Source organism: Melanerpes formicivorus, unplaced genomic scaffold (assembly GCF_026170545.1).
Source record: "Melanerpes formicivorus ecotype bairdi unplaced genomic scaffold, bMelFor1.0.p_v2 SCAF_58, whole genome shotgun sequence".
NCBI classification, from domain to species: Eukaryota; Metazoa; Chordata; class Aves; order Piciformes; family Picidae; genus Melanerpes; species Melanerpes formicivorus.
The window spans coordinates 1526555-1814912 of record NW_027142410.1 but is presented as its reverse complement, the minus strand read 5'-3'; the positions used below and the strand labels follow the sequence as shown (position 1 = coordinate 1814912).

The window sequence follows — 288358 nt, the reverse complement described above, 5'->3', positions numbered from 1 at the left end:
AAGAACTTCTTCCTAACATACAGTCTAAACCTCCCCTGGTGCAACTTGAGACTGTTTCCTCTTGTTCTGGTGCTGGTTGCCTGGGAGGATCCCAAAGGATCCCTCACATCAGCTCTCAAAGAGAAAGGTCTTGATGAAACTTTTGAGGGGGTTGTGTGTGGTGTTTCATTGTCCCCCTCTTCACAGTGCTGAGCAAGGAAGTGTTGCCTGGTTTGCAGACCTGCAGAGTAAGCTGTTGTACCCAGCGAGTTTTAACCACTGCCCTACTGCCTTAATTCTCCCCCTCTCACACACACCAGACTGCATTCCTACCCATCCTGAATGCAACAGAGAGAAGCCTATGCCCGTGGGTCCATGTATTCGGGACATCTTCCCCCCCTCAGATCAGCATAAGTGAGAAGCAGCCTGGCTGAAATTAATGGCTCGGATATGGGGGTGCTTTAAGGAAGATGGTGACCACCATAAAAGGTCTCTGTGCTACCTTTCCTCTGCAGACCAAAGCAGGCTGTCTCCCAGGAGGGAGGTGGGATGGGGAGGAGATGCAGTGCCCGTGCCAGGCTGGGTCTCTGCCCAGGGAGGCAGCCTAGCATTGGGCCAGTTTGTCTCCTCCAAAGATAATGCCTGAACCTTTGAATTTGTGTTTTCACACCTATGTTTAGCAAAATACAGTGAAGAAACCTAAACAGAACGTCCCACTTCGAAAACATTTCTGTTCATGTTCTTTCTCACCTCCAGCTCTGCTGTCCCTCCCTCAATCCTAATTCTTTGAAGAGAAAGGAAAGAGACAGAGCCTGAAAGAAAGCAGAACATCCTCCACCCTTCTGACTGCAGTGCTGATGAACACTTTTCAGTAACATCACCTTAGGAACAGACAGATATAATCCTTATTGCCATGTGTTGTGCTGTTGACACTGAGCCTCTGCTTTCCAGGAAGGAAACAGGCACATGTGGAAATCCCAGTGACTACTCTTCACATCTGTTCCAGGGGCTTTTTTGCTGCAACTGCCCATCCCAGGCCAGCTTTCCTTCCCACCACCCATGGGAAGCTCCTGAAGGTGATCAGGGCTCACCAAGGATAGCCATACCAGCAGCAATTTGTTGTTTACAGCAAGCAGAGAGGACAGCTTGTAGGGAAATGCCCAGCCTGTGTCTACAACAGAGCAGAAGCTCTGGTAGCGTCTGGTAGATGCACTGTCCTCCTCTGCCCAGTGGAGTTCAGTGCCATGAAGAGGGATCCCAAGCCTCTCAGAACATCTGTCTGGGTTGGCACTGTTAAACTCTCAGGGAGTGGCACACTCACTGGGGTTCCCAAACTGGATTTAGTCATGCAGGGCTCACTCCTAATTGCAAGTGTCTGGGCAGTGTTCTCCACAGGGGCATGGATGGCAGGCATGGTATAGAGCACTTCCTCCCACAACCTCTAGGCAGGCTCAAGAGAAAATGAAAAACTTAATTATCTTCTTTAGAGAGAGGAGAAAGTGACTTTGGGCCAGCCCCTGCTGCACACATCAAAACAGTCCTAGAAGTGGAATTTATTTACTCAGGAAGAAGAGTTCAGTATTTTGGCCTTACTGTTGTTAACCTGGCCTAAGGCTGGGCTGCTGGGATGTAACACACAACTGAACTCCTCATCCCATGGCCAAGTGGCACACTGCTGAAACACAAGGAAAATCATGGAATCATAGAATGTTATGGGTTGGAAAGGACCTTCAAAGGTCACCCAGTCCAACTCTCTTGCAGTGAGCAGGGACATCTTCAACTAGATTAGGTTGCTCAGAGAGCTATTCAACTTGACTTTGAATGTTTACAGTGTTGGGACATCTACCACCACGCTGGGCAACTTCACGGTATCACAGTATCACAGTATCACCAAGGCTGGAAGAGACCTCAAGGATCATCGAGTCCAACCTGTCACCACAGACCTGACTAGACCATGGCACCAAGTGCCACCTCCAATCCCCTCTTGAACACCTCCAGGGATGGTGACTCCACCACCTCCCTGGGCAGCACATTCCAATGGCTAACAACTCTCTCAGTGAAGAGCTTTCTCCTCACCTCCAGCCTAAACTTCCCTTGGCACAGCTTGAGACTGTGTCCTCTTGTTCTGGTGATGGTTGCCTGAGAGAAGAGCCCAACCTTCCTGGCTACAACCACCTTCCAGGTAGTTGTAGAGAGCAATGAGGTCTCCCCTGAGCCTCCTCTTCTCCAGGCTAAGCAACCCCAGCTCCCTCAGCCTCTCCTCACAGGGCTGTGCTCAAGGCCTCTCCCCAGCCTCATTGCCCTTCTCTGGGCATGTTCAAGTGTCTCAATGTCCTTCCTAAACTGAGGGGCCCAGAACTGGAACTAGAACTTGTGCCAGTGTTCACCACCCTCACTGTAAAAAATGCCTTCCTTATATCTAGTCTGAGTCTCCCCTCTTTTACACAGAATCACAGAAGGTTAGGGGCTGGAAGGGACCTCAAAAGATAATTCAGTCCAACCCTCGCACAGAGCAGGATCACCTATACAGGATCACACAGGAATTCCTCCAGGCAGGTCTTAAAGATCTCCAGACAGGGAGACTCCACTTTTAGTTTAAAACCCTCACCCCTTGTCCTGTCACAGCAGGCCCCAGATTTTCCCCATCTTTCTTATTGACGTCTTTAAGCACTGGCAGGCCACAATAAGGTCTCCTCAAAGCCTTCCCTTCTCCAGGATGAACAACCCAAACTCTCTCAGCTTTTCTTCATAGAAGAGGTGCTCCAGCCCTCAGATCATTTTTATGGCCCTCTTCTGGACCTGCTCCAAAGAGTGCAAGGAGCTCTATCAAGAGGTGCTATGGCTGAGGTAGATGAGAAGGTATGAGTGCAAGGCAGGGAGTGAAGGATATCACTGAAATCTCATCTCCACCAGATCTTCCACGCTACGCCTGTGAACAGCAAGTCAGCTGGCCACAAGCTGCGAGGTGTCAAGTTCACCCAGATTAGCTTCAGAAAAACACAGGGTTCAGCACCTTAAAGATTAAAGCAGTTTGGTGATGAAAATAGGAAGCTTCTGAAGAATCAACTAATCGCATGGCTTTGTATTAGCTCTTGCAAGACTATAGCAAGGAAAGACTTTTCGCTTCCTGAGTTCCTCAATATACTTCCTCTTACCTAATGTCTTTGTTATGTGAACACAGCTTCTGTTCCCATGAACAAGGAGGATGCTTCGTTTTTGGTTTCCAAACATCACTGGGAAGTTGGGTTTGCTGTTTTGTCAGTAATTACATCCAGGTCTGGCTCTTCTGAGATGGAATTTAGGGTTTATTTCTCCTCATAGTCCTCAAATTCCTACCTGCTGTGTACGTTGGGACACTGGGGGGAGAGGAGGGGGGCAACCTTGGCATTGTCCAGTTGCTTTAGAGCATAAGGCTTATTTTTAGACATGACATCACTATTTACAGACCTAAATCTAAGTGACTTACTCAAGTGATCAAGACCAGATCCTCAAAGACAGTCAGATGTTTCATTTCAATTGGAATCAAGGGGAGTACTCATGTTTCTTCTCATATGGAGGGCCGAGCCCAGAGAGTGGTAGTGAATGGTGCCACTTCCAGCTGGCAGTCAGTCACTAGTGGTGTGCCCCAGGGATCAGTGCTGGGCCCCATCCTGGTCAATATCTTTATTGATGATCTGGACGAGGGGATCGAGTCCATCACCAGTAAGTTTGCAGATGACACCAAGCTGGGGGCAGGTGTTGATCTGTTAGAGGATAGGAGAGCTCTGCAGAGGGACCTTGACAGGCTGGACAGATGGGCAGAGTCCAACATCATGAGATTTAATACATCTAAGTGCTAGGTTCTACACATTGGCCACAACAACCCCATGCAGTGCTACAGGCTGGGGTCAGAGTGGCTGGAGAGCAGCCAGGCAGAGAGGGACCTGGGGGTACTGGTCGATAGTAGGCTGAACATGAGCCTGCAGTGTGCCCAGGCAGCCAAGAAGGCCAATGGCATCCTGGCCTGTATCAGGAATAATGTGGCCAGCAGGAGCAGGGAGGTCATTCTGCCCCTGTACACTGCACTGGTTAGGCCACACCTTGAGTACTGAGTCCAGTTCTGGGCCCCTCAGTTTAGGAAAGATGTTGAGTTGCTGTGTCCAGAGAAGGGCAACAAAGCTGGGGAGGGGTTTGGAGCACAGCCCTGTGAGGAAGGGCTGAGGGAGCTGGGGTTGCTTAGCCTGGAGAAGAGGAGGCTCAGGGGAGACCTTATTGCTCTCTACAGCTACCTGAAGGGAGGTTGTAGCCAGGTGGGGGCTGGTCTCTTCTCCCAGGTAACCAGCACCAGAACAAGAGGACACTGTCTCAAGCTGTGCCAGGGGAGGTTTAGGCTGGATGTTAGGAAGAAGTTCTTCAAAGAAAGAGTGATTGTCCATTGGAATGGGCTGCCCAGGGAGGTGGTGGAGTCACCATCACTGGAGGTGTTTAGGAAGAGACTGGATGGGGTGCTTGGTGCCATGGTTCAGTTGATTAGATGGTGTTGGGTGATAGGTTGGACTCGATGATCTCAAAGGTCATTTCCAACCTGGTTAATTCTGTATTCTGATATGAGTCCCTCTTGCAAACACAGCACAACCCCCAATCACATAGGCACTTCTGCAAGCAGAACTGAAGACGCCCAATGTCGATGGGCGTTTAAGGCCAGAGAGAGCACAGCAAGGAGTTGGAGCAGAGCTGAGGCTGAGAGGCGGAAGTCCAACAGCTTGTTTGTGTTCTCCGGAAGGCAAGCATAACTCACTAAACAAATGTCAGGAGGGGTCACATCCCGCTCTCCTGGAAGCCAGAGGAGAATTAACCTGAGAAGAAACTTGTGTCAGAGATGAAAGACAAGAGGCTGAATTTTAAGGCTATAAATGGACAATTGAGTGTGTAATGACAGAAAAAAAAAACCCCTCCAGGACCTGTTGTATATGAGTTTATCCCTTGCAAACTATATTACCAAGTGAGGGTGTCTGTCCTTTGCAGAAGGTGCATATGCCTCAAAGGGTCCCAGTTGCCTGCCCATCTCTGCAAGGGAACTTCCCACACAAGGCTCTTTGGAAATACACTCTTTACATCCATAAAGCAACCAGCTGCTGGAATCACAGAATTGGTGCCTGAACAACTCTGTCTTCTGCTGGGCGCCCCCTCCCATCCCTTTGTTTCTCCTGTGTGCATGCACCTGCTGTACCATTACCCTCTCACAAACCTTTCTGCACCTGCGGTGGCTTTCCTGCAGCTTTTAGCCCTTTGCTCTGCACCACGTGTGGCCTCCTGGAGAGCAAGGTGGCAGCTGTCTGTGGGGATGATTGATGCCCTAGGGCTGCTGTGCATCTGCAGTGCTGAGAAGAGCACACAGCAGCAGGGCTGAGGGCAAAACCCACTTCCACACCACATCACAGGTAGGAGCATGCCAGCCAGGGGATCAAGGGGACCACTGTCATCCCCGCAGCCACTCCCACTCCCAGAGACCTGCAGGGGAGGTGATCAAAGCTGTTGCATCTACTGTTTTTTTTCCACAAGGGAAGCATAAATAGCTCATGGAATTGTCCCAGGCTCCCTCAAGCAGTGTGTGGTTGATGCTGTGCCTTGGGTGGATCTGCAGCTGGGAAATACAGACTGCTGCAGACAGTGCAGGTGTGGACTGAGACTTGGGACTGTTACTGGTCCCTTGCTCTGGTGCTAGCTACACTTCATTACTTGTTTTGTGTGGCTACATTGATGGTTTCACACAAAGCCATGTGCTGGAGAAAGGGCTGGTTCCCCAGAGGCTGTAGTGTGAAGGATGGGTATAGAAGACAGATGATTGGTTTTCTGATTATTCTGATTGTCACAAACTCTGGTTTGTGAGCTGACCTGGTGATCTCCTGCACCATACATCGGGGTCTTGTGGCAGGGTGAGACAGATTGGCTTCTTGATCCAGCAGAAAACTCATTTAACAAATAAAAAACCCCACAACCCTCACATGAATTCTTTCTGTAGTTTCAAGACTTCAACTTCCAGTGCAAGGGAGGCACTAGGAATGTATGGTGAGGAGCTGGCAGGGAGAGATTAAGCCTAAATGGGAAACTGCACCCTGAGGGTCAGCAGATATTATCCCTGGTCATTGCACAGCCCAAGTCCCCATTGTTCAGGTCTATTCTGCCTTGGTGTAACCCTGCTGGTACTAAAACACTTAATTCTGAGACATCTTGCCAGGTCTTGGAGAGAAGCAGAGGTTCACTGATTGCAAAGCACATTGTCCTTCCAAGGTCTGAACTTGAGCTCCAGATGAAGAGAGTCCACATGGTCTAGCAGAATCGAGCCAGCCAGAAGCAGCAAGCACTCTGAAGAATCACCTCCCAGTAAACAAAAAGATAAGTTTGAAAGAAGGAAAGCTTGTGAGCATTCATAAGGAGCCATGACCTCCAGGGGGATATTAATCAGGAATATCCTCCTACAAATTCCAAAAAGCACCTGCTCCTTATCTACAGATTCTACACTTAGTGTTATGCTGGTCATGGTGCACTGACAACTCTTTACTGAAGAGTGAAAAGGTGAACCATCAGGGTGAACCGAGAAACCATCCTGTCTGTCCCTGGTCCTGGCTGACAGCACAGGTAAGGATTTCTTCTCATTTTCTGTGTTCCATGTCAGGATTCCCAGCAATAAAAGCCTGAGGAGGAATTTCAGGAAGAAAGCAGTCAGACAATAGAGTAGGGGTTAGGGTCCCCCCTTACTGACCAGTCCCAGGGTGTTTGCTGGTGGAAGGGAGGTGCTGATAACCTGGGCAGATATTCAGGCTTCCGTTTGTTTTGCTGCCCTACTTAATCCTTGCGGTGGCCGAGGCCAGCAATGCTTCAGTTAGATTAATGAGCCAAACTAAAACAAACCCGCAGGCTTCGAGTGCACACTCTCCCCTTTAACACTGTGAGCTCCTCTACCAAGAACAGCAGAGTTCAGCTGCAGCTCACCAACAGGGAACCCTTTTCTCTTCTTTTGTTTTTTGTTCTGCAGTGAGAAAGTGCTGGTTCAAGGCTGTGACCTAAATCCCTGGTGATCAGAGCCTGTGTGTCCCCTTGATTCAGACAGGGAAGGGATTGTACATATTCAAGGTTTTGCCTGCTGCTATCACCTCGGTCTCCATTCCCAACCAAATGCTCCTGAGAAATGCATAGCAACTCAGCTGGCTTCAGGGAGCTGGAGGAACCCAGGGCAGAGAGGCATTGTCTTGACCTTAAAGGTCTACCATTAGGTGAAAACATTTACTTAGGCTTTTCATTCCAAAGTAGCTGCTGCTGTTCATTTGTGATGGTAAAGGATGTCCTCTGTGTTTTGTCTGTGGTATAGTAAAGGGATCAAGTCTTCCCTTCCTGTGTTCCTCAGAGATTCTGCCCAGATATTTTAGGAAATCCCAGCCTTGAAGACTCATGAAACAGAAAGCTGAGTTGCAACAAAAGGAAGAACGGATGTGAGCAGAGGCTGTGAGTAAACAAAAATCCATTTTTGAGAGATACCAAAGGAAAAAAAATCATCTCAAGGAAGAAAGGGGGAAAAGGGAAGGAAAAGGCACTTCCCTCCTGCCAAGTGTGCACCCCAGCCCCCCTGCTCTTTGGAAAACATAACTTCTCGTCAAAGCAAAAGTAAAGGCTCATGGCTGCAGTAAAATGAAGACATCTGCTTCTGAGATAGGCCTCTGAAAATTGCTGGTAGACACAGCCACTCCTCATGCCCAAGGAGGTGAGGAGAGACTCCCTCAAGCACGGGAGTCAGCTAACCAGGTGGAGAGCCCAGGAAAGGCAAGCCCAATAGCTGGAGAGTCATGGTAATTTTGACTATAAAAAGGATTGTTCTTATTATTAGGAAAAGTTTCTTCACTGAAAGGGTTGTCAAGCACTGGAACAGGCTGTGCAGGGAAGTGGTTGAGTCACCATCCCTGGAAGCATTTAAAAGTCATGTAGAAAGTGGTGCTGAAGGAGATGGTTTAGTGGTAGACTGGGCAGTGTCAGGCTGGACTCAATCATCTTTTCCAAGCTAAACTATTCATGATTCTATGATCCCAGCTTGGCAGGATTGCTGTGATGCTGCAGAAAGTATTTCTCCTGTTCAAAAGCAGATGTGATGGGAGCACAACTCCTTTCTCCTGTAAATAGGTCATTATCTGTGGTAAAGCACTGCCAGGTTCTTTGTTACTGAAGTCTTCTTACTTAAGGCTAGGGAGCCAAATCCTGGAGAACTGAAAGCAGCTTCTTCACACTGAGTGTTTCACCTACCCTCAGACTGGGAATTCCTGTGTGAGATTTGTGAGAGGGTTCTGACCACCAGCTCCACATTGAAGAGGACACTTGCCTGCCACTGTGTCACCTTTGTTGTGATCTGTGTGATTCCAGCAGGACATGTGTCTCATCTAGAAGCCCATGGGGGCAAGACACTGGCTCCTCTGCTGCCTTTCAGCTACCTGGTGAGGCTGCCAAGGGGCCAGGGAGGAAGCTAGAGGGAAAGGAAGTAACCCAGACTCCTCATAAGACATTTGTAGCAGGAGCTTAACCAGTGCTGCTGTGGAGCCCAGTTCAGCCTGTAACTGCAGGTTGGACTGTGGTAGCAGCAGATAGACATGGAAGGAGTGTTGCAGTTCAGAACAGCTTGGCAGCAGAATCATGTAAGCCACTGGAGTGGGATATTTCTGCTTGCTCCCCAGCCCAGGCTGGTGCACACACCCCTAGTGCTTATCCCTTCTGGATCCACGGGGTCTGTATTGCTTGTAGCTTGCAGGTTCACCACATCCAGCCTAAAGAGAGTCACAGGACTGAGAAGCTGGGAGAGCATCACAACCTGACCTCACAGCACTGCTGGGGAAAACCCAGCAGTCCAGAAAAGAACAAGTAAAGAAAGAGATCCTCTGAAATCTCGTGAGTTCTCTCCTCCCTCATAAATTCTTTGCTCATAGGCTTCTCCAAAATGATGAAAAGTAGTGGGACTGCCTTCTGTAGTCATCTAGTAAAGGAAACTTGGGGGAATTTCCCCTGTCATGCTGAAACTCAGGGACCATTTAGGGAGTTATGCTTTGGCAGATGCGACTCTAAGGAAAGAGCTCCTTCTCTTTGCAGATGAGCACCAACTCAGTGGAATTCCACCACAGCCAAGAGCTGCTGGAAAAAATGGAAATGGGATTGAGGCCAAACTTTTCCTAGAAACAGAGTGCCAGGATCATTGCACAGCATCTCTTATTCACACTGGTGTAAATCAAGATGCATATTGCAGATAGCATGAGGACACGACATGGAGGAAGATCAGAGCCTGGCTATAACTAACACCAGAAGCTGCATTTACGTCAGCCAGAAAATAGAATCTTTGTCTGGATATTGTGTGCAGAGTGTTCTGTATCTCTTAGGTTTTATTTTCCTTTTCCTAACCATAAAAATTATAAAATGAGATTAACATAAAGATAAGAGGCAAGTAAAGCACTGCCCTGGCTGGGCTGAGGGGGCTGGCGCTGAATATCTTGCCAGCTCTGAAACTCCTTCCCCTTCCTCCTCCATGGCAGAGGATCTGTAGGGCAGCAGTGTGAGGCAGTGCTGAGGGCCTGTAGTACACCTGCCCTTGAGACACTACCAAAGCCCTTTCCCTGAATCCCAGCTGCTTTATGAACCTTGGTTTGTTCTTGAATGCTGCCATGAATCTCTGAAGCAACCCAGCTGAAGGCAGCAGAGCTAAACCCGCACCAGAAGGATGCAGTTTACCCTTTGCCATCATAGAGAAGGCAACACTTCATCAGCGCTGTGAAGCCTCTATTGCAGCTTTTGCTGACTGAAGCAAGAGGGCTCTGCAGTGAACCCTGGTCTGAACTGACAGGAGGTTGGGCACAGGACACCATGGACATTGCTGCATCCAGCTCAGGACCTGTCAGGCAATATGTGAAGTCGAGTGTCCACAGCAGTCCACAGTCCATGTGGATATACTCACAGCCTGGAAGACACCACCCCTGAGCTACAGCACAGGGCAGTGGCAAACAGCTCCCAGGGAATGCACTGCAGAGCAGCACCCTGTTACACCCCCAACCCAAGAAGCGATGTTGATCTACCATAGTGAAGAAACAGCTTTCAGGAAAGCAGAAGCCTGGAGAAGCAGACATTTAAATCAGGCTATCTACTCACAACAATCTGACTCCTTCAGTTCTAGAGAAGACACAGCTGTGTTATTTTACTACCATAGCTAGGAGATTATTTATATGTGCAGAACACAACTTCTAACTCACATTTCAGGCATCTGTGTTTACTCTGCTGGAAGCAGGTCAAGCTAGGAAGTATTCTAGTTGATGCTGACACGTACAGAAAGCTATTCCCTGCTTCTGCTGAGGGCCTCTCAAAAGAAAATACAGCAGTTTGGAAATAACACTTGAAATGACAACTCTGTCTTGTTTCTTCATGTTAGAGCATGGGAGGAGTGCAGAGAAAGGTAATTTGTATTGGCATGCAGAATTTGGTTTGTCTGGAAGTAAGAGGTGATGAATGAAGGCACTGCATAAAGGAACCGCAATGTGTCCTGCACAGAAATATTATAGGCTTCACATGTTCAAGCAGCTTCTCTGTTGCCCTTGTTCTTGGGGTCAAAGGCAGTGTGAAGGAGTGAGTCCTCTCCAGTGAAACTAGGTGTATCCATGTCCATATCCATCCCCAGACAGAAACACCTTGAGTTTAAAACTCAACTCCTGTGTGGGTGGCAGTTCACCTCCACCTTTATCACAAGTGAGGAAAGGATAGGTAGTGCCATAGCATCGCCCTGCACAGCCCCAGGATGGAGACAATGGAAATGCAAAACCAGAGCAGGCCAGAATGGGAAGCAGGAGTGAAATGAGTCATTGAGATTCTTGAACATGTCCAGAGAAGGGCAACGAGGCTGGGGAGAGGCCCTACGAGGAGAGGCTGAGGGAGCTGGGATTGTTCAGCCTGGAGAAGAGGAGGCTCAGGGGAGACCTCACTGCTTTCTACAGCTACCTGTAGGGAGGTTGTAGCCAGGAGGGGGTTTGGTCTCTTCTCCTAGGCAAGCAGCACCAGAACAAAAGGAAACAGTCTCAAGCTGTGCCAGGGGACGTTTAGGCTGGAGGTGAGGAGAAAGTTCTTCACTGAGAGAGTTGTTAGCCATTGGAATGTGCTGCCCAGGGAGTTGGTGGAGTCACCATCCCTGGAGGTGTTCAAGAGGGGATTGGACGTGGCACTTGGTGCCATGGTCTAGTCACAAGGTCTGTGGTGACAGGTTGGACTTGATCATCTCTGAGGTCTCTTCCAACCTTGGTGATACTGTGATACATGAGACTTGCAGAGACCATGGTTTAGTAGTCATGAGGTGTTGGGTAACAGGTTGGACTTGATGATCTTTGAGGTCTTTTCCAACCTCATTGATTCTGTGATTCTGTGAGTGCAGAACTCAGCCAGAGCTTCATGGGATGGTGGCACTAACATCTGCAGCAAAACACATGTTTCTGGATCTGCATGCCCTCAGCTCTGAGGTACCAAAGACAGCTGTCACTCTGGAGACAGACATCTGTGTCAGCCATCGCAAACCCTGTAGCTACAAGGCAGGAAGACTTCTGGCACCTCATGGTGTGGTCCTGAAGCATACTTGAAACAAACTGCCCATTTCGGGGGTGCTTTCCACTGAGCAACTTGTGGTTGAGCAGTTCCTGTACTGTGTGGGCAGGGCTGGACCCCTCTGCCAGGATCCTCTGGGAGATGCTCAGTAAACGACCAGCACACTCTTCCCAATGGGCTGAGCATGCAGCCTGCAGAACCAGAGATGGTCGGGACAGGAAGCCTCAGAAACCTTCCTATGAAGTCTTGTTTCCAGGCTACATCACCCTGAACTCCTTCCACTGAATTAATGAAATGCTGATTTACAGGAAGGGTATTTGTTTGCATGTCAACAATCAGCCAGGATGACAAAAGGTCTCTGCAGCAGCTCAGTCACACAAATGATTTCAGGGACTCAAAGATAATGGCAGCACAAAGAGGTGTTCCCATGGCTGAGGTGCCCATATCAGCTGACAAGGAATGACAGCAACACATCCACCTCAGCAAAACTCCTCTGTGCTGTTCTGGAGATAAGCCCTCTCACCAGCCTTTCATAGCTCTACCTCTATTACACTGCACTGTGCTCTTCTCTGGGGAAGATAGCCATGAGGAGTGATGCTCTTCACCCCATGTGAACTCCTGTGCTTCAGAGGTTTCTGAGGTCTGCAGCAGAGATTAGAGTCATAGAATCATAGAGTTGTTTCAGCTGGGAAAGACCTTTAAGATCATCAAGTCCAACCATCAGCTTTACACCCCCATGGCCATTAAACCATGTCCCAAAGTGCCATGCCCACATGTTTCTTGAACACCTCCAGGGATGATTACTCCATCACCTCCCTGGGCAGCTTGTTCCAATGCCTGACTACTCTTTCAGTAAAGAAATTTTTCCCAATATTGAATCTAAACCTCCCCTGGCAGAATTTCAAACCATTTCCTCTTGTCCTATCACCTGATACTTGAGAGAAGAGACCAGCCTCCACCTCACTACAACTTCCACCTCACTACAACCTCCTTTCATGTACTTGTAGAGAGCAGAGTCCTCCCCTCGTTAGGACTGGGGTTTTTCCCTGCCTGTGGTTCACACACCTCAGTCCTCAGTGCTCCCTGATGAAGATGCACATCCATCTGTCTGTGCTGAGTTCAGCAGTGCACTCCCAGGCAGTTAGGCTGGGGCTGAAGCAAATGTCACACTAACAGCAACCTTGCAAAGTATTCCCCAAAGGGCTAATCACAGATTCAACCAGGTTAGAAATGACCTCAGAGATCATCAAGTCCAACCTAACACCCAACACCTCATGACAACTAAACCATGGCTCCAAGTGCCACATCCAATCCGTTTATAAACACCTCCAGGGATGGTGACTCCACCACCCCCCTGGGCAGCACATTCCAATGGCAAATTACTCTTTCTGCAAAGAGCTTTCTCGTCACCTCCAGTCTAAACTTACCCCTGGTGCAGCTTGAGACTGTGTCCTCTTGTTCTGGTGCTGCTTGCCTGGGAGAAGAGACCAAGCCCCTCCTGCCTACCACCTCCTTTCAGGTAGTTGTACCATGCCCTGGGAAGCCAGGGCACAGTAGCTTTCCTGGATCCTAATCCTTGGTCAGGACTGCAGTTACACTAATTGCCCCAATTGTGACATTTGTGGATGAGCTTCTGAGCTCCTATCCACCATGCTGGAGATGCAAGAGATGTTCCCTCCTCCCCATCCCATCCTCCCTAGGTTTAAACTTCCTGGGTTAAGGGCTTGTGGGTGCAACAGCTTAGTTGCTGGTAACGTGGCTTAGTGCAACAGCACTGAGCAAAGCAAATCTGGTTCAGACACCAATTTGACCAGAACACCCAAGGGGAGAAATGGGATGAATTTTGTCAACCAGAAGCAAACACTGCTGAGGTTATTGCACAGTAACACTCTTCTCTACAGCCATAGTAAACCCTTCACACACAGCCTCAGAAGCCAACATTACCCTAATGCTATAGGGCTATTTCTGAGTGATGCACATCAGATTAATACAACCTATTTTACCAGGCCATTTTACTGAGCTTGTTTAATCATGCAGACCAAAGGTAAAGTGAGAGTGTAGTGCCCACTGTAAATGCCCCTCAGCTTTAAGAACAGGGCTAAGCATGATAATTCTGTAGTGGAGCAGCCTCCCTGGTGCAGGTAGTTGTATGGACAAGCTGCTGCAAGGGACAGTAGCAATTCTCCACCCTTATTCAGGCACTGACTGTCTCACTCCCACATAGAGCCTGATCCTGGTCCATTGTGACCATCAGTTTGTCCAGTATCACAGTATCACCAAGGTTGGAAGAGACCTCAAAGATCACTGAGTCCAACCTGTCACCACAGACCTCATGACTAAACCATGGCACCAAGTGCCACGTCCAATCCCCTCTTGAACACCTCCAGGGATGGTGACTCCACCACCTCCCTGGGCAGCACATTCCAATGGTGAGTGACTCTCTCAGTGAAGAACTTTCTCCTCACCTCCAGCCTAAACGTCCCCTGGCACAGCTTAAGACTGTGTCCTCTTGTTCTGGTGCTGGTTGCTAGAGAGAAGAGACCAACCCCTTCCTGGCTACAACCTCCCTTCAGGTAGTTGTAGAGAGCAATGAGGTCTCCCCTGAGCCTCCTCTTCTCCAGGCTAAACAATCCCAGCTGCCTCAGCCTCTCCTCACAGGGCTGTGCTCAAGGCCTCTCCCCAGCCTTGTTGCCCTTCTCTGGACACATTCAAGAGTCTCCATGTCCTTCTTAAACTGAGGGGCCCAGAACTGGACACAGGACTCAAGGTGTGGCTTAACCAGTGCAGAGCAGACAGGCACAATGACTTCCCTGCTCCTGCTGGCCACACTATTCCTAATGCAGGCCAGGATGCCATTGGCCTCCTTGGCCACTTTCTTGGCTGAGAAGAACCAGTATCAGAGCAGCTGAAAATTTCACTCCATCCCTGGAAGCAGCAGCTCTGTTGCTAGTAAAATCAAATTACTGCAGTAAAATCCATGAGGCTCTCAAGGAAAATATGATGGGTAGATGGTAGATCCAGTTAAAGATGTCCCTGCTGTCTGCAGGATGGGTGAGACTAGATGACCTTTAAAGGTCCTCTCCAACCTAAAGCATTCTATGTTTCTATGGATCATGTACTGATGTCCAATAAAGTTTGAAAGCCTGCAGTCTGTGTGACCATGCTTCACTGGATCCTGGATCCCGTGGCTGCCAGACTCCACATTAAAGAAACAGACTCCTCTGATAGACACCAGCCTTCCTGGGGACAGCCTTTATCTACTGTCTGCTTTCCTCACAGGCTGCCTCCTAAAGACAGCTTACTCTGCCAGGCTCCTGCTGCCTGGCCTCGGCCTCAGCCTGCGGTGCAGCGCTGCCGTTTGAATGTGCCATTCCCCACTGAGACCCTCCTCCAGCAGGCACAGAGCTGGCAGCACTCTGCTGGGAAGTCTCCCTCCAGGGCTCTTAGGAGAGTGCTTTCCCAAGCTGTGAACTAGCTCACTCAGCAGCAGTCTGGATCTGGCAGTCTTTAAATGTCCCAAGAAGCAAATGACATGCAGAAAACAACCTGCGGAACTGCTGGAGGGGAGCATCCTTTTGGGGGCTGAATCAGCGCTTTCTCACCAGGTGTCTGGTTTCTTTCCTTCTGACCTTCACCAACAATTCTAGGGGGAAAAAAGTGACTCTTCTCTACCCTCTGCTTGGAGAACTCTGAAGAGATAAGGAGGGAACAGAAACAGGGAAGTTTTGGGGCATGCCTTCTCCAATCTCTTTACTATGTAGGGTTTCCTTCTTCCTGGATACATTGCATGTGCTTCCTCTCAGAGAAGGTAAAACTGTTAAACACCACAGTTCTGACAACCTACCTATAGTGACCATGATAACAGCAAGAAGAGGACAAAGCTGTTTGAGCTTAGGTTGCCCTATCTACCCAACTCAGGATGGATGCAATTCCAGGCAACTCTGGAAAGCAGGCTGAGCAGCTCTTTGGACTCATCTGGATTACATAGGCAGGAACCTCTCTTAGCATCCAGTGATGACATTAGGAGCTAATTAGCCTGATGGTAGTTGTGCTAATAGCAAATTACAGCACAACTCTCTTGGCTTTCCAGTAAATGCATTCCTCCATCTCTTCAGCTGCATTACTTCATCCTGGCAGAGGAAAACTTTACTTTCCCAGCCCAGTGCCTGAAGACCAGGCTTAAACTATTTCATCCCATAGCATGCTACCTCTGCCCTACAAGGACAGACTGAGGGATCTGGGCTTGCTTAGCCTGGAGAGGAAGAGACTCAGGGGTGACCTTATTGCTCTCTACAACTACCTGAAGGGAGGTTGTAGACAGGCAGAGGTTAGTCTCTTCTCCCAGGCAACAAGCACCAGATCAAGAGGACACAGTCTCAGGGTGCACCAGGGGAGGTTTAGGCTGGAGGTTAGGAAGAAGTTCTACACAGAGAGAGTGATTGCCCATTGGAATGTGCTGCCCAGGGAGGTGGTGGAGTCACCATCATTGGAGGTGTTCAGGAGGAGACTTGATAGGGTGCTTGGTGCCATGGTTTAGTTGATTAGGTGGTGTTGGGTGATAGGTTGGACTTGATGATCTTGAAGGTCTCTTCCAACCTGATCTGGTCTGGTCTATTCTATCCTATTCTATTCTATTCTATTCTCTATGTAAACTTGTTTGTAGAGTGAAGAAGGACACCAGAAAGTTTTGAATCAATTTTAAATGATAAGGGGTCAAACTGCAAATAAGTGATTTCATGTGGTATCATCTGTCTCTTCTGAATCTGGCTAGCCCATTAGCTCTGTAGCATTCTCCATGAATGGAACATTTTCACCACCCGAGTAACATTCATCTGTCTTTTGGTGTGCCCATTTAAACCCATCAGTCCCCTCTGCAATGCAATGCTCAGAATCACAGAATCACCAGGGTTAGAAAAGACCTCAAATATCATCAAGTCCAACCTGTCACCACAGACCTTGTGACTAGACCATGGCACCAAGTGCCACGTCCAATCCCCTCTTGAACACCTCCAGGGATGGGGACTCCACCACCTCCCCGGGCAGCACATCCCAATGGCTAACAACTCTCTCGGTGAAGAACTTTCTCCTCACCTCCAGCCTAAACTTCCCCTGGTGCAGCTTGAGACTGTCCCCCCTTGTTCTGGTGCTGGTTGCTTGAAAGAAGAGACCAACTCCCTCCTGGCTACAACCACCCTTCAGGTAGTTGTAGACAGTAATGAGGTCTCCTCTGAGCCTCCTCTTCTCCAGGCTAAACAATCCCAGCTCCCCCAGCCTCTCCTCGTATCCTCAGAATACAGGGCAAAAAGAATTGTTCTCCTCAGCCAGCTCCAGTAGATAACTTTGCTTTGTCCCTGAATGTCTTGTCCATCCTACCCACTTATTGCAAAAATCACAAGCAAGAACATACAAAGTGTGGAGCCAGTTAACTGCATGGGAATACAATATTGAGATGAGCCACAAACCCTGGATTCCAGGTCAGAGAAATCTCTCTCTTTGTCCCATCACCTAATTTGAAAACACTTCCAACAGACAACAGAGTCTTAGCTGCTGTGTAAACTTAGGTTGCACTAAAAGGACTCAGTAATTTCTCTGTGACTTTCTACAGCCAGAAAGCTAAAATGTTGTAAGCCAAGTTCAGAAGGGTAATGGTTTCAGTGCCTAGCTTTCTCCAAATCCCTCCTTACTTCCCCCCAAAAAACCTCAAGTTTTGTCTAAAGCAGGTCCTGAAGAGCATCAGGGAAAGCACTTTGGAGAAGGGGGTCCATGGCTTTCTGATAAGGTGCTGCTAGGAGTCCCAGGGAAGTTCCCATCTTTGCCAACACAGCAGCTGCACCAGCTTCCAGTCTCCCATAAGCAGCTCTGGAGTGCAGTGGCACAGTGAAGGTCCAGAGTATGTGCAGGCCATCCAGAGATAAGGAGATTGGCACTTGCCCAAACCCTAGACATGTAAAAAGTATCAAGAGGGCCCTGCTGGGAATGTAGAAGCAATGGTCTGGGGGGCTGTTTTATATGGGATCCCATAAATCTGAAGTCACCACTCATTCCATCTCAGATACATGCTGGAAGAGGTTATTCCTCCTGTTGTGACAGAGGCCTTCCAGAGCTGTCAGATTCCAGCTTTCTTCTTCCACAGTGCACCTCCCCTCCAGCTCTCACATCCATGTGATGTCCAGCCAGCAGCTGGCAATGAGGATTTCTGAGATGCCTCTACAATGAGCTGATCTACAGACATCTAAAATACTGATATCATACAATGCATCTCACGAACTATAAACAGATGTCTGAAGAAGGGAAACAGAAAGGCTGCTGGGTTCTGATTGCACTTCCTTGCTGGTTACTGGGTTCCTTAAAATGCCCCAACTGTGCTTCCTAGCTTTAATTCAGCAGCATGTTGTGAGGTACAGAGCTAACTAGTCACCATTCACCACAACCCTCCACGTAAGGCTGCTCTCCTGCACTTGCAAGCAAAGCAGAAATCAAGCCATAGAGAACTTTTCCAACACTATGCATCCAAATTTTGCACTGGCTTTACCATTGAGCATGCTGACCTGGCTGCCAGCTCCCCTTCAAAACAAGGTGTAAGATCACCTTGCCTCTTCTTTAGTGAGGATACCAGAAGATACCACTTGGCCCTTGTCGTTTCATGCAGCTTGCCAATACCTTGCAGCAGCTCCTAACCTTTGGGGTTATTTGGTTTTAAGCAGTCAACTCAACTAAACAACTGAAATCTCCAGTGGAAAAACAGTTGTCAGTCTGTCAGAAAGAGAGGAACAACTTCTACAGAAAGTCCTTCCTTTTGATACTACAGGTGGTGACACAACAATAACTTGCATGCAGCTAAGAGAAACCAAGTGGAATGGAATAAACCAGGTTGGAAGAGACCTTTGAGATCATCAAGTCCAACCTATCACCCAGCACCATCTAATCAACTAAACCATGGCACCAAGCACCCCATCCAGTCGCCTCCTAAACACCTCCAGTGATGGCGACTCCACCACCGCCCCAGGCAGCACATTCCAATGGCCAACCTCTCTTTCTGGGAAGCATTCTCTCTCCCCTTGAGCCCGTGCCAGCCTCCCCCAGCGACCATTATCCCTCCATAGTTCTCTTCAGACTCTCCAGATGCCATAATCCCCACTCTGACACCCCCCCTCAACCTCCCCCAGCCATCATTAACTCCCCCATGGCCCTCCTCAGCCTCTCTAGCTGCCATTATCCCTCTCCAGGCCCGCTTCAGCCTCCCCTAGCTGCCATTGTCCTCCTCCCGGGCCCAACTTAACTTCCCCTCACTGCTATTTCCCCCCTTCCAAGCCCTCTCCAGCCCCTCCATCCACTAATTGCCCCCTTCCAAGCCCTCCCCAGACCCCACCGGTCACCATTACCCAGCTACATCACAGAAGAGCAGGCTCCCCTGCTCTGCTGGTGCTGCTGGGCCCAGACTCTGAAACCATGGAGCTTCAGGTCCTCTGAGCACATCCTGACACCATGATTAAAACGGGGTCTTCATCACTGCACCCTTCTCAGGTCTGAGTCCACTGCTCTGTTTTGGTGCTCCAGCAAATCTGCGTTGTACATGTTGTCATCTGGCTTGTCCCTATGAGGCACCCAAATTTTCCCCACCCTCTTCTTTTCCACTCTTTTCTCACACTGACTGTGGTTCCACTCCAAATAATCTGCCTCTATCCCCTGTGCTGCCCCTGGAAATAAGTCAGGACCATGTGCCTGTTTGAGATAGGCCAGATTTCTTCTCTCACTAGAAGCAGTGTCTCCTTTAGGAAGTGTGGTGTCTTGGAAATGCCTTGTCACTCAGGCAGCTTCAAGGTGGCTTCTCTGTCACTGTGACCCTGGCAGCTCCCTCAGCTACAGTACTCTTTGAAGAGCCTCTCTGTTCTCCACTTTGCATCCTTCCCAACCACACCATATGCACAACCTCCTCTTCCAGCCTCACATCTGAGATTCCTGCGCAATGATGAGTGCCTGTGGATGTTCCTCCCCATTTGTCTCTGCCCTCTCTTGTTTTGTTCTCAATCCAACAGTCTCCTCCAAACTCATGGATTTTATCCTGTGGTCCACTGCATCCCAAATGTCAAAATTTGTCATTCCTTGACATTGAGTCATTCCCATTCCTGAATAAGGGAGGAACAAGACTTGCCCTGACACTGAAGGGTGAAAATCTGGTCTCACTCAAAAGGGAGAACTCTCCAGCCCTTGCAGTCTGATCAAAAAGCTGTCCTCTTTTCATTCAGGGCCAAAGCATCATCTGGGAAAATTACCATTACTAATCAACTATTTAATTGTATCAAAATGCAGCATTTTTTTTTCCTCCTCAGGAACTTTAGATTCTTTACCGGACTCAGAATTGAATGTGTGACTCTTTGTGGTGCCTGGGGTAAGCCTCATCACCCAGCCAAAATGCAGGCTTTCTATAGGGGCCACCTATCTGAGGCTCCATTGGTCAAACCAGCACAGAATGTGTGATTCCTTTTGGAAATGAAAGTAAATTACAAGACTGACAGAGGGCTGAATTTAAAAAGTGCTAATGCTACCATCCCAGGGCTGGACCTTTTCCTGCCAACAGACTAGTCCAAGACAAAAACTGCCAGTGAATGATTTCCTAACTAAAAGGTGAATCATTTTTCAGTTGTAGAGGAAAAATGGCTAAAAATTTCAGCAGGAGAGCCCCAGGCACAAAACCTTGAGAAACATATTTCATCATGTCCTTTCCAAAGCCCAGCTGGGTTACATGGGAAGTGGTTTCTCTGGGAGGATCCCGTCCCACTGAGCCATCCAGGAAGAGTGGGAGCAGGACCACCTGTCCAGGCAGCCAGCTGGAAGCTCAGATTTTGATGCGGTTCCTCCAAGCAACATTTTGCAGCAGGAAAGAGCATCTGGAAACTTGAGGGCTGTGGCTTAAAAATGAAAAGGTAGAGTTAGGAAAATGACCCAGAAGATCATGCTGGAATCCCTGTGCAGGGCAAATCTTGGTGCTTTCCTGCATTTTCACATCCTCCCAGGTGCAGCACTTCACTTCTAAATTTACCTCTTCATATATGTGGACATCCTTTTGGGTTTGGGTTTTTTTTTTTGATATGTTGGATTCTAGGTCATGATAATGGAATGGAATGGAATGGAATGGAATGGAATGGAATGGAATGGAATGGAATGGAATGGAATGGAATGGAATGGAATGGAAGAATAGGAATAGGAATAGGAATAGGAATAGGAATAGGAATAGGAATAGGAATAGGAATAGGAATAGGAATAGGAATAGGAATAGGAATAGGAATAGAATAGACCAGGTTGGAAAACACCTTCAAGTTCATCGCGTCCAACCTATCATCCAACACCACTTAATCAACTAACCCATGCAACCAAGCACCCTATCAAGTCTCCTTCTAAACACCTCCAGTGATGGTGACTCCACAACCTCCCTGGGCAGCACATTCCAATGGGCAATCACTCTCTCTGTGTAGAACTTCCTCCTAACCTCCAGCCTAAACCTCCCCTGATGTTTGCCACACACATCACCAGAAGCCTAGCAGATTGAAACGATCATCTCTGGTCATTTGCCAGCTGGTTTCTGAAAGTGAAACTGGCACAGAGGTGAAGTGGCAGTGGTTTTAGGCACAGTTCAAATGACTGTTCCTCCTTTCCACATGCAGCCCAGCTCATTTTTCACAGAGAGACGTGCTTTCTCTTAAGAGCAACTTCTTCCCAAGAGCAAAGACATACAGTCATAGAACAACTGCTTTATCAAATGCAAACAAATTCAGCTCTTGGTCTCCATCTAATCATTAATGCAGTGTTTATCCATCCCGTGTTGCAAGAGTGTAATATGTTCCAAATGGGAGTTCTTGAGAAAAAAAAAATAATATATAAAAGCCTTCATGGCTAACCCTTCCTCCTCCTCATGGTGAATACTTCCATTAAGAGCTTCAGGAACTGGAATTTCTTTGGGCAATACCCTATCAAGATAATCTAGCTCTCCCTTCCACCCCCTGCCCTGCACTCACATCTCAATTAAATTTACAGAAATCATGTGTTGCACAATGCAAAGACACTTGAGATCTCTCCTTCATAGTATGTGCAGAGGAAAGCCCCTCTCTTGGTTCCCTTCATTCCAGCTTGAGCCTTAGACATTCCAGTAAATAAATCTGGTGTTTGCACTGGAGAGGGACATCAAATGTCCCTCATATCATCCACCCTTTTCTTAATTATTTTGTACAAGAAGGTCAATGAACACTTTTTTTTTTTTCTATGGCTTGAAGAGACGTTTGCTATTTCATGTTTATTGAGTAACACCACATTTCCTATTCCTGGAATCTTCCCATTCTTGCAATGCTCCTCTCAGTGTGAGGGTATGTGCCACGTTTCCTCAAACCCCTCTTGGGCAGCCAGGCAGGAGAGACACTGCAGGCTAAAAACCAGTGGGTGCCAGTGAAAAATGAAATCTTGAGGTTGGAGCACCTCAGTGACACAGCAACAGGACACTAGACCACGATTTTGTTCCTTCTGGTGGATCACTTTGACTGGTTAGACAAAACTGACTGTTTGCCATGCTTTTCCATTGCCTCATGGCATGGCACCAAGAATGTGCTCCATGCAGAGGGAACAGGAGAGAGGAGCTGTCATGGGTCAGCTTTGCACAAGGCATCCTCTTTGCTGAGCCATGAAATGGCCTGAGGGGAGACAAAAATCCTTCAGCATTTAACCTGCAAACTGCTGAAGGATTCACCCAAACTCCCTTTGTTAAAGAGGGAATAAAACAAAATGTAGAGCAGCACCACAGACCCCATGAGTCACAGTCTCATCCTCCACAGTTGCAGGCACTGAGTACAGAAGGATTTTCAAACACACATAAATCATCTGCCTTTGCTTGGAAGGGAGATAGGAATTACTACAATGTTGAACAGAGAAATGTAAGCTATGAATAACAGTTCAGTTCCCCAGATTGCTCAAATGAAGTGGATTGTTATGCTTATTTTTAAAACCAGAACCTTTATTCCAGCTTTAGATTCTTAAGCCTCTACTCAGCAGAGTCTTTTAGGCTCCTGAAGGACCCTGGTTTCCTCTTTTGCACACCACAGGCCCGTCCTTGTCCAATTGTCACATTAAGTCATCATACAGAGAAGCTAATCTGTTATCATTCCCATGTCTTTCCCAGATTATCATCTTTCAAGATACTATTCCCCTGAACAGGATGAGTTCAACAGGCAGTGAGGTGGCAGAGAAGTTTTATCTCTGTCATTGAAGGAATCCACTGACTAAAGCAAAGCGTCACAGAGTGAACAAAGGAAATCCCAGATAAATCCCCACTTCGACCAATCTTATCCAACAGCAGCACTCAAGAATATGCAAGGAGTCCCAGTCCCAAATGGCAAGCTCAGGTTTGTCATGCAGTTGCAGAATTTTAAATGGCTATGTTCTATCAGATCACCTTAAAATGCAGGTGCTTCAGCTAGAGACTGGGAAAACAACATGGTTGAAGCCAACGGGCTCAGCAGCCAAAGAAAAAGACAGCCCAGCTTCAGAACGTCCTTCTAAATAAGGAGTTGGGTGGAATGTGGCTTGCCAAAGGGTGAACCATGAGGGGAAACCAGTAGTGAACCAATAGTGGAAAAGGAAAAGACTCTGTATTCTCTGAATAGAACAAAGGAAACTGCATAGCTCTGTGCAGTGGTGGTGGAACACGCTTCAACCTGTGCAGACCTAAAGGGACTCATAGTAAGGCATAAGCTTTCTCTTGCAGATGTTGCAGACATAGGTTCCCCAAAGAACCACAAGGTGTTAGGGGTTGGAAGGGACCTCTAGAGATCATCTAGCCCAGCCTCCCTTTGATCAAGCAGGTTCACCAAGATCGGGTTGCTCAGGAATGTGTCCAGGTGGGGGTTGAAAGTCTCCAGAAAAGGGAGACTCCACGACTTCTCTGGGCAGCCTGTTGCAGTGCTCTATCATCCTCAAAGTAAAGACACTTTTCCTCATGTTTGGGTGGAACTTCTTGTGCCTGTTTCCTTTTTACTACCATTGGGCACTATATCCTCTTGACACCTCCCTTTCTGATATTGATGAACATTGATAAGATCCCTTCTAGGCCTTCTCCATGCTAAACAACTCCAGGTCTCTCAGCCTGCCCTCAGAAGAGAAATGCTTATCCCCTCAGTATCTTTGTAGCCCTCACAGCACCCCAGATGTAGCCTGACTAGGGCAGAGTAGAGGGGGAGGAGAACCTCCTTTGACCTGCTGGTCACACTCTTCTTAATGCACCCCAGGATACAGTTGGCCTTCTGGGCCACAAGAGCACACTGCTTGGCTCATTGTTAACTTGCTGTCCACCAGACAACACAGAGATCCATCTTCTCCACAGAGGTACTTTCCAGCAGGTCAACCCCTAACCTGTACTGGTGCAGGAGGTTATTCCTCACCAGGTGCAGGACTCTACACCTGCCTTTATTGAACTTCATGAGGGTCCCCTCCACCCAACTCTCCAGAGTTTCTAGGTCTTGCTGAATGGCCACACAGACTTTTGGTGTGTCAGCCACTCCTCCCAAGAGGAGTGTACCAAGTACTGACCCCTGGGGAACACTGCTAGCTACAGGCCTCCAGCTGGACTCTGCACAACACTCTGAGCTCCATCATTCATCTAGCTCTCAATCCACCTCACTGTTCACTCATCATACTCATCTTGATGTCCTCAACAGCCAGTTCAGGGGAAGGATGAAATTCGAAGAGCTGGTGTCTATGTCTGACAGGCAGTGGTTGGTGTTAATGGCCATAAAATCATGATGCCAAGAAGCAGTAATACCTTACCAGTTTAAGGCAGGTCCAAGACCAGGGAAAAGACTACATTCACTCGGCATCCACACTGTAAATGTACCATCTTGGGAGAACAGGACTGAGAGGACCACTCCAGCCCTGAGCTCACCAGGAGATACTCCAGCTCACTCTTCACTCAGGGGAAATCATGGACCCCATATGGTCAGCACACCATGTCTTGTCCTGTTCCCATACTTATTCTCCACCTCCCACCGCATCCCCAGTCTCAGTGACTCTCTGCCCACAGATTTCCAGCCAGCCTCATATATTCTCCGGTGCAACCCACTGGGAGATGTGGAGAAGCCAGGGTGATTCTGCCAAGGGGCCCAGGAAGGCTGAGGATCCTGAGCCCATGTCCCCATGCTGGCAGACGCCACGGTAGTCTTCTCACTAGATGGAGCTAGTGGATGAACGCTGGCAAGTCTGTCCTCCCTCCTGGAGGTGCCCGCAGCCAGCAACCACATGGAGAGGGGGTGTGATCCCATGCAGAGCCCCTGGCTCCTTACTGCTCCTCCGTGGAAAAGGAGAGCTTTTGCTAAGCATGGAGGAGAAAAGGTCTTGATGACTAACATTTTGGCTCATGCAAATTCAGAAGAAGATGTAATTGAAGTTTTCACAGAAATTCTGGAGGCAACAGATTCAAATGAAGTTGGGGTGGGGGTGGGAGGGGGGAAATAACCCTGCTGTAAGTCCATCTGCCTCCGGTACAGGAGCAGCCAGACAGAGGAAGAACCGAAAGCAGTGCTGGAAATGCTGCTGTGTGCAAATGTCCCAGAAGCAATGAGATAAAGCTCTGGAGTAAATTTCCATTGTCTTCCAAAAGCAAAGTAAACATTTGGGAGGTTGCTCAATAGCAGATCTGCATGGACAGGGAGAGAGCAGCAGTGCAGTGTGAACCTAAACCAAGGCATCTGGGGTATCCAGAGATCACACTAAGTTCAGTCACATTTAAACCAGTTGTGCAGTATGCGCTAAAAGATGATGCAGGTGAGGGACCCACAGACCATCTCCATCCCTGGCTCACAACAGTCTCCTGTGAGTCACCCTGGTTAAACACCCCAGTACCATATGGAGCACATATCCCATACCTTCCCCACTTAATGATTCATATCCCAGCCACCCCTGCTCAGCACCCACCAACAGATGTCCCTCCTCAAGGGCTTGACCCTCCCACCACTGGCCCAACACCTTCCTCTCCATGACAATGCTGCAGTTTCTGCTCCAAATCTCTAACCAGCTGGGACATTTCCTGACACTTTGGTAGATCCAAACTTCTGGGCCATGATGAAGTTTCAGCCCTTCTGCTTTCATAGTGCTTTGATGGGTGCTGGGCTCTTCACACATTTTCACAGTTTCGGTTCATCACCTCATAACCTCACCAATGGAGCCATGGCTTGCTTTGAAAATCAAAGCCTGATCTTTGCTATTGCATTTGCAGAGGTAAAAATGGGGGTCAATAGACACAGCTAAGAAGAAACCCAGGTGAAACCCTACAGCATGACTCAGAATCGATAATCAGCTCAGAGAAAACCCACTTCCTACCCTAGAAATCTGTCCTGAACATTTTACTGACTCATTTTTTACTGTGACCTCTGTATGTATTTTTCAGATGATTTATGAGGACATATTAAAATTGGCCAGGGGGCAAAAATTGGTGGCTAGTACTAGATGAAGCACCAGCCCCTTACTGAGCATGAAAGCCTGGTGAGTACTCCTGGGACTGTTCTTTCTCAGATGCTCAAACATGCTTGCAGGTTTCTGAGAGGAGCTGGCATTTCAGCAAGGACATATGATACACTGGGTGTTAGCCAGACCTCAGTGAAATGCACATTCAGCTTTGGTCAGGTTTTAACAGATTTTTTAGGGGGAGGGGTGGTTGTTTGCAAGTATGTACCTCAGAAAGGCAAGTGGGTGGGTGGCTGTGTGCAGAAGAGTGCCAACACTGGAGTAGCAGCTTCATTATCAAATTTGGCTTCCTTCCCTTCATGGGCATCTACACACTTTCTGTATTACAAATCTAGAGAGGAAAACCAGGTCACCCTTTGATAGATTATCTTGTAAGCAGTGGAGTTTGGCTATAGGAGCCAGCAGCTCTTTTTCAGGTGCATCCTGCAGATACCTAACTTAATCATTGCCACGAGCAGGTCTCTGCCTCATCCACAAAGCAAACTCAAGCCTGGCAGCCCCCAAATTAGGGGGTCTAAATACAAACTGGTGTGGTTGATAAGCTCAGCCTGCTAAGCTCACACAGCCAGACCAGCCTCACCATCCATGGTTTCCACCACAGGGAGATTCCTACACCACTAATCATTATGTGGTGCTAATGTGTCCCTAGAAAGCATTTCCTTGTGGTTTGAGTCCAGGGATTCATTGAATCATAGAATTGCCTGGTTGCAAAAGACTGGATCATCAAGTCTAGCCATAAGCTAACATCTCCCTGTACACAGCTGCTAGGCCATGTCCCTAAGCACCTCATCCAAACATCTTTTAAACACCTCCAAGGATGGTGACCCTACCAATCCCCACGGCAAAGGGTTGCTTCCCCAGCCTGCCCCGCTGCTTCTGCGCATCCCTTGGCTCCCCTGCTGAGAGGAGACAATGTTGCAGCATCAGCAGGTTGGGAAGTGCAGGGTGATGATGCTTCTGCATGTCTATTCCCCTTCCAGAGACCCCACAGACTCTGTAACATGGGAGACAACGCTTCCTAAGCAGCCACTAGCACCTGCGGATGGCTGGAGCCCTGAGCAGCTGGGCAGAGTGCGGCAGCCAGCAGCACCCGTGGCAGCGCTGGGCGCCCATCACCCGCTCCACTGCCACGTCCCCAGCATCCCACCAGGATACAACAATAGCCGAGCCCCAAGTGCCCGCTTGGGGCTGGAGCAGGTGATACGCTTCACGCTCCGCTGCCAGACGCTGGCAGAGCCATTTCAGGCCGTCCCTTTCCACGTGTGCCCCTCTCCCTTCCTCGCCCGCGGGCCAGCGTGGCCCCCTGAGCCCAGGCCTGTGGCTGTCGGTCCCCTGGCATATGGAAGCTGCGACGTCCCAGAGCGTGGCTGCCCGCGCGCGGGGCTTCCCTTCTGACACTCCTGCATTCAGCCCGGCCCGCGCCGCCGGCCCGCAGGGATTCTTACAAAGGGGAGAATGCTTCCTTTCAGCAGCCCGGGGTCAGCGCAGGGCTGCTTCGCTCGCAGAGGTCAATCATTAGGATGCTCGGAGATGGCTGGGATGCTTGGGAAGGGCAGGGTACTCTCCACCCCCCTGCTTCTCCCAGCGCTGCGCATTGTCACGATGATAAATGAGAGAGCGAGGTGGGGAAGCTCTTGACTGCGCGTGGCCTGGGCCCCCGAGGGTTCACAAACTACTGCAAAGCGGCAGCTGATAAAATGGTAACTAATTCAATTAGTGAAATTTAATTTAGGTGGGGAGCGGATGGTGGCTTTGCCAAGACCATATGGGAAACCAGCGGTGTTTCCATATAGAAGAACTTAATTTAAACAATGAACTCATGGGTCTTCATAACCCAGCGGCCAAAGAGCCCCCAGGAAGCCCTGGAAGGAGTTGTACTGATTAACCAGACAAAAGCCTGGCAAGTCCGGGCCAGGCAGGAGGAGGCGAGGGGGAGCGGGTAGCAAAAATGATCCAGGTTCAGGTCGCAAACGTGGCCGAGTTGAAAGAAGTCCCTCCCAGAGTCAGAAAACAGTGTTTATCTCCTCACATATCCCCTGCCTGCTTCCTCCAAGCAACGTGATCCACGGCTGAAGCCCTGCAGCCCAGCGGGAGACAGCGGGAGGCTCGGACGTGCGAGGTGAGAAGGAAGAGCTGGATACGTGCTCCTCATCAGTGGGGAAACTGCGCTGAGGAGAAATGCCAAACTGCTGCAAAGACTAATTAGAGTAAAAGGCTTCCTGTCCTTCGTGGCCCCGCGCTGCCGCGCTCCCTCCAAGAGCACAAGACACCTGCTTGCAGAGCGCCTGACCTTTCGGAGTGGGAAGGCAGAGCGGTGGAGAGGGAGGAAAAGGGGAAGTCTCGTGAACAAGGATGTCTGGGAGGAGGGGGGAATGGCAGAGCCGGGGGGAGAACTGGCAGTCAGAGAAGCTGGGGTGGGAAGATATTGCCTATCTAGGAGAATCATGCTGCAAAGTCCACAGATCATAGCAAATCTCACTTTTCCTGATGGGATGTGAAGAAAAGGGATTTTGGTTTAGTTTTGGTTTGTTTTATTTGGCATTGAGCCCCAGTGGAGTTTGGAAAGAGTCCTTTGAAGGCATCCTGCTAGCAAAAGCCTTCCCAGCACGAAAACCTTCCCTTTACAGCCCTGTCCATGAAGGGGTGTAAACCCCCATGGAAACCAACTTCTAGGTCTGAAAACCTGGGAAATCCTGCTGAAAAGGCTGGCTTGCTTCTCCAGTTAGGGAATACACACTACACCACCATCACTTTGCTCTGAAAGCAACCCAGCACCCCAGGAAACTTAAGTAGCAAGTATTAGACACCTTGAGAGAAAATGCTTACAAAGCGATGCACAGCTACTTGTCCACAACTGTATCTCCCAGGCACTGATTCTGTTGGGAGCAATTAGGGCTTGGCAGTAGGCTGGGAAAGCTCTGTGAGAAATTCCACCTCAATTCCTACCACAGCCTGTCTTGTTGCAATACCAAACAGACCTGCTCTGCTGTATGGCAGACACATCCACAGTAAGGCAGGAGGACCTACACACCTCCTGGCCCGTGGTGAGCTGGTGCTCCACTGCTCCCTCAGGCACACTGCTCAGACTTAGTGGAACTTGGAGCCTTAGAAGGAAGCTTGCCACAGCTGAGAAGGGGGAGCCAGGACTTTAAATCTTTTTCATCCACTCTTGTCTGTGAAACTTTAAGAAGCAAAGACAGATAAGGCTGTCTGGTGAACTGTGAGACAGCGTAAGTGTGCTTGGGTAATAACCACAAATCATGTGCTCAGCACTGATCCTAGCCCTCTGCACGCGCTCACTTCTAGCCCTGAACTGGTGTCTTTGAGGGTTGCTGATTTGGACACCAGTCAAAGGCAATTGTTCAACAATAACACATCTACTGGGAAGATTTCAATAGATTTTGGCTGGTTGTTTGGGGGGGGGGGTTGTTTTGTTTTGGGGTTTTGTGGGTTTATTGACTTTGGGGGGGGTGTTGTTGTGGGGTTTGTCTGGTTGGTTTTGTTTGTTTGTTTGTTTGTTTGTTTGTTTATTTGTTTGTTTGTTTGTTGGAGGTTTTTTGAAAGGAGGAGAGAAAAACCATAGAAACTTCTACAAACTTCTAATGCTCTGCTATGCATTCCCAAAACAGCCAAAGTGAAAAGCTCTTCAGCAGGGTGTTATGCTGCAGAGCAGGGAAGGAATGAAGGGAAGAAGAGAGCTGCTGGTCTCAGACATGACGCAGGGAAAGTTTAAGTGAGTCCCCAAACTGAAGAGGAGATACTGTGTCCCACGGGGAGCTTGGCCGACAGGGGAGGACAACACGTCCTCGATGCTCACAGTATGCTTGGCCTCCAGAGGCTCCACTGTGTGCAAACAACATCTGTCTTGTGTACTATTGGAGCACTTCCCTCTGCCACCTGTCCACCCTGTGCAGCTTCCTAGCAATATCAGCTCCCACCAAACACTGACCTGCGTGAGCCTATGCCTAGAGGAAGCCAGTGGTGGCTGTGGCACATCTCACACATCATGCATTGCTCAAGTGCAGCAAGGGGTGTCACTGACTGGAGTATTCCTGCAGAGGAAGGTGAGGCTCAGAAGAAAGGTGAAAAAGAGGTACAAAGGCTGACTTATTTGGTCTCCCATTCCCCACCTCCTCATTTGCACAGAGCTAAAGCCATTAAACACCCTTGGTGGGGCAAGGTCGGACCTTGTATGGAAGATGAAGTGGTAGCAAAAGCTTATTGGTCTCAGCTCCAGCATAGCCTCTCCCAGCACTTCCATCCCCATCTGTGCCCCATGTACAAGTGTGTGGCTCTTCCTGCCAGGCACATGTAGCTGCATGAACACTCCCTGAGCTTCTGGCTGGGCTGCTCCAGCTTCCTCATCCACATACTTAGGTTAAAGAGTTATTAGTGCCAAGAAGGTAAGGGTGGAGTAAGCAAAGTCCTCATTCACCACACCTAACTTCACATATGCCATGGAGGACTTTCTATGGACCCCTTCTAATAAAGGCACTACAGAAGAAGACACATCACAGAATAGCTGAGACCTGAAATTGTGGAGAAGGACCTAGCAGTGCAAAGGAAGAAGAAGGTAAGGCTAAATATGTGGCACTAATGCCTGGAAGACTTTAGTGGATGAATTCTATGAGCCCATGTATGAGGGAGCACCAGAGAACTGCAGGATTTGTGCTCTTTCACACACTGAGCAGTTTAGGTACCAGACTGGTCACGATTTTGCTGGCTACTCATGTTCACAAGGGCCCATCTGGCTATATCAGGACACAAAGGTGTGGCTATCAACCACATGCCAGAGGAGAGGAAGCTCTACATAGGGATTACATCCCTAGAAGATCCCTTGTCAGGCAGAGTCTCCATTTGAGTGACCCCATTGGCATCAGAGATGTTTTGCGCAGGCAGGGAGATACAATATGCCTACAAAGGGACAGGGTGCAGGGGAGGACAGGAGTTGTCCTTCTTCAATACAAACCTGATGAAGAGGCACCCCAGGAAACCAAAATGGGGCAAAACATCATGTGATCAATTCCTCCCATATAGAGGCAATGGGGGGAAAGAAAGAAATATGTCGCTGTGATGGAACTCCTTAAGGGGAAGTAAGGTGAAGTTTGTCTTTGGCTACTCCCTCCTGAGCTTTGAGTCCATCAGCACGCAAAAGGTGGGCAGCTCTTCTTGGACACCTGAAAGAACCTGTGTGATAGCACAAGTGTCCAGAGAAGGGCAACAAATATGGTGAGGGGTTTGGAACACAAGCCCTGTGAGGAGAGGCTGAGGGAGCTGGGGCTGCTTAGCCTGGAGGCTCAAGGCGGCCTTTATTGCTCTCTACAACTACCTGAAGGGAGGTTGTAGACAGGCAGAGGTTGGTCTCTTCTCCCAGGCAACCAGCACCAGAACAAGAGGACACAGTCTCAAGCTGTGCCAGGGGAGGTTTAGGCTGGAGGTTAGGAAGAAATTCTACACAGAGAGAGTGATTGCCCATTGGAATGTGCTGCCTGGGCAGGGTGTGGTGGAGTCACCATCACTGGAGGTGTTCAGGAAGCGACTTGATAGGGTGCTTGGTTGCATGGTTTAGTTGATTAGGTGATGTTGGATGATAGGTTGGACGCGATCATCTCGGAGGTCTCTTCCAACCTGTTTTATTCTATTCTATTCTAAGTGTTACTAATTAATAACATGGTGGATGTAAGACTCACAAGAGAGCAAGGGAAAATCCAGAGTGGGGCTTTCTGGGGTTTGTTTCTTTTATGCACCGCTGGAACCAGGAAATATATCAATATGGAAGTTTAGACATGGTCTGAGGTTTCGCGGAACTTGCATCAGAGTGGCCCAGTGCCTAGCACTACCGTAACTTGCAAAGCACTTGAAACGCTGGTTTCAGGCAGTGGCTCTGGGAATTTCACAGAGCTGTTTAAAGGAACATGCCAAGGGTTGGCTGAGGCACTGCTCAGGCTGTGTGGGAATTTCACCTCACCCCACAGATGCACAAAAATCAATGTTGTTGTTTGTGAACCAGCTGCAACAAATGGAGAAGTTTTGTCCCTGCTCATGCACGTTTTTGTGAGAGCAAGAGATAAACTTCTTCGGTCTACCTGGAAAGTCATAACCTTTTTGAGATGGCTGTCGATGGAAACACCTCAAGTTTTAACTGGAGTCACTAAGAAGTGAGACACAGGAAAGGTGAGCTGGTCCTTTTCCAGTGTGCAGTATTGACCAGTCACCTGGGTCCACACCAAGTGGTTCCCAACGGCGATGCACCGAGACAGAGTCTATGCTCAGCTTTTCTGCAGCACCATACAGCTGTGCAGGACGAGCTACAGCTGAGAGACCCTGGGCTCCCCGCACCAGACAGCTGCATGTTGAGTGCATCATCACATTGAGCCTTGCCTATAAGAAGCTAAACTGCTGGTGAGCAGCCTGCAGCAACGTGAGTGCCTTTGTTAGCAGAGGGAACTTGAACGCTGCGGAAGCACAGAGGAGGCCAGAGCATTCACACAGACAAGAATAAACTGGGCTACAACAGGACTTGGCAACCAATGCAGAGCATTGTTTGCTTTGCTGCTGTTGGGGGTGCAGAGGAAGGCACAGCGCCTCACAGAGAAGTGATATTTCAGCTCAGTTCTCTGATCCAGATGGCAAACTCAGAGACAAATAAGGTTGTACCTTGGTCTCTGGCTTCCTCCAGACTGGCTTGGCTTGGTTTAGGTTTCAGCTGCATCAGAGGCTGGCTTTGTTTTTGTTGTTTAGCTTTGTCATAACATATTTATTTTAGCTATAACTTGCAAGGGATGGTTCTGCCAGTCAATGTCCTGCCTTAGGCATTGCAGGCAGCCCTGTCCCACCCTACATGGCCACAGTCCCTGTGGTAGCTTGTGGGATGCACTTCATTGGGTGGGAATCCAGGTTCCACCTGTTTGACCTGCAAAGTTGGGCAGACAGGATCAGGTAAAAACTATGGGCCAAATTTTGAGAAGTCCACACAACTGCAGATGTGATGTTTGAGACTGCTCTATCACCCTTAAAGTAAAGAAGTTCCTCCTCATGTTTAGACATAATTTCCTATGTTCAAGTCTGTGCCCATTACCTCTTGTCCTGTCATGGGCACCAGTGAAAAAAAGACTGGGCCCATTCTCCTGACACCCACCCTTGAAGTATTTATAACCACTGGTAAGATCCCTCCTCAGCCTTCTCTAGGCTAGAAAGCACAAACCCCTCAGCCTTTCTTCGTTAGACAGATGTTCCAGTCCCCTAATCATGTTTGTAGCCCTTTGCTGTACCCTTTCAAGCAGTTCCCTGGTCTTGAATTGGGGCACACAGAACTGGGCACAGCACTCTAGATGAGGCCTCATCAGGGCAGAGTGGAGGGGAAGGAGAACCTCTCTCACACAGAGAGAAGCAGAGGTCACAGGCAGGTGGGGCTTTCCCACAAATGCCCCGCATGGGACAGGAACCTTTCACAATGGGCCGCATGAGCCTAGTAGCCCCTGGGTTATGGCCAGGCTTGCATGCCATTAATTTCCCTTATTACTTTTCCTTTAGGATGACCTCTCTGAATGAAGAAGACAAGATCCCTGGCAGCCATACTCAAGGACTCAGTGTTCACACCCCTACTCTTACTGACAAGGTTCCTATTTACCTAATGCAATAGGGCAGGTCTGACTCTTCAGAGCCTACAACAGAGCCTCCTGATCCTTGGGGCATCCTCAGCCAGCACAAAAAAGAGCTTATGAAGGATCTGCTAAAGGTCTTCCTGAATGGAGAGAGGCAGTTTCAGCAGGGTTTCTATGAGAAATGGCTTTTATTTTGCTCAGAGAACTATCTCCTAAGCAGTCTTTTTCTCCTATGACAGTGCCTTATGTCCAATGGCAGCAAATGTCCAATGGCAGCTGTGCCACCCAGTTCCTCCTCCTGGCATTCACAGGCACATGGGAACTGCATGCTTCTAAAGAACCAGGATATTGCCAAGTCATTTTTGTTGTTTAAATGGTCACTGATGACAGAAGGCAAGAATCAAACTCAGACATACCTTAAGACATCTCAGATGTATCTTGAGAAAAAAAGTGGTATGTTACTGGAGCAACCACGGACAGGATCATGACTGCCTGTGGAGCACAAGCTGCCTGTGCTCTGTGCTATGCCCTTTCCAGGTAATCTGGTTTTCCTTACCAAGGTGACCTAATTGTGGCCTTCCAGTATCTGAAGGGGGCCTACAAGAAGGCTGGGGAGGGACTGCTCAGGATCTCAGGTAGTGATAGGACTAGGAGGAATGGAATGAAGCTGGAGGTGGGGAGATTCAGGCTGGAGATGAGGAGGAAGTTCTTCACCATGAGAGTGGTGAAGCCCTGGAATGGGTTGTCCAGGGAGGTGGTTGGGGTCCCATCCCTGGAGGTGTTTAAGCCCAGGCTGGATGAGGCTCTGGCCAGCCTGATCTAGTGTGGGGTGTCCCTGCCCATGGCAGGGGGGTTGGAACTAGATGATCCTTGAGGTCCCTTCCAACCCTGACTGATGCTATGATACTATGACACTATGATACTGTGGTGCTGGGGAATGCATGGGCTCTGTCTGCTTCTTGAGGGGACTCTGCTCTCTTTTCCTGCTGAAGAGACTTCAGTGCTGCACAGGTTTCACCAGTATTTCCCTGTGTACCCCAGATAGCTGGAGTTCCCAAACCTGGCTGCCCATCATGCCAGGCAGAAAAAGCCTTGCATGTGTTGCAGAAGCTTTCCCTTAAAATGGCTTTATCACTCTCTACAGCCTCCCACAACGGAGGTTATAGTGAGGTGGGAGTCAGCCTGTTCTCCCAAGTTACAAGTGAGTGCACAAGAGGAAAAGTCCTCAAGTTGCACAAGGCAAGGTTTGGGTTGAGTATCAGGAAAAATTTGTCAAGCATTGGAAGAGGTTGTCCAGAGAAGTGGTGGAGTCCTCATCCCTGGAGGTATTTCAAAGATCTGTACATGTGGTGCTTAAGGACATGGTTTAGTGGTGACTTGGCAGTGCTGGGTTAATGGTTGAAGTTGATGATCTTAAAGACCTCCTCCAATCAAAACAATTCTATGGTTCTATGACCTCACCACACCGAGCAGCAACTGTTCTGGTATGATGTTCAGAGTGTTTCCTGAAACAAAAGGACATTGTCACAGCCAGGGCTTTGTACAATGCACTCCACAAAAGGAGGGAAGGAAAGTAAATATAGAAAATTGAGGAGATATTCAGTGTTGTGAGAGACACAACGAAAGGAAAACTGCCAGGAAATTACTCTACAATGAGGCCAGACCCAGACTCCTTGGTCCATAATACTTATTCAGGCAACCCCCCCCCCCCCCCCCCCCCGCTATTACCAGCTGAACTCTGAGCACATAGCACCCTGGGAAGGGGAGCAATCACCACCAGAAATTAGTGAGAACCTTTCCACTGATTTTGAGAGCCAGGCTCTTATCTAAGTAAAGCTTTTAGGTTGCTGGCTATAGGCTTTCCATTTGGACAGTCTGATCCTGGCTGGGTGAATTTAAAGCATGCCTCTCTGCAAAGATAGGATAGGATAGGATAGGATAGGATAGGATAGGATAGGATAGGATAGGATAGGATAGGATAGGATAGGATAGGATAGACCAGACCAGGTTGGAAGAGACCTTCAAGATCATCACATCCAACCTATCATCCAACACCACCTAATCAACTAAACCATGCAACCAAGCACCCTATCAAGTCTCCTCCTGAACACCTCCAGTGATGGTGATTCCACCACCTCCCCAGGCAGCCCATTCCAATGGGCAATCACTTTCTCTGTGTAAAACTTCCTCCTGACCTCCAGCCTAAACCTCCCCTGGCACAGCCTGAGACTGTGTCCTCTTGTTCTGGTGCTGGATGCCTGGGAGAAGAGACCAACCTCTGCCTGTCTACAACCCCCCTTCAGGTAGTTGTAGAGAGCAATAAGGTCACCCCTGAGTCTCCTCCTCTCCAGGCTAAGCACCCCCAGCTCCCTCAGTCTCTCCTCACAGGGCTGTGTTCCAAGCTCCTCACCAACTTCGTTGCCCTTCTCTGGACTCATTCCAGCAAGTCAACCTCCTTCCATTTAGGGGCCCAGAACTGGACACAGGACTCGAGGTGTGGCCTAACCAGTGCAGTGTACAGGGGCAGAATGACCTCCCTGCTCCTGCTGGCCACACTGTTCCTGATGCAGGCCAGGATGCCATTGGCCCTCTTGGCTGCCTGGGCACACTGCAGGCTCATGTTCAGCCTACCATCAACCAGCACCCCCAGGTCCCTCTCTGCCTGGCTGCTCTCCAGCCACTCTGACCCCAGCCTGTAGCACTGCATGGGGTTGCTGTGGCCGACGTGCAGAACCCGGCACTTGGATGTGTTCAATCTCAATAGACCAGGTTGGATCCACAGATTTATTTTATAGTCACAGATTCACAGCCACTGCACACAGAACCACACATCCATACAGCCCAAGCCCATTTACCACCTTGCCACCTAGTCTAGGTAGGGCATCTTTGCGCTCTCTAAAGCCAATGGAAGAAAAAAGAGAGATCTTCCTAAATGTAATTCATCCCATCCCAAGATGAATGGGATCATCAGGGGGAGAAGAGGTTAAATTTCTATTTGAAGATGCCTCCCTGGTCTACCAGGAAGCATAGACAACTGACTTAGACTAAACACCTATCTGATAAATAAAAAGAGGGATGAATCACACTATCAGGGTCCAAACAAATAATACAATACAGATGTGTGGAGCATCTGGTGAGTGACCAGAGGGTGAACTTATCATACCACAGTGTAGTTTCTTATAATACAACTACAGGCTGATGAAATAGTTGATTTGCTCAGCAGACAGCCTCAGCTTCATTACAAGAGCTTGTCTGGAGCCATTACCATTTGTCACAGGGCCCTGCATATATTTTTAGAGAGTATGATGGTCTGGAAATAAAATAACTGTGTGCAAGCAATAATTTTTGGTCAATTAATCTAAGGTTCTCTGCACTTGAAAAAGAAGCCTAGAGTCCTTTTTTTCCACACTATGTGCAGAAATTATGTTTAATGCCAAATTACATTTAAATGAACAAAACCACACAAGACTACAATACATGAAGCCTACTAAAGATAGCCTCTCCCATCTATTCCCCTGTGCCTCAGAAGCAATGGTTTTATTTGGAAATGGCAAAGCAGATTTTGCTTCAAGCCTCTTTGGGTCAGGGAGGTACCAAAATGCTTCATCAAAACTGGTTTGTATGCTGTAGAGACTGAAAATAAAGAGGAAAGTGGGAAATTAGAAGAAAAAGAGGTCCTGCATGAATGGTTCTACCTGGTGGGAGCAGTTCCCTGCAGTTTGAGCATGAGCAGCCCACAGCTAGTACCTCCCAGGGCAGGACACAAATCAGGTCATAGAATGGCTTGAGTTGGAAAGGACCTTAAAGATCATCCAGTTCCAACCCCCTTGCTGTTGGCCTGGACACCTCCCACTAGACCAGGCTGCTCAAAGCCTCATCCAGCCTGGTCTTAAACAGTTCCAGGGAGGAGCTTGCCCTTGTCATCTGCCCAAGGCAGAGTCATGCCAGATCCTGCTGTCTCCCAGTCCTGAAGTGCACATCCATCCTGTGACCCAAGTTGCTCCACAACTTGGAGCAGGCATGGTGACTCCAAAACATGTGCCGGGTTCTGCATATTGGCCACAACAACCCCATGCAGTGCTACAGGCTGGGGTCAGAGTGGCTGGAGAGCAGCCAGGCAGAGAGGGACCTGGGGGTACTGGTTGATGGAAGGATGAACATGAGCCTGCAGTGTGCCCAGGCAGCCAAGAGGGCCAATGGCATCCTGGCCTGCATCAAGAACAGTGTGGCCAGCAGGAGCAGGGAGGTCATTCTGCCCCTGTACACTGCACTGGTTAGGCCACACCTCGAGTCCTGTGTCCAGTTCTGGGCCCCTCAGTTTAGGAAGGAGGTTGAGTTGCTGGAGCGAGTCCAGAGAAGAGCAACAAAGTTGGTGAGGGGCTTGGAACACAGCCCTGTGAGGAGAGACTGAGGGAGCTGGGGTTGCTTAGCCTGGAGAAGAGGAGACTCAGGGGTGACCTTATCACTCTCTACAACTACCTGAAGGGAGGTTGTAGACAGGCTGATGGTGGTCTCTTCTCCCAGGCACCCAGTACCAGAACAAGAAGACACATTCTCAGGCTGCGCCAGGGGAGGTTTAGGCTGGATGTTAGGAAGAAGTTCTATACAGAGAGAGTGATTGCCCATTGGAATGGGCTGCCCGGGGAGGTGGTGGAGTCGCCGTCATTGAAGGTGTTCAGGAGGAGACTTGATGGGGTGCTTGGTGCCATGGGTTAGCTGTTTGGGTGGGTTGGATGGGTTGATGGGTTGGACACGATGATCTTGAAGGTCTCTTCCAACCTGGTTTGGTTTATTCTAATAAAGGTTTATTCTAATGCACACAGCAAGCACACATCCATTTATCTATAATTCTATGATTCTATGGAGTTGGGGCTATTCAGTCTGGAGAAGAGAAGACTCTGAGGAGACTTCTTGTGGCCTTCAGTATCGGAAGGGGGCCTACAAGAAAGCTGGGGAGGGACTTTTTAGGGTGTCAGGGAGTGATAGGACTAGGGGGAATGGAATAAAAATAGAAATGGGCAGATTCAGCTTGGATATTAGGAAGAAGTTCTTCACCATGAGGGTGGTGAAGCACAGGAACATGTTGCCCAGGAAGATGGTGCAGGCCCCATCCCTGGAGGTTTTGAAGGCCAGGCTGGATGTGGCTCTGAGCAACCTGATCTAGTGTGAGGTGTCCCAGCCCATGGCAGGGGGGTTGGAACTAGATGATCCTTGAGGTCCTTTCCAACCCTAACAATTCAATGATTCTATGATTCTATCATCTGTGATGCCACCTTCCCTTTACAGATGCAGCAGGTGGCAAGCCTGCTGGAGAGCAAAATCCCAGCATGCATGATACCAAGAAACCATAGAAGGATCTTCCACAGCTGCAAGAAGACCTTTTGCATAGGGTGCAGCTTGCCTCCAAAGAACCAAAAGAGAAGGTGTGCCCTCAGTGGAAGATCCTTTGTGAACAGAATGCCTGGCCACTTGCAAGCAGCTTGTTTTCAGCATAGGCCAGCCCTGCCCTGCCCCTCCATTTGCTGAGAACCTCTGGGCAAGCACTGCAGAGCCAGGTCCCCCATAAAAGCATCTTTCCCAGGTCCAGCCTGCTTCTGGGAAAGGCTATAAAGATGTGCATGCTCATATGGCGTCCACAGAGGGTCTTTTTGGATATATGCTGTCTGCCCAGGGACTTTTCCAGTCAAGGAATTTTTTCCAGCTGTGTGGAAAACCAGTAAGAGCAGGCACTTATCCAGCATTTTCAGACTAAGTTATGCCTGCGTTGGTAGCTGGCGTCGCTTCATAAAGGAAACATCACGTTGAAAATAATGTATGAATTATTTGGTCTATTAATCATTTCGTTTGCATAACTTTGGCACTTTGAAAGGCTACAGGGAAGACCAGAGCTCAGAAAAGAGAATATTTTGGGGGAAATGCAAACCAGTAGTTCAGGTAACTGCTGACTACATCTCCTGAGTCATGCCTTTCCACTGAGCCCACGGCCTACTACTCTTGCTGTGCAGCTGCCGTTCAAGTTTGGCCATTCTTCCATTCCTCTCTGCTTCCCTTATGGAGCTTTGCCTTGTAATAGCCCAAAGGGGAAAAAGCCTTTGGACTGTCACAGCGGTAGGAGTGAAGATGTGTGGGAGATTTCAAAGACAACATTTAAAGATCAGGGGACATCTGGACTAGATAATAGGACTGGCAAGACCAGTGCCCTCCAAAAGCCATTCTAGTCTTGAGAGCAGCTCCCACTGCTGCTTCTGTTCAGACTGTGCCTCTGCAAGTGCTGTATCTCACACCTAACAGACCTGGGACTTGCAGGAAAACTCCCTTGGGAAGTACTTCATGGACTTTGTTGGTGTGTGATGGCTGATTTGGGGAAGCAGTTTTCTTCTGGGCAAGAGGATGTCTTGAAGGATGAGGTCTGACAGTCCTCTAGCCAGAGGCATTACCAAACCAACAAACAGACCTGGGTTTTGGTGTCTTCACGTGTGTGAGTGTGTGTTTGGGTTTTATTTTGACCTGCAAGTCTCTATGTGGCAGAAGGGATTCTGAGGGCTGCTCTAGGGAGTGGAATATTGACAGTGGGAGTGGAAGAAATACAAAAGCAAGTGCAGGGTCCTGCATGTGGGTCGAGGCAATCCCAGGAACAAATCCAGGCTGGGCAGTGACTGGCTGGAAAGTAGCCCTGAGGAGAGAGACTTGGGGGTGCTGGTGGACGAGAAGCTCAACATGAGCTCTCAGTGTGCACTTGCAGCCCGCAAAGCCAATCAGATCCTGGGCTGCATCAGGAGAAGTGTGGCCAGCAGGTCAAGGGAGGTGATTCTCCCCCTCTACTCAGCCCTGGTGAGACCCCACCTGGAGTACTGTGTCCAGTTCTGGAGCCCCTATTACAAGAGGGATGTGGAGGTGCTGGAACGTGTCCAGAGAAGGGCCACAAGGCACAGGGCTGCAGAGCTTTAGACACACCACAGCAGAGGAACACTTCAGCTCTGACTGTTTAACCTTATGCAACCTGCTGACACCCCGCCGCTTCCTGCAGGGAATATGGGAAAAGGGAAATGACTCCTGCTCTGGTCAGCCGGTCTCACCAGCCAGCCAGTCACTCCCTGGGCTCTCACATCCCCACGCAACAACAGCGTGCTCCCAAACCAGCTCCTCAGCACCATGTGCCCAGGAGGAAAGCAAGCAAGGACTGACACCACACAGATGGTTTCTCCAGCAGCAGTGTCCCCTGAGAAGGGTCACAACTGTCCCTGGGGCTCCCTTTTACTGATACCAAGAGTTCATTCAAATGGTTAAAAACCCTGTCTTAAGAGGGAAGAAACATGTCCTTCTCTTCACTCACAGAGGCTGAGCCCAATGACACCCTCAGGGCATGAAGCAAAGCCACCTTCCCTCAGGGCTCTCCTCTTGTGCTCTGCCATTCCCAGGAAGAGAGACCTGAGAGCATGACAACGCTAGATGAGCCCAGCTCAAGGCTGCAGAGGAAACCTTCTTCTCCAGCCTACTCCCCATTCTGTCTCACAGATCCTTCCCAAACCCCAAAGTGTGGTCTGTGCATTTCCCTTCAGAGATGGATCACATTCTTATTAATTTTACAGTAAATCACTTCCCCATTTCCTTTGTTTATGCTAGGTGGATTCGGTGGTTTCCATCTCCATGTGACGCAGCACTTGGCACATGAGCACAACCCATACCATCACTTCATTATATGCTTTGCTGACCCTCCAGCTCTAGGAAAAGAAGGTAAAAGGGTTGGCTCCACACTGTCATTTCCCTTCACCCTCCTGCACCAGTTCAAATGGAAACTGCAGCCTTGCATCTCTCGGTTCCTTCCTCCTTCAAGCAGGATGGTCTCAAATGCTAGTGCAGCACAGCTCAGGCATGGGCCTGCCAAACATGCACCACAGCTTGCCCAGCACTGCTGCTCTGTGTATCATCTGCTTCTGGAGCCCCTATTACAAGAGGGATGTGGAGGTGCTGGAGCGTGTCCAGTGAAGGGCCACAAGGATGCTCAGAGGGCTGGAGCACCTCTACTGTGAGGACAGACTGAAGGAGTTGGGGCTGCTCAGTCTGCAGAAGAGAAGGCTCCGAGGTGACCTCATTGTGGCCTTCCAGTATCTGAAGGGGGCTACAAGAAGGCTGGGGAGGGACTTCTCAGGATCTCAGGTAGTGATAGGACTAGGGGGAATGGAATGAAGCTGGAGGTGGGGAGATTCAGGCTAGATGTGAGGAGGAGGTTCTTCACCATGAGAGTGGTGAAACCCTGGAATGGGTTGTCCAGGGAGGTGGTTGAGGTGCTGTCCCTGGAGGTGTTTAAGCCCAGGCTGGATGAGGCTCTGGCCAGGCTGATCTAGTGTGGGGTGTCCCTGCCCATGGCAGGGGGGTTGGAACTAGATGATCCTTGTGGTCCCTTCCAACCCTGACTGATACTATGATACTATGATATTATGAATCTGGGAGCTATGCTAAGCTATGAACCTTCTAAGCTACTCATATGGGAGGGCACTGTAGCTTGGAAAACACCTGGTAGTGTCCTCAAGAAGAGTGGGGATGAATACCTGAAGCCAAGGCTGATGGGTGTACCTGCAGCATGCTGGCTATAAATAAGCTTGGCATCAAGAGTCTGATCTTCTCACTGTGCAGACACCCTCTAAGAATCTAAAGAAACCAGCTTGAGTTTTGCACTGGAGCAACCACAGTCTCAGACCTTTCTCCCCTTTGCAGCACACAATGGCTTCAGGATGGTCAAGCACGATAGTGACAGAGGATGAGTCCAAACTATGAATAGGTGAAATGTACACCAGGGCACACATCTCCTCTTTTCCCAGGGCTGGAGAAAGAAAGAGGAACTCCAGCCTCAGTGCTGCAAAGCAAAGTTGCCAGAGCTCAGCTGCAGGTATTAATCCAGGCATTCCCCATGGGCCTGGAGCAGGCAGGGAGCAGGCAACAATCTTGCCCATATCCCCCCAGGCAGAGGAACAGGTGCTGTCCCCTCCTCGGGGTGAATCACAGAATTACCATCTAGCCCTTTATCCTCCAATAAAGTCTCTTTCTCTGTTCTCACATCTCTCATTCTCTCAAGCATTGCTCCAAAAGAAAATCAGAGGATACTTTCTGCTGCCCAGAGAGCCAGGCAACGGCAGCATCCTCCCCCCGCCCTCCTGCTCCCCTGCCCACTCCCCCTTCTCCAAGGGCTTTGAGCCCCTTGCTGAGAGCAAACAGCTGGCCTACACTTTTTTTAATTTCTTGGCTTTCTATGGCTTGGGTCCCAACCTTAATATGCTGTCAATGCCATTTTTCTTGTGTGCTGAATAGCAGCCCTGGAAAGCACCATCTCACTGCAGGCAGAGTGTGCAGCGAGCATCCTGCCGTGCCCCTGCCAGGCGCTTTTCTTCCTAAGGACCTGGTCAGTGCCAATCCCCGAGGGCACCCATTGCAGCAGGTTAAGTGTCTCCATGGAGATTTCCCCAGCTCCCTCTCCACAGTCCCTCCCTCCTCTTACAGCCTTCTGTTTATTGTAAACAGCATTCCCATTTCAGCTGGAGCTGGTAGCTCTCCGCTTCTCCCTGGTCACCTGCCCACCCAAGTCGTCTCGCAGCCTGCTGTTGCCTGGGAAAACAGCAATGCCACCCTTTGAAAATAACCCAGACATGGCAGAGATTTCTTTTCAGTTTTGGGTTGCTTTTTTTTCCCCCACCCCCTTACTCTCAGATTTGCCTGGGTCTCTCCTGGCAGCTGCAGCCTCATGCTGCCAATGAGGACTGTGTGTTTGTGCATGACAGGAGTGTCCAGGGTGAGGCTGTAGGACCGAGGCTATGGGATGCAATCTCTGAACCCCACTTTTTCCTTCAGCCTCCTTGCCCCTTTGCAGGAAGGGCACTCATGTGCCCAAAGCTGGGCTGCTGGGTAGCCATACAGCCCTTCCTCCTACCCACATGCATAGCATGACTTGATCCTACTTGAGCAATCAAGCTCCCTATAGTCCAAAGGTCCCATCTCCCAGTCAGTATCTTCCATCTGCTTTCTGATGCCCACTGGAGCCGAGGGAGCTCCATAGGGGAATGGCATTTCTGTTATGCTCCCTCAGTAGTAGTAGAACCTTACCTTGCCTTAGTGAGGTCAAGAAAATCACCTGTGGCTGGGAAAGTGTCCTCTCCCACAGGATGCTTTTAAAGAGACTTGGAGACAAACGCAGCGGAGTAAATGGAGCCTTCCTCACTAGTGCAGACAGCTGCACGTCCCCAGCACACTGGTGCAGTTCCTCTGATCCTGGCACTGTTTTGAGGCCATATCCACACACCAGTGAACTATTCCCAAACAATTTTTCCAATGTATTTGGCACAATCAGACTTTTCTCCAACATGTCTGCCACAGCACCTACTGCTCACTGCCAGGGTGGTTTTTGTACTCACACCCAAGGAAACCTGCCCTCTCTCTTTCTGCAGGAACAGCTCTGACAAGCTCAGCTCCCTGCCCTCCTCTCCAAGCAGGCTAAGGTGGAAGCAAGGGGGGGCATGCTGGGAAGAGTATGTGCACCTAATACTCAAGTTACAACTGGTCTTCATGTGGCCTTGAATCCACCATTACATTGCTTAGTTCCTCAGTTTCCCTCAGTGGTGTATGGAAATGACACTGGTCTCCTTTCAGAAGTATTTTGATGCCTCTAGCAAAACACAAGCTGAATAAGCCTCTGTAAATGAGTGAGAAGCAGCAGCTGTAGTGTCCCATAACAGGTGAGAGGGCAAATCGTTGGAGCTTACCACCACCACAGCAGAAAGCAAAAATCTTTCTAAAATTGCCTTGGAACAGAGCTTTGTCACCCAGCTCCTCTTAGGATAGCCCCAGTCAGTAATGGAAAGTGTGACTTACCACCCTTCCAGGTTCACCCTGCTTTGCATCATCCAGACAGCTCCCAGAGGGGTCTTTGCTGCTTCTGACCCACAGCATGTTTACCTGACCTGGAGATTCACAAAACACAGCTGCAGGGAGACCTGTGTAAACTCCTGTCCAGCAGCCAGCAGGAGGGGAACCCCTCCCAGCACCTGGCACACACCACATGCCACCTAGACACTGAGTGTCACAGGTGTGTAGGAAGTCCCACATAAAACACAATCATGATAAATTGGAGTGTGTGTGACAGGGATGAAGCCATGACAGTTGTTTCTGAACTGGGGTTTGCACAGGAAGCGATGCTGATAGACATACACTGAGATGGAGGCAGGCAATCCTGGAGGCAAAGAAAGGTCTTCCTATAAAACCATTTCAGAAGGACTGGAAGAGCTTATGTGCCTTTGATCACTTCTTCCAACTAAGTCAACCAAACATTCCTCCTTTGTCTCATCTCTTTTGTCACCATAAGGTTCAAGGGCAAATTTCTGTGCTTCAGCGTTGCAGAGGTCCAAGTACTGCAGATCCCACCAGGGTGTTTGGGACAGATCACAGACTCCCAGATCACCATAGCAGGCAGATGATCAGTTTCTCACAACACTGACACACCTGACGGTAGTTCTCTCTTAGAGCTCCAGCAGTCTCTGGGTAGATACGAACAACTCAAGCACTCACATACGACTCCACACCCTTTACCCTGCCAACAGATATCCCACTTGTCCCAGGACCATTGCCACCTGTCAGCTCTCCTGTACATCTTCCCTACAGGAGCTACAGATGCTCCCTTTCGACACAAGAGGGGCAACCAAGAGGACACATCATTAGCAACAAGGCATGTGGAGAAGCTCCTCCAGATCTTTGGAGGAAACCCAGCACTGCCTTTGGAAGAGTGGTATGCAAAGGTCTCTCTTCCATCCTCACATTTGTGCTCCTACAATGGTCTCACCATAAAGGTAAGGAAGTATTTCCAGGGAGGAGGGAAAAAAAGAGATCTCTCAGTTCTTTTCGCTTCCAAGTAAAAAGTAATCTTCCCTGGTCTTACTGTTCCAGGCAGATTCTTTCTGGCCTGTCACCAATGCTTTTTGCCCGATCTGTGCTCAGATCTGTGACACACTCAACCTGTTCAGTGGAAGCTGTATTTTACTGTTAACCAAAGAATGCTTTTAAAGGAGGGTGTTTGGTGTCAATAGCAAAGAAAGCAAGACCTACAATTTAATAGTGTCAGAAACTGACCTTCCTTGGCATTAGCTGACCAAACTCATTTGTTGGTCTGGATCACTCCTTTTTTTTCCAGGGACATCCAGAATGACAGTGCTCCAGCTGCACTCCTAGGGCTCCTTGTACAGCATAAGCTTTGCCCATCAGACACTCATACAGACCTCAGTGAGCCTGAACAATGCAATCCTCTAAGGTGTGTGTGATACTCAGGAGAGCCAGGAGCTTTTCTGCAGCAGTGCACTGAAGCTTTGACCATTTGAGTTGTTCTCTTCTCTCAAGCAACCAGCACCAGAACAAGAGGACAGAGTCTCAAGCTGTGCCAGGGGAAGTTTAGGCTGGAGGTGAGTCATTCACCATTGGAATGTGCTGCCCAGGGAGGTGGTGGAGTCACCATCCCTGGAGGTGTTCACGAGGGGATTGGATGTGGCACTTGGTGCCATGGTTTAGTCATGAGGTCTGTGGTGACAGGTTGGACTTGATGACCTTTGAGGTCTCTTCCAACCTTGGTGATACTGTGATTCTGTGATAGCCTCCCTTCAGGAAAGCAGCACTCAATGGAAGTGGTAGGAAGCAGGAGAGAGAGTGCTGACCAGTAGAAGTCTTTGTACAAGCCATTAATGGCTGAGCAAGTCTCTTCACGCACCTAAAGCAGGCCCATAGCCCAGTGGTGTTTCTCCTAGCCATTTTAATGGAGGGCAAGTCATTCTGCCTGATGCACTAGCCTGGTTGATCCAAACTGCACTGTTTCATGGAGTAATCCATGAATTTCATGGAGAATGTAATGGGTTGGGGCAGATCCCCTCCCCACCACGGGCAGAAATAATGACTCAGACAAACAGATTGCAAAAGTGATGGAAAGTTTAAATGGGAAAACAATAAAAAACAACAACGAAAGTTTTGCAGAGAACCACAAGCACCGTGACGAGAGAGAGATCCCAGAACATACCCAAGAACATCCCATCCCCACCTGGGGGTACACCCAACCCCGCCAGGGCTCTTTCTTCCCACCCCCAACCTAGCCTTGGGCCTGGGCAGGCCCAAGGGAGGTGGCTCACCCCATTTACCAGGCCAGCACCTAGCCTAAACCACCACACACCACCCCTTATTCCATACCATAATCCCTGCACCCAAAACATATCATCAAATTAGAGCTCTTCTAGATGACATGTCTAGCAACAGTCCATGTTTTCATCTGGGCGTCATTCCACACAGTCTCTCACTCAGGCTCAAGTACCAGTCCATTCCAGTTCTTCTTCCTCCTATGATGGAACCTCCCAGCAACGCAGAGTCATTCTTTTGCAGTGTGAATTCCTTGTGGACTCGTTGGGACATCCTGGTCACCTGGCAATACCTCACAACTTCTCAGCCAAGCTTTTATTCGCATTTACATTTGCTCGGCGGCTTTTTTCCACCCCTGGGGCAAGCCGGTCGGAGCAAGCAGGCTCCACGACCGCTTTTTTCCATCCCTCCAGGGAGCCTCAGCCGACCGCTTCCAGCCACGGTCTGAAGCTACACAAATGCACAGCGCAGGCACATCGCCCCCACACTGGGTGTCCGCGTGCCGAGGCATCACCGCCAGAGAATTATCACCTTCAGGTATAGAGAAAAGCTAAGAGACTGGACATACAAACGAAGCATGGGTACCAAAGATGGGGAAAATTTATGAGATCATCTTGTCCTTCTCCCACATTTAGTCAATATAGGATTGTTCCCTGCTGGACTCCAGAACAATGCTACTTAACCTAGATGCAATCATGCTGCAGGAACTGCCAAACACAATGCAATGAAGAGCAGAGAATGAGCTCATATGAGTTAATCCAATTCCTGCAACAAAACAATCCAGGGCTCTGGTCTCCATCTTGCAGCATCCTCCTGAGCCAACCCTTCTGTATGTATGCACCACTCAAAAGCGGGAGCCACTGGTGGGCTGCTGCAATAACCTGGAGCTGGCACAATGCAGAGCAACAACATCCACAAATGTCCATTGCTTTGTTGAGGTGGAATCCACAAAACTTGTTATTCACAAGCATTCAGGGAGCAGAGCTTTACTTCCAAGAATGCTCATGGAACGGAAATCCATTGTGTAGGCCAACATGAATAGACCCAGATTGTATGGGAAGCACCCAGGTGGCTAGTGAGAAAATAGCTTCTTAGCAAATAAAGTTGCAAACAGCTACCAGTGATTCCCAAGCAGTTAGGAGGCATCCCCATCTGTGAGGCATACGTCACGCAAGTAGAAGTCCAAAACAATGCCACATAGCAAGGGGGTCAGAAGAACAGACAGCCACAGCCCAGCAAGCACAATCACAGGATCACAATGAGAGGTTGGAAAGGACCTCCAGAGATCACTGAGTGCAACCCCCAACCAAAGCAGGACCACCTAGGGCAGTCCATGCAGGAATGCATCCAGGTGGGTTTTGAAAGTCTCCAGAGGAGACTCCACAGCCTCTCTGGGCAGCCTGCTCCAGTGCTCCATCACCCTCACTGTAAAGAAGCTTCTCCTCATGTTGAGGTGAAACCTTCTATGTTCAAGCTTGCATCCATTGTTCCTTGTGCTATTACTGTGCACCACCAAAAAGAGATTGGCCTCATCTGCTTGACACCCACCCTTCAGATATTTATAGACATTGATGAGACCCCCTCTCAGTCTTCTCAAGACTAAACAGCCCCAGGGCTCTCAGTCTGTCTTCATAAGACAGATGCTCAAGTGCCCTGATCATCCTTGTAGCTCTCCATTGGACTCTCTCCAGCAGGTCTCTGTCTCTCCTGAACTGGGGAGCCCAAAACTGGACACGGAAAGTACTTTCCATGACCCACAGAATCCACCACCAGCCAAAGCATTCACACTCCCTATTTGCAAGACATGTCCAGAGGAGCAAAATTCCACTTAAAGGTGAAGAAGAGCATCCCAAATATTCTTTGGACCGGTGTCCTCCAGTGACTTAAAACCAAACCACTTTCCTGGAACTGGTCTGGGTAGCAAATCCATCTCCTCCCCCTTCTTAAAATCATGTAGTTGATAAAAAGCAGAAAGTCTTTCACCATTATTCTGTAGGTATAATTATGTTTAATTTGCAGAGCAATGAGTTCTTAGTCAAGAAGGCCACACACAAACACAGCTTGCCCATTACATGACTGATACCTCACAATTCCTCAGCCAGAGCCTGGAGAGCAAATATGAAAATGCATTGTGATGATTTTGATACTGGGATGCAACAGCACACACAAAAACGTGGCCACCAAATGCAATATACTGTAAACAGGAGCATAAGTAAAACAAACAAACAGATGTCAATTCATCTGGGTCAGAAGTTGACTCAACATGACATTTCCTTTTCTAGTGAAGAACACAGGAGAAAAAAAGAGCCTATTTATACCTACTGGTATATATTTGGGTAAGTGTTTTCCTAGCTCTCTTGGCTATTTTTGCAGTTAGGCAGTCCTAAGAGTTTGGAGGCTTTTCCCCCTTTCAAGGTCAGGATTTTAATAGAATAATAGAAGAAACCAGGTTGGAAGAGACCTTCAAGATCATCGTGTCCAACCTATTAGCACATTGGCCACAGCAACCCCATGCAGTGCTACAGGCTGGGGTCAGAGTGGCTGGAGAGCAGCCAGGTAGAGAGGGACCTGGGGGTACTGGTCGATGGTAGGCTGAACATGAGCCTGCAGTGTGCCCAGGCAGCCAAGAGGGCCAATGGCATCCTGGCCTGCATCAGGAACAGTGTGGCCAGCAGGAGCAAGGAGTTCATTCTGCCCCTGTACACTGCACTGGTTAGGCCACACCTTGAGTCCTGTGTCCAGTTCTGGGCCCCTCAGTTTAGGAAGGAGGTTGACTTGCTGGAACGAGTCCAGAGAAGGGCAACGAAGTTGGTGAGGGGTTTGGAACACAGCCCTGTGAGGAGAGGCTGAGGGAGCTGGGGCTGCTTAGCCTGGAGAGGAGGAGACTCAGGGGTGACCTTATTGCCCTCTACAACTACCTGAAGGGAGGTTGTAGACAGGTATGGGTTGGTCTCTTCTCCCAGGCAGCCAGCACTAAAACAAGAGGACACAGTCTCAGGCTGCGCCAGGGGAGGTTTAGGCTGGATGTTAGGAAGAAGTTCTATACAGAGAGAGTGATTGCCCATTGGAATGGGCTGCCTGGGGAGGTGGTGGAGTCACCATCACTGGAGGTGTTCAGGAGGAGACTTGATGGGGTGCTTGGTGCCATGGTTTAGTTGTTTCGGTGGGTTGGATTGGTTGGTAGCTTGGACACAATGATCTTGAAGGTCTCTTCCAACCTGGTCTAGTCTAGTCTAGTCTAGTCTAGTCTACTCTACTCTGCTCTATTCTAATCAACTAAACCATGCAACCAAGCACCCCATCAAGTCTCCTCCTAAACACCTCCAATGATGGTGACTCCATCACCTCCCATTGCAGTCCATTCCAATGGGCAATCACTCTCTCTGTGTAGAATTTCTTCCTAACCTCCAGCCTAAACCTCCCCTGGTGCAGCTTGAGACTGTGTCCTCTTGTTCTGGTGCTGGTTGCCTGGGAGATGAGACCAGCCTCCGCCTGGCTACAACCTCCCTTCAGGTAGCTGTAGAGAGCAATAAGGTCTCCTCTGAGCCTCCTCTTCTCCAGGCTAAATGACCTCGTCTCCCTCAACCTCTCCTCATAGGGCTTGTGTTCCAAGCTCCTCACCAACTTTCTTGCCCTTCTCTGGACACATTTTCTTTCCACTTGACCTCACAGGATGATAAGTCATAGCCCAGCGTCCTTAAAAATGCCGTTGATGTATGACTATGACCAGGGACCTCACCACATAACTCTGCCCCAAAATCAAATATGAGATGGGGCTGGAAACAGCAGCTCTGAGTTCAATGCTACCAGCTTTTTAAAAGCATCTGGGACAACCTCCATTTCTCCCATGTTCATTTTATTCTCCTGAAGGATGCTTTGCAGCTGTGTCTCCTCCAGCAGTTCCCTGGGGAGCCCATTTACACTGTTGCTCTTGAATGGCTAAAGTGGGAACATGCATCCTGTGTCTCACATGCTGACACACACAGCTCTGCAGAGCCCAATTTTGGCTAAAGCTTCTCTTGCTCTGCTTGCCTCATACAGAGTGAGTGCAGTGCTGATCTTGGGCACATCCTTCATGCTTCCTGAGATGGGCATGGTGCTGTGGTCAGGGCTAAATATATACATAAGGATCACTGTGCGGAAGGCTACCTACACCAGGGAAGCAGGGGAACAGTGAGAGATACTCAACTCCTTGTGCAGGTATCCATCTGGAGCACTCAAAGCATTATGCACAGGGAATAAGAATCACAGAGAGGAATAAGAATCACAGGGAGGAATAAGGAGGAGAAGAGATTGACCTACTCATACTGCAAGCCATCTGGCTGTAGGGTACCTTTTTCCAGCACCAGGTCAGGCTAGAAGTGCCACAGCATCCTACACAAAGTCACTCCTCTACTACAAGCATCAGAGTGTGGCAAGCATGAGCAACATGTTGTGAAATCCTACTGAGACAGCCAAGGCTTGCCCTGGGCTAGGCACCCTGCCATGGTCCTTTGGGAAGGCAGCAATGTGAAAGCCAAGGCTCATTGTGGGATGTTATGTCTGGCTGCATTAAGGGTGTTGGAGAAATCAAGAAGCAGGCTTTTCTTATAACTAGGAGAAGAGGGAAGACTGGCCAAGGCTAGCAGCTCCCCAGAGCTCCCTGCCAGAGGGATGCTGAAGCAAATGAAATTATAGTCATCAACAGCTCATTGGCCCTGTGAGATGGGCAAATGCAGCTAAGCCAGTGCTGAGAGCATAGCAAGGGTCTGTTGTAGATCTCCAACAAAGTGGTCCTTCAGCCTCATGCCTCTGGGTAAAGCCATCCCTCTGAGCCAGTCAGCTACAGACATCAAGTAGAAAAGGAACCAGAAAGAGGACCTGCACTGTACAATAGCAGCTCAGCTACACACAGCTCCCTGCATCACCCCGGTGCTTCCTCTTGTGCCCCCGGCAAAGGGCTCCTCAGGCTCACAGCTCACTGTGGCTGCAAGGTTGGCAGGAAAGGCTGACCTAACCCTGCACCAAGCAGGCTCTCAGACCTATTGTCTCAAAATCAGGGTAATGATGGATGCCTAGGATGTTTCATCATTTCCCAGCACTGTTACAAGGCCCACATTTAAACCTCATCAAAAACTTTTTGGTTTCCTTTCTGATTTACATGTGCCTGGAGTGCTGGCCATATAGCCTCCAACATTTGTTCTGCTGTTCTGAAACAAGAGATCCATTCTTTTGATGATGAGTGGTGGTGCTGTAGAACAAACCTGTTAATTAACTGTTTGCATTAGCAATGAGACTCCAGTGAGGAGCCTGCCACATGGGACATGTCTTTCACCTCCTCCCCATCCTTCTCACCCATCTACCCAAGCTCCATGGCTCCCTTCTCAGCTTTTTCCCACACTTGCCACAGGGTCAAACAAATGAAAAGCTGGGTGAATCAGCAGTAGAAATCAGGGCAATGAGCTTCCAAATGCATTTGACACAGAAGTTAAGACAAGAAGATTACGAGGCTGAGGGACCTGGGCTGAGCTTACATTGAGAACCCCTGGGTGTGGGGAAGCCCCAGGTGAGGCTGGTCAAGGCCATCACAGCCCTTAGGGTCTGGCATGGTCACCAGCTAGGTCCTCCTGTCAGCCTCTCTTCCCAGAATGGTGTCTACCTGGGACAGGACCATGGCATCTTCCTTGTGCAAGGGCAGCACAGGTCTGCATACATTGACAGCCACGGTGTGATTTTGACATTTGGCCCTCTTCTCTATTTCCCTTCTGTCGGTGTTTTCTCACCACTTTTGTGCAGAAATGATACTCAAGCTTTCCGGTCTTGACTGGAACTTTTCCATCACCGCCACAACAAGAACTTATAAGAATAGTGGGAGCCACAGCACCATCATTTGGAAAAGAGATTGTGCAGGACAACTTGCGTATTTCGGTGGCTAACGTAATAACGCAGCAATTACAGCTCCCTTTTGGGTCTGGTCCAGCTGTTTGTCCAAGATGTCTCTAGGTGCAGCTGTTCTCACCACCAGACCCAGATCGTTGTAGTGACTGCTGAAATTGTGCCATAATCCTGCTTACAGACTTTGTTTTTCTTCCTTGAAAGCACCTGCTCAAGTTGCACGGCTGGTTTTGTTATTAGATAGCCAAGAAAGGCAAAAGCTCCACTCTTCTTTCAGGCATTTCACAGGATGAGGGCAAGCTCTCATTTTAGAGGCCACTCTCTTGTAGATTAATTTCTTAGTATAGCCGAGGTCTGCTCCCCCAAACTTGCCTTCTACCTACAGGACATTTGCAGTGGGCAGTATGAGTTAACTTAGCCCATGCAGGCAGGCTGGCTTAAGACACTGTAGATCATAGTATCATAGTATCAGTCAGGATTGGAAGGGACCACAAAGATCATCTAGTTCCAACCCCCCTGCCACGGGCAGGGACACCCCACACTAGATCAGGCTGGCCAGAGCCTCATCCAGCCTGGGCTTAAACACCTCCAGGGACGGGGCCTCAACCACCTCCCTGGACAACACATTCCAGGGTTTCACCACTCTCATGGTGAAGAACTTAATCCTCACCTCCAGCCTGAATCTCCCCACCTCCAGCTTCATTCCATTCCCCCTAGTCCTATCACTACCTGACATCCTGAGAAGTCCTTCCCCAGCCTTCCTGTAGGCCCCCTTCAGATACTGGAAGGCCACAATTAGGTCACCTTGGAGCCTTCTCTTCTCCAGACTGAACAGCCCCAACTCCTTCAGTCTGTCCTCACAGGAGAGGTGCTCCAGCCCTCTGATCATCCTTGTGGCCCTTCTCTGGACACCTTCCAGCACCTCCACATCCCTCTTGTAATAGGGGCTCCAGAACTGGAGGCAGTACTCCAGGTGGGGTCTCACCAGAGCTGAGTAGAGGGGGAGAATCACCTCCCTTGACCTGCTGGCCACACTTCTCCTGATGCAGCCCAGGATCTGATTGGCTTTGCAGGCTGCAAGTGCACACTGAGAGCTCATGTTGAGCTTCTCCTCCCCAAGCACCCCCAAGTCTCTCTCCTCAGGGCTGCTTTCCAGCCAGTCACTGCCCAGCCTGGATTTGTGCCTGGGATTGCCTCGACCCAGATGCAGGACCCTGCACTTGGTGTTGTTGAACCTCATGAGGTTGGCTTGTGCCCACCTCTCCAGCCTGTCAAGGTCCCTCTGGATGGCCTCCCTTCCCTCCAGCGTGTCTGCTGCACCACACAGCTTGGTGTCATCAGCAAACTTGCAGTGAGCACAGTGTAACTATCTGTAGGAGCTTTGGCAGATAATTCAGATAAACCAGAGAGGGAGAGGATGTTTCTCTCACCAGAGGATGAGATTTCTCATCTGATCCGTGCTTTTGATCCTTAAGTAGGTGCTTGAGCCATTATTTGCACAGGTTAAAATTGCATGAAGGGGGTAAAACCCGGTGGCTCCAGCAGAGACCGGAGCAGGGCAGTTTGTGAAGAATAATTCTGCTATTCAGCTGAAAACAAACAGAAGCATACGGTCCCAGCGCCATCACTGGCATGCAGGACCAGCAGGGCCTCCCCTGCGGAACGGGAGGAAACGAGCCACGGCTGCCGGAGGAGGCAGCTCGCTGGGGTCAGGCGGCACGTGTAAGCCTATAACGCCGGAGGTCCCAGCGCCAAGAAAAATATCTTGGCTGCGCTTCCTCCGTGCTGTTGGTGGGCAGGACAGCCCCGGTGGTTTCCTCCAGACTGGTGGGCAAGCGGGCAAACAGGGACGTGCGCTGTGCTTGGAACCAGCCGCCTGCCCACCTACACTTTCCTGATGGCACAGAGCTCTGCAGCTATATGCCAAACAGTGGCTGTTGTGTTTTTTGTTGGCACTTGAGCTTACTCAGTGATGGTGGACCCCTGTGCAGCATCCAGGCTGCCCTCAGCCTTCATGGCCAGCCTGGCTGTGGTCCCAAAGGCTGGGAGAAGGTGTGAGAGCACGTCTGGGAGGGACATTCCCATGGGTTTGCTCCATGGACTGGCAGACTCCTCTGGCACCCATTCATTGGTAGTGCACCGCACAGCTTCTGGGATTTATACCCAGAAATTGCAATTACAACTTTTTCCCCTCCCTTCTACCCCCTTCTTACTTCTGGCCTTTCTCCTTTAAAGCCCAGCAATCTGATTTCCCCTTGCCTTGCTTGCATCCATGTAGGTGCAAATCGAAGTACCATCCTGAAGGCACCAAGAGCATCGTTGCCTTTGCAGAGCACGGAACAGCAACCTCAGCTGTAAAGGAGAAGGAGATGGGGTATTTGTGGTCCTCATACCCAAAAAATGAGCCTGGTCACCTGTGCCTTGGCTGCCCTTCTACAGACCAGTACCTCACTCACAGCGCCCATTTCTTCCTCATTCTTTCTAGAAAAAAGAACTGAGGTCACTTTGAGGTGAGGTCCTGCTATCAGGGCTGGATGGACCTGCCTTTCTGAAGTTAATTGCAAGGCATTTAGAATAAACAAATTACTTCAAAGGCACCCCAAAAAAAAAAAAGAGTTGGTCCCCCTCAGAAACAGTATCACAGTATCACAGTATGACTTAGGGTGGAAAGGACCTCGAGGATCATCGAGTCCAACTTATCAACACAGACCCCATGACTAGACCATGGCACCAAGTGCCACGTCCAATCTCCCCTTGAACGCCTCCAGGGTCGATGACTCAACCACCTCCCTGGGCAACCCGTTCCAATGACGAATGACTCGCTCGGTGAAGAACTTTCTCCTCACCTCGAGTCTAAACGTGGCTGTCCTCGTCCAGCAGACATCGGCAGGCTGTGAAGACAACTCCGTCACGTGCTACGGCCTCAAGAAAAGCCTGAGAAAACACTCACAGCCCTCCCTTAGATAAGAAAGCCACAAACAAATCCGACGCAACAAGTGAAAATTCAATTCAAGGTTTACCCCAGGATGGACGTCTTGCTCCGATAAATTAAGGTGTTTTTCATCATTAAAAATAAACACAGCAATGAAAGTGAACCGTGTCACCATTCATGCGCCTACAAAACAGCTTTAATCTGCTTGGGAAAATCTCTTCTTCCCCCCCCCCAACAGGAAAAAATATTAGTTGTCCAGATAACAAACAAAACAAAATCAACTGAAGGGCATCAAGAGACTTCCTGAAATTGAGAAAAAAAAAAAACAAAACAAAACAATGTTTTGTGTAACAAGTTTAAAAACAACAAAAAACAAAAGAAAGACAGACAAGAAAAACACAACAAAACACACAGCCAGCGGAATGATTCCTCCAGCTTCTCCAGGTCGTCCGTGGTTTCAGGAACAGGAGGAAGAAATACATAAGCAGTTGAATGTTTTATTTAACCTTGCAGCGTTTTACAGCTGTCCTAAGCCTCTTCCCTTCTCCCTTCCCACCCCCTTTCCCCCTCCCCACCCCACCCCCCCCCGGAAACCATTTGTCTTTCTAGTGTCTTATTTTTAACAGCTCAGCTCAGCCCCAAAGGGACAGGCATAAAAACAACCAAAGAACCTAATCTGGCAACTTTGGGGTTCCCAGGACTGAAATAGCAAGTCAGATGCAAATCAGGATTGAGGCTGGTTTGCAAGAAGGAGCGATGCCTCCTGCTTTTTCAGAAGGGAGGGATGGAAGGAGGCAGAGCCATGATGATGGGCAGCCCAGTTCCGCACCAGCCCTGTGACTGGGAGATGTGGGCTGTGCAAGGCCATATTAGTGGGGAGGCTCAGGGACCCCATTCATCCCATGGTAAATCAGCCCCTGGAGATGCATAGGGAAGTTTGCACAATGTCTGCCCAAACTCTACCTGGACCCTTGCCAGCACTGGGAAACTTTCATTCTCACGAGTTCACAAATTCCACCTACAAGAGCCTGATTAAAACAATACGGGAGGCGGTGCGGCGTCCCCCCCACGGCCCTCTCGCAGCCACCGCGCTGCGAAACCACAGGAAATCATTAGCTGTGCCGGCGAAGAACTACTGGATCCCAGCAAATTATTCACATTTGATGTATTTAGAGCTTTGTCGTTGTTGTTTAAAGTTATTTATGGTTTCCACAGGTTCATTTGTGATGTTGATTTATGCAGTTTCCAATGTTCAGCTGGGTAGACCAAGCGCAGCAACATCGGGTTCAAAGGCCTCCAGTGTTACAGTTACCATGGTTTAAGTAGCACAGTTGCTTGCAATAAGGCAATTAAGCCATGAAATTATATCTGCTCCCCAATAAAGACACATAGAGGCAGTTCCCACCCTCATGCATTTATAAGCTGGTTTTGAACGTGGTGTCCAGGACGCTGAAAGGCACTTGCTGCGAGTATTTACGGCAGGAGAAGTCAGTCCATTGAATGTTTGCAAGAGTAATCCCTAGACAGGTGTAGCACTAGCCAAAGCAAATTGATTTAAAAATGTCAACATACATTCACAGATTATTTGCCCAGCTCAAGCACTTATGGCAAATGTCAACAGATCTAGGAACAGGGTTCAACTTGCTGGTAAGGAAACCTCCAACCTTCAGCAAACGCCTGCATCACAACAGAAAAGAAATGCCAGCCTGCTGATGAAAGGAAACACTCCAAGGAGGGTGATTGGGAGAGAAAAAGCACTGTCAAATCCACATTTTCTGGAACCACTCCACCAAAGGAAGGTTGGCATTCTGTGATGCTTTTAGCATATTTGATGTCCCTTGCCAGAACAAGGTGCCTTTGTTCAGCAGGGTGGTTCCCGGCAGCCCAGATCTGGCCTCCGAGGCAGCCACCAGGTGAAAGGGGCACATTTCCCATCTGGGCACTCAACACATGGGAGTCTGGGAACATTCCTAAAGTTCACCTTCACCCTTTGGCAAGGTGACACTCCCACATTTCTCCTCCACCAGACACAGCACTTGCCTGTGTTCCACCAATGGACTGATCCATCACGCCAGGCTGCTGGCCAGGAGTAAGAAACTCCTTAAAGCAAGAAATATACAGCATGTCTGCGGGGCACACAGTGCTGATGCTGAGCTCCACACATGCAAACCAGAGGACTTGCCCCTACCGAGGAAACTGTCTTCAGGACAAAAAGTAACCCAGGGTTGGATTTCAAAAACTGCCCAGTATAGAGCTCCGTCCTAAAGCAGGGCACTGGCAGCAACCAGCAGCCCAGGGGAGCTCAGGATTGGCTGCAAACCCCACCACCCACTAACCAATCTCTCTCTCCTTCTAAGCAGCCCATCCAGGGCAGGGAACAGCCCAAAGCAGAAAATCTGTATGCAGGAAAGGGCCATTCACCCACTGCTGGCAGCCAAGCAGCAAGCTACATGAAACTGCCTTCTTAACTGCAAAGGCTCAACCGCATCCCCTCCTAGCTGATGGAAGCCTTTGCTTTGATGGCTTTTGTAGACCTGGTGCACATATCCTGCTCTCGGGCACTGCTCTGTGAGCACAAAGCTACCCTGAGCCCACCCACCCAAGTCACAGCCATGCTCCTGCTGTCCCTGTAGGGAGTGAGCTGGCAGCTGCTCACATCAATACTGAAGAGAGTCTTCCCTCTTTGTCCCCCTGAGTTTTGTCACAGCATAAGAAATATGCCCCCGTATCTGCCGCAGTCCCTCCTGTGGTGATCTTGGCACAAACCAGCCTTGTGCTGACTGCATCTTCCCTCAGCCCCATGGCTTTGCTTGGCTCAGCCACAGGAAGGCTGATTCGTAATCTTAGTGACACCCTGTTTACACCAGGGAACCTGCTTTGATTGCAGTTGGCTTTCAGCTTGCCTTCACCAGACCTGCCTCGCACTGTACCTAACCCTTGGCTGCAGGCACTGTGGGAAATGTTGCCCTCGGTCCTGGCTGTAGCCACCAGCTGCCCACAGGGATGCACAGCCGGAGAGACAAGCAGTGCCCGGTTGGCAAGGAGACAGATTGCCTGGCTCTGCTGCCTCTGTTTGCCTGGCTTTCCCAAACCAGGACTTCATCCTGCAAAGTCACCAGGCCCATCTTGGAATTGAAATGCACTCACTCAGCCACACCATATCCTGACAGGATGTCAGCAGTAAACAGTAGGTAAATACTGCTGCTTTATCATCAGTTAGTATTTGTTGTTTTTAGAGACCTGGGATAAAATTCCCACTGGAAAAAAAAGCAGTGCATATGACAAAAGTAACTTCTATTTTCTGCCTGTGCGAGAGCCATGCGACAAAAGCCATTTCCTTCAGTGTTATTTGCCCCACAAAAGAAGTTTTATTTGTGTCAGGGGTTTTTAGATCTTTTGTATTCATCTGTTTAGCTCTTGGGAAAAGATTTATTCAAGAAATTCATTTTACAGATCAACAGAGAGCTCGCCCTCTTCCCCACAAGTGCTTGGTTTTTGCAGTGTCTGCCCTCCCCGAGGCAAAACGAGTCAGAAAGCCCCACAACCATCACCCAGGAGCAGAGCAGGCACCCACCCCCGGCTCACACAACTCGGATTTGGCTTTGGCAGGTAACTGTGGGTGGTATTGGGAAGGGAGCTTTCTGCAAGGAGAGCATTCCTGCAAAACTGAAGGAGCAAGAACGTACAGCAGGCAGGCCCCTACTCCAGCACGACTGAAACAAACAGATACTTGCTGGAAATCACTGGCAGCGTTTGTTCAGCAAAGGCTATTGTTAGAAAATAATTGATATTAATGTTTGGGGTTATCCCCTCTGATTGTATCAGCAAAATATGGTATCATTCAGTAATTACTTTTAACGTGATTTCCATGGGAGAGCAGTTGAAGCTGGAGAACAGAGTTGTCTTTTTCAACGCAGCAAAATACTGCCTAATTACGAATTAAACCCCAGGCTGCGGCAAGCTCACAGCCTCTGTCAGCAGCACTTTCCCATTACACTTTGGATGATTTTTGGTAATCTTTTCTCTGTGGAAGTTAACACTTTTTTTGGGGGGGGGGGTTGGAAAAAAACTCAAATCAAAGCATATAAGGGCTGCTAGCCCACAGAACACTGCAATGATACAATAGCTGCCGCTCGGAGCTCTCTCGCCACCTGCTTTTCCTTGTTTTGTTTTCTAGCCTCTAATTACTGAGCAGAGTCAATTCCTAATGAGGCAGTTTGATTTCCTGTTTTTCATACTTCTTGAGCCACTTAAAGAGCCCGTCCAACATAAAAGGAACCCTTTTCTAAACAGATTTTAAATTCATTATAATAACCTTGGTGGTGGTGGTGGTTGTTGTTGCTCTGCTCGTGTGTGTGTGTGTGTGAGCGCGCATCTGAGCGTTCCCCGGCTGCGTTTCTCATTTAATGTCGCCACACTAAACAACCCCTGTTTAATGTTGGGTTTTTTTCTCTTTCTAATCCCCCCTCCTGTCCCGTCCCACCCCCAACAATGCAAGCTGGAAACTCTTGTCCAGGAAATTGTAGCCACAGAAACACTGTGTCTGGGACTGAGGAGGAAAAGGCGGTGATGTCATGAATAATTGGGCTGTGAGAAAAGATGGAGCATGAATAAGGAGGGAAACATTCTGACGTCTGTCTTTAAAGATGGAAGATAAACACTTGTTGTGAATGGTACACGCTGGCTTCTAAAGGGGCTGGTAGGAAGATGAACTGTATTAAATGACTGCTCACAAATGTATGAATGATGCTAATGAGGTCTCTCAGCCCCCTCCTAGCCTCAAACACACATAACGCCTCTCACTTCATGTCTCAGCCCTTCTCCTGTCACTACTGCTGGCACTGGAGAGCTGCTGCCATTCCTGGGATTTACACAGATCTTAGTCCTCTCCTCCCTCTTCACTCCGTTCCTGCCTGCTCTTCGGGACTCTGCAGCCTGTACAGCCCCAGCCTGCACTTTTGGGTCATCCACACACTCTGACCTTGCCAGAAAGGTCCCACTGGACACTACTCTTCCATAGCTGGCCACAGGGTGCCTCAGCACAAGGTGCCTCAGCGCAAGGACTGTAGGAAATGCTGCCAGGAGGAGCCTCCTGGCACAGCAATGGCCCCTGCCATCATCCACCTACATTTCCCCAGCTCCAGTCTCAGGATAGTGGTCACAGAGGCCACTCACCCAAAGCACCTAAAGACTCTACTACAGTGACAGCTCCACATCAGCCTGCTCCTTCCATTCTCCAGCCCGGAGCCTTCCCAGAGGAATTACCTGTGGGATGCTTTATGCAGAGCAGTAACAGAAACCAGCATTGAGAAGGTGGCCAACAATGTCTGTGCTTGCATGACAGCCACTCAGAGAGCGCCCAGTTCCATTCAGCCAGAACCATCATGCTGGGCCACTTGACAGGCTCACAGAGTTCCTCTCTGGAGGAGAATGCAACAGGCTTGCTCCAGTCAGCCCTGGAACAGCTACATTCAGAAATGCTGAAGTTCCACTATGAAAACTATGTATAAAGCTCATTGAAAAAAAATCCCAACCTGTTGCCAGAAATGTAAAGAAGCCCAATCCATGCTAGAACTCTCAAAATCCAAGTGAGCCTCAGCTGGGGAGGGCTGCATTCCAACCCCACCCAAATCATAAAGCTGAGAAAACTTCAATGGGCTCTAGCTTCTGGATTATTATTATTATTATGACAGGGTTTTCCTCTCAGGATTCAGACTCTCTCTAAATGGTGGGAAAAAGGGTTTTATACAACCTCCAGTCTCCACATGACAAAGTGACTGCCTATTCCTACAGTCATCTGAACAGAATAGACGGAATAAGCTATTGTCTGCGCTCAGAAGTCAGCGACTGCACCGGCACTTGATTGGTCCAGGATGTAGAGGAACAAAAAGGTCATTGAATAAAAGAAGAACAATACTTTTCATGAAACAAATGAGCTTTTGCTAATTTATAACATGTTTGGTTTGGGTATCATATACATCAAAATGATGTAATTAGTAAATGTCATTTTCTGGAGAGAGAGAGCTCAGCAAGCCCTTAATGATGGGAATTTCCTGCCCCAGACTGGAGTCTCTGGACTACCAGGGCATCATAAAGATGCTGTATTTCACTAATAATTAGAATAGGCATGAAGTGGGACCTAGATATGTGACAAGGGGAAAAGGAAAAAGTTCACCTACTGCAAAGGTTAGTTGCGCTCGAGGATTAATGAGAGAAATACAATGGACTAAAGGCTGATTAAAAACTGTCTTGCATATTTCACACCCACTATTTGAAACCTGGAATCTGAATTGGTCCTACTTCCAAGTATCAACACTGCTCAAACCCATCACCACATGGCTCCAGCCCAGAACACTTGGCTGACATTTTTTCTACAATGGGCACAAGCAGAAATTCAGCTCCTGAAGCACCTCAGTAGGAGGAAAAGGCAGACCAGGAGAGAAACTTTGCTGGTTGTACTGTGCTCAGCTGAACACACTAAGTTGTGAGAGTGATTTTCAGGACAAGTACTCCACAGCCTCAATGCAAACACCAGCTTTGGAAATTTGAAGGTGTTGCTCTCCTGCACGCACACAGACACACACAGTCACTCTCAACACAAGGCAGGTTCATACCAGAGGTCACCCTTTCCAGGTTTGAGGGCAAAACTGCTCTCTCAATGCTTTTTGCTTTCAAGGGAGTCAGAAGCACTGGAGACCTCATGCAGGCACCATTTCTCAGTGTCACCCCAGGTCGTGCAAGGCCGTCTCTCAAGACTCCTGATACTAGCCAAGCCAGGCTTGCCGCACGATGTGAAGGACCTAGGAACATAGAGAACCTTCTCATTAAGCAAAACAGTATTTTGACTTTTTTTGCAGATTAAGCTTGAAATGAAGGTGGGGTGGGACTTGTTCAAGCCCACAAGAAAGACCAGCTGGCTGAAGCATTGAAAGTCACAAGGTCTAAGTCCCTTCTTCAGATATGCATCTGCCCTCTTCAACTAAGTTCATCAGCTGCATCTGGAAGACACCCAAAAACCTCCTTGCATTTCTTCCTCCAGGTCCTGAAGCCACTTCTGAGATGAATCTTCTTATAAAGACCAAGTTATTTCTGCTTGCATTGTAAAGGAATGAAGAGACATAGCAAATACCTAGGGGTCTACCAGATTCAGAGTCTGCCAGGAGGGCTATGCCCTGACAGAGATCCACTGAGCAGTTTTCTTTTCATAAGCTGTTGACCCTTCCGCTCCAGAAATTTTCCACTGACTCCTTCCTTTTGGAGGCAAAGCTCTTGCTGTAGCATGAAGATCCTCAGGATACCTCAAGAACACTGCAGCAGGCTCTGTTTCCCAGAGCTTGCCAGAGTCCAGTTGCTCTCAAAGTGATGTCAGTGAGGTAGGGCGCCGAACTGAGCTGGAATTCTTTTCTCATGTGAAAAATCCACCAGGCAGGTTTATGAGCAGCAATCTCCTCTGGCAAGGGCCACGGCATTCTCTGAGCTGTGCGATAAATGTTATATTAGTTCATGTTTCCTTCTTCACAGGAATTACTCAGGCACATGCAAAACAATAACATAACTTGGAAAGAAAACTTCCTTGATCATTTGTACCGCAACTCTTTTCTTTGCCGCAAAGTAAATGTGTGTGCGAACTGAAGCAAAGGCCCAAAGGGCCAGCAAAGACTAATCAAAGCCTCCTCTGCCAGTAATGGGCATGTTTGAGCTGGAAGTGTTTAACTGTTAGGGATTTTTGCCTCTGTTAGCAAAGAAATGACACCTTTAAATGTGACATTCTTCTCCCCAGGAAATACCCTTACATTCTCTGCTAGCTCAGAAAGGAAAAGGCTTCAGTGTGAATAATTTACTTCACACCCGCTTCTTTCCTTTAATTTGCTTTCCCAAAAATTCCTTCTGCTGCCAATTTTTCTACCTTTTATGAAGATTAACCCAGTAATTCCCACTATTTGTGAGCAGCCCCAACGGAAATCTGCTAAATTAATAATCTTAAGTCAACAAAACCATATTCTGATGGAGCCTGGCCGAGCCAGCTGCGTTCGTGTGACTGCAAAGAGAAAAGGCTGAAGTTTTTCCCTGGAAGCAAAGTTAAAAACCATAAAAGGATGCCACACATTCACTGACCCACTGTACACAGACAATCACAGAATTAGAAGAATAGAATAGAATAGAATAGAATAGAATAGAATAGAATAGAATAGAATAGAATAGAATAGAATAGAATAGAATAGACCAAGTTGGAAGAGACCTTCAAGATCATCACGTCCAACCCATCAACCAATCCAACCCACCTAAACAACTAAACCATGGCACCAAGCACCCCATCAAGTCTCCTCCTGAACACCTCCAATGATGGTGACTCCACCACCTCCTCGGGCAGCCTATTCCAATGGGCAATCACTCTCTCTGTGTAAAACTTCCTCCTGACCTCCAGCCTGAACCTCCCCTGGCGCAGCCTGAGACTGTGTCCTCTTGTTCTGGTGCTGGTTGCCTGGGAGAAGAGACCAACCTCTGCCTGTCTACAACCTCCCTTCAGGTAGTTGTAGAGAGCAATAAGGTCACCGCTGAGTCTCCTCTTCTCCAGGCTAAGCAGCCCCAGCTCCCTCAGCCTCTCCTCATAGGGCTTGTTTACCAAACCCCTCACCAACTTCGTTGCCCTTCTCCAGACTCATTCCAGAGAAGAATTGCTTTGGTTGGAAGATAACCTCTAAGATCACTGAGTCCAAACATTAAGCTAAGACCACCATGGCCATTAAACTGTCCTGAAGTGCCATATCATCCCTCTGTGCTCCCAGCAAAACAGCATACTTGTCTTTGTAGGGCTGGTGTACAACAGCTCATCTCACTCAGTCTCCACCATGGCTCTGGTCTGAGCATTCACTCCACCTTTCTGTCTTGGGAGGATGTATCTGTTTCCAGAGACTGGAGAAAGCAGCATACTGTGGCATTGTCCTGCCATGGGAGCAAGTTCCAGTACACACATTGTGCAATCCTGCATAAGCACTGGTCTATTTTCCCAGGTTGTTTTCAGGAAAGTGGCTCAAGGTTAACACTCCTGATCTCAGGTGAAGCAGGGAAGCCAAATACACTGGAGCATCTGGACTCCAGCAGCCCCCAGGCAGAGCAGGACCATCAGCATGGCAGTGCTGCAAAAAGCAGGGAGCAGCGAGGCACTCGCCCAAATCCTGCAACCCCAGTCAAGTGAGGTACTATTCCAGTACTACCCTTGCCTGCTGACATAAGGATAATCATCAGGATAATCATAAGGATACAGCCCTTCCTGCACAGCCAGGCAGATACCAGCATATGACACACCACAGCAGCAGGTAAAGGTGTCGGCTCACAGACAAGCCACCTGTTTCCGTTAAGCTTCTCATTTACCTTAAATGAGTGCACACAGACCACTTTCAGTTTCTCTAAGGTACATTCAAGTTTAACTCTGCCTTGGGCTCACCAGAAGAACAGGTCTGTGATCTCAAAGTAGTATCACCGCTCTACAGCTCTAGCTGAATCATGCCACAAGCAGGGTTCAGAGAAATTAGATTAATGGTCTGAGTGGGTGTGGAATGAAAGGGAACTTATTGTAAATACGAACAACCTACAGCTGCATGTAGGTGTAAAGCTGTGTGGGTGACAATGCACCAAGGAAATGAGTGGCTCTTGTTTATTCCAGTGGTTTCCTAAATTTTTGCTGCCTGGGTGGACAGAAACAATAAAGATAATTCCAGTTAAACATTTGTTTGCCATCTACTTAGAAACTATGTCCCTGAGCTAACCAAACAGCCTCTTCTCATCATATCAGTCCAAGGTCATATATACTGCCAGGAGCTTCATTACTCAAGTCTTGTGTTTGGATTTGGTAGATTGTGTGTCCTGACAGATTCCTCACCCAGCTGGTGGTAGATGAGGATGGAGCCACCACTCCACGTCCTCAAACATTTTGTGGCCCTTTCCTGCAGATGGAGGGACCAGAGCCTTGTGCACAGCTTCAACAATGACAATACTGCAGATCTGAATTGTGGACAGATGAGTTTCATCCCCAATTCTTGTGCTAAGAATATTCTGATATTCCACCTGCCCATCCACAAAGGGGCATATGAAAATGACAGCAATCTCACAGTCTCAGGCTGCATCAGGGGAGGTTTAGGTTGGATGTTAGGAAGAAGTTCTACACAGAGAGAGTGATTGCCCATTGGAATGGGCTGCCTGGGGAGGTGGTGGAGTCGCCGTCATTGGAGGTGTTCAGGAGGAGACTTGATGGGGTGCTTGGTGCCATGGGTTAGTTGTTTAGGTGGGTTGGATTGGTTGATAGGTTGGACATGATGATCTTGAAGGTCTCTTCCAACCTGGTTTATTCTATGTATTCTATGTATGAAAAGGCTTGGCCTGTTAAGAGCGTCACAGATTCAGTGGGCAGAAGTGACCACCTTTAGCATTTAGTCATTGAAAGGCACCTGGGATTCAGGCTCCACCTATGCAGAATGCAAGAGAAGGACATATTTAACCATGCTGCTTCTCCAGGGCACTATTGGGTACTGCAAGTCTTCTGTGTGGATACATACATGGCATTGATATGGTGAGGGTCTCTGCATGCATTTGGAGTGATGGAGCATCAAGGACAAGATATTCAACATTACCAGTAAGCTCACAAAGTCCACAGAAATCATCACATATCTACAAACCTCTGACCACCCTGGTTTAGGGAGAGAGGAAGCATACATTAACCACAGGTCTAATCAAGAAGTCTCATCTGAACACTAGCATGCACACTCCCACAGGTCCACACACCTGATTACCAGGAAAATGGCCACAGCAAAACAATCATTGCTCCCAGAGTTTTCATACTTGGGTTTTCTCATTTGTGAGCTGCTTTCCTGATGAAGAGCTGGCCCAAATGGTCAGCCTTTATCTCACCTCCACAAAAATAGCTTCCTTTGCCAGACTAGCTTTCAGCACTTACAGCTACTGGAGAGCTAGATCCCTTTGGAAAGCTTCCTCCAAACCTCAAAAAAACCTGTCTCTGATCAATGCAAAACATAGATCTTGATTTGCATGTTTGAATTAGGCTTACACTGTGCTGGATGCTGCTCTGTTCCCTATTGTCCCAACACTCCACCTCTGCAGGTGTCTCAGTAGCAGTCCAGTGCCCCAAATGCAGCAAGATCTCACCTAGATGGAGAAGAGGAAAGCAAGGAGATCTAAGAGGACAAATCCTGATAGGGAACATTGCCCTGAACTCAGCCAAGGGAAGTCTTCCCAGTAATGTGGCACTCCACTGGGACAGGATGGAGACAAGTCTGGAAAGGAAGAGAGTCAAGTACTTTCTGACCATCCCTGCATGACTTGACCAGGTATGAATACAAAATTTGCACTCCACATTTCAAGGACATCTAACACAGCAATGACTTCTGTAACTTACTAATCTTGAGGTCAAAGCAATGTAAATTCACCTTCTGTTAGCAGCTGAAAGCTCTAGTTTCCTCTGACTCTGAGGCTTTCTAGAGTACAACTCCCAAGCCTAACCACTGCTGGAAATCAGCAACTCAGCAGTCTGTGGCAAAAATCACCAGCAGGGCCTGCTGGCTCAGTGAACTGATTGTGGCTTTTCTTCAGGTCACCACCTAACATGTTAGTGACCAAAAGTCACTGTCACCTATACATACTACCTGTCTTTCATACAACTAATTGGATGGTTTCTACCTCCCTGCCAACAGATACTGATCCATACACAAAGCTTGCAAGCATCTTTCCTGATGGGTGTAGTACAAACTTCCTAATGCTACTGGCTACCTCTCTGTGGTGGCATGAAGGAACATTAGATGAGCAGCGCAGGATAGCTTGCACTGCAGCTGCTGGTGCTATAGAGGATCCATTCACATGATGAGAATGATTAACCTCTAAAGCTGCACGTCCAAAGTCTCTTAGGACATTGAATTCAAGAAGAATGAGAGTGGGAAACCACAGGAGCCTGATCTGAACCATGGCACAGTGACACAGAATTTGGTGGCTGCTTTCATTGGTTTAACAGTATCTGAGAGGATTATGGGTGACACATTTCCAGGCCAGTTAAGCTCTATACAAATCGCTATGAAAAAAAATGGCAGTACTGAGCTGTTGTTAGAGGTGCTTTGGAGTCCACAGCAATACTGCTTAGACTCTTCAGCAGAATTCTAAGCAACAAAAACTTATCAATCTGTTATTTCAGGAGTGAAATGAAACAACTTTGGTGTTGATACACCACAGACCTCAACCATACTGTGATTGTTGCTGTGTTTCACTAAGAAAGGCTCTGTTCTTTAAGTATTGTACTTGTACAGAAGTTTTTGTTGATTATCTTCTTATCCAGGCCACAGTCAAATTCTATGAGTCTTAGAATCATTGAATCATTTTAGCTGGGAAAGACCTCTAAGATCATCAAGTCCAACCACTACCTAATTCTACTAAGTCTGGTGTTAAATGATGTCCCTTAGTGGCACATCTCTTCATCTTTTAAAACCCTCCAGGGGTAGAGATTCCACCATCCCTCTGAGGAGCCTGCTCCAGTGCTTAAGAACCCTTTCAGTGAAGAATTTTCTTCTGTTTTCCAATCTAAACCTCCCCTGGTACAACTTGAAGCCATTTCCTCTTGTCCTATCACTCCTTACCACAGAGAAGAGACAGACCCTCACCTCATTACACACCCCTTTCAGGTAGCTATAGAGAGCAAGAGCCTCTTTTTTTTCCAGATGAAACACCACAGTTCCCTCAGCTGCTCTTCATAAGCCCTGCTTTTCTAATCCCCCTTGCTGGTAGCCTCTCAATGATTGCACAATCAAAACAACGTTAATAGCAACATTAAAGTCAAGCTTGATTTCCCTACTTTGTCTGCCCAGTAAATAACAGAAACAAGAGTCAGAGTGGAGAATCTGTTCAGAGAACTGATGCCAACCAAAGCACAGCAAAAGCATGCAGTTGACTGGGTTTTTTTTCTCCAAACTACTGCCTTCAGCAGAGCAGATACACCCCGGTCTGGGATATCAATCATAGGTCTCTGTGCTAAAGCAGCCTTCCTGGGTACCTTTTTAGAGCCAGACCCCCACCCTCAGTCCCCCCTCCTTCTGCACACCATACAAAGAAAGTGCCTGTGTAGGTTTTTTTTCCTCTATTCTTATGCCATTTTTCAGCTTTCCTTCATTCTTTACACTGAGGTCTTTACAGGCAATGTCACCTCACCTATGCAGTGCATATTCTCTGCTTAAACATCCTGCAGTCCCTGACCTCAGCTGCAACCTCCAAGTAAAACCATATCAGCTACAGACCAAGACTAAGCTTCTTTACAGTCACACAACCTGTCTTTCTCCAACTCACTGCTCACCACTCTTATCTTGCTGAGGCAACAGAGCAGAATTTACACTAGCAGTTGTGTCCCTGCCGGACTTCTATCTCCAGAGTCTCCTGTCATTGCTTCCCTGCCAGTGCTCCACTGGTGGCAGTCAGTGCTGGAGAGCCAACCCAGGGAAAGATGTTCCTGGCGATTTTCCTGCCCTGTCATCTACACTTGGTCTGAGAAAAAGCAGATACCATGGTGTTTAAAATTCAAAGCAACAGGACAGGGACTAACCTCCTCCTCCAACTGCTATTAACACAGCTGATGGGAGAAGGAATGGGAAACAACCAAGAGAATTACTCATAAAAGTATTGCAAAAATCCCAAATGAAGAAAGCTACATCTAGGAAAACTTTAAAGCTGGATTTAGTCCTTGCAGATGAAGGCTCAGTGTTTTCATCAGTTGGAAGAGATAGCTGAAGTCAATCAGCTGTGAGTTGTTTCTAAAATGAAGCAAGCAGCAGCACCCATCAGCAGAGGGGCTGCAGAAAGCACAGAATGAAACACAACAGGAATAAGAGGCCAAAACTCTTAAATAAGAAAACAAGCAGGCACACCAAAGCAAGAAGCTGTACAATAGATCGTGTGAAGTGCCTTCACTGGACAATCCATCATCAACAGCGAAAAATGTTTCCCAACATGCCAGATAAAGCCTCCCAGTTTGGTGATAGTCTCCAGAGACCTGAGCTGCCACTGTGTCCATTTCAAGACAGAATGCTAAAGCCTCTACTAGATAATAAAACACATTGGACATCTAAATTGTTACATATCCTGGCATCAGACCAGCAAAATGTCCATGTAAAACCGTATGCCAGTAAATCTGCCTTCTGCTTTTAAGCTGATTATTCAAGGGTTAACTGTGAGATCCCCCTAATGAATTAATATAACCCAGACATATTTTAAAGCTGTTGATTCATCACGGTATCTATTTTGGAGCACTCGATGTATAAACAATAAGTGGAAATGCTTAGTTCATGAGTTTTGGTGTATGCCATTTGAAACATTCTTTCCTCTACCTTTGCTGCTACACTCCAGACTTGGTGAGGAACAGACCTAAGCCAGAATCTTGCAGTTGACTCTCCTTCCTTCATAGTTGAAAGGATGCTCAAAATTCAGACCCCAGGGCACAAACTGCTTTTACCAATTAACACATTCAGCATCATGATTGTGGTACAGATCCCTGGCTTAATCCAGATCACATTCTGGGTTGTAGCCATGCCTTTTGCTCAGGTGTACTGCTGCAGCATGAGGAAGGCTTCAATGGGAAGAATGTCAAAATGGAAACAATCTACAAGGCTGTATGTCTTTATACCTTGTAGCTAGCCCTGCAGCTTTGTCATAAAGATTGGGATCATGCCAGAACTAAAATACATCTAATCCTAATCTCAAACCAAAGTCCCAAACACTGGCTAGCGGCTCATGCTCAGAGGCACACTTTGCTCCCAGCTCTGCCACAAGCTTCTGTGCATCAGGGCAGCCCATATCATTCCCTCTGCGCTCAAGCACTGTGGAAGGGACTAATTTCACCTTGCTTTAGTTTTCTAAAAATTAAGGGTCTCCTCTGACTTAGTGATGCAGATTTCTCTAGAGTCAATGGAGAGAGAAGTGTTGCTGGGATGAGATGATTCATCCTGCCTACCACAGAGTCCCCTCCCAGGATAAGTGATACGATCCCAGTGTTGACTCAAGAGGAAGCACAGATAATTGATATGGCCTATATACCTATTACAGAGTGTCTATGTTTAGCTAGCCTATGGGGCTAGACTACAGCAATTGCTCTATTACCTGATGACCCCTCCCCAACAGACAAGAGGAATCAAGAAAGACGACCCAAGGCGGAAATAAAATTAGATTTAAAGGAACAGCAAAACTGATACAAATCACAAACTAAAGTAGGTAAAGCTACACTCACCCCACCAAAGGTGCAGCAGTCTCAATATCCAGGAAGACAGACCTCTAGAGAAGGAAAAGGGTGAGGGAAAGAAGCCACCACAAAAAGCCCAACTAGGAGACTCTACCAAAAAACTCAAATCTCCCAAGCAAACTTCCTGCTTTATACTGAGTATGATGTTCATGGTCTGGGATATACCTGTAGCCAACTCAAGTCAGCTGTGCTGGCTGCCTCAGAACTGCTAATGGCCTGCAGCCCATGGCTATCCCGGAAAACCCAAGACACCCAGCTAAAACAAACTGAAGCAAATCTCATCCTAAACTCTGAGAAGAAGGGTTTCCCATCCTGGGTTTGTGTATGTATGTACAGGAAGAGCCACACAGAATGGTCCCATGCCTCACCCCAGGCTTTTCAACAAAAGGGTATGTCAGCCTAACCCAACTATTTCATCACTCCATCATGGCAGCTCTCTCTCCTCCAGGACGGGACCAAAGCTGCCATTTGCTCTTCCACAGGTGACCTGAGGAGGTATGAGTTGTTGTCTCCCTTAAGTAGCCTCTGAAAAGGGCACCCAGAGAGAGAAGACATCTTGATCCAGCAGCACAGCTCTGTATAAGATCATTAGAGAGCTGGAAGTGGAGTCCCCACAGTTGCTCAGCTCAAGAAAGGCTCCCTTGTAGGCTGTGAATGAGCATCTCTGTGACCTTCCAGGAGCACTGAAAGGGAAGAAGTTGATACCTGTGCCTTTGCATACCATAGGCCTACATCACGTAACATTCATAGATGAAGTGTTTATTGCTCATCCATTTGGGACTTACCATGTCTGTCAAGTACCAGATCTCTCCAGTCTGCTAAATCACCTGATGAAACTTTTGATTTAAAGAATACAGCTGGGAGCCTGGGCAAACATAGCTCTTACCAGCCGACTAGATCTGCAGTCACCTATGACTGACAAGATATTTATGCTGATGGGTCAACAGATAGACAGACAGATTCATTGATTTTCTTCTCCCTTGTCCCATTATCTAAGCCCCTGTGTCATCCACAGCCACTGGAGTGAATGTTCATTTCTATTCCATTGTCATACTAACTACTGCTCTAGTTTAAGTATTCTTTTGAACCCCAAGAACAATGTGAGCAAGGCGCAAATCCATCCCGCTCCTCCACGGCTAAGTAGGGCCATTAGACAGCAGAAACAATAGAAACACAGCGGGCGCTCTGTGTTTGCTCCCTGCATGGCCGCACACAAAGACAAAAAGCGAGGAGGGCTGGATGGGCCAGGGGTGGGTATTGGATACCCTGATGCACTCATCTTCCCAGCATCCCCAGACCACAAAGGAAAAGGGGTTTTGCATGGACCTGCAGAGGCTTCATCAGTCACCGGGCACAGGACCTCATTGTCTGGTTTGTTTTGTTTCTCTGAACAGTATGTCACATATTTACTTTCCTCTTGGAGGGCTGATGCTAGCATAAAATCATCACCACGTTATGTCAAAATGTCAGCGTGCCACATTGCCACATCTCCACATGAGGCTGCCTCATGGGCTCCCGCTAGGCTCTCTGCATCCAATCATTTCCCATAAGCAGTGTTTGCAGGATGCAAGATCTTCTTAAAATAGGACAAACCCAGAAATCCTGGAGCCGGTGGCAGCCCTCGCTCATGTCTCTGTCTTGAGTGACTCCATCTGGACAATCTAGGATTGCTTTTGATGGGCTGTGGAAGCAGCTGGTCCTGGTTAACATCTATTTTACTAGAAGTAAATATAAATGCTAGGGATAAAAATTCAGGATGGGCTTCCTCTCTTTTCAGTCATTAGCAAGTTTTACCTCCAGGGACAGGACTTTAAAATGGATTTTCTTTCTTAGGTGGCCAGCTGTATTTCAAACACCTTTCATTTTTACCAGTATGCAGCTCTGAGAAGTTAAAACTGACTTACTGCAGCTTACCCTGATGCACAAGCAGGTGCAACTTCACTGGTCCCCACAGACCTTCTCCTGCCACACTGTCCTCCACATCTCTCCAGAAAGGTCCTGGGCATTCCATGTTTTCTGCCCAATGCTGGGCTACCAGGAGCATAAGGGAAGCAGGAGAACCCAGTGTAACCACCATACCTGATGATAGCACACCCACTGCTATGAGGTACCAGCCCAGAGAAGGTAGGTACCTCCAGGCTGAGGCATGTCATCGACCTCTGCCGGGTGCAGGGTTGTATGCTCTTCCAAATGTCCCACCCTGCTCTCGTCTTGGTCCTGCTCTGCTGGGACAGCCTGCACGGTGGCTGCACTGGGGCCATAAGCATCTGATTCCAGGCTTTGCTCTGCCAAATCTCACATGCCAGAAGACTGAGGCTTCTTCCCCTGACTGTCTGAAGTGAGCACCACAATGCTGGGTCCCTACCAAACATCCCGTGGGCTCGGTGTGGGGGCCGGGAGAGGAGCGACTGGTCACACAGGCGGAGCATGGATCCACGCCACTCCCCAGGGGAAGGGTTAAAACTGCCTTTTACTGTGTTTCTGTGACAGATCTCTTTACTCAGTGCTGTATAATATAGCCCCAAACATATTCTAAGTAGCCAAGGGCTGCCCTGCCATCTGTTTGAAGACACAGACTTTCTGATGCAGGAGTTCCCAAAGCCTGGCCCATGGGACATTTACTATGGAGCCTGCAAAGGGCATTTTTCCCCTTTAAGAAGCCAGCCTGCCCCTGTTTTGTTATGCTGCTTCAGGCCAGTGTCCCATCCATGAACGCTGACCCACAGATGACTTGTGCATGAACAAAAATGTGGGAACCTCTGTTCCACTTGAGACATCTCCAGTCTCTCCCACCCTCCCCTGCCAATCTCACCCACAACTCTGAGGTTCAAAACAAGGGAGAAATTTGGTCATCTCCTAGGTACTTACTCTCAGTTCCAGACAATAGCTTCCAGAGGTGCTTTTTATGAGAAATCCCCCTTTTCTCCACCTCTCTAAGGTACAAGTGCCAAAAACCTGCGTGACTTTCTTGCTGACTTTCAAAGGAAATTAGGCTTTTAGGCTTTTACAGCCAGGTGCATTTGCAAAGGGTGTCCATAACCTGCACTTAATTAATTAATTAAGAAACAGAGCCACAGAGCTGAGATAGGTACATACCTATAAGTATGTGTAAAAATTATTACCTGGTTCATTTTATGTACTTATTCACATTTAAAGCAATAAAGGTGCTTGTCACTGGCTCTAGGCACTCCCAGCACAATGAATCATACAACAAACGCAGTCAAACAAAATGCTTGCAGTACTGAGCTTGGACAGCCCAGAGCTGCTCCCTTCCTCCACAAGGAAACTGCCCAGGAACTTCCCCGTGATGCATTACTCACTCTGCTTTCTCACATCCCCAGTGATGCTGTTTTCCCTTCCCTGAGAACTGCAGGGTGACATCAAGAGATCCGCCTTTCTCCCTCAGAGATCCACCTTTTCTCCATCACCAATCCACTTTCTCCATCCAGACAGATCTACCTTTTCTCCCTCAGAGTTACACTTTTCTGCATCAGAGGTGCACCTGGCTACAGCCCAGCTTAGCCTGGACTGTGTCATGGGGCTGTCAAAGGGAAACCTGAGGTGTGCCCCAGCGCGGGGCAGAGCGGCACATGGGTGACTACCCACCTGCCCTTGCTCTTGCTGTTGGGGACCATAGCATTGCTGCTGCTCAGACACCCAGGAGGGGAAAAGGGGTGGGGGGGAAGGTGGCAGCAATGTGGCCCCTCAAGAAGGGCTGCTCCTCCTCTAAAGCAAATAGAAGGATGGGGCTCCTCATTCTACAAGGTCCATGCAAGGGAGGCCCAAGGCAGCCTTACCCCATGCCGTGGCATGAAAAACCACGGCAGGGAGTGTCTTTGTGTCCTTGAAATACAACATCCCATACAACATCCAAAGTATTTATTGGTGAGTAAAACAAAAAGGAACCAAAACTGTCGCCAACTGACCCACAGGAATCCCTGTGCACCACCTGCACACCTGCCAGTGGGCTGTGGGTCTGCCGGGATGTTGCTCCCAAGGCATTCCAAAACTGCAGCATTAAAGAAGGTGGTGAGATTGGTGGGGTTGGTGTTAAAAATATTTGAACAACAACAAAAAAAGCAGCACTTTTAAATATTTTCATTAATTTGCAGCTCTGCTCGCTGGGCTGGCGCAGGGTTTCTGCCGAGGCAAAGCCTGGGGCTGGGTGGCTGCTCTGGTCGGGTGCTGGGCTGGGGTAGAGGTTTGGAGCTGCTGTGGCATCTGGCATGAAAAAATGTCCCGGGAAGCTGTTACATTAAATGGCCAAATCGATTTATTGAATGGCAGGTGTTAGCTACAAACAGATGGAGAACATAAAGGCGTAAGCAGGCATTTGTATGGAAAAGAAGCCATCGATTTGTAGCGGGGGGCTCAGCGCTGATCGTTACAGCCCCCCGCAGCCCCCGGGTTCCCGGTCCTGGCTGGACGGGACGGGCGGCGAGGCACAGCGGCTGAGCCGGCGGCTGGGGGAAGCAGCCCGGCCCGGGGCCGGTGTCGGTGCCGGTGCGGGGTTGGGGGGGGGGGGGGGGGGGGGGAGGGAGCCGGTCCCCACCCCGGTGCCGGCGCGTGCCGGGGCCGGTGCGGGGCGGCAGATGAGGCACGCGCCGGGCTCATTACAATGAGAATGGGGCAGGCTGGAGGGGACATGTGGCAGCAACAGTTTGCAAATCCCCCCTCCTTCTGTGCCAATCGGGAAACATTTCCAAACATTTGTACCCCAAATCGACCACATTAACACCCCTCCGAGCGGCGCTCCAGGGAGGGATGCTCCGCGCCACGGACATTTAGGCAGAAACAAAAGAAGCAAGAAGGGGATTTTAATGTTTTTTTTTTCTGCTTTTTGCTTTTCTTTTTTTTCCTTTCTTCTTCTTCTTCTTCTTCTTCTCCTACTTTTTTTTTTCCTTCTTTTTTTTTCCTTCTTTTTTTTTTCCTTCTTTTTTTTTTTTTTATCCCTTTTTTTCAGTCTTTCGTTTCTTTTTATTTCTCCTCCCTTCTTAGAGTTTCCCGGTTTGTGCCAGCACTAAATCAATGTGCAACTTTCTAGCTGAGGGGTTTAAAAGCCATCATGGAATCCGGCTTAGAGTGTGGCTGAGCACATTGAAAGCCTGGAAGGAGAATTCTGAATGGAAGACGTGGAAGGAGAGGCCAACAGCACCCTAGCATGTGTCGGCAATAAGTGTGGCCAGAAGGACTAGGACAGTGATTTTTCCCTGCACTTAGTGAAATTTCATCATTAAGTACTGTGTTCAGTTTTGGGCCACTCACTCCAAGAAGAGCACTGAGGTGCTGGAGCATGCCCAGAGAAGGGCAAAGAAGCTGGTGAAGGGCCTGGAGAACAAGTCTTATGAGGAGTGGCTGAGGGAACTGGGGTTGTTCAGTCTGGAGAAAAAGAGACTGAGAAGAGACCTCACTCTCTACAACTCCCTGAAAGGAAATTGGAGCCAAGTTGGTATCTTCTCCCAAATAACAAGAGCTAGGGCAAGAGGAAACGGCCCCGGGTTGTGCCAGAGGAGGTTTAGCTTGGACAGTAGCAAAAATTTCTTCCCCCAAAGAGTTGTCAAGCCCTGGAACAGGCTGTCCAGAGCAGTGGTGGAGTCATCATCTCTGGAGAGATTTAAAAGATGTGTAGATGTGGTGATGAGGGACGTGGCTAAGTGGTGGAGTTGGCACTGAAGGGCACTGGCACCGCAGGCACAGGAAAAGGCTGGGGCCAGATCTTCCCCACAGGTTAGAAAACCACAGAACTCCCCCAGACAAGCGTGGCCCGGCCAAGCCGCCCTGGTTGTGTTGCCTTGGGGACAGCCTGGGATACCAGAGAGACAGGGACAGCCTCTAGCTCGGGAGTGACCTTTCCCAAAAATCCCGGGTGGCACCACTGCAGGGCCAGAGACCCAGGCAGGTCCTGCCCCTGACACAGGTACGAATGCTCCGTATCTGCAGGACCTTTAGAGCAGCAACCATATAGAAAGCCCTCGGTGGTTGTGACATTACTGGGAGCCCCCTCACGCCACTCCCGTGGGAGCTTTCCCCATGGGTCGGGTGGGCATAGCCTAAACCGGTCACAGTAGGGAATATGGAACTAGCAGAAAGAGAGGAAAGATGGGTGATGGCAGGAGGCGCGGTGCAGGTGCTCCCGGATGAGTTTGTGCAAGGTTTTGGAGTCCTTTGCAGCCCCCCTGCCCCTTCCCAGCGTCTGCAGCCTTAGAGCAGCAGGGCACGGGTGACAGAAAGGAGCCGGGGGGAGGCTGGGTACATCCCGCGGGGAAGCTCTGGATGTGTCCCCAGGGAAATGTTGGACGTTCACCCCGAGAGCGGGGAAAGGAAGGCAGCCTGGCACGGGGGCTCGGGGGGAAGGGAAGGCTTGGGCAGGCTGGCAACTTTCACCAGTCCGGAATTAATTAACGTTGTCTCGTTAGCGAGATGCGTTTGGCCTGGCCCCGCTTATGCTGAGCCGGGCCAGGCTGGAGACAAACCGGTAGCAAATAAGGCGCGAAAGAGCTGGAGAAAGCGCCCTGACCTCGAGTGAAGGGAACGGGAGAGATGGGAAACGGTGGGGAGGCGGCGGCTAGCCCAGGATCCGGGCAACCCCTGCCGCCCCTCGGAAAAGCTGGGGGCTCGGCGGGCCCAGTTATCCCCCTGCCCCGATGACCTGTGCCCCTCGAAAGGAGCCGGGGTTCCGGAGGAGGGAGTCTCTGTGCTGTTGCTCTCCGGAGTGACCCAGGAGAGCACCTTGGGCACAGGAAAGGGTTTGCAGGAGTTGCGCTTCTGATCTGCTCTCGGTCGACTTTCAGACTCGGCTGTTTGATGCTATTAATGCAACTTTTTTTTCTTCTTCTTTTTTAATCTGGACTCCTCGCGTGTGTGTCAACATGCAGCAGGTGGTTTATTACATTCCCCGGTTATTATTTTATTACAGGCTCTTTTTATAGCTGCAATCACAATAATGTCCTGGAGTTTCGAGAAGGATTTTACGTCTGTTTCTGCACCACTCACTCGAGCTTCTGAAAATATTTGTTTTCTGCGGGGAAGACACGTGAGGAGCTGAAGCGACTTCTGCTCCTCCTGGGAACGAGGGAAAGGGGGTGCGAAGTTTCGGCTCCAGAAAGGGCGACCACCCACCAGCAAGGTGGGGGCGGGGGGGGGAGGAAGTGAAGAGAGCTTGTGGAGCTCGCACCCCTCTTAGCAGATTTTGGGGAAGGCAGAAGCGGGAGCACTTCCCCAGCCGCCAAGGTGCACGCCGCCAGGATGGCAGAGAGGTTTGGCGGAGCTGTGAAAAGCAGAGCTCAGCTTGTCTTGCCTTAACCTACATTAGCTCCGGGTCCATATGGTAGATGCTGCCTGTGGATCCTCAGCACCAAAGCGAGGCCCTATTCTTGCACGCCGCCCTGCTTGTGCCAGATGGTGCCTGGACCAAGTGGCCATGCGTGGGGTGGCTCTGGTTAGCCTAATAAACGTCCAATACAAGTCAAAAATCAAAACACACACATACTAACATCTGCTAGAGCCTGCAGTACCCAGCTAGCCTTTCAATACTGAATTAAAGAGCCCCACAGCCCTTCTGTTCCCCTAGGTTAGACACTCATTACCATTTATCAAGCACTGATGTTATCTGGCCTCTCATTTTATTTAGTACCGAAGCTATTAGCATCAGATTTGATTTTGACAGTTGACGCTGCTGCTGGTAAAGCCGGGATCTGGCCGGGCGGATCGCTGCAAAATTCCGAGTTCATCAGCAGCGACACATTCCTCCTTCCCACTTGTTTACGAGGCCGAGACAAAAGAGCTCCTCGCTTGTGCCTCTGCCTTGCGGTTTGTCTCCATCACGGCCACGACTCCAGCCCGTGCCCGCACACGAACACGCATCCTCGGGCCACCAGCTACAGCCCCCCCGACATTGCCAGCTCTTGTGCCCCCGGCTCCAGCTTTCTCCGGCGCAGAGGGGATCGGGAGAAGTTTTAATGCCCTTTTGGCGGAGACCCCGATTTTTGGCCCCATACCCGCCCACACGCCCACGCGTGTTGATGCCGTGGCACCGTTCACGACGGCGACCGGTACGGCTGGGTTCGGGGCTTTCGCCTGAGGAGACATCAGCTCTTTTTCCGTAGCCCAGTAGTCGTGCCGTGCCCTCCTGGCCCTACCCCGGGCGCCTGCCCGCACACGGACTGTAACCGCATCCCGGAACAAAGCTGGTTTCCAGGAAAAGGGGCCGCTTTGCTGGGTATGGACGGAGAAACGGGACGGCTAGGAAAGTTTAGCTGGGGTGCGCCCTCCCCATAATGCCTCGCCTCCAAACAAGCCAGGTCCCTGGCTTTCCTTCTTTATTCATCACTCCCCACATCCCCCCCCCCCCCCCAAAAAAAAAAAAAAAATTATTAAAAAGAGCCCAGCTTGGGGAATTAACGCTGCAAGAAAAGACCCTTGGGAGAGCACCGGGGCCGAAAGGGGACTTTCGGCGCGTTGCGTCTCCGCGCTGCTCCTCAGGTGATCCACGCCGGAAAGGTCTGCAGCCTTGCGAGCCGGGCACTGGCAGAAAGGTGGCAAGACCTCATTATCATACAGCTGAGGGTTTATCTCTCCCTCCACCCCCCTCCGGCCTCCCATCCATTTAACAAGCTGAAATAAAAAGCCACATGAAAGGCCTTCTCTGTGCTTGGCTTTAATGAGGGACACGCGACCCAACAATAAGCGCACGCTGCAATCAGGCCAAGGGCTTTACTGGCACACGCCAGACCGCAGCCCGACACCGGCCACTGCCAAGCAGCTTGACACTGCCCCCGGCCCCCTCCTCGCTTGCCTGCAAGGGCCCCACTCTCCCCCTTGCCCGTGTTTTTTGGGGGCCGGGGCAGCAGCAGGAAAGACGGACTCCATCCCCACCGGCATCGTGCAGCTCGCTCCGGCTCTCGTTTGCCACCCATTACGGCAGGGAGTCTGAGAGCCCGCAGATCCCTACTGTGCCTGTCTCCCTGCCATCACCCACTCGCCCCCTTCCCGCGTGGCATTAGGCGCATCCTCGTTAGCCGGGCTCAGGGCTAGCGCCGGGCCGGCAGCAGAGCAAGCCGCTGCGCCCCAGCGACGGGGCCGTCCCAGGTGCCCGCCCGGCGGGCAAGCACCTCTTTACTTTTACTTTCTCTCCGGGGACAGCCCTTGCTGGGGCAGGGCAGCTCCTGCCTGACGGACCGGCTCCGCGCTGGCCCGTCCACAGCCCCGGTAAGTGGCTGGCGTGATGGCCGGGGGGCACACGGAGAGATGGGGTGGGGGTAAGAGAGAAGCAAGCAAACAAACAAACTGACAAACGTGTTTTAAAAACATTTCATCCGCTATTGTTCGTCCGCCGAGGAAAGCAGGTCTGTGGAGAGGCGTTTGATTTTCGAGGGAACTCTCGCAGGGTGAGCGCCGTAAATATCTCAACAGATGCTCGGCTTGTTCGTAATCAGCTCGGCTCCGCGGCAGGCAGCGCGGCCGCGGCGACGGCGGCAGCGGCAGCAGGGTATTAATTCTGGATATGAGGGCTCTCCGCAACATTTGGTTCTTTTTTTCCAGAAAGGAAAGATGGAAAAGGGGAGGGATCGCCCGTGAGTCTGACTGACAGTTTACATAATGAGCTTGTGAGGATGCGAGGCAACTATATAAACAGCTCGAAGGGAAGCAAGTTTTCCATTTACTGAGCTGCGAGCACCGGTGAAAGGAGGAGCGGTTCCACACCAAGCACTGCCCTCCGCCTCCCGCAGCAGAACCCACCCGGCTTTGGAGTTTATAAAGGCGACAGCAGCGATCAGAGGTCGGCGGTTGGCTGCAGGATTAATTCCCAGAAGGGGACTGGCGGATCGACACCTGGATTTTACCTTCGATTTCTGCTGGTGCTCGGGGAATATTTGGAAGAGCAGGTTGCTCCGGGAGAATCGCCGTGACGCCTCTTTTCTCCCTCAACCCAGAAGCGCTTGCTTGGACCATTTGAGGAATACAGGAGGAAAACTAAACCCACTTAAGAACTGGCAGCTTGAATTACACAGAATGACAGCCTTGCGCACCTTTGGCTTGACGTTTCTGTTAATGATTTTACAGCAGGTAATCGCACATCGCACAAAAAAAAAAAAAAAAATAGGGTTCGCGAAATGTAAAGTGGGTGATGGAAGCAAGTTTGCATGGCAAAGCCCGGGTAAGGTCTGATTTGGCTGTTTTGTGTGTCTCCCCTTTGTGCAGAGGGTGTCCGGCTCTGGCGTCTTCCAGCTAGAGCTGCACGAATTCGTGAACAGCCACGGGTACCTGGCCAGCGGGAAGCCCTGCTCCCCCCACTGCAGGACCTTCTTTCGAGTCTGTTTGAAGCATTTTCAGGCAGTGGTCTCCCCGGGAGCCTGCACTTTCGGCAGCATCATCACCCCGGTTCTGGGAATAAACTCCTTCAGCATCAAGGATACAGAGAGATTTGACAGCCCCATTAAGTTGCCCTTTAACTTCACGTGGCCGGTGAGATTCCACTTTAAACTCAACTGTGGTGGTGGGGCAAGAGGGCGGCAAGGGAAGGCTGTTTATCTGCAATGCAAACAGGCTGCTCTCTGCCTTTCGACTTAGTGCCAGAACTTCCTTTAAGGGGGAGGCGGGAAAAATAGGGGGAGAAAAAAAAGGAAAAGGGGAAAAAAAAAAAAAAGGTGTGTGTGGGGAAGTATGAAAACCCGCATCCAACCCAGAAGCACTTGGGATAATAAATGTTGTTAAGGGAAACAGAAGCAAAGGGGGTTGTTGTTTGTGGGGACGGATATGCTCCGCGGTCCGTAGGAGGGAGAGAGGGAAGGCGCGTAGCCGCGGGGCAGAGCGCCGGCTCGGCTCGGCTCGGCGGGGCAGGGCAGGGGCGCGGCGGTGGAGAGCGGCGGTGGGTGGTGCGGTGGGTGCCGCGGTGGGTGTCCCGGTGGGTGCTGTGCTGACGCTGCTTTCTCTGCCCTGTCCCCCTCTCGCAGGGCACCTTCTCGCTGATCATCCAGGCCTGGCACGCGCCCGCCAACTACCTGCCGGAAGGTGACTACGGCCGCACGCCGACGACAGGGGGCGCCCTGTCGGCGGTAGCACCCCCCCATACATCCCCCCCCCGCCCTGGCTCCCCTCTCTCCCCCATGGCCCAGCCCGCAGCAGGCTAAGGGCCGCCCCCCCGGCCCAGCTGTTTATGCCATAACTGCCGGGCCGGCCCTGGTCCCACCAGCGGCAGGAGCCGGTCCCGCAACGATATCCATCAGGGGCCGCTTTGATTCTGCCCCGGCCCTAATCTCCCAACACAATTGCGTTTCCTCCGGTTTATTTTTGGCGTGGGAAAGCGAGGCGGGCTGCGGTGAGAAAGCCGGGAGGCTGCCAGCGAGCCCCGGCCGCCTTTTCCTGTATTTTACACCTTGCTCGAATTCCGCCCTTTGGAAAGGAATAATAGCTTTGGGATGTTTTTCTGAGCGGAGAGGAAAAGGATATTTCACGGCAGCCCTCGCTTTTCAAAGGCCCCTCTGCTGAACCCCCCTCGGCCGGGGTTAGCACTCCTGCCCTGCACACCCCGGTGGCCGCCTGCCTCCGGGGACAACCTCTGCGTGCATACATACATACATACGTGTATGCACATAGGCCTGTGTACAGATATGCGAGGGGGAGGTCCTCACTCCACACACACAATCCCCCCCGGCGGGATAAGGGTCGTCGTGGTGGGTGGGGGAACGGGACCCGTTGCTGCCAGTGTCTACCGGCGGCTAACGCAGGGTCTGCTGTCCCTGCAGGCTCCCGGCCGCCCTCCGAGGAGTGGCTCATCAGCCAGATGTCCATCCAGCGGTCGCTGTCGGTGGGCGAGGGCTGGTCGCAGGACGTGCAGAGCGGCCCACAGACCCAGCTGCGTTACTCCTACCGGGTGGTCTGCAGCGAGAACTACTATGGCGAGAGCTGCTCCCGCCTCTGCAAGCGCCGCGACGACCGCTTTGGACACTACGTGTGTGAGGCGGACGGCAGCCTGGCCTGCCTGCCCGGCTGGACCGGCGAGTACTGCACAGAGCGTAAGTGGCCACCATTCTGCCATTGTCACCCTGTGGCCTTTGTGAACATCGTGCGAGCTTGTAAAACCTCCACACATGAAGGGGCATCACCCACTTTGGCTTCCCCAGGTGTTAGTGTGGGGTAGGGATGAGACCCAAGAGGTCTTGGAGGAAGCACAATGTCCCCAAGGCATCAAGGAGCTAATTCAATGAGCGGATCGAAAAACCTTTGTCTGGTTCTGCCAGCCGGCCTGACCCTGGTCATAGCTGTCTTTGCAGTCAGTCCTTAAAATACAATGCCTTTGACAGCCTTGTAACCATGCAGTGCGCACGGCTACCCAGTAGGTGCCCGGGGCCATGTTTTCATGCTGACCTCTCCACTCCCTGCTGGAGAGAGAAAGTTGCACACTGAGGACTTTGCCCTCTTTGGCTGCAACTCCCAGCACAGTGCTTCACCTCTGCAAGCATTAGCAGCAATGAGCGAGGTAGCAGAGACAGGATCTTGGCTGATATCCCTGAATCAGCAATATCTATTCCAAGTTACAATGCTAGCAGCTTGCCCACACAAATGCTTCCACCGTTCCGCTGCCAGAGGAGATGAGACAGGTGTTGCGGTGTAGCAGTAGAAATCTTTACTGTGAGCTCAGGGCCCTGTTGGGTTTTTCAGTCTCTTGTTAGCAGAAGCCAAAGCTGCCTCCTCTTGCTCCTTTTCTAGCAAGAGTCGCAAGAGTTCATGTTTGTTGTATCAACAGAAAAACTAAAGGAGAACTCATCAACTGTTGGCTCTCCTTGTTTGCTTCTCCTGCTTCAGAACTCCTTGTACCTTGAATTTTTAAAGCAAAGCTCTGAAAGTGCAAAACTGATTTTCAGCATATTTTTGGAAGCTGGCTTTTGCCCTTTTGAAAGGGTATTCTGTGGCGCCATGTGTATTTACCTAAACATTTCTGGGTTTTCATGTTCTCTTTACAGCCATCTGTCTGTCTGGGTGTACTGAACAGAACGGATATTGCAACAAGCCTGGAGAGTGCATGTGAGTAGATGGCAATTGCAATCTGAACTTCAGTTAAAATAGCACCTTGTAATAGAAACTTAAACTCTTTTCCATGTCATTAATGTTTTAATCTGACTTTTCTTTTAGCTGCCGTCCTGGTTGGCAAGGCCGCTACTGCGATGAATGCATTCCCCATATAGGCTGCCGCCACGGGACTTGTAAAACACAATGGCAGTGCATATGTGATGAAGGATGGGGTGGCCTCTTCTGTGATCAAGGTTAGTTCTGAAGGTTGTGGCTATGGCTCTAGACTGGGTACTCCTCAGCAGCAGACTAAGGAATGTGACCCACTGGATCTGGAATTAAATTTCCACAAGGTCCATGTCCTTAGACATCAGTTTGTACCACCATTTTCTTAGATACCAGTTCTTGTAATGATCTTGTTTGAAAACTACTAAACTGCTTTGGTAGCTGCAGTTTTTCTCTTGTTAAAAACCCCAACAACCTGGATGAGTGTTGAACATGCAAGTTTTCTGCCTGCTCAAGCTAAGTTTAACTTATTCCCTGTACAGCTCTAACAATTTACTAAACAGTTACCAGCAGCAGTAAACAGCATCATTTGGGCCTTCCTTATTTTGCATACAAGGAAATTAACTCATGTGATAAGTCTGGAGCATGAGAGAAAAATCATGTAAGCAAGAATGAAAAGTACAGGTTCCATTTTAAGGTACACCAGACCACTTCCACCTATTCAACCCACTGAATCACTGAACCGTAGCCAGCTGAGCAGTCATGTCCTCAAGGCCATATATGCACTGTTGGCACTCAGATCATGAAGGGCTCAAGGCAAACCAAGTGTTCTCAAGACAGTTATAGGATTAAGATGGCGAAGTCTGAACTAAGCAGGTTTTTGTTCTGCTTGTAGTTATCTATTAACAAGTTGTATTCCAGTTACTCTGTGGTATTTATAGATACAATAAAGACTTTCTGTTTCTGTCCTATGAACTTGTGTGCTTAACCTCTGACTCAGATTTAAAGTGTGGGGGGGAAAGGACTATCAAGCTTGGCAGAACATGTCGATGGTTTAAACTACTAACATTCGTAACAAGACAGCAATGTAAATAAACAATAAAAGATTTGTAGTGTTTGTTTAACTCTCCAAGCCAAAACATCTATATTTCCTCCCTGCCTCCCCAGAATGTGCCCTGGAGCACACCTTTCAAAGATGGGGCTCTCTGTCTTACTGTGACACGTGCACGGTGTCCATAGTGCCACGGCGTGTCCTTTGGACAACACACACTTATGAACCCGGCATTATGAAGTGCATTTTCCAACCTGATGTCTAAATTCATTGCAGCCAGTGGCTTTAAGCACACACAAAAAAAGGGAGGGTCTACCCAAGCACTAAGAAAGTGAAATTTTTGCCAGGTTTCTCAAAATTTAGAGCTTACATATTACAGTGATGGATGTGGAGGAATACCTTCATTGATGATAACCTGAAACATCTCCTTATTGCTGATAATAACCTGGATAATCATCTGCAGTATCCCTAGTGATGGCAAAATGCCATAGCTCACGGAAAATTCTCTGTTGCTGACCCCCATGTGTCTGTATCAATGCCTTTTCCCAGCTGTCAAAAGGGTTTGCTCTTAATTCCTGCTTTCTTTGCAGATCTGAACTACTGCACTCACCACAGACCGTGCAAAAACGGAGCAACTTGCATGAACACTGGCCAGGGCAGCTACACCTGTTCCTGCAGGCCGGGCTTCACTGGGGTTGACTGCGAGCACGAGATCAGCGAGTGTGACAGCAATCCCTGCAGGAATGGCGGCAGTTGCACGGTAAGGACGCTTTAAATGTAAAGGCTTTGTGTGAAGCAAGCCCCAGTATAGCTTTTCAGAAATGGTTCTGTAACAACATAATGGGAATTCGATAGTACACAGGTTCATTACTGACGCTCACAGCTAGCGTACTGAACCCTTCCCGAGAGGTGTCAGGGGAGGAAGTCTGTTACAGGAGGAGATGTATCATCTAGATTAGAATTAGTCAACTGATCCTTGGGTTTCTGTGGCAGCCATTATGAGAGCTTGGCAAGACCCAGGGTGGGTGAGGGAGCAGATCTGTTAAAAAAAAAATACGCTGCTCAAACCAAGGTTCATACAGCAATGCGCTGAGTCTGTGTTGTAGCAGCAAGTCAAATAAAGCTTCTGCTTTCTGCTCTGAACATGTAGTGTCACACAATACAGGGGCAATCAGCTGAAACACTGTCCCTGAGGCAGGGTTCTGCATTTTTAGTTGCCTGCAGTCTAGTGTTTCGGTGTGGTTTCGGACCCAGTCAATGATCGATTCTACCTGTTGATAAAGACTGATTGATAATAGATATCAGATGTGATTGAATGAGTGTTTGGATTAAAGCTGACGGCACAAGACCCTATCTCCCTTCTCCCATATACTGGACATACAGTACTTGGAAAGAAGAAACAGTTTGGTTGTTATCTAAGTGGTGGGACTTAACCCATAGCAAAGCAACATAAGCCCTTGTCAAGCAATGAAGGGCTCTCAGGCTGAGGATAAATGGCCTGATCACAGCTGTAAAGGTCAACGCATGCCATTCTGCCCTGGGAGGACCTCAGGGATCCCATTAGAGAGTAGTCATGTTAGTGATGGCTTTGTCTAGATGCCTGTGGGCTCCCAACAATTGTGTCTGCTCTGCTTGTATAGCTGCATGATTGCTCCTCCACGCTGAGTACAACCAGTTCACAGCTCTGTCACTCACAGTCCAGCCTGCAGTTATTTACTCTTGCTTTTGCCACATGGAAGTGTGGACGAGAAGGGACTGAACAGTGTTTACTGTGACCAAAGTATGCATGCAAGCAGCTCTCACTTGGTGTCATCAAGTAACAGTGGCCTAATGTGTTTTGTAGGACATGGAGAACGGTTACCACTGCCTGTGCCCCCCCGGCTACTACGGCACTCACTGCGAGCACAGCGCTCTGACCTGCATCGATTCTCCCTGCTTTAACGGCGGCACATGCCTGGAAAAAGAGCAAGGGGCCAGCTACACTTGTGTTTGCCCTTTTGGCTTCACAGGGTCAAACTGTGAGAAGAAAGTAGACAGGTGCACAAGCAACCCCTGTGCAAATGGTGAGTCTTTTCAGCAAAAACCCCCTCATGCCTCTGCCTCGTTTGTGCTTTTCAGTGCAGAAGTGATAGAAATCCAATCTGACCTCTACTCTTCCTCTAACACATTAGTCCATCTCCCCCGCTGTATCCCACATCTACCCTAATTTTAGTCTCGTGTGTGGCAGGGTGGGGGCTTTCACTGGCATTTTCTAGGCAACAAAACAAGGCTCAGGGTTTATTGTGTGATGGAGAAGAGGGCAGAATGAAGTAAATTAACTTTATTACCTATTTACAAGGGCCATCTTTTTAAGGCATAGGGGTGCAATTAAGTACACTAGAAGGAACTTGCAGTTGCTTAGTAAACCAACCACCCTCTTCTGGAGAGAGTATAAAATGCTACCTGGGGAGAGGTTTAGGATTCTGAATGAAGTGCATTGGAGACTAATTATTTTTACTGTACTTTTTTTCTCCTCAGATGGTAACTGCTTTTACCTTGGTCAGATCCGTGTGTGTCGTTGTCGGGCTGGCTTCACCGGTCAGAAATGTGAGATCAACATCAATGATTGTGCCAGAAACCCATGTTCCAATGGGGGAACTTGTCATGACCTAATCAACGACTACACCTGCACCTGCTTGCCAGGCTACAGTGGCAGGAACTGTGACATCAAAACCAGAGATGAATGTGCTTCTGGGCCGTGTGAGAATGGAGGCACATGCTACAGTGGACTTTATAGTGCCAACTTTGTCTGCTATTGTCCTTCTGGCTTCATGGGCAACCGTTGTGAATTGCCAGTTTATTCAGTGCCTGTTACACTTCCTCCTAAACCAGTCCCCTGGATTGCTATATCCATGGGGGTGGGGCTGGTGGCTTTGCTCATACTGTTCTGCATGATAGCGATGGTCATCAGGCAGATGAGGATGCAACCAGAGCAGGACTTGGAGACAATGAACAACCTCTCTGATTTCCAAAAGGACAATCTCATCCCAGCTTCCCAGCTCAAAAACACCAACAAAAATAAAGACCTTGAAGTGGACTGTGGGCTGGAGAAATCGAACTACAAACCCAAGAATCATAAACTGGACTACAATCTGGTAAAAGACCTGACAAGTAGAGGGACACAGGAAGATAAATATTACAAAAGTGAAAAGTGTTTAGGAGAAAAGTCTCCCCTCAGACTACACAGGTGAGAATGCAGTCTTCCTTCTGGTCTTTCTTGAGCTCCCTCATCTTCATACTGGTCTAAAACAAATGAGAAAATACAGGGGAAAAGAAAGAGATAACATACAAACCAAACCAGAGCAAAGACAGGAATCTTCATACCGGAGTATGTGTGTCATGGCCAAGAGATATTTTGAACTTAATCAGATAAATTGTTTGTGCAGGGTGCTGCTACTGTGGCTGTGATCAAGGGGGAGTGGCTAAGTCAGTGGTGAATTTAAGAAGTGTCTTTCCTTCTTCAGTAGATCCTGAAGGAACAACAGTTAAGGCATACAGTGATTAAAAATGGCTATTCTGCTTATTGAGAAGGCAAAATCATCTGCTTACTGCAAAAAGAAAAGAGTAAAAATAGTTGCTCTTTTTAGAGAAGGGCAGGGAGTCACTAGATCACCAGGCTTCTGATGCATGTATTGAAAGTGTTGTCTGGCATGCGCTTGTGGCTGTTACACTGAGGGATCTGAGCAGCACGGACATAGCAGAAGCACAGGAAGACAGTAGCTATGTCTTACTCCCACTTTGCTAGTATAATGTCCTGTCATCATACAGAACATGTGAAACTCCATCCTCTGCCCTTCCCTGCCACACCTTCCTGGCTATCTCATTCCACCCTCCATATTCATGGTAGATTGGGAGAGCCAGGCTCATTAGCAGCCATCTAACGTTCTTTTCTGTCTGCTCTGCCTCAGTGAAAAGCCGGAGTGTAGGATATCAGCGATATGCTCTCCGAGGGATTCCATGTACCAGTCCGTCTTTGTGATAACAGAAGAAAGGAATGAGTGCATCATAGCTACAGAGGTAAGCACGTGCCAGGTGGACTGGCACAAACACACAAAGTAAAGGGGTTGATTGCCCTTTAAAACTGCATCTGAGCAGGTTACTCTATTTCCAGGGATCCTAGTGCTTCCCAGCCTTCACCTTCTTTGCTGTGGCTCACACAGAACATACAGTGGGGAAAACAGAGAAAATAGCAGCTCTGAAGTTATGAAATCAGTGACTTTGAGCTTAGCTACGTTAGAGATGAAAGCACAGAACGTCAGCCCGTAACGATCCAGCACATTGTAGCATTATTTCGTCTTAAATAGGCAGTCAGTGAAAATGGAAATAATAATTGCTTGTAGGCCCACTGACATGAAGCCACCTTATCTCCCCAACTACAGTGGATAATCTGTGTTCTGTGGAAACAGATAAATCTATACACTTCCACCATGAGTTGGAAGGTAGCTGAACGTGTTAGTGGGTAGGCCTAACAGCCACTGAGGAAGTCTGTAGTAAGGTAATTCCAACCTGTCGGCAATTAAGCTCCAGCTAAATGTGGTCTAACAGAACTTAATGCTGTTATTGATAAACAGATCTAGATTTCCATGTTATATTGAAAGGTCAGAGGGCAGGTCCATGAAAAGGGAAGGACCTAGCATTGAACTTTTAAGACGTTAGAAAGCAATTATTGAGGAGCCAACCAGTTACTGAAGAATTGCTGACTCTGTGGAGAAAGGCATAGTGCAAGTTAAAGGCAGTTTGACATGAACCGATACCTGCTGCCTTCAGTGGAGCCATTTTTAGGACTGGTTTCAGAATCCAGGAAAGAGAAGCTTGCTGTGTCACAGAGCAGCGATCTGTGATGTCAGATCTGCAGGCTTCTGTCTCCCTTGACAAAGTGGATATCAGTTTTCCTCTTAAAGCCTGGTTGGAACACAAGTCAACCAACCATATTAAAGGTTTAAGACTAAGTGGAAGGATTTTTAAAGACACAAATGATAGCTAGAAGCTTCATTCCCATTAACTGACCTAAATACCACATCTCCATTGGAAGATCTTGCTGAGCAAAACTAGACTCCCAGATTTAGATCAAGCATGTCTAGAAGTGTTTTTATTTTCAGAATGGCAACCCCTTAAACCTCTCTCTGCATCATTCAGGCTTCTGGACACAAGTTGCTTACTTATACCATATGCTTTTCAGCGAGATCTAATATTAAGCACTCAGGTTTGTAAGCCTTCCTCCCTTCAGTGCAGGTAGAGAGGCTGCTCATCACACAGGCAATTTATTTTGCCGGTGAGTCTTTGTCTCTGGGCCCAGCCAGTAGTTAAGCTGCAGTAATGTCTGGCTTAAAGTGCTCTGGTGTGAATCTCACAGTTAGGGAGTTCAGCGGTGCTCTGTGCTGTGCCTCCTCCTCATTCTTGGTCTCATTTTCTATCCTGACAGGTATAAGACTGAAGATCAGCCCATTTGCACCTCAGACTTGGTAATGCCAGTAGATGGACGTTCCTGCTGCATTGTTTACAATTCAGAACTGGATTGGACTGTTCTTAACTACATGCAACTTGCTGCTCTCAGGCGGAGGATGGAACTGGGTGAACTGGACAGACTGTGAATTTACTGAAAGATGCAATACACCTTTTTGTTCTTACTGCCCTTGTTTGAAGTTTGATACCAGAAATTTCATTTGCTATAGAAGAGGGGAGGCAGAGGCAAGAGAGAGGGGTTCAAAATATCGTTGGTTTAATTTGGTTTTAAAAGATACTGAGGCCAGTTCCTCATGGACAGACCCCTGGCTTTCCAGAACTCTGGCTTATGGGAGGTGCCTGTAGATGTGGAGGCGCTTAACTATCACAGATGTTGCCATGGAAGGTGTGAAGAAAGACACATTGCTATGCAGATAATGGATACAGTATAAACCAGATCTCCATTTTCTTCTGGGTTTAAAAGTGCCTAAAATGTGTCAAGAGAATCTAACAAGCCCAAACAGACTTGACTGCTCTTCCTGCAGTTACCTGAACACTATTGGGCAGGGGTGGTTGATACTTTCTGCTACACGACTATCTGCATCTCCTCCCTCCTGCTGCATGTACTGGAGACTGTGTAAGGGGCCAGAGGAGGAAGGAAAGAGGAATGCCGAATGTATTTGTCATCTCATTCGGTGATGCTGTGGAGAACTGATTGACCCAAGCCACAATATGGGCCAGGATATTTGTGGATTTAAACACTGACGAAGGAAAAGTTGAGATGAGGAATGTGTACTGCCTCTTCCCCATTGATAAGGAGGAGGTGTGATTGATCCCAAGTCTATCCTTACTCTATCTCTGCCTTACGAATGCGTTTAAAATCAATCAGCTCCTAGAACCTTTATGTGCTGAGTTGCCTCAGCTCTTTTCATGCCCTTTGCACTACCAGTGATTGTGAATAGATTTATTTTTTTTTCTTCTCCTTCCTCATTCTCTCTCCCCTTTTGCCTTACTTTGACACAAATTTGGGGGGTTCTGTTGTGTTTCTAAATTAGGTGCCACCTTCTACTGCAAATAGTCTCAAAATTGCAGCTCTTACTTTCTGAAGAGGAAGAAGCAGTGTGATTCCCCTTCCCCATTTCTCCATCTGGTTGCAAAACTCCAACTATTGTCCTTCATCCTGGTTCCAAACACCCAATAGCGAAGCATCCACCAAGACACCCTCTGCCAGGACAGGTGGAGATTAGAGTTAGAAGGTTCTAGGCCTGCCCTGCTTCTTTCCTATGCACCCACTGCTGCGTGGAGAAGGGGTAGCCTGCCTCTGGAAACCAGAGGCGGGCAGAAGCTCTTTTCTCATATACATATTTACAGCAATAGCACCAGACACCCCAGTGGAAAGTGCTGTGACACTAATGAGACCGTGGGGTGGGGCAAAGTGAGGAGGGAGGAAACAAGATCTCCTGGAAGAAACCTGGACCATGCTATCCCTCGGACAGTGATATTCCTGCCCTTGTAAATCCTGTTGTTGGACTAGCCCATCTACTGCCTTGAACTGTGCAGACAAGACCCCTTCCTCATGTCCACTACTGACCTTCTGCTCTGACCACGTAGGACCATGTTGAAGATGACCTTCAGAAATCAATAATATGGGTTTTAGTTTTGTCTGTTTGTAGTTTATTTTGGAGACTAGTGTTTCAGTAATTTAAAGAGAAAAAAAAACAAATCAGAAGCACTGAACTTTCTACGTTTTATAACATTATTTTGTATATAATGTATATTTATAATCAAAAACAGAAGTGTAAATATGTTTATTACTTCTCATGTAATGTTTTTAATGTGAGGACAAAGTTTGAAGTTTATTTTTTTTTTCCAAGCAATGAAAATACTTTCCTGCTACACACAGTTCCTTGTGGTTTGTCCTTTTACACTTCAGGTCCCCTGGTTCTGTGAGAGCCAAGGTTACCTGGGGCCCCAGAAGTAAGCGTGCCTGCCTGCTCCCTACAGCTAGCCCTGCGTTCACATTGTGCACACCGACCGCTGTCATCAGCTGCTCTCTATAAAACAGTTATATACTGTTAGCTGATGTCAACAGAGTTGTTCAGCTGAGTGGCAATCATCTGACAGAAAAGTTATACATATTTATATTGTGATACATTACATAAGATTCAAATTCTATATCTTCCATCTTCTCTTGCTATGGAGTGGGACTGAACTGTCAGGAGAGTTATTTTTATCAGCACTTCACTCTTCCTCAACAACTTGTGGCATGGAAGCTATAGATTTAATATCATTTCCAAGTGCCTTAATAAATGTGCTGGCTGGGAGTTTGCTTCCAAGCAAGATACAATCACTATTTTAAACAATCCTACTTCTTTAAATACTTTCAGTAAGATCCAGATCTTGCCCTCAGGTTGCTCTTGCACAACATCTGCATCTACACTGGCATGACCGTGTCCTTGTTTGTTTGGTTGTGGTGGGTAAGCTTTGTCTTTCACTCCTGGGATTAGGGGGGGAGTTCCAGGCTTTCTCCTCCCAAGTTCCCTGTGCTACACCAGCAGCTGTGTCCTCCCAGGACGGCACAAAGTCATTACCCTTTCACAGCCCTTTTGGAGGTTGTTTCTACAACCAAAAGTGTAAAAAGCACACTTGTATAAACCACTCCCAGCAGGCTTAGTCACCTTTGCAGTATGTACATTTACAGAGTATTACAGCTCTCACTGGATCAGCTAGGCACAGTACAGGCAGCGCCTGAATGCACACAAGCAAAAACTGTAAGAACAGGAAGCCACTGCTGCTCTATTTTAAAACAAGAGCCTTTTAAAAATAATAGTAATACTAATAATACTAATTTATTATTATTATTATTATTTTGCTATCATTGTTGACAAAATGCCAGGAGAGCCTCTTAGTGTTGGATGCTTTTCCTATCTTTCCCCAAAATGAAATCTAGCCAAAATTTGCTAGCTTCAAAAAAATTACAAAGCAAAAGTCCCCAACTCTGGAATGAAAAATAAAGTAAAAAAAAAAAAAAAGAGCACCACAAGAAATCATTTTTGTTTTGTCATTAAAGCACTGCAGATAATGGTTGCTGAGTGTACTGTTAAGGGTACGTAAATGCTATTTTACTCTGGGTGGTATTGTTTCTCCCTGTTCGGCTCTTTGCTTAGCGAAATCAGCTTTCAAATCCCAGCCAATTTCCTTGGCTACCCTAAAAATAAATTTAAGATGAACCTCAGAAATAAGAAGCCACCTCCCCCCCTCCCCAAACATTCACCCTGTAGAGCAAATTATGAAAAACAAGCCATTGACAAAAAGCCGAGCAGATGCTCCCTGCTTGCAGTCCTTCCTCGGCAATGTGAAATAAACCCAACAGATGCCTCTCTTAATTGAGCACATGGATTACATACACACATGCACTCTGTCCTGCTTAAAACAAAACACACACAAAAATCAAACAGGAAAATAGCCAGAGAACTCTTCCCAAAGCCTAGGCAAGCAGGAATGCTAAGACCAAAAAAGACTCAGCTCTTCCTGCACAAAGTGAGACAGGAAACTGTATTCATAGACAGAAGGGAGTTGAAATCCATTAAAACCTGTGGACCTGATTATGTAGATCCCAGAGGGTAAAGCAGGTACAACACATGCCTTTGTGTATCCACACAGGACAGAGGAAAGAAAAAAAAGCGTCAGCTTGCAAGGAAATCTGTGAATATTTACTGCAGGCACTACTGCACTATGCAGCTACCAGAATAGATCACAGATCCTACACAGGAAAAACAGGAGAGGTGCCTGCTTCCACACAGGAGGAGATGGAAAGCATATGTGAATCTAGGCACGTGTGCACATCCCCAGATCCTTGCCAAAGGAACTACAAGCAAATCAGCTAAACACATAATATGACCTGGGTTTAACCCACATCTTTGGCCACAAACCCTTACCAAGGGCTGCTGTGCTCTGACTGCTCACCAGCCTACCCGTCCCCTCCCTGAGGTGAGTGCACCTCTGAGCTGTGGTGGATGAATTCACTAGGAGGAGCTCCGAGATCCTTCTGGGTTTATAAAGACTCAACTTGAATTTCAAAGATTGGCCTTGAGGACCATAGATGATGTCAGGACTGTAAATGTACTGAGACAAATAATGCCTTTGCTCGTGACAAGCTCACAGAGTTCCTAGACTAAACACTACCACTAAATTCTCTCAGCATAATTTGCACCAGCTATGGCAAGAATACAAATCTGTCTCTTCGACTGCACTTACATTTGGCTTTTTGTTTTAGGAAAGTGCATGAATTCCCTTAAAAGCATCATGACAAAACAACAATTTTAAGAGTGGACTCCTGACTGAGAAATTCTCCAGTATTTCCCTGTGTCCACACCTGACAGAAACTGTTCCACAGCCACACAGACCCCTTCAGTCCAAACATTTTCAGAGCTGGATTCAGTGAGGTGGGGTGTTGCTGCTCTGGTGCTGCACCTGATTTGAGTTGTTCCATGTTCAGCTCCAGCCCTTCACCATTAACCTATTTGAACAGGCTGATGATGAGGGGAAACAGATGCTGAGATATACCCGTAACGATAGCACCCACTGGTGCTGAGACAACACGCAGCAGGGCTGTGCTAGTGCAAACATAGCACAGGGCACAGAGTTCAGCTAGCTTAGTGTAAAGGTGGGATGCTTGGAGAAATTAGGCTTGAAACAGGCCATCCCTAAAATGGGATAAAATGCAAAATGCATTTTACTGTGTACTAAACTGATCCAGCAACAGCTCTCAGCTGTATAAAGAGCTGCTGAGAAAGCTCAAATTAGTTACTGTGTGTTCGTAACCATCTAGTGCAGCGGATAAAACCATCTCTGCCAGAACACATTTCAGGTATTGCCATTGTTCCTCACTCTTTTTTATTAGTCTATGCTAGAAGCAGAAAGGCAGAGCAGGTCACTAAGAAGCCTGTACTGTAGTGGCTTAAGTGACAGTTAGGTGTTTGTGTTTGCTTGTCATCCCCTTATCTCACATACCATAAACACATACAGATTTTACGCAGCACATAGGACACTCCTAGCCCATTTAGCTCACAATCCAAACTCCAGTTGTGGAGAATTGACATAACTCAGTGGCCCTCCGCCACGCTTCATTATTTTCATCAATTTACTTTTACAGCCTCTCTGCAGAGTAAACATTAAGATTTCTACCCCTCCCTCCATACTCTTTAAGTTCTGCCAGCTCAGCTGCCAGAGTTTGCAGGTGGTGACCCTGCTGGCTGGTGACACCCACAGCAGTGAGACTTTGCCTTGTCCCTCCTGCACCACCTCTAACCCTGCTTGCTCTGCTCTTAGACCTCGTCTGGGCAGCAGTATGACTCAGTACCATAAAACTACCCTTTCTCTTTCTCCTCTGCTGGCCTTATTGCCGTCCTTGCTCCTCTTCCCCTCTGCAGCTTTAGGTCATATTTAGAATAGAATAGAATAGAATAGAATAGAATAGAATAGAATAGAATAGAATAGAATAGAATAGAATAGACCAGGTTGGAAGAGACCTTCAAGATCATCGTGTCCAACCTATCAACCAATCCAACCCACCTAAACAACTAAACCATGGCACCAAGCACCCCATCAAGTCTCCTCCTGAACACCTCCAATGATGGTGACTCCACCACCTCCCCAGGCAGCCCATTCCAATGGCCAATCACTCTCTCTGTATAAAACTTCTTCCTAACATCCAGCCCAAACCTCCCCTGGCACAGCTTGAGACTGTGTCCTCTTGTTCTGGTGCTGGCTGCCTGGGAGAAGAGACCAACCTCTGCCTGTCTACAACCTCCCTTCAGGTAGTTGTAGAGAGCAATAAGGTCTCCCCTGAGTCTCCTCTTCTCCAGGCTAAGCAACCCCAACTCTCTCAGTCTCTCCTCATAGGGCTTGTGCTCCAAACCCTTCACCAACTTCATTGCCTTTCTCTGGACTCGTTCCAGCATGTTAACACCCTTCCTAAACTGAGGGGCCCAGAACTGGACACAGTACTCAAGGTGTGGCCTGACCAGTGCAGTGTTCAGGGGCAGAATGACCTCCTGCAGCAGAGTGGTCTGTCATGATGCAGGGTTAGGGCAGAACTCTGATTCACCAGGTAGATGATTGTGTACGGAAGAATAATTTCAGGTGCTAAAGCAATTGTTCCATAAACAGCATTTGATTCTGGGGACCATACTTTTATCTCTTCCCTTTTAAATCTTGACAGCAGATCATCACCTTCCCAGAGGTACTCTCTTCTTCACAGATCAGTCAGCTGTCCCCTCCAATGAGCTGCTCAACCCTTGGGAGTTGAAAGGGGTAAGTGATACAGCAGTGACCTGTTTACAAGGCTCACCGCACAGCCAGTGACACCCAGAGGTCTTCACTGCCTTCCAGCAAAACTCCCCACATTTCTCTGAGGGAGTCAATGTTGACAGGGTCTGAGCAGGTAAAGTTTAAAAATGCAGAGCATGGAGTGGAATGGAAAATAACTCCTACTCCCCAAGTCTCCATCTCACTTTCCTCCCCTCTGACTGGGTTTCTGACTGACGTGTTACGTGAGAGAAGAGACCTAACAGCTAAGGCAAACAGAGTGGTCCACATCTGAGAGAACATGTGCCCTGCATAGCACAAATGATCCCACAATTACTCAGCCCCTTCCATACACTGTAAAATAGCAAAGGACTTGCCTCTCACACGCCAGGGCAGTACATAACTACCACAGGCGGCCTTCAAGCTTCTTCATCCTCTGCAAGCATTGTGTGCAACCAAGATGGAGATGGTGCTCAGGCTCCAACTATCACTGAAGCCAACCCACCATGAAAACCAGGTCATTCCCAGGAAGGGTTCCAAGGTACAAACCAGCACCTAGTTCATAGCCATGTTTTGCAAATACACAAGTAAATGAGGAAAACACACAGTTCGAGGAGAGGCTGTTTGGTGATGACGTCTTTATCTCTGCTTTATGACTTATTTGTTGAGCTGTGGCTAGCTTCATGGCGGTTTTGTTGACTGCACTGCCTAGAGAAGGTCACACAGGCACCATGTTTGTTTTTGTAAATTGAAATTAAACCAGATCATATTTAACATCTAAACAGATCTGCTGAGAGAGTTAAGCTGGAGAGGCTGTCACCAGTCAGAACAGGATCCAACCGCTCCTGGCACCATGCAAGAGCTCTCACTCCCTGTGCTTGGACACACAGCTCACAGTGGTTTGTGAGCAGGGTCAAAACTCCCGGTGCAGATATCAGTCACTCTGCAATGGAAATCCCTTTTCTGTTAACACTGTTTAATATTTGCCTTACATTTTCTGCTTTGGCAGATAATGCATTGCCAAAGCATTTTTGTTCCTGCCCATAAACTCCTTTGTTCTCTGGAAGATTGTCAGCAAAGAAACACAAGGGGGGAAGAGGGGGGAAGAGACTCTCACACAGGATGAAAGTGTGATAATTGCAAAAGAAATGGCCCTACTCTAATCCCTTCTTTCAATTCACCCCACCAGGTCTCAGTCTTAGCTTCTTCATCCATAGCTTTTCCTCCTCTCATGTCTCCTAATAGCACAAAGGCTCTTTCCTTCCCCCAAACCCTCTCCCTTCATGAAGATGACACAGATTGTCACTCTATTAATGGTGTCACATTTGTTGTTAAGTTCTTTAGAAAGAGGTTTGTGAAGTTCTCCCAAAGAAGAGTTTTGGAGATGTAATGCACAGTGCACGGCTGGGCTTCCGGAGGCAGAATTCACTTACATCCTAGGAGCAGATAGAAATGTCCACATGCTTACAATGACAGAAAGCTCCTCCTTCATGGAGACAGCAGGGTTAAGATACACATTTTTCATATGTGGGGAGGAAGAACGTCCTCACTGTTCTGGCACTTGCTCCACAATCTGCTCTCAGTCATCTTCAGCAGATGCAAGTTCATCTCACCCCTCCACAGCCATCCAACTGTGAAGCGTCTAGTGTAAGCCAAGCGTGTGGCTTTATCTAAGGTTCACCAGAGAAAGGCAGACTCTTAAGCATTATCCTTTGGAGAAACAGCTGAAATAACTGGGAGGGAAGGGCAACTCTTGGAAAGGTCAACACCATTAACTGAAACCTGACGACTACCTTTAAGATGGTTTGGGCTGTGCAAGCATCATCCCTAGGCGTGGATTTGAGGAGCAGGCAAGCTTCTCCGAAGGGAGCAGGATGTGAACACTTAACCCCTGCCTATCCTTGAGGAAGCCTCCTTTTCAACAGCTGCCCGTTCCCCTCTCCTGACATGCAAGGTGGAATTGTTAGTGTTGATGTGACTCAGAAGGATGTTGTGAGGCTCATTCATATCCTTCAGACTCCTCGTGGCTGCGGAAGTGCAAATAAGCCTTTACCGGTCTCGTCTTATTGTTTAAGTAGCTGCTTGGTGTAAACAGCATCTGGGCAAGGCCTGCGGCGGTGTGCGGAGGTTGGCCTCGCTCCCCTCGCACTGGAGGAGACTCTCCTTGAGCTAGAGCCCAAACCAGGCTGTGTCTGCTGCCATCATCACTTCCTGTTTGTTACCTCACGACTCCATTCCCTGTTTCCTGCCTGATTACAATCATGCCAACTGTTTTTCCCAAGCCTGAACCAGCCTCCCCACACCCCCTTTCTCGGCTCACACAAAAATGCCGCCATCGACACTGCCTGGTGGGGAAGGGTGCTACTGGCTGCCGTGTGAAGCACAGCCCTGTCCCCCAGCCACTACATTCCCTCTCCTTGCCTGCTTGGGCATCCAGTCCCAGGCTCGAGAAGCAAGTCTCACACATCCCATGAAAGAAGGAGAGAGAAATGAGGTGCCAGTAACTCCCAGGGGTTTACTGCAAGCGAGTGCAAGGTAGCAAGGTGCCCTGCAAGGCATCCAAGTTAGCTGGACATGGAAGGTGGTGATATGATGGACTCAGAGGACTCGTCTCTTCAGAGTCTCTCTCTGTCATTGCGCTTTCTGTTTACTCAGCAGCCTGGTGAAGCGAGGAGATTGAACTGGCAAATGCTGCAGGAAAGCAAAGTAAGGCATCAGAGCATGAAGGATTAATGTGGTCCCCAGCAGCTAGCACCAGTGGCTCATAACCACCATGGTAGAAACACTTCCACTTTCATAGCTGAATTTGCTTTTGGCATCCAGCCACTGCTGGTTATGCCTTTCTCTGCTGTGTTTAGGGCCTTTTAGCATGTGGCATTTTCTCTTTATCTGCAATCAAGTGTTGCCAGTCCTGCTTTGGTACCTGAGGCCCCAACCCCTTTCAGTCTGTCCTTGAATGTCAGTCTGTAATGCTGAGGTGAGCTCTCAGGTGCAAAGACCATCTTCCTACTACTCTCTACACTCTTGCTTAAGCACCCAAAGATCCCAGGGATCCCAGAAGGGGGTCATTTTCCCAAAGATCTGGGCAATTGCTGTCTTGTCACAAACTGCCTGATGGTGTATCCAAAGTCCTAGCAGCATCCTGGAAATCTCTCAGAGATGGGGAGCAGCCTATGGGCCTGCAGAAAGCAAGCATTCTGCAGTTCTGATTTTTAGGGGACTGGGGGGCAGGAGTATGACGCACTAAAGCACACAGGAATCTCCTAGAAGCTGTTACACAGCTCTGGTCTGTGCTGTTACCTGCTCTCCTGCAGTCACAGCAGCAACAACCTGTCACAGCCAGATTAAGAGAATCCTCTTTAGTGTGCAGTATCCAGGGCCTGACCTACCTAATAGATATTGCCAGTTATTTACTGTGCTGGTTCATCACCTTTCAAATATGAAGAAAAATAGTCTTTGGAGACACACACCAGAGGCTCGTGCCCGTTTAAGTCTAGCAGAATGCCAGCAAAACCATGAGCTGGCACTTTTATTTCCTTGCATCTCACCTACAGTAGGCAAAAAAAAGAGAAAAGCACCTCAGTTGCTTCGCTTTTTGCCTGCCCTGTCTATTTAAATCAAACTGTTTGAGGAAGGAACTATCCTTTGCTGCAGCTTTTGTAATACTCAGGTGCTTCTGAAACACAGCACAGGAAAGACCTTGGACATCCTGGACCGCAGAATGAAGACATCAAAGTGGCAATAACTGATCTACAACAAAAACATGAAAGCTGATTTTCCTAGCTGACTCTAAATGAACATGACATATGCATGCTTTGATCTAGCTGTTTGCTTACTAAAACGGATGGAAGTAAGGCTGTACTCCATGAATGGTCCCATTGCAGTGTAAAGCTTCATGGCTGTTGTATTTGAGTGTTGTCAGAAACGTGAGCAGGCAATGGTAGCAGGCCATTTTCTCTATGTTAACTTCACTAGGGACTGTCCCACCATGAGCTACTGTGAGGCACCCTACTGAGAACAGGCTGGAGAGGAACAGATCACACCCCACAAATCTGAACTGGCAATGTGTGGGAGTGGTGAGAACTCTGGTGCTGAAGTTCTTCACCACGTTACCAGCTACCGCACTAACAAATTGTCTTTGGAAAGCCGGGTACGTTCATCTGTGCTGGAGGGCAGGGAGAGCAGCAGGAAAAAGAAGCATTTGCACCATCTCCAAAAGCCTCACAGGCACAGATGCACAGGCCATCCCTCAGGAGCCAGAAGTGCAGCCGCCCTGCCCGGCGCCGTTTAGCCAGCAGAGGTCTGTAGAGTAGTCGCAGCCGGAGACTGCAGCTCTGGCGCTCAGGATAGGTGGCAGACTACGTCTGCCTGACCCAAGAGGCACCGCAGTTGAGGAGAGCTGGAGGGTCTCTCGTAACTGAAGACACAGCAGTGCTCTGTCACTGTGCACTCTGGCTGACTGGGAACCAAGTAGTGGGGCTAACAGAGTAAATGTCCTGTGCTGCATGCATGGCCATGTGCTGCTAACGTGAGCAAAATTTGTGCCTGCAGGGACAGCTTAATAATATGGAGAGCAGAGGTGCAGCATTGCACCTTCACAGACTGAAGACACCTGCCCAGAGTGCTTTGTGTCACAGAATTAGACAGCTTTGCACAGCTCTGGGCCCACAATGGCAAGGTGACAAGCGACCTTGTAAATAAGAGGTCTGTACCTCCATGGGACACACACTGAGGCATTGCAAAATGTGGTCTGCAAGGCCAGTGGCCAGATTGGAGTCATGGGAAGCAGTGCCAAGACTGTCCTGGTTTGAATTAGAAAAGAACCAAGTTTTCCAGCCCCCCAGTCTCTCTCCCTTATTCCCTTTCTCTTCCCCTTTGGGCAGGAAGAAGGGTTAACAGAGGACACCTGTCCCTCATTTAGCAGCTGGCCCAGCCCTAACCCTCCACAGGAATCGTTATTACAGTACAGACAAGATACCTGAATAGGCCTCTGCAGACGATGGGAGGCAATTTGGCCATTTTCAAACGCCCTAATCTGCCCAGATCTGTAAAAGACCCTTTGAGAAACATAAAAGGACTGAGGAATTTGTACCCCAGACTTTTCTGACTTACTGCTGCACAGGATGCAGCACACCAAGCACCTCCGCATCAGCGTGCAGGGCTGGGAAGGGCACCTCTCTGACTGTCACTGCTCATGTTTCTGCTGCAGACTGCAGCCCCACACAAGGAGCACTACACTGCAGAGCAGCAGGCACTGGGAGAAAGCAAACAGCATCATTTATCCTTGGTATCAGATTCCCAAGACTCTCCTCTGGTGTGCCCCCTCAGCCACCAGCAGGATGCCTGACCTGCAGCTGTAGCATCAGAAGGAGTTCTTTAGTGACAATAAGCAAGCTAACAGAGAAAGAGGTTTGGGGGGGAGCAGGTGCAGAAAGTTGTGTCTCTCTCCAACCTGCTGTCACCAAACTGACTGAAAATAGCAGAATTAGAAGGCTGCAGAGCAGCTACTCTCTGGTCTGCAACTTCTGGCTTTCTCAGTTGTTCCTTTGCTTCAGGGGACATCTGTATACATGGCTCAGCAGCAGCAGTGGGGTTCCTGGTACCAGTGGGAGCCCTCAGAGAGCCAAGGACCAATGCCAGCCCTCTGAATGATGGCTCACACTGCACAGCACTGGGTCTCTTGTCAGAAGCTCATTATCAAGATGTAGTCCCTGCCCCAGGGAGGGTAGGGAGGGGCTGAGTTGTGCAGGACTTCTGAAGGTTTGCAGGAGAGGCAGCACAGGTGTTGGTGGGCTGCAGGCTTGAAAGCCTGACCCCCAAGGCAGCCTGGAAGCAGGCAGGGAGAGCAGGCCAAGTGCTTCTCTAGGTTTGGCTAAAGATGTCACCATGGCCCCACAGAGACCAGCACATTCAGTCTCTTCTGCAGCACTGGTGTTTTGGGGTATGGCTAGTTGCCTTTTGATTTCTCTCTCAGGCTCACACACACTGGAAATTATCCTAGCAGAGGGGTAGTTAGTGTAAGAGGTATTTGCAAGCCTCCAGCAAAAGGCATCAGCATGTCATGGCAAGCAGCTGCACTGTGCACACTTACTCTGGAAAAGATTTGTCACTGTCCACCTCTGGTTTTCCTCCACTCCAGTTCTTGTTTCATTTCACCATACCCTGCTTCCTCCTTCCTGAGTATAACTAACTGCAGCTCTGGCTTCTCTGAGTCATTTTCCAAAGAGGCAGAGGCATTCAAGGCACAACCACACAGGATACAGAAGACCCCACCCTAGATCTGCAGAGATCAGCCATTCTCCAGAAGGGTGGAAGCCATCCTTTTTATCTTTCTGCCCTAATTGTTCACATCCACAGACACCACCTGTATTTTAATGCTGTTAGTCCAGCCACCCCGCGGTGGCATTAAGTGCCACAGGGTTGCAGTTGCCAGATGAAAGGGAAGGCCTCTTCGTGCAGGCACCTGGCTGCCTGGAGGGGGCTGAATAGCCCTGGCTATAATTTTCTAGGGCTGGATGATGAGGTCCAAAATAGCTGTGCATTACCCTGTAGACTATTTGATGCACACACCTTGTGTCCTCCTCTTGTTCTCTGGGTTTGTTGTTTTCTTGTACATAAAAAGCATTGCTGAGCAAGCTGCAGTGTGCAATGTCCTATAGCCTGGATGGAGTGTGTTCTGGAGTGTGAAGAAGGCTTGGCTCAGGAGGACAAGAAACAACTGATGAAGAGACATGGATGTCATTCTTTATTTCTCAGCCAGCTTTCCTACTAATTTAATGGCACTGACTCCATCAGATTCACATGGGTGTAAATTCTATGATATTATAACAAACAAACTAATTTAAAAAATCAATATCAGGATCACAGGAATTCAGGGTGGGACATCTGCACCCTCCCCCCTCTCCCAGCTCCTAATGTTCAGGCTCTGCATAGAATAAATAGATTAGAATAAGCTAGGTTGGAAGAGACCTTCAAGATCATCCTGTCCAACCCACCTAAACAACTAACCCATGGCACCAAGCACCCCATCGAGTCTCCTCCTGAACACCTCCAATGATGGTGACTCCACCACCTCCCCAGGCAGCCCATTCCAATGGGCAATCACTCTCTCTGTGTAGAACTTCCTCCTGACCTCCAGCCTAAACCTCCCTTAGCGCAGCCTGAGACTGTGTCCTCTTGTTCTGGTGCTGGCTGCCTGGGAGAAGAGACCAACCCCTACCTGTCTACAACCTCCCTTCAGGTAGTTGTAGAGAGCAAGAAGGTCTCCCCTGAGTCTCCTCCTCTCCAGGCTAAGCAACCCCAGCTCCCTCAGCCTCTCCTCACAGGGCTGTGTTCCAAGCCCCTCCCCAGCCTTGTTGCCCTTCTCTGGACATGCTCCAGCAACTCAACCTCCTTCCTAAACTGAGGGACCCAGAACTGGACACAGGACTCGAGATGTGGCCTAACCAGTGCAGTGTACAGGGGCAGAATGACCTCCCTGCTCCTGCTGGCCACACTGTTCCTAATGCAGGCCAGGATGCCATAGGCCCTCTTGGCTGCCTGGGCACACTGCAGGCTCATGTTCAGCCTACCATCAACCAGTACCCCCAGGTCCCTCTCTACCTGGCCACTCTCCAGCCACTCTGACCCCAGCCTGTTCACCCTCTTTCTCTGTCCCTCACATCCACTGTGAGGTTAGAGCAGGTGTTTGTACGGTGCTATGAGACCCTCTGTCAGTGGAGGCTGTGTTCCCTCTCTTCAGTTCTGCCCTGCTGTCAGTATCACCTTGTAGGATGTGCTCAAGTGAATGGCACACCTCCTGTACTGACACAAGCTGAAGGCAATACTGAAGAGATTCCTTCTGGCTGCAAAACCAGATTGCAAGGGCTGATTGCTTGTCCAAAAAGAGGTGTTACCACACCACAACACTGTAGGTCCTGTGAGCACTCTTGTTCTTCTGCTCTGAACTGAGAAACATTTATACTGAGGAGACAGAAGTAGGAGAAAATAAGAGGTGTTGGTCTTTACCAGGTACTCCACTGGCTTAAAGAAGTTTCCATGTGGGTTCAGTTTTTGCCCCTCCCTCCCCTTGTTTCAACAAAAGGACTCAAGTTTTGATCAGTGGGATCCCCTCAGCAGGATTGAGTGCATCCTCATCGAGCTGGGCAATGACATCAAGCTGTGTGGTGCAGTGACACACTGGAGGGAAGGGATCCCACCCAGAGGGACACTAACAGGCTTGAGAGGTGGGCCTGTGCAAAACTCATGAAGTTCACCAGGGCCAAGTGCAAGGTTCTGCACCTGGATGAGGACAATTCCAAGCACAAATAGAGGCTGGGCAGTAAGTGGGTCAAGAGCAGCCCTGCAGAGAAGGACTTGGGGGTGCTGGTTGATGAAAAACTGAATATGAATGCGTGTTCACAGCCCCAAAACCAAATCATATCCTGGGCTGTATTTAAAGAAGCATGGCCAGCAGGTCAGGGGAGATGATTCCCCCTCCCAACTCCACTCTTATCAGACCCCACCTGGAGTAATGTGTTCAGCTCTGGGGCCCACAATGTAAGAAGGACATGAGTGGGTCTAGAGGGCCAAAAAAAAGTGATCAGAGGGCTGTAGCACCTCTCCTATGAAGAAAGGCTGAGACAGTTGAGGTTGCTCAGACTAGAGAAGAGAAGGCTCCAGGGAGACCTCACAGCAGCCTTTCAATACTTAAAGCAGGCCTACAGGAAAGATGAGGAGGGACTCTTTATAAGGGAGCATAGGAATGAGATGAGGGGTAATGGTTTCAAACTGAAAGAGTGTGGATTAAGATTAGATACAAGGAAGAAATTCTTTACTGTGAGGGTGATGAGACATGGACACAGGTTGCTCAGACAAGATTTGGATGCTCCCTCCCTGGAAGTGTTCAAAACCAGGGGGGATGGGGCTCTGAGCAACTTAATCCAGTGGAAGGCATCCTTGCCCATGGCAGAGGAGGTGAAAGATGATCTTTAAAGTCCTTTCTAACCCAAACCACTCTATGATTCTATGACAAGACCCTCACAGAGATATTTTCACCTGTAACACAGACATCTGCCCAAAAAGAAGAGACACAAACTGTGCCATGGAGGACTGCTTTGGTGCATAGCCATTTGTGCTTGCCTGGGGACCTCCTTCAGGGAATGGTTAAGCGATGCTTTCACTGACATTTTCCTCTGGGGCCATGGGGACAGCTCGAGGGATGAGAGGATGCACACCTTAGTGCTGTTAAACAATCACATGAGTCTTTTGAATGAGCCTGTAAGGAATTCATCCTTCAGCTCATAATTAAGTGTATTATATCTTTATTACCCATGTACCATGGGGTTTCCAGCAGACCATTGTCACAGGACTCACACTCTCCAAACCCTTATGAATGCCATATAGAGACAGCAAGGTCTCCTGCAAGGCTCCTACTGGAATTCTCCAAGCACAGGCCACTGCTTGGTACATAATCAGTTCCCTACTTCTAATGTTTACTTAAAAAATCATCTGCCATAGAGGATGTTCAGAGTAAAGGGGAGCACCACCTTTCCCAGCTATGATTTACCATAGACACAGTGCCTACATCTTGGAGTGCACACCAAGGCTGAAGGAAAAAAAAGTGGATGAGAGGTGCAGCAGAAGGGTTTGGGGGTTTTGTCTGCTTTTCTTTTTAAAGACATTCTCTGTACTCCCATGCTTCCTCTTCATATTGTGTCAGCAGCTGATGGTGAAGTTTGAGAACAACCATGAAGGATGAACCTTTATGCTCTCTGGACCATGGAGGGGTTCACTCTGGATCTGTTCAAACCTACCCACTCACACTCGTGCAGAGAAATTCCTACCAGCTCAGGATGACATTCCTGCCAGACTCTGAATGTCATCATATGGAGATCTGCTCCCACACAGAAGGGAGCAGAAAAGATGATGTGCTAATGAGCTACCTTCTTATCCCTGCTGTCAGTTCAGTGACTTGCCCTCCTCCTCTTCCCTTCCCCTGAACTGCAAATGTAATTGCTTTCCAGCAGCACTTCGAAGAGCCCAGTCCATCTGCAACCCTGGAATCCCTCCAGAGGGCAAAGTCTTGGCTTTGTGCTTCAAATTATCTTGTCTTTTCTCTGGGGAAGAAGGAAGGAAATACCAACCAATGCACTGATGCAGCCAGACTGAGCAGCTGAAATGAGGCCAGCATCCCTTTTGCCACCCAGGCTGTCCTCCTGCCAGGGTTCAACAGGCCAGAGCAAGCCTGTTCCCACCATGACACCAGTACTGTTACTCTGCTTGCCAGTGCAACCTGTGCCTCTGAGCCTTCTTCCCTCATGCCTTTCTTGATATGATACCTAGCACCCAGCAAGCAATAAAACAGAAGGGACAGCCCAATGCTTAACTCACCTCCCGTGTTCCATAAGAAACTTGACCATTTCTGCATGCACAGGGCTTGGGTGCAGGCAAACAGGGCACTCTGGCATCACTCATGCCATTTCACACTTAAACTTGGGAAAGCCACTTTCCCCTCCCACTCTTCCAAGGTGTAAAGTGGGGCTAATACTTACTCATCTGCCTCTGGGAGGCACAGTGAGACTCAATTAATTAGAGCAAGAAGAACTCTGCACATTACTAGAGGATACTGATGCAACATCTGAGCCTGCTCAGGCAAGAAGTATGTTCAGGCTAGAGGCAATGAATATAGCAAGGTAAGGGCTATGGTTCCATGGCACTTATGGTCTCCTGAAGGCATTAAAACCATTTCAGGTATCACAGTTATCACCATCTTCCTTTCACATAATCTCTCCATATGCAGAGTAGAGCTTGCTGAGAAATTAACAAGAAGAATGAGAGATCAGCAGAAGGGAAAGAAAATGGCATGTGAGAGCCCTGCATGGGAAGAGGAGCAATTTGCCTGCTCAGTTTTCTTAGGGGATCCACAGGTACTACATTTGATCAACAACAGTATCTAAGCAGATGCTTTAGTTTCCCTCATACAAAGGCAACATGCCAGTAAGAATATTGAGTTTTGTCCATTTTTATTGTTGACAAATGATGCTTTCAAACTGTTGCTGCCCAGTTCCCTTGTTTATGAAGTCTGTGCCAGCCTTTTTTAGCTTTTTCAATTTAAAGGGTCATATTGAGAGCTCAGGGCTGCTTCCTGCCCTGCCATTGTTTCTCAGTTTCCCATTTGTAGCTGTTTGTTGACTAGCCTGCTCACTGAGTACAAAATCATTTGTCTTCAAATCCAGTGCACAAGGTTCCCAGCAAACAGCACAGAAAAAACTGGGAGATTCAGCTTGTAACTGTTGTGATCTGATGTCTTCTGGGAAAAGGCACATGTAGACACCAGCTGGCTTTCCCACATGGATTTCTCTACTTTAGGGCTCTTTAGATGCCCTTTACTGATAATGCTCAGCCACCTGATGCAACCTTTGCTACATAGATCACCAATACTGTAACATGCCACAATGATCCTTCCACTCAGGTGCTGAGTCCTCTCACCTCATGGTGCATTCCAGCATGAGCAATATGCAAAACATGAAACTATTGCACAATCCTGCCATGACACCTTCCTTCCATCACCCACTGCACAGCACCTTGCAATTCCTTTTCAATTGCTCTCAGAGTCTTCCTGTACCACATATATACCTAAAGAACAGCCCAAAATAGCTCAAAACCAGGGGGCACATTCTGTTATGAGAAAGTGGCTGACGTTGGACACAGGGGTTACCTCTCAGGCTGAAGTTTTCACAGAGGATGCTATGGAGTCTAGTTTTGGCTCTTCTGTGGTGCAGAACTCATTACTGTTACAGAACTGGAAGACCTCATGGCTGCTGATGTGTGAAATTAGGCACATGGCAGAACTATATTTATGTTCAACATACACCAAGTCACCTTGGCCTGAAGGGAGGAAGCAGAGACTCAATTCTTGGTTTAGATTTGCTCTCTCATATTGGTACTCCTTGGCTACAAGAAATTCAGTATGTAGGCTTTGCATTAGATGGATGGAACCCTCTTCAGCTGCATCCATCACTGCTTTGGGCCGCTTTATCACCTCACAACAAAACTCAATCCTTGCTGCTGTTGCACTTAACCTCCCTGCCCATGTATCCATCCACAATTACCCAGTCATAGCCAAGCCCTTGACATACAACAGCTGTCTGCTCCCCACCCTGCTGTCTGCTCACCCATGGAAATCCAAAGGCTCTACCATTCTGCTTTGCACTACAACCAGTTTAATAAGGGAGCTAAGGGAAGGAGGAATGCTTGGAGGTGGGTGTGCACTCGAAACCACTGTGCCATCAGATGTTAGCTTAACCTCTTGAATAACACTTTGCTTACCCTGCTTATCTGGGATAAAATGTAAACACACAGCCCTGCCAGCAGATCTGGAGGGGCAATGAGAAAAAGCTGGGACAAGCCAAATGCAGTGAACTTTCCCACCAGCTGGATCTCCAACAGCTGCCCATAGCCTTCATTCAAGGGGATTTCATGTTAGCGGTTCCCACATTAGAAGAGAAGGGAGTGAGATGGGTGGCCAGCGTTTCAACTGGAGATGCAGTGCTAAGCAATCCCTGCACAACAGTTTGATCATCTCAGCCACCTCCAGGACTGAAGAGAAAAAGCACTGGCAGATTTGGAGGGATTCTTCATACCTCTAACTCTGAAGATATCTGTTGTGCATAGACTTAGACTCAAATTAAAGCAATTGCTAACTGCTTAATCTTAAGCATGTGATTAAGTTCAGCATCAAGTGATTTAAACACATTATTAACAGTCTTCACTCAGAAACCTTGGATATTTTTGATTGAGTCTTGCTTTGGCAAGATCCTTACCTTCTGGTGTAAGCTTTAACACATAACAGGGCCTGATCATAATGTTGTACACACAGAGGGTCAGCCCATCGGTGGGCATCACTGTGACTGTTTGAAGCAGTGGAATTTGGAGTAAAGCTAAAGATTTCTGCATTAGCCTGCAGTGACAGACTTCAAGAACAAGCCTCCACTAACCAAGATCCTAGAGAGCAGAACACCACTGTCCTCTCACCCTCCATCTGCCTCTGCATCAAGCCTCTCCTCCCCAGACAATGCCCAGGTGCTCCAGCTGATATTGCAAGCTAGAGATTGGTGTCTCAGCAGCGAAGTGCTGTGGGGCTGGAGGTTGTGAGATTACAGGGTGATTTTAAAAAGAGAAAACAATTATCCTAAGGAATCATTAGTGTCTTAAAGGGTTATAAGACAGCAGCCTTCTTAGCTGGCACAGATTTGCTGAAACACAGCTTTAAGATTCAGGTGGACATGGTGCTGAGCTATCTTGTCTAGGTCATGCTTTTGGCAAGAAAGTTTGGACCAGATGATCCTTGAGGCCTCTCTCAACCTGATAGAATAGAACCATAGAATACAACTTCTGCCAGAGAAGACTACAATATATTGGAATGCCCCCACTGTACTGCAACAGGACATGTATGTGCACCTCACAAAACTCAGAGTGGGTTGTGTGTGTCACAGCCCCACTGAAGGGAATTTCATGTTCATCAGAAGCTGGAACTCAGGCAGCTGTAGGACTGCTTTGTCTGACAGTTGTCTGAAGGCTCTGGAATACAAGTTTATTTATTGCAGGAAAGATGGACTCGAGGAACTGGTTTCTGTCCAATACACAGAGGTAACAGGACAGGGAGTCTTTCCTCAACAGCACAATCTGTACCCAGGTGAAGCTGCAGATCTCCGAGGGTTTCGAACCTGTGTTGGCTCGGAGTCATGAGATCTCACACCAAGGATACCATCAAGGGAACATTTCAAGGGTTTTCCTTGAAAGAAGAGGAGGAGGAACATAACCTACCCCAAAAAAGCTGACATTGTCAGCTGTTGTGCTGGCACCAGTCTAGAATTCCCACCTCACAAAAATCTGGCTGTGCTGTCCCCAGCCTGCTGTGACCTGGGGCTACATGTAGCACCAGAGTTAGTAAACAGGCGGTGGCAATGCCTCTGCGTGTGTACAGCATTCCAGCCCTGTCATTACATCATGGACTAATCACTCAGGTTATGACTTTGATTTTCCACTGACACACTGGCCACCGGCCCTCAGCCTCAGTGCAATCACAGCGCCCGCAGCTCTGGGCAGCCTCAGGAGAAGATTCCCCACAGTCAGCACTGTACAGCTCACTGCCAGATCTCACGCTGCACATTCAACAAGGAGGGTGCCCTGGCAAAATCTGGATCCAGATTCATCCAAGCTACATCACACTTCACTCTGTGTTGTTATAACTGGATGGGTGGCTCTAGGGGATGAGTGCTACAGATGAGTGGAATTCAGATTGGATTAATTTAACTAGATGACTTGTAAAACAAGCACATATATGTGCAGCAGGAAGGTCTCCCTCCCTGGAGACTTTCAAGACCAGTCTGAATGTGTTCCTGTGTGACCTGCATTAGATTATATGGTCCTGCTCTGGATGATCTCCTGAAGTCCCTTCCAACCCCTAACAGCCTGTGATCCTGCAATATTCCTATTGCAGCTTAATTTGCATTGCAGAGGTCTATATTCAAGGGAGCTGATTTCTGTGTCTTGATAGAATAGACTAGACTAGAATACAATAAACCAGGTTGGAAGAGACCTTCAAGATCATCACGTCCAACCCTTCAACCAATCCAACCCACCTAAACAACTAACCATGGCACCAAGCACCCCATCAAGTCTCCTCCTGAACACCTCCAATGATGGTGACTCCACCACCTCCTCGGGCAGCCCATTCCAATGGGCAATCACTCTCTCTGTGTAGAACTTCTTCCTAACATCCAACCTAAACCTCCCCTGGTGCAGCCTGAGACTGTGTCCTCTTGCTCTGGTGCTGGCTGCCTGGGAGAAGAGACCAACATCTGCCTGCCTACAACCTCCCTTCAGGTAGTTGTAGAGAGCAATAAGGTCACCCCTGAGTCTCCTCTTCTCCAGGCTAAGCAACCCCAGCTCCCTCAGCCTCTCCTCACAGGGCTGTGTTCCAAGCCCCTCACCAACTTTGTTGCCCTTCTCTGGACTCGTTCCAGCAAGTCAACCTCCTTCCTAAACTGAGGGGCCCAGAACTGGACACAGTACTTGAGGTGTGGCCTAACCAGTGCAGTGTACAGGGGCACAATGACCTCCCTGCTCCTGCTGGCCACACTGCTCCTCATGCAGGCCAGGATGCCATTGGCCCTCTTGGCTGCCTGGGCACACTGCAGGCTCATGTTCATCCTACCATCGACCAGCACCCCCAGGTCCCTCTCTACCTGGCCACTCTCCAGCCACTCTGACCCCAGCCTGTAGCACTGCATGGGGTTGCTGTGGCCAATGTGCAGAACCTGGCACTTGGATGTGTTCAATCTCCTGCCCTTGGACTCTGCCCATCTGTCCAGCCTGTCGAGGTCACTCTGCAGAGCCTCTCTACCCTCCAGCAGATCAACTCCTGCCCCCAGCTTGGTGCCATCCGCAAACTTTCTGATGATGGACTCAATGCCCTCATCCAGATCATCAATAAAGATGTTAAAGATACAGGAAGATTATGGAAGATATTATAATGAACTGTCAGTTTACAGTTCTGAATACAAAGAATCAAAAGATGTGTAAGAGGCAACATTACAGTAATTTCAATGAGCAGAGGGGTACCTTTTAAACTGCAGTTTTACCAGCTTCAGTTCTCCCTTTTCTCCACCTCCCATGAAAACATCCTGTTGCTTTTCAAGAGTCTGATCAGCCCAGGTGTCTGTGTCCCTGCACCCACACTGCCCTTTTCTCCAGCCAAGGCAGATAAATTGCATTCACATTCTGATCTGATGACATTGTCACAGACATAATGGAGCAAAGTATTTGGCACTGGGAAGATACCTCAGTACCTCGAACTACCAAAGGAATGCTAAGAGTTGATGTCAGAGGGGGAAGAGCAACAAAGAAAACTCTGGCTTTGGTATAAACAGATGAAGATACTGAACTCAGCTTCTGCTCTTAGGTCAGTTCCCAAAAGCCCACCATGTATCAGGATCTGACATAAGACAAGGTTAGAAACATGAGAAGAATGAACATCTGCAATGGAGAGACATCATGGCAGAGCTGAAAAAGCTGAGTGCCAGGTCAGGATCAATAGCAGAACCAGGGCAGTGGAGGAAAACAAAGCTCCTAGAGAACACTGATAGGTCAGAGCAACATCAGGACACAGACAGTCAGTGCAGGAAAAAGCTCACACTATGTCACTGAAGCTATCTGCGTGGATGAGTGACCCAAGCAGACAGGAGAACAGACTAACAGTAAATATCTTGCTCTGTCAACACTGGATGCTAGTTTTGAACACAGGAACTAAAACACTGACAAAGTTCAACAGCTCTTAGTGGAGCTGAACTCTGTTTGCTGGTGCTCACAGGTCACTGGTAGCTGAGGAACTCCAAAGCAGAGCTCAAATGCCCTTACTAGTGATGTTAACCAGCCAATAATCTGGTCACTGCCATCACAGATAATTTTGCTGCCAATCTCACAGATACTGTGTGGCCCAGTGCCTGTCCCTTGAGTCACCATGCTCATTATATGCAGAAGGGGATGCATTGTCATATTAGTCACTTTCCTGTTCCCTCCCATTTCAGAGCAGAGACTACAGAACTGCACTGTCAACACTTCCTACACACAATTTACGTGGTGAGGAAGTACAGCAGGGTCATCTTCCCTGCACTGAGAAAAGCTGTTGAGTTACCTTTTGGTACCATGCATTTGACCAAAAGGCTGACCGTGGCCTTCTCACCTCTGCACTGGGAGCAGGGAAGCTGCAACTGGTTAGCACGCAGGGCTGCAGAAGCCCTGCTTGCTTAAGCATTCAGACACAGCATGGCAATGAGCTACCATTTCATACAACAGTTATGAACAGGGTTACCCACTTAGGGGATGAGGAAAAGGCTTTGGATACATCAAGAACAGTGTGGCCAGCAGGAGCAGGGAGGTCATTCTGCCCCTGTACACTGCACTGGTTAGGCCACACCTTGAGTCCTGTGTCCAGTTCTGGGCCCCTCAGCTTAGGAAGGACATTGACTTGCTGGAACGAGTCCAGAGAAGGGCAACAAAGTTGGTGAGGGGTTTGGAGCACAAGCCCTATGAGGAGAGGCTGAGGGAGCTGGGGTTGCTTAGCCTGGAGAAGAGGAGACTCGGGGGAGACCTTATCACACTCTACAGCTACCTGAAGGGAAGTTGTAGACAGGCAGAGGTTGGTCTCTTCTCCCAGGCAGCCAGCACCAGAACAAGAGGACACAGTCTCAAGCTGTGCCAGGGGAGGTTTGGGCTGGATGTTAGGAAGAAGTTCTATACAGAGAGAGTGATTGCCCATTGGAATGGGCTGCCTGGGGAGGTGGTGGAGTCACCATCATTGGAGGTGTTCAGGAGGAGACTTGATAGGGTGCTTGGTGCCATGGTTTAGTTGTTTAGGTGGGTTGGATTGGTTGAAGGGTTGGATGCAACAATCTTGAAGGTCTCTTCCAACCTGGTCTGGTCTATTCTATTAGTTTTCTACCTGGACTCTAGTAAAGCCTTGTGGGACACCATGTCCCACCGCCTCCTCCTGGAGAAACAGGCTACTCATGGCTTCAATGGGTGCACACTTTGCTGGGCTAAGAACTGGCTAGCTGGCTGGGCCCAAGGAATGGCAGTGAATGGAGTTAAACCCAGCTGGTGGCCAGTCACAACTGGAGTCACCCAAGGCTCAGTGCTGGGGCCAGTTCTCTTCAATATCTTTATCAACGATCTGGACGAGGGGATCAACTGCACGCTCACTGAGTTTGTAGACAAGACTAAGTTGGGTGGGATTGTTGGTCTGTGTGAGGGTAGGAAGGCTCTACAGAGGGATCTGGACAGGCTGGATCAATTGCCCAAGGCCAATTGTATGTGGTTCAACAAGGCCAAGTGCCAGGTTCTCTACTTCAGTCATGACAACCCCACACAACCCTACAGGCTTGGGGGAGAGTGGCTGGAAAGCTACCTGGTGGAAAAGAACCTGGGGGTGCTGGTCGACAGCCAACAGAATATGAGCCAGCAGTGTGCCCAGGTGGCCAAGAGGGCCAATGGCATCCTGGCCCCTATCAGAAATAGCGTGGCCAGCAGGACTAGAGAGGTAATTGTGCCACTATGCACTGGTAGGACTGCATCTTAAGTACTGTGTTCAGTTTTGGGGTTCTCACTATAGGGAAGACATTGAGGTGTTGGAGTTGGTCCAGAGAAGGGCAACAAAGCAGGTGAAGGGTCCAGAGAGCAAGTCCCATAAGGAATGGCTGAGGGAGCTGGGAATGTTTAGTCTGGAGAAGGCTGAGGGTTATCACTTTCTACAGCTACCTGAAAGGAGGCCGTGGTGAGGTGCGTGTTGGTTTGCTCTGCCAAGTAACAGGGTGAGAGGAAACAAGTCCAAGTTGTGCCAGGGGAGGTTTAGGTGCAACACTAATCAAAATGTATTCACTGAAAGGGTTATGAAGTAGTGGAACAGGCTGCCCAGGGAAGTGGTTGAATCATCATCCCTGGAGGTATTTAAAATACATACAGGCATGGTGCTTAGGGACATGGCTCAGCAGTGGACTTGGTGGTGTCAGAGTAATGGTTGGACTTGATGATCTTAAAGGTCTTTTCCAGCCTAAATGATTCTGTGATTGCACTCATACTCAAAAGCAAAGGACACTGCCTCTGGGTAGTGACTTCTTGGTTCTGCCTAGAGAAAGGAGTTGAAGCCAACCTCTCCAGCTACCAGCTTGTGTACCTAGATGACACAAAGCTAGGGCAAAACCACTGGCAACCACAGTAAGCCCAGCTGGTACCTCCACACCATTCAAGGCTCTTTGCATTGACAGTGCCATGAATCACAAGCAGTAGAGGTCTTCATACGTGCCTGGAGTCAGCTTCCCTGAAACACACCCCCTTGCACAGTGCAGCCACAGGGAATTCACCCCAGTTTATGCTAATGCTCTGACTCACCTTGTTGATCAGCTTCTCTCTGTGGAGCCACTACAACAGCAGTCTTGGCGGAGCAGTCAAGTGCCTGAAGCCTGGCCACTCATCTTCTTCCTGCTTGCCTTCTGCTACCACCAGAGCCTGTGACTTGATGCAGTATGCCCTCACCAGCCTTCTGTTTCCATCTCCGTGCAGGACAGCACAACCATTGCTAGGGAAGGCCCATGTTTTTCCATATGGAGCACTAAGGAAACTTTCCCTCTCCAAAAAGAGCACAGCAAGAAACACGTATGGCTGGTTTACTTTTTAAAGCCAAACCCAGGCTTCAAAGAGGATGCAACCAGAGCTGTCACCAGCCTGGTAACAGACCACAGAAATCATGACTTCTCTTAAAAGGAGAATCCATTGTCTTTCATCAGAGAAATTCTGTTCCCATGTGGGCTACATCTGCACTTTCTGACCTTTCATTCCAGAGAGGTTGGGAGCATCATATCTCCTAAACTGAACAGGATGAGGCTTAACATTCAAGTAACTTTATCTTCATCATCTGTAACAGCTTTCAAGTATTTGAGAGTCACGATATTCCCCAAGATTGAAGTGATAATGCTGAGCTTTCAAAGGTTATGAAGCACGGGATGCAACAGGACCACCCAGGATAGGTCACAACCAACACACACAACAGCTCTGCCTAGGCAGATGCTTCTCCTGTTTTGATCTTGCATTTCACAGTATCACAGAATCACCAAGGTTGGAAGAGACCTCAAAGATCATCGAGTCCAACCTGTCACCACAGACCTCATGACTAGACCATGGCACCAAGTGCCACATCCAACCCCCTAAATCCCCTCTTGAACACCTTTGGTCGAGTGTGGGAGGACAATATCCATTACTGGCCATACAGAATGTCCAACAACTACTGATTACTTCTGAGTACTCTCAGCTGTCTAGCCATGTGAGTTCCTGCTGCTGTCCCCACATACAAGAAGGTGGCAAGCACTTGACTTCCCAGAGCAGCACGACTTGCACCCAGGTTACATGCAGAAGTGTATCCAACTTTGGATAGACGCTCAGGAACTGCCCACTGGACTACAGCATGGAAAGAACAGTCTGGACTTACTGCTGGGTAGCACAAGCTACTTAAGCACTCGTGCCCTAGGCTGAAAGGGAGTGCTTCTGTGAAACCCCTGTGTGTTCACACAAGCCCTCTGCCTGTTATCCTGCCATTCAGCTTTGTCTTCTGGGGCAGAGAGAGAGCCTGATCTGACACACAGATGCTCTCTGAATTAAAGAGCTGGCAGAACGTGCTTATCATATTTGCCAGGGCACCACAAGGAAGACAGGCAATGCTTAGCAGGTGTGTGAGTCATTTCTTGGCTTATTGGTTTTTCCCTAACATTTTGTTCTAAATAAATGGCATTGTGCTTTAAGGAAGATGGTGAGGGACAGAGCTCCATATCCGTTGGGCTAAACACTAAAAGATTCAGCAAGAGAAACTGCAGACCAAACTGGAGGGAGAAGAAAGCAGGGTTTTATTCTGAGACAGCTGAGAACTAAGGGCTTAAAACCTAAGTGGACAGGATTTACTTAAATCACCTCAGGAGCAGAGTTACTTCTGAGGCAGAATCTGTCCTATTAACACCATACACCCAAACATTTCTACAGCTGTTTTTCAAACCTCAAGGAGTTCTCCGATTAGGTGCCAGAAGTACTAAAATCTACAGACAAATATTTTCAGCTGTTTGTTATAGGGATTCTGTTATAGGAATTCCACGTTCCCTTCAGACTGGGACATCAGAGCACAGAAGCCTGCCCGGTGTAGGCCTGTCTAAAGGAAAGCCTTTCAGTATGTGTCACTAACACCAATCTACTTGTCATAAACCACAGCTTCAAGACCATTTAAAGCTTTATGTCACAGCAACCAGACATTGTAGTAATTCCAGAAACAGGCAAATTTCACTTGCTTATACAAGATCATAACATTCTGTCTTCCTCTGCATTAAGCACCACCTTAGCTAGCTTAATTGCTTTCAACCACACTCAAATATTCCAAAGACTAAAATGCAACCTCGGTAAGGCATGTTTACATATTAGAAACTGTAAAGGAGAAAGGATCCAATGAAGGAGCAGCTTCTTATCAAGACAGCTACTTACCTCTCTTTCTCCACGCTGGTGACTACATCCCACATGGTGAGCAACTAGTTTATTCTTTGATCATACTGCTAACACATATATCTCCCTTTTCCAGAGCAATCAAGAGTCTAAACAGAAGCTCTGTTTCTGCCCTCCTTTTTACCTTGATAAGGGTTTGGATGAGTGGGTAGCAGGTGGCATTCCTTTCTCTCTCAGATGAAGACTCTTAGTGACTGCTGCAGGTGTAACTGCTGCAGGTGTAAACCCTTCCCTCTGCCGTGGCTGACTGGGGACTAGCTGGTAGAAGGAAGGTTTGGCTCTTCCTTGTACTGCTTAGTCTATTTCAACACTTCACCTTTACTCTCCTTTTTACAGGCCTTTGTCACATCCACAGTGGGCTGTGTGTTTATGATGAATAGAATAGAATAGAATAGAATAGAATAGAATAGAATAGAATAGAATAGAATAGAATAGAATAGAATAGAATAGAATAGAATAGAAGTAGAGTAGAATAGAATAGAATAGACCAGACCAGGTTGGAAGAGACCTTCAAGATCATCATGTCCAACCTATCATCCAACACCACCTAATCAACTAAACCATGGCACCAAGCATCCTATCAAGTCTCCTCCTGAACACCTCCAGTGATGCCTCTTGTGCTGTTATTACATTTGGGAACCAGCTGCTTCCTGTCTTCAGAAAGCATCTCAGCTAGTCCCTCTTAAAGCTTGGTGACCTTATAGCTCAGTTCTCTGCTGGCCAGTAGAACATGAATTTCAGCCTCCTTCCACCCTTCAAAATTCTAGATGATGCTGTAATATCACCTTGTTTGGGGGTTCTCAACAGTCAGGAGATGAGATGGAGCTTCAGGGTTCACATTTGTTTTGCAGCTCTTGCTTTGGCATTAGCACATCAATCAGGTATTTCAGAACTCTGTTTGTGCCTGGCTGGGGCTCTGTGGTCATCCTCAGGCTAGATGTGTCTTGGGTTTAGTACAAAATGAATCCATAACATCTGGTCCACAGAGAAGCAATTCTTGTTAGAAGATACTGTGGGCAAGAACAGCTGCAAGCAAGTCAGGACAAAACATTCTCATTACAAACTAATGAAGCCTTTCTGACACCACAAATCCCTGTGAATTCTGGAACTTGGCTCTGACTGACTGAGGCTATGCTCCAGCAATTTCCTGTGATGCTCCTGAAATGGAAACTTTCTGCTCTTCACACAAGAGCACTGGATGGAAAGGCACTGTGGCTAATAGATATCATGAGATCACGTCATCTCTGCTGCAGTAAAAGCTACATAAAGTAGTTGGTTTTCTGTTCTTTCATCTGGAGGAGTGCAGTTCACAGAACTTGCTGTTCTGCAGGTTAAGGTATTCTTTTCAATCTCCAGGCTACACCACTCATACCCAGTTAATGCTCAAATGCTTTTGTGCCAATTCAGTTTCAGTAAAAGCTCCCTTCTCCTTCTCTATTCCCCAGTCACCAGGATAAGCCCCACAACTCCATAAACCCTGTTTACATATGGCCAGGCTAAACAAGTCCAGCATCCCCAGGGAGGGAGGGCTCTTCGTCCCCTCATCAGCCTAATAGCTCTTCCCTGTTCCATCCGTGCTTTCATCTTCCTTTTGAACTGCAAACACTCTTTCAGTGGCAGCTTCAGCAGGGTATTGTGCAACAGCATTAACTCCTGTTGATTTGGCAGGTGTTCCCCTCGTGCAGCCCGGAACTGCGCTGGTGTGTCTCAAAATAACAGTGCCCACTTAATCTCCCCCAATTTTCTCTCTTATCCCATGCAGTCATCTCCCCTTTAGCAGTTCCTCTCTGCATCTCACCTAATAACTTGTCATGTGTTACCCTATTAAACAGTTTGCTGAAGCCCAGACAAACAACATCTGCACATTCTCTTCTCTGCAAAAGTCCATTACTGAAGACAGCTGCGAAGTGAGTCTGCAGCCGAGTGTTTTGCTAAGCCCATTGTGTATTTCAACTGTATTTGCATCCTGAGTTATTCTTTCTGTCAAACCACATAACAGAAAGATTTGTGCTACTGAGGTTAGGCTTAACAGACCTCCAGTTTGCCACAGTGCATTTTGTTTTTCACATCTCAAACACAGGCACCACTTGCTCTTTTCCAGCCGTGTGGCACCTACCCCACTTAGATGTATTTACATTCCGTGATAATAAACTCTTGGTTTGTGTCTGTTCTTTCACCTCTCTTGACCCAAGCACCAGGAGTTCTTAGAACTGTGCTGTTGCTTCAAATGAGGCAATTTTTTAAAGCCTCATAACTAGACTAGAATCTAGTTGGAAATTTACTGCTACTTTGGACTGTCAGACAAAACAGATGTGTAGGATTGGAGTATTTGTCACCTGTATTTAAATTCTCTTATTCATGACAAGAAACTAGTACCTTGCTTCTCCAGATGTACTTAACAAATCTTACCCTGCTAGGAGAAGCAACTCCTGCTTATCTCACTTCTCATCTATTCTTGTGGTTCCTCTGATGAATACATTTAGGTTTAGACTGGATGTTAGGAAGAAATTCTTCATAGAGAGAGTGATTGCCTGTTAGAATGGGCTGCCCGGGGAGGTGGTGGGGTCACCATCACTGGAGGTGTTTAGGAGGAGACTGGATGGGGTGCTTGGTGCCATGGGTTAGTTGATTAGATGCTGTTGGATGATAGGTTGGATTCAATGATCTTGAAGGTCTCTTCCAACCTGGTCTATTCTTCTCTTCCCTCCTCTCCTCTCCTCTCCTCTCCTCTCCTCTCCTCTCCTCTCCTCTCCTCTCCTCTCCTCTCCTCTCCTCTCCTCTCCTCTCCTCTCCTCTCCTCTCCTCTCCTCGAGTCTCCTCGAGTCTCCTCTCCTCTCCTCGAGTCTCCTCTCCTCGAGTCTCCTCTCCTCGAGTCTCCTCTCCTCTCCTCGAGTCTCCTCTCCTCTCCTCTCCTCGAGTCTCCTCACAGCCTTTCACTGGTTTGGCTCTAAGCCATCTTCAGTCTTGACAGCCACATCACTGCCTATTATCTGACTTCCCTCTTGATCCTCTTTTTATTTGACTAGAAAGCTGCTTATGGAGTTTCAAACCCTTTGCAACTGTAAATTACCCCTAACTCCTGCAACTCTTGTTTCATTCCGTAGCAAAGTGCTTAAACAGAGGTTCCGCTGTCGCGTTATTCCTTTTCCATCCTGTAGGAGCTCCCCATGAGTTTTTAAATCCTTTTTGAAAGCAGATGACTACTTCCCTAAACATTCCTCCTTCCCTAGACACTTCTTCCCTGCTTAGGATGCAAGTCATAGATTGCTTTCTGCCTTTGAGTTAAAATCATGAGAGTCTTCCACATGTGTGTCTTTGGACTCCCCAGCCTACATGCTTCTGTCTGCTGTTTCCTTCAGGTTTTTCTCAAACATGCTTTGTTAAAATGTCAGCTACAAACCAATCTTTCTTCTCTCTATACTGGAACTGAAATTAAATCACCTCCTGAAGTGAAATTGAATGACACCACTAAATCAGCCTGGATAAAGTGCTGACATTTACACTCAAGGCAAAGGTTCCCAGACCAAGCCACGTGAGCCCATGCCTCCTCCATCTATGTCTCACCTTAAAGCTGCCAATGTGTACATGCACATGACTCCCTCAAAAAGCCCTTCTGGATGACAGCATAGCGTTAGAGTAAGCTTATGGGAAGCAAAGAGCAGGGAGTTACACTGCAGCAAAGTATGAGCCAGTCTAGTCCATGACTTACCTGAGATGAGCTTCTAGGCTTGGGATGCTATGGGCTCAGCCAAAAGGCAGTTCCAGCAGGTCTTTACTCGGCCTTTACATTCAGTATCTCCTTTGCTCATCCCTTAAGCTATGCTAGTAGGAAGTCTGAGTTTATTCCTAAAGGAAGAAAAGACAAAATTCTGTAAGGTCCTGCTACAACCCTCCCGCAGTGCCTCTCCTCAGCCTCTGCTCATTATGTCTGCCTTTAACCCAGATAAAATCCAGTCTGAAACTGGAGTTCTGATTCTTTATGAAGAAATTGCATATGGACCAATGCTGAGGGGACCTCAGTATTAGTTATCAACATGAAATGTGACAGAAGGGCAGGGTGTTCAGAACTACCAAGGCCAGCTCCTGCCAGCAAGGTCAATACTGCCCGTCAGCTTGAAGTGAGAATGGGAGGGCATGTTGGTGAAAAGCACAGCGCATCAGATCATTGGTGTACAAGACTCAAAAGCCAAAACAATAGTGCTGGGCTTTCTTCAGAGGACTTCTCAGCCAATTACCAGCCCATTGGGGATTGATGGCATCTTAAAATGTTCTTTGGATATATGGATTTACACAGAAACACCCTCAGGTAACTAAATTAAATACAAATCAAGTTTGTAACAGCTCAGTCAAGTTGGTTGTTCTTATCTGTGGGCATTCAGTAGTCTTTGGGATATGAATTGGGCACACTGCAAAAATGATCAACACAGCTGGCAACAGTCAGTGCTGTAGCAGCTGCTGGGGGGAACAGACTGAACATGGAGTGAATCATCATCACCATCATCATCATCATCATCATCTTAAGTTCTGTCCTGCAGAAGAATCCATCCTGGTTTCACTGGGACAGAATCACAGGCCTGCCATGGTCTGCAGGTCATCAGCAGTTTTGAGTCAGCCAGGGCAGCTGACCCAAGGTGGCTTACAGATGTATCACATACCATGAACCTCACACACAATATAAAGGGGGAAGTTTGTTGAGGGTGAGGCTTCCTGCTTGGGCTTCTGCTCTTCTTCGCTCTGCTGTGCCTCAGAAGTGCCTTCCCATTTACTGTGACCTCTGTACTTTCACTGGGCTGAGTATAACTTTGCATACTTTTTACTGGCATCACTTTTGTTGTTTAACTGCATGTTTTTCTTTCAGCCCATGGGTCTCCTCTCCTTTCCCCTAAATGATTGATCCTGTTATTAGTGTTGACATGCAGACCACCCAAATGGGGAGGCTGGTTTCCATGCCTTGTTTGATTTCCACCTGAATGGGACTCTGGGTGGACTGTTTCCTTCTTGTCCTAGACATGCAGAGTTTTGTTGTTCAGCCTGGTGTCCTCTCAGCCCTGCACCCAGTAGTGTTGGGTTGTTCTCTTTGGAGTACTGCTGTGTCCTTTGCCATTGTCTATTCTTTGCTCAGAACTATATTTAACCCCACGACTTAAAGCAACAAAAATGTGTTCCCTTCAGACGCAGCAAACCAACCCAAGCACACCTCTGCCTAATGCTCCATCCATCATTCCTGATCCCCAAGCTTTAATGAGGAAGCTTTGACAATGCCACTTCTGTATTTCCATGCTTGAAACCAGGATGACTGCCGATTGATATGGTTAAGTGTTCACATCTGGAGGAGGTTTGTAAACACCATAAGGACCGGATTCAACCAACAGAAGTGAGTAAGGCCCTTGGTGATGTACATGGACATGGCAACAGGAGGAGAGTCCTGATTCATAGCATTTGTGAGCTTTGTTTGAACCTCACCTTCTGTTGCAGTAGTTACTGAAGCCTTAGGGAAAAGAGGAAGATTTATTTTTTAGATTCTCCTGTCTGCTCACTACAGAGAGTAAAGCAGTTGGAGGAAGATGTGGTGGTACCTGGAAATGAACTGGCAATCCTCCTGTCCCCAGCGGGTATTTCCTGAGCAGGACAACTTCTGTTAAACCCAATTTGTGTCCTCAGCTTATGGAAGCAAATAAGATCCTGAAACACAAGATGAGGCTAATGACAGTTTCAGTCCACTGCTACGTGTCATGCCAGCCCTGCTGTTGGTTCCTCTGGCTCTGGGGTGATTCACCACTATCCTGAAAAACAGGCAGCTCTGGCACTGTTAGTCACCCAGCGCTAGCATGGGAACACTCACCCTGGGGAAGCAGAGCATACACTGCTGAAGCGAAGCTAGCTCCTCCTTTTTCAGAACTAGTTTCAGGATATAGCAAAAGAAAAGCTGCTACTTCTCCTTTTTCCAGGCTACAATAAACACTCCTGCTGCTCTTAAGCTTTCTTTAAAATTTATAAATGGCAGAGTATGGTGAATGCCTTCCAGTCCTTTGTCCTTTTGAACTGTTGAAGTCCTATGTGGGTTTTTTTTTCCACCTCTTTTTGTTGCACTCCTGAATCCACGTTGTGCTCCTTAACAGTTAACTGCTGCTCCACATCCTCTCTGACACCTGTTTGAGCATTCCTGTGGTTCAGTTTGGCAGGCTGTTCTCCGTGCTTTATGAACACAAGCTCAAACAACACTGGCAGACACTAAATCCTCCCCTTGGTATCCACCTGCTTTACTTGTGTAGCCACATCTGTACAAGACACCTCTTCTGCTCAGCTCTTCAATCCCAGTGAAGGTCGTGCCCTTTGATTTATTTAACCAAGGTACAAAGAAGGTACAGTAAGTAACATGAAATGGATTAATGAGAGCTTGAAACCAGAAGAAAATCTTAACCTCTTGCTGCATGTGCCACAACTTCAACAGGCTGTGCTCCTAATGATGAAGCAATATCCCAATGTCTTTACAGCAGGAAACTTGGCTTCAAAAGGAATTTCTGGCCTCATCCTTAATTGTTCTGGTGTAACCACACCAGAGAGCAGAGATCTGTAGTATTTAATTGGTGTGGGACCTGAAGCTGGGCCCCTAAGGCTTTTGCTTTAGGCATTGGCTCCCGGTAGCAAATCTGGCACAGCAGAGCCCTTTGGCAAAGACAGAGCTGCAACTGGGACAGCTCTGCACTGGAAAAGAGCAATTTCTCTCCCTGTCAGCAAGCATGGAGTCACTTCCCAGCAGCATATTTTAATTCCTTGATCCAATTCTCCTTAGCTTGTACCATCAGATAAGCTATCTAGGCCATCATTTGCAAGACATACAAAATCCAGTGCATTTCTCACTTCCTGGGGAAAGCTCAAGAGAGAGGCCAGATTTAGGTTTGGGTTGGTTTCTTTACTGGTATCACTAGCACCAGAACCTAGCAAAAGCTTCTTCAGCTTATCTTTTAGATAGTGACCTGTCTGTCACTGTTTGTGTCCTTGCTTGGTGATGACACAGCTACAGCCAAATGCTTTTATGAAACACATCCTGGGGGTGGGGGGGTGTGTGTGCTCAAAAGCCCTTGGTTTTAGCAGGAGAACAATAAAGAACTAAATATGAAAACCATCACTTGCTGCAATGGGACACAGAGGACTGGTTTAACTCCCAGATGAAACTGGGTAGAAAGGCCACATTGACAAACTGCATAGCTGAGGTATCTTAGGGCCCAGGGTCCACAAGACTGACAATGGAAGACTAGAGATTTATTTCTTGCTTTGCCAAGCAGAGCTGTGATACAGACAGCGGCTAAGGACACCACTTTCTAGATCACTTTGGCTGTGACTAGGGCCTCTGTAATAGTAATGTATAGTTGTATACATTTCATACTTAATATTTCCTGGCAGTGGTACCTTCAAACACTGCTGTAACTTACTTACAAAGTGTATTTACAGGTTCTGTTATGCAGCTGTGAGTGGTGTTTCACATATGCGGACAGTTAAACGCTTTAAGCACAGATCTAAGAATTTCCAATACAGCAATTCAAACTGGAAACGAAGGTGCTGCGATCTGTGGGTTCCCACAAACCGGATTCTGTGGCAGATTAGCTGGGGACTCAAGGCCTGCTCCTCTGTCCAGTATCTTCCCAGATGCTATGACCCTTCAAGTGGCCCTTGGCTCAGAGAAGGCTACGGGACCTCTTTACTCTCATGCCCAGTTCATGGTCTGGAGTTTTCCCTTGGCTTGGAACGGGTGAGGGGGCCTCTCTCTCTTGTGGGCTGTAGCCTTTCTGTGCCTCTTCTGGGATTCAGTTGGAGTTTTTCCCCTTTCTGCCTTGGTTCAGGTGTAGTTGGCTTGCCAGGGCAGGCTCTTCATCTATATTTGGCTCTTGTCGCTGTGTGGGTGAGAACAATGCAAACTTCTCGGCTGTTTTAAATACGGTCCCAAGCCAATTAACGCCCTTTGGTAACAGAGAAACTTGGTAACTGAACCTATAGATTGGGGCATAGCTGTTCATGGCCAGGGGCACACACAGTTCCCAGGTGTGTTACAAAGTTGATTGCATGTGCTGCATGTTTATCTGGACCATCTGGAGTATGCGGGTTTGCACATTCACAGGTGCTTACAAGGTTAATTACACGTGCTACACATTTGCCTGGACCACCTGGACCCCAGGAAGTGTCCAGGTTTGCACATTCACAGGTGCTTAACCCATTGTCTGGATCAGGGCATGTTTTCGGGTTTGACCCTCCAAGACAGCCTCCAATAAGGGCAGCTGTATGAGAGGGATGGATTCACGTGAAGTTTATGGAAAGGGACCATCAGGGAAAGAATGAGGCTGCAAGCCTGTAACAGCATAGGTGTGTGGTGAGAAGGGCTGGCAGGGCTCAATGCTGACCCCATACTTTTGAGCCTGAGTAAGACAGAGAAGGTGACAGGGAAAAGCACAAGTGAAGAGGAAAATGAAGGAGCTTTGGGCTTTGCTCAGGCTGATTTTGTGAATGGTCATCCAAAGGGCAGTAACTGGCTGGAAAGCAGCCCTGAGGAGAGAGACTTGGGGGTGCTGGTGGACAAAAAGCTCAACATGAGCTCTCAGTGTGCACTTGCAGCCCGCAAAGCCAATCAGATCCTGGGCTGCAGCAGGAGAAGTGTGGCCAGCAGGTCGAGGGAGGTGATCCTCCCCCTCTACTCAGCCCTGGTGAGACCCCACCTGGAGTACTGTGTCCAGTTCTGGAGCCCCTATTACAAGAGGGATCTGGAGGTGCTGGAAGATGTCCAGAGAAGGGCCACGAGGATGAGCAGAGTGCTGGAGCACCTCTCCTATGAGGACAGACTGAAGGAGTTGGGGCTGTTCAGTCTGCAGAAGAGAAGGCTCCGAGGTGACCTCATTGTGGCCTTCCAGTATCTGAAGGGGGCCTACAAGAAGGCTGGGGAAGGACTGCTCAGGATCTCAGGTAGTGATAGGACTAGGGGGAATGGAATGAAGCTGGAGGTGGGGAGATTCAGGCTAGATGTGAGGAGGAGGTTCTTCACCATGAGAGTGGTGAAGCCCTGGAATGGGTTGTCCAGGGAGGTGGTTGGGGCCCTGTCCCTAGAGGTGTTTAAGCCCAGGCTGGCTGAGGCTCTGGCCAGCCTGATCTAGTGTGGGGTGTCCCTGCCCATGGCAGGGGGGTTGGAACTAGCTGATCCTTGTGGTCCCTTCCAACCCTGACTGATACTGTGATACTACGAAAGTGACAAGTCAGGGAGTTGCCCAAGCAGGACAGGAGGGAAGGGCACACTGTGTAAGGCACGGCATGGCAGGACAGAAATGAGAGCCAGGCAGCCTGTTGATGCCAGCTGCCGTCAGCGTGCCAAGGCACAGGGAGCACCCACCGCAGCCCACATGTGTTGTGACTGCAGTGCCCTGTGAAGTGGAATGGAAAGGTGGGTGCTGGTTGGACGGGACCCAACAGGAAACTAAAGGAAAGACTGTAAATAGCCTGTTTGAAGTGATTAGATGCAGAGGACAATAATGAGAAATACTCGTATAGAAATATCTCAGTGCATTCTTCCCCCACTTCTCCCTCCTGCTACCCAATTTAACAACTCGGTGGTCTGAGTCCACCTGTAGCCCTTGCAGGCACTGAAATCTGAAGTACAGCTGGGTCTCCATCCCCCAGGCAGCAGCTCTCGGGCACGGCGCTGTCACAGAGGTTATGTAACGCAAGCCTGCGCTCCAGCCCGCCCCGAGCCCCGAGCTGCCCTGCCTCAGCCGAACTCAGCAACATTGCCTCGGATTTGTGCGGGTCGCGTTGCTGTGTTCCAGCTACCTGCCTTGCGCCTCAGCCCTGCAGACGTCAGGAGCTGTCTCTTCCCCCGGGTTAATATTAACTGCTTTGTTTTCCAGTGCTCACCTTCTGGGATGAAGCCAAAGCCTGGAGTGCCAGGTGGGCTCCGAGGGGGTGTAGCGGGGATCGCCCGCTCATTCCACCCCAGTTTCTCCCTGTTGACTACTGCAAGGTCTGCTCCAGGCACCCCAGGGCAGTGGCACTGACTGGGCAACCTCATCCCTGGGTGCAGGGGTCTGGCCGCGGCTGATCCCTGGGTGGATCCCTCCCTCACCAGGAGGGAACTTCACAGTGGGTGGACGCGCGGGGCTCACCGGGAGGGGGTCTGGCAGCGGGTGATCCCCGGGGCTCACCAGGCGGGGAACCGACGGCTGCTGACAGGACTCCCGCTGGCCGCCGTCCTGCCGCCGCCCCCCGCCCTGCCCCAGCCGCTCGAGCCCGGGGTCCCTCAAGCCTGGCCGCCCCGCCTGACGCAACCCGCGCGCCGCTTTGCCCCGCGCGCGGCGAAACCTCCCGGCCGCGTTGCATCACCCGGCGCGAGCCTCCCCGGCCGAGGGAGGGGCGGGGGCGGGGCCAGCGGCGCGGCCGGGCCTTTAAATGGCGGCGGCGGCGCGGTGGGAGCCACGAACGCCTGGCGCCGCAGAGCCGCAGTATCCTTGTCGAGCCTCAGCCTCACCGGCAGCAGCGCCGCCGCCATGAAACGCGACCCGCAGCGCCCCGAGGAACCCCCGAGCTGGCCCGAGGAGCCGCCGGCGCTGGCCTCCCTCCTTTCATCTCTCTCTTCTCCCCCGGGAGGGACGGAGGGCGCGGAGCCGCAGCTGACGCCGCCGGTGTGGATCTTCGGGTACGGGTCGTTGGTGTGGCGCCCAGGCTTCGAGTTCACGTCGAGCAAGGTGGGCTTCATCCGTGGCTACAGCCGCCGCTTCTGGCAGGGGGACACCTTCCACCGCGGCAGCGAGAGGATGGTAAGCGCCGGGGCGGCCCTGGGGAGGGGGCGGGGGGCGGCCGTTGGAGAGGGCTCGGCTGGTAACAGCTCTCTCCCTTTGCCTCTCTTACAGCCCGGCCGTGTGGTGACGCTGCTGGAGGACTGCGGGGTAAGTACCGGGCCGGGGTGGTGAGGGGGAAGCTGGTCTGGGTGGTGGTGCCCACATCACAGCAGCAGCTGATAGCTGCTGTTAGCAGGCGACTGCTCTTCAGCCCTCCTGGGGTGGTGGGATGTTATCCTCCTCTGCCCCATCACAGTTGTGGAGGCTTACTGTGGACTCACGCCCTGCAGTGAGAGCATCCTATAACCACCTTGCTCGTTTGCTTTTAGGCATGCACATGGGGTGTAGCCTATGAAGTCCGTGGGGAGCAAATTGCTGCATCACTTCAGTATCTCAACATGCGAGAAGCTGTCCTGGGAGGCTATGACACCAAGCTGGTGAAGTTCCACCCTCAAGAGAAAGATGGAGAGGAACCCATCCTGGCTCTTGTTTACATTGCCACACCCCAGAACCCATCTTACCTCGGCCCAGCATCTGAAGAGGACATTGCTGCTCAAATCATTGTCTCAAGTGGTTGTGCTGGTCATAACATTGAGTACTTGCTGAGACTGGCAGACTTTATGCGCTATTTTTGCCCTCAAGCAGAGGATAAACATCTCTTCTCCATTGAAGAGGCTCTCATTTCCATCCTTCCATGCCTGTACCACACAGAGGACTCTCTAGAGGAAACTGCAAGTGTCCCACAGAAATCTAAGAGCTGAAAAATTCTGCAGGGTCCCAGCAGAAGGGACATAAGGGAGAACGCAATGGGGAGAGTCTTGGCTCTGACAAAACATACTGGACTGAGTAGGGAGGATCAGCAAGTAGCGGGGGAGGGAGGAAGTGGAGTAAAACATGCTTGCTATATAGGACTTGCAATTAGTACCTCTTACACTCCTTACCTGTAGCACCATGACAGCCATCACCGCTTTCCAGGTGGGGAGCAGGGATCTCTGCTGGAACTTTGCTCTGCAAGACTTGCTTCAGGGTGTCAAACCTGGATGAAGCACTGATCTGGCTCAAAGAGGAAAGAGGCTCATCTGTTCTGTGCACTTTTTTTTTTCCTTTTAGTAACTAGTTGAGCAGGACTTGACTGGATTTAAGCAGTATGTGTGTAATTCTACCTCAAATTGGCAAAAAGCTGTTTGTGTGGTGGTGGAGACTGGGGCAGGTTCTGCCAAATAAGGTTTGGGTTATTTTTTTTTTACCCCCCCTGCCATGTCCCACCTCCAGTACAATGACTTAACACTAAATTTCAGGACTCCTGTGCAATGTAAAGTGAACAGGCCTCTGTAGTAGGCTCCTGTGGATCCTACTTCCTTATCTTGTGAAGGATCACAGTAATGCACTTACTTTCTAAAATGTGATATTTATTGTGTTGTTTCCCCTTACGAGGGGTATCCAAACTGCTCACATGCCACAGTGGTATGCAGCCCACAGTCAACCTTGCATTTGTGCCTTCTAGTTTTAAATCAGTTTTCTGAGGAGCTCAGCCTGTTTTAAATGACAGAAGCTTTTCTCTAAGCTTCACTGACTTTGTGCTGCTACAGACTCACCTGACTCCATAGGAAATGGTCCTGCCTGCAGGAAAGCTGTTGAGATGCAGCAGCATTTCAACTAGCCCTGAACTGGGTGACCTTCCAGTGCTTCAGGATAACATGGAATTCTTTAGAAGCATTTGAGAACTGCAGTGCTGTACTGAGGCATCTGGTCCATTTTGACTGCAGGGGACCATGACTGAGTGTACTTGCAAACCTTTGAGCTATTACAAAGCCTGCCTTGATCATGTTGAGCACAGGCACTGCTGCAAGATCAGACTTCTCAGCTTCACATATTAACAGCATGAAACCCCCACAGTATTTTGTAAGAAAACTGCTGCTACTGCAGCAAAACAGCTTCTGAGAGCTGAGCCCTGGAATGTTTGACTCCTCCAAATGCCACGTGGGGGTTTCTTCTAAGGAAGGGTAGGGACTGTTTGTATTACTGTGGCTTGTATGTCTATGAAGTGGTACGGTGCTGTGCCCAGTAATAAAACACACTGGCAAAGTTAGCCTTCTGTACTTTGGTCTTTCTCATTACTGACTGCAAGTTCAAAGTGCTTTAATGGATGTTTTTGTTCTTTTCTAAGACCAAAACCTGAGCTGGTGATGCTGCTGTAGTTACTATGGCACCTCAGCACCACCTTGCTGCTGAGCAGCTTTCCTCTGCTGGAAGACACCCACTGACCCCTCCCCTTTGGGAAAAGGGGATGCAGTGACTTTCTCTTCCTAGCTTCCAGCTCTTGTTGGTTCTGGCATGCTAGTGCTGACACCAGATACAAGCCAGCCCTCCTGAGTGTCCAGGGCAGGCACAGGAATGTGACTCTCCCTTGGCAGCCCAAAGGAGTTTTGTTCCAAGTGCAACTTGGCATAGCTGTTTCCAAGAAGTAACAGTGGAGGGGCAAGAAAGTGCTGCTGCAGCAGATCTGCAGTAAGGGAGACAGTTGCCTTGTGCACAGTGTGCTGTATACAGGGGTAAGATGCAGCCATCCTTTGATTTTTCTGGTTACCAGCTACTGTCAGGAGGCTGGTGCCAGGCTCTCCTCAGTGATGTCCAATGACAGGGCAAGGGCTGCAAGCTGGAGCATAGGAGGTTCCATGTAAACATAAGGGAAAAACTTTGTTGCTGTGAGGGTAAGAGAGCACTGAAGGAAGATACCCAAAGGGATTGTGGAGTCCCTTTCTCTGGAGATAATCAAAACCTGCCTCTGTGACTTACTGCCCCTGTGCTGACAGGGGCATTGCACTTGATCTTTTGTGGTCCCTTCCAGCCCCTAACACTTTGTGATTGTATGATCACTGTACCTACCAGTATTACTTGCCCCAGGACTTGAGTGATGGAGTGAAAACTCATCAAAACAACTGAGTTTTACCACTAATTAAAGGCACCTAAGTGCATGTTTTAGGGATAATAGGCTAGAGAAAATGATGCTTTCCCTGTTCCATGGAGGTTCTCACTTAACTGAGATGCTGCATCTTCCCCTGGGGGCTGTAACCCACCCCTCCCCCCACGATGGAAAACCAAAGGGTTACAGAATTAGCTTACCTGCAGCGGGACACTCCCTTACTAGTGAAAGACTGGGCTCAGATATCAAAAGATCTCCAGAACAAACAAAACCACTGTCACACCTTCCAAAATTTCAAAGGCACAAAGAGACCAGTGGGAGGAGTTGACAGCAGATGGTCACCAAGCAGCCTCCACTTCCATCTCAGGTGGATAGCCAGGGTTAGCCCTGTGATCCTTCACCTTGCTGGTAGAAGACAAGCAGTGAGTGCTTGTGGACCACCCATCAGAGCTAGCAATGCTCAGCTGCTCTTTCTTCTTCCCTTGAAAAACTAAGCGTTCTAAGCACAAATACACAACTTCCTCAGGCTGCCATTTTTTCCCCAATGAGGTCTTTGCAGTGGACTCCCCAAAACAAGACCTTGTTTTCAAGAGTGATGAATATGACAGCTTGCTGCTGTTGTCCTGTGACTGCAGCTCCAAGTCCCTCAGACAATGAGGTACCATGTAACTTTTTCTCCTGAGGCTTCTGTTGTGTCCTGTGAGTCTGGGAACTGGCAACAATGGTCAGTTGATAAATTCAAAGGGTTGACATCCCAGATGTGAGCTTCAGACACATGGGTGTGGAGAGATGGTACCCAGTATTTATTACATGCCCAGCTTATGTTTGGATTGCTGCCCAAAACCAGGGACCACAGTGGTTTGCCTCTGACAAAGCCAGCTTGAAGGTAGTTTCTAGATGGAGGCAGTCATACAACCATGGCACGTGGGAGTGCCAGGCCAACAGTGACACAAAGATGGTGTCCTACCCTATTTATGTTTCATTACTGGCTTCCTTTCCCCACATCATGACTTACCAGGCCAGGTGATGCAGCCAGCTGTGGGGACAGCTCCAGCTTCTGGCAGCTCTACCACTGGCCTTGTGGCTGGCCTGGGAAAGACTGCTCACCTTGCTCAGAGGGTAAGACAACTGCCCTGGCTTGCAAAGTGCTAACAGACATTTCTGTCGATGCTTCATTACCGAGTGGCTCCCTCTTGCATGTGCAGTTTTCTCTGACTTTCTCACGACAAGTTTGTGCCCATCAGGCCACCTCCCATTAGAAACCAGCTAAAATAGAAACACGTTTACAAGCACTACCAACGAAGTTGAGGAGGGGTTTGGAACACAAGCCCTATGAGGAGAGGCTGAGGGAGCTGGGGTTGCTTAGCCTGGAGAGGAGGAGGCTCAGGGGTGACCTTATTGCTCTCTACAACTACTTTAAGGGAGGTTGTAGGCAGGTGGATGATGGTCTCTTCTCCCAGGCAGCCAGCACCAGAACAAGAGGACACAGTCTCAAGCTGCGCCAGGGGAAGTTTAGGCTGGATGGCAGGAGGAAGTTCTATACAGAGAGAGTGATTGCCCATTTGAATGGGCTGCCTGGGGAGGTGGTGGAGTCACCATCATTGGAGGTGTTCAGGAGACTTGATGGGGTGCTTGGTGCCATGGGTTGGTTGTTTAGGTGGGTTGGATTGGTTGACAGGTTGGACACGATGATCTTCAAGGTCTCTTCCAACCTGGTTTATTCTATTCTATTCTATCACCTACTTCACAAGTCTAAACCCAACACAATTCACGTGATTTCAGTCCCCTCTTCAGCCTTTTCCACTTCCCTGCCCAGCAGTTCCCACACAGCCAGAGTCACCAATTCCATGAGTAGAGGAGGGTAGGACCAACCCAGCTGCTCAGCAGTGGCACAGCCAGCTGAATAAAGGAGATGATGACAGTTAATCCAGCCCTGGCCTTCGTATGTACAAAGTGTTCCTGAGGGAACATGGTCCTTAATGGGGCAGGAGAAAAGATAAAGAAACTTGGCAATTAAAAAGTTTTAAGGGGCTGTTCAGCTTGAAGAAGAGAAGGCTCTGGGGAGACCTCATCACCATCTTCCAGAACCTGAAGGCTGCGGAGGGACTGTTTACAGAGGCCTGCAGTTACAGGATGAGGGGCCATGGTTTGAAATTAGAGGAGATTTAGATTGGATGGTGGGAAAAAGTTACAGTGAAGGTCGTTGAGCACTGCAACAGTTTGTCCAGAGAGGTGGATAGCCATGCAGGCATGCAGCTTAGCAAGACAGGGTGGTGGGAAGGGAGGACAACAGCTCAGCATTCCTCAGCTGGGGGCAAAAGCAGCCAACGGCACGGTTGAGTCTACTTGAGGAGAATGTATGTTTGAGCATCCAGAAAGGGAGGCCAGTACAGACTTTGAATGCTATTGAGAAGCCAGTTTGGAATCTCAGTCCCAGGAGGAGAGTCTGGAAAGGGTCCCTGAAGCTGCACCACATGCAGCCAGGAAGAGGCTTTTGCAGGGTAAGTCAAAGGGACTGGCACATGCTGGGTTAGCAGCCATAACAGGAGCTACAGCTGGTTGGACATAACACATGTGTTACCCCATCTGTGCCTGCTTGCTGCTCATGAGATGGGCTGAAATCTGGATGTAATCACCTACAGATCAGTCACAGGCAGAGGAGGAGAAAAGACCATGACCCAAAGAATGCTCCTGGCCACTCCTGGCCAGTATCTGCAGCACATGTGGGCTGACTGCCCGGTGTGAACTGGAGCTCTGCTGTGACCGAGTCTGCAAAGGCTGGGATCTCCCACACGTAGTGCACCCTGCGTACAGTGGACATGTTCAGAAACATCCTCTGGCTTGACACCAGCCTGTTTCTCTGCCAGGAAAGATCAGATGGTGAAGCAGAGGAAAGGAGGAGAGTCAGCTGCAGCAGGAGTAGTGAGAGTGACTTTGTGCAAAATATCCATCACCAAACACGCAGGTGGTCACCTGAGCACTTTGATGTGTCTCCATATAACCTGTTCCAGACAGTTCAGTGCCAGAACAGAAGCACTGCCAACACCTCCCAAAACCTGGGAGTCAATCTAGGCCTGGAAGTCTTCCATGAAGCTTTAAATCAGGTTCAGCACGTTCAGTGCAATGACCTGATCCCAAAGGCAGAGGGGAAAAGGAATGAGCAGAATTCAGATGGGAGGCTTTCCCCACGTCAGGCTCTCACTTTGGTACTGCCACATTTCATGGCATGGATACACTTCAGCAGCACCAAACCCAAAGAGTTTTCTTGTGAACTCAAGGACAAATGCAAAGCCAACGTAGTGCAGTCCCAGCAGAGGAGCAGTGTGCCACCAGCACACGGCCTAGCTCAGCACAACACACAACACGGTCCTCTGCACCAGAGAGGAGCAGGAAGGGATTTCAAAAAACTGATTTACAGTCAGGCTGTGAAAAAACTACACTTGCAGCAAAGCCAGCAGCTGCTTGGTGGACTTGGGAATTTCTATACTAACTAGTAGGCTTCAGTGAGAAGCTCCCTCCTTTATGTGCTGTGTTAAAGCTCGGAGAGAAGCCTTCACGGCTCTGGAAGAGCCTTGGGCCCAGGAGGGAAAGGGCGGCGGAAGGAAGTAGGCATTCTGGGCAGCACTGGGGAAACTCTACATGCTTTGTTTACAAACCCTGTACACTTTTTGTTTGGCTTTTGGATGTGTTTTATTCTTTCTCAGCTCCCTTTTCATCTCATCCTAGTGCCAGCCACACTGATGAGTGTTTATGCTTGCGAATTCCTGAAGCACAGCCAGTACCTTGAACTCTAGAGAATGAGACTGAAATAACGTCAAAGGTCAGGGAAGTTCAAAGACAGAGAGGTGCTGTTTTCCTAGCTGAGGACACCACACTGTTCCCAGACCACACTGGGCTGTTCTGGGGACAGAAGAACAAAGACTTCTCTCTTAAGTCTTTCTGTTTATGCTGCTTTTTGCCTCCCTCACATCACTGTTTTAACAGGACTCATTTCCGTGAAGCTTCACTCAAAACCACCAAGGATTACTTTGGCCTGAGCCTGATGACTAAAGAGTTACCTGATGGCTACTGGCACCTAAAACTCCTACTGCCAATGGGAAGGGGAAGACTTCATCCCCAGCTCCGCGATCCCCGCCCCAAAGCGCTGCTTTGTCCACAAGCAGGTATCAGCTACTGCTTCAACCCAGTAACCTGCAAGCATGGGAAGACATGCCAGATGATGATACCTGGAGAAGAGCGTTTCACTCATCCTTGCTGTCCTTCAGAAACATGATGAATGCTTGCCTGGGATGACTGGGCACATGCTGAGTACATGCAGCTGAACTGTGCCATGCAAGGAGATAGTGTGGGCAGCAGCCACAGATGGCTTCCAGCACATCAGGCACACCACCCCACACTCAGCATGAAGCTGTGGATCATGCTTCCAGCTGCAGGTTTCTGGAGACCAAAGGGTTCTTTAGCATGTGCACATGCACCACCTGACACGCTCCTCTGCACAGCACTGCACCTGCGCCACAAACCCTTACTCACAAGGGGAAGGGACAGCAGGAAATGGTCCAAGGCTAATAGTGTGAGCACTTCTGGCCTCAGCAATCCACTTTGCCTTGAACTGGAGCTACGGACCGAGCAACACAGACATCACAAACAATGCTGAAGTCATCTCACAGACATGCAGCACGCAGCCCGCTTACAGCAATTAGAACCTCATCTACAAACAAACCGCCTTGGGGGCAACCACAGCCAGCTTGCTGATATTAAGCTCTGTCTACACAAAGCATATGTGACATTTGAAAACGTTTAGAAAACAAACAAACTCAAAGAGCAGCCTTTTATCCCCTCCTCGTCTAGACAGCACGCCAGCCTTTCCAAACTGACAGGCGGCACCGCCGGAGCGCGTGATGCCAGGCGAGGGAAGGGAGGGAGCGAGCAGGGGCTGCCCTGGCCCCCAGGGATGGTGAGGGAAGGCAGGGGCTGCCCAGGGATGTGTTTGTGTTGCCTCTGCTCACCCTGCTGGCACCCCATGCCAGGGCAGTGTACTTTCACATGCCACCACAGCTGCCAGCATGGCATACATTTGTTCTCTTGGTCTGCTTTACAAGAAGGTGTTTTTCTCCAAGATGGTCCTCTGCATGAGCACACAATCTTATTTTTAGTGAGGGAAAAGAGCAGCTCCCCATAGCTGTGATGGATGCTGCTTTTTGGCTTTCCTTTGCCAGTGCCTGGTAAGAAGCTCAATTACCTTTGGACCTGTTAGGCAGGAGCTGGATGAAACTCTGTCTCTTGTTGCTGCATGGCACAGCCAATTCCAGCAGCATTTCTGTCTCTGAACTATGTACATAGTGAATCTATTCCTAGAAATACATCCTGTAATTTGAGGGTAGATGAGTTCAGGACTGAGGATAAAGATGCAGCTGTGGGACTAGCCTCAATCAGAATAAATACCTGCTATTTTTAACCAGAGGATTCCTGGCTCATGTCACTTGATGGTAGGATGCTAAAAACAAGCAGCAGTTCGACTCCCCTTTCTCCTGGATGGCTCTATATTTATGCACACCTTGCCCCAAATGCAGGGGGACTGTTCCCCACTTTGCCTTCTCTCTGGCATCTCACTACAGCAACCTCTGCAAATCATTGCAGCACCTTTGCAAAGTTTAATTCCTCTGCACCATCCCTTTGTGAAGAGCCACCATTACCCTTCCAGAGATGGGGAGTGGAGACATGACCTCAAAGGCCTAGCAACTTTGACTGCACCATGTGAAACACCGGGGGATGATGTTTTCCAGAGTACCTTGGTATTCAGAGGCACCACTATGGAAAAAAGATAATGTGTGCTCATGTCATCAGCACTAGCTCCCTGAAGCAGAGGCAGGAGTCATCTCAACTTTTCACAGAACCCCTTTTGTTTGCCATTGCCCAGAGGGAACCTGTGTGGCTGCAAGTTTGGTAATTTGCTCTCAGTATTCTTAAACCTTCACGTGCCTAAGCTTGCATAATGTTTATCTGCCAGCTAAGAATGAATCTCAGCAGAGAAACGTTCTTACATGTAGCTTGGGGTGGTTGTTTTTGTTTCATACACATCACTCAAATTTGTTGCAGTCCCTCAAGCTGCTTCAGCTAACGGCTGAGGCTGACAGCTGCTGGCAGTTCCAAACTTCCCACACATGTTTATTCCATAACATCTCAGACATGAGATCTGGTTTACATTAAACCCCTAAACAACATTACTTGTCTCATTTGCTATCAATTATATCACTGCAAGGCAGAGCTGGGCTTCTCTCATCTGTCTGAGAATACTCTACCAAAGCAGCTCTCACTCTTTAGTTCCTTGATTCCAGACAGATGCCGCGATACATAGCTAAGGACAGCAAGCCCCAGTGGAACCAAATTACAGCAATTATACAATTTATCCCCCTGATTGCATGGGCTAATAGCAAGCTATTGAAGCCAGGGAAGCAAACCTCCTCCTGCAAAGCTCATAGTGGCGTTTCAAAAACACATAAATCACTTGGGGTTACAGCAGCTTGTCATGACTTCCAGTTCCACATCCACGCTGTGTGAGAAAACCCACTTGTGCTTTAGAGATTCAGCATCATGACAGCAGTAAGCTTTCAGCTACTCAGTAGGAACTGAGTGACAAGTTACTGAAAAACCAGGCAGCGATTACTTTCTTCATGCTAACCAGATTAAATACCTATCTCAGTAAAGTTACAAGTTAGACACAGAAACTCATTCCAAACTCCATGGCAGAGGATGATGAAACATGGCAGGCACCTGCACAAAAAGGTATCATGAAGCTGAAGTCCTATTTCACTTGAAATCCAGAGACTGAAATCACAGAATGGCTCAAGTTAAAAGGACCTTAAAGACCAGCTACTTCCAACCCTGCTGCCACAGGCAGGGACACCTCCCACTAGACCCGGTTACTAAAAAGCCTCATCCAGCCTGGTCTTAAACATGTCCAGGGAAGAGGCATCCACACCTTCTCTGGACAACAGGTTCCAGTGTCTCACAACCCTCATAGTAAATAACTTCTTTGTGATGTCTAATCTAAACCTAGCCAGCTCTAATTTAAAACCATTGCCCCTTGTCCTATCACCACATGCTCTTATAAAAACTCCCTCTCCAACTTTCCCAGAGGCCCCCTTCAGGAACTGGAAACCTACCATAAGGTCTCCCCAGAACCTTTTCTTCTCCAGGCTGGACAGACCCAGTTCCCTCAGCCTGTCCTCACAGAAGAAGTACTCTAGCCCTCTGATCATCTTTGTGGTCCTCCTCTGGACCCTCACCAACAGATCCATGTCTGTCTTGTTTTGGGGGCTCTAGAGCTGGACACAATACTCCAGGTAGAGCCTCACAAGAGCAGATTAAGCATCTTTAGAGCTACTTCATGATCCCTTTCAAAGAAATGCTACAGATGGAAATGAGATTAAACCAAGGAAAAATCTGGGTGAAATACCAGGAAAAGAGGCGTCTGTTGCAACGCAGAAGGTGTCCACAAAAGTGTGTGTGTGCACTCTATGGAAGGAGCAGGGGCAAAGAGAAGAAACAAGGCACAGAAGAGCCCTGACATCAGCACCTGCCAGATGCATGGAGTGAACAAAACAAAGCGGGGGGAGGGAAATGGCAAAAAAAGGTTCTTTGGATGTTATTTTTCAAGATCCTCTAAAAGTTCACATGGTCTGCACATCCCTTCTGTTTCCTTTGCTTGCAAAGGAAAACCCTGGAGCTTTGTGAGAGGCAATGAAGCATTATGCAAGGGCGTGTCCCGCCACGTGCCATTGCATTTACTGGGCAGCCGCACGCCCCGCTCAGCCGCACGCCCCGCTCAGCCGCACGCCCCGCTCAGCCGCACGTAGCTAATGGCAGTCACGTGCCAAAAGCTTAATGGCCTCTAAAGAAAACAATAAAAAACAACGTTCAGCCAACCACGTGTGAAATTCGCTGACTCCTCCATCCTTAACACAACCCCAGCAACCTTCTACAGGCTGGGGGAAATGCAGACATGCTCCCTGGGCACCACCATTTGAGGCTGACTCCGGGTAGGATCTGGACTGCTGAAGGTGACTGCTTCAAAGGCACTTCACAGTATCACAGTATAACTTAGAATGGAAAGGACCTCGAGGATCATCGAGTCCAACCTATCAACACAGACCCCACTTCCAGACTTCTGTCAGGAAGTGGCCACACCTTGAGTCCTATGTCCAGTTCTGGGCCCCTCAGTTGAGGAAGGACATCGAGACACTTGAACGAGTCCAGAGAAGGGCAACAAGGCTGGGGAGAGGCCTTGAGCACAGCCCTGTGAGGAGAGGCTGAGGGAGCTGGGATTGTTTAGCCTGGAGAAGAGGAGGCTCAGGGGAGACCTCGTTGCCCTCTACAACTACCTGAAAGGTGGTTGTAGCCAGGAAGGGGTTGGTCTCTTCTCCCAGGCAAACCAGCACCAGAACAAGAGGACACAGTCTCAAGCTGCACCAGGGGAGGTTTAGACTCGAGGTCATCGTCATAGGCTGCCCAAGGAGGTGGCGGAGTCACCGTCCCTGGAGGTGTTCAAGAGGAGACTGGACGTGGCACTTGGTGCCATGGTCTAGTCATGAGGTCTGTGGTGACAGGTTGGACTCGATGATCCTCGAGGTCTCTTCCAACCTTGGTGATACTGTGATACTGTGAAGGTAGATGGGGTTTATAGGGACTCTGATACAAGTTTAGGCTCATCTGTGGAGGAAAGTTAACTTGAATTAAGAATGCTGTGGATTAGATAACAGATCCCAAAGAATGGGAACGTTCTTTCTCTGCAGAGAGCTTACCTAGGAGGGGAGTTCTCCGGGAGCACTGTTACACAGCAAGCATCGAAGAACCTCTTGTCCACAGCACAGCTGTAAAGTTCTGACGTGCACTATCCAGCCTGAAAACAAATGAGAATGTCTACATTTGAACTCTACCATGACATCAGGGGAAACTGTAATACCAGGATTTAAAAGAAACCTGAAAGACATTAGAAGACTTGGAAAAAAATCCCAAAGTGAAAAACAGATGACATCATGGGATGGAGAGAGGACTCCCTCCTGTAATTTGCTCTGTCCTAGAGGAAGGCACAGATGAGGAGCTAAGATGTATGTAGAATAGAATAGAATAGAATAGAATAGAATAGAATAGAATAGAATAGAATAGAATAGAATAGAATAGAATAGAATAGAATAGACCAGACCAGACCAGACAAGACCAGACCAGGTTGGAAGAGACCTTCGAGATCATCAAGTCCAACCCATCATCCAACAGCATCTAATCAACTAAACTATGGCACCAAGCACCCCATCCAGTCTCCTCCTAAACACCTCCAGTGATGGTGACCCCACCACCTCCCCGGGCAGCCCATTCTAACAGGCAATCACTCTCTCTATGAAGAATTTCTTCCTAACATCCAGTCTAAACCTAAATGTATTCATCAGAGGAACCACAAGAACAGATGAGAAGTGAGATAAGCAGGAGTTGCTTCTCCTAGCAGGATAAGATTTGTTAAGTACATCTGGAGAAGCAAGGCACCAGTTTCTTGTCATGAATAAGAGAATTTAAATACAGGTGACAAATACTCCAATTCTGCACATCTGTTTTGTCTGACAGTCCAAAGTAGCAGTAAATTTCCAACTAGCTCCTAGTCTCCAAGCAACAGCAACAGCTCTTGGTTTTGAAGTGCTGGTGAAGGTTTTCTGAGGGTAAGAGTGTGCACAAGTTACACATATGCTTGGCCTTACCTTAATTCACAGTTCTCAGCACATGGAGATGCAAAGTCGTGAGGGTCCTGTGGTTAAAAATTAAGACTTTTAAACAGAAACATTTCTTCTGCCGACCAAAATCCATGAAGACAACACTTGGACCTTGTGAAGAATTAGGCAAGGCTAAGGAGTGAAGAAGAAAAAAACAGGTGCTTACAAATGTCACAGAGATGACAAGGGATACTCTAATCCCTGGATGCTTGGAGATTCACATCAGCTCCCATTAGCAACGGTGGACTTAACCAGCAGTACTATTAAAGAAGGAAGAGTAGTCCATGAAGAAACTTGAGCAGGCACAAAAATGGTGTTTCAGTGTTTCCCCCTCACTGCCTCATTATATCAGTGATGCTCATCAGCTATGGAAGGAAGGAGTCATCTCATACCTGAGTACTGAGCCACATCCTCATGCTTGGGACGCAAATTCCCTTATATGACCCTAGAACATATGCAAATAGAGCTCAGTACTACACACCTGGAAGACCCATTAGCTTTGGAGTAACTTGCACTTTCCAGAGGGAAGAGGCAGGAGCCAAGAAGAGGGCAAAGCTGGCGGAAACTTATCTTACCATGCATTTCTCCATCTCATAAGGTGCGTGCTGCAGGCTTTTCAGAGGAGCAAAGGCTCATCCGACTGCTTCGAGAAAGACCTATTTACAGACCTTCTGCTTGAGTCTGAGAGCTGGCCTGATGGCCCTCAGAGAAAGGGTGACTTGCCCCTTCCTCTCTCTCATTCACTGCTCTGCACCTGGCACAGGCTGCAAATCAAAGAACATCCTTCAGGATTCCACAAGTGCTTCCACCTAGGAGCAGAAGATGTGATTGCCTTTATTTCATACGTCTCTTTATACTTCACGTGCAAGCAGCAGCAGCAGCAGCAGCTCCTTGGGTGGTGAGTTTCAAACTGTTTTTCCAGCCACCTGAGCAGAAATTTCTGAAGGACAGCAGAGAGTGCATTACCATCCCTTCTTAAGGAGGAAGGGGAGCATAAGGCGTGCCTCTAAGGCTCTCAGAGTTAGAAGGTGTGTTTCACATTGAACAGTCAACAAAAGAGAAAGATGGAGGCAGAAGAGAGAAGCCTCAAAGTATACCTGGGAGCAGAAGCAGGCCAGCTCACTGCAGGGAGAGGAGGAGATCAGGACTGGCAGTGCTCTCGTCACAGGGTAGCATTTCCCACATTACACGGATCCACATCCTGCTCCCAAGTGACTTTATCAATTGTGCTCTTCCTCCTCCCAGCTGCAATTTGCTGTTCCTGAGCAACAGTCAGTGGTCAGGATCCTTATTCCTTCTGCACAGAGCTTTTTCCCACTGAACCTGGTGTGCCTCCCCCACTGGGAAATGCTGCAAAGTATTCAGCAGTATGGGAACAGAGCAAGATACAGCCCTAGGCAGACAGGCAGCTCTCTGCAAACTGAACATGAGATAGGAAAGAGCAGATACACTGTGGTGGGGAAAGCATGCAACAGAAAGGGAGAAGGCAGGGAAATAACACCTTTGGACAGAGCAGTATTAATATCCTGAAAGGAGAATGAAAGCAGTTCTAGGTGGAAATCCCCTCACCTCTTCATGGAATAGGAAGAGGAGATCTAGTGGCTGACTAAATAAGGAGGACAACAGACTTGACCCATGACAGAAGAAGAAAACAGCCTGCAGGCTAATGCACTTCCCCTTGGTTTAGATTGAGTGGACTCAGGCTGATCATAAAGTTATCAAAACCAAGAAGAATTCTGAAGACAGCCTGAAGCCAAGAATCCATGCTAATTTTAAGTGGTGAGAGTTTGTGTGTAAGGGACTGCACAGTGACTGTGCAGCTAAACAGAAGAATTTCTGAGGACAGTGCTGATGCAAGTTGCTGCTTATCTGATACAGGTGATATTGAAGAGCCAGAGGACACTGAGTGCTCTGCTTTTATAACATACATGGTAGATTTAGGTTAATGTTGGGGGGTGAATTTCAACCCACCACAAACATAGTAACCCTACATGTTGGCTTTCACAACCTGCCTTTGGTGAGTAAGGGCAAGTTCTTCTCTCAGTTCTTTGATGTGTCATTTGGCTCACATTTTCCCCCAGCTTTTTTGCTTGGTTGTGCCACCCTCTAAGGTGCCAATGAGTAACTCCATGCAAGGAGAAGATGCAGTTTCAAGCTGCACTGGGGCTCATAATGTTTCATTTCATTAATGCCCATGGTTGGTCCTGTCCATGTGCTTAAAGTCAGCATTAGAGGTCAGAAGGAAATTGGCTTTCTTCTGTCTCCAATCACCCTGAAGCATTTATTGAGAGAAGGTAAATGGTTTCAATCACTCTTGCTTTCTTCCAAAGAAATAATGCAGTTGCAGGTTTTGGTCTAAGACTTAATTTTGTCACTGCTTGGTAAGATTCTGTTGACCACACGTAGCAGTGGGAAGAATGAGGACCTTGCTGAACCAACCAGGCATCCCTGGTAGGCTAAACTAGGAAAACATATTTGAGGGCAGGACAGGACAGCTCCTTTTAGCCCTGTCTTCCAGACAGCAAAAGCTTACACTTTCTGGTGTACCTCTGGACTCTCTAGTCCCTTCTGGAGCTCCTCAACTCTGTGGCTCTTAAAGGCATCCAGCCTTAAACCCACAACACACTGAAAAAAAGAAATAGAAGACAGAACTGTTGAGAATGATTTCCCCAAACAATCAACTGTATTGAATCCAACCATCATAGCTTAGGTACTACAGAATGATGCATGTTATACTTGCTTCTGTTTGCTTCTCATCTGCTGCACACCTGCTCCAAAATAGATTATGAGATTATCTATGACTGCAGACATGTGATTAAGGGTGTAGCTGTAACAGGAAAAAAAAAGAGATTACAAACATGATACTCAGGAGTGGGGATACTCTAGAGTAGTACACAGAGCACCACATACCTCCAGAGGCATTTCCAGACGAGCCCCCCTGTGTACTCTCTTCCCTATAATCCTCTCATTCACACAGCCACAAACCACACAAAGACACTGATTTACATAAAATTATCTCACTCCATTTTATTTAAGATTTTCTTCTCCAGTTAGTAAAAGAAAGATGTGTCTCTCTTTATACATATGTACAAGTTCAGTTATAAAAATAGACAGCACATTCAAAGAGAAAAAAAGGCTTGGCATTTGTCTGATTCCCTCTAAATATCATATATACATGTGAATAGGAGGGGATGGGGGAAGTCTCTGTGAGTTTAATTAAACATCACCTCCCCCTCAACTATCCCCTGCAAATCTGTTTAAAAATCAATCTAACTAAGCTCAGTTCTGCTATTTTCAGGTGTGCAAATTAGAGGCAGAGCCAACAGGAAGCACTCGCTCCACACTGTAGGACGCCAGGCAAAGGATTGGGGGTTAAAAAGAAAATAAAAATTAAACAAACAAACAAACAAAGAAGTCATCTTCTGCTGTCACAGCCCAGACCTGCAATTCACCTTGCTTCTCTCAAGGGATGAAAGTGCCCCGGCAGAACAGCCTTTTACCTCAACGTGTCGGGCAGAAGAACTGCCCCACACCTAAATCTCAGTGCAATGCAGACGATGCTTACAGCAAAGCAAGGGGCCAGGGGGGGTTGTGCATCGAGAATGGGAAAGGAGCAACTAGAGAATGAGAACTGAGATGAGCATTGGCAGCGCTGCCTTTGATCAGCCCTGTGGGGCACGGCTACTGGTACCTGCCCACCACGGTGAACTCAACCAAGCTAGGGTGTGTGACGGCCACGGGGACGAAGGGAAAGCGCGCTGGAAGAACACTGCCAGTCCATGGATGGCTGGGATAGGAGACAATTTTTGTCCCAGGATTTGGCTGGAAGGGGGAATGGCACGGTTCTCACTCTGTCAGGACTGTTTCTGGTTTCTTCTCTTGCAGCACAGCAAGCTGCAGAACCATTCTCAGCTATGGCAGCAGCAAACTCTTCCTCAGCACTTTTCCCTCCTCTCGAGATTTGTACAAATAAAGAATAAAGCCTTATGCTGTTCCTAAGCTTCTAAGAGTTCTGCACACCTCACGAGTGAGAGAAATCGTTCTGAACACAGCCTTGGTGCTGATGAGAACTCTGAAATGCAAACCAAACCACAGCACTGGCTTGTTGCTTCTGCCACTGCGTGAAGCAGCGGCAGTGCTGCTGCGCTCACCAGCCCTGCAGCGCTCTCCATTTCCTGCAGCTCTGAACTTCTTCCTGACAAATGGTGCTGAAAAGAGTCTATTCCCTAGAAACCACCTGAGACACCTTCCTTTGCATTTCAGACCTTATATAAAGAACCCAGTGGCCCAAACTAGAAGAATCCAAGATTATTCTGATCACACATCAGTTTCAGCTTAGCCCCCCCTAATTACCCTCACATGTCCACTGACCAGCTGCCAGCACAGAAATGTCTTGTGACTCTCCAGGATACTCCTGGGGTGCAGATACTGATTTGAGAGGATAAAACTAATGCTGGGTTCCACCTCCAGCTACAGAAGAGAAAGTGTATTGGTGTGACTTGAAGCACATGCAGCTGCAGGGTATTGCATGGAGCAGCTGGATGCTTTCTTGGGAACCTTTGCCAGATGTGTCAGTAAGACACAAGCTGACCCTCTCCCCGTTACCCCAGACTCCGTTCCCTCCTTCTTGCAGTGTCTGCAGAGATAAGTTTTTTTGGAATACACGTTATCAAAGTGCTCACATAAACCACCCACTCCCATTGTGCTTTGATTTTTTTCTTCACACATGTGCTGGACAGCAACGAGGCATTACTTGCACGCCTTCAACTGGCAGGGTGGTCTACTCTGAAAGCCATCGCAGTTCAGACAAGCTCTAGGGGCTCCAAACCACTACCGACCACCTGAGGTGTGGGCACCTTTGCTTGGCTTCCGAATTGGAGTTTCTGATATGAGACTGCTGGTCAGGTTTAAGCTTTTGGGGGTCCCACAAATACTGTTTCCTTTGCTCAAAGGGGAGCTCAGGGGAGAAGAGGCGCTTGAAGGTCCAAAATCTACGAGTCCAGAAGGCCGAATAATTGCTGTTTGTAGAGGGCTACTTGCAGACATGCCTAGCAAAGGAAAAGAGAATCAAATTCCATGTCAGCATTATTCCACTGGTGGCTCTTCAACAACAAACAATATACTAACTGTCCTAAGACCACCCTGTCTCCATGATTTAGGAGAGTTTAATGCATCTTTATCCTTAAGAGACAAAATATGCTGCACTTCTACCCTGGGCCACCTTCAGACTGTGTAAAGCTGAAGCTCCAGCACCATCAGTTTAGCAGATTTTGGAACCTGCTGCTGTAACTTCAGTGAGACAGCAATGCAGGAAAGCCACAGCCATATCTGTGGGACGAACACCACTATCCCATTTGTCTTGATGCCCAAAGGGACAAAAAACAGAGGAACAACATAGGGTATAGTTCAAAGGGCAGATTCAACTTCTGCAGACCTAGGCTCTCAGGATCCTCTACAGCTCAGCTGGCTGTTCTCTCACACCACCACCAGCACATCACACTCTGTACTGCCTGGATCTTAGTGCACAGTAGAGGAGCCAGCCATACTAACAGTACAACACTTGTTGCCTAGCTTTTAAACCGGCTGTAAACGACAAATCACCCAAACTCACGCAGCTGGCTCTGCCCTGGGCAGCCTGCTGCCTCCCCTTCCCCACGTACCTTTAGAGACATTGTACCCGTAGGCCGCGTACGCCGCTGCCGAGGCTGCCGCCGCCCCCGCCTTGGCGCCTGCCATGGCAGCAGCGCTTCCTGCTATGGACTTCCGGCTCCTGCCCTTCCCAGTGCCGCCTTTGGATCCACCACCTTTAGGACGCCCCCGGCTGCGAGCCGACTGGCCTCTCCCACTGAGAGGTGCATCTTGCATTGCAACACCTTCAGGAGAAAGGAATGCTCAACCAGTAACTGCCATGGTATTCCAGGTGACTCACACGAGAACGCAGCTCCCTAACTACCTGCCATGGACATGAATACTGTTCCTACCAGCTGAGACTCCCTATTTACATCAGTATGGACACCATTAGCAAGCAGTGATCCCATGAAGAGAAATGACCTATACAAAACTTCACTCTTCATTAGCCACATCTTATTAACTCCAACTACTTGTCATTAGTACAGTGACTCCAATCCACAAATAGGTGGAGGATTCCAGGTTCTAGTTTGGAAGGAAGCATTTTCTTCCTTTAAGATAGAGAGGACATTTCTTCCATCAAAGAAACTTGCCAAGAAGTATGTCTCTACTTATTTCAGTGTAGAAAACTATGGTAGTTAAAAACATTATCTAAAATTACAGCTGCTCCCATGCCCCACTGCAAGCAGACATCTGGTTATTAGCCCAAGAGCACATTCAAGGAAAAGCTTAGGGATCAGTCATCGTGTGGCTATTTGCTAATGGAAGGTGAGCCCTCTCTGACACAGGCACAAAGGGGAAAACTTTCAAGAGTAGCTAACACAGAAGGGAGAAAAAAGTATGGTGAATGATGGACCATAAACAGATTTCCCATCAGATCAGAAGCAATTTTTCAATGAAAAAGCATTTCCCCCCCCCAAATGCTGCTAACCATGCACATACTCCTGCTAACATCTAGAAACTGTATCACTAGCCATAGGATGACAATGTTTAGCAGTAAGGCAAGGCAAAGGTACTGACCATTCATAGTATCTGACACTGAGCCAGTAATGGAAGCAGGAGAGTTTGTTGCCCTTGACTGAGGTGCTGAAGAAGCTGGATCATCCACGATCACAAGCATATCATTACTGCTCTCATCGGGAGGGATAGAGCCCATATGTAATTCACTGTTAATGGATATCTAAACATGACAGAGAACAAAGCCATTTAGTTCTCAGGTTAGGAAAGGGAAGGGTACAAACACAGTAAGATCTTTAAAAGGTAGATAATCACAAGTCATCAACTGGTACATGTTCTGCTCTCATTTTCTCTGGGAGAGATCAGCAGCACGACACACGATCTGCCCAGCCACACCACACCCTCTATTTACATGTTCAGCAGCAGTAAAGAGCTCCAGGAGCTACTTAATTTCAAAAAATAGATGTGAAGTTAAGAAGCAAGAGACTGCTCTTGGTATGGAAGAAGCCACACAGTTATAAATGTGAGCATGACAAAGGCAGAACAAGTAGGAAGAAAATAAGCTGGACTGCAGGCTGGAACAGAACATTTTTAAGGGCTGAAAGGAAGACGAGTGAGGGCATGACCTCACTAAGAAAGGGAGGCAGAGAGCAAATGATGAGGAGAATAATGGAATGCCAAATAACATGAGGAGCTGTAAGGCAGCTTATTAGCAGCTGTTTGGCTTTCAATGCATTATTTTCCTTTCCATGGTTCACCTTTAAGACATATCACTTCCTCACATACTCAAAGTTCTACACTAGCTAAAATAACAGAAAGCCAGAATCCTACAAGATATAAAGCCACTGTTCAAGCACTGTCTAGTTGAAAGCAGCAGCAACTCTTACCTCACTGAATGGGCTGGGCATGGCAGAGTCTACACTAATGAAAGAGTCATCCCCATCAGCAGACAGGTTGGAGTTATCAGCTGAGGGAACAAATGGGATCACAAGGTTCATGCCCTCTTTCTTTCTCTTCCCATCCAACTCATCTTCCTTCTTCTTCTGAAATAAATAAAACAATACCAAGAATGAAAAAGATGACAAAACAGAAGGGAATAAACATCCCCCCAAAACTCAGCATCTAGAACTCAAGGAATGCCATGTCCAGAAGTTCCCAAAACAAGTTTCTGAAGGAGAAAGAACAAATCCCTTAGAGGCTTCCTCTTTACATTTAAGTAGGGTTTGTTTTTCCCTTTCTAAACCAGCTGCAGTTAAGTAGAACTACACTTGCAGAACTACTTTGATTTCCATTACCTTCTGGAGCTGAGCTTCAAATTCTTTACCATTACAGATCTGCAATTAATGCAAAGCCTCCTTAGCTCAAAAACACCATATTTTCACAAAAAGTTTTAAAACCCAAACTGATCTTCTCTTATTTCACAGAAGACACAGAGCTATATGGGATGTAGCTGTGTTTGGTGCCTCATTTACCTTCCCTTTCTGTCTTTGCAGAACAAAATCTTAAGTCACCACGTTATATGCCCGAGAATTGTTAGGGTTGGGAGACACCTCAAGGACCATCTAGTTCCAACCCACCCACCAGTGAGCAGGGACACCTCACACTAGATCAGGTTGCTCAGAGCCACATCCAGCCTGGCCTTAAAAACCTCCAGGGATGAGGCTTCCACACCTCCCAGTGTCTCACCACCCGCATGACGAAGAACTGCCTCCTAACATCCAATCTGAATCTACCCATCAGTTGATCATTTTGTTTCTTACAGGTATAGGTCCTCAAATTGTTGTCTGTGAACTACTGTTTACTTTTCAAGTAGCTAATGATGCTACAATATAACTGTGCATTATGTATTCTGTAATATCCCTCTTCTGTGCAATGAAGTGCCACAGACTGCTGCTCAGGGGTGAAGCCAAGAGGGCTTTACTTGTTAGACTGCCTTGGCATCTAATGTTTCCCGCTCACATAACAGTGAGCCTACAGCTCTTGCAGCTCTGCCACTGCCACATGCAACCCCTTTGCATCAAGGTTACCTTTTCAGCATACTTTTCCCTTTTCCGTTTGCGTTCCTTCACACGATTTGTTTCCTCTTGCTGCCGCTTCTCTTCTTGACGCTGCCGCACTGTGGGAAAAGAAGTACGGAGCTGTCACCACTAGAAAGATATTTCACATCCTTTAGTGAACCTTACAAGAAATTCTAGTTCTAACAGAAGACAAGTCAGCTGCATTGGAACTAAACTACACTGAAAACATGACTGTATTAACACTACTTGAACCCAAATTACTATGAAGTCTTACAGTCAAATTCGTCTTTCAGGCAACACAAAAGCGTGTACCGCTAGTACAGCATTTTTACTAACGCTTTCTTGTCATGACCTACAGAATTCTTATCAAATTCTTGTCATTCAGGGACAATGTAATGACCCTGAATGAGTGTCACTAAAAGCTTTATCACATCGTTTCTCTCCCGCACAACTTCAGCTTTCAGTGACACAAAACCAGCTTGTTCTAAGGAGAGCTGGCAATACAAAAAGAGCCAGGAGGCAGAAGTTGTTATCAGCAATACATGTGTTTGTAAAGATAAAAACACAGACTTCACAAGCCAGTGAAGAAGACGACAGGGAAAATGCTGCAACACAAATTTCACTCACATTTCTTCTCCAGTTCCTCATCATCCAGCAGAAGACTGACCACTTCTTTTGGCTTCAAGGTGTCAGGTTTGAAATTGCCGCCGGAAATCACCATTCGTTGGATCTAGGAGGGGTGAGGGGAAAACAACGGAGAGGAAAACAGGAAAAATCACTCAGAGCAGTCACAAGCCATTCCAACTACCCTTCATTGAAAGCCAGCCAAAAAAAGATGCCAGTGCATCTGTTTAAGTCAGAATTGATTCAACTTCTCTATCACAGCAAAGTCAGTAGAAAAAATTCAGGAAGAATGTATTGACTGTAAAAGCATAAAACAGGAGAAGCAATTGGGCTGGAAAGGAGAAAACTGCTACTCCCTCTTCAAAGCTGCTGATCTCCTAAAGCAGCATGTAACCCATTTTCAGCAATACATTACATTTTGTCAGAAAAAAAACCCCAGTGGTTCTCCTGGCAGGTATAAATTCTCAGTCCAAATCTTCAGAAGTAATCTGCAGATAGGATCACACCGATTACAGTCTCAAAAGGTACAATAGTTTTAGTCTCCCGGATGGAAAACTAGATTTCCACGTGGAGTCAGTGTCTTAATTTAAGCAATTCACTCAACCTCTATTCCTGTGACTATAATTAAAAAACAAGAGCAACAACAAAGAAGAGCTGTAACTTGGCAAAAGAGAAGCACAGCTTGAGAATAAGACAGTTTAGATGATTTGGATCACTAGCAAAGAGACTACACTTTATTCTCAGATTGGTATCAGGTGACTCTAGTGCAGTATCCCAGAGTAAATGGGTTAAGTTTCAGCGAGGGAAACATTCATCTGGAGATGCTTCAGTTGCTGCAACATCATGATCAGCATCTAATCAAGACAAAAGCTAAACTAAACCCCCAAACAACCCCAACTACACAAAACACCTGCATGCTGTGAACAGCACACCTATTGTCACCAAAGAAAGTGAATCTGCTTCATTTTTTCTTGCCAATGAAGTCTGATGAGGATTAAAGTTTCTACTACAGTGACTACTTGATGCTGCAGGACACTGAGCTCTTCTGGCAACCCTCATCCCTCAAGAAATTTTAATTTCATTACCTTGCAAATTTCTTTTAGGGGGAAAAAAACAATACCAGCTGTGATATAACAACAAAGCATGAGAAGAATCAGTAGCCCTGACACAGCAAAGACACAAACTATAGTCTTAGAGAAGCCTGGGTGGTTTCAGTGCATCATAAGGTACCATTTTCATGAAGCCATAGTGTAAATAACCAGCTTCTTCCTAGCTCAAACAACGCAGCTGTAACCCTGCTGTGTTAGGGAGATGGATTGATCTGAACAAAGATATTCCCTTTCGACTTCTGTCTCCCTGCAGCTACTTTTGGCTTTTGCCTCTTTACTCATTCTGATATGTGTTTTCTGGCATTGTTTCTGTAACTTCCTGTTCCAGATGCCTCTGTTCCTACCTCGCTCTTCTCCTTAGCCCTTTGCAAGATGCGCTCCTCAATGGTGCCTTTGCAGATCAACCGGTACACGGTGACTTGTTTTGTTTGACCCAGCCTGTGTGCCCGGTCCATGGCCTGCTGGTCTACTGTTGGGTTCCAATCACTGTCATAGAAAATGACCTGCAAAAGAAATACCAGAACAGGAAGGATTCCATAAAACCTTATGTTTGGAGCACCTGGTGAACCAATAAAAATCCAGTATATATACATACTGATGATCTTGAAGGTCTCTTCCAACCTGGTTTATTCTATTCTACTGATAAAAAGTTCAACTATACAGCCCCCAAGGATTACTGCCCTGCTGCAGGCTGCATTAACCCAGGTCTGCCCAGTCTCATGGACTTTCCATTGCCTTTTAGATGAATTCAAACTAACTGACAGTCTGAAGATTTCCAACTCCCACAGAATGCCTCAAGAAATATGCTCTGGAGGCACAAAATTCCTGTTTGCCACCACATTAAACCACCACCATGTAATTAACTACAGGCTAGCACCCATTTCAGTGTTACTTACATTAAGAAAAGAAAGCCCATCAAACTAGAATTTCACATGAAAGTAACACTCCAATATTTTTGTTCTTTCAAACTTGGATAAAGTCTGCTCTCCTCTAATGCTTCTAGCGCTTTCAGTACAGAAAAAGTGAAATGCCACATTACATTTGTATGACCCTGTAATTTCAACAGTACTTTATCTACAGTAAGCATAAAACCCAACAATTTTTGGGGAGAAAAATGTTAGACAACTAATCTAACAGTAAACTAAACCACAGAACCAAAAACGTTCATGCAGGAGCATGTTTGTGCTTCCATCTCCATTCTCTCTGTTGAAGCAACTTCAAGTGAGAGGACTTTCATCTTCTGAGAATCCTACAGATACCTGCTTTCTTCCAGCTTCTTTTAAGTGACAGTAAGATAGGATGGGGTATCTTAAAATAATAGTAACAAAAAAGTGTGGTATTTTTGAGTCAGAGATCTTTGAGTTTGCCTGGCTAAGGACCACAGTCTGTCTTGGGGTCAAATCTGCACACACACAAAGTACTGGGTTAGGAGCACAAGAACAGCAGCTTTTGAAGAGACAAATGGTTCATGTGTATCAGTATTCCTTCCCTAGTGATTAGTGGCAGCTGCTCCAGGATGCAAATCCTTGCAACGCACCTAAACCACTATGCATTTACCCCTTGGGTGAGTGGGGAGCACACACACAATTTATCCTTCCTGACTAGCTGATATTCAACCACCAATGTCTTTGTACCTTGCTTCATTCTTCCCTGCACATAGAAAAGCACAACTGATCCCTGTTCTGCAAAATTCCTTAAGAGCAAACAGTCACACATGAAACAGCATTCCCTGTATCAAAGCATCATTTGCATCTGTAGACCCCTTCAGCCATCCAGCTCCTTTCTAGATTCTGGCACTAAAATATGTGGGGAGAAGGAAAGTATTTCCAACTATCACACAAAACTCTGTACCAAGAATCCAATGCTCTACAACTTTATCATCAAGGCAATATTAAATTGTAAATCTGAGCAAGTGAGCAAGGTTATGCAATTTCATTATGCACATGGGAGCAGCAAACAGTATTGGCCAGCATGGCTCAAGAGTGCCGACTTCCACACAGAAAGAAAGGCTGGGAGGCAGGAGACAAGCAGCTTGGGAAAAATGGTGGTTGGAGGTATGAGGCAGGAAAAGAAGCAGAAGGGCATTCAGACTAAAAACTAAACATCACTTAAACCCATTTCTTACTATTACTTTAGCAAACTTCACCTACCGTGTCTGCAGCTGTAAGGTTAATGCCCAAGCCTCCAGCTCTTGTGCTTAACAGGAACACAAAAATATCATTCCTGCAGAGAAGAGAGATAAAACCCCCTTATTTGTGAATGCTGACACAGAAGTAAATTTTTTGACCCATGTGAAGTGATCAGGGCTACTTTGTTACTTGAATGCTTCAGAACATTTTGTTTTCCACGGTCAAGAACAAACCTGTATGAATGAGTGAGAGAAGTTAATCTGCAAATCAGGCCTGTCAGAACACACAAACATTCAGCTTGCAATAGCATCTTATTAATCTCTATCAAAACAAACCAGGCCTTATCTTGATCACACTGGAAATTAAGATTTCACACAGACAAAGAACAATTTGTTACTTCACAGGGCTGATTGATGTTAAAGTTCTTGCCCTAACAATGCTCAATTGATGAAGGAAGAAAAATAAATGTTGAAACTGTAGATACAAGTTTTGTTCTAAATTTGGTGCTTTGAACAGAACAAAAAAAACTCCTGGGGGAGGTGGGTTAAAAAAAATAATCTTAATATAAGGGCAAGCTGCTAAATATAGAGGTAGATTAGAAAAGGACAGGGGTCTGCTGGCAGAAAGAGAAGTTCCTCAGCCTGAGAATTTCTCAACTGCAGTCCCAACTGTGTTGTTGATTCAAATTGTGAGTTGTTGATTCAAATTGTGAGTTGTTGATTCAAATTGTGAGTTGTTGATTCAAATTATCTCCTGTGTCCACCTCTCTTACCTGTAAAAGGAGGACAAGTTGATTCATCTCACGATAGTCACATAATGATTCATCTGTGACTAACCATAAAATGTTTCAAGGATGACATGTGGACTGTACTAATGGTCAGATACCACATAAAAGCAAGAGTCATCCATTTCACTCATTTAAGTTCTTTGAAACAGACTGACTGTAAGTGAACTCCATTATTACTGGACACAAACTGTCCCTCCCACCTTGGAGCATTTGCAGTTTGCACTGACTGTGTGACATTTACACTCCTTGGGATCCCTCAGACAGCATGAAAAGCAGTGACAGACCAGTTGCCTTTGGTGAACGTGGCCCTCTAGACAGAAGTTCCTAGCAGAATATGGGTGGCCATTCCACAACACACTTAAGGAAACCTCCCTGGGAGATCCACAAAGCCAAATACAGTCATACTAGCCCCAAGGGTTAGACTTGGTGGTACCAGACTTTGGGATGCTGGCTGCCAGGAGAGAGATGAAGCATCCCAATACCTGACTTGGAATAACCCTGTAAGCCTTTGTGGTAGTTTAGGCTGGGTGCCTCCTGCTGCTACCACACAAGATACACCTCTGGTGCCCTGTGTGTCCAGCTCAGTGGACAGCTCAGCTGTGTATTTCATACCCATAATGTTCTGCTCCCTACAAATCCATCTGCAAGGTCTCACACTTCCTCTTTCTTCCCTCACTGCTACTGTGGGAGATGCTCCCTATCTGGTAATGGAAGGGGAGTTATCTCAAGGCCTCTTGGGCCTGGCTAGGCCTAATGCCAGAAGGAGAAGGGAGAAGGGCAATCTCAGATCTGGCCAGCTGAGATCAGCCTAACAGTGAAGGGGGGGAAGAAAGAGCCCAGGGGGTTTTGGGTGTACCCTCAGGTAGGGAGAAGGGGAGTGCTGGGAGGCTTCTGGGCATGCTTTGGGATCTCTTTTGTCAATGTACTTGCAGCTCTCTGCAAAACATTCACTGCTTTGCCATTCAAACTTTCCATCACTTCTGCAATCCGTTTGTCTGAGTCTCATTTTTCTGCCCCTGTGGGAGGCAAGGGAGGATCTGCCTTCCAACCCACCACAGCCTAATAAAATCCTTTATATAACTGAGGAAGGTGGGACACACTAGACAAGTACCTGTAACAGTGCATTAAGCCCTAGCTACACTCTGAGGAGTCAGATAAAACGGACAACAGCTGTTGAGATTCAATGGCAGTTCTAAGAGTGTGCACACAGAAGACAAAGATGACAGATCTACATGGAGGACAACCACGTGCTGGTGAAAACTCAAGTGGTAGCAGTGAAATCAGCATTTCTGCTGAGGTTGTGAACCTCACTAGTGCCACTGGGGGGGTTAGCAGCAGCAGTGTTTAACACCATATGGTCTGTGAACAGGCTGATGCAAACAAAGTAGACAGCACCAATAAGGACTCCAAAGAGGTCAACATACTGCACTTTGACAGCAACAGAACAAGGCCCTTGGCTTGAAAGAAGTCACTTTGCAATATCATGTTGTTTTGGTACCACACTGCCTGCACACTACTGCACACAAGATCAGTAAGGCAGCTGAATGAGCAGCATGGGACATTCCCTTCTTGACAAACTGTAGGCAGCCTGTCCTTGAATGCCCACTTATCAGATCTAATGGGTCCTTCTTGCCCTTCCTGGAGGAAGTGTGGGTGTACCACTGTTATGCATATGCTAGTACAAGTGTAAAAAGCTGACAGGGTTTGGAATCCATATCCTTGACTGTCAAGTAGAACTATTTTCTTAGGTTCCAACTTAAAGATACTGAAATGGAATGAAGCTGGAGGTGGGGAGATTCAGGCTGGAGGTGAGGAGGAAGTTCTTCACCATGAGAGTGGTGAAGCCCTGGAATGGGTTGTCCAGGGAGGTGGTTGAGGCCCTGTCCCTGGAAGTGTTTAAGCCCAGGCTGGATGAGGCTCTGGCCAGCCTGATCTAGTGTGGGGTGTCCCTGCCCATGGTAGGGGGGTTGGAACTAGCTGATCCTTGTGGTCCCTTCCAACCCTGACTGATACAATGATACTATCAAAAGTTCCTGGCAAGGCTGTATCATGAAAACCAGACTGTCATTGGACCCATTCTGGTCCAAGGTAGAAAGTACCAACAAACAAGAGAAATAATGATGGAAACTATGAATTTACACATGGGGAAAAAAAAAGTAAAAAAAAAGTCAAGAACTCTTAAAACCAGAAAGATTTGTAGCAGTCCAAAATCTGAGAGGACCAAAATCCACCCTGATCTGCAGGCAGCTGGGAGGAACTCAAGCCAAGCTGTCAATCTCTAGACTCTACCTTGCAGGTACAAAGCCTGTTCATACCATAGGCAGTGCCTGGCCAGGAAACCCTCTCACTCCTGCAACAACAGTGGAATGTGCACATTGGCACTTAGTGGAACAGCCAGCTGAGAAATACTTCTGGAAATGCCATATGGGAAGGGAAGAAAGTGGACAGCGCCACAAACTCCAGGAACAAATTATTATTCCATGGCTATATGTTTTCAGCACCCTGCTAGGATATCCTGCAGGATAGTTTAGTCTCAGCCAGGCTTTCTTTTCCTGGGAATATTTCTCAGAAGTAAATCATGTATACGAGGAACTCAACTAACATTTTCATAGGGATTCTTGTTTAGACTGGCTGACCTGTATCTCAAAGGGATTTCCTGCCAAAAGGATTATTTTTCTTCAGTTGTTTTATTCATTAATGAAACCAAATTCTGCTAATTAATAAAAACAAATTTCTTCACTTCTGAGTAGAGGACCTTAGAGGAAGAAGAGTCAGGATTCCAGCAGGATATCAAAACCTGTAACTAATCTTTTTCTGCCACCTAGAAATAGGGAGAAAGGTACTACATGGTCCTCTCACTCCAGGGGTTTGGCACAGGTTCTTTTCAAGTTTTATGGTGTGCTCTGAAGAGTACACCACAGTACTCATCACTGCAACACAGCCCTTTAGGTCTTTAAGCCTCATGAATCAGTGGCCTGAAGGGCTGTATATGGTTTCTTCTCCTGCCTTCAGTTGTGGTACCTTGGGACAACTAATGCAAGGACTGTTCTCTAGTCTAAAATGCTGCCTTCACCCTGCAATGAAAAACAAACTGAACCTAACTCCTCTGACAAAAAAAAGGTGACCTTATGAGCTCATAAGTAACATTAAGAGCTCATGTTAACGTCCAGGAAATCTCACAATGAACTCCCATGCCAAAGCGACATCCTATCAAGCTGTATAATGATTAAAAGGATACGTCATAATCATAAATTCAATCACTATAAATAATGCACCCAGCAGAGACAAAGACATACTAAAATATATTAACTTATTAAAAGATGATTGCATACTCTTCTTTCCTGATGTGCTCCTAACACTCAGCAAAAAGGGTTAGTATGTCTTACTACTAAAAATCCCTATCTAATCACTTGGGTATTAGTTTAATTAATTACTTTCTGAATAAAGCATGTTTTGCAGAAAACTAGGGCACTCTCAAAGGTCAAGCACATCCAAGATTTTCAGTCTCATCTGTACAGTATCAACTGTCAGAGCATATGAAAACCAATGAACCTCTGCTGCCTGTCTGCTGAGTTACAGTATAAGCAATCACATCACAGTATCACTGAGCTTGGAAGAGACCTCAAAGATCATTGAGTCCAACCTGTCACCACAGACCTCATGACTAGACCATGGCACCAAGTGCCACGTCCAATCCCCTCTTGAACACCTCCAGGGACGGTGACTCCACCACCTCCCTGGGCAGCACATTCCAATGACGAATGACTCTCTCTGTGAAGAACTTTCTCCTCACCTCAAGCCTAAACTTCCCCTGGCACAGCTTGAGACCATGTCCTCTTGTTCTGGTGCTGGTTGCCTGGGAGAAGAGATCAACCCCTTCCTGGCTACAACCACCTTTCAGGTAGCTGTAGAGGGCAATGAGGTCACCTCTGAGCCTCCTCTTCTCCAGGCTAAACAACCCCAGCTCCCTCAGCCTCTCCTCATAGGGCTGTGCTCAAGGCCTCTCCCCAGCCTCATTGCCCTTCACTGGACACCTTCAAGTGTCTCAATGTCCTTCCTAAACTGAGGGGCCCACAACAGGACACAGGACTCAAGGTGTGGCCTAACCAGTGCTGAGTCCAGGGGCACAATGACTTCCCTGCTCCTGCTGGCCACACTATTCCTAATGCAGGCCAGGATGCCATTAGCCTTCTTGGCCACCTGGGCACACTGCTGGCTCATGTTTAGGCAGCTGTCAATCAGCACCCCCAGGTCCCTCTCTGTTTGGCAGCTCTCCAGCCACTCTGACCCCAGACTTCCACATATTTGGGTGGGAAGCAGCAGAAGGGGTGGGTACACTACAATTGCTTCCAGTACTGTTTTCACAGGTGACAAATTCCCCAGTACAGCTGGCTGCATTATCAGCACCACTGCTGCCTGATCAGCAAGCCACCTAGAAACTGTTTCAGACGGATGTGCTGCTTGTGATATCAGAAAATGCAATTTGAGTGCAAATTCCACATTATTCCCATTCCATCTCTCTGTGTACACACAATTCTGCACAGAAACACCTTGCAAAGTACATTACCTGTTCTGAAAGTCTGCCACCATATCCCTTCGCTCAGAAATCTTTGAGGAGCCATCCAGCCTCATGTAGGTGTGTTTCCTGTAAACCATGTATTCCTGCAAACAACAGACACCAGGGTGAAAAACCAACATGTAGCTGCTCCTGAAAACATTCAGTCTTGATTCTTCCAGAGGAAAAAAAAAAATAGACACAGAACTGCTACTTACAAGAGAAAAATAATTCATCTCTAAATGGCATCAACAAATGTGCTACAAGCAATCTTGTAACAGAAATTCAGAATGTAAAGCTACTCCATCATGTTTCAGTTTTCCCACTTCACAGAAAAGATAAATGATGATGGCAGAGCTGGGGATGCATTTGTTTCATGACAGGCAATGATATGGAAAGTGCCTTTTTCTGTAAACAAATAGGTAAATGAAATCACTAAAGCAGGAAGTTTGTTTTCACAAAGTCTAAGGTTTTACTGAATCCTGAGTTTTCACTGTGTAAGCAAACCTTTCCTACCAAGCCAACTGTACTTGCTCCCTGATGGCTTTAACATTTGACTAGTGCTTTTAAAACCTGCTGCCATACCCCAAATTCTGCCTAGGCTTTTCATCTCACCAGCAAAGAGCCTGTGAGGCTCAATGTGCACAAGAAGACTTCGAACATTACACTGCTACGCCAGCCCACAGCTCATGCCAAGCAGCAGAACAGAAACCATTGCCTGGGACACAAATCAAATGGCACCAACTGGGAATGCTGTAGGCAAAGACTTTTCCCAGTGAGAGACATTTTGCATGCTCTGAGGTACTCAGCATTTTCTGATACCTGTGCAACTGCCAATAAACTCTGAATTACTTAGAAAGCTCTCCTAGCTACACAGATATCCAGAGAGATTCTTTGGAAAGATACCCTCTGGTACTTTAACAATGGGATCCTTGGCTGACAAAATGCAACTGCTACTTAATTATGCTCATTGGATATAACCCTGGTGCTGCATCAGTCTTCTTGAGATGCTGTGACTGCACATGAAAACAAAAAGGAAACAGATGGCACTTTAGCAGCAAGAACTTTTGGTCTCATCTTGCTCCAAGCTGCAGTACTCAGCAGATACAGAACTGGTGTGAGAAGATATGGCGGTGCTTGCACTCTAATGCCACACTCAGTTTTCCTTTTCACCTATCCTTTAGGGCTCCTCTTCATTTTTGTTCTTCACTACTGCAGGAAAGGTGAAAGAGCTGCCATACTATAAGGAACTTGGAAATTAGACTGCTTCAGGATATGGCACATGAATGAAAAATTGGTAAACCATGTTTACAATGTGGAAAAGGTCAAAGTCATGGCCAGTGGTTGACCTACACAAAATAAAGCTCAAGGTGAGTGTGAGAGAAGTTTAAAGCACAGACCACATACTTCACCACACAGACACTCAAGCCCTGATTTACCATTGATTTCACAGAATCACCAAAGTTGGAAAAGATCTCAAAGATCATCAAGTCCAACCTGTCACCACAGATCTCATGACTAAACCATGGCCGCAAGTGCCACATCCAATCCCCTCTTGAACACCTCCAGGGATGGTGACTCCACCACCTCCCTGGGCAGCACATTCCAATGACAAATGACTCTCTCGGTGAAGAACTTTCTCCTCACCTCCAGCCTAAACTTCCCCTGGTGCAGCTTGAGACTGTGTCCTCTTCTTCTGGTGCTGGTTGCTAGAGAGAAGAGACCAACCCCTTCCTGGCTACAACCACCCTTTAGGTAGTTGTAGAGAGCAATGAGGTCTCCCCTGAGCCTCCTCTTCTCCAGGCTAAACAGCCTCAGCTCCCTCAGCCTCTCCTTTATTCCATTTCTGTGACAGGTTTCTGTCACCAACTAAACCCAGAGTGATACAGCTGTCCATTAGGTACTATGTAACCTTTTCCCCAGAACTGTTCAATCCTTTTTCCTATTTTCACTAAGGCCTCTTCCTTCCATTCCTTTGTTACTGTTTTTATCTGTTTTTATGATGATCCAATCTTTCAGCATCTTGATTTAGTCTCCCTTCACCTCACTATTTAACCATCTCTTCATGAGTGACTTCTAAACAAATAAAAAGCAAGCTTTCATTCCATTTATCCTTATCCCAGACTTTAGACATTTCCAGTAAGGCACAAATTACAAAAGAATAAGCTGTTCTACACCTGTAATACTGTCATTCATGGGCTGTCCCCCTCCTTTCCCTGCAAACCAGCTTGGTGCATTACGGCCACATCTTGAGTACTGTGTCCAGTTCTGGGCCCCTCAGTTTAGGAAGGATGTTGAGTTGCTGGAAGGTGTCCAGAGAAGGGCAACAAGGCTGGGGAGGGGTTCGGAGCACAGCCCTATGAGGAGAGGCTGAGGGAGCTGGGGTTGCTTAGCCTGGAGAAGAGGAGGCTCAGGGGAGACCTTCTTGCTGTCTACAACTCCCTGAAGGGAGGTTGTAGCCAGGTGGGGGTTGGTCTCTTCTCCCAGGCAACCAGCACCAGAACAAGAGGACACAGTCTCAAGCTGCACCAGGGGAGGTTTAGGCTGGATGTTAGGAGGAAGTTCTTCATAGAAAGAGAGATTGGACATTGGAATGTGCTGCCTGGGGAGGTGGTGGAGTCACCATCACTGGAGGTGTTTAGGAAGAGACTGGATGGGGTGCTTGCCTGCATGGTTTAGTTGATGAGATGGTGTTGGATGATAGATTGGACTCAGTGATCTCAGAGGTCTTTTCCAACCTGGTTAATTCTATTCTGTTAATTAACTTAGTGAATAAACTCTGCTTAACAGGTTCTGGTCTGCCTCCATCCACTTCCTCTGTTCAAGAAGGACACTTCACAGCAGTGTAACAGTGCTTGTATAACACACCCCTTTTTTGAACTGTTTTTACCTAGCACTTTTCCTAATATTAACAGCACTGCAGTTAACACTGCAATTTATACTACACTCATCAGCAGTTCAGTGCTTTCATCACTCACAGAAATGGAATACTTTTAGCCAGAAAAAGAACAAACAAACCAACACAAAAACCTGTGGTGGTGAAGACACTCCTTCAAAGCAGTAATATACCTTGTTTCTACTCTAATTGTGGAAGGCACTCGCTGACTGCTCACTGTTTGAGCTCCCACAAGGAGTGTTGGGGTGGGGGAGGCTTTCATCTCGGGGAAACACTTACACTAGATCTGCTTGAAAATTGTACCTTGTAATCTTTTTCAGTGTAACAGATGACCAACCCCCCCCTAATAAGTATTAATCTAGGGAAAATAATGAAAGTGACCCTGACAGCAGGGTATCTGTACAGGAAAGGAACGACACACAATGACTTGAGCACAGTGAGAACGCAGTTTTCTCCTGGGCTTTGATACCTTCTCAGAAACTACAAAACTTTTCCCCTTCACATTATTTCATAGTCCACACAGAGTACTCCCACATTTTAATTAATGAACTTTGGTAGACTGTAACTAACACATTTGAGTTCATGCAGAATACAGCTCGACCCCTCATCACATGAATGCCATGTGACTCCCACTGAAATAATGGACAACCACTCTTCCATACAAGAGAAAGTGATTGCATTGAGGGAAACACCACAATCTGGAAGCATATGAAGCAAACCTCAGCATCAAATAACAGTACTAGACTTACACTTTATTCTCTTCTGTCAAAAGGACATAATTTTCCACTTTTTATTTATGTCTGCTGGGTTTTCACACACAAAGTTCCACCTAAACACGAGGAGAAACTTTACTTTGAGGGTGATGGAGCACTGGCAAAAGCTGCTGTGGTGGTTTAGGCTGGGTGCTGGCCTGGATGCCACTGCACAGACCACATCTGGGAGGTCCCAAGGGATGGGCCCAGTCTGGGGGGGTGGTCACAGGAAACCAGGTATTCCATTCCCATAATGCCCTGCTCCCCTATAAAACATCCACACAGGGTCTTCACTTCCTCTTTCGTCCCCTGCTGCTGCCTAGGTAAAATGGCATGAGCTGCCTCCCTTGGTCCTGCCCAGGCCCAAGGCTGGGTTGGGGGTGGAGGAAAGAGCCCTGGGGGTTTTGGGTGTACCCCCAGGTAGGGATGGGACATTCTTAGGTATGTTCTGGGATCTCTCTCTCGTCACGGTGCTTGTGGTTCTCTGCAAAACTTTCATTGTTGTTTTTTATTGTTTTCCCATTTAAACTTTCCATCACTTTTGCAATCTGTTTGTCTGAGTCGTTATTTCTGCCTGTGGTGGGGAGGGGATCTGCCCCAACCCATTACAGCTGCCCAGAGAGGTTTTGGAGTCTGCTTCTCTGAAGACTTTCAAAACCCACCTGGACAAAATCCTGTGTAACCTGCTCGGGATGAACCTGCCTTAGCAGTGGGAGTGGACTAGATGATCCCCAGAGGTCCCTTTCAACCCCCACCTTTCTGTGAGGGCTGAAGTAAGCAGCAGTTCTTCAGCTGAGGCTGTATCAAACAAACATGGGTTTATGACTTTGTAAACAAAGAGATAAAACCAGGCTTGTGCTCTCTGCCCTACATAGACAAGGTTAGCAGGACACTCTAGCAGTTGCACTGGCACAGTCAGAATACTGTTACAAGTAGTAGGCCATCTTACGTCTTTCATACTCAAGTAGGCAGAGGGGATGTATTTTGGTATCTCTAGGCAGGAGAAAAAAAAATCTATTATGCCAACCAAAGCAATTCTGTGATTCTATGATTTTCTTACAAATTGAATGCTTGCTTGATTTTTAACTTGCTTAACTCCAGCTTCTGTTACATGGGTGGGGAGAAGGAGAAACAGGGACCTTGGTAGATGGCTTGGCTGGGTAATACAATCCAACCAGTAAACTTGGGCATCTAAAAGGCTGACTAGCAAAATGGTGCTCCCAGGCCTTTGAAATGGAATGCTAACAGAGAAGACAGGCACACTAAACACTCAGCTGTACGAGCTTCATGGTATGATGCGGGGTGTTCACAAAGCTGCACCACGTCCAATGCTTGCCAAAGAGAGAGGCATAGGAAGCAGTGCTGGGCAAAGAGCCAAAACACAGAATTGCAACCATGCAAGTTCTGGTTTTCCTCACAGCAGCAAAAACAAAATTCAGCTTGTGGTTTGTTATTGAACTATTAACTGTTGACCTTAAAATGCACTCCTGCTCATGCAGGAGTCATGCTGTAGGCAGCTACTGATTCAGGCTTCCCGCTTTTTCTCTTGACTGTGTTGTGGAGAAGATATCCTGTGTCAAACACTGCTGAGGGAGCCCACATACACCGAGGACTAGTGGATGAAGGATCACAGGATCCTGGTGTTTTAGCAATACTGCCAAATGCAAATGTTTCCCCACCTATGATATGTTCACAGGCAGAACACTCTTATTGGAATCACCTCTTTGAAACTAATGCACATCACTCTCCTCTTTTCTTACTCAGAGTTATTATTACTCATGACTTATCATCACCAATCCTTCACTGATAAGGGACAGATCCAGCCAAAAACTCAAACCTTGCTGTCTTCAACAGAAATATTTCTCATCATTACAGAATTAACCAGGTTGAAAAAGACCTTTGACATCATCAAGTCCAACCTATCACCCAACACCATCACTGTAAGTATTACCAATAGGAGATCAAATTAAGAGCTCTCCTACTAATGTTTCTTCAAGATTAGCTCTCTGGTGGCATAGCTGCTAGTCCAATACTGATTTTTTTCCTGTATCTAAATAAGGACTACTTACTTAATTCCTAATTTCTTTCCAATCACAAATTCCAGGTAACCTCTGCACACCGATAAGGTGATAGAGGTCAACAGCAGAATTAATCACTGTGCTGCTTCCTCCTCCCATTGAAAGGGCATGCTAGCATTCAATGGAAATAGGAGGAAGCAGCTCTAAACCAGCAGAAGAGGATAATCAAGCATGCAATACCTTGCCACAGGGTGATGCAAATGACAAAACCTCAGTGACAAGCTCGGTGTAATTGAACAATTCCACGGAAGAAAAACCCCTTTAGGATAACTGAATATACAGAAGACACATTTGACTCAAGAAAGCCCTTGAGCTGCAAGCTGCTGGACACTGAGAGACTAATTGTGAAGTATCACTGTTCCTGTACATCTCATCATACCATCTGCTGTCGAACACTGGTGGAAGCATGACATTATGCTGGACCTTAAGTCTAACTTCATATGGCAGCTCTTACATTCTTGTGTCAATGCTTTTACTGGGCATCTTTCAGTGTGATTTCACATCAGGTTTACTGCATCCAAGTTACAGTATTTTCTCCAAAGCATTGCTGCTAAATCTGCATCTTCTCCTACCTCCAGTAAGTCAATCATCCGCGTCATCTGGGAGTAGATGAGAACTCTGTGTCCTTGAGATTTCAGCCGTGTCAGCAGCAGGTCAAGAGCATGAAGCTTCCCACTGTCTGTGATCAGACTCTCTTTGTCTAAAGAGAAATGGAAGAAAAGGAGGTAGCTAATAAAGCCAAAACAGATACATGCAACAACTGACACTTCCCTAGCATTTCACTGCATTATAATCCCTGAAGTAACGAGTTGTGATGCAAGGATCTGTAATGTACCTTCTGGCTGCCATGAGCACACTGCTAACAATAACTTTTGTTTGGTGGGATGGGAGTATATCACAGTATCACAGCATCACCAAGGTTGGAAAAGACCTCAAAGATCATCGAGTCCAACCTGTCACCACAGACCTCATGACTAAACCATGGCACCAAGCGCCACATCCAATCCCCTCTTGAACCCCTCCAGGGATGGTGACTCTACCACCTCCCTGGGCAGCACATTCCAATGGCTAACAACTCTCTCTGGGAAGAACTTTCTCCTCACCTCCAGCCTAAACTTCCCCTGGCACAGCTTGAGACCGTGTCCCTTTGTTCTGGTGCTGGTTGCTAGTGAAGAGACCAACCCCTTCCTGGTTACAACCACCTTTCAGGTAGCTGTAGAGAGCAATAAGGTCTCCCCTGAGCCTCCTCTTCTCCAGGCTAAACAACCCCAGCTCCCTCAGCTTCTCCTCACAGGGCTGTGCTCAAGGCCTCTCCCCAGCCTCATTGCCCTTCTCTGGACACGTTCAAGTGTCTCAATGTCCTTCTTAAATTGAGGGGCCCAGAACTGGACACAGGACTTAAGGTGTGGCCTAACCAATGCAGAGTCCAGGGGCACAATGGCTTCCCTGCTCCTGCTGGCCGCACTATTCCTAATGCAGGCCAGGATATGAATAGATCCTTGTCAAAACCTCATCACAGACTGATCTCCTCATGAGTACAACCTCAGTTCTTTCATTGCACAGCCATTTCACTCATTTAAGGGGTTCATCCTGATCAGATCTACAACTACACTGTGCCTTGACAGCTGATGAAACTTTTCTGCACTTCACACATTAAAATGCTTTCCTCTGGACATTTGCTGTGGAGCCTTAGATGTACGCTCCACAGATCTAGTTTCAAGATCAAATCCCTCACCAACATGGAAAGTGAAGTCCTCTCTGTCACTGTAAAGGAACAGCCTCTTCACAGCACTGCCTTAACTTTTCTTTTTCTCCCCTGCCCTCCACTTTTTGGGTTTCTTTGTTTGTTTAAGCAGTGTTTCCACACGGCAATCTCTTAAGTCACTTGAGATTTTATACTTCGCGTCCTCTCTATTCCAGCACCGCTCGTGAAGTATTTTGCAGGAAGGAGACCTTCCTGTTTGTACATTCTGTACATAAACTTCAGTAAACAATCCATTGCTGTTGAAAGAGCACGAAGAGGAATTTTCTTCCTAAAAAAATTATCTGCTGGAAAAGGCCACTGATGATTCTTTATTCTTTGGGATGCCTGAATTTAGGTTTGCAGCCAAAACGGAAAGTCGATAACTGCAGATGGTGCAGGCTAGTACAGAGTCCAAACATTTGCAACATGTCTAGCAGGTACCATTCTCAAGTGTCTAGCAGGTAACACTTCTGCACATTTCTCCTTGCACAGACTAAATTAGCTGATGAGCTGAAGGAAGTGCAGCTTTCTCCAAGGCAGCTAACTGTCTAGCACAATATACTGATTTAAAAAAGATTTATACATAATATGTAGAGAGAGATATATATATATAATTAATTCATTCATCTGAGCACCACACATTTCAGTACAGCTAAACCCAAGTTTCTACTTGTGGAACAGAGGAGTACAGATCACACAAGAGAGCTCCTCACGAGCTCTTAGGAGCACAGCAGGCAACAACGTCCACAAGTGGCCAAGTGCAGCAATGTGGCACAGAGGGCCGAGTTTGCTTTCTGCACATGCAACCAATAGCTGGGCAAGAAAAACAGGAAAACAGTTGTTGTTCCGTACTGGAGTCAAAAGATTATTTGAAACAACCTGCCTGGGTTGAGCCCACCTTTCGGAAAGGCTGTAAAATCCAGCAAGTGGTCCGGAAAGAAACTCTAATGAGATGTCAGGGTGTTAGAAAACCTCTCCTGCAGGGAGGAGGTTCAGAATCGTGTTTTCAAAGGGCATTTGGCACTGTTCAAGGTTCTTCCTTCGAAGAAAGGTTTTTAACAACAGAAAAGAACTCTATACTAGGAGAGAAATGCACAATATCCAGTGACTTGTGTAAAAACAAGGCATACTTCCCTCTCATCCTTCCAACAGTGAGGAACAACTTGTCAACAACACTCGTATCCAGAAACATGGTAGACTCTATTGTTTCAGTATGTCAGTCAAGATCTCTTTCAAAAACATCCTTTAGCTTCAATATAAATAAAGGATGTGATGCTGGAATTAGTGGGATCTACAGTAGGATGCTTTCTGAAAGTATTGCTTAAAATTATTAGCTATTATATTTGCACCTAAGCAGTGCTGTGAACGCTCCTTTGGGAATGTCAGAGTCATGCTCCTGCAGTTCACTAGCTAAGAATCCAAGGCAAGAGAGCTCTGCTCTTTCATGCATGCCTGCTTAGCTAGCTAGTCACTCTTTTTTAACCCAATATGCTCTCCCTTTTGATGGTGATCTTGTTGCTTTGCCAGGAGCAAGTGCCACATTGTTGCTTGTATCATTAGCAACTCTCTTATGGATTCCCTCAATCAGAGAGCCAATCTAAGGAGATGCTGCAAAGGAAATCCCAGACCACAGCTCAAGCTGGCATTTGTTCTAAGGGCAGCACAGTGGATAATGACACACTCATGCCTAGAACAGAACTCGGTCTCAATTACATACAAATGGGTCACAACAAACCCATGCAGCGCTACAGGTTTTGGATGGAGAGGGTGAAGAGCAGCCAGACAGAAAGGGACCTGGGGGTACTGATTGACAGCTGGCTGAATGTGAGCCAGCAGTGTGCCCAGGTGGCCAAGAAGGCAAATGGCATCCTGGCCTGCATCAGAAATAGAGTGGCCAGCAGGAGCAGGAAAGTCATTGTGCCCCTGTACTCTGCATTGATAGGCCACACCTTGAGTCCTGTGTCCAGTTCTGGGCCCCTCAGTTTAGGAAAGATGTTGAGTTGCTGGAAGGTGTCCAGAGAAGGGCAACAAGGCTGGGGAGAGGCCTTGAACACAAGCCCTATGAGGAGAGATTGAGGGAGCTGGGATTGTTTAGCCTGGAAAAGAGGAGACTCAGGGGAGACCTTATTGCTCTCTACAGCTACCTGAAGGGAGGTTGTAGACAGGTATGGGTTGGTCTCTTCTCCCAGGCAACCAGCACCAGAACAAGAGGCCACAGTCTCGAGCTGAGTCAGGGGAAGTTTAGGCTGGGTGTTAGGAAGAAGTTCTTCATAGAAAGAGTGAATGGCCATTGGAATGTGCTGCCCAGGGAGGTGGTGGCGTCACCGTCCCTGGAGGTGTTCAAGAGGGGACTGGACGTGGCACTTGGTGCCATGGTTTAGCAGTCATGAGGTCTGTGGTGACAGGTTGGACTTGATGATCTCTGAGGTCTTTCCCAACCTTACTGCTTCTATGATTCTATGAAACAGTTAACAGTTTCAAAGTTAAAAAGGAACTTCCAACTCAGGCAATCAACTAAAAATGGCAATGACTTATGGCTATTTGGTTTTAGAATACATGTATGGAAGCCAAAACCTCTGCACAGCAGGAATGTTTACACAAAATGTTATCTTTCCTTTAAATCCACACAGCCATGACGTGCTAGTTTTACTCTCTGGTCAGCTTGCTTGTTGTTTCAGAATAAATTAAACTGAGCAAAGCACCATGAGAAGTCTAGATATCCATGATGAAGTAACACAGTGATTAACCAAAAGCCATCTGACTGGAAGGAAACTGAGAGAACAAACAGGGCCTGCTCAAAAGGAAAAATCAACCTCCACTGACTACATTAACACATTAGCAAGTGCTTCCAGAAGCAAAGTTTCTCACTCAGGAGTGAGTTAAAATCTGGTAACTGAAAGCACTGCTTGTCCTTTGCTGATGGCTCCCTAGTTCACCATAGTCTAAGTTACTATTTTTGAAGAACAACGAAATGCAAATCACAAGTGAAGAACTCATTTGCATATGGTCTGGGAATCTGAAAAGTTAACAAGTTGTTAGCAGCTGATAATTTGCCCAACACTGCAGAAGAGCAGGCTGCACTGGTGAGAAAGAGGGGTTCTTTTAGGAAAGCAAATCAGAAACAAAGAGATTTATCATCTCTGGAAGAGAAAACCATCTGACCCTAACCTGGCATCTTCAAGTGTGCTATCTTGGTACCATTGTGTTTTCCAAGATCAAGCATTTTGCATGCTTAAAGCCTGCCACCTAGTGCTTCCCAGGACAAAATCTGGGAAGTGCTAACAGAAAATGCACCTCTTTATTCATCCCATCCTCAGAAAACAACACAAATTATTCAAGAGAGTGTGGGGGGAAATCTCTTCCACCACCAGTTTCTCTCACTTCTATTTATCATTCCCTTGTACCTCAGAGGGGGGAAAAAAAGGGCAATTTCTTTCTTGTTTAAACAGGATTACCAAAATCTGTGATTTTGCCTTTTCTACTCTTCATGATTGGTGAAGATTTCCAATGAAATGCTTTGAATGTTGTTATTTCTTTAATCTAAGAGCACCAAAGAACTTGTAACAAGTTTAAGCCAGCTAGGACATAGCAGGCCCTGGAATGCAAGCCAAAGAACTCTCCTTCCTAGGTGAGGAGAAAGTTCTTCACAGGGAGAGTCATTCATCATTGGAATGTGCTGCCCAGGGAGGTGGTGGAGTCCCCATCCCTGGAGGTGTTCAAGAGGGGACTGGACGTGGCACTTGGTGCCATGGTCTAGTCATGAGGTCTGTGGTGACAGGTTGGACTCGATGATCTTTGAGGTCTCTTTCAACCTTGGTGATACGATTTTGGGGTTGTTTGCTACTGCATGAAATAAACAAGAGAAGGAATCCAAAGAGAAAGTAACTGGCAAATCCCATTGTGTGGCTCTCAGTCTGACAAACCCTCCAAAAGCAGTGATACACACATAAATTATCTCACAAGGGCACACAGTAGGATCCTATAGCCTGGGAAGAAAAGCTACTAATGATTACTGACTCCAAATAACCCTTGTCAGGAGCTCTGGCTGATGAGTGTAGCTGGGCACACCGCTCTGGAGAATGAGAAAAAGTGCCTCTGGACATGCAAAAAGCAGAGGAAAGAGAGATAAAGCCTGGGCTGCAGTTGACACCCCTGGTTCCCCTCCCGACAGTCTGCACGGCACAATGGGGTCAGTGAGGAGCTAGCTGGCTCTCACAGTAAACAGCCAGTGAGGCCGGTGCTTTTTATCGATGCTAAAAGGACTCAGACACTTCCTGCCATTTAATCCAGGACCATTTTTCTTTCAAAGAACAGGAAAAGCCTCAAGAGATTCCCACAGTGATCGCAGCTGAGCCTGCTGCCAGGGTACTGGGAACACTGAGTTTGAGAGAGGATAGACCAGGGTTAGGCAAGAGAGGTGTCCCCTTTTCTTCTTGTCACCTATTTACTGCAGACCTTCCCAGCTGCTGTTCCATTTGCTTGCAAATGCCTCCTTCAGCACATCAGGCACTTTCTGCAGCGTGCCTGCTCCGGCGTGTATAAACACAGCTGACCTGTTGTGGTGTGTGCCCTCTCCTCTGAGTAAGCTTAGGTTTGAATGCCACTTACCACCTAAATAAACCAGCTGTACAAAACTGCCTGCTTTTCCTAACTCACCCGAAGCAACATCTCCTAACTTCAGCAAGTCTTACACTCATCCCAACCACTTGCTGAACCAAATCCTGTTGCGCTTGGATATCAATTTGCCTAATTCACTCACTCCTGAAAGCTTCTTCTACCCTATGAAGTCCTCTATAGATTTTTGCTTATCACAAAGTCACCAGCTTAAAATGGAAGTATTTTGAAGAGAATGCAGCCCACTGTCTATTCTACATCAGCTACTTTTCTTCTTTTCTCTACTTATGCCTTCTACCTTAATGAATCCCTTCACTCTTTCCCTCCTTTCTGCTACAAAGAATAACCTTCTCTTTCCAAATAATTGATAAATAGTTCAATGAATTCCTGAAGAAGCTATAAAATCAGCCACTCTCACTCATGAAAAATGATTTCTCCATTACACAGAGACAAATGTGCATGGGCTTCAAATGACTTCAAGTAGTTAGGAGCTACCTTCTTAAACCGGACTGTAGCAAGCAAAAGGCCATTTTCCTTCTACTGTACTAACTTCCCGTGCCAAACATCCTTGACCCAAAAGGGTCTGGGAATAACTTAGCATCTGGCAGTGTAAGCTGTTTTTCCTCTTGGCTATCTCTCAGATCTCTAGTGCTTTCTGCAGATAGCTCACTGCTCAGGACCACCTTCCGACAGTCAGTACATCCAGCCCATCAAAGTCACTGCAGCATCAGCAATCAAATTCTAGCAGATCTTGGATTATTTCAGTCTAATTCTAGGGGGGAAAAAAATGAAGTGCATTTGCTTTGCTAGTACACTGGTACCTTTTCCCTACTTTACCAAGAAATATGAATAGTTATTCTTCATTCCAACTGAAACACAGTAAATCCCTCATGCCTTGCTTTCCTGGCCACTTTCCTCCGAACTCGGTCCCCAAACCCTTCTTACATGTAATATTTATCCTTCCACAAGGTAACCAACAAAAGATCTCTTCAGTCAATATGAAGGTCTTCCAATGTACTAGGAGGCAAGGTGTGACTGCTACTTTTCCTGCAATCTCATCTCCAACCTCAAAACAATATTTAGTTGTGAGAGTAGCCTGTGCTTTAATAATCACATCCAGGTTTGCAGTGGATTTGCTCAGTATCTACTGACAGTTTCACTCCAGACAGAGCATATGAAATCACAATGACTTTTATGATATTGGTGTTAACTTCCATTTAGGAAAAACAAATGCATAACCACCATTCCCATCTCAAAAAGCCCAGAATCAAGCATTATGACTACTGAAGAGCAGATCTTCTCATTGATCTCATCTCTGTGCCACAACAAGCTCCAAACTTACCTGGTATCCTGATAAAAGACCAGCCGTTCTGAGGCCTGATCCCTAACAGCCCTCCTGGATACTCAGGGAAGAACCTGGAGCATTGCTTCATCCAGTCAGCTGCTAGCTCTGGGGATCCATGGAGGACACACTGCTTTGCTTCAAGACTTCCTCCTTCCTTTAGTGCCCTGTGCTCATATTCTGCACTTCGGTCATTGCAGTAGACCTCCAGTGGCACAGCTGTTACCTACAAGGAAAACAACAATACTCTTGATCAGATTTCCCCTCCTCCCCCAGATCAAATTTTAAAAGGCAAATTATTGTGACACTCAGAAATGGAAAACAATCTTGGATTGGCTTCAAATAAGCAAAGATGTGATATGTCCACACACCACACCCAGAAAGTCTTATGAATGGCCAAGCATGGGCCATGTGCCTTCTGATAATAGAATAAACCAGGTTGGAAGAGACCTTCAAGATCATCATGTCCAACCTATCATCCAACACCACCTAATCAACTAAACCATGGCACCAAGCACCCTATCAAGTCTCCTCCTGCACACCTCCAGGGATGGTGACTCCACCACCTCCTCAGGCAGCCCATTCCAATGGCCAATCACTCTCTCTGTGCAAAACTTCCTCATAACCTCCAGCCTAACCCTCCCCTGGTGCAGCTTGAGACTGGAACCTTGAGGTCTCAAGATAGCCTCTCTCCAGCATTCGGTTATCACAGTATCACAATATAACCAAGGTTGGAAGAGACCTCAAAAATCATCAAGTCCAACCTGTCACCACAGACCTCATGACTAGACCATGGCACCAAGTGCCACGTCCAATCCCCTCTTGAACACCTTGTGGAGTCTCCTTCTCTGTGGGGCCTGGACCAGATGATCTCTGGATGTCCCTTCCAATCCCTACCATTCTATGATTCTTTCTCTCATCTCTCCTTTACCAGGGTAATAGGCAACCTCAAGATACCAAAGCAATAAACCCAAAAGTGTAACACAGCCACGGTACATACCAGGACAGCCTGCCTCTGCTGGGTTTCTCTTATGCTACTCCTCCAAGAGTCAAACCACAAGATGCAAAGCAAATACAATAATTGCTACACTTTCCCTCAAATATCAGCACACAACAATTCACTACCCAGCACAAACCCTGTTCCAATAAAAATGCAGACTGCCAACTTCTTCCTCCTACCTCTTCTGAATAGAATTCTGCTTGGGGCCAACATTTTGGGGCAAACATCTACAAGCCATTTCTAACCTAATCTAGAGAAGAAAGCTGGTAAACCACTTTCACATAGCATCCAGAGACTTAATAACATATTGTAAGCTCACTTCAAAAATGAAACTACAAATCAGACAACTAACCTAACAGCATGGGCTTAAAACAGAGAGAAGTAATAAATTTGCAGTGCTTTGTTGGCTTCTTCACCAATACAGGAAGCCAATAAATCACTACTTTAGCAGTCACTGTTGCTTTTATTTCAGAAGTACAATTAAAACAGACCATCCATTGAGTCCAGTAAGTTAAAAACCTTGTCATGAACCTTAATGCTGTGCAAAGGAACACATTACCCAGGGACTATGGAAAGTAAGGTAACAGACAAAAAGGAACACAAAGGCAATGAAACCTGTGGAGGTTTTCACACTTTGAAATGGACAGAAATGCACAGGAAGCAACAGTAGAGGAGTCTGTAGGGTTTGATGGTGAACAGTCAAGCAGCTGAGCTTCTGGAAAATGAAGAAAGGGTGGGAACTGGCTTGATAATGGGATAACTGGAAGATGAAAAGCAGTGAAAGAACCTTTTACTGCAGCCAAATGGCTTTTATGTATTTGAAGGGGGATGAATTTTTTGTTCCAGCTTACTCTAGTGTGACACAATTAACTGATGGGAATAAGGTATGGTCATTTGCATGATAAAATGTTATACATCTTAATGGCTTTAACTAATCTACAAGAAACAAAAAGGGTTTCAATATCAACAGTGTTAAATGCTGCACTTCAGAACTGCAAGATGAAGAGAGCATTCCATGTCTCAGGACAGACTGCCTGGTTAATTTCTATTCTATTCTAATCTTAGAGGCTGGCTGAGTATTACCAGCTAACTCAAAGTAGAAGATATCAAGCCACATCTCAGTGGCAGCCTGTGATCTGTGATCCCCTCCCATTTTGCAGGTCATCTCATAGGAATCTCACAGAGATTCATTTTTGCAAGGGTAAATCAACTGTTTAAACAGATTCATAGAATAGAATGGAATAGAATAGAATAAACCAGGTTGGAAGAGACCTTAAAGATCATCGAGTCCAACCTATCATCCAACACCACCTAATCAACTAACCCATGCAACCAGCACCCCATCAAGCCTCCTCCTGAACACCTTCAGTGATGGCGACTCCACCACCTCCTTGGGCAGCCCATTCCAATGGGCAATCACTCTCTCTCTGTAAAACTTCCTCCTAACCTCCAGCCTAAACCTCCCCTGGTGCAGCTTGAGACCTTGTCCTCTTGTTCTGGTGCTGGCTGCCTGGGAGAAGAGAACAACCCCCACCTGGCTACAACCCGCCTTCAGGTAGTTGTAGAGAGCAAGAAGGTCACCCCTGAGCCTCCTCTTCTCCAGGCTAAGCAACCCCAGCTCCCTCAGCCTCTCCTCACAGGGCTTGTGTTCCAAGCCCCTCACCAACTTTGTTGCCCTTCTCTGGACATGCTCCAGCAAGTCAACACAATGGGAGTAGATAACAAAGTAAGATCAAAAAGCATATCAAAAAGTCTCAGCAGTGACAGTCAAGTTCATGTTTTGCAAGATGCCAAGGGCTACCTTAAAACCTGACTGACTTACAGCCCTGTGCACATCATCACATGAAACCCTGCAAACTGAAAGTGCCTGCCTTAGGAAACTGCACACACTCCCAGTACTTACTAGAGAGCATCAGAGTTGATGCCATCTTGTGCTGCCATCTGCAGTCAAAGCTGGAAGAGAGCAGAACCCCTCCAAGCAAGACCTTGCTGCCTGAACACTGAAGCTCACCACAACAATGGTACAGACTTGGGTTGTTCCTTGTAAAGGGCACTATCAACCATCACATTTCAGTTGGTATTTCTAGACTGCCACAGATATTCTTTCAGGCACAGACAGTCTGCTATATGTATTTCCAGGACCAGCAGCTGATACACACAAAACCAGAATAAGGCTAACTTCTGACACAGAAACATAGCTAGGAATTTTAAAAGGAAAAAAAACTCCAACAACAACAACAAACAAGCAAGGAATTTTAAAAGACAAACACATTTCCAGGGCAGAATTTTCCATGGCCTTAAAAAAACAAGAGGAAAAAAAACCCCAAACAACAATCAATCAATCAATCACATTTCTAAAAGCAATTTAAAAAGCCTTCCAGTTAAAGCTTGTTCATGCTCCTCCTGTCTCCTTTTTTTCATGGAACAGTTATTCAACTTCAATTTTTTTCCCAGGTTTGCTTTTGTGGTTTGACTTGTAACAAAAAACAAAGGCAGGGTGACCTTAGTGCTAAACCCTCCTATGCCAACACATTCTTGCCAATCAAACTTTATTAGAATAAAACCTTTATTAGAATAAACCAAACCAGGTTGGAAGAGACCTTCAAGATCACCGTGTCCAACCCATCAACCAATCCAACCCACCCAAACAGCTAACCCATGGCACCAAGTACCCCATCAAGTCTCCTCCTGAACACCTCCAACAGTTGTGGTTAGGAAACATAAAAAACCATGAAAAAAAAAATAGATAGGGCTATATGAATGCATTATCACCTTAAATTCAGTTAGGGTCATTGTAAACTGCTTCCTGCATCCTTCACATTCCTCCAAGCAAAGTTAACCTTTCAGATGTGAGATACCCAAACACACTTCTGACCATGAAGACCTCTGACACGCTGGGATCTACTGAGCCACTAACCTAAACCAAGCAATACTTACCTAAATGGAATTAAACAGCTAAATGGAATTAAACACCTCTGTGCCCAGAAAAGATCATGGAGCAGATCCTCCTGGAGGCTCTACTGACTCAGAAGAATAGTGAAGAGGTGATTTGGAACAGTCAAGCATGGCTTTGCCATGGGCAAATCCTGCCTGACCAACCTGGGGACCTTCTAAGAACAGGTGACAACATTAATAGATGAGAGGTGAGCAACTGATGTCATTTACCTGGACCTGAGCAAAGCCTTCGACACTGTCCCGCACCACATCCTGGGCTCCAAGCTGGTGACACATGGGTTTGATGGGTGAACCACTAGATGGATAAGGAACTGGCTTGATGGCTGCACCCAAAGAGTGGCTGTCAATGGCTCCATGTCCCAGTGGAGGCCAGTGACAAGTGGAGTCCCTCAGGGATCAGTCCTGGGACCTGTCTTGTTCAACATCTTTGTGGGTGCCATGGACAGTGGCACTGAGTGCACCCTCAGCAAGTTTGCTGATGACACCAAGCTGTGTGGTGCAGCAGACAGGCTGGAGGGAAGGGAGGCCATCCAGAGGGACCTTGACAGGCTGGAGAGGTGGGCACAGGCCAACCTCATGAGGTTCAATGAGAGCAAGTGCAGGGTCCTGCATCTGGGTCGAGGCAATCCCAGGCACAAATCCAGGCTGGGCAGTGACTGGCTGGAAAGCAGCCCAGAGGAGAGAGACTTGGGGGTGCTGGTGGACAAAAAGCTCAACATGAGCTCTCAGTGTGCACTTGCAGCCCGCAAAGCCAATCAGATCCTGGGCTGCATCAAGAGAAGTGTGGCCAGCAGGTCAAGAGAGGTGATCCTCCCCCTCTACTCAGCTCTGGTGAGACCCCACCTGGAGTACTGTGTCCAGTTCAGGAGCCCCTATTACAAGAGGGATCTGGAGGTGCTGGAAGGTGTCCAGAGAAGGGCCACGAGGATGATCAGAGGGCTGGAGCACCTCTCCTATGAGGACAGACTGAAGGAGTTGGGGCTGTTCAGTCTGCAGAAGAGAAGGCTCCAAGGTGACCTCATTGTGGCCTTCCAGTATCTGAAGGGGGCCTACAGGAAGGCTGGGGAGGGACTGCTCAGGATCTCAGGTAGTGATAGGACTAGGGGGAATGGAATGAAGCTGGAGGTGGGGAGATTCAGGCTGGATGTGAGGGGGAAGTTCTTCACCATGAGAGTGGTGAAGCCCTGGAATGGGTTGTCCAGGGAGGTGGTCGAGGCCCCGTCCCTGGGGGTGTTTAAGACCAGGCTGGATGAGGCTCTGTCCAGCCTGATCTAGTGTGGGGTGTCCCTGCCCATGGCAGGGGGGTTGGAACTAGCTGATCCTTGTGGTCCCTTCCAACCCTGACAGATACTATGAATACAGGAATACAAGATTCATCCTCCAAGTTACCTGAGGCCTGTCTGTACTGCGGAAAACTGCCTACATAGAAAGAAAACTACAGCACTGAAGCCCCTCCTCAGCTGCTACATAACCACAAGCTCCTATTCCTATCATTCACTCCATTAACTTCCCAATCTCCATGGCAGGTCAAACACCAACAGAAGGCTAAGGTTTCTGACTCTGACAGCATATGTGCTCTTTCTGCTGCTTCAGGTCTTCCACACTCCTGCCAAATGCTTCTAACAAGCGTAAAATTAAGTCTTTGTATTCCTAGAAACAAAAAGCAATGCCTCCACTTCATTTTGATACACCAGCCAAGCCAAAACAAGCAACTTGTATTCACTAGAATGTGTCAGCTGTCATCTCTCCTCATCTTTCCCTTCCCTTTCCTCTGGAGCCTTCTGAGCCCCTCTCCTCCCTTTCTCATGTATAGGGAATATTCAACACATTCATCTGCACTGCAAGTACAAGTACAAGGGGCATCAAATCAAAGGAATCTGCAGAAGTAGCAGTTTTCACATCTTGTTCTCAGAATAACTGCTTGTTCTTGACCCAAGCAGTGTGCTGTGACTGGGAAGGGATCTGTCATTCTGAGAATTCAGTTGGATTCCTGGCCCCTAGAGCTGCCAAACAGAGAGGGACCTGGGGGTGCTGATTGACAGCCGCCCAAACATGAGCCAGTAGTGTGCCCAGGTGGCCAAAAAGGCCAATGGCATCCTGGCCTGCATTAGGAATAGTGTGGCCAGCAGGAGCAGGGAGGTCATTGTGCCCCTGGACTCTGCACTGGTTAGGCCACACCTTGAGTCCTGTGTCTAGTTCTGGGCCCCTCAGTTTAAGAAGGACATTGAGACACTTGAAGGTGTCCAGAGAAGGGCAACAAGGCTGGGGAAGGCCTTGAGCACAGCCCTATGAGGAGAGGCTGAGGGAGCTGGGGTTGTTTAGCCTGGAGAAGAGGAGGCTCAGGGGAGACCTCATTGCTCTCTACAGCTACCTGAAAGGTGGTTGTAGCCAGGAAGGGGTTGGTCCCTTCTCTCTAACAACCAGCCCCAGAACAAGAGGACACAGTCTCAAGCTGCACCAGGGAAAGTTTAGGCTGGAGGTGAGGAGAAAGTTCTTCACTGAGAGAGTTGTTAGCCCTTGGAATGTGCTGCCCAGGCAGGGAGGTGGTGGAGTCACCATCCCTGGAGGTGTTCAAGAGGGGATTGGATGTGGCACTTGGTGCCATGGTCTAGTCATGAGCTCTGTGGTGACAGGTTGGACTTGATGATCTTTGAGGTCTCTTCCAACCTTGGTGATACTGTGATACAAGCGGAGATGAACTCAGCTCAAGAAGGGGCAGCAGGCAGGTGGTACCCAAAGTCTTATTTGCCACTCTCCCTTCTCCAGCTGCCAATATGTAACTGCACATGCAGCCTCATTTGGCAAAACAGCAGTAACACCAACTGTAACTAGGAATACAGCATCTGGTTAGCCTGCTGATGCAAGCACATTTTGCCCAGCTTTCTCAGGATGCACTGCCACGGAATGCAACAAGCAGCCAGTGACTCACAGAGGTCTCTTGTGTCAGCCCAGGAAACTCCAGAGAAAAGTAATTTGAAAATGCAGTTAATAGTTGAAGGGCAGTCCCAAGCAGTGCCACTTAATATCCAAAACATTTAGAATATGACAACTCATTAATCCTTGCATACTCCAATGTGATGCTTCCCTTCCAGAGCATAAGCTGATGCAATGCAAACTAACACCCTGTTCAAAAAAACTTTGCTCTGCAGTTCCCTTTTGTCATCAGAGTTGACCAAACAAGGTCTTAGGAGGAGAGAAAGTGAAATCTCTGTGTCTCAGAATAACTCCTGTTGGGTGCATCTTACAACATCCCTTTTCCCTTCAGTCCACAGGAGAGTCACTTCCCCTATGAAAAATCCCACTATTGAATACTGCAGCGAAAGGATATCCTCACAACAGTTTTACCCAACCAAAAGAAACTAATAGATCATCCTGTTCCTAGCACACAATTCCAGCAAGATTTAAAACACAATAGGGGAAAAGAACCACATAATTTACAACTCCACTTGGACTTACCCGTGGGCTGGCTATGCACAGGAAAGACGGCAGCTCAGTCACCTGGCAGCACCGTACACATGAGGTAGCTGATCTCCTTCGATATATGACGTGGTCTGAATAGCCAGTAACTGCTTTACAGTGGCTACTGAACACAAGGTTCTGCCAAGAAAATGAAAATCAAGAAGTTACTGTCTCTGCAAAGGAAAAACAATCCTGTTAAATCTTGCAATCACCCAAGAGAAAACACAACACATGTTCACCAAGTATTTCTCTCTGAAAGAGGAAACTCTACACATCTTCTGCAGGGACAATGGACACAGCTTTTTGTAACTACCAGGACATTTCTGATCACAACCATGTCAGGACTGAACAGCTCATATCAGTATTTGCTTCTATGCTCAGCTGGAGCACAAGCCCTATGAGGAGAGGCTGAGGGAGCTGGGGTTGCTTAGCCTGGAGAAGAGGAGGCTCAGAGGAGACCTTCTTGCTGTCTACAGCTACCTGAAAGGAGGTTGTAGCCAGGTGGGGGCTGGTCTCTTCTCCCAGGCAAGCAGCACCAGAACAAGAGGACACAGTCTCAAGCTGTGCCAGGGGAAGTTTAGGCTCAAGGTGAGGAGAAGGTTCTTCACAGAAAGGGTCATTGGCCATTGGAATGTGCTGCCTAGGGACATTCTGGAGTCACCATCCCTGGAGGTGCTCAAAAAAGGACTGGACGTGGCACTTGAAGCCATGGTTTAGTCAGTCATGAAGTGTTGGGTGACAGGTTGGATTTGAAGATCTCTCTGGTCTTTTCCAACCTTATTGATTCTATGAGACAAGTTTTTCCTTCTTTGGTGCTTTTGACTGTAGCTTTTATAACAAAGGCAATATGGGAATATTCTAGTTACTCTGACCCTCAGGATGCTTTCTGGTTACTCCCTTATCTGTTCTGAAGCATGGGAAAAAAGAAATTGGGCAGAGGAAAAAAATTAGTCTGGACTGGTATCTGTGGATTTTTCATCTACTCCCATCTTTTCTTCCTTTCCTGTTGGAAATGGCCCTGAATGTTATCTTGAAGACTTTGGTTTCTCACACATATTGTACATATCCAATAGGCAAAACCTGGAATTCCTCACAAGTGTATCTGTGTCCTTTTGACAGAGCAAAATGCATTGACTTAAAAGTGGGGGCACTGAGATGACACTGCAGTTTAAAGGAGAGCTCTGTGAAGAGCAGCTGGACTTGATGATCTCAAAGGTCTCTTCCAATTTCAACAGTTCTGTGATTCTAAGATGCTCAACTCCCCAGAGAAAAACAACACAAAGATGAATTTTCTTTGCTCCTCTATTTTTTACTGTAAATATCTGTACCAAACAATGAAATGAACTGCTTAGAGACTGAGACACTTCTGCTACTTTGTTTTTCTTCTGACTCTTCTATATTCAGACCAACCAACTGTTGTGTGTTAACTGTTTTCTTAGTATGCAGAGCATTATTCTTCATATTATAGGAAACAAAACAAGACTCTTAGCACCATCAAAAGGTAGACCTCTCGCTGCATAAGGTCACAGGATGTGCCCTCCTGACAACTCTAGCAGTTCACTTGACTTAAATCTAAACAGTATGTAAAGCTTTGGCATTGTTCTGCCCCAGTCCCTACTGCACCAACATTAACTGCATGCTACTTTAACCCCAGAGCCTCACAATTTTCTGCAGTCCCAGGGTTTGAAGTTTTAAATGTGACAGAAGCAGCAACTTGTGTATCATGGGGTACACTGGACACACACATAGCTATCTACACATGTCCAAAAATGCTCAAAAGCATCCACAGTAGTTGGCTATTATGGATCATGAATTCTGAGCCCTTTCTGTTTCCAGAGGGAGATGTGGTGGGTAAGATGCAAACAGCTAGCACGTATCATCTGGAACCTGCTGACAAGGGAGAAAAACAGTCTTCCTGTATATAGGTGCTAGCACCACCTAACAAATCAGTCAACCCCAGCATGTAACTGGGTCTTTCAGCTGCCAGTGTGACCTTGTGGTCTAGAGGTAGGAAAAATGAAGTTCATACTCCCTGCCTGAACATCTGCTCCTCTATATAAAAGGTGAAAACAGCAAGAGCTGACAACAGCGTTTCACTGACACTCAACAGGGTAAAAAGCACAGGTCAAAGCTTGGGCCACACTGCACAATGTGAAGTGATTCCAAACTCTTACTCAACTGGCAATTCTTTATCAGTAATGCTGGCTTAAGCAACAACTGCTTCACGTGTTCACTCCTGTCCCTGCAGAGCCCCTTCTTGTTGGCCTAGCTGTCTGTACTCACTAAGATGCTGATCAAGATGAAAATAAACCCTTGTCCCTCCACTCCAAGTCAGTTTCACCTAAAACAGGCTGTGGGCTGAAACAGCAGTGGGCAAGGTAAGGCTGGGAGCACATGGCTGTGGGTAAACAGATGTGAGCACTGGCTCACTCATCTGGAGACCAGAAACAGTAGCAACAAAGCACCAGCATTGCTGCTGAAATAGGGAAGTCCTTCACCATTACATATTTGTGGCACTCTTGTGCTGGTTTTATAACTTGTCACACCCCTCCAGAAGCCTATCTAGCTACTTATCTAATCAAAGAACAAATTCAGCAGCCATTAAAGTAAGGTTCCTTTAAGTTGGCTCATATAGGCATGTGACAGTGCAAGCCCACATCAGTGAAGGCAGGATTCAGGGGTTGGGAATAAAGAAAGGACACTAAGAGCCAGGCAGGAAGCATGACTTCCCTCTCAGCAAGAGCAGGCTACTAGACAGATTCAGAATTGCTTTAGCTGAAAGTTCCTCTCCACCCCTGGCTCATGCACTGGGGATACACAGAGGAATCAGTGTTGCATGCAGTCACAAGAGCTTTGCAGTGAGGCTTACAACAGCAAGCATTTGGCATACTGATTGTAGCTGTAGGCATTAAGAGGGGTTTGGTAACTTCACTTCCTGGAAATTGAGAATACCAGAAATGGACAGAGAGGAAGCTAACAAACTGTAATTCCAAACCCATGCAAGTTTGTTATTTAATTCTCTTTTGGAAGATAGCATCAAAGAGCCACGAAAGGTGGCTTTAGCCCAATTAGAAGTACCTAGGAAGAAACACAAACTTCCAAGAAAGGATCCAAAATAAGAGAAGAATATTGATTTTATATGCACACAGTCCTAGTAGTAGGTCTTGTACATGGGCATTAATCTTATTTTTCAGCACCATGCTTGCTGTGCACAAATTATGAACAGGTCACCTAAGAAACACCCCTCTCTGAATTCCCTGACAAACACAGCCATTAAGTATTCATGAACAGAGCAGACACCAGATATAACAGGGACAGCAGAAACCAGCTTCCCACCAGTCACATACATGGAAAAGGCTGGGTAAGGTTACAGAACTCAACACAGCCACAGCTCTGACATGGATCACATACCTCAGTCAACAGAGCCAAGAAGCAAAGAGGAGGATCAGTAAAACACAAACATATACAACATCCACCACATGGATGCAATCCAAAGCAAGCATTGAAAGAGGCCCTCCTGTATTGCCAGTAGAGTCACACATCAATATGGGTGCCAGCATCTTAACCTCACTTTTTTATAGAAAGAAGATTAGGAAAGCAAAGGGGAGGAAGGGTTCACCTCAACAGGTCAGGGAGCTTGAAATGAATGTATACAAGTTAAATCATGCTGTGGAGGTGCTGAGTAAAGTGAATGAAGCAATCTCACAGGGCAAAGGATTTGTGTGTTCCCATAAAGAAACTATCTTTAGACAGATGCTACCTCAGTTTCAGAGAGAAGTGTTAAAAATAAACGTGGGGGGTGGTGGTTTTTTTGTCTAGCAACTTATTTTCATAGCTCTTCTCTTGCATCGGAAGTGCTGATCTGAGCAGTTAAGAAAAGCCTTTCCAGATTTACACCACTTCCTTTTTCCTCTGTTTCTCTCCCTTCCCACTCTCAACATGTTACTATCTTATGAAGCCCTAGAGGAAACCTCTGGGAACTTCACATGGAAAGGTTCTCAAATCTGGACTAAGATGAGATCTTCATTCATGATGCACGCTGCTAAGAGACTGGCATGTAAAGGCCGGGTTGTCTTTCAAGTCCAATTCTGTGCCTCCTTGCTGTGCAAACAAAACTGTGCTAACATACCAAGCACCTCCAGGTGGTAATTTGTCTTAACATGCAGGTTATAAAACAGGTCTAAGGAATCTGGCATAACTGTGGGGCTAACCTTCTTTTAGATTCACTGGTGTAATCACAGGTATGCTGTGCTGCCCACACCGGTGAACTCTGCTCCTCAGCTGCCTGCTTTCTATGTGACAGGTACTGGTTACATCAGTGAGATGGGTTGAGGCAGACACCCTCCCCACCTGAGGGTACACCCAAGACCCCTAGGGCTCCTTCTTCCCCCTCCCATCCCGCTACTAAGCTAGTCTCAGCTGGCCAGATCTGAGACTGCCCATGCCCCCAGCACTGGGCCTAACCAGGCCCAAGGCCAGGAGACATCTCTCCCTAGTCACCGGGTGGCAGTGAGGGAAGAAAGAGAAAGCACCAGACCCCGCACCAAGAACTGATAGTGGTGCAGGGAATCATGGGATGAGATACCTGGCTTCCTGTGTCCACCCCTCTGGGCTGGGCTTTTGGACACAGGAAGTACCCCTCATATGAACACAGCAGAGGGCACCCAGCCCAAACTGCTACAGTCAGTCACTAGCCAGGGTGACTGCACTAGGACCTCCCAAGTCACAACTAATGAGCTCCTCAAAGAACAGAAATTAACTGGAGAAAACAAACAATACATTTCAGTCTTGCCAAGCTGTGCTACAAGGCGGTCTGTAGCCTATCCAAATGCTTCATGTTTCACTGCCAGTGTTGAAACCTACGTGCACATATCCCACATTTCATATTTAGCATCTCTCAGGCTAACTCACCCCTCCTCTTTAAGAGCACATAAACACTTTCACTTCAGTATTTACACACACACTAACCCAAAAGTTATGTAAAGATCCAGACTGTCTTTCTACACACGCAGAAATGACTAACGCTTTCCCTAAGTGCATACAACTTCTGAAATCATCTTCCCCTCCTTCACTGTTAAGCTGCAACATCTATTATCCCGACCACAACAAAGATATGGACAGGCTGGAGCACGTCCAGAGAAGGGCCATGAGGATGATCAGAGGGCTGGAGCAACCCTCCCATGAGGACAGGCTGAGCGAGTTGGGGCTGTTCAGTTTGGAGAAGAGAAGGCTCCAAGGAGACCTTATTTTAGCCTTCCAACATGTAAAGGGGGCCTACAAGAAAGCTGGTGAGAAACTTTTTAGGGTGTTGAGTAGTGATAGGACTAGGGAGAATGGCTCCAAGTTAGAAAAGGGGAGATTTAGATTAGATGTTAGGAAAACGTTCTTCACCATGAGGGTGGTGGAGGTTGCCCAGGGAGGTGGTGGAAGCCTCATCCCTGGGGGTTTTTAAAGCCAGGCTGGATGTGGCTCTGGGCAACCTGATCTAGTGTGAGGTGCCCCTGCCCATGGCAGGGGGGTTGGAACTAGATGATCTTCGAGGTCCCTTCCAACCCTGACAATTCTGTGACTTGTGACACCACACAAGTTTTCCTTAACCATATCAACAAGAGGGCAGAACTTGAGCATGGTCTCGGAAATAAGCATTACACGGTCGGGACGCAAGCAGCTGAATGTGATCTCAAAAAACCATGAAAGTAAATCCACATAGTGCAGACACTTTGTGGAGCTAGACATGAAGACACAGACTATTTAAAGACCAGCACAGCCAGAGTTAACTGGCATACACACTCACTTGGCTCACTCTTTGTTTGATAACTAGGACGACTCAGTTTATTGGCTTTGCTGTTAACACTGCAAAACATGACACCTAGTCCAAAGTTGGTTTCCTACTGCTTATGCCTCTTCAATTTCAACTTCCTCTACACACTATTCAATTGAATTCTGGCTATCTCCTTTCCCCTTCCAGACTCACGAACAGAAGCAATATTCCCTAGAGAAATCTGGCACAATCTCACTGTTTCAGAAGAGGGTTTTTTTCCCTGCCTATCTGCTAAGTGCACTATATGCTTTCCTGACTCTATGCTAGCACTTTGGTGAACTTACTTCCCAGAGAAACAAATCAATGGAGCTATAACCTAACTCAGGAAATCAACAACAGTTTACTCATAAAAAGACAAAACCTTCCCACACATCTCAGGCAAAAGATTAGAGAAAATGACCTTGCATTACAGAGTCAGACAGAAACATCTGGAGTCTACCAGAGAGTAGCAGAGGCAAACTTCAGAGTAGAAAGACACCATCAGCAATGTTTGCTCAACAACCCTGAAACCCTGCTAGGCTGAAGTCTCTGCTTTCCACAGTTGCTGCTAAGTGTATTGAATCTGAGAAGAATGAGTTTTAGTCAGAAAGAAAACACTCTCTATGTAGAAAAACATTACAGAACCCTGAAGCTTACATGCTTCTTAAATAACCATCCCCAATTCCTTCTTAAACAACCATCCCTGACAAATCTTGGGTCTAGCTCTGCTGCTCCTCTAGTAGGACTCCCAGTTCAACTGATTTATGTTCTACAGCAAGTTTGGAAATGTGTCACCACACAGGAGGATGACAGCAGTTATACTATTTTTCTGCCCAGCAGCCTGAACTTTTGTAACTACATCTAATAAAGTCATCCTGTTTTCAAGTGTGTCTGTTTTATAAGGAGAGAAAGATTTTAGCAGTTCCTTGCTCATGGGGATTTGCTGCTGTGTTCACAACACAGGAATTTTGCTTACCTGTAGCAAAGTGCAGCTGTGCAAGTTAGGGAAAGACAGTGGGAAATTTACATCAAGCAAGAAATCCCTGCTCCCCAGAAAACATGACCCCTGCTGCTTCTCCCCTTCTGTCTCCATCCAGGAGCGCAGGTGATGGAGCCTGTAGGACGCCTTCAGCGACAGGAAAAGAGCTAACCATCTGGAACACAACACAGTAGATACAGTTACTCACTGCTTTGTGAAAGGAAGGCTTGAGTGCATTTACAAGGTAGCATTCTTTGACACAAGTGTTTTATTTCAGCATTTCAGGCTCCCAGTGTCCTGACTCCTAGGCAATAATTCTTGAAGGACATCTCCCAGCTATACTACTCCTACTTTAATTTTCTAAGGTGGCTTATCTGAACCTATGTGATTCAGAATACACTTTCAAGCACTTTGTGTAAAAGGGTCAAGGCTGAGTTGGCCACTACTACTTAAAATTGCACACTGACTTCTCTGTCAACTGCTCCATATATTAATTGCTCCTAAGTCTGCATAATTAATGCAAAAATTTGTCCTCAAGTTCAGATAGATCAGGGAGAAATCTGTATTATGTTACTGAAATACAAACAACCACAACAACAGAAGAATATCACTCTTGCAAAGCCCTAAGCAAAACACCTTTATTTGGTAAAAAACTTGCTTTTAATCTCCAATTTCTTACAGTATGTATGTAACACTATGTAACACTATGTTACTTCATATGTTACACTATGTAACTTCAGTCAGAGTACTGTCCCTTGCAGAGGACACTAACAGATCATCTCCCTGTCTGAGGCAAGACAGTTCATGATGCTAAAAAGCCATTATCATTAGACTATGGCTTGGAATTCCATTCCATGTTAAAAACATGACATGTGGAAAACAAACAATACAGCTTGGATGAAGAACAACTATTGCAGCACAAGCTCATTCCAGGTGTATCAAAACATAATTCAAGCCCACTTGGTAAGCCCTGCAGTAAAATGGCCTTCAGAAGTCTGGATTTTGTGCTAGGTAACACCAGCAATCTACACTGTGAGTCTAAGCAAACTCTTCTGTCACCCTCTGACCATCTTGTTTATTTACAATTCAAATCTGTACCAGAGGTTTTCTTTTGACAGAGGCATCATAACTGCCTTGCATAATGGTGCTCTGTGCGTGGAGGAACACCCCAGGAGCTGTTCCATTAAACAGCAATAGACAAATTATATTATCAGGAGGCACAGAAAACACAGTTTTACAGAGAGATGCCTCTAGCATCACCTGCAATTACTACAAGTGAAAAAACCAAAAAGTTGCCCTCACCTGGCTAAATGTCCCTGATTCATGAGGTTTGCCATTTCTGCGGGAGAGACATCAATGAACCGGAGGAAGGAGAAACAGCTTTCTTCATTGATGCCTGCAGCACAGAAATACTGAAGTTAGGCCAACACATCTCACAGACACTCACAGCTGAAAACAACACATTCACTTCATCAATTCAAGACACACTTTTTCTGACATATGACAGACCCCCACCATGTGCACTGCACAGCATTCAAGTATTTACATTTTTTAACTTCTACACAAAAATTACATTCCCAGAACCATTTTATCCTTTTATGGTATGCCTAAAAGACAAAGTCAGTTATGAGAACCAAAACAGAGACCAGAATAATCAGCAAGACATTCAGAAGTAGAGCGCTACAAACAAGTGCAAACTTCAGCCTGCATCAGGAACAGTGTGGCCAGCAGGAGCAGGGAAGTCATTCTGCCCCTGGACTCTGCACTGGTTAGGCCACACCTTGAGTCCTGTGTCCAGTTGTGGGCCCCTCAGTTTCAGAAGGACATTAAGACTCTTAAAATGTGTCCAGAGAAGGGCAACAAGGCTGGGGAGAGCCCTCGAGCACAAGCCCTACAAGGAGAGGCTGAGGGAGCTGGGATTGTTTAGCCTGGAGAAGAGGAGGCTCAGCAGAGACCTTATTGCTGTCTACAACTACCTGAAGGGTGGTTGTAGCCAGGAGGGGGTTGGTCTCTTCTCCCAGGCAATCAGCACCAGAACGAGAACACAGCCTCAAACTGCACCAGGGGAGGTTTAGGCTGGAGGTGAGGAGAAAGTTCTTCACAAAGAGAGTTGTTAGCCATTGGAATGTGCTGCCCAGGGAGGTGTTGGAGTCACCTGCTGGTGTTCAAGAGGGGACTGGACATGGCACTTGGTGCTTGATGACTTGATGATCTTTGAGATCTTTTCCAACCTCATTGATTCTATGATTCTGTAGCTTCATCTGAGTGGTCTCAACTGAAAAGGGTTTTGCCCAGCTGAAGAGGTCCAAGCTAACAGACTTCAGTATAGTAATACAGCCAGTATCTTCCCAGAATTTTTCTCCCCAAGATTTCCCCATCCCAGCAGCTGAACAGTCTATTTAGCTCTCTTCAGCAGAAAATAAAAACTCCATCACCTATAAGAATAAATTGTATTTGACAAGGCAAGCAGATTATGCAGGGCTTTTGTTCATTGATTAGACCCTGGGTCACTTGCATCTCATCTACTTTCTACGTGACAAAGAAGTTGGCACTTCAACACACAATACAGAATGTACTGGAATGACTCCAAGATTCTCTGAATTGGTGAAAAATTTGCATTAGACTAAAAATGTGAATCCCATGAAGCTAAAACAAGACATAAAAATGGAACAAGAGACTGTAGTAGGATTAAGCAGTGACTAAACAGTAAGTCATTCATAGATTATTCTTCTGGCTGCTTCCATCCATTCCCTCATCAAGCAAATGAAATACAGGTCTAACTACAAAGGCTAGGAGAACTTAAATTCCAATCATATTATCTCAGAGGACCAATTGATCTGGCCTCTCAGTCCTTCCCCCCCAAGTAAGACATATGTAAGTGTAGGACTCTAAACCTACCCTTCCTATGGAAGAGAGACTGCTGGATGTGGTCTGGTGCAAATGGCGAAAGCAAAACCCGTAACCACCTGAAAATGAAAGCAACAAACCCAAACAATCAGTAAGAAGGTCTTAACACACCTGATGTTCAATTACACAGCCTGTAGGAAATGCAAAGTAACCACTCAGGTTTTTCACCTGTGTTTCAGCACTCTGGGTGTCTGGAATTGCATGGCATCACCAGTCCACACGCACTGCTGTTAATTCAGTGCTGAGGCACACCATTGCTCTGGAACTGTATTTTACCCCTGTAGAACAGCCAGTCTCCTCTTCAAACATGGCTTTCTCATCTCTGCCCTAGCACTTGTAACTTTGTTGGCATTCAGTTATGAATCATGTATTGTCACAGAGAAAAACATACCAAACTGCACTCATGCAGCTTCTATTCATCCAAGGAAAGCATTAAAAGCTGTCAAGGAACAAGCAGATGCTGACGATATATCGTGTCACAACAGAAGGTACTAACAGCTTCCTTCAACAGGAAAACTCACTGAAGGGAAACAAGGTGTTTTGGGGGTTTTTTTCTTAAATAACTATTTCAAAGTTTAATTCTATTTCACATCATCAGCAACAACTCTAAATCCCTTTCCCTGACTGTCTTATTCAATGCAAGGCATGATCAGGAGGCCATCAAGAAAGGAGCATCAGATATCAGATGCTTCACAGCTGAATGAACAAAAGAATAAGAGGAATGCATTGCTTGGCCAATGTCACTTAAGTAGCTCAGGTAAGGAAGTTAATGAGCCTTCACAAAGCTAAAATAAGTCTATGCAATAATACTGAACATGCTAAGGTGGAGAGGAAGTGGAGTAGGCTTGCCTGTCCCGTGAGTGGTTGAAGACCCTGATCTGTCCGTGACGGTAGATGAACTTTGAAATCTGGTATGGCTTTAGGGAGATGTGAAATGGAGACCAAGTTTCTTGTCGCTCAAACAGCTCTGGATGATTGCACACCTGCAAGAGAGAGGAGAGAAGTAGTTTAGACCAATGCAGCATTTACGTCCCAAATCAGCTGAGACTACTGATCACTAAAGTGTTAATACTGACCAGGATGTCACAGCTATTTTAGTACATCTACTGACAGTTGATTACTGCATCCTATGTTTTCCTAGTCACATAAGAGCTATTGTCAATTTCCCAAGTGAATAACCTCCTTCAACAACCCATTTGGAACCAAAACAGTTAGCAGATGCACACACCATTTGGCTAAAGCTCTTCCACCCCAACATCATGTTACACTGCATCAGTAACACAACTGAAGTGTGTGCCAGCTTCCTCGCCTGTGCCAGGATGTTTTTTACTATGGTGTGTTCTAGAAGCCATATTTTAGTTCTGTGCTAACAAATGAGTCCACTTATTTCTTAAGATAGCCTTACCTTCCTGAACTGCATGACTAGATTCATGAGACTACTAGTGGTGGTCTGTGCTTGCTGAGTAGTGCCCATTGAGGACTGCAGGAGGTCATCAATAGAGATTTTGTTTTTCAGAGCTTGGTACAACAGCTTCTGTCGACTTGTCTGCTGGCAGTACATAAGAATTTCAATCTGCAACACAGTAATGGAGATTTAGCCTTTTCTGTCTCTGAAAAGGAGGATGACCACATGAGTACACACAAAGCAGAGAGAAATACATCTTAAGGAAAACAGAACTTACACAGACCTTCAGAGGTATGTGAGCACAACTCAGTAAATGGATTCTTAGGGAGCTCTGAAAAAAATTCTACCTGCAGCTGATCACCTGAAAACTTGTCTTCAATTCTACAAATGCTACCCATTTAGAGCTGTCTGTAGCAGGTTTCAGGAGCCTATGATAACAACAGGTGCATCACATAATAGAGTCTATGGAATTTTCCAGCTCTGAATACGAGTGGCACATGAGAATAAAGTAGAGGTCACTCAGCCAGTGGTCCCAAAACTGCTGACCACAAGAATCACACAGTGTTGCTAACATGCACATGAAACAAAGAGACTAACAATAGAAAAGAGCATGATGTTGCATTTCTTGCTTTGTACAAGCAAGCAAGAAGAATCCAAGGGCCATGCCAAATCCTTCACAAGGGCAACTGGAGATGTTTATCATTCAGTCATTGCTATGCCAATCCCCTTCACTTAGTGATATTTCTGTCAACTTAATCAGGCTTAAAGATTTTTTTGTTATTATTATTTTAATTGTTAGTAAACTTTTCCAGTAGGGAAAACATTTTGTTAGTTCAGGGTTCTACAGTTACATTCACATTTAATCAGTTTGCTGGGATGCAATGGCAGAAGTTTAGGCTGGAGGTGAGGAGAAAGTTCTTCACAGAAAGAATTGGAATGTGCTGCCCAGGAAGGTGGTAGAGTCACCTTTCCTGGAGGTGTTCAAGAGGGGACTGGATGTGGCACTTGGTGCCATGGTTTAGTAGTTATGAGGTGCTGGGTGACAGGTTGGACTTGATGATCTCTGAGGTCTTTTCCAACCTCATTGATTCTATGATTCTACACATGCCAAACTGAAGGTCTGTGGAAGGTTTACAGCTGTATTTCAGGTATGCTGACTGACAAATGAGTTTGCAAAACCCAGATTAGAGAAGAGAGCTCTGACTATTAAAGTTGAAATACTCACTCCAGATAAGTATTTCTCACCTTATCTGACAGCTCATTTTCCACATCCTTCTTGATTCTTCTCAACATGAAAGGCTTCAGGATCATGTGCAAGCGGGACAGTTGGTCTGAAATGCAGGGAATGGGGAAGAAGGAACAATCACTTCACCAAAGAAGAAAACTATATGGTGGTCTACTACAAATCCAGTCACTTGCTGCTCAGCCATTTCCCCCCCTGTAGGAGTTGCTATTTCTCTGTTCATTTTTCTTGTAATGTGTGCCAAGCTGTGACTTAACTGAAGCAGATCTTTGGATGCATGAAAGCATTTCACGTGTCCTGTATTACCCTGGGCTGAACAATACGGGCTTAAATTTATCACTCAGTGACAAAAGCTTCATATGAGACGTTGTTAATGCATAAAAAGAGATCATTGCAACTTGAAACCTCACTGCCCAAAATTACAGCATCACAAGGGCAGGGCATACTGCACTGACAGACAGCTGCAGCATTTACAATCACCTGTAAGAACAAAATTCTGGGTACTCCAGAACTTTTAACGCCCTTACTTTTGTCACAATTTCCAACTGTGCTCTGCTCTACTCCAATTACAGGTCAGCTCTTTTATCCACCTGAAGTTTTTTCTACATAACTATTCCATGAAATTTCATGTGAAGATTTAGTCTTTGGTTTTGGTGGGTTTTTTTTTAAAGAACATTTCTGCTTTGCTTCTGCAGTCCAAACGGTATTTAGCACTTTGCCTCACACTTGTGATGTTCAGAACTTATAACTCTCAGGAGCAAGAGAAGTCCCCTTAGAAACAAAATATTTGTGTTCATGTGTTTGGAAAGGACAATGGCTGGAGACAAGCAGCAAATCAACATTTTCACTACATGCTTTTCTACTCATCACACCTAAGACAACACAGTCAGAAACACACATTTTTGACATAAACTATGGACAAATATCTGTAACATTCCAATCCCATCATGCAGCCTCTCCTTTAGACTTCTCACACACAAAATAAGAGTTTATCCATTGGTAGTTGGAGAAGAGCACAGATTTTTAGTATAAGAACCACTGCAGTTACACACTGCACTCACTCTCATCAATGGCAGATTTGTTCTCTGCATGGCTCTCTATGTCCTTTGAAAACCACTCATTGAACTCTTCGTGGGAGTCAAACAGCGTTGGCATGATAAAATGCAGCAGGGCCCACAGCTAAAAGGGGAGAAGAAAACAGCAGATCAGCAATGAAGTCACCCTGCTGTGGACAAGGTAACTGGGGGATCCCAAACACTTCCAGCTTTTTATGAGCAAAATCACTCCACTAGATCACAAGACATGGCAAAACTAAACAAAACCCCAGCTGTATCCTCTTCCCACATGCTGCTCTCAACAAATGTCAGATACATCAACTTAACAAAACACCATCAGAAAGCAGTGAGACACATCGCACAATGATTTCAAGTCAACAGAAGGAAAGGCCTCAAGAATAGATTTTGTCCTATAATCAAGTTATTATTAACCAGCAGGTACCTCCAGTTTTATTTCCGTCTGTGTGGCACACTTCCAAATTTTCCCTACCACAGCTGATCCCATGTGTGTCCAGCAGTGCTTTGCTACAAGCATGATCCCACAATCACACAAATACGAGGTGTCCTCATTGTGGCCTTCCAGTATCTGAAGGGGGCCTACAAGAAGGCTGGGGAGGGACTGCTCAGGATCTCAGGTAGTGATAGGACATGGGGGAATGGAATAAAGCTGGAGGTGGGGAGATTCAGACTGGATGTGAGGAGGAAGTTCTTCTCCATGAGAGTGGTGAAACCCTGGAATGGGTTGTCCAGGGAGGTGGTTGAGGCCCCATCCCTGGAGGTGTTTAAGAGCAGGCTGGATGAGGCTCTGGGCAGCCTGATCTAGTGTGAGGTGTCCCTGTCCATGGCAGGGGGGTTGGAACTAGATGATCCTTGTGGTCCCTTCCAACCCTGACTGATTCTATGATCACATGTATTTAGTGCATATTCTTTTTATACAGAGAAGTCCACTCTTGTGAGCTCCTGAATACCTCAGCCATTGTGTTCTGGATTGGGGTCCCAGTCAACAGCAACCTGTTTCGACACTGGAACTGTAGTAGGATCTTCCAACGAACACTGATGAATAAAATGAAGAAAGAAAGAAAGAAAAATCATTAAGACTGTTTTATATTGCAGAAGGATATGAAGCACTATGGTATTTTAAGACCATTTGCTTCCAGTGACCTTCCCAAATAATTTTTGGAGGTCACTGGGTGAAACTATTACAGCTACTCCCCAGCCTTTCAAAAGACAATTACGGGAAGAAGGAACCTTTTAGAAATGACAAAGAAACTTTCATCATTTATTCAATTTTTTTTCCTAACCATATGTTTATTATTTTTTTTTATTACTCCAAATAATAATTCTCATAATAAGACTTGATTATGACAATAATTACATCCCCAGACTCATGGTGAATCAGAATGTCATGTATTTTTCAGGCTTCACAACACTAAACGTATGGGCCACCGTGGCAGGAGTTCTCAGTTATGCAGTACAACCCTCTCAGTTTCCAAAGAATGCTGAAGAGACAGACTGGTCAGAATGAGGCTGCATCTAAAGCAGTCTTCAGCTTACTGTGTACAGTGGCAACTTGGACAAAGGTTATGGGAAAGCAATTAGAGAAGTAAACGATGGACAAATCCATTACTTGGAAACAAACACTCCACTTTCTGGCACAGCATCTAATGGCAAAGATTGGGCTTTACTGCAGCCAATGGTGTTCATGGGGCTCTGACCTTCCTTTTGGTCTGGAAGTGCCACTGAAGAAGCGATCAATGCATTTAATGGAGCCAAAATAAGCAATGCACACTACAGACTACAGAATGTTCACTAGGCAGACTTCCGTTGCGGGCAGACAGTGAACAGCATTTCACATTGTTTTAACTGTCCTGTATTCTGTGCATGTTTCTGCTCCACAGCTGCTTTAGTTAGTAAGAACTTTCTCCTTTCCTTCTAGAAATAAGTAAAATCTGAGAGAGGCACTTGTCATTGGAATGGGCTGCCCAGGGAGGTGGTGGAGTCACCTGGAGGTGTTCAAGAGGGGATTGGACATGGCACTTGGTGCCATGGTCTAGTCATGAGGTCAGTGGTGACAGGTTGGACTCAATGACCTTTAAGGTCTCTTCCAACCTTGGTGATACTGTGAAAATTTAAATGCAAAGAAACTAGAGGATCAATCCAGCATCACAGAGCTATACAAAGACTTAACAAGGTTAGACACTTAAAGGATCTTCTGTGACCATTTGAACTTCCATCAATCTGTACAATCTTGATGTTTTCTTAACGTTACTTCAGGTGGTTGATACAGAGGGAAGATTTTGCTTCCAGCTAACTTATTACCTGGAGCTACTCTTCAGTGCTTGGGCTTCATCCAGCACCATATACTGCCACTTGACTCGCTGGAAGTACTTCACATCCTGTACTACGAGCTGGTAACTGGTAATCACCACGTGAAAAGGAGCATCCTGAGTATACAATGTCTTCTATAACCAGAAAATAAGACACAAATGTCCATATAATGTAAGTACACTGGGAAAAGCTCACCTGTGTATACTGCAGTTTCAGCCTGTTTCATAATCTTTGCTCATTATTACTGCATTTTTCCCCAGCTGACTTTTTACATTACTTACATCATGTTTATTCAACTGGTGGGTCTGGACTTCAGCCCATTAGTCCCTGAACAATTTCAGTTGCTTCTTAATGTGTCAGACATGACCCTGGCACTAAACCCTACAAAATGCCATTGTTAAATCAGGAACAGCCTGACAGGCCTGCAGGGATGCTAGTCTTGGGCATCCTCAGTTAGGCTACTCAAATAGAATCAACAGTACTTGACACTGAAACTTCCTGCTTTGTTTACAGAGCTCTAGTTTCTTCAGCTGAACTCCAAATTGCCCCGTACTGAATTGCTCTTCAGCACAGGAGAAGCCTTCTGCTGCATTACCTTAATGAAAACATTGCTACATGGATGAGGAAACAGAACTCTCTACCCACAGATCATTTAGCTTGGTGGGGTGTAGTAACAGTTGCTGGTTCGCTCTGGTGCACAAATAACAGAGACAGTCAAAGCACATCAGTATTACCTGACTCCAGAACTTCCTGATGACCTTTCTATCATGGGGATTTCCCCAATAAGGTAGCACCTGGAACAGTACAAAATAGAAAGACATTGTTGTCAAATAAGGGCAGCTGCTCTGGAGTTTTTATACCATGCAAAGACAAAACTCTTTCTCCAAAACAACTTTCTTTATGCAGAGAGAAGTCAGAAAGCACTTAAAAATACTTAGAACAGTCCAGGCAAACCAATCAAATTATGCCCAATACAAGAACTAGAAGAGAGATTGTAGCCAGGTGGGGGTTGGTCTCTTCTCCCAGGCAGCCAGCACCAGAACAAGAGGACACAGTCTCAAGCTGTGCCAGGGGAGGTTTAGGCTGGATACCAGGAAGAAGTTCTTCACAGAAAGAGTGATTGGCCATTGGAATGTGCTGCCCAGGGAGGTGGTGGAGTCACCATCACTGGAGGTGTTTAGGAAGAGACTGGATAGGGAGCTTGGTGCCACGGGTTAGTTGATTAGGTGGCATTGGATGATGGGTTGGACTTGATGATCTCAAAGGTCTTTTCCAACCTGGTTTATTCTATTCTAAATGAGACTTTGCTTGTGGCAGAAGGAGGGCTGCCCTCAGCTGCTACGGTTCACCTTAGAGGGCTTGCTCTCCTGCTCAGCATTCCCTGTGGTCCCAGTGGCAGCTATCCCCAAAAACACAAGCTAAAGTTAAAACACCTGGTCTCAATATATTTAACACAATATATTTAGTACTACTGCCAGAGAAATCTGTTAATCCGTTAACAAAGTTAATTAATGCTCGGAGCAGATCTTCGCCGGGCACCGACACCAGTTACTGGTTAATAATGGTGTGCTGCCATCTGCTGACCGACGGAAAGACTACACCCAACTAAGACAACGAGGAACGCTGGCTGCAGAGGTGGTGACAAGCCTTCGAATTACTATCCTGCAAATGACAAACTCCAAATTTCAAACTGTCTTTATTTGAATATTCTTCCGACAGTTCTGAAATAAAGACCCAAGTAAGAACCATCAGACTAACCAAAAGGCGATCAACCTTTTAGATAGAGTGAGTGTCCAGAGAAGGGCAACAAGGCTGGGGAGAGGCCTTAAGCGCAAGCCCTATGAGGAGAGGCTGAGGGAGATGGGGTTGTTTAGCCTGGAGGCTAAACACATCATGCCACATCCAATCCCTTCTTGAACACCTCCAGGGATGGTCACTCCACCACCTCCCTGGGCAGCACATTCCAATGGCTAACAACTCTCTCTGTGAAGAACTTTCTCCTCACCTCAAGCCTAAACTTCCCCTGGCGCAGCTTGAGACTGTGTCCTCTTGTTCTGGTGCTGGTTGCTAGAGAGAAGAGACCAACCCCTTCCTGGCTACAACCACCTTTCAGGTAGCTGTAGAGAGCAATGAGGTCTCCCCTGAGCCTCCTCTTCTCCAGGCTAAGCAACCCCAGCTCCCTCAGCCTCTCCTCACAGGGCTGTGCTCAAGGCCTCTCCCCAGCCTTGTTGCCCTTCTCTGGACACATTCAAGTGTTTCGATGTCCTTCTGAAACTGAGGGGCCCTGAACTGGACATCATCTAGTTCCAACCCCCCTGCCATGGGCAGGGACACCCCACACTAGATCAGGCTGGACAGAGCCTCATCCAGCCTGGGCTTAAACACCTCCAGGCACGGGGCCCCAACCACCTCCCTGGACAACCCATTCCAGGACTTCACCACTCTCATGGGGAAGAACTTCCTCCTCACCTCCAGCCTGAATCTCCCCACCTCCAGCTTCATTCCATTCCCCCTAGTCCTATCCCTGCCTGATATCCTGAGAAGTCTCTCCTCAGCCTTCTTGTAGGCCCCTTTCAGATACTGGAAGGCCACAATTAGGTCACCTCAGAGCCTTCTCTTCTCCAGACTGAACAGCCTATGAGTCTCCTTTGTTTCTGCAGTAACAACTGCATTCTCTCCCCCTCCAATCTGTTTAGAGTTCAGTTTTGTTCACATGAAATCTTTATCTTACCCAAATTGCTAAGAATGACTGAGACCACTGCTCTAACCCTAAAGGCAGTACTTAAGACTGAAACACTGTTCTTGTGTTTGCTGCCAGGCCTACACACTAGAAAGGAACATCCACTCCCACCCTGCTTCAGTTCCTCACTGAGAAGGCTGTTGCAAAAGGAAAATCATGATTCAAGTATAACCATTTTTTAAACACTACATAATGAACACTCCATAAAAAACAACAGGGGAAAAAAAAACAAACACTCAAGACCATTACAGACTTTCAAACTCCAAGGTAATAAATCATCCAGATGTGGCAAAGAACTCAAGAGAACAAACCAATTTGCTTTTGAGGAAACAGAAAGCGCTTTCTTGCACATGCTTATTACCTTAAACTTAGGTACAAATCTGGCAAACTCCTGGTGCCAGTTGTTTAAAGTAGAGGCAGGTGAAATAATTAAAAATGGTCCCCAGATGTTCTCTCTCTGGAATACAGACATAAAAGAAAAAGGCACTCAAAATCAATTGGAGGGAAGGGACAGAGACAGTTCGACACAGCTTTACAGCTACAAAATGACAGTGGCTACCTAAGAGAGGGAGCTACATGCAAAGTAACTAAACTTGCTCCCAGCACAGCAGGGGGACACAGAATCAAACTGAGCAGCCCCAATGTTTAACTAATATTTATTTTGTAACAACAACCCACAAACACCACCCCTGGCTCACACCTCTGTTTCTGAGAGTCACCACCATCACGTTACTAACAGCCCCTGGTGTCATTCTGGAGAGGAAAAGAACTCAGGTGGCACTGGCAAGCTTTACTCCGCCAGGTAACATTAGAAAGCCCTATGGTGAACAATGAAGTTGGGCCATTACTGTACTGGTAGTTACAAGCTGGCCTGCACAAGGGAGAACCAGAAGTAAAAGTCCTGTCTATGCTTCCAAAAATCTCCAGTTGCAGTGCACCAGGGAGACAAGGCTATCTGTTATCTCTTCCATACAGGTGAGCCCCAAGAGCCTTTGCCTCTGCACACTCTTCCACTATTGTGGCTGACAGTGGCAGTGAAAACTGGTATCAAAAGGAACATAAACTGCAGGTAATTGTCATTTGGTCTCCACTGAAGCTAATTCTGCTCTAAGCATTGCTTGGTTAACATCATCTAGTTAAAGCAGGTGACTGGATGCCAATCAATTTTATTGCATTTTTTAACTCTTGCTGCTTTTTCTGTTTTGTTTGTCTGCCCTGGCAAAGAAGAATAATTCTGCTTCCTGAAAAATTCCACAAATATGGAAAACAACCCTGTTTGCCAAGAAGCTCAGTATTTGGGCTTCATTCCCTACAAGTCTTTCTGATTTGTACAAGCCAGTGAACATGGCTAAATGAAAGAAATATTACTGTGAACACATGAACATTCCACTTTTATACATTTATATTCATGGATACCTTTTCAAAAGGGAAATGCCATAGGTAAAATGCCTTCCAGGACATTTAACCTTTATTTTTTATAGATAGATACAGATAGAGATAGATACAGATATATTTCAAACATGTGAGAAGTATGCATCTTCTATCAGGCATACTGACCAGGAATAAGCTAGAATTCACCTACCTCAGCCAGATGTGCAAGCAGAGCAATACTTTGTACTGTTTTACCCAGACCCATTTCATCTGCCAGGATTCCATTGATGCCCTGCAAGAGAGCCATAAATCAACACCTTTCTCCTTAGTACTTGAAAACCCATACAGGACTAGCAGAACAGCTGACAATAAATTTAGGGAGAACAACCCTTGTGTAACAACTCTGAAACAACTTATTGTCTATTATGTTTTCTATTAAGAGAGAATCTCAACTGCACTTTCACTTGTTTCTCAGGCTGGCTTTTTTTCCCCAGGCTGGCTTTTTTTCCCCAGCCTGTCTGCACTTTGTGATCCCATTGTCATCTGGGTACACACCCAAGGATAAGGCTGCCTGTGGGTTACCAGCTGACCAAAGCCTGAATCAGCAGGCAGCTCTGAGCAGCAAAAGCTTCCTCAGTGCGTAATCTGAGTCATAAGCAGTTGTATAAACATTCACATAAAGGATCTTTAACTTAGCACTCTATTCCAAGGCATTATTTCCTTGCTTCTAAAGACATTATAGATTAGTAGACATGGTCTGTTTTTAAACTTGTAATTTTCTTTTTTTCCCATCAACTTTACTCTAAAGACTTAAACAATCCTAGAAGATTTAAAAACCTGCTAGGTGTACAAAGGTACCTGCTCATATAGGTTGGCTAGCCAATTCATGCCTTTCAGTTGGTAACCTTTCAGTTTCCCATTGAAAATAGTAGGCTGGGGAATATCTTCTCCTGCCCGGATAGATGGATTTGCTAAACTGTAGCTCTCTCCAAAGCCAGTACCAGACTTGTTAGCAGCCCTTAAAGCAGCTGCCCGGCTCTCCTTTGCATCTTCATCAAATGATCTGGTCTAGAAGAGAAGAGGAAAATATGTATAAGATGACTGAACATACTAATTCACCACAGAATTGTAAAGAATACAGAATAGAATATAGAATTAACCAGGTTGGAAAAGACTTTGAGATCATCGAGTCCAACCTTATCATCCAACACTATCTAATCAACTAAACCATGGCACCAAGTGCCTCATCCAGTCACTTTTTAAACACTTAGTATCATAGAATCAGTCAGGGTTGGAAGGCACCACAAGGATCAGCTAGTTCCAACCCCCCTGCCATGGGCAGGGACACCCCACACTAGATCAGCCTGGCCAGAGCCCCATCCAGCCTGGGCTTAAACACCTCCAGGGACAGGGCCTCAACCACCTCCCTGGACAACCCATTCCAGGGCTTCACCACTCTCATGGTGAAGAACTTCCTCCTCACAACCAGCCTGAATCTCCCCACCTCCAGCTTCATTCCATTCCCCCTAGTCCTATCACTACCTGAGATCCTGAGAAGTTCCTCCCCAGCCTTCTTGTAGGCTCCCTTCAGATACTGGAAGGGATACTTCCAGTGATGGTGATTCCACCACCTCCCTGGGCAGCACATTCCAATGGCCAATCTCCCTTTCTGTGAAGAATTTCTTCCTAACATCCAGCCTAAACCTCCCCTGGCGCAGGCTGTGTCCTCTTGTTCTGACACAGGCTGTCTGGGAGCAGAGACCAAACCCCGCCTGGCTACAACCTCCCTTCACATTAAGACATGGGATGTCTGCTAGAACTAACAGAAAACAAGCCTGTTTCTATAGTCCAAGACTTTACAGTCTGTTTTTCTACCTGTTTGGCACAGAAAGTGGCAATGGAATGAAATTCAGATCTGGTCCTCAGGATTTAACAAACTTGCTTGATACTGGAACAGGCTGTCCAGGGGGGTTGTGAAGTACCTTCCCTCTCTGGAGATACTCCAGATACCTGCCTGGCTGTGTTCCTGTGTGATTTGGTATAAATGATCCTGCTCTGCAGGGGGGTTGAACTGCATGATCTTTTGAGGTCCCTTCCAGCCCCTAACATTCTGTGATTCTGTAAGATGGCTGCTACAAAAGATCCTGGTTCTGTGGCCTTTACCCATCGCTCACTCTTGTCTGCTTGGTGGCTCAAAAAAGTACATACCCGGGCCTGATGAATCTGGTAAGCATCCTCAGCATTCTTCAGAGCTTGGGCCTTGTAATAGTTACTATCTGAAAAACAACATTTCCATGTTAGAGCTGTGCAGCAGCAACCATGGACAAATTCCAGTAATTCCAACTAGTGCTTCCTACAGAGGAGGATTTTGTGCCTGAAATTCTGCAGTTCGCAGGCTAACGTGCAGAGTGGAGTGAATTTCAAAGGAGCTCGTGGGAAGGACAGCTGATGAACCACTCACCATAATCTTCTTGGGTGATGTTGACCACTACTCCTCCACCAATATCAATCTGCCTTTGGGTAGAGTTGTCTTCCAGTTTGCGCAGGATCTCCTCCTGGATGCCATCGTGCCCAATGTCTCGTTTACGGCTCATGAAATGGGCATAGAGTTCAGTTTGCGTGATCAGGAAGTTCAGCTTTCGCTGCTGTCTCTTAGCCTAAGAGGAGAGCATTTACAAAACAACAGAGGAAGGGGGGGAAAAAAGTTCACTGTTTAAAATATCATTAAAGCAAACAAAATCTTAGTCTAGCAATATAAAGTTGACTAAATGATCTGACACTAAAATGCTTGAATATGGAGACAGAAACACTGACCACCACCATAAAGATGCATAATGAAGTACAAGATTGTTGTAAATGAAAAGTTCTTTTCTATTCTGTAATCATGGCCAAGAACACCATAATGTAATAGAAGAAAATTTGAAAGATTGACAAAAATAAACAGGACTCCACTTGTCTGGATCAAAAAGAAACCCACCCAAAAAAAACTGAACAGTTAAAAGAGTGCTCTCAAGATAGCCTCTCTCCAGCATTCGGTTATCACAGTATCACAGTATAACCAAGGTTGGAAGAGACCTCGAGGATCATCGAGTCCAACCTATCAACACAGACCCCATGACTAGACCATGGCACCAAGTGCCACATCCAGTCCCCTCTTGAACACCTCCAGGGATGGTGACTCCACCACCATCCTGGGCAGCACATTCCAATGACGAACGACTTGCTCAGTGAGGAACTTTCTCCTTATCTCGAGTCTAAACTTCCCCTGGCACAGCTTGAGACTGTGTCCTCTTGTTCTGGTGCTGGTTGCCTGGGAGAAGAGACCAATCCCCACCTGGCTACAACCACCTTTCAGGTAGTTGTAGAGGGCAATGAGGTCACCCCTGAGCCTCCTCTTCTCCAGGCTAAACAATCCCAGCTCCCTCAGCCTCTCCTCACAGGGCTGTGCTCAAGGCCTCTCCCCAGCCTTGTTGCCCTTCTCTGGACACATTCAAGTGTTTCGATGTCCTTCTTAAACTGAGGGGCCCAGAACTGGACACAGGCAACCAGCACCAGAACAAGAGGACATAGTCTCAAACTGTGCCAGGGGAAGTTTAGGCTCAAGGTGATAAGGTTTTTCACAGGAAGAGTTATTGGCCATTGGAATGTGATGCCCAAGGAGGTGGTGGAGTCACCGTCCCTGGAGGTGTTTAAAAAAAGCACTGGACGTGGCACTTGAAGCCATGGTTTAGTTAGTCATGAGGTGTTGGGTGACAGGTTGGACTTGATGATCTCTTGAGGTCTTTTTCAACCTTATTGATTCCATGATTTACTAGTGAAGACAATTATGGGAGAACACATGAAATCAGTCACTAGGTAACACAGCTGTAACAGTCATCGTTCAGAGTTCAGCAAGACACTGCAGAAACCCTGTTCACTCTTAGGTTCTGGTTAAAAAATGCTACAGTTTAAAAGCTGTCTATTAAACTTAAGACAGTTGAAAGCTTAAAAAATGTTTACAAATATGATAGGAACACAATAAATAGAACTAAACAGGTTGGAAAAGACCTTTGAGATCATCGAGTCCAACCTATCACCCAACACCATCTAATCAACTAAACCATGGCACCAAGCACCCCATCCAGACTCTTCCTAAACACCTCCAGTGATGGTGACTCCACCACCTCCCTGGGCAGCACATTCAGATAAAAGCATAATTTAAGCATCAAACTAAACATCAGGCATTTTAAAAGATTCAGCCTTAGCTCATCACCCCACATGTAAGGTCCCAGCCATAAACCCACTAGAGAGCTTTGGCAAGCAAGCCTTTCCTTAAATTCAACCCCTATTGCTCTGTAAGGGAGTCCATGAAGCTGTTACTTGGCCAAGAAAAAAAGCAATCACAGAAAGATTTTGTGCCCTATATATAAATTCCTGTATCAGTTTGCAGCAGGGGAAAAAAAACAGAAGGGAAAAATACAGAAAACAAAGAGTATTCTACATGAATGAAAAGGTGCCTTGACCCAGAAGGATGTAAACCCATCCCTGAGCTATGCATGCCTGTGAGCCAATGCTGCTTCTCTAATCCCTTCCTCCCTCTCACTCACTTGTAACAGTTTTAGGAAGAAGCCTTTGAACTGTATATCACCTCTAGCTAACATTAGAAGAGCTACATAAAGACTGTTACAATAGCAGAAGGAACGTGAGCAATACTGCTGAAACAGAACAAGTAGCTGACTTTCAAAGCCTGGATTTAAAACTCAGCTTATCCAGTCACTTCTATGACTCCTCCACAGATGAATTAGCAGCAGCCTGCTGGTTTTGCTGTACCTCTCTCATCTCCTCATCCAGCTTGCGCTGCTCCAGAGCCTCTTTCTCCGCTCGCTTGCGATGTTCTTTCTCCACCTTCTCATACTTTTTCCAGTAGAGCAGCATCTCCTTGGTGAGACGACGTGCCCGAGGCAGAGTTTCCTTGCAGTTCTTCTGGGCCTGGATAGCAGCTCGACGTACCTCCCTCATGCACTGGTGGGCAAGCTACAGGGAAATAAGGTTTTGCAAAGAGTGGCAGAATGGGCAGATTTCAAAGAAAGGCAGCAATAAACAACAGCACATTTAAAGAGTATCATGGTATCAGTCAGGGTTGGAAGGGACCACAAGGATCAGCTAGTTCCAACCCCCCTGCCATGGGCAGGGACACCCCACACTAGATCAGGCTGGCCAGAGCCTCGTCTAGCCTGGGCTTAAACACCTCCAGGGACAGGGCCTCAACCACCTCCCTGGACAACCCATTTCAGGGCTTCACCACTCTCATGGGGAAGAACTTCCTCCTCACCTCCAGCCTGAATCTCCCCACCTCCAGCTTCATTCCATTCCATTCCCCCTAGTCCTATCACTACCTGAGATCCTGAGAAGTCCCTCCCCAGCCTTCCTGTAGGCCCCCTTCAGATACTGGAAGGCCACAACTAGGTCACCTCGGAGCCTTCTCTTCTCCGAGAAGAGAATCATGTCTGATTCATAGAATGGTTTAAGTTGGGAGGGACCTTGAAGCTCCAATCCCCTGCCATGGGCAGGGCCACCTTCCCCTAGACCAGGTTACTCAAGGCCTCATCCAAGCTCCTCCAGAAGAGAAAATACCTGTGATACTTGACTCATCAGTAACACTTCTGAAATGGCATGAGAGAACATGAACTTTGAAAAACCTCCTGAGAAGGTGAAGAACCTGAAGAGTTTCAGCATGGCATAAAGATCTGGTAAGTCCTTGAAGGAGATTCAGGAGATCAGAGTTCAAGGCCTGCTTGCAACTCTGATTCAACTATTCCAGACACTTTTCTGTGGTTCTTTTCTCATTGCTTTAATGAGGCTGCTGCAGTAGCAGTGTTGGTGGAACAGAAGCCCTTTCACGTGGTGGAGTTATCCCACAATTTTCCTATCATGCCATGAAGCAGCATAATACAATGTCCTTTTTCATTCTAGTATAAATAAGTCAATGCCATTGTTGCAACAGTCAAAATTGCTGAGTCTGATGTTTCTGACAGGTTTTTTTCCCTCCACTAAAATTAGCACATCAGCAATTCCAACACAGATTTCAAATGGTCAAACAAAATTAAAATAAAGAGGGGGGGGAAGTGGAATTTCAAAGCCTCCAAGTCTTCTGCATCATTAACTTGCTAAAAGGCAGTTTGTGATACCTACAAATACAATAACCACAGTCAGCATGCCCAGACATCACAAAGAAATCCACCCTCTGATAGCTAGAGAGGACCACAGGGAAGAACCTACCTACAGCAAAGTTTCTGAAATACACACGCAGAGGTCCTTTTTCCTGTCCCCCTGACACAGAAAGTGCTCCCTTTCTTGATAATGCATACACAGAACAGAAAATTTCCTGTATCCTCATCTCTGACCTATACTTGACTACCTTTTCATTGGCCATAGAAATGAATCAGACACTTGAGTGTCTCAGACACTTGAGAAATGCCAGGAAGCCATCACCTAGTGTTCCTAAAGTAAAGCCTTCCAGGCAGGAACAATGACACTTCTCAGAGAAGACTCTAATGAGGAGATAAATTCCTTTTGCAACGACTTAAGCAGAAAATTGTTCTATTTTTAGTCTCAGCTCCTATATATCTTTATGTAAATTAACACATTTAATACTCCAAGAGCCCCTTTGATTTAAACAAGAACGCTTAAACCAGCGAATTTTAGCTGCTGGATAGACAGGCAGCTCGAAAGCCAAAGTGCACCAAAGTTATTAATTTACTGTATCTTATGAAAGCCAAAAGATCTTGTGAAAGAAATTCACTTTGTTCATGTCATCCTTTGGTTAGGAAACACACCAAAACGACACATCAAGCCCCAGAAAAGCCTTATGCTAAATGGCAAATTACTTCCACACAGCATTTTCTCCTCTACACTGCCCTGCAAGTACAGTCAGTGGTGTAAGAACACGTAAGGAGGCTACAGTTTGCTTATTGCACCCAGTAAAAGTCATGAAGCTAAACAAGACTTACCTTTTTGCTGTTGGTTAGGAAAAGGTTGCGTGCTGAGGCTTTTTGCTTGTATGCCTAGAAAAGAATGCCCCCTTAAAGTTAGTATTTTAAAGGATCAGCAGACACACATGCCAACTTCAGCCATGCACAGCACTGTGTAATTAGGTACAGTTACTGTATCTCTGACTGAAACAGCTTTTCATCCTTAATTACTGAAAGCATGCATGAATGCATTTCAGCTCCTGAAGGAAGGAGGTAAAAACCCCCTCCCTTTTTCAGGATTGCTTCTTTAACTACTATTGCAAAGAAGGGTTTTCCTATTCCACTCTTATCACTGAAGTAAAGAAAAATTTCCACTGCTTCCCCAAGATGTTAAGAATTAATGCCAACTCCATGTACATCATGTGATCATAATCAGCATTATGAAAGATAGTAAGGTCTATCACACTGCACATATCCTTTGCCTGCCTTGTAAGATCATCCTTTATGACACAACCATCACTCATAGCCCACTTTCCAGAATTCAGAGTCTGTTAACTATGAGCTCCAAGAAGCAGGTTCTAAGGTCCATGTTTGGTCACATTTCAGAAATTGGCAACATTGAAGCCAGCTTTCTATTTACAATGTGCCTGAATAGAATAGAATAGACCAGGTTGGAAGAGACCTTCAAGATCATCACATCCAACCTATCAACTAATCCAACCCACCTGATCAACTAAACCATGCACCCAAGTACCCTATTGTGACCATTTGAGGCGGTGCCTTTAACAAAGGGACACCATGGCCGAATGTTTTATAAACAAGACAGGTCTAAACTCATTTCATTGGTGGAGAAGCAGAGCACTGCCTTAAGTTGTGATTCCCAGCGGGACTAGTCTCAGTCTTGTACTTCTTCCCCCACCTTTCGCATGCTCACAGCTTCTGGGCTTTTGGCCAGACTGACCTTGGAGCTGATAAAGCGTGAGGCCTCTACTAACAAATTCTGCTTAAATGAACAATTTCTCTTTTTTGCTCTTTCTAACCCTCCTTTGGGAAAAAGGGGAGAGAAGGGGGTACAGGGGGAAACCCTTCCTCCTGGCAGGGGAGGGGAATCTCATTTCTGTGTTACTTCGTTGTGTATTTCTGTATATATTGTAAATACTGTAAATTCTGCATATAAACCTGCATTTCCTAAACTGCTTTGTAAATACAGCACACAATCCTTTGCTAATCCAGCTGCGGTTTTTTTTCCTTTCAATTTTCTTCCCTTTACTTACAGGGGGGGGAAGAAGGCTTGAGGCCTTCCCCCCAACCCTCGACACCTATCAAGTCTCCTCTGAAGCTCACCCTACAAGTGATACAATCACTTTGCCCTGGACTGCTGTGAAATAAGTTTCAAAAACCACACGTGCTGCAATGACTGAAACATTCCTTTCCTAAACTTTATGTAAAATCTAGATACTGGTTTGCTCCACACTGCTGTTCTGTGCAGTAGGAGGAGTACCTGCTAGAGTTTACTCATGGAATAGGGTTGCATAGCTGTGGTGGGTTAACACCCTTCTCTGAAAACAAAAAAAACAAAGCAGGGTGGAGGGCTTTCGGGTACTCTACCCTCCCTGCAGGGCGTTTTTCCCCTGGGAAGCTGAGTCTGTTCCACTCCCCCCTCCCTGCCCAGCCAGGGTATAAAAAAGCAGGACATCATAGCTGTTGGATCTCCTTTTTGAGTCCTGCCTCTGCTGGATGAGAGCTACTGCAGCTGCCCCCCTGCTCCTCAGCCACGTGGCCGGACCTGATCCTTTTCCCTACTGCCTCCATGCCTCCTCAGAGAAAGACTGGTTTTGTATTGTTCTTTTCTGTCCCACTCCCATCCATCCTTGTTCCTTGCCCTTGTGAACCTTTCCTGTTATTGTTATACATATATATATATATATATATATATATATATATATATATATATATTTTGTTTAAAGAAAATTCTTCACCTCTCTACTTCCAAGCCGACTCCAGATTATTGTTTAGTGGATTTGCTCCTTACCCTTTTTTTCCCCCCTCTCTGTTTGGAGGGAGGAGTGGGGGAGTGGGGGAGAGATTCTCAGCCTTTCCCCCATCTGGGCTTTTAACTCCCAGTTAAGGCTCAAACCACTACAATTTCCAAACAAAAGCAGTGGTGAAACACACATGATCCACTTGGCTATCACTGGTCATTGAGAAACTCAACATACACTGTGATTACAGAGTATCAGTTTGGTCATTAACGACTACCACAACCAAGTATTGCTTCACTCTGGTTTTCCAAGTGTCACCTCCCCACTGAGTTAATTTTCTACTTCACTTCCCTGCTATCATCACAGAACCATTAGCCAGGCTCACCTTTGGCAACTCCTTTTTAACAATGCTAAGCCACACTTTCCGCCGACGTGCATTCAGCTGTTCAATAGTCAAATGCTTTTTTTTGGAGCCAGGTGGTGGTGTGTCATGAGAGAACTTGGCAAAAACTTTGGTCTGGTGATGGTGGCGCCGCGGTGACTCCTCCGGAGAGAGCTCTTCGTCCCGTCTCCTCTTTTTCTTCACTTTTTTCAACTTGCCTGCATGGCAACAGTGATCATGAAAAGCAATTTATTTTTCTGGGGTGTGGGATGCATTTAGTCAGCTCTCTTTCCTGAGTAAACTGTCCCAGTCAATTTGTATGGGGAACCAACAGAAAACCCAAATCATCCATGTTGGCCAATCCTGGCACCATCCATTTACTGTGAGATACTTCCTCTTCACTTTTTAATGGAAAACATAGAGGGGAGGGGAGGGGAGAGGGGAGGGGAGAGAATAGAATATAAAGAACAGAATAGAGAATAGACCAGAGCAGGTTGGAAGAGACCTTCAAGATCATCGTGTCCAACCTATCATCCAACACCATCCAATCAACTAAACCATGGCGCCAAGCACCTCATCCAGTCTCCTCCTGAACACCTCCAGGGATGGTCACTCCACCACCTCCTTGGGCAGCACATTCCAATGGCCAATCTCTCTCTCTGTGTAGAACTTCCTCCTAACCTCCAGCCTAAACCTCCCCTGGCACAGCCTGAGACTGTGTCCTCTTGTTCTGGTACTGGTTGCCTGGGAGAAGAGACCAAGATCTGCCTGGCTACAACCTCCCTTCAGGTAGTTGTAGAGGGCAATAAGGTCACCCCTGAGTCTCCTCTTCTCCAGGCTAAGCAACCCCAGCTCCTTCACTCTCTCCTCATAGGGCTTATGTTCCAAGTCCCTCACCAACTTTGTGATCTTCCTGCTTAAATAATAAAATGGTGAAATGCAATTTTTCCACTCAGGTAAACATGCCTTTGGACTTAAAATATCTGGGACCTGATGCTTTGTGGTAAAATTCTACTTAAAGGCACATAGAGGTAAAATATTTAGAGGTAATAAGGTTAGTGTTTGGTAAGTTAAGTCTCAAATCAAACTTCTCAGCAGTTCAAAGAGACTGGGATGTTATCATGTATTCCAGATACCAACTTTCAGAGGAAATTGATACTGGTATCAGATACTAAAAATATTTTTTGTGAATATGCAAAATCATGCATGCTGCAAGATTAGGGGAGGAAAAAAATCCATACAGATAAAGGAACTTGCAGAAAGATAGGAAGGAAGCCCAAAATAGCCCCCTTAAAACACAGCTCAAACTTAAGTACTTGCACTAGAGAGGATTCACCTTACACTGACAGTTCATAGCCTTCTCTTCCTGCTTCCTTACAGATTTACAGCTGCTGCCAACTCAGTCAAGAAAGGAAACTGCACTTCCTGGCAAACATGCATCTGAGAAACTTCAGCTGAGGTCACAGAATTAACTCTATTTTAACTTACATTGGACAACACAGAATCACAGAATTACCTAGGTTGGAAAAGACCTTTGAGATCATCGAGTCCAACCTATCACCCAGCACCATCTAATCAACTAAACCATGGCACCAAGGGCCTCATCCAGTCTTATTTCAAACATTTCCAGAGACAATGACACCACCACCTCCCTGGGCAGCCTATTCCAATGGCAAATCACTCCTTCTATGAAGAACTTCCTAACATCCAGCCTAAACCTCTGCTGGCACAGCTTGAGACTGTGTCCTCTTGTTCTATCACTGGTTGCCTGGGAGAAGAGACCAACCCCCACCTGGCTACAATCTCTCTTCAGGCAGTTGTACAGAGCAATAAGGTCTCCCCTGGGCCTTCTTTCCTCCAGGTTAAACAACCCCAGATCCCTCAGCCACTCTTCATAGGGCTTGTGCTCTAGACCCCTCACCAGCTTTGTTGACCTTCTCTGGACATGTCCGAGCAACTCAACATCTCTCTTGCACTGAGGGGCCCAGAACTGGACACTGTACCCAAGGTGTGGCCATACCAGTGCTGAGCACAGGGGCAGAATATCTTCCTGGTCCAATTCTGAGCTCTCTCTAATTTCCATAATACTCTCCCTATCACTTCTTGTTCACTTGAACTACCAGGAATAACTGCATCAGGTATTGGAGAAGTTCTTGCATTTTTCAGGAACTGTCATGCTTACAAATAACTCTGAGTGAATGGAACAGTTCACACAAACAGCAATAAACAATCATACAAGGCACTGACTGCATAACTCTCTCATTCTAGATTCAGAGGTGCACAAAGAAAATCAAAAGCCATGAACTCCCAATTCACAGTCCTTTTTATCACCCCAACTTTCTAGAAGCCAGAAGATGAAGCACAGTGTTTTCCCAAGGTTCTTGCTTCGACAGAACAGGCATTTCCCTGCAAAACCCAGGAAGCTTTGAGCATTTCTGTTTATTCAAAGGAAGTAACAGAGGTAAGAAATTTAATCACTGCAGCCATGTAAAAACACAAGGCTAGTGACTTTACCTTTTAATTTCTTCTCCTCTTTAAACTTCTTTTTCTTGGGCCCTAGCAGGTGGCGCTGCTGCTCGTAGTAAGGATCGTGTGTAGACAGCAGTCCTGCACTGTAGTACTGATATTGCTGCAACTGAAGTGGAAGTAAATGAGCACAGTAATGGAAAACAGATGCAGTACATAACAGAGACAGCAGGTAAACAAGTTCAGATCTTGATCAGAGATCAGAAACATGCACCCCTCCATATTTAACGTCCTTATTCAATGTCCAAAGTGAAAGCACCGCCCTCAGGGACAACCTTCAGGTTCTACACAAGAAGCCAAGCCCACCCAGTTCTGAAGACAGGAAGAGTGGGCACTGCAGTTTACACTTTCAAAACACACTGCTCCATCTTCTCCATACAGATGCTGCCCAGCTAGACAGCACATGACATGAAGCGATCCAATTAGGGGCCTCCTACTGCCAAATTACATACATGCTCTGCTTCATCACTCCAAAGGATGTGAGAAGTGTGGATTTAGATAAAAGGCACTTCAAAAAATTTCCACAAGAACAAACAACTTGGAATGTTCAGACTGCCAGACAAAAATACAGCTGACTCAGCACTTCCCCCCCCCCAAAGTTATGAGATCTGTCAGTACATTCCATGCACTATGCCATTAAACAATTATACACATCTTACATATGCACAGGCAAATTAAAGGCAGTATATTAACTATGGAAAATCTAAGCACATAATTAAGTTAATAAAAGACTTTTGGAAGGTGAGAACATCAGCATCACCAAGCTTATCTGGACAGATGTTTCCCTCCCTCCCTCATAGGTGTGTACTGCTGATCTGGCAATTCCTGGTCATTTCCACTGAGTACTATGTCTTACTAGTATGGAAATAAATATTAGTGTAAAATCTAGCAAAAGTTATCACCTGTATAAAATTGGGTGTATGAATATTTGTGGTTAGGGAATATTTCCAGAAGCTAACATAATCTTGGTTTATAACTTAAAGGAAAGAGGTGGACAGAAGCAAAAAGCTGGGTGGGTCAATATTTCTTCACTCTTCTGAAGAAATATTCACAGTATCACAAAGGTTGGAAGAGACCTCGAGGATCATCAAGTCCAACCTGTCACCAGACCTCATGACTAGACCATGGCACCAAGTGCCACATCCAATCTCCTCCTGAACATCTCCAGGGACAGTGACTCCACCACCTCCCTGGGCAGCACATTCCAATGACTAATGACTCGCTCGGTGAAGAACTTTCTCCTCACCTCCAGCCTAAACTTCCCCTGGTGCAGCTTGAGACTGTGTCCCCTTGTTCTGGTGCTGGTTGCCTGGGAGAAGAGACCAACCCCTTCCTGGCTACAACCACCTTTAAGGTAGTTGTAGAGGGCAATGAGGTCACCCCTGAGCCTCCTCTTCTCCAGGCTAAACAACCCCAGCTCCCTCAGCCTCTCCTCACAGGGCTGTGCTCAAGGCCTCTCCCCAGCCTTGTTGCCCTTCTCTGGACACGTTCAAGAGTCTCGATGTCCTTCTTAAACTGAGGGGCCCAGAACTGGACACAGGACTCAAGGTGTGGCCTAACCAATGCAGAATCCAGGGGCACAATGACTTCCCTGCTCCTGCTGGCCACACTATTCCTGATACAGGCCAAGATGCCATTGGCCTTCTTGGCCACCAGGGCACACTGCAGGCTCATGTTCAGCCTGCTATCAACCAGTACCCCTAGGTCCCTTTCTGCCTGGCTGCTCTCCAGCCACTGTGCCCCAGCCTGTAGCACTGCATGGGGTTGTTGTGGCCAATGTGTGGAACCTGGCATTTAGATATGTTCAATCTCATGCCCTTGGACTCTGCCCATCTGTCCAATAATAAGGAAGAAAATCACAAACTCCCCTTTCAGGGAGGCAAACATCACCTTACTACCTGTTACCTCAATGATGATGCAAATATATTACTTTAGGTTTAAACAGTTTAAGCCCCAAACAACAGCTACTACCTGCAGTAGAATTTAACCCACAGCACACTTCAGTGTTCATATGTATTAGGCAAATCTTGCATTCTAGCACCCTCTATTTGCCCTGTTGACTGGGACAGAGCCTTGTGGAAGCTGTATGTAATGCATGTGCCAGTACCAGCTACATGAAGTACAGACAGATTCGCAGCATAAAGCATCAACAGCTCTTCAGCCTGTAATTAATTAACCCATGTCTGAAGATGCTGATAGGTTGTTGAAGTCTCCCAAACAAGAGGGTATTTCCCAGTCCACAAAATACTAGAACAGTTAATGGAGTTAAAGAAAAGAACAAAAATCAAGGCAATGTAAATGTTGTGGCTTTTTACCTCTTTATCTTTGCTGTATTTACTTTGATGCAGTTTCTTGTATTTGTGTAATCGCAGCATGTTGTGAAGTTCCTCCCTTGAAAGAGAAAATTCTTCTTCCTCCTCCCCATCCTCATCACTTGGTGAATCAGTGTCACTGGAGTCATCACTCAGAAGGATACTCTAACAAGAAAAAAGGGAAACTCATTTAAACAACTGCAAGGCCCTACACTGAATTGTTTGTTTATGCAAAGCACTCCTGAGCCTTCAGTAATGGGCTGGGGGCCTGGCCCAGGAATGATACCTAGCATTTACAACGTGTCCTCCCTCTGAAACCCCTCACAGGGAGAATGGTTTGCTGAAGTACAGTACAGCGTAGTAGTGAATCCAACACACGTGGTTTGATTTGGGGGAAGAAGTTTTTTTCTGTTCTGGAGGAAGTTAAGTCACTTTACAATCCACTTCATCTGTCTGTGGTCTCAAAAAGCAGCAGTGAGAAAATCCAGGATAACAGGAAGGGCATTTTGTGAGGTACAGGTGCTTTCATATTCCATTTGTAGTTAGTTTTGCTATTCCACCACTTCCATCTGCACCAGTTCCAGCAGGTTTGGCTCATGCCTAACCTCTGGGCAACTCTGGTTTTCCTTACTGGAAAAAGCCACAGTACAATGAAAACACAAAGATGGTATAAACCCACAATTCCATTCCCTCCTCCCCTCTTCATTTGGACCTTCATATTACAAACAAACTTCCAGCAGAGTCCCAAACATCCATTTAATGTATTTCATAATAGATGGTTTTAATTTGGACAGAACACTAAAACCACTTCAAGTTTTGGAAGGTACACTCAGTGTGAAATTCAACTCAGATGCTGATGCTGCTGCTCATCTAAATTGGAATGCTTGAATCTACACAGACCATAAACCTATTGTGTTCTACATAAAGAATACTGTATGAGACTTCATCAGCTCTCACAGGCTCTTCTTTCTTTCCATTTCCAAGGTGAGAAGCCTCTGTAGAATATACTTTTTGCTTTGGTAAATGTTATTTTCTTAATGTAATAACAAAAAACCCCCAAAGAAACAACAACAAAAAAAACACCAAACCAAAACTCCGCCAAAAAAACCTCCCCACATTTCTTTCTTCCACATTCCTTTCTTCTTCGCATGGGACACTGGCTCTAGCTAACACCAAAAAATCAGTGTAGCAAACAATAAGCTAATACAGAACAACACTGAAAAAAATCACAGTATCACAAAGGTTGGAAGAGACCTCAAAGATCGAGTCCAACCTGTAAATGAATTTCTCAGCAGCATGAACTATTACCACATCTCTGTGTCACCTTGTGCCTCTTTTTCAGTGTTTGCTTTTGCATCAATCACATGATTTAAGGTAGCTCTTAAATTAGACTGGCTTTCTGAGCTCTCAGTGGTCAAGTAAAATTAAATGAACTATTCAAATGAGAACAAGCTTACTGTAAACTGGGAACTGTATTTGTGATTACGCTCTGACCAGCGCCCAACTAGAGCTCCCAAGCAGAGAGGGACCTGGGGGTGCTGGTTGACAGCTGCCTAAACATGAGCCAGCCGTGTGCCCAGGTGGCCAAGAGGGCCAATGGCATCCTGGCCTGCATTAGGAATAGTGTGGCCAGCAGGAGCAGGGAAGTCATTGTGCCCCTGTACTCTGCTTTGGTTAGGCCACACCCTGAGTCCTGTGTCCAGTTCTCGGCCCCTCAGTTTAGGAAGGACATTGAGACACTTGAAGGTGTCCAGAGAAGGGCAACAAGGCTGGGGAGAGGCCTTGAGCACAGCCCCTATGAGGAGAAGCTGAGGGAGCTGGGGTTGTTTAGCCTGGAGAAGAGGAGGCTCAGGGGAGACCTTAATGCTGTCTACAGCTAGCTGAAGGGTGGTTGCAGCCAGGAAGGGGTTGGTCTCTTCTCCCAGGCAACCAGCACCAGAACAAGAGGACACAGTCTCAAGCTGCACCAGGGGAAGTTTAGGCTTGAGGTGAGGAGAAAGTTCTTCCCAGAGAGAGTCATTAGTCATTGGAATGTGCTGCCCAGGGAGGTGGTGGAGTCACTGTCCCTGGAGATGTTCAAGAGGGGATTGGACATGGCACTTGGTGCCATGGTCTAGTCATGAGGTCTGTGGTGACAGGTTGGACGCGGTGATCTTTGAGGTCTCTTCCAACCTTGGTGTCACTGTGATACTGTAACTTATCTTCTTGTTGCCCTCTGCTTGCCTATACATTTGTGCATCACAATCTATGTCAGATGACAAGATGTAATTATTCATCTGGAATATTGTGTCCAGTTTTGGGCCCCTCAGTTCAAGGAGGACAGGGAACTGCTCGAACGAGTCCAGCACAGAACCACAGAAATGTTTAGGAGTGGAACATCCTCCTTATGAGGAAAGGCTGAGGGAGCTGGGTGTCTTTAGATTGGGAAAGAGGAGACTGAGAGGTGACCTCATTCATGTTTAGACATATGTGAAGGGTAAGCATTGGGAGGACTGAGCAAGGCTCTTCTCCATGATGTCCAAAGACAGGACAAGAGGCAATATGTACAAGTTGGAGCACAGGAAGTTCCATGTGAACATAAGGAAACATTTTCTCAATGTGAGGGTTGACAGAGCACTGTAACAGGCTGCACAGAGAGTTGTGAAGTCCCCTTCTCTGGAGACACTCAAAACCCACCTGGATGCACTCTTGTGTGACGTTCCCTAAGTGATCCTGCTCTGGCAGTGGGGTGGTCTAGATGATCTTTTTGTTTGAGTTGCCTTCCAACTCCTAATATTCTGTAATCACTCCCTATAGGCTGTCAACAGACTTCAAATAGCTGCATTTCTGTGCAATATTCTTACCTTCAGCCACTTTCTGCTTTTCTTCAGTTTGGAAAAGTTATACAAGCTCCCTTTTTCAGACTTTGGTTCTATTTAGAGAGGAAAAAGAAAATCATCCTTAGAAACAATGCTTTTCCCAGTTTATCCCAGATAAAGCAGAGTTTCAACCTAGTACATTTCCTACCTGGCTGCAGTACTCCATTCAGAGAATGTGTGTTGAGCATCCCGGAATGTCCTGCTCCAGAAGACTCTCCAAGCAAAGAGTTTGGAGGCTCTTCCTTAACTTGCATCAGGGGATCCCCAGACTGAGGCAGCAAAGGATTGTCATCCAATCCATCTTCACTTTCATCGCTGCAAGAAGATATATAGTGACAAGGAAAGGAAAATGGTCAAAGGAGGAGACACCCACACAGCCTTCTCACATGTGCCCATTTGTCTAAAGCTTTGGTAACTGAGACAGATTCAGATGTAACCACACATTAGAAACACTGCTGTTAATTTCCTGTTAACCCCTCAGAAGCAATTAATCCTCTGACCAGCCTGGCTATCAACCTGCACCTCCAGTCTTTAGGTGTCTGATCAGAGAAGCATGAACTAAGCAAGAAACCATTATCAAGCACAGTACTGGCATCCTCAGCACTAAGTGGACAGGTGAGAAACAGAGCTATAGTTCTATGCCTTCTGTGGATCTTACTACACACTTACAAATGTATCTATTAACTATTCCCCATGCAGTTATCAGTTCTGCAACTCTACAACTCCAAAACACAGATGGAATGAGACATGAATTGTTTGGGGATAAAAACATACCTTGATCACTGCTCATTGCTAGAACTCAGTTACATATAACTTTTGCATTTGACAGCAGTCTCTGTATTTCACCGATGGCTACAGGCCATAGCCCTGCCCTGAAAAATCAACTTAAGTGCTTGTTCACCCTGATTTTGCAGGCAAAGGAAGCTTTGGCCACTCAGCTATGAGAAAGACCTTTGTAAGATCATGACAATAATTTGTGAGTTGGCAAAATGCTGAATTATCACTGTGAGCTAAGAGAAGCACAGGGCAAAACCTCTGAAGGAAAAGAGTTTACAGTGAACATGTCAGTACTAAATCCTTCATATAGCATTGCCAGGGAACATTATAATAAGAATGCCTGCCTTTCCTTGGTATCCCCAAGGGAAAATGGAAAAGGTTTTGATACCTGGATATACTCCTGTTAAAGATGGCAGATGTCTGTCGTAAAAACTGATCCAGTTGCAGAGCTTTCTCCAGATACTGCAGATAAAGGGGTTTTGCCAGCTCTGAGCAGCTGCCATCCTCCCTGGCACCCAGCTCTGAGGCCATAGAACAATCTTCTCCTCATGCACAGGTGCCTCTGAACACGCAGCTGTTGGGAAGACACAACAGTCATCACCACCATCACCTCTGAAAGGAATGAATTTGGTGAGTGGACAAATCTACTGCATGCTACACCAAATAGAATAGAAGAAACCAGATTGGAAAAGACCTTCGAGATCATAATGTCCAACCCATCATCCAACACCATCTAATCAACTAACCCATGGCACCAAGTACCCTGTCAAGTCTCCTCCTAAACACCTCCAGTGATGGTGACTCCCCCACCTCCATGGGCAGCCCATTCCAATGGGTAATCACTCTCTCTGTATAGAACTTCTTCCTAACATCCAGCCTAAACCTCCCCTGGTGCAGCCTGAGACTGTGTCCTCTTGTTCTGGTGCTGGTTGCCTGGGAGAAGAGACCAACCTCTGCCTGTCTACAACTTCCCTTAAGGTAGTTGTAGACAGCAAGAAGGTCACCCCTGAGCCTCCTCTTCTCCAGGCTAAGCAAGCCCAGCTCCCTCAGCCTCTCCTCACAGGGCTGTGCTCCAAACCCCTCCCCAGCTTTGTTGCCCTTCTCTGGACACGTTCCAGCAACTCAACCTCCTTCCTAAACTGAGGGGCCCAGAACTGGACACAGTACCCAAGGTGTGGCCTAACCAGTGCTAATACTGAACCCAGAACTGAGGCAGTTCAGGGCAAAAAGCTTAGGCTGCAGTTACTAGGTATACTAAACAAAGAAAGAGAAATTCACATGGAACTCTCCACCACAATACAACCACAGCCAAACCCCTAGCTTCTTAAGTTTTCTGGTTTATGGCTTGATGGATGCCATTCGATACTAATGAGCACTGCACTGGCCTGGGATGATAATCCCTGTGCTGACAGAAACGCAGAGCACAACGGACCCAGTCCTTGAGCGTCTAAAGTAAGCTTTCATCACTACTAAGGATACTCTGAACAGAGAACAGCTGTGTATCATGAAATCTGAATTAAAGGAATAATACATATATATATATCATAGTATAGTATCATAGAATCAGCCAGGGTTGGAAGGGACCACAAGGATCAGCTAGGTCCAACCCCCCTGCCATGGGCACGGACACCCCACACTAGATCAGGCTGGACAGAGCCTCATCCAGCCTGGCCTTAAACACCTCCAGGGATGGGGCCTCAACCACCTCCTTGGACAACCCATTCCAGGGCTTCACCACTCTCATGCTGAAGAACTTCCTCCTCATGTCCAGCCTGAATCTCCCCACCTCCAGCTTCATTCCATTCCCCCTAGTCCTATCACTACCTGATATCCTGAGAAGTCCTTCCCCAGCCTTCCTGTAGCCCCCTTCAGATACTGGAAGGCCACAATGAGGTCACCTCAGAGCCTTCTTTTCCCCAGACTGAACAGCCCCAACTCCTTCAGTCTGTCCTCATAGGAGAGGAGCTCCAACCCTCTGATCATCCTTGTGGCCCTTCTCTGGACACCTTCCAGCACCTCCACATCCCTCTTGTAATAGGGGCTCCAGAACTGGAGGCAGTACTGCAGGTGGGGTCTCACCAGAGCTGAGTAGAGGGGGAGGATCACCTCTCTCGACCTGATATATATATATATATATATATATATATATATATACATAAAATCCCTTATTTTATACATACATAAGTTATTCTAAAAGGGGAAAAAAACTGCAAATAGTGTTCTTCTGTTGCTTTTATCATTCAGTTCACAGCTGTTACAGATAAAACACCTAAAGACTTCTCTTTTAAAGCACTGATACTCTCACAGCACCCAGAACACACAGCTGTTACCGACTGACAAGCCTCCCACAAAAGCTTGACCAAAAAAACCTTTCCAATCTAAAACTGAATCATCTTCACTACAGAACAAGTGACACGTAATTAGCAAATTAATAGACACTTTTAATGGCTTCAAATTTAGAATACACTTTAGTTGTCTGCACTTCCAGCTAGTAGACATAGTCTGCCTGATTTTAATGTCTTATTTGTTCTCAGGATTGCATATTCTTCAAGAACCAAACACACTCTCCCTGCAACATTTGCATTATACATTGCTTCAAAACCAAAGCTATCACAACATTCTATTGCTCTGTCAATAGCCGTGTTTCTCTTCAAGTGCAAAAGATGTTGTAACACTTGTTACATTAATAGCTCTGTTAACTGGAATTTTGTTTGCCTTTGACTACCAAAGATGCCATAATTGTCATAGTAACAGCAAGAAAGATAATTTTCAATTATTTCCAAAGTCACAGTTGTCACTGTATGAATGTAAACACTATCAATACCCTCAAGGTGCTAATACTACAGTATCCCAGTATCACCAAGGTTGGAAGAGACCTCAAAGATCATTGAGTCCAACCTGTCACCACAGACCATGGCACCAAGTGCCACATCCAATCCCCTCTCAAACACCTCCAGGGATGGTGACTCCACCACCTCCCTGGGCAGCACATTCCAATGGCTAACAACTCTCTCTGGGAAGAACTTTCTCCTCACCTCAAGCCTAAACTTCCCCTGGTACAGCTTGAGACTGTGTCCTCTTGTTCTGGGGCTGGTGGCCTGGGAGAAGAGACCAACCCCTTCCTGCCTACAATCACCTTTCAGGTAGTTGTAGACAGCAATGAGGTCTCCCCTGAGCCTCCTCTTCTCCAGGCTAAACAACCCCAGCTCCCTCAGCCTCTCCTCACAGGGCTGTGCTCAAGGCCTCTCCCCAGCCTCGTTGCCCTTCTCTGGACACGTTCAAGTGTCTCGATGTCCTTCCTAAACTGAGGGGCCCACAACAGGACACAGGACTCAAGGTGTGGCCTAACCAGGGCTGAGTCCAGGGGCACAATGACTTCCCTGCTCCTGCTGGCCACACTATTCCTAATGCAGGCCAGGATGCCATTGGCCTTCTTGGCCACCTGGGCACACTGCTGGCCCATGTTTAGGCAGCTGTCAACCAGCACCCCCAGGTCCCTCATATGCCTTAAGCGTTTCTTTCTGGTGCAGGACAAAAATAAAACCAGTCAAGCTTTTGAAAGACTAAGTTGCTCTTCTGCAGAACTCTTCTGGTTTCTATCACTTCTTAAGAAGCTTAAAAAAGCTGAAGCACACTTCACATCAAGTTACTCCAAAACATTTTGCATTCCTTGAGTTATTAAACTGTTAATGACTAAACAGTTTGAGGCTTATATAAGTGAAAAAAAGCAGCAAATTTGAGTCCTCAAACTGTTCTCCCTTCACATACACAGTCAGAAAAATCAGCATCTAACTTTTTCCCAGACTTTTATCCTCAAAAATGAGAGAACAGATTCAGAGCTCCCAAAGTTATAAAAATCCTATGGAGATTGCCACCTTGAGACTCATGGCTATGGATAAACAACAGCAAATTTTATTTGACACCTAGCCTTAACACCTTTACTCACACAGAACAAACCACAGTGTGCCCAGAATTAAGACAGGATAACAGCCCTCACTTAGAAGTTGTTGGTTTTTCTTTCAGGTTTATCTTTCTCTATGCCAGATCTTTGTACACCTGACAGGAACGGAATGATTGACCTCTGTTACCAAATACCCATTTCCAGCAGAAGTCAGCAGACAGAAGGAAGCACCTGAAACTTTCCTTAAGGTAAAGGTATTCAGAGTCACATTCCCCAAGAAACTTTCATCCACATACATCATACTGCTTAGCAGACATCTGAAAAACACTACCCTAGCAATAAGAAACTGACTTCCAAGAGACAGGGCCATGAAGAAAATAACAAGGTTAGAAAGCAAGAGGAAGCAGCAGAGAATATGGAACTGAGGAGACATAGATGGGAGAAATTAATGGAGAGGAAAAAAGGACACCAAGAAGGTCAGAGTGGTTTCCTTCAGATCACCAATAAAAACTATGTATATTACAGCTGGAAGATTCAAGCCCTAGTAGGGTATCACAGTATCACCAAGGTTGGAAGAGACCTCAAAGATCATTGAGTCCAACCTGTCACCACAGACCATGGCACCAAGTGCCACATCCAATCCCCTCTTGAACACCTCCAGGGACGGTGACTCCACCACCTCCCTGGGCAGCACATTCCAATGGCTAACAACTCTCTCTGTGAAGATCTTTCTCCTCACCTCGAGCCTAAACTTCCCCTGGTGCAGCTTGAGACTGTGTCCTCTCATGCTGGTTGCCTGGGAGAAGAGACCAACTCCCTCCTGGCAACAATCCCCCTTCAGGTAGTTGTAGAGAGCAATGAGGTCTCCCCTGAGCCTCCTCTTCTCCAGGCTAAGCAACCCCAGCTCCCTCAGCCTCTCCTCATAGGGCTTGTGCTCAAGGCCTCTCCCCAGCCTCGTTGCCCTTCTCTGGTGATCCCTTTTATCACTCCATTTCAAAATGCATCCATCAACAAGAGCACATGTTGGTAACATCCATTATAATTATATATATAATTATAGTATAAATTATTACTTTGACTTTTCAAGTCAAAATGTCATTTGTAATCATTGTTTAATGGTTTTACTCAGGCCCAGAAGGCATCTTTCCACTGTCTCCTCTTGGCAGAAAATCTCCTACAGAGACCTCAACATTTAGTGGCATTGCCTGTCCTCAAGGCACCGCAGGACAGAAACGTGCCCCAAGAAGCACAAAGCATGCAAGACTTTATTTGGATTCATGGCCTCCAAGGAAGCTAACCACCAAATGTCCTCTTTTGCACCCCAGTGAGCCTTGCCCTCACAAACCTATGCAGGCTTCACAGCAAAACACAGGGAAAGCAGTAAGATACATTTGAGGTCAAGTTTTTAATTGGAGGACAGAAAATAGGCCAGAGGCAAAACAAACACTATCATATTCCTGATCTAGAATGAGTAACTGGATGCTTTTCCAGCTGCCCAGGTCCACTTGCCTAAGTGCTGGTCTACGTGGACCCACCAGGCACTCCACAAAGGCACTGGTGCTTATCTGGCTCCACCCTCACACAGCTGAGGAGACAGCCCGGCAGAAGGCTGTTTTCTTTACCTCTGTCGAGGGTTGGAAGGGTCACAACCTCTAAGAATATAAATGACCCTATGAGGAGGAGATGCTATCAAATGTGCTTAGTAATTACATAACTAATAGATTTTCTCAGGAGCTGGCTACTCAGGAGTTGGTACTGCCCAGAGTGACGAATATGAACCCAAGGGATAATACCCTCTGCCTACAGTGACTGCAGGAGTAGGTTTCATTCCAGATTTTAACACATTCAAATCCTCCTGTCACGTACACTACACTAAGCCTCTGTGTTTAGTACACAGGTCTGCATGCTCATTACTTGTCTTGTCTGTACTTTTTTTACATACCTATGCTCTCAAGTATTACTTCCCAGATCAGGAAACCTCTCGTGCCCACATCCAACAAAGCCCTCCTTGTGCTGACACAGTCCAAGGACTCTGCATTCCATCCATAGAAAAAGACCTGCTTTCCCTCACCTTCCTATTTGAATTGTCTCAGAAGGCTCCTGCACATACAAAGTTAATTACTCTTCCTCTCAAAACAGTTGCTCTTCTGTATTCTGCCTACCCAGCCCACAAACACAGGAGAGCTTAGCAATATTTGTAAGTACATTAACAATGCCCAAAACAAATTTAGCAAGAGTTACACAGACACATGGAACAGAGAGGAGCTCAGCCACTGAATTCAGCCATTCATTTATTTATATGCTAGCAGTTGCACAGTACTTCTCTGCTGATCAAAGTAGTAACAGGGGAAGCTAATTGACAGATCCTTCTTTATCCTCTGATCTTTTGTTCTCATTCTAGGTTTTAAGAAACAAAGATTTCCAGTGGCAAAACCTGCTCCAATACTGAAGCTAGAGAAGATGGGATAAAACAACTGAGAACCACAGAACAGCCTGATCTAATACAGTAGGCAAGTGTTCAGGACATCCTCAAGACATTGCTTCAGTGGATTTACATGGTGATGACATTCATTCCAACTCCTCTTTGCCATTTCTGGAGCAAATCTAGCATTTGGCCTACTCAGTTTAAGGAAGACTGCAGACATATTTCCAAAACAGTTTCATCACTAATGGTGACACTGAGGCAAAACCCCAAGCTGTTACATGTGCAAGATGATTGGATGCTGCAGAGTAGTCCTTGGGCTAAACCAACTTTCTTACATATATACACACCAACTCTATGTTAAGTTCCAGTATCAAATTCAAAAGTTATTTGCTTTCTTGCTTCATCTCCACTAGTTAAAACAGTTTAGAATGAAAATGTTTAGCTGCTACACTGCCTGGCCAGCACCCTGAATCCTCTAATGTTCTTACTTAATCAGAAGCTCACACTGATACCATTTAATTGTATCACGTGGCCCTCTGAATTACTAAAAGCACAGGTAAAATATCATCAGCAGAATCTGAGTTTAGTTATATATATAGACCCTTTTCATACAAACAACCCTCATAACCATACTTCTTTTTTTTTAGAAGATGCAAGTTTGGTTGAAAGAAGCCTTCCTTAATTCCGAATCACATTGCTTAGTTAAAGGCTAAAGGAGGTGAGGGGTTTCTTCACTGTTTCTTCGAGTCTGCCCATTCTAATGTCTAGTCACTAAGTAAACACCCAGCCCCGGAGAAGAATCCTCCAAGGAGGTCCTCTGGGAGCAGAGTTATGTTTTATAACAAGGTTTCTAAGTTAGATACCCACTGATCTGCACCAACCAATCAGCAAACCCACTGCTCTCACGGAGCAGCTTAGCTTTAAAAGTAGACTCTCACCGTTTAAAGAGTAACCACTGGGTATTGCTGAATGAAGTCCAACAAGTTTTTACTGCTGGTGTCAATTTAAAGCAGAAGTCCCACAAGTGGAAAGCACACAGTTCGGTACTGGTGCCTAGCTGCAAGCTAAAAAGGATTTGCTTGGTTCAGCTGCTTGAAATAGTACTTTTACCTCCAGGAGTTTCTTGTTTTGTTATTTTTCTTCAGTTTCTGGCATCTGTACACCTCAGGTAAGGCTCAGAGGATTACTTTTTCTTCTCTTTATGCCTAATACTAACATCAAACACCACAATAAATAACAACTACACTCCTAGCTGAGGGCACATACACAAACACGAGCTGCCACGGAGGTAAAAGGTACAGCACAGCAGCTAATCTGCAGCATCTCTTCTGAGCCCGAGACAAATGCAAGGCTAACCAATACAACTAACTTCAACAGCCTCACCTGATATACTAAGTGGGGGGATATGGAGTGCTACCAGCTAGCAGGTGAGCACCCTTATTTGTTCAAATATCTCATTCCACAAGAGCAGACTGTCTTACCTCTCCTTTCTCCAACTGGTCTTAAGCACATTGACAAAACACTGAACTGGACAGAACCCTGAAATCCCACTTGACACACGGAAAGTATGTGCTCCTTGTAGCCCCACTTAAAGCACTGAAAAGTTTTACCCATAAAGCAGGATTAAAAACCAGGATCAAGAACACCACCTTAGTTCCCACACCAATTTAGTTGTTCACTGGGTTTTTTCCACATGTATCATAGTATCATTCAGGGTTGGAAGGGACCACAAGGAGCATCTAGTTCCAACCCCCCTGCCATGGGCAGGGACACCCCACACTAGATCAGGCTGGCCAGAGCCTCATCCAGCCTGGGCTTAAACACCTCCAGGGACAGGGCCTCAACCACCTCCCTGGACAACCCATTCCAGGGCTTCACCACTCTCATGGGGAAGAACTTCCTCCTCACATCTAGCCTGAATCTCCCCACCTCCAGCTTCATTCCATTCCCCCTAGTCCTATCACTACCTGACATCCTGAGAAGTCCTTCCCCAGCCTTCCTGTAGGCCCCCTTCAGATACTGGAAGGCCACAATGAGGTCACCTCAGATCCCTCTCTTCTCCAGACTGAACAGCCCCAACTCCTTCAGTCTGTCCTCATAGGAGAGGTGCTTCAGCCCTCTGATCATCCTCGTGGCCCTTCTCTGGACACCTTCCAGCACCTCCACATCCCTCTTGTAATAGGGGCTCCAGAACTGGACACAGTACTCCAGGTGGGGTCTCCCCAGAGCTGAGTAGAGGGGGAGAATCACCTCCCTCGACCTGCTGGCCACACTTCTCCTGATGCAGCCCAGGATCAGATTGGCTTTGTGGGCTGCAAGTGCACATTGAGAGCTCATGTTGAGTTTCTCCTCCACCAGCACCCCCAAGTCTCTCTCCTCAGGGCTGCTTTCCAGCCAGTCACTGCCCAGCCTGGATTTGTGCCTGGGATTGCCTCGACCCAGATGCAGGACCCTGCCCTTGCTCTTATTGGACTTCATGAGGTTGGCTTGTGCCCACCTCTCCAGCCTGTCCAGGTCCCTCTGGATGGCCTCCCTTCCCTCCAGCGTGTCTGCTGCACCACACAGCTTGGTGTCATCAGCAAACTTGTGGCCTTTGACACCAACTTACAGAGATTTTCCAAACGGGTATCAACACGTAAGACATTTTTCTATCTTGAAGACACTTGAGACATGCAACACTCATTAGAATAGCAGAACACTGTAAGAATTTTCTGCAGTACCATCTCCAGAATAATCCCTGCACATGCACATAGAAGATTAAGTCAAGGACTGTATGGTAAACTTCCATTAATGCAGTGCTATGGGCAAGGTGTATTTTTGTCACGTTTCTTCATAAGCATATAATATCCAATACAGACAACAGTGGTGGCATTAAAAACTTCAAAAGGTATTTTGCTTGGAGGAGAATCACAAGCTCTCCTTTCCCCTCTCACATTTCAGCTTGCTTTGATAAATGCATAGTTAGACTTGACAACTATTTCCCGGAGCACGCTGTACGCCAGGTCTTAAAGCAAAACATAATCCCCATCCAGGCTCCGTTACAGCGGTGTTTTAGCCGTAACTTTGATACCTAAGAGATTACAGACAGGAGGATAGTTCCCCCAGGCCCTCAATCTCCACTAAACTCAAGTTGAACGAATAAAAGACAGGTCCATTTAACTGAGGTGTGAGCTCACACCATTCCAGTTTGAAATTAAAAAGAAGCCATTTTAATTGCCTTTCTGAGTAACGAAATGTAGCTAAAATTAGACACTGTCCTATATATATAGTGCTTTACTGCACTGCTTTGCTTTTATGGTAAGGTCTCATAGTGTTTTCTAAGGAATGAGACAGCATTTCATTGACTGTCATTCCACCTTTTAAATACAAAGGAGAGGAGAGAGTGGGGCACAGGCTCTGAATTGTCTAATTGCTGAAATAAAAAGTCACAGACAGCACCTGATTTATTAGGGAAAATAAACCCCAACAACTAAAAAACCAAACCACAAACAAACTATAGAGGTCTACCAAAGTTTACCAGAAGCAGGTAGGTAAGAGAAGGGCAGAATACCTTACAGCAAACACAAGTATCATAGTAGTAGTATCATAGTAGTATCAGTCAGGGTTGGAAGGGACCACAAGGATCATCTAGTTCCAACTCCCCTGCCATGGGCAGGGACACCCCACACTAGATCAGCCTGGCCAGAGCCTCAGCCAGCCTGGGCTTAAAGCACCTCCAGGGATGGTGCCTCAACCACCTCCCTGGACAACACAAAAGTTGACTTGCCATAGCTGAGCTTCCATGTTTAAACTAGCAGAAGCCTGACCAGCAGAAAAACACACCTATTCAATTGTTCAGTTAAACTCTTGTCCCAAAAGGGCAGTTAGCAGTACTTATGGAGACCTCTGACAACGTGTCCATGCCGTCTGCTCCGCCTAACAGCACTGCTACCCTCACACACTGCCATTGCCTCACTCCTGCTCTCTGTGCACACAAAACAAACTGCAGGGATGTTTCCTGTTTTGTTTGGTTTTCACTCCCTGCACCCCAGACCACGGCAAGTGAACTATGTCCAAGAGAGCTCTGCTAGGGCCCTTCTCTTCCTGCCACCCAAAACAACCCCTATCACGTAATTTAGCTTGCCAAATACCACGCTTATTACAGAACCTACAGCTCACTACGTTACATCCACATGGAACAAAACTTGCCCATTTGAGCAGTCAAGCATTTCAAGCAACTTTTAATATACACATGAGAGATGGGGAAGAACTGAACTACTGGGAATACCCTAAACACTGGGAAAAGGTTCAAGCTACAGTCCTGGTTATTGTACTTTTCCCTTACTATATCTTACCAACCTCTGGATGTTATGACCCGCTCTTACACATGCACATTTAAGGAATGATGACACAAAGACATCATTTCTGATTGGTGTCAGTTAAAAAAGGGATGGGTATTGCTCACATATGGCTGTGCTGGACAAATTCATGCAGCAGTTCGTTCAGCAGAGAGCAAAACAAAATTTCAACTACGTTTCACTACAAAATGGGAACTTGACTTGCACCATTTTCTTCAGGGAAAGAAGGAAATAATTCAGGTAAATGTATTACTATCGTCTACCACACTGTGGAAAGGGAAGCTTGCCACTCAAGCTCAGCAACAGGGTAACAGAAAGAATGCATAATGCCCAGTAACGCTCTTCACAACAGAAATTGCATTAGGTGATGGATGTGCAGTGAGACCGGGCTGGCCTTTATACCACAACTTCCCAGGGTATGTCATCACCAGCACCAACGTAACATTAAACTGTGTTTTATGCACACCTAGCAGGCACTCTGCATCACCCCTGGTATCAGTTTGGCAGACGCTGGGGGCTGTGCAGACCGAGCTTCGGACAACTCCAGGGCGGCACTGCCAAGGAGAAGCTCGCACCGCGCAGGACTCCCCGAGTTCAGCAGCAACGTTGCATCATGCGGACGGTGCGCACACGGAGCTGTCCCGGCCGGCAGCGCCCGCACACGGCCCTGCCCCGGGCAGCCGGGGGCGGTTACAGGCCGAGGGCCCCAGCGTGACACCTCCACACCAGCCCCCACGGAGGGAGCCGGCGGGACCCGGGCCGAACGATGCTCCCAAACTCCCGCGGCACCGGGAGAAGAGCGGGTCCCGCCACCGCGCTCCGCCAGCACCAGGCCCAACCCCTAAGAAGCGGCTGCGCTCGCCCGTGACGCGGCGCTGGCGGCGGCGGCTCCGGCCCGGCCCCTCCCGGTCCGGCCGCGCCGCTGCCCCCGTTGCGCGCCCCCCCCCGCGCACGCGCCCCCGCCCCACGGGCGCACGTGCGCCCGCAGGTGCACGGCGGCGCCCCGGCCCCGCTGCCGCCGCGTACGCCGCCCGCCCTTAACCACCGCCCCCCCCGATTCCCCGGTGTATGGCGGGGAGCCCGGCAGCCGCTCCGCGCCGGGCGGGGGAGGGGCGGCTCCCACACCGGTGTATCGGGGCGCATCCGGCGGGCAGGGCGGGGAAGGGGCCTGTCCCTTTAAGAAGAGGCCCGGCTGCTGCGGCCGCCGCTTAGCGGGGGGGGAGTTGAAGCCGCGGCCTGCCTAGGTGGGGACCCGCTACCGGCTCCCGTAGCCCCGGCCCGGTTCGTCGTTGCTTGGTCTTCGCGGTGGCTCACCTGGATAGCAGGCCCAGCTTCGGCGCGGCGGCAGCGGCGGCGGGGGGCTGGGGGTGTCTCCTGGGCTCGTTTCCCCCGCTCACTTCACCCGGCCTCTTGCCCCGTGTTGCCGGGGTTGGTGCTGCCTGTGTCCTGTCGCGGGGCGCTCTCGACTCCTGCCTCGCCAAGATGGCGCCCGCGCTGCTGCTGAGGAGGAGGCGGCGGCTGCGGGCGCTGGGACGGCGGCGGCGGCCACTTTCGCTCACTGAGAGGAGAGGAGCAGGGACACGGGGAGCCATGGCGGGGGGGAGGAGAGGCGCCATGGCCAGGCCTGAACAATCGAACCCCGCATACCTCCCCACCGCCCAGGTCCCGCACCCCGACTCCGCCGCCCCCCTCCCGTCGCCGCAGCAGCCTCATAGCCCCGGCACCCACACTGTGGGCGCCGTCCCCACACAGAGCCCGCGGGGAGCCCTCTCCCATCGATGCACTCCCTAAGCCGATTGGTAGGGTCTGGTGGTGACGGAAATTGCCGAAGGGACTCGGCCGAAGCGGCCGGGTGAGCTAGCGAGTCTCGCGTGAGGTGGGGTGGTTTCTCGCGATGCCAGCGCGGGGAGGCGGAGCTGTACCGGAACTGACGCCTTTTCGCCCTTGAGGCGGCGGAAGGGCGGTGGGGCGGCGAGGGAGTCGGGTTGGCGGGGCCCCGGGGCTACCTCCCACCCCTTCTGGGGCTCCGCGGCTGATCCGACTGTCACCCATGGGCCGGAATGCGTCAGCGAGGCTTGCTCTTCAGGCTGAACGTGGCCGGCCCGGCCCCCGCCGTGTTGAGGTGCAGATAGCACTGGAACTGGGACATCGTCACCTAGCAGCAGCATGGACAGAAAAGGGCTGCTTCGTCGAGCTACGTGCATTTTGTACATTCCCTTTGCCATACGTGAAGAATTGCATCACAGGAGCTCAGGGAAAGGCCTGAAAATGAGTGTGCAGACAATTCACAACGTAAACGTGCTGAGTTTGTTAGCTGTTGAGCACAGCTCCCTCCCTACATCCATCAAGTATGGCATTTACAGTTAATCGTTCAGTGATCAGTCCAGTTCATCACCTGGAGCTACAAGTTGGTATTTCAGGACTAAGCTGTGTTTTAGCACGCGGTTGGCACCACCACTAACAGGAGTTAACACTGTGTCCCACTAAAGGCTACTGCCCCGGTAAAACGTCATTACAGAGCTGTCCTTAACTTGTTACGGTACTTAAATCCCAAACTACAACCAGAAATGTTATTAGAGAATCACAGGATGGCACCCAGAGACCACCTACTCGAAACATGCTGGCTAAAGCAGAGTCACCCAGAGCAGGTTGCACAGGAGCATGTCCTGGTGGGTTTTGAAAGGCTCCAGAGAAGAAGACTCTCAAACTTCTCTCTGCATCCTTTTCAGTGCTCCATCACCCTCACAGCAAAGAAACTTTTCCTTTTGTTTAGGTGGGACTTACTTTGTTCTAGTTTGTGCCCTTTGCTCCAGGGCACCTGAGCCCCAGCTGTCGGAGATGCTCCATTCCCCTCTTTAGAACTCTCTCCAGCAGCTCCTTGTCTTGAAGTGAGGAGCCCAGCACTGGAGACAATACTCCAAATGTGGCCTCACTGGGAGAGAGCAGAGGGGAAGGAGAATCTCGCTCACCTGCTGGTCATCCTTCTTAATGCACATGTAGTTTTAAGACTTGCACATGATTTTGTCACACATCACTACCCTGCTTAGATGAACTGTGAGCTAGCACCAAGCAGCAGAACAAGGTTTTGAAGTCCATTACATTTTTTTTTTGTTTCTTAAAAGTTCTCCTTTAAGAAAATTGTCATTTTGAAACACAGGCATCAATCAGTGATGACTCCGTTCCAATTGCACTCTTATTTCCAAATAAAATACTGTAAGCCAAACTAGTTTCAAACCTGTTTTATTGTTCTGAAGTGAACTGAAACAAAAGAGCTGTACAGTTTGAGTACAGAATGCCATTGAGGGTTAAATAAATAAATACAGAAACTTTACTGACAAAGAGCACAGCTTGGAAGTTCTTCTGCCAGTTTTTCTGCCACTCCCAGAAGTGAGTAAGTCTTATCTACAGATTTAGTGAAGAGACCTGGTGAGCACAAGCCAACCTCATGAGGTTCAACAAGAGCAAGTGCAGGGTCCTGCATCTGGGTCGAGGCAATCCCAGGCACAAATGCAGGCTGGGCAGTGACTGGCTGGAAAGCAGCCCTGAGGAGAGAGACTTTGTCCACCAGCACCCCCAAAAGATCAACATGAGCTCTCAGTGTGCACTTGCAGCCCACAAAGCCAATCAGATCCTGGGCTGCATCAGGAGAAGTGTGGCCAGCAGGTCAAGGGAGGTGATCCTCCCCCTCTACTCAGCTCTGGTGAGACCCCACCTGGAGTACTGTGTCCAGTTCAGGAGCCTCTCTTACAAGAGGGATGTGGAGGTACTGGAAGGTGTCCAGAGAAGGGCCACGAGGATGATCAGAGGGCTGGAGCACCTCTCCTGTGAGGACAGACTGAAGGAGTTGGGGCTGTTCAGTCTGCAGAAGAGAAGGCTCTGAGGTGACCTCATTGTGGCCTTCCAGTATCTGAAGGGGGCCTACAGGAAGGCTGGGGAGGGACTGCTCAGGATGTCAGGTAGTGATAGGTCTAGGGGGAATGGAATGAAGCTGGAGGTGGGGAGATTCAGGCTGGATGTGAGGAGGAAGTTCTTCCCCATGAGAGTGGTGAAGCCCTGGAATGGGTTGTCCAGGGAGGTGGTTGAGGCCCTGTCCCTGGAGGTGTTTAAGCCCAGGCTGGATGAGGCTCTGGCCAGCCTGATCTAGTGTGGGGTGTCCCTGCCCATGGCAGGGCGGTTGGAACTAGATGATCCTTGTGGTCCCTTCCAACCCTGACTGATACTATGATACCTATAGAAGCAAGGCTGGTCCAGGACTCCCTGTGGAGAGAACAAAAGACCAACACACATTTCCCCCAACAGTATTTGGAAGAAATGCACCCAGACACATCACAGTCATCTAGTCACACCAGTTCACACCCAAAGACAACCAGCTGAAGCAGGTATCAGCACCTACTTACAGACAAACACCATGCCTCTTGTGACCTGGTGTCATAGAATCATAGGATCAATAAGGTTGGAAAAGTCCTCAAAGATCATCAAGTCCAACCTGTCACCCAACACCTCATGACTACTAAACCATGGCACCAAGAGCCATGTCCAATCCCCTCTCAAACACCTCCAGGGATGGCGACTCCACCACCTCCCTGGGCAGCACATTCCAATGGCTAACAACTCTTCTCGGTCAAGAACTTTCTTCTCACCTCAAGTCTAAACTTCCCCTGGTGCAGCTTGAGACTGTGTCCTCTTGTTCTGGTGCTGGTTGCCTGGGAGAAGAGACCAACCCCCACCTGGCTACAAACACCCTTCAGCTAGATGTAGACAGCATTAAGGTCTCCCCTGAGCCTCCTCCAGGCTACACAACCCCAGCTCCCTCAGCCTCTCCTCATAGGGCTGTGCTCCAAACTCCTCCCCAGCTTTGTTGCCCTTCTCTGGACACTTTTCCAGCAACTCAACATCTTTCCTAAACTGAAGGGCCCAGAACTGGACACAGGACTCAAGGTGTGGCCTAACCAGTGCAGAGTACAGGGACACAATGACTTCCCTGCTCCTGCTGGCCACACTATTCCTAATGCAGGCCAGGATGCTGTTGGCCTTCTTGGCCACCTGGGCACACTGCTGGCTCATGTTTAGGCAGCTGTCAATCAGCATCCCCAGGACCCTCTCTGTTTGGCAGCTCTCAGCCACTCTGCCCCCAGCCTGTAGCTCTGCATGGGGTTGCTGTGGCCAAAGTGCAGCACCTGGCACTTGGATTTGTTGAATGCCATCCTGTTGGACTCTGCCCATCTGTCCAGTCAGTCAAGATCTCTCTGCAGAGCCCTTCTGCCCTCTAACAGATCAACATCTACTCCTAACTTGGTGTCATCTGCAAACTTACTGATGACTGACTCAATCCCCTCATCCAGACCATCAATGAAGATACTAAAGAGAATGGGGCCCAGCACTGATCCCTGGGGCACACCACTGGTGACTGGCTGCCAGCTGGATGTGGCACCATTCACCACCACTCTCTGGGCTTGGCCCTCCAGCCAGTTTCTAACCCAGCACAGAGTGTTGAGGTCTAAGCCAGGGGCTGACAGCTTGGCCAGCAGTTTGCTATGGGGGACGGTGTCAAAGGCCTTGCTGAAGTCCAGGCAGACCACATCCACAGCCTGCCCCACATCCACCAGGCAGTCACCTGATCATAGAAGGAGATCAGGTTGCAGAGGCAGGACCTGCCCTTCCTAAATCCATGCTGTCTGGGCCTGATCCCTTGGCCATCCTTCAGGTGTGCAGTGCCTGCCCCCAAGATAATCTGCTCCATCATTTTCCATGGCACTGAGGTCAGGCTGACAGGCCTGTAGTTTCCAGGTTCCTCCATCTGACCCTTCTTGTGGATGGGGATCACACTGGCCAGTTTCCAGTCATCAGGGACCTCTCCAGTGAGCCAGGACTGGGTGGCTGACTGGTAACTCCTCAGGTATCTGCAGCCTGCAGGTCAGATTTTCTCTGGACTGCATCCTGGTCAGGACAGTAACCATTGCCTCTTCCATTCTTCCCCATTTCATGTTGTTCATCAGAGCTTACCAATACAGCCACAATCCTGAGAGCAAAGGTCCTCCCCACCCTGTCTAGACCATTGGAATGGCAAAACATGCAGTATTTTAAATGTATTTACATTCAGAAATGCACATAAATGCAGAATGTAAATGCAAGCAATTTGCAACAGTCCTGTGCTTCCAAGTGAAATAGTGATATGTCCAAAAAAGTTCCAAGACTCAGGCATGGCCTACCTGACTTTTGCCAGGAGGTAGAACAGTGCTGTCAGCAGCAGAGCTTTACTTTTAGTGAATGCCAGCCAAAGCAAGCACATTGGAAACAAACTGGTTTTCCCTTGATACCTTATTTTGCTTGGGGTAAATAGATGTATTAAACTAATTCAAATGCTTTATTTCCCCCACCCTTTACACACAAGGGTTTACATACACACACCACATTAGGGTTACAGCCCTGTCTGTACCAGTTCAGAATAGAATAGAATAGACCAGACCAGACCAGGTTGGAAGAGACCTTCAAGATCATCGTGTCCAACCTATCATCCAACACCACCTAATCAACTAAACCATGGCACCAAGCACCCTGTCAAGTCTCCTCCTGAACACCTCCAGTGATGGCAACTCCACCACCTCCCTGGGCAGCCCATTCCAATGGGCAATCACTCTCTCTGTGTAAAACTTCCTCCTGACCTCCAGCCTGAACCTCCCCTGGCACAGCTTGAGACTGTGTCCTCTTGTTCTGGTGCTGGCTGCCTGGGAGAAGAGACCAAACTCTGCCTGTCTACAATCTCCCTTAAGGTAGTTGTAGAGAGCAATGAGGTCTTCCCTGAGTCTCCTCTTCTCCAGGCTAAGCAGCCCCAGCTCCCTCAGCCTCTCCTCACAGGGCTGTGCTCCAAACCCCTCACCAACTTTGTTGCCCTTCTCTGGACACACTCCAGCAAGTCAACCTCCTTCCTAAACTGAGGGGCCCAGAACTGGACACAGGACTCAAGGTGTGGCCTAACCAGTGCAGTGTACAGGGGCAGAATGACCTCCCTGTTTGACCACCAGCAGTGGCATACAGCTCTCAGCTGGAAGCTTCTTTTCTCAGCCTAAAACAACTCTGACTTGGCAGAAAAGTCCTTTTTCTTAGCACACTGCTTTGCTGTTTTCTCCAGCACAGGGCTCATTAGGGTGTGGGGTTTTTTCACTCTCCTATGAAAGAGTGTTGCACAGCTATGCCAAGAGACTTACCTGTACATAAACCAACCCCACTTGGAGTGGCCAGAAGGTTTTTCTATTTTTTTCCCCAAAAAACCCTTTCTAATGTCAAAAGGCATCTTGGAAGCATCCATGTTTACATACCTGGATTGAATGAGAGATTGATTGAGGAAGCTGGGGTTGCTTAGCCTGGAGAAGAGGAGGCTCAGGGAAGACCTCATTGCTCTTTATAACTACCTTAAGGGAGATTGTAGACAGGCAGAGGTTGGTCTCTTCTCCCAGGCAGCCAGCACCAGAACAAGAGGGGACAGTCTCAGGCTCTGCCAGGGGAGGTTTAGGCTGGAGGTTAGGAGGAAGTTCTACACAGAGAGAGTGATTGCCCATTGGAATGTGCTGCCTGGGGAGGTGGTGGAGTCACCATCACTGGAGGTGTTCAGAAGGAGACTTGACAGGGTGCTTGGTTGCATGGGTTAGTTGATTAGGTGGTGTTGGATGATAGCTTGGACATGGTGATCTTGAAGGTCTCTTCCAACCTGCTCTGGTCTGGTCTAGTCTAGTCTATATACCTGCAACAGGTAACAGAAGAACCAACACCATTTAAAACATTGCTGTGATAACAATGCCAGAAAAACAGAAGTCTCTGTTTAGAAATCAGAAAGAGCTCTCAAAAAATAGACCTCAAAGAACAGTGACACAGAAGGACTTTCCTTGAAGGAAAGACCATATTATGTCCATTCAGCAGTGGGTTTGCCTGGCATTGTAAATGAAGGAGCTGTTGTTGGACACTTCTGCAGGGGCAATAGGCCCTCTTCTTCATTTGGATGTTTTCATGTCTAAACTCATCATCAACTTACCTGTAACAGAAATTAGATTTGTACAGTCAGCTTGAGGTTAGTTTAAGGTTCTCCTTGTAGACTTACCACTTGATTTTGACTTTCAAGCTTTTCACAGAATCACACAAACATTCAGGTTGGAAAAAGAGCCTCAGGATCACCAAGTCAAACTGATAACCCTATTCTACAAGGTTCATCCCTAAACCATATCCCCAAGCACCACATCCAAACCACCTCAAAACACATCCAGGCTTGGTGACTCAACCACCTCCCTGGGCAGTATATTCCAATCCCTGATCACTCTTGCTGTGAAAGCATTTTTTCTTCTGTCCAGGCTAAACCTACCCAACCACAGCTTGAGGCCATTCCCTCTTGTTCTGTCACTAATTACCTGTGAGAAGAGACCAGCACCAGCCTCTCCACAGCATCCTTTCAGGTAGTTGTAGACAGCAATGAGGTCTCCCCTCAAAGTAACCATCCCCAGCTCCCTCAGTCACTCTTCATAAGATTTATTCTCCAGGCCCCTCCCCAGCTTTGTTGCCCTCCTCTGCACTGGCTCCAGCACCTCCACAGCTCTCTTGTATTGAGGTGGCCAAAACTGGACACGATATTCAAGGTGTGGCCTCACCAGAGCTGAGTACAAGGGGACAGTCATCTACCTACTCCTGCTGGACAAGTACATTTGTCTTGACAAAGTACATCCTGACTGTTGAAGGATGGCATTTGAGTCACCACTTTATTTGTGAGAAAGCAGTCCCTGTCTTCTCTGTAGTCTCTATCCTCCCATACATCATTTCTCTCTTTTAATTCCATGGCTGCTCTGATCAAAAGACCCTCCTCATTCATTCTGTAGTCTTTTATTGCTTTCTCCCTTCCAAGCTTCTGGCTGTCTGCCAGCTGACAAATCTCCATTGGCAGCTCCATGCAAGTGGGATGATAAGGACAAAAAGGAACCAAAAAGAAATCAAATCAATCCATATGAAAACACATGCTCTACTGTCCCTAGTACCAGATAAGAGCTCCCTCTGTAATTTGCCAATGGAACAGAACAATCATCTCTCATTAGATCTGTGGACTGTGTCAATTACCTGCTTACACAAACAATGCCTCAGGGCAAAAACCTTCCCCTTCTTTTAAAGGGAACCCAAAGGAGGGAAAGCTAGACCTGCACTGATTGTTTCCTCCTTTATTATAACTATCTTCCAGATTTAAGTAATATTTCATGTATGGTTTTTAGAGGTCTCCTGAGAGACCCTTTGCACTATGCAGTTGCTGTAAACCCCCCCAAAGAGCCATAACCAGTTCGTGTTTGCTTGTAGGAGCCACTGCAAAGGCAGCTCTCCCAGCTTTGCATTTGAAACCACGGTATTCTATGCTATCAGTTAAAAACCCTTATGAGGCAAAAGCCAACAGTTAAGAATCAATGAACCAGCTGCTTAGGAAGTACATGAAAGGAGACACACTCCTTCATTTGGTCATGTGGAATGTGGTTCAAAACATTACATTCAAGGATCTGCTCCTCAACAAGGGCTGCAATGCTCACCATCTTTGTCAGAACAAGAGAAAAAAAACCCACAGTTCATTCAGCTGTAGGAAGGGGAATTTTGCAAACAAGGAAGCTTAGGAGGCAGCCAGGCAAACTCAGTCCTAGGAGATAGTATGGAAACAACTTCAGGACAGCATACAGGAAGCACAGAGAAGCACATTTCCAAATGGCAAAACATCACAGGAAGAGTGAAAAGGAAATTGGACTACAGGTTAGGGGAATGGAAACTGTGGAGTAAGCATTCTTCAGGAAAGTGAAACCATATCCAAGTGAAGAAAATAGTAAGGATGAAGTTACAGGGGAAAAAAAACCAAAACACAAAGGGCAGGCCAGAATAAATGTATTAATAATTAACAAAAATATAGCAGAACTGACAATAACAATAGAAAAGCCTTCTGTAAACACAAGCTCAAAACATTAACCAAGCTGCAGGGCCATAGGAAGATCAGAATATGAGAGTAACACAGTAAAAAACACAGCATTATTTTCCCTTCTACATTCAGCCTGAAAACAAATGTGGAGATGCCATGCCCAAAACATTCATGATGTACCCAGAACCTGCTTCAGATTGTCCCATAAGTACTTCATACCAATACTTGAAATGCAAACAGCAAAGTGGTTTTCACAGAATCACCAAGGTTGGAAGAGACCTCAAAGATCATCAAGTCCAACCTGTCACCACAGACCTCATGACTAGACCATGGCACCAAGTGCCATGTCCAATCTCCTCTTGAACACCTCCAGGGATGGTGACTCCACCATCTCCCTGGGCAGCACATCCCAATGGCTAACAACTCTCTCAGTGAAGAACTTTCTCCTCACTTTGAGCCTAAACTTCCCCTGGTGCACCTTGAGACTGTGTCCTCTTGTTCTGGTGCTGGTTCTTCAACAGTAGAAGATGAAAAAGCTGAACTAGTGACTAGAGTGTCTTGCTTTAAATCTGCCTCGATACCCAGAGATTGGAAGAGAGTAAAAGGAAGGTCCCAGGAAAGACACAGGAAGCAGGGTGCTGCTAAGTCAGATGTCTGTATGAGCACACTGGTGGAAACAGCGAGAATATAAAGGGTGGATACAAAGATCACAGTATCACAGTATCACTGAGGTTGGAAGAGACCTTGAGGATCATAAAGTCCAACCTGTCACCACAGACCTCATGACCAGACCATGGCACCAAGTGCCACGTCCAATCCCCTCTTGAACAACTCCAGGGACAGTGACTCCACCACCTCCCTGGGCAGCACATTCCATTGACAAATGACTCTGTCTGTGAAGAACTTTCTCCTCACCTCCAGCCTAAACTTCCTCTGGTGCAGCTTGAGACTGTGTCCTCTTGTTCTGGTGCTGGTTGCCTGGGAGAAGAAACCAACCCCTTCCTGGCTACAACCACCTTTCAGGCAGTTGTAGAGAGTGATGAGGTCTCCCCTGAGCCTCCTCTTCTCCAGGCTAAACAATCCCAGCTCCCTCAGCCTCTCCTCACAGGGCTTGTGCTCAAGGCCTCTCACCAGCCTTGTTGCTGGTGACACACTGGAAAGAGTTACCACAGCATTTGTAAAGGAAAGCCATGCCTCACAAAACCTATGTCTACAAGGTTGCCCAGCTCCAGAGGAAGGCTGAATAATTCAGACAGGATTAGGGTGAAGCAGAGCAAGCACCCCACCCTTTCAGTGCTATTTAACCAGACAAATTTCTGTCCAGCTGCCTAGCTGCTGCAGCATCCTGCAGTGAGAGACAATCCATGCCCTAAACCATTTGAAGCACAAAAATTCAGGCCTTATGTTCACAATGATTAAGACGAGTTGTGTGCAGCCCCACCTCTCCTGCCAATCTGTAAAACTTCTGGCTCAGGCATGCAATTATATTTAGACAGAGAACAGAGTTTGTGCCATGAACATGCCATCAGGTATACACTACACTGCATCTTACCTACTCCAGCTTTACCTTAAGTACATTGGGAAATGACTCTGCTGCACAGGGATGTGCAACTCCGTTGTGGCACCACAGCTCTGCCTGTGAACTGTCACCACTTACACAAGCAAGCACTGCAGTTCTAGCAGATCATTTGCTCCTTTACACTGATGGGTTCCCAGGCTACGTTTGCTTCTGGGAATTGAAGTCCTGAATGGCTGCATGCAGCTGTATTTCCAACTACCTAACAGCACACCACATGGATCTACAAAGAGAGTTAGAAATCTAGCAGATAAAGCTTTGTTACTGGCTCTTTTCTAGTGAGAGAGCAGCAGAGGCACAGAAAACCATTTCACTTGATGTCTACATCCACTAGAAGAACTCTTGGCAGAAAATTATGCTGAAAATGTAGGCAATTGCAGAGGCCTTCAGGGTGGGAAGTTTCCGTTGAGTTCTCCCCCTCAGTGGCAAGGAAGCTTATCGGTTTGAGAAAGATGCTGAAGAGGGAAGCTGAGGGTTTAGATAATGAAGTGTGAGGGATCAGAGGTTATTGGTTTGCAAGTAAAAAGTCAGTTGCTTAGAAGGGAGTGTTCACTACTTAGAAGACTCAACTACTACTTGCAGGTGATGACCACCAACCAGAGAGATGGGCAGAGTCCAACAGGATGGCATTCAACAAGTCCAAGTGCTGGGTGCTGCACTTTGGCCCCATGCAGAGCTACAGGCTGGGGTCAGAGTGACTGGACAGCTGCCAAACAAAGAGGGCCCTGGGGGTGCTGATTGACAGCTGCCTAAACATGAGCCAGCAGTGTGCCCAGGTGGCCAAGAGGGCCAATGGCATCCTGGCCTGCATCAGAAATAGTGTGGCCAGCAGGAGCAGGGAAGTCATTGTGCCCCTGGATTCTGCATTGGTTATGCCACACCTTGAGTCCTGTGTCCAGTTCTGGGCCCCTCAGTTTAGGAAGGACATCAAAACACTTGAATGTGTCCAGAGAAGGGCAACGAGGCTGGGGAGAGGCCTTGAGCACAGCCCTGTGAGGAGAGGCTGAGGGAGCTGGGGTTGTTTAGCCTGGAGAAGAGGAGGCTCAGGGGTGACCTCATCACTCTCTACAACTGCCTGAAAGGTGGTTGTAGCCAGGAAGGGGTTGGTCTCTTCTCTCAGGCAATCAGCACCAGAACAAGAGGACACAGTCTCAAGCTGCGCCAAGGGAAGTTTAGGCTGGAGGTGAGGAGAAAGTTCTTCATGGAGAGAGTTGTTAGGCATTGGAATGTGCTGCCCAGGGAGGTGGTGGAGTCACCATCCCTGGAGGTGTTCAAGAGGGGACTGGATGTGGCACTTGGTGCCATGGTCCAGTCATGAGGTCTGTGGTGACAGGTTGCACTTGATGACCTTTGAGGTCTCTTCCAGCCTTGGTGATACTGTGTGAATGCAGTACTCAAGATGTGGCCTCACCAGCGCTGAGTACACTTAACAGGCTGTTCTTTTCCCTTGGGTCATGCCTACTTTTGCAAGCATTTCACATTGCAAATTCAGATGTCAAGCTCACTTTTTTCCCCATGAACTAGGAACAACCTACCTTTTTTTGGCAGCACTTCTCTAAAAAGACAAGTTTTCAGCTATGACCTTCTCTCTTCTCCTACATCCACAAAGCAACTATGACCTCTTGTGGTTATCTAAACTAATCGCCTCCTAAATCCTCAGTAATGGGATTTACAGCTCTGAGCCCTTAAGTAATTCTCAGAGGATTCCAGTCTGTGCTTGAGTGTGTTGTTAGACCATTTCTTCCATGAATTTGGCCTGCATTCTCTTTTCCTAATAAATATGTCAAGACATTTACAACTGCAAAAATGAGGTGGTACCAGGAGTCAGTCACGTTAGTTCAGTTCCTTTGTGATGATGAATGAAGGTGTCTGACCATTCACTTTTCACCCAAATTTAATACCAGCAATATCTTACATGGTTATTACAAGCCCTCCTAAGATTACTTCATTGAGAAGACAGAAAAAACCCAACACAAATACCACTGCTTGTTGGGGTCTGTCCTTTCCATTAGTCCACAAAGTCAACCTCCTTAACTAAAAATCTTCCTCCCTCCCCCTATAAAAATTAACAGGCAATTACAGATATGTCCACCATACAAGAGACACTCTAAGGCATCTGGCCATGCAATACTACTGGTTCTATGTAACCAAAGAGGAAAAGTGCTACTTGATTTAGTCTTGGGTTTTGGGTTGTTCTTTTTGTTGCATTTTTTGGCTGGTTGGTTTGGAGTTTGTGGGGTTTTTTTTGTTTGAGTTTGGGTTTTTTTGTTGTTATTGTTGTTTTATAGCAGAGCAGAGCAGAGAAGAGCAGAGAAGAGAAGAGGTTGGAAAAGACCTTTGAGATCATCGAGTCCAACCTATCATCCAACACCATCTAATCAACTAAACCATGGCACCAAGCTCCCCATCAAGACTCCTCCTAAACACCTCCAGTGATGGTGACTCCACCACCTCCCCATGCAGCCCATTCCAATGGCCAATCTCTCTTTCTGTGAAGAATTTCTTCCTAACATGCAGCCTAAACCTCCTCTGGCACAGCCTGAGACTGTGTCCTCTTGTTCTGGTGCTGGTTAATGCAGCGAGTAGATACAGACACCAACACTTCTGCTGCTGTACACAGAAAACAAGGTAAATGGCACGAAGTAGGGTGTATAGGGGCAGAAAAGGAGGCTGCTGTAGCTAGGTCCTCCAGAGTTTATAGGATAGTATAAAATAGTATAGAATAGAATAGACCAGGTTAGAAGAGACCTTGAAGATCATCACGTCCAACCTATCAACCAATCCAACACCACCTAATCAACTAAACCATGGCACCAAGCACCCCATCAAGTCTCCTCCTGAACACCTCCAGTGATGGTGACTCCACCACCTCCTCAGGCAGCCCATTCCAATGGGCAATCACTCTCTCTGTGTAGAACTTCTTCCTAACATCCAGCCTAAACCTCCCCTGGCACAGCTTGAGATTGTGTCCTCTTGTTCTGGGGCTGGGTGCCTGCCTGGGAGAAGAGACCAACCTCTGCCTGGCTCCAACCTCCCATCAGGGAGTTGGAGAGAGCAAGAAGGTCTCCCCTGAGCCTCCTCCTCTCCAGGCTAAGCAACCCAGCTCCCTCAGCCTCTCCTCATAGGGCTTGTGTTCCAAATCCCTCACCAACTTTGTTGCCCTTTTCTGGACACGTTGCAGCAAGTCAATGTCCTTCCTAAACTGAGGGGCCCAGAACTGGACACAGTTCTATCAGAGTGCTATCTATCAGAGCCTTAGATAGCTAGCCAGAGAAACAAGCAAAGACAAACCTACCTTTATGCTCCCAAGGAGATCTCCAGACTGAGTTTGACAAGCACTTAAATAATTGTGTACTACAGCTGTTAGGTCAGACATCAAGCTACCCATCAGAGACGAGTGGAGCAGCAGAAGGTATGTGGCCTTCAGAGCAAGTGCTTTAGGCAGAGAAGCTGGAAGGGGTCTTAAGAACCATATGTCAGGTTTCTCCTGTACATCCCAATGGAAAAAAAAAACCCAAACAACACCACAGTTATTTAAGTAGCAAAAATGGTAACAAAGCTTTTCATCACATTCTTCTGCAGTTTACAATTCACCTCCCAATGCTGATCTCTACAGCTTCTAAGGCCATCTTTGTACAAGGCTGTGGATGTTAAAGAAGAGGCTCTTTGGGAGGAGGGATTGCTTCTTTACAAAAAACCCAAACCAACCAAAATCCAACACACACCTATGCTGGGTTTTCTCCTTCTCACTCTGAAACTAGGCTGGATTCCTAAGGGCTGAGCTGAGAGGTCTAAAGGGAGAAAAACCCCTTACATCAACACAGTCAGGTGTCATTAAATGTCCAGTGCCCATAGTTAATAGCCACCCTACCCCATGGAAAAGCAAGGTCAGGTGGTAAAAACCTAGCAAAAAGATACCACAGCTGGCACCACTGTATTTCTACACAATTAGTTTAACATTTGATGTTCTCATAAGGTCATCCACCCAATGGGTGAAAGGGAAGGTGGTGGATGTAGTTTTTTCTGGATTTCATGAGGTTTTTGATCCTTGTTGTCCAGTTGGGATGAGTGAGTTCACAGCATGCCAGGTGAAGAACTGGCTGAAGGACAAAGCTCAAAGGGTGGTAGTGAATGGGGCTGCATCCACCTGGTGACCAGTGGTGCTCCTCAGGGCTCAATCCTAGTGCCAGTTCTCTTCAATATATTGATGAATGATCTGGATGCAGGATTTGAATGTGCCATTAACAAGTTTGCTGATGATACCAAACCGGGAGGTGTTTAACCCTCTGGAGGGACAACAGGCCTTGCAAAAAGATCTAGATAGATTGGAGCACTGGGCTATGATTAACAGAATGAGATCTAACAAGTCAAAATATTGGATTCTGCACTAAGGACAGAGTAACACCAGGCACAAGGATAGACTGGGAGAGGAGTGGCTGGAAAGCAGCCCTGCAGAAAGGGATCTGGGGCTCCTGGTTGACAGCAGCTCACTAGTTGCAGCAGGGTGTACCCTGGCAGCCAAGAGGGCAAACCCTATCCTGGGTTGCATCAGACAAACATAGCATGACCAGCCAGTCAGAAGAGATTATCCTGCTGTATTCAGTGGTGGTGTGGCCTCACTCTGAGTGCTGTGTGCATTCTGAACCCCTCAGTATAAGAAGGATGTGAAAGTCCTTGAATATGCCCTGAGGAGGGCAACAGAGATGGTGAAAGGGCTGGAAGGGAAGTCCTATGAGGAGGGGCTGAGAACTAACTGCTGCCTTCTCTGGGAGAGAAGCCATGTATTTGCTAAGCCAATCCCTTTATTGGCTGTGAACTCTGGGCTAAGCCAATCCATTTATTGAATTTCCAAGGAATAGAAGACTGTATGAAGGCGTTATGCAGAAAATGCAAAAAGTTAAGAGCACCAGCAATCCTGGATTAAGAAATGTCAGATAATCTGTGCTGTTTCTTAGGACAGATAATCTAGGACTGCCTGTATCTCTACCAGACTGACTACACTGCTGCAGTTCAAAGAAGTCTACAATCAGCCCCTGAAAAGTGGCAGGAAACATACCTGGAGATAGGGACTGCAACAATTCAAGCTGATGAGTTCACTGAAGAAAAGAAAATGAAGAAGATCCAGGTGAAGCTGACCTTCACTGGATCAAAAACACCAGGGAAAGAGGAAATTTCCATCACTCCTTATTGAACAGTCCTTTGGTACAGTATTTCTGACCTAGTACTAAAACTTTATCTTTTTGCTCTCAGTGGCCAAACACAGATGAAGAGGAACCCCAGGAAAGGCCTTCTCAGTCACTTACTTTCCATCCAGTCAAAGATGACTGGATGGAAATAGGTTCCACTCATTGAGATGGTTAGGGAGAGAGTTTCTAGTAAAAAATGTCAATGTTTTCCAAACAAGGAGAGAAAAGAGTTGAAGATTTAAGTAAATATGAAAGCACCTGTGTGATCAATATCCATAAGAAGTCTAATCTGACTTAGCTGCTCTGTAGTTGGAATCAGTTAGCTGTTTGGGTGGGTTGGATTGGTTGATGGGTTGGACACGATGATCTTGAAGGTCTCTTCCAACCTGGTTTGGTTTATTCTAATAAAGGTTTTATTCTAAATGAATGAGTTAAGAGCAGTTTAATAAATGAGATACAATAAAATATTATGATTAAAAAGATAACAACAATAATAATAGTAGTGGAAAAGAAATATGCAACAACAAAGGAAAGGAATAAACCCCGAGAAAGACGAGTGATGCACAGTGCAGTTGCTGACCACCTGCCAACCCACACCCTGGCAGTAATCTGCCCCTCCCAGCCAATTCCCCCCCCAGTTTATATACTGGGTATGGAATATCCCTTTGGCTCCTTTGGGTCAGCTGTTCTGGCCACGCTGCCTCTCAGCTTCCTGTGCTTCTGCTTGTTGGCAGTGCACAGGAAATGGAAAATGCTTGACTGAAGATGAGCACTACTGAGCAACAACTAAACCATCAGTGTGTTACCAATGTTGTTCTCACTCTAAACCACAGCACTGCACCAGTTACTAGGAAGGAAATTTACTGTCTCCCAGCTGAAACCAGGACAGCAGCCAACAACATTTTACAGTAAGGCAGGGATTTCAGAATATGAGTGTTCTAGCCTGATGATGCAGCACAGAAGTGTCCCATGAGGCAATGTTAAGAATGTAAGCACTGACAACAGCCAGTTGCCTGCTCACTACAAAGCTTTTTAGGCTGCTATAGCCCAACAGGGACTCCTTCACCCTCCAAGGCAATCAAATGTGAAATAGCAGTATCAGACTTCCACAAACATTACCATTAAAAGTTACTTCAACAGGTGGTGCTTAACTACTAAGCATCAGTGGGGAAGACAGTGAATGCCAGAAATCTTTCATTGCCATGCTCTTCATGTTGTGTTAATTACATTAGGTCACTTCTTGCAGAGGATAAACAACTGCAGCAGCTAGTCAAAGCCAGGGATAAATAACACTTTCCAAATCATGCCAGCATGATCCCATCTAAGCCAGTTTTTCATTCTATTGCTGTTTTCCAAAGAGCCTCACTTGTGCATATGGCCTGTTCCAGCAATTCAGCAACATTGGGAAGCTGTCTCTACAAAGTGCTTCACAAAAACCATCTATATGAGTTTGCTCTTAGGTGTCACTCAGTTATTTTTCCCAGCAGTATAGAGTAAAAGACAAGACAGCATAATTCCATAATATCAGGTACCCTGCAGGGCAGCCAAGCCCAGACCACTACCTCACTTAGAATGAGAAGTAGGATTCAGGCCAATGAATCAGACCTATTGAATCTAAGCCAAGAGATCTATCAGTGCAAGGAAAATGCACATCAGCTCCTGCCAAGACAACAGAACAAGGAGTGCAATTCTGTGTAACTCAGGCCCTAGGCTGGGGAGTTGTGGTTAGTTATTACTAGCCAGTACAGTTAGGAGCACTGGTGGGAATCTGCACCCCTGCCTTTCTCATGCAGTCAAGGATTAACACAGACACTGTCTGATATTTGCTCTGTAATGGGATAACATAATTTTTAGGAGTAAAAGGCCAAACTAAGATCACAAAGGGACTGAGGAAAACCTCTGCTGTATAAAGCTTACTATGTGGCCCAGATTAGGGCTTAAAAACATTACTCTGGCAGTCATAGCTATGACATAAAAAGTCAGTCTATAGGAAAAGATGAATTATACATAACTATGCCTAACACATCCACACCCTTTATGATGTTATTTTCTCATCTCTCAGAAGGTCCCAATTATCTCACAACATTAACTACCACAACTACCAAGGCCTGTTATTTCACTTCCACCACTGCTTTTATTAGCAGGAGCTTCCTAGTGATGGACATTTGTAGCCTGGATCTGTTTCCATGCCTGTGAAAGGGGCAGAAAGAATAACAAAGAACACAAAGCACAAGCTGACCTGGCTCTTGTTTGAGCCACAGAAGCCTCAGGTTGTGCCAAGTTTGATGGATATCAGTTAATACATCCTAAAAACCAAAAAACCCAAAACCCCAAACCCAACACATTAAACTTGCTGCTAATATTAGATATTAACTACCTTTTAAAATGAGCCTAACACAAGTCTAAATAATTCTGTTAGCCTTGCCTGCTGGTTCTTTTTACATTACATTTACAGCATTCCAGTAATGTTAAACCTTCTCTGAAAGGATGCCCTGAAAAAGGCTGAAGGTTCTGTTGTTGAAACTTTTGTTCCCATCCAGAGTATCTGAAGGATACCTGTGTATCAAAGACACTGGTACTGTGCTGGTGAAGGAGTCAGTCTGAGATCCAGTGGCAGTCATGCATGACCTGAAACAAGAAAGCTCTGTCAGACAAACCTGTGTCCCACTGCAATTTTTATGGTGCAGGTAGATCATTATGTATGCACACGAACTCTGCTGCCACAAATGTCTTCACACTCCCTGTACCCTTCCCTTGGGGATGTGTTTATCTTCCAGCACCATCTGTAATCCCATTTTTGAAAGCCTGAGGTCCCAGAAGGATGACATCAAACAGAGAAACGTGGCATTTTGTTGCTACCTACCAAAAGTTCAGATGCAGAGAAAATAAGTGAGAGGCTAAGAACAAACTGTTTGAAAGTAGGAGAGAGTGCACAGCTGCCCACAAGCCACAACTTCCTATGTACAGGCTTATGTTGGAGAGTGCAGCTTTAGTTTCCAGAATGCTAACTGTCTTGTTTTTTCCCAGAGGTGCTCAGAGACTCTCACAATGATGAGAAGAACAACCCCATAGTCTGCTCTATGCAAAGACAGCATTTTGAGACACACCAAGAGCAAGCTCCATGCACAGCACTTAAATTCCTGCACCTGTGATGGTGACATTGGAAAGGAACCACTTCCAAGAAAATTCTTGTGCCTGTGAGATTCCTTTCATTGCCAAACAGCAGTACCAAAGAAACAAAGGACATCATTTTCCATCCTAGCATTTCAAATGGGATATAACATTTAGGCTTTGCCTATGTTGAAATCAAATAATGGTTTAACAAAAGCTGTTATTTGAAAGCAATTCAGCCATACCAAAGCACACATTTTGTGGATGCTTACTTCTGCATAACCAAGTTAAGTCTGAGGAATGAACTCCCAGACAAATTTTTGCCTTTGGATAAATACACTCACTTGTAAACCTATTTAACAATAAACTAAGATGATTTTTTAGCTAATACATTAAGCTATTCTACTTTGTCCCTGCCTTTTCAGAAGATGATAGCATCACAGCTCATTAAGATACTGTAAGGTCTTCAGATGGATTTTTCTCCTTTAGTTATCACAGAATGTTAAGGGTTGGAAGGGACCTCCAGAGAGTCCATGCTAAAAGCAGGATCACCCAGGGCAGAATAATAATAATAGAATAAACCAGGTTGGAAGAGACCTTCAAGATCATCGTGTCCAACCTATCATCCAACACCACCTAATCAACTAAGCCATGCAACCAAGCACCCTATCAAATCTCCTCCTGAAAACCTCCAGTGGTGGTGACTCCACCACCTCCTCAGGCAGCCCATTCCAATGGCCAATCACTCTCTCTATGTAAAACTTCCTCCTAACCTCCAGCCTAAACCTCCCCTGGCGCAGCCTGAGACTGTGTCCTCTTGTTCTGGTGCTGGTTGCCTGGGAGAAGAGACCAACCTATGCCTGGCTACAGCCTCCCTTCAGGTAGTTGTAGAGAGCAAGAAGGTCACCCCTGAGTCTCCTCTTCTGCAGGCTAAGCAGCCCCAGCTCCCTCAGCCTCTCCTCATAGGGCTTGTGTTCCAAACCCCTCACCGATTTGTTGCCCTTCTCTGGACACGCTCCAGCAAGTCAACCTCCTTCCTAAACTGAGGGGCCCAGAACTGGACACAGTACTCGAGGTGTGGCCTAACCAGTGCAGTGTACAGGGGCAGAATGACCTCCCTGCTGCTGCTGGCCACACTGTTCCCAATGCAGGCCAGGATGCCACTGGCCCTCCTGGCTGCCTGGGCACACTGCAGTGTACTAACTTGTTTCAAGTTTTAAACATTAGACAGTTTTACAAGCATCCTATGTGTAATTTTTCCCAATCATGATCCCAATTATAAAAGGTAAATACAGACCAAACCCACAATGACTCTCAGGTATATAGTGATCCAAGAGAAACAGACACAGCATCAGCCCCATTACAGAGAGAGAGCTGGAAATCCCACAACTAGAAACACCAACAGGAGGTTTAGCAGAGATAATGGATAACTGAAGAGTACAATCTTCCCTGATCTCCTCCTAAGAAATTCTCCTACCTATATTTTCACCAATTCCTTAAGATCACATAAAGTGTGCCCAGGCAACCAAGAGGGCCAATGGCATCCTGGCCTGCATCAGGAATAGTGTGGCCAGCAGGAGCAGGGAGGTCATTCTGCCCCTGTACACTGCACTGGTTAGGCCACACCTTGAGTCCTGTGTCCAGCTCTGGGCCCCTCAGTTTAGGAAGGAGGTTGACTTGCTGGAGCGTGTCCAGAGAAGGGCAACAAAGTTGGTGAGGGGCTTGGAACACAGCCCTGTGAGGAGAGGCTGAGGGAGCTGGGGTTGCTTAGCCTGGAGAAGAGGAGACTCAGGGAAGACCTTCTTGCTCTCTACAACTACCTGAAGGGAGGCTGTAGCCAGGCATAGGTTGGTCTCTTCTCCCAGGCAACCAGCACCAGAACAAGAGGACACAGTCTCAGGCTGCACCAGGAGAGGTTTAGGCTGGAGGTTAGGAGGAAGTTTTACACAGAGAGAGTGATTGCCCATTGGAATGTGCTGCCCAGGGAGGTGGTGGAGTCACCATCATTGGAGGTGTTCAGGAGGAGATTTGATAGGGTGCTTGGTTGCATGGGTTAGTTGATTAGGTGGTGTTGGATGATAGGTTGGACACGATGATCTTGAAGGTCTCTTCCAACCTGGTCTATTCTATTCTATTCTATTCAGAAAACCCAGCTTCTTCCTCAAGCAACAGTTCGATTCCTCTCTAAGCAGGGAAGTCTCTTCCTGTGGGGAAGAGCTTTTTCCTCTGTATGTGCAATAGATTTACCATACTAAGAGCCCAGATCTCAGCTGAAGTTACTGCAGGACAAAGGACAAAATGGCTCAGAGGACCTATAGTATTGCTGGTCTGATTCAGGATCAAAAAATGCTATTAAATTTAACAGCATTAAACTTAAAGCAAACTTAAGCATTAAACTTAAAGCAAATCTGGCTTTGAGTTCTGAAACAGCCTTTTCACCAAGTCTACTTATGTCATCATACATGACTTAGAGGAAAACCTCCAGGCATGTCTGGAGTTCCATACACCTACAAAACCAACACAAGTCCCTCTCCAAATGCAAACAAAACCTCATGCTGTTCCCTTCCTAATCAAAGTAATGGTTCTCCAAATAGTAATGCTGACTCTTCACCTCATTTACTGGTGATACAGTCTGAAAACAGCAGCCAGAACACACTGATGCAGATTCACATCCACCCATAGCAAACTCCTGTGTGCATATATGCACACTTCAAATAGCAACACCAGAGATACATTTCTACTTGTCTTAAATAATCCAGTTAATGCCTATTACTCTGGTTTCACTACAGCCAGCAGAAGTGATTTCCAGTATCCCACCAAAGTCAGTATCTAACTACAATTAATTACTTTACATACCGTTGCACATGTAGTAAAGCAGGAAAAAGGCAGAACAGTCAGTTAATCACCTGATAAGTTCAATAGCTGCCTTCTAGCTATTTCCTCCTCAACAGTTTGTTCCTTGTCCCCAAAGCAAAAGAAATGCCAATATAAATCCACAGGTTGTTTATACACCAAAACCCCCATGTTTTTCTTAAATGATCCCATATTCTTATTACTAGTGAATCACAGAAAGTCTCAGTTAAACAGATCATTTAATAGAGGTGCTTCTGCTGGTGTGAGTAAAAGCAAAACCAAATTAACTAAAACTCTAGCACTTTAACTTTCCAGAATCACAGAATACATCTGGTTGGAAGAGACCTCAAAGATCATCCAGTCCAACCCTCGACCCAGCACTGAAGGGTCAACGCTAAACCACATCCCTGAGCACCAGGTACACACACTGCTTGAACACCTCCAGGGAAGGTGACTCCACCACTACCCTAGGCAGACCATTCCATTAGTGAGTCATCTTGCACACACAGAAACATACACAATGAATGTTAACTTGCCTTCAGGATGTAGACAGAGGGCACACTGATTTCAACTGACTGCCTTCAAAGTGGTTACTTTGTTCAGCAGTCTTATTGCATTTTATTACTTACTTAACTAATAAGCTTTAATACAGTACAGTCACAAGACCTTAACAAAGTGGAGAATTATTGTTTCACTGATAGATAACTGGGGAACAAAGGTTACATGATTTACACATCATCCCTACTGATTTTAGGAGATGCATAGCTGAGGAATTCAGTAGTGACCAAAAGAAAAAAAAAAGGGATTTAAAATGCCAAACTAAGAGTGGGCATGCTGCCTTAGCCCAAAAATCCGATAAGAAACCCCTCACCATTGACTATTTCAGTGCCAAAACACCACCTTTACTCTGGGAATGTCTCTGCTAGTGTCAAAGTTCTCCGCTGAAATGAGGGTGAGGAAAAAAACACAGATATACAACAGATTCCATTCTTTGGGATAAAAACTCACCACAAAGCAAGACCATAGGATCTGACAGTACTGAGGATAATGATGATGATGATGATGTTAATGATGATCATGATGATGGTCATCATGATGACAACAATGATAATAATGATGATAATGATAATAACAATTAAAACGATTATATTAATTATTCTAATAATTATGATGATAATAATAGGGTTATTTTACATGACAGATTTTTCACCTTACAGAAGGTTTCTTAAAGATGACTCTGCACCGAGCAGGACACGACTCAGGGCTGCTACACCTAAAGGGCCTCGCAGCCGAGAGCACACGCAGGTGCTGCGGACTCCTGCTTTGCGTTTTACTCAACGCGGTGCCCGTTGTGGCACCCGGGAAGCACCCACGGGCCCTTCGCGGCTACCCACCCCGCCAGCCACACGGAGTCCAGCTAAGGGCGGCAGCGGGGTGCCCCGACCTGTCCGCAGGAAAGAGGGTCCGGTCAGGGCTCACGTGCTGCAGCACCCCTTCGAAGACACCACATTTTAGGGGGACTTCAATGGTTCTACCCAAAATCGCGCTAAGGCGCTCGCTGCTGAGGGCTGTGCGGCTGCCCGTGGCACAGCGGGAACGGGATACCCGCCGCACAGAGCAACGCAGGGGTCGATGCTGGGCGCCAAGCGCTGGCCACGTCCCGGAGACGGGACCCCCAGAGCCCCCCCGTCACGGAAGTGAAAATGATGCCGCAGGCAGAGGGCAGCACAAGCCGCGCCTCCTGGCGGGGACGGGAGTGAGGACTGGAACAGCATTTTAGCCTAACCTAGCTTACTTTAGCTTAGCTTATTTTAGTTTAGCCTAGCCTAACGCAGCCCAAGCCAGCCTAGCGCGATGCGCTCCTGTCGCAGCCCCCGCGAACGCCACCGTCCCGAGCTGCCTGCGCCTGCGCCGTGGCAAGGGGCGCTGCGCGCGTGCGCCTGTCAGCGGCGGCCGGGCGGCCGAGGGGCGGGGTGAGGTGGGCGGCGAGGGCCGGGCCTTGCCGGGCCAGACCGGGTCGGACGCGGCGGGCGGGCTGATAAGAGTCTGTGTGGGCTCACCTTCCGCCTCAGTACGGCTGGGCGGCCGCGGTCGGGCCCGCGTTTGGGGTGGCTGTGGCACAGCTGTTGCTGTTCGGCTGTGTGACTCTCCTCGACGCGGAGCGCCGCCCTTCCACTCGGGCCCGGCGCGGCGATGGGTTCTCGGGCGTCTACACTGCTGCGGGACGAAGAGATTGAGGAGATCAAGAAGGAGACGGGCTGTGAGTGTGGGGATGTGAGGGTTGGGAAGCGCTGCGTGGAGCCGGCCGCCCAGAGCGGGACAGTGCCGTCCTCCTCAAGCCGGGGAGGCGCCTGGGCCGGCCGCCCCACCGTCTGTCCCCTCGCGGCTGCGCGCCGAGCCCTGCTCGGGGCGGCCGGCTCTTGCCGGTGACGGCGAGGGGCCCGGCGCGACCACGGCGTTGCCAGTTGGGCGGTGCCTGCTCCCAGTTGGCCCTGAGCCGGGATCCCACTGACCCTGGTGACCCGGGGCGGACATGGCTTGTAGGCCGGCAGAAACCGCGGAGACGCCTTTTGGTTCGCCCGCTCCCCTCCTCCCCCCCGTTGCCTGTCGCCGCGCACGGGGGGCGCTGGGGGGGATGGCACCCCCAGCCTGGGGCTGGCAGAAACCCGCGGGCAAGGCGTTTCCTTCGGTACTCTGCCGGCCTCCTGACAGCAGCCGCTGGCCGTAAATACAGCTGTTCTTAGCTGAGGTGCGCCTTGGGCTGGCCACAGCCCCCCGCGGGCGGCTGCAGGGGCTGGTGTTTGCTTGGCGCACTAGAAAGGGAAAGCTGTCAGCTGTACAGGGGCTGTGGGGGTAAATCTTGCGTGGGGGCCATTGCTATGGCTTGAGATGAAGATTGATTGTACAGTGTCTGAGAGATCTGAGTAGGAAAGGGGAGAGCAGTGCTTTTGGTGTATGCAGTATTGCATTTGGTCGGATAACTCGCTGGATTTTGAAGAGTTGTCTGTCTTTAGTTTTGGTGCTGGAGTTTCTCTCTAGCAGCTGTTCTCATCCCTAAAAACATCCATCATCGTATAGCAGTTTCTTTTTCCAAATGTTATTTGTTTCATAGTGTATCGCTGAAGTCACCTTAAGGGTATTCAGAATAAATGCCGAGTGGCATCTGAACCACAAAGGTGGTAACGTCATAACTTCTGGAAGTTGGGTATGATTAACTAGAAAAAAAAAGGGGGGGAGATTCCTGCACAAGTCAGCAGTTGGGAGAGCATTATTCAAGCTGGACTGTAGCATATACTTACATTACCTTAAAATGTTTGGCTGAGTTGTTCTCCACAGTGTCTTAGAAAAGGTAAAATTCAGTGATAATTTGACCAGTAGAACAGTGCCTTTCTGAGAATTCTAGCAAATACTGAGTGGCAGGAGAAGGGAGGTGATAACATCATAGGGGATTACTTTTGCTGAGTGGCCACGGAGAAGGGATGGAAGAACACTAAGATAGCTCTGGCTAGCATATCGAACAGCTGAGTGAGTTAGCATATTTTCCATGATCCTTTTTCTGTCAAGGGAACCTTCCACAGGATGCCTATGATAAACAAACAAGAATAGCAGGGTCTGATTGTCCAGCAAGAACTTAGTGTGGTTTTAGTTTATTTTGCTTCGTTTTTAAACACAAAGATCGCTGAGTAAAGGTAGCCTCATATAAAGATACTTTAAAAACCAAACTGCAAACCTGGAATGTTCTTCCAAAAGGTTTTACTTTTTCACTTGTGCTTGATATATTGTCAGCAGTGTTTTATCCTAGACTCTTACTTGCATGATAGTTAAATACCATTAAGATGGCTATATGGCCATTCTAAGCAATAGACAGCCATCAAATGTCTTGCACCTTCAAAGTGGGTAGCTTAAGGTTGCGATCTTCATGTTTAAGCTTTGTGACCTGAGCTTGGTTAAGTTTTCCTATATTTTTACTCTTAAGTTTTGTTTGCTTCTTTTTATACTAGCAAATTTTGTAAGCACTCTGTTAAACATTGCTAATCTCTGACTCAAACTTGTTTGTGAGTCATCACAGTTTGTCTTGTTGACTTGATCAATATTTTTAATTTCCCCTTCTGCCCCAGCCTGTCACCACAGTCCACGACTGTGATTTTCCTCTGCCTTGAATGCTTCTGTAGATAGAGAGAAAAATCCACCAATCTCTCTCACTTCATAGAGGTGCTGATACTTAAAAAAGGTACAAGGTGGGGACCTCTCCTCCCCCACCCCCAGGTTTATGTGGAACAAAGTTTGCAGGTAGAATGCCAAGTTAGTGTTACTGACTAGAGTGTCCTGCGGTTTGCTAGAAACTTGATGCTGATGATACTTAACCTACCAAAGAGTTTGAGAAAGGGACTTCATAGGCGTGAAACAGGTTGGCAGTACTGCATGTTCATGTTGTACTGATGTTGTGGTGAGTGCTTCTAAGGATTCTTTTTTTGGCTGCCTTCCTGTGAAGGACTTTTGAAATGCTGAGGACACTTAACCAATTTGGTTGACTGCAACTCTGGAATTCTACAACTTTTCTGTTGTTCAATTCTGTGTAGCACAAGACTGAATAGCTACTGATAATCACATGAATGATAAAACCACGTTCTTTGGCTGAGCAGATTGAAAAGATATCTTTCAGAGGACTTGAAGCATAGCCTTTTAACAGCAACACAATGGCAATCTACATTTGGCTTAAAGTTCTTTATTGTTTTTAATATGCTGGTGGAAAACATTTCTTAGCATTATAAGTATAGAAGCATCTGAAAAGGTATTGTTTCCAAGAACTGGAACCTCTAAAAGTCACTAAAACCTCTATTTAGTGACAGGAAGTCTCCATCAGGTTCTCAGGAACAGACGCTCAGCCTGAAGCTGACAGTCCTAAATCTCAAATGTTGCTTGATTGCTTCACCTATAAACGTCTTGAAATGTGAGTTTGGAAAAAAAGCCTTCAAGTAGTCCTAGCTACTTTTGTATTTCAGTAACAGCTGTAAGAAACAGATAAGAGATCCAAAATATTACTTGTGTGTGTTGTGTCCTAAGCTTTGGGAAAGCCATTGGGCTTCAAGCTATTTGGTTCACACCTTTTGGTCCTGTTCTTAAGGAGTCTATTGATGGATTAATAAACTGATGCTCATATCAGAGCTTAGGAGAAACATATTTCAATGGTAACAGGTGGTAGATTTTCTGATAAGTATTTATATGTCTTCTAAATATAGACATATCATATGTGTGAGTTTATGCTAACATTTTAGACAGGTGTTTCCCAATATTTTGACTTTAAAACCTTCTCATGATTTAACAGCAGTAAAATAGTATCATAGTATCATTCAGGGCTGGAAGGGACCACAAGGATCATCTAGGTCCAACCTCCCTGCCATGGGCAGGGACACCCCACACTAGATCAGGCTGGCCAGAGCCTCATCCAGCCTGGGCTTAAACACCTCCAGGGATGGGGCCTCAACCACCTCCCTGGACAACCCATTCCAGGGTCTCACCACTCTCATGCTGAAGAACCTCCTCCTCACATCTAGCCTGAATGGGAGTGTACACCTCCTGTCCTAGAGATCTTGACTTAAATCTTTAGAATGACCTTAGTGGGATAGCAGTTTAGGTAAAAATGTTTCAGCTACCTTTAAGACCTAACCTTTGATAGTTTTGGTTTGTTTTTTATTCCCAAAAAGCAGTCATAAATTGCAGATCTTGTTTCTGGTTCTCCTGTGGTCAACACAGAATGTCAAAATCTTTATTTTACGTGAGAAAGCTCTGAAGTGTGTCTACTGATGCAGCCTTCATGAGGGTTGAGAGCTGAAGAGGAAATGATGAGAGAGTACAGTGGTGGACCCAGATCATACTGCTTTCTCATACAGCTATGATCAGCTTTTTGTGTAGCTACAAACTCGTTATCACATGTTAAATGCTATGGAGATGTCAACAAAAAAAAGAGTTTTTAAACAGTAGATGAGTAGAATTCTCATCACCACCTTTATTTCCCTGGAGGAGTGGGAGTACAGGGCTTCTTATCAGATGTATCACTAAGGTTGGAAGAGACCTCAAAAATCGAGTCCAACCTGTCACCACAGACCTCATGACTAGACCATGGCACCAAGTGCCACGTCCAATCCCCTCTTGAACACTTCCAGGGATGGTGACTCCACCACCTCCCTGGGCAGCCCATTCCAATAACGAACCACTGTCTCGGTGAAGAATGTAACTCCAGGCTATTCTTTTTTTTGTTTCTCACCAGCAGTTGCTGTTAGTGCATCCCCTATCTAAAACACTGCAGAAATTCAGAGTCTTTAAAATAGTGATCCCTGCTTTCTGTGTGTACCTTCCTTAACTTGAAATCGAGCAAGCTGCCTAGCCTGATTTGTAGAGAAGTTGCCTTAGGTGGAACTGAGCAAATTGCCCAACCCTATGCAAAGAATGGAAGTTACCAAGGAGATAAGAAAAGGGGGGGGGGGGGGAACCTGAAGAGAAACCCAACCAGTTCCTGGCAGGTCCTCCTAAAGGAGGGAACAGTGGAACCAAAACAAATAGCCTGAAGAAAGAACAAACCTAAACAAAAAGAAAAAGGATAACTGCTGTGCAACTTGTTCCCAGATAAGTTTTAGCAAGGAACAAGAGCGTGGCACGTACGCTAGTGAAAGCTTTGAAAACAATGGGATCTGAAAATGTCACAAAGTTCTTGTTTAACATTCTAGAGAATCACTTCTTCACTGAGTAAATAGCACAATTCAATTCAGTCTTATTTCCTGTATTTATGAACCTCATCTGAAGGGGCTTTGAAAAGCAAAGATTTGCTGAAGCAGAGGTCTTTGGCATCACAAATGATGTAAAGATTTCCAGTGCAGGCTGTCTCCATGTTATTTCTAGCTATAAAGGAATTAGGGAAGATCACAGAATCAGTGAAATGGTGAATCAATTTTTTTTTGGTTGTGTTTTTTTTCCTTTTGAGTTGCTATTTACTGAATCAGATAACCAAAGGATATTGGGGGCCAAAAGTACAAATGGGTAGAAGGCAGATCTTTGAAGAATAGGCTTATTTGTGGATTCTTGAATATTAAGATGCAATTTACAGCTCATAAAGTCCCTAAACCGCTGCTTGCTGTGTGCTTCCAATGTAACTTGCTTTGTGTAGTCTCTAATTTTTCAACACAGCTGCTGACAGCAGAGCAGCTCAGTGTAATGAGGCCTGTTACGATGAGGAATTGCTGACAGGCTAATTTGTGTTCCTTCTCTTTTCTTTTCTTTTTTTTTCCCCCCTTCAGTCTCCCACAGTCAAATCACCCGTTTGTACAGTCGCTTCACCAGCCTAGACAAAGGAGAAAATGGCACTCTGAGGTGGGTATCATCACTGAATCAGCTGTCGTTGCACATCTGTCGTGGTGGCTTGCTGTTGCAGGATGCCTGCATCTCTTCCCACTACGGTGAATCAGGCTGTTAGAACAGATTCTTCCATACCCACTGTCTACATGGACATCCAAGTTTGTTCTCTTTTATGAAAGGTCAGGAGAAATCTGTTGAACTGGGGTGCTCTATATACCAATTGTCTTTACTGTAGTGCTGAAGGTTTGTAGCAGCTAATGCAAGAAAGGTTAGATTTGGTATTCAGGGCCTTAAAGTAAATGTTCAGAAGTGTTAAACCACACTTTCAGGTTATTTCTTACCTTTATTTATATGTTGCTTCCAATGATTATTACAAGAATGATTAATTCTGGCTTTCATAACAAGAATAACTTCTGTTTCTGGGAGCGTGGGCTCTTAATTGTTTCTGATACCCAGTGACTTTTAACACTGCTTTGATCTACGGGCGCTTTAACAAGAGATGCAAAGGTAAGATCAGTAAACATCCGTGTCTGTTAGTGTTCTCAGAAATAAAAACAATTGGAGCCAAGTCACTGAGGGTAAACAAATACACATTTGACTTTTTTTCAAAGAAGTAGTGCAGGATGTTTCCAGTCCTTTAAAGTGTTCCTCTTGCCTACAATTTGCAAACCCCAGAAGCAAACAAGTTTCTTGTGACTTAAATAAAGATGAGGCTTAAACTTCATCTGCAAAACACTTCACCTTGGACTGAGTCTGTTGGAAAAAGTGCTCTCAACTGTAAGGTGAACTCTAGTGGCTTGATTGCCTGATAAAATGTCTCTGCCTTCTGTCTTTATTCTCTGGACTTCCCCACTCTGGTTATTGGATTGTGTGTTGGTATTGGTGTGCTTTTTATTTACTGAACTAATTCTGAATGCTGATTGTATTAAATTGCTGGTTATTCTTCTCTCTTGATGCTGCCTCCAGATGACATTAATAGCAGGGAAACAGATGACAAATCAGAGCTGTCCATGATTGCACAAGGGGTGCAATTTTGCAACCGACATAGCAGGTCTAAGACCATACTGCCACTTAAAGGCTGTGTTGATGCTCATCTTTTGAAACTAACCTACAGCTTTGAAAACTTGCCAGCCAAACCAACAAAATTAATCTGATCAGTTTTCACGTGCTTTTTGTTTTCCTTTCACCACATGGCCTCATATATACCAGGGTGCACAGGGAAGATGGAGGGGATGCAGGAAAAAGTGGGAAGAGCAAAGGAACCTTATGATAGTGTAGTCTGAGATCTGGCTGGATTAGAGTTAATTTTCTTTCAGAGCAATTCCGTGTCAGTCAAACCCAATAAACATAGATTCAAAGATCACTGGAGGTTTTATACGTGATCTTTCAGAATGTGGTTGTAGCATGCACTATAAACCTATAAAAACTACATCTACCTATAAACCTAGCTGACAGCATTGCTGCTTGGAAGCTGGGAAGTTGTAATGCACACTGTCTTTGGCAGCACTGCTGGCTTGCTGCTGCTTTTCCTGAGGGAAATGCGCAGATCCTTCTGGTGCCACAAACTGCTGACTGTTAACGTTTCAGTAATCAGTTGTGGAGTTGTACTGTAAACAAGGCTACTGGTTTACTTATTTGTTGGTTTGGTTTGTGATTAAAAACTTCTCCCCTTTTGGTTTGTCCAGATATTTTTATGCTGACTGACTCCCAATGATTTGGACTGTGCCTGTGCTGTAAATATCTGGACTTGCATAGCTGAAGGGATTACAAAGTGGATTGAGGGTGTGGAAACAATCGTCTTGGGATAGGCAGGAACTTCTTAAGCCCACTCGGTCACTGAAGCCAATGTATCATATAAATTGTAGCATTGGCTAATTGGCAATTGTGACATAGAGATCATCTGATGATGTTGTAGGTAAGGCCAATACTATTTATGTCCCAAAATTAAATTATTTGGAAAGCATGAACCCTAACAGCTCCTTCAAGCTTTGCATGTGGGTTTTGTCATCACTGGTGAATTAAGAGGATGGCTGCCAGTCTAGCACAACTTGAACCACATTGTTTCTCAACTTTTGCCTCCAACTATGAATTTACCTATTGAGTCCATAAAGTTTGTATAAACTTCAAAGTGACTGTACTCACTTTATGTAGGAGGAGTAATTCATTACATATGCAACAAAGACCTGTTGCACAATGCTTAGTTTCATAGTGTTACGTATAAGGAGGAGTTCTACTTTTGGTACTGGGGAAGGGAAGCTGGAAAATGCCAGCAACAGTGCAAACTGTGATCCAGTCTTGGTCTCTAAGCATAGCTTGCTTGCAATGTGGCTGACTCAGAGTAGCAAAGAAGTTTTGAAACCTGCCCTGGCACCCACAATCATCTTGAGACTAAGTTTAGGTAACGGAAAACTAGTTCCTGGTGGGGGGGAGTGGAAAAGAAAAAGAGGGAAGAGTAAGAACTACAGCTTGGATGGTCAGATATGTTGGTTTCTGAAATACTGATCAAAGGACTTGCTACTTTGAGACAAGCCAAGGTGAAGTTATCACTTGTTTAGCACCTCCAGACAGTCTAGAAGGCATGCCTTCTGTTTGTTTCCTGTGAGCAAGAATGATTGTTTCTGTAAGGATGACTTAACAGCTTTGACTTAGATGTGGTAGAAGTCACTCATGATCAGGAAAAGAAGTGTTAGGCGGTTCTTTATGGCATGAAATAGACCTTTACATGTGTGCCACCCTTCTGAGAAGGGGAGAAGCTGTGTTGTCCTTATCTGTGGATTAAAAATGGGCAAGGTGTAAAGAACACTTTGTACAGAAGATCTGGCAGATGATGATTAATCCTGGTGGCTAGAGAAGGCAGGTAGTTCATTATGAAAATATAATCCAAAACTGAAATGTTTCCTAGCCAGTGTACCTATGTGCATTTTCAAGGTACTTTGCAGTTATATAAATGTAAGAGAAAGGAATTGATGGAGACAAAACCTCAAATGCCTTGGTTTAGCTTTCCCTCCCCTAAATAATTACAGCCATGGTTACCTATTAACTCTTAAAAGTCTTGAAGTGTATAAAAATGGTGTCATTTTTTTTCCCCCTTTGGCTTCACTTTTTATGGGCAAAATGAGTAATCTCCCTCCAGCTTGACATACTGAGTTGCCAGCACAAAAAGTTGATACCCCTGAATGTCCATAGCCACATCTGAATTGTGAAGCCTGAAACACTTGTTCTGCCTACATCCTAACTCCATGTCAGAAGGAAACCAGTGTGTATGTTTTCTTTAACATTGTGATTTCCCTCATGAGGGAATTGAAGCATATACTGGGATGAATATGTGCTTGCTTGGGTGACTCTTTGTTGAGCTGGTACAGAAGTCTACTCCGCACAAGAATTCATCTGCTCCAAAATGTATCTGCTGTAAAGTAGCTCTAGACAGCCACTATAGAGCTGTAAAAAACAAATATTTGTCAAAACGGCTGCTTTTGAGTGGAGCCTCCTGTTTAGGGTAGTTTCTGCTGTGCTGGGGAAGGATCAGGTTAAGTACTTAAGAATGTCAGGTTAAGCACTTCAGAAGTACTTTTTACTGTACTGGTATGGCCTGGCCAGTGTGAGAAGGAAGGGCAAGTACTCTGAAAGCTGATACATGAGGAGAAGAGACAGGCTGAGTTGTTTGTGTATATCTCGTACTCATGAAAGCTATTCACAAGATGCTATCTCCTGGGGAAATTCAGAAAGCCTCTGACCCAGAGAGAAGGGTAGCAAGAACTAGCTGGACCATCTTCTTTGTCTTTGCCAATGAACAGAGTCATCTCGGTCTGGAAGGGTGTCAGGCTTGTTCTTACTAGTTCAAACTGATAGTGCAAGATTTCAAAGTATAATATGAAAGGTAAACAGGGAATGAACGTGGAATTCTTTAACTTTGCTTGAGAAAATGCAGCGTGTGTGTGTGTGTATATATATTTATTCTTTATTTAAAACATGATAGAGGCAGGGTATAGGTTTGAGCTGGAGAACGATAGGGTGCTGGAAAAGTTGATACCTCCACTCTTGACTGATTTCTTCACATTGGTCCAGACTCCATACCCCCTTGCTCATCTAAACAGCACATTTACTTTTAGCATACCTCTTAGCCTAATGTTTGTAACCCAATTACTCCTGAGAGTTAACTGACTTCTAAAACTTGCGTGGAGCATGTCCAAGGATGAAGTTAGATGAAATAGCTGACAGAGTTGTGAAAGATGGGGTCTGTCCTCTTTCCCTGTCAATTTTCCAGGCTCCCAACACACCTATCAGCCTTCATGCTGTTAAGAGTTTTGAAGCTGGTTTTAATTTGGTTTTGTTGTTGTTTTTGTTGGCTTGGCTTTTGTTGTTGTTGTTTAAACTGCTTCGAGTTGCTAATTCAACAAATAATTGGGAGGATGGATAGGAGGAAAATGGAGAACTATTCTGACAGTTCAAGAGACCACCAAAAGGCTTGATGAATGGCAAAGCTGATGTTGGCAAGGCAAGGGAGCAGTGAAACCCCTTCAATAATAACCTGTTAAATCTATTTGACTGTCTTGCATCATACACCTTACTTTTAACTCCCTTTTCCAAGTAATTTCTTGTTACCTATATCCTCTGGACATGTTTCCTTTTCTCTACCACTTCTCTTCCAGGTAAAATTTGTCTTCTCTCCATTGTTCTGTTTTCCCTCAGCTCTAGGTAGTCTTGCCCTCCTCATCCCTCTTGAGGGAACAGTGTTTTCTAACTATCTAGAAGTAAAAGAAGGATGAACAAACAGAAATAATGGAAGGAAAAAAGGGTCTAATGAGTTTGTTATCCTTCGGGCTAAGGCAGAAGTGCCTTTACAGTAGTGATCTGATCTGCTGTGTGCCTTGGGGGTATACTCATGCTTAGAAATACTTATCTTGCTTAGAATCACCAAATTCCTTACTGCAAGGTGTGTCTGAAGAGTGAATGCACTGACTATACATTAAATAGTTGTCCTGCATAATGATAACAGGCAGTTAAAGGCTGCTTTGCATGTTACATTTAAGCAAGGATTTAATAGAAGCCAGGTTCCTGGAAAGATCTGTTAAGAGAGCCTTGTTGCTATGGCACATGAAGTAGAGGGCATCACATTTCTTGTAAGATCCAGCCTCGGCCAGGTGAAGTTGGTCCCTAATGACTGCAGGAAGCCTTCATTTATAAAGTGGGGAATAACTTGCATCATGCATTCATTTACTTCTTTTATGGCTGCTGCAGCTATTTCAATTATAACACTCATTCAGTAATGTGCTCTTAATAAGCAAAAATAGTCTGCTGCAATCCTGATAATGACAGGACAAATGGATTTGAAACCTGGGGAGTTATTTGTGGTTAATTGTTAATCTCCTGTTAGAAAGTAGAACAACTGGAGGCTGAAATGCCAAGTGTAAATTGAGGCTCAATGCTAAGAAGCAGTGATATGCAACTAAGTTCTGAAGCATTAGGATTTTGCTCTAAATGGAAGAGAGGGCATTTGCGACTTCTACCTTGTAAATGTTAACATTGACACTGAAGTCCTGGTGTTAAAATTTTGTTACTAGGACATAGGTTTTCCACATCGCTGCTTCTCCTGCCTGAATCACTAATGCATGCTTTGCCCTTCAGCTATGGCTTAAAATGCAGCAGTCCTGAAGGGTCTGGTAACAAGCTGATCATGTTTTACAGATGTTCATGTGGCCTGTTAAAAATCATTCCAACCTGGTCAGAGCAGAAGCTTGCTGGGATAGCTTAAAAACGTGGTCAGGTCATTTGAGCAGAAGGTCAAACAGTTTAACCGTGTTGTAGCAGATGTATTACAGTTGGGACTCTAATAGTGTTGATGCTGTGGCTGGGTGTGGGGAGTGCTTTGGAACGCATTTGAAACTAGAACATCTTGCTTCTGTTAGTAATAGGGTCTAGGTAGTTCCCTTTTCCCTCTGCCCTTAAGATCACAGTATTCTAGAAGGTCAGCATACTTAATCTCAAAATCTTTGCTTTACTCTGCCAAGTTCCTGGTGCAACAATACGGTGAATCAAACCCTGTTGCTGATTCATTTGATGAGCAGAAGTTTCAAAAGCAGCAAACACTTAATGACCAAGTTTGAGACTTTGACCTAAACTTCAAAATCAGCAGGACCAGGTTTGACTTGAAGAGAATTGCCAATATTTCTGGAGACTTGGCAATCAGACAGACAGACAGACACACACATATATATAAAAGTATATATATATACTGGGGGGTGTGGGGTGTGGTTTGTTTGGGGTTGGTTTTTTCTTTTTTATGGCCTTATTCCATTGCTGCTATCTTTGATTTAAACCCTTACGATTGTGGAGTACATCTTGTACTAAGTGATAAATTGATGTGAGCAGTTGTCAGAGGGGAGGGGTGTTGGAGGAAACCCAAAGACCAAATGAAACGTGGTGACCAAAGTATTCACCTAGACTATCTCACTCACCTATCATCAATGTTCTATTAGGTTGGAAGAAAAGAAGAATTACAAGCACAACTCTAATAATAGAGTGAACCCTGTGTTCCTTGTGGTACTGATCTAAAGTGTGTGTGCATCAGTACAGCTTGTGATGTCTGCCAGATCAGAAGAAGCTGTAACAATGTGAGAGCACAGCTATGCTTACACTTTACTGTGTACACATAATCCTGAGCAGAAAGGAGAAGGGCTGCCAAGAGCAGTGAGGATTTTCAGGGTACATCTGGTGTGCAGGCCTCTGTCTAAGTCTAAATTTACTACTTCAAAATAAGGTGTCCCTTGATTGAAGCTGAAGCTACATGAAATCTGGCATTTGGATGAGAAAGTTGTTGCATTACACAAGAATTTCTAGGGGAATATGCAGATCACCTGTGGAATGTTTGGAGGAATGTGGTGTTGTCTTAGAACCTGGAATGGGATACTTGGGGAAAAAATCATGCCAACCCAAATGATTCACTATCAAAATGAACTGTTTTTAAAAGTCCATTTCCTTTTTTAAAGCCATTGTGCTTCCAAGCCAGTTCAGAAGCTTTTCTTTCCTTAAGCTGCAAACTGGATGCCATCATTACAGGGAGGTTTTAGCACAGTGCTAGCATCTGAGAAGTGCTGTTAACATGATAAATGAACACTGCTAGTCTGTAATGTAATACAGGCTGGGTGTTGTCTTTTGCTTCTTTCTGTGCCATTAGTCATAGAGAAAATGTGATTTAAAGAGTTACACTTGGAAAAAAAACAACAGCCAAGTGTCTTGCCACAGAAATAAGAGCCCAACAGATGTTTTACTGGCAATTCTTTCTAAGCAGCTTCTTCTCTGCCTTCAAGTTGATGCAGACTTCTTGTGTTCTTGTCTTGCTTAGCCGTGAAGACTTCCAGCGGATTCCAGAGCTTGCCATCAATCCACTGGGGGACAGAATTATCAATGCTTTCTTTCCAGAAGGGTGAGTTTCTGCAGAGTGAATCTGTAGGCAGGCACAGAATCTGTAGTACCTCAGAAGTTTTAATAGGAGTGAAATGCTGATAAATAAAGCACAGAATTTGAATATTCAAATAAGTGAATGCCTTTGACTTGTCATCAACTGTGTGTGGGTAGAATTCTTTCCTCAGCATAGTTTCATCTTGTCATGAGAAATACTTCACAACCTTCAAGTGTGGTGTGGTGCTTGATTCACTGACAAACTCAGGCTTTGTCACAATTTTCTACTCTTCTTGTTGTGCTGCTAAAGACTTCCAAAGTCCCTATATGCCCTTGACTTCCTTTAGTTCTTAGAGCAAACCTACAGCAGCACTATTTTATGCTGAGTAGTGTTGCAGTTAACTGAGTCTTGGTTTTCACCTTTTACCCTCTAATTCTACCTTTTATTAGGTCTGCTTTTTGTGTTTGTTTTTAATTGTTGATCACATTTAAGACATAGCTCATGGCACTTCTAATGTAAATCTAAAGAGAGAACCTGATTTGTAGTACTGTTTCTCTTCATTGTGACTCTCTAGATTGTTCTATGGAATCTGCTGCTGTTCTTGAACACATTTCTCATTGCTGATTGAAGACTAGGTTAGCTAATCTAGTGTCATATGATACCAGGCAGGGTTTCCTGAGAAGTAAGCAGGAGTCTTTGTATAGCTGGTTCCCCCAAATTCTTGAGAAAAGACCTATTTGTCAGGGGAGCTGCCCCAAGCAGGCAGCAAGGGTGACAGCAAAGCTGGCAGGGACAACATACTTGCTGACAAAGGGCACAGCACCTGAAGAAAAGCAGAGCAGGTCCAGTGAATGTTATGTCAGCCAACAGTCCAATGGTTGCCAGACAAGGGGACAAGGAATCAGGATCCAGATCAGCAAGGAACATTGCCAGATTCAGGCATAGCTGCAGGATAGCTCGGGCAAGGGCTAAGGAGGCAGGGCTTGAGCTCAAATAGAGCTTGCAGGCAAGGAGTGGGGAGTTCCTCACAGCTTCTTTTTTAACACACCATACTTCATCAGCAAGATCCCACGTTGCAGCTGCACTGTATCAGAGCTGGGTTTGAGCAGAGGCAGACAAATCCTGGGGAGGAAGGAGTGGAAGAGTCTGAATGTAATGTCTAAACTATTAATACCATGCATACCCTTTACTGAAATAAAGAGCCCATACAAGCTATGCTAAAACTGACCTGCTGAAATGCTTTTGCAGAGAGGACCAGGTGAATTTCCGTGGATTCATGAGGACGCTGGCTCACTTCCGACCCATAGAGGACAACGAAAAGAGCAAAGACCAGAACGGACCAGAGCCCTTGAACAGCCGAAGTAACAAACTCCACTGTAAGAAACGTGACCCTTTCTATAGAAGCCATTGTTTGCCATTGTTTTTCTTGGTTGGTTGGTTGTTTTTTTTCTGAGAAGGCAATGAAGGAGCTTGGGGTCTTCTGTGGAATGATATCCTCTTAATACCTGATTAGTTTTATAACTAACTTGCAAGCTTCAGCAACTGACCCATTCATGTATTGGAATTGGTTACATCTTTCATAAGATGCTTGTCCAAACATCTCATAACAGAAGTGTTTCAAAGTGGTTTGCATCCAAAGTTATTTCAGATGTAGTGTTTTTCAGGTGTAATGGGTTGGGGCAAATCCCCCTCCCCACCACGGGCAGAAATAACGACTCAGACAAACAGGCTGCAAAAGTGCTGGAAAGTTTAAATGGAAAGCAGTGAGTGTGTACAGAAAGCCAGAAGCACAGTGACAAAAGAAACCCCAAAGCAGACCCAGAAACATCCCATCCCCACCTGAGGGTGCACCCAAGACCCCCAGGGCTCTTCCTTTCCATGCCCCCCCACCTCTCCCCCACTGCTAGGCTAGTCTCAGCTGGCCAGATCTGAGACTGCCCATCCCACTGTGGTCTTGGGCCTAGCCAGGCCCATGGCTGGGAGACTTCTCCCCCAGTTACCAGGTGGCAGAGAGGAAGGAAAGAGGCAGTGCTAGACCCCATGCTGGATTTTATAGTGGTGCAGGGAATCATGGTAGGAAACACCTAATTTCCTGTGTCCACCCACTGGTCTGGACTTCTGGACACAGGAAACACCCCTGTAGCAGAGGGCACCCAGCCCAAACTACTACATCAGGCCATATATGAATGGGTTTTTCTGCTGCTTTCTCCAGTCTTCCATATAACACAGTGCTTTTTTTCCCTCACCTTTGGCTGAGTACTCTCTTGACTATTTGGACAGCTGCCTACAGGATAGGAGCTGAACACTCTTGCTTGCTAATCAAAGTTGGCAACAATCCTTAGAGCACTTAAAATTTCTGTCATATCTCATCCCGAGTTCAGCCAAAGAGAATGATTGGTAATGTGAAAATGGCTGGCTCTGAAGTTAAAGGGTTGAATGTATCTTGGGGTAATTATACTTCCATGGCTTGAGGCTTTGGAGAAATACCTCTACAAGCAGAGTGCTTCAGAGCAAGCTTATACTGAGTGCTTAAGATTATTATTTTATTATTATTTACTTTTTCCCACTTCTTGGCAGTAATGTTATTCCTGCATGTGGTAATGACACTTTATGGACCTGAGCACTAAAATTCTACATTACCATAAAATCAAGTTAATTATCATGGAAATAATTTATGACTTCTTAGTGCTGGGGGTTTTTAGGTAAATGCATTGTTCTGAAGAAAAATAATGGCACTTGAATTAAACGACTCTTCTTTTCTTCCCTGTAGTTGCTTTTCGGTTATATGATCTAGATAAAGATGACAAGATTTCCAGGGATGAGCTTCTTCAGGTAAATAGCACAGGACTGCTTTGGATGACTCCATCATGACCAGTGTTAGGCTAAGCAGATTCTGCTGGAAATGACACCTCAATATCCAACCAATACACTGAGCCTTTTAAGAATGACATTCTGTAACTTTCAAAGGTGCTTCTAGCAGGACTTCACAAGGGTAGTCCTTGATGTGGATTAGATTGTTTGCCTGGTCCTTTGTGCACCCCATAAAAGCTTCCTGAAATTGCAGCCAAGGTAATCAAAGTTCATCAGTGTTGCATATATATGAAACTAGGCTGGAGCTGGGTGTAATTATATATTACTAATCCTGGGAAGTAGACATGGCAATTTGTGGTTCCTGATGTAGGACAAGGATTTCCTTTTGACTGAAACTGCCCTCTCCTATCTGCACAGAAAATGCTTTACCAACTGAAGAGAATAGCAGCAGTTGCCACTCAACCATATATATTTCCAACATCCCTGTAGGCAGCTATCTCTGACAGCAGATACTCAGTTAGATGTAGTGTCTTTTTGTCATGGTTTGAATCTGGCTGGCAGCCAAACACCACACAGCTGCTCACTTGCCCTGCTCTGGGGAGCAGGGGCTGGAAATTAGAGGGATAGAGGTGAGGAGACTTGTAGATTGAGATAAAAACAATATAATGATGGAAATAAAATTATAATGATAATTGCAGTAATAATAATGGAATAAGCAAATGAACAGTACATGATTCAGTTTCTTACCAATGCCCAGCCTGTTCCTGCCTAGCAATCCTGGAGCACAGAAAATCCTGAAGCTGCAGTCCTAGAAGCTCCCAGCTTCCCCATATCTATATATTAAGCATGATGTTGTATGATATAGAATATTCTGTTGGCCAGTTTTAGTTTGTTGCTCTGACTGTGCCCACTTCCAGCTTCTGGTGCACCTGCACGCTGGCAAGACATGGGAAGATGAGAAGTCCTTGATTTCCTAGCAACAACTGAAAACATCAGTAGACTATCAACATTCTTCTCATACCAATTCCCACTCTGAATCCAAAACACAGCACTACTCTGGCTACTAAAAAGAAAAATTAGCTCTATCCCAGCCAAAATCAGGACAGTGTTTTGTGAGGGGGGAAAAAAAAACAACAAGAAACAAAGGCATTGGAACAAAACCTACTCACTCCTAATTGCAAAAGCTTTTTGATGCTTCTGCCTCTTCCTGCCACCTGATGAAATTCAGGATTCTTTGTCAAAGGTGGCTGCAAAAGGAAATTGTCCTTCCTGAAAGCCTTGATGTACAAAGGGCAAGTGGAAGTCTGCATGACTTCAATGGAAATCCTCCAGGCTCGTTCTTGTTTTGACAGCATACATGAGAAACGCAGCAGTAAGACTGCTTCTGTTCCTATGCCAATAATTGTTACTTTCTCATTTGAAAAATAATCTGAGGACTTCTCTATGTTGCAGGTATTACGGATGATGGTTGGTGTAAACATTTCAGATGAGCAGCTGGGCAGCATTGCTGACAGGACAATCCAGGAAGCTGACCAAGATGGAGACAGTGCCATCTCCTTTGCAGAGTTTGTGAAGGTTGGTAAACTAGATTCTTAATGACTCAGCAAAATAGCTCAGTAATGGGCAAGTCATTCAGACTTCAATGCAAATGGAAACTGAGAGGAGGTCACTTAAGTAGTCTTGCCTGCATTTGGGCAAAGCTAGCCTTCTGCTAGCTCTGCCCTTCTTTAGCAGGACTTTTTGATACTGTCAGAGTACTAATAATTAATCCATATGTTTCTTTATAGTCTTACATAAGGTACAGCACTGAACATACTGCAAAACTTCCACTTCTCTTTTGCAATCATTTTCTTCCTATACTCAGCCTGACTGGCATGGTTACAACAGAGTGATTCTGCTATAATTGTGCTGATCAGTTCTCACTTGTAGTCAGCAACATAGCTATTATCAGAGCTCTGAGCTCCTTCTGAATTATATCTTTTAACTTGTTAGTCAGAAATAGGTTATAGTAAGGATCCATTCTAGAGTCTATGGAGAAAGTTGTTCTACAGTAGAACAATTTCAGCTGCCTGGCAAGAGGAACCAAACTGGGTCTTGGAGGTGGACAAAGACAGGACAGCAGGCAACAGAAACAAGATGTAACATGGGAAATCCTGGTTAGCTATAAGGAAAAGCTCTTAACCAAGAGGATGATCATAGTTACTGAAGATGTAGAACCTCTTTCCTTGGAGATATATAAAACATAAATAGACAAGGAAGGCCCTGAACAACCTGATCTGCTTAAGGCAGGGCCAGCTAGGAGTTGAGTGGGTCTCTGAAAGGCTTTCAGAGATCTCTTCAAACTTAAATTACTCATACCTTTGAACATTGAGGTCTACTGTGTGAAACAGCCTAGAGCAAATCAATGTCTTTACCTCAGGCTTAACAGCAGTTCAGTGAAGGAAGTTGCCACCCTAGTTTTATCTGCATTGGTACTGCTGTGGTCTTGATTTTTAGCTCTTTAATGACTGCTCATGCCACTTCCTTTACTCTGTTCTCCCTTCTGTTTTCTGCCCATGCATTCCCACACATTCTAATTCTGGAAATTCAAGCCTTCCTGGGCTGTTGACAAACTGAAATCACATTAGTTACATTTTGGTCGACAGCCTTTCTCCAGCTTTAATGGCTGAAGTTTCTTTCCCTGGAAGGACCTTTAGTCCAGAAGGAAAAATAGCAGCCTCTAGATGAAAGAGTGGCCTGCCAAATTGAAGACATCCCATCCCATGTTCCTGCCCATTTCCTCTCTACTAGAGTAAGCAACCTTGTAGGAGAGAAGTATGTACAGTAACTGAAGTGGCTCTTTCTGAATCTTATTGCAGGTTTTGGAGAAGGTGGATGTAGAGCAGAAAATGAGCATTCGATTTCTTCACTGATGGATGGAGAGCCCATTCTTTTCTACCCCCTACTACATAATGAATAGAACTCCATTTTCTCTTTAGCACCTTGCCCCAGAGCATTGCTACTGGTGAATAATACATCTCCACCCCCTACTTGATTTATTCTGCCAATGTGAACATTCCCTGTGCGTCAGGAACAAAGGGAAATGGCTGCCCTGCAACTTGGAAAGGAGCATTTTTGTTTTTAAATTAATAATATTTTCCTTCCTTTTTTTTTTTTTCACCCTTTCTCCCTTGTGTCCTTCTGCACTACTGTCTCAGCCAAAATGTCTCTCCTTATGTACTGCTGTTTAATCTACAAACTGATTCTTCTGAGCTCTGAATCTGAGAATGGCAAAATGGGAACACACCACAGAAGTGCCCTCTGAAACACTTTGGAGTCAAGCATCTACTCAAATACTAGGTGCAGTGATAATGATTCACTTTTGCTTCCAGCAGTAACACCACATGACAGCTGCCTTTTTTTTTTTGGTCCCCATTTGGCTCCTTACATGCAGATTTTACTTCTTCACTGCTTCCAAATCTGCCTTCTACTTGGACTTCTCAATTTCTATGGCTTCATTGTGCAACTAGCACTTGAATGCGTGATGATCACCTAGAGTACTTCAGTGTACTGTGAATAGATTTTATTCGTGGTGGGATGAATTCACAGGGACAATAGATCCTCATCTGTGGTGGAGACAGGCTGTGGCATCCTCAAAAGGAACAGGAGTTCTGCACTAAGAAATTTAAACTGTTCCAGTAGCAGATGCAGAAAATTGTTTTGTTCCTTTGAGTAGATTTTGGGCTTGATAGTTAGTGGACCATCAAGTGCCCTCTCCAGGTTGCTTTGCTCTAGGATCCCTCCTCATCAGGATGGTTTTTGCCTCCGAAAGTGTAAACTTGTTTACCAGTTGTACGTAATGCAAGAAAACCAGTCATGCCAAAATCTGGATTTGTAGTTCTGTCACTGCCCCCAGTGCCATGAAACAGAGTACTGATTATATTATTATTATTTTTTAACCTTTTTTTGTTCGTTTTTCAATCCTAGTGGCCTGGATAATCACCAGTTATTTCCATTTTCCAGCATGGAAGTCCTGGCCTGTTAGGTTTGTGTTGAGAGTGGTAGCTGTATTTATGAAATTTGGGGCATAAGGCTGTAATTTGGGGAAATGCTTATTTATCCTTACTCTTTCAGACTCTTATTTCTACACAGATCTCTTTGCAAGCGTGAGATGATTAATATAATGCTGATAAACTCAAGAGGGAATTATTAAAGGTTCAATAGTAATGTAATGTTCTGTGGCTAGATTGGTAATCTCATCTAGCTCAGCTGGAGCATTCTATAGCCTGGGAGTTCTGTCCAATAAAACCAAAAAGCTGTGGGAGCTACTTTATTGAAGAATCAGTGTTATAACTGCTTCTGTGTCATGTGTTAACATTTCTATAAATACTTACCAGTCTCAAACTACTCTCACATGTGCATTTCCTCCTTGTTTTTTTTTTAACTTCTCAGTTCTGTAATCCTAATTTAAACATGCAAGTCTCTGAAGGATTTTCACTTTGGTTTAAATGAAGGAATTGCCAAGTGAAATGTTGCATTTTGCTGCACTCTGCAAAACAGCAACAGTTCCAGAAAGAAATATAAATTAAAAACCCTTTACTCTCTCTGAGTAAAGGCTTACAGTGTTTTATGACAGTGTCATGCCAAATGGGAATGTAACAATCTTAGCAGATTGAAGGGGGGGAGGGAAGGGCTGTTGCCAGGCTTTGTGATTTGCTCTGAGGTAGGTATTGCTCTCTTCTGGCTATGTAGTTGTAACCTACAGTTGTGCCTTATTGTCCCAGTGAGACTGGATATTGTATTTATCAATCCATAAATAAACCTTCCACTATATAAAAAAAACCAAACCCAAACCACAAACCCAATCCCCAAAACTGCTGTTGGATGGTATTGGCTCTTCTCTAGTGACTGGAAAAGTTAAATATTAGCAGAAGGGCCCTGGAGATCAGTTTCTTAAAGTTGAACTTATTTCCAGAGGATTAAGCAATCCTTTATTCTGCTCTTGGGGAAACTAGTGCAGCACGTGAGCCTCAGAGGAGGATACACTCCTGAAACTGCAACATGAGCTCTACACCTCTTCATGGTTCCAAACCTGGCTGCTTTTTCCCCCCTTCCCCATAGTGTTGAGGCATTTTTCCAGTTGAAGAGCCTACAATGCCAGAGTTTGTTTGTGACACCTATCTGTGTAAGCCCCTGCTTCAGCCATCAGGTATTCTTGCTAATGTAGTAAGGTGAACATAAATACTCTCATAGGTGCATTGCCAAAAAACCCCACCCAAGACCAACTAACCTTCTAGCAGTAAGCAAAACCACTGAACTATCAGAACTTAACTTTGCTGTTGGCTGTATAAATCACTTGGAGGCCATTGAGTATGTAAACAAGCATCCCAAAATCTTGTTTACTGTGTAACTTAGAAGGTTGTAGGCATTAGGGGAGTTCTACAGAGCTGATACCTTAAGTCCATGCTAAACTTAAAATTGCTCAGAGCTAAGCTGTATGGGAATAAGCAAATTTCCACAAAAGTAGTAGTATTTTAGCATAGTTGCTTGCTTATACAAATTATCTTGAAAACAAGGCCCCTCTTTGCACGTTAGTCTGGAAGAGAGACAAGGGTATCAGGTTGAAGAGCTACCTAATATTGCCATCATCTTCTTTTAGGGGGGAAAAAAAAAAGTAGAAGGGTAGGTATTTAAGTACAGACAAACCATTTTCCAGATTACTGACAATTAGGAAATTAAAGTCTTACTGTAAAGCTGCTCTCAAGTTTGTTGAGAATCTCTGAATGGTTTGCTACAGTAATCTATGATTAGAGTTAGTTTTCATTAAGTGTTGGGAGTATTAGGAAGACTACAGAAAGTAAAAGTAGGTTTGAGAGCTGATCACTACGAGTTGGTTGGAAGAGCTGTAGGCCCATTAGCTTGGCAGCAAATCTGGGTAAGACAAAAGACTCCCCATACTGGATTTGACTTGTGAAGAACAGGAGTGAAAGTAGTGTTAATTTCCATAACCTTAAAATGGAAAATTGCTTTGGAAGTCTGCTTTTGGGTCCTTTGAAGCTGGTAGAGACTGTGTGGATGTAATATTCAAGTTGGCAGAAGTGTTTGAGTTAAGCTGATGGTCTGCATTAAAACACCCCGTAGTAGAAAAGTGTGCATTAAGTAGTTTAAGATTTCAGATGAAAGGGCTTGTAGTAGCTGTCTGTGATGAATCACAGTTAAATGGGGGTGTTTCTCTTCGCGTTTTCTGAATGGGTAAGTACTCCTCTTTACACTGTTCAATGCATTCAGCCGTCAGCTTGAAGTGTAAAATTACCACTGCTAAAAAAACACAATAAAAACAACAAAAGGGGGGGGAGGGGAACACACACACACACACACAAATCCCACTGCGTAATTTTGGCAGGTGACACAAAAACTGGCAGTCATTGACGGCGCTCGGGATCACTGGAGCACTGCGGCCCGGGCCGGCGGCCGTGCTACTGCAGCCGGGATTTCGCGCTCGCAGCCCGGGGGCGGGCGGGCGCCGGCTGGGGTGGGATGGCTGCTGTTGAGCGGTGAAATGGAGGACGGGCGAGCGGTCGTAGTACCCAAACGGTCAGCGATCGTCACAGCCGGGGGCTCTCAGAGGAGCGCCCGCCCGAGCCGGCTGCGACTGCGGGTGAAGGGATGACCAGGAGCCCCTTTGGCAGCCGCCCGCACTTGAGCGGCTGTCCGCGGGTCCAGCCGGCTGCTGGCAGCACTGCCTTTTCGCCCCTTCTCTCCTGGGACGGGCGGATGGCCGGGGCCGCCGGCCTGGGGTTCTTCGCCCCGCGGGCGCCCTCGGCTGGCACGGGGCTGTCGGTCCCACCGCCTTTATGCTTCGCAAGCGGCTCCTTTAAAAGCTTGTGGAGGTCACCGGAGGATTCGGCCCAGGCCAGTCCTGCTTGCGCGGCTTGAGCCAATCCTTTCAGGGGCGTCTGCCCTCCCCGCGGCCAATTAGAAGGGAAAGCCTTGGAGGCGGGAGGCCAGCCTCCTCAATGGACGGCAATGCTGACCAATCATCTTCAGAACTGGACGGTTGATGCATAGGAGCGGCACCCAATAGGCTGAGTGGGCGGGTCCGGCGTCGCCGGGCGCTGCGAGCCCCGCGCCGGGTGGCCGCGGTAAGGAGGGGAAGATGGCGGAGTAGAGAGGAAGAGCCGGAGAGGCCGGGGCCGGCCGCGGCCCCGCGGCTTCGGCCGCGCTCAGGTGAGTGTGGCGGGTAACAACGGCCTCCGGCGCGGAATCGCACCCGGCCGGGTGCCTCGTGCCCCGGTCCGCGATTGGGTTGGGCCCCCGGCGCCCGCTCACCCGCCTCCCCGTCCTGCTCCGTGATTGGGTTGGGCCCGGGCATGTTCGCGCCCGCCGCTTCCTGAGGCGCGGAGTGAGTCGGGGTTGGGTCGGCGAGAGCGACCGGGTGGGTGTTTGTCCGCCTCGCCCGGTTGCGCGGCCTCGGAATGTCCCCGGTTGCGCGGCTGCAGTGTCCCCGAGGTGGGGTGGGGGAGTCCGCGTGGTGACGGCCGTCGCCCGCCGAGGACGCTGAAGGTGAAGGGGGTGGCAGCCGAGCTGGAAAGTCCGAACAACTTGGGAGGTAGGGGCGAGGGCGTGCCGCGGCTCGGGCGGGCAGCGAGAGCGGGCTGCGGCAGATGGCTGGGAGGGAGAGCCTGTGCCCTGCACAGCAATGCCCTGCCGCCGAGTTGGGAACCGCCGAGGACGTGCGGTCGGCGAGCAGCTGCAGCCGCCAGCCTGTGTGGGGAAGAGAAACCGACATGTGTAATCCGAAATTAGCCTTTTCATCTCCGGCTGCAAACACAGCCCTGACTGTAGTTGCTCTTCCGTTAGCCTTGGTATTCGTGAAATCTGAGAGCTGGAGGGATTTTGCTGATCCGAGCAGTTGCATCCTTTTCTTTATGTCATACTGACACAGGAGTGCACAAAGGGGATGGCTGCCAAGGGAATTGACAAAAGCAGAACGCACGAGTAAATCTACAAGTTTTATGGGGAGTGAAGCAATTGGAGCGGAATTGATCATAGCCTGAGGAATTAATGGAATTGTTGACAATGAGGTGAAAAGGAGTTTGGACGTGGTGAAACGTGAAGCCGTTGCTCTAAAAACATGCCTTCCCATGTTAATAACGTGCACTGCCCTGGATTTTTCAAGATCATTAGAGGTATTTTATAGTATAGAAAGGTACTTAGTTTAAATAAAATTAAAAAGAAAAAAAAAAAAAGGAGGGGAGGGGACTTCTTGCTGAAAGCCAAAGGATTACTGTCACAAAGCAAAACGATTCCTGTCACTAGCATGAGGTTCCTTTTGTTCTAGATTTAATAATAACAGGTTTTTTTAATCCTGAGTTTGTCATAGGATTCAACCTAAGTGACTGCGTTTCCGACCTGTGTGTCAGGCAACAGTAAAGAACTGAAGTGGTTAAATGAGAAACAAAGCTTTAGATCTGGTGGCATCTTACCTTATGTGATCTAATAACGAAGTAGTTTGTAACTGGTGAAGTAGCTCGAAAGAAATACAATGAAGTGTGCTTGTCACAACTAGTTCTGAAAGCAGTAGCTTCTTGTGAGGAGAAAAAAATTCCTAAGCAACCTTGTACCGGTTTCATGTGCTGTATTATTCAGGTAGTAACAGGAATAGCAGCTCATGAGCAGCATCACATTAAGGCACAGTGTGCTGCTGATGATTAATATTCCTACTTATGCACGTCTGTGTATGAACTGTTAAAATATGCCAGGGGATTTGCCTTTGGCGTATTTCACATGAAGATAACTCTGTTTTACATTCTCATTAAGAGAATAATGAGCTATCAGCTTGCTTTCTTGTGAAGCCGTGCGCTGTTTTAGCAGTAAGTAAATTCATCTGGATTAATATGTGCTCTTCATGGCTTTGAATGCACGAGAGCTGCGAGGAGTCACGTCTGAAAAGCAAAATCCTCCAAGTTTTCTTTTGCTCTGGTATGTGTCACACCAATTCTTAGAATCATAGAATCAATAAGGTTGGAAAAGACCTCAGAGATCAGCAAGTCCGACCTGGCACCCAATACCTCATGACTATAACTAAACTATGGCTCCAAGTGCCACATCCAAGCCCCTCTTGAACACTTCCAGGGATGGGGACTCCACCACCTCCCTGGGCAGCACATTCCAATGGCCAGTCTCTCTTGCTGGGAAGAACTTTCTCCTCATCTCCAGCCTAAACCTCCCCTGGCACAGCTTGAGACTGTGTCTTCTTGTTCTGGTGCTGGCTGCCTGCCTGGGAGAAGAGACCAACCCCCACCTGGCTCCAACCTTCCTTCAGGGAGTTGGAGAGAGCAAGAAGGTCTCCCCTGAGCCTCCTCTTCTCCAGGCTAAGCAACCCCAGCTCCCTCAGCCTCTCCTCACGGGGCTATGCTCCAGACCCTTCCCCAGCTTTCTTGCCCTTCTCTGGACACCTACCAGCAACTCAACCTCTTTTCTAACCTGAGGAGCCCAGAACTGGACACAGGACTCCAGCTGTGGCCTAACCAGTGCTGAGCACAGGGAACAAGGACTTCCCTGCTCCTGCTGGCCACACTCTTCCCGCTGCTTCACCATCCTGGACACAGTGCTGCGAGTCTGCAGTGTGGAGATCTGCACAAACAGGCCCTGCACCTTACAGTGGTGACCTGTCATGCAGGAGTGTCAAAAATAGACAGCCAAGTGATGCTGACACTTCAGACCAGATCTGTGAAGATATCTCTTCAGGAGTATCTTTTGAACACCTCCTACGTTCATTCTTAGAAACTAGAAAAGGAGTAGTGTTTGAAACCAGTGCTGATGTGCTGGAGGTTATGTGAAAGAGGATTTCTCTGAACTTGGATGCCAAGGAAGGGATGTTTCTTTGCCTGAGCAGTCTTGAAGGAACACATCACTGTGGGGCGTGTGCCATGGAAGAGAAAGCTCCCTTGTAAACCAGCCGTCCCTATTTTCTCTGCTGCTGCAGGAAGCTGTCACAACCTTCTACCAAGTCTAGCTGATAGCCATTGGAAACCTTTTAAGAGAAGAAGGTGGTTTTAATTAAGATATAAAGTGAAACAAAACACTCAGGCTCACAATCTCATGGGTGGCAGAATGTGTGCAGTGCCCAAGATGTCTGTCAAGCAGCCAGGCACCATATCAGGGGTGTTTAAGTCTGGCTCTTAATTTGGTGGTGCCTAGATGCAAACTCCAGGGTCTTTTGGAGAGATCAGCTGACAGGTCCTTATGTCTTCTTGCCTCTACCTAGGTAGGCAGCCGTTCTAGGTGTCAGATACACCTTCGTGTGCCCTCTTGGGGCACTTTTGGAAGTGACAGTAGTCTGTGTCTCTACACCATCCCACTCAGTGGATTATCAGTGTTTGTCTCCAGACCTGGATGTCTTCTGAAATGGCAGGGGGATGTGCTGAGGCTCTTGATGACCTGCTAACCTGAGTGCTGTTAACACAAGCCCTTTTGAAAGTATTCCTGCTGTGTTGCTTTTGGTGCCTCCACACTCAGACACCCCCTTTCTTTCTCCAGTCACACTAGTCTTACTCTTTTATTTTGTGTTTATGATTTAAGTTTTTTCCATTATCAGCTCTCAAGGTTAAATTTTATGCTCCTAAAGCCATTGGAAAGACCTTTGTGGACATCTGTAATGCTGATTTTGCTTTCTTGTTCTCTTCACACAGACCTTTAACTTTCAGGTTTTTCTGTCTTGGTCTTTCTGCATAAAACTATTTCTAGATCTTTCCTGCCTCACATTCTCCTTGGGCTGTAGAGAAGAGGAATCTTCTTCTATGTTCCTGTTTTTTCTGCTTATCTCCTGGAGCATTTGTGTCTCTGTGTGTGTATGTGAGAGAGAGAGAGAAAGGTAATACTTTTGAAAAGCAGATCTGCTGGATCTCATTTTTTGCTGACCAATGTAATTAAAACTGAGCACCTTAAACCAGAGTGTGAGTGGTGGGGTGAAACTTGGTAGCATAGCTGCACTATGCTGTATTGGCTTAAGTATAGTTTCCAAGTAAAGTGTGTTGATTATGCCAGAACACTTGGTTTTTTCCCCCTTGATGTGTTGGTAACAGGGCATGTTGATCTGTATGAAAAGATGAATACTGCACTTTTGCTGGTAAATTTATTCATGAGGTGTTTCTTCCATCTCTCTTTGGCTTTGAAATTCCTAATGTTACCTGCCTGTATGCAAGAAGTTGTCTATCTGAATGTGAGATTTAAAGTTCATGGAAACTAACCTTTAGTTACTGTAGAAGGAAGGAAGAAAAAAGCCAAAAGGCAACGGGTCAAAACTTGAAAAATACTACTAATAATAAAGTTTTAGCTGAAATCAGTTATGTAAGTCATTTGCTGTTGGTTCCTGGATCTCTCAAAGTCATGTGGAATAGAATAGAATAGAATAGAATAGAATAGAATAGAATAGAATAGAATAGAATAGAATAGAATAGAATAGACCAGGTTGGAAGAGGCCTTCAAGATCATCACGTCCAACCTATCATCCAACACCACCTAATCAACTAACCCATGCAACCAAGCACCCTGTCAAGTCTCCTCCTGAACACCTCCAGTGATGGCAACTCCACCACCTCCCCGGGCAGCCCATTCCAATGGGCAATCACTCTCTCTGTGTAAAACTTCCTCCTGACCTCCAGCCTGAACTTCCCCTGGCGCAGCCTGAGACTGTGTCCTCTTGTTCTGGTGCTGGCTGCCTGGGAGAAGAGACCAACCTCTGCCTGTTTACAACCCCCCTTCAGGTAGTTGTAGAGAGCAATAAGGTCACCCCTGAGTCTCCTCCTCTCCAGGCTAAGCAGCCCCAGCTCCCTCAGCCTCTCCTCATAGGGCTGTGTTCCAAGCCCCTCACCAACTTCGTTGCCCTTCTCTGGACTCGTTCCAGCAAGTCAACCTCCTTCCTAAACTGAGGGGCCCAGAACTGGACACAGTACTCGAGGTGTGGCCTAACCAGTGCAGTGTACAGGGGCAGAATGACCTCCCTGCTCCTGCTGGCCACACTGTTCTTAATGCAGGCCAGGATGCCATTGGCCCTCTTGGCTGCCTGGGCACACCGCAGACTCATGTTCAGCCTACCATCAACCAGTACCCCCAGGTCCCTCTCTGCCTGGCTGCTCTCCAGCCACTCTGACCCCAGCCTGTAGCTCTGCATGGGGTTGTTGTGGCCGATGTGCAGAACCCGGCACTTGGATATGTTAAATGTCCCTGGAGGTGTTCAAGCCCAGGCTGGATGAGGCTCTGGCCAGCCTGATCTAGTGTGGGGTGTCCCTGCCCATGGCAGGGGGTTGGAACTAGATGATCCTTGTGGTCCCTTCCAACCCTGAATGATACTATACTATACTAAATCTCATGCCGCTGGGCTCTGCCCATCTGTCCAGCCTGTCAAGGTCCCTCTGCAAAGCCTCTCTACCCTCCAGCAGATCAACTCCTGTCCGCAACTTGGTGTCATCAGCAAATTTACTGATGATGTAGTGCTTGGCAAGTTGTTGGGGGAGCACTTGAGTAGGAAAGGTCAGAATTGACAGTGTGAGAATAATGTAACTCTCCTGAAATACAGGGCTGGGGATTATCTGCTGCCTGGGTATTCCCTGAATGTGCAGGTCCCTGCTGCTTGTGGAAATGCTGTGTTGTGCAGGAGTGTGGAAGCTAGTAGCTCTCTGGTGAGGTTACTGGGAGCTTTTAATAATGCAAGTTCTGTGTGATGAGATAGTTCTGCTTATAGCAAGCCATTACTCATCTAGTTAGGCTATCAGCTCAGCATCCTTGAGAACAGTCATTATGCTTCCTTGATACGTGGCTCATCATTAACATGAAAGAGATTCTTGCCTTACTGGTGACTGAAATTGTGTCCACCTTAGTTGCTGTGAAACTGAAAAGTGTGTCTGTTGATGATGGCTTACCATAACAAATCATTTACCTTCAAAGTATGCACAGTTACAAAGTCGTTTTGGTGCTACTGTATCCTTAATTGAGCTGTAGGCTGCTCTCAGTAAAGCAAAAGCCAACAAATTCCAGGGGAAAAAGGAATTTACTGCTGTGTAAACTATATTCTGTGGAGGGAAGGATGCACATGACTTTACTCCAGGAAGCAGGATGGTTCTGAGCAAAAGACTTTCAGGCATGTTTTGGGTAGGTGCTTCTCCTCCCCAGCATGTTAGTTAAAATTTGCCAGTCCTGGGTCTTCCATACTTGGGCCCAATTCATCATCCTTTCCCTTAAACTGAAGGAGGGGGTTATGGTCACTGGAAAGGTAACATCAGCATATTTTACATAGAATGTCTGAAAAGGGAAGGCACAGCTCATCTTTTGACTTGTGCAGATGATCATGTATGATCTGAATAGCTTCCTAGATGCCTATTTAATTCAATTTGTCCATCTTTCTCTCTAGACTTACTGAAGAGCAAGTGGATCAATCAAAAAGAATGGTGAGTAACACCATAAATTTGTTTAGGGTACTAAATATCAGGTACTAAACTTAGTCAAGTTTGTTGGTAGGTTGAGGGGGGGTTCTCTTTTTTTCCCTTTTTCTTTCTTTTTTCCCTTTTTTTTTTTCCCTTTTCTGTCCCAAGACTTCAATCCTTGAGATTTCAATTTTTTGTAGGATGCTTTCAGAGAACTGGAATGTTGCAGAGAACTGGAATGTTCTCCCAGGCAAGCAGCACCAGAACAAGAGGACACAGTCTCAGGCTGTGCCAGGGGAGGTTTAGGCTGGAGGTTAGGAAGAAATTCTACACAGAGAGAGTGATTGCCCATTGGAATGTGCTGCCCAGGGAGGTGGTGGAGTCACCATCATTGGAGGTGTTCAGGAGGAGACTTGATAGGGTGCTTGGTGCCATGGGTTAGTTGATTAGGTGGTGTTGGATGATAGGTTGGATGCCATTATCTTGAAGGTCTTTTCCAACCTGGTTTCTTCTCTTTGCTTCGCTTTCTGCTTGGGCTTTGCTTGAAAGAAACTTTGATGTAACTGTGTCTTCTCACACAGATAAATGCTTTTAAGTCTGAAAATTCCCTTGACATGATGTTGTTTTGCTTTGCTAAGAGACAGTAACTGTTTAATGGTATTAACTTGGAGCAGTTGGACTAGTTGTCTTAAAAATTGTATTTGTTAAACAGTATGATTGGAAGAACAGTCCCATAACTGACTGCCAGTTGTCAAATAGTACATTGAAAATGTCTAGGGATGTCAGTCAACCTCAGGAGTTCTGATTTTTGTATTACTTTTCCAATGCATGAGATAATCTTGCTAGTTAAGGTGTGTAACAGAGTGCTGTATTCTCTTCTCAGCTGTGCCACAAACAGGTCTGTTTTTCCCCATCCTCACAACAAGAATAAGACTTCCCCAACAGTGCGAATGTGGATGGTCAAGCTCATGATGAACTGAAGCATTTGCCTCAGAGGAAGTGATGATGATGGTGTGCTGTGTGTCCATTTTCATGATCTGCTCGCCACTTCTAACACAGGAGTTGAGAATTGTCACTGGAAGATTATTCCTGAACTTGATCAACTAAAGGATTGAGGTAATAGGAATAAAATGAAAAAGACAGGGAAAAGAGAGAAAGGCGTTAGAAAGTAGTATCTAGCCTCATGTTCTTCTATGTGAGGAGGAGAAAGCAAAGGGAAAAAGAACTTGCTGATGAGAGGCCAGGAGATCACTGACAAGATGAGTTAAGGAAGTCTGTCTAGCTGTGGATAAGTGTGGAGTAAAAGAAGTACCTAATCTGTGTAATGTTACAACTGTCAGAAGGGTTTTTTCCTCTACAGCACTGACAGTTTCCTACTAAACTAGATGATAGTTTATGGTGTGTCTTTGAACTGTGAGCTGCTATAGCAGAATTTAATGTCCACAGTGTGTGTGCTGGTGCTACCTAAACATTGTTGTGTGTCTTGGAGCCCCAGTTAAGAAGTCTCATAGCCAATAAACACAGGAATATTTTTGGATGTATTGCCTCTGAGTGAATGCCTAGCTCAGCAATTCTATGCTATACCCTCAGCCAGCTTCTGGACATCTACAGTTAGATAGGAAATCTTAGAGAGCCAGGGATAGTTGCATTTTGTGAAGCTGGCTGATTTTATCCATTAGAGTCCGGCTTTTAAAGTAATGAACCAGTGGGCACTTTAATGTCGAAGGTATTTTGTTCTGATTCCCGAACTACCTCTTCCCTTGTCTTTTTATTTTGCAATTCCAGATCATTTCCTGGCATTCAAGGAGAAACTGGTCCTCTTGCCTGCTCTTAAGCTGCAAGATGTGGCTTGGCTTCTCTTCCAGCAAGCAAAAACCTGTCCTTCACTTCCATGGAGCTGAACGAACAAAGATCTCTCGACTTCCTGTTTCGACCATCTCGCCTGAATTTTGATCCACCAGATGAATTCTCCCCCAGAAGTACCCCACTGTTTTATCAAAACTCAAAAGCAGAGTAACAGCAATCAGCATTTCTTCACCTGAAGAAATGTCTTCTGTGCCAGCTCTTCATCCAGCTTCCTGCTTTCTAGTTTAAAATGATAAATACTTGTAATCAGATGCGGGTGGAAGCTGGTGTTCTTCACTGATATCTCCTTCTTCATTTTAGGAAGGTTAAGTACTTCACTGTGTCACAGTGGAGTTCCTAGCAGATAAAGTGTCTTCATGCATTGCTATGTCACACTGTCTTGACGTGTGTCAAAAGTTGCAGCAGGAAAACCAGAACATATTTTCTTGCTCAGGCATGAGGAAGAAGCTTAGCAAACAACTTCCCATACAGGTAGTTTCAAGTCAAAGACCCAGGCTTGACTCTCTAGATAGGTATCTTGGTGTCAACTCACGTAAAGCAGCTAATGCCCAGGAACAAATGCAGAGTCACCTTGTCTGTAGTGTGTAAATGCATCACCCCAGTCTGTGATCAAAGTGTATATTTGCATGTGTAAACCTATGTAAGTGCTGGAGATGAAGAGCTTTCACCAGAAGGAGAAATTACTCTGCACCATTTCATTTGTAGTGAAGAAAAATGAAGCTTTAGAGGCCTCTGGGGTAATGGGATAATGATTAGGTTTATGTTAAATCATTCCCTTCCTCTGGCTTTTTATGAATCCTTAGCAGCAAAAGGAACAAAAACCTTCTGCAGTAGGAGATGAGGCAGAACTTCTTTCTTTAATAAAAGAAGTTATGTTCTGGTGGGATGGAAGAGCCCAGACATGTAAAGTTGCAGTTTACCCACTCAGTTTCCTTGGCACACCTTTCCATACTGCTGATGGAATCAGCTTTTTGATTCTTTTGTGACTGAGAACTGAGATGACCTGTGTGTGTCCATCACCTAAGCAGGCCCAAGAGAGTGGACTGTTAGCCACATAAGAAGGGCGAGTTGAGACAGAGCAGAAATACTGAAGATGAGCCTTTTCCTGGTTCCTCTTCCTTCCCTCACCAAGATGCAATCTGTTGTTCTTATGTTTACACAAGGTCCTTTGTCTCCATCATCTGTGACTGTATAGGATGTTTCCTGTCGTTCTGAGGTGGGAGTGTGTTTTGTTTAGGTGCTCCCTGCTATGGCACTGTATGTGGCAAGTAAGATTTCTTGGCAAACAAAAAACCCCAGAGCTGGGATACATGTTCTGTTCCACTTTGAATCTGGAGCTCTTCTTAGTGCACCTTATTCCAAGCTTGTGATCTAGGAAATGTGACTCACTAGCTTAAAAGAATATTTTCAAATCTGGTATCAAGTAAAGGTATATAGGTTCTCTTAATAGGTTTGGGGAGATAGTAGCATGGTTTGGGGAGTGGTTTAGATTGCTTGTTTTGTTCTGTTTTTCTTTTCCTTTTAGAGACTGCTGGAGAGAGCCAGGCAGCCTGAAAAGGGCTGAAAAAGATAACAGTTGAAATGCTTCTTAAATCCTAATGACATATTGCAAGGGCAGCATTCTGCTATTTAAAATGTGGTGACCTATTATGGGACCAAGTTCCATAGCAGAGCAAAGACAAAGGTTGGTGGTGATCCTAATCCTCACAGTTAAGTCTGTGTTTAGGCTTTCATTGTAGCAGTAAGATTTAATGACAGCTTTACCCAATTTTTTGTTTCCACAAGAAAAGATCAGATGTCTAAGCTAAAGAGTGGTGGGCAAGACACTGCATATCAAAACAATGCCAACTGTCATGAGCAGAGAGGTCCACTGAAATTGTGTGTGATAAGAGCCGCGTTGTTCTTGATGAGGCAACCACCAGCTTGGCCTGACTTCTTTTAAGAACATAAGAGTTCTTTGCTGAATGTGGTCTGAATTTCTTGCATTGCAGGCAACTGGAAAAAGCACACTTCCTTTTAGGGCCTCCTTATGTTGAAACCAATGGCATTTGATGTAGATGTCTGTGGGAGCAGGATCCATCTCTGTGATGGAAAATACTGGCAGTGCCATAGGCGTGTGTGTGGTGGGGAGGTATCTGGTGTAAGAAGCATCTGATTTTAGATCTGGAAATTTCCTTTTCTTCCTTCTGCCCATACTTCTTCTGAAGTTAAGGCTAGCAGTTGTTTCTTGCCTAGCTTGATGTCAAAGTACTCGGGGGACAGAGAGAGGTGGTTTTGGTTTCTGTGAACACGTGGAAAAGTTAAGAATTTGTCTGACTAGAGAGCAGACACTTTAAGGTCTTTGATCTCTTTTTCCATAGGAGTAATCCTCAGCATTTTATAACCCTGCATTGTAACACAAACAAACACAGGAGTGCTGGCTTTTTTCCCATTTCCTTTTTTTGACTCCTGTCCATGACAAAGTAACAACACTTAGTTTTCAGGTCTGATTTTAGAACATAATATTTTTAGCAGTGCTAAGGATCTAGTCACATAGTGCATGCCCAGAAGACCCCCCCCACTCCACCCACCCCCCCTCCCCTTCTCGCTGCACCTTTCCAGACAGCACCTTTATGAAACCGCTGTGCTTGGAAATGCTGCCTCAACTTACTTCTTCTTGCTCCACTTCTTCTCTCTGTTGGTTGAAAATCTTCCCATGTGAAAGATTACAAAAACAAGGGGCATGTGCAATAGATCATATATATATACATATATATATATATTTTAATACTTGTGGACAAAATGATGTTACAAGTTGTTTGAAAACAACAAAATCACCAATGTCTTCCATTTTGAGATGTGTATAGTTCCATAAGCATTAGTGCTTTGTAGCAAACTGTAGTGCCATGTTAGGATCAGTGCATGAGCCTAGTAGTATTTTTACAATTTCAGAGTGACAATTTATTAATCAACAGTGATGATAATGTAATTAACACTAGAAAGGATACAATAGAAATGCCACAAACATGGTCTAAACATGCAGTATCCTCTCTTTGACAGTGGCTACGCTATCTTTAGAAATGGAATGCGTTTGCTTCATGGGCTTCAGAGAATCATAGTTGACTTTTTGTTTGTAGACTGTCTGTCTGTCTGTCCAGCTGCAATAGTAAGCTAGTGTATGTAAGTGCCCAGAATTCTCATCTCTATCACTTGGGTTCTTTTCAGTCTTTGTTGAAGGTGTCGTCTTCCACGTGCAGCATTTTCAACTTATTTCCCATCCTGTGCTATACTCAGAAAAGTATGAATACACTACAGAGTTTGTGTGCATTCTGTGCACAGCTCTGCTGATTTAAGATCATTTACAGAATCTGTTCAGTAATGGTTTTCCAGATCTGACTTACAATTGCTATAACTAGTTACACGTTACCCTCATCATTTAATAAGGTAATGGTAGCAAGATGCTATCTGCCAATTTTGCATAGAAGACTTTTATCCAATGTTGCAGGAATGGGGAACCTTTTTTGGCTGAAGTCCTACTGAACCTTCGAACACCCTTGGTGGATCCTGCATTTACACACATCTTAATCTTTGTGATAATAAGAGAGAATGGAATAAGGTCAAGGGCTGTTGACAAACACCATTGCGGACTGTATCTGTGCAGCAGGCTGTTTCAAGCCTATGGATCAGAGATTCCCCACCCCTGTATGATTGAGAATTCAATATCCTCTATTTTAGGTAACTTCCGGTGTTGCTTTCCAGCTCTAAACTCAACAATTTCTGTCTCTCCCTCTGCTTTCTTCAGAAGGAAAGTTTAGACCAGGGGAGGTCCAAATGATTTTACACTCAATGGGCAGCTTGGACTGGTCAGATGAGAGACTGGCATGATTCCTGAGTTGTGCAGTACTCTGTGGATGGCATCCTCTGATTTCCTGGGAAAAAGTCTTTTAATTGGTACCAGTGTTGCTCTTCACCCATTTCTCTCTTTTACAAGAACAAAATACTCTTTCAACTTAGAGAGGATACTGCATCTTTTTTTTCCTGAGACCTGCCTGTAAATGGCCATAACGGGGAGGGAGGGAAGGGGTAGCTTGGGTTTGTAGTTTTGATACAATATATCTCTGAAGTAATTAACCACAAAGCATGTACTTGGGTGCAAAACTGTTGAGCCCTGCAGAGCTAAATGTATGTGATGAGGACAAAAGAAAGCAAACCCAAACAAACCTCTGCATCCCATAGGTTTCCAGGAAAACTGGACAAGTTGGGCCATTTACAGCAGAGCTCTGGGAGACCTGTGCTGAGAGTTAGGTTCAATTCTAAATGGATGTAGCTGTACCATTGAATGAAGTAGTTTAGTGCTTGGGAGAATCAATTGAAAAATACCTCTGAAACTGGAATGCAAAATAGCACAGTATGTAGGGGGAAGAATCCCTGATGCAAACAAAGCCATAAGATGAATTAATAAGAAAATAGAACTTTAGTAGCAATAACTGTTTTGCATGTGATAGTAAATAACTTGCATTAGCAAGGCTGTACAGTAGAGTAAGTGGGTAATAACCAAATGAGTTTGTGGCGCTCTGTGCTGCAGGGAGTTGTGTGAGGAGTCTCTTCCTGAGAAGATGAGTGGATTCCTCTTATGTTCCTCT

General features: G+C 46.8%; 5 protein-coding genes across 5 annotated transcripts; 3 read left to right on the top strand and 2 right to left on the bottom strand.

The window, feature by feature from the left end:
- The first annotated feature begins 80586 nt into the window (after positions 1-80586).
- DLL4 (delta like canonical Notch ligand 4) lies at positions 80587-92351 on the top strand. The gene is made up of 11 exons (XM_068161441.1): positions 80587-80974; positions 81110-81373; positions 81862-81919; positions 82654-82923; positions 83872-83932; positions 84041-84171; positions 85565-85734; positions 86818-87037; positions 87492-88200; positions 88922-89030; positions 90436-92351. Exons 1-11 carry the CDS (start codon positions 80921-80923, stop codon positions 90439-90441), a joined length of 2052 nt encoding a protein of 683 aa, XP_068017542.1. The 5' UTR covers positions 80587-80920; the 3' UTR covers positions 90442-92351.
- Positions 92352-128303: 35952 nt separating this feature from the next.
- On the top strand, positions 128304-130742 carry CHAC1 (ChaC glutathione specific gamma-glutamylcyclotransferase 1). The gene is made up of 3 exons (XM_068161440.1): positions 128304-128632; positions 128726-128761; positions 128983-130742. The coding sequence occupies exons 1-3, from the start codon at positions 128363-128365 to the stop codon at positions 129412-129414; spliced, it is 738 nt and encodes a 245-aa protein (XP_068017541.1). The 5' UTR covers positions 128304-128362; the 3' UTR covers positions 129415-130742.
- Positions 130743-144325: 13583 nt separating this feature from the next.
- On the bottom strand, positions 144326-229899 carry INO80 (INO80 complex ATPase subunit). Its single transcript, XM_068161439.1, has 36 exons — positions 229574-229899; positions 217985-218170; positions 216968-217134; positions 216805-216872; positions 213965-214126; positions 211638-211758; positions 209127-209341; positions 206799-206852; positions 204619-204822; positions 202271-202466; positions 202018-202085; positions 200668-200877; positions 200021-200101; positions 198800-198895; positions 196433-196492; positions 195690-195832; positions 194339-194423; positions 193377-193494; positions 192318-192403; positions 191073-191240; positions 190517-190650; positions 189659-189726; positions 188063-188156; positions 186758-186935; positions 179979-180119; positions 172568-172793; positions 165440-165567; positions 159154-159248; positions 153821-153893; positions 152015-152173; positions 150565-150667; positions 149947-150035; positions 148807-148962; positions 147983-148142; positions 146995-147207; positions 144326-146382 (listed from the first exon to the last, which is right to left on the bottom strand). The coding sequence occupies exons 2-36, from the start codon at positions 218125-218127 to the stop codon at positions 146165-146167; spliced, it is 4680 nt and encodes a 1559-aa protein (XP_068017540.1). The 5' UTR covers positions 218128-218170; positions 229574-229899; the 3' UTR covers positions 144326-146164.
- A 6080-nt stretch (positions 229900-235979) lies between these two features.
- EXD1 (exonuclease 3'-5' domain containing 1) lies at positions 235980-252581 on the bottom strand (the record flags this gene model as incomplete). Its single annotated transcript, XM_068161375.1, is given in 9 exon segments — positions 235980-235997; positions 236964-237197; positions 243053-243244; positions 247500-247571; positions 247691-247735; positions 247737-247840; positions 251779-251791; positions 251793-251848; positions 252302-252581. Coding segments are annotated over 9 exon segments (1014 nt in total), but the record flags the coding sequence as incomplete, so codon positions are not given.
- Positions 252582-252888: 307 nt separating this feature from the next.
- On the top strand, positions 252889-272861 carry CHP1 (calcineurin like EF-hand protein 1). Its single transcript, XM_068161438.1, has 7 exons — positions 252889-253167; positions 258200-258272; positions 265600-265680; positions 266905-267032; positions 268427-268488; positions 269920-270042; positions 271326-272861. Exons 1-7 carry the CDS (start codon positions 253101-253103, stop codon positions 271377-271379), a joined length of 588 nt encoding a protein of 195 aa, XP_068017539.1. The 5' UTR covers positions 252889-253100; the 3' UTR covers positions 271380-272861.
- Positions 272862-288358: the final 15497 nt, after the last annotated feature.

What these genes read in the sequence shown, in the direction of transcription:
- DLL4 (XM_068161441.1), top strand. Translation starts at nt 80,921, where the DNA reads ATGACAGCCTTGCGCACCTTTGGCTTGACGTTTCTGTTAATGATTTTA. An exon ending in TGGCCTCTTCTGTGATCAAG is followed by an intron (nt 84,172 to 85,564) that starts GTTAGTTCTGAA and finishes CTTTCTTTGCAG; the next exon opens with ATCTGAACTACTGCACTCAC. An exon ending in TCTCCCCTCAGACTACACAG is followed by an intron (nt 88,201 to 88,921) that starts GTGAGAATGCAG and finishes GCTCTGCCTCAG; the next exon opens with TGAAAAGCCGGAGTGTAGGA.
- CHAC1 (XM_068161440.1), top strand. Translation starts at nt 128,363, where the DNA reads ATGAAACGCGACCCGCAGCGCCCCGAGGAACCCCCGAGCTGGCCCGAG. An exon ending in ACCGCGGCAGCGAGAGGATG is followed by an intron (nt 128,633 to 128,725) that starts GTAAGCGCCGGG and finishes CCTCTCTTACAG; the next exon opens with CCCGGCCGTGTGGTGACGCT. An exon ending in CGCTGCTGGAGGACTGCGGG is followed by an intron (nt 128,762 to 128,982) that starts GTAAGTACCGGG and finishes GTTTGCTTTTAG; the next exon opens with GCATGCACATGGGGTGTAGC.
- INO80 (XM_068161439.1), bottom strand. Translation starts at nt 218,127, where the DNA reads ATGGCCTCAGAGCTGGGTGCCAGGGAGGATGGCAGCTGCTCAGAGCTG. An exon ending in TTAAAAAGGAGTTGCCAAAG is followed by an intron (nt 206,853 to 209,126) that starts GTGAGCCTGGCT and finishes ATTCTTTTCTAG; the next exon opens with GCATACAAGCAAAAAGCCTC. An exon ending in GGATGATTGACTTACTGGAG is followed by an intron (nt 159,249 to 165,439) that starts GTAGGAGAAGAT and finishes TGTTGTTTGCAG; the next exon opens with GAATACATGGTTTACAGGAA.
- CHP1 (XM_068161438.1), top strand. Translation starts at nt 253,101, where the DNA reads ATGGGTTCTCGGGCGTCTACACTGCTGCGGGACGAAGAGATTGAGGAG. An exon ending in CCGAAGTAACAAACTCCACT is followed by an intron (nt 267,033 to 268,426) that starts GTAAGAAACGTG and finishes TCTTCCCTGTAG; the next exon opens with TTGCTTTTCGGTTATATGAT. An exon ending in CCTTTGCAGAGTTTGTGAAG is followed by an intron (nt 270,043 to 271,325) that starts GTTGGTAAACTA and finishes ATCTTATTGCAG; the next exon opens with GTTTTGGAGAAGGTGGATGT.